General features: G+C 46.5%; 1 protein-coding gene and 1 pseudogene across 1 annotated transcript; both read right to left on the bottom strand.

Moving 5' to 3' along the window:
• Window positions 1-55,223: 55,223 nt before the first annotated feature.
• Window positions 55,224-178,740, bottom strand: LOC138276994 (cytochrome P450 7A1-like; annotated as a pseudogene).
• A 59,680-nt stretch (window positions 178,741-238,420) lies between these two features.
• On the bottom strand, window positions 238,421-288,085 carry LOC138282533 (cytochrome P450 7A1-like). Its single transcript, XM_069220224.1, has 6 exons — window positions 287,951-288,085; window positions 285,811-286,051; window positions 253,936-254,546; window positions 242,741-242,871; window positions 241,888-242,066; window positions 238,421-241,764 (listed from the first exon to the last, which is right to left on the bottom strand). Exons 1-6 carry the CDS (start codon window positions 288,028-288,030, stop codon window positions 241,465-241,467), a joined length of 1,542 nt encoding a protein of 513 aa, XP_069076325.1. The 5' UTR covers window positions 288,031-288,085; the 3' UTR covers window positions 238,421-241,464.
• Between the last annotated feature and the right edge of the window lie 273 nt (window positions 288,086-288,358).

Below are 288,358 nucleotides of genomic sequence, written 5' to 3'. Positions count from 1 at the left end.
CTCACTCCCAACACCCCACAACCTCACACACACCCCACCATCACAACCCACCCCTCCCAATACCAAGCCCTGCATGTAACTCCAATGCACAAATCCCCATCACAGACCTGCATGGACACCCATCACTAAAGCATGCACACTAGAGAGAATCACCTAGCTCACCAAATAACTACTCACACAAGGTGAAGCTGACAGGGCAATAACAACCATAGAGGGCAACACACCCATGCACAAGATTACACACACAGAAACAATAACACTGCATTTACATCCCCACAGGTCCTCCACCCAACGTCACCGGAGAGGAGGTGCCAGCAACATCCAGTCCACCCCCAGATAAGGCCCACAGTGATGACAGCAGCTCTGGACGTCTCGATGTGGATGACAAACCCGGCCCATCTGGGATCTCCGGACAGTCGGTAACCCAGGCACAGTCTCATACCACCACAGAGCCTCCCCCCTCAGGAAACACCAGCACAGTACCCAACCAGTGGGCCCGTATGTCTGTCCCCAGGACACGCCACCCAGCAATGTGTCCACCACTACAGGGACCCCAGGCCACCCCACAAACAGAAGACGTGGGGTCAGTGGCTGTGGGCATACGGTTCAGGGGACAGAGGCACAGGACAACAGGGAAGCTCGGAGGACTGCTGTGCGACAGGGGGAGGACAGGCCCAGGGAACCGACTCTCCAGGAGGCACTCACCAACATCCTGAGAGCATACCACCATTCCCAGGAGACGATGGGCCAGATACTGGACAAGTTGGAGGAGACCCAGCGGCTGCAGGAGGGACAGAACCTCGGGATCAGGGAGGACTTGAAGGACATCAATACCACCCTGGTCACCATTGCAGGGGTGCTGGCAGACATGGCCAACACCATGACGGAGGCAGTGGCACACCAGCGGGTCCCTCACACTAGCCAAACCAATGAACAGCCTTCCTCCTCCGCTGCGCCTAGTGGACAGGAGGCCCTGCCACAGGAACAACAGGCCACCAGCACCCTATCCCCTGCAGAAGGAGAACCACCCAGCAAATGGTCCCTGCAATACAGGGAGAATCCAGAGACTATTGCCAAGACCCCTGCAGAAAATAAGACTCTCCTGATTGTCACCCTTATGTCTCACTCTGTCACCCTGTCCACCTTGAACTGCCATTGCTCCACTCCCTATGCTCCCTTGGACAATGCACCTGTGATACAAATAGACTGGACTCTATCCTGGACATTTCTCCACCTTCACCCCAGCCCATTGCACACCCCCCTTTACTTATTATCACTTAAATAAACACCAATTTAATAAATACAAGTATGGACTCTGTCAAATGATTTAACTATGTATTCTTTTAACAAGCTTAACAAGCTTAAAACACTGCAACTGTACAGTAATGTATACATAGGAATGACTGTAGTTGGCTGCAGTCAACACACCAGGAGCGATAGTGGGGCACAAATATCTGAAAATAGAGATGCCAAAGGGTACACTAAGTGACCATAGAAGTGGGAAAATCAGCCTGCCAGTGACAATATCAAACAAAACTGTCAATGTAAAGTGAAATTACAGTGTCTTACCTGTGTGTCATTGGAAGTATTGTCGTATTATTGCACTTCTGTTGTCCTCATCCTCATCCTCTGCCTCTTCATCTTCACTGTCCACAGGGTCCACTGCTGCCACACGGCCATCTCCAGCCTCATCCCCCTGCAGAAAAGGCACCTGGTGACTTAAGGCAAGGTTGTGCAACATACAGCATGCCACGATAATCTTGCACACCTTCTTGGGTGAGTAGTACAGGGATCCACCTGTTAGATGGAGGCAACGAAACCTGGCCTTCAGGAGGCTGAATGTCCTTTCTATTATTCTTCTTGTTCACCCATGTGCCTCATTGTAACATTCCTCTGCCCTTGTCCTGGGGTTCCTCACAGGGGTCAGTAGCCATGATAGGTTTGAGTAACCAGAGTCACCTGCAAATATCGAGGGACAACTGTTAGACACACACTAACCCTTAGGGCCCACACCATACCCATACAACAACACCTACTGGGTGGGAACCAGGGCTCACCTATTAGCCAGTGCCTCTGGACTTGAACCATGACATATGGGATTCTGCTATTCCTCAGGATAAAGGCATCATGCACAGGCCCAGGATACTTTGCATTGACATGGGAGATGTACTGGTCCGCCAGGCACACTATCTGCACATTCATGGAGTGAAATCTCTTTTGATTCCTGAACACTTGTTCATTTCTCCGGGGGGGGGGGAATGCAATATGTGTACCATCAATAGCCCCAATAATGTTGGGGATATGTCCCATTGAATGTAAATCAGCTTTCACTGTGGCCAAATCATCCACCTGGGTGAAAACGATGTAGCTGCGCATGTGTTTAATCTGGTCAGCACTATTGAGAACATTGGATGAGACATTCCTGCTGCCAAGCCCACTGTCACTTGGAAGGAGCCAGTTGCCAGGAAATGGAGCACTGATAGGACTTGCACAAGGAAGGGGATCCCGGTGGGCTGACGGATAGCAGATATCAGGTCAAGTTCCAATTGGGTACACAGCTCTGTGATTGTGGCTCTGTCCAGACTATAGGTGAGGATAATGTGCCTGTCCTCCATTGTTGCCAAGTCCACCAGGGGCCTGTACACAGGTGGATGTTTCCATCTCCAATTCATACGTAGCGGTTGCAATCTAGGGGGCAAAAGGTGAGCAACTTGTCCATATTCCATATTTCCGAACACTACACAGCATTGCATATTGTGACTGTAACAGTATATTGTTGGATAGGCCCAAATGGTGCCTATGTGTACTGTGATGCAGTTAGGTGCCATGGCCTGCCCCCCCCTGAAATGGCGTCCGCCTGTCATATATGGAGGGACAGGTGCAAATGAGGTAATTCCGCTGACGTTGTGCGTCGTTGTGGGAGACGGTCGAGAACCGCCAAGCAACTCCTCATTGGATACCATTGGCCCCTATGAATTACAGTGGCCAATGGTGACGTATGCTGGCGGTGACAGTACGCACCGCCGCAGATGCGACCGCCATTTTCTATCTGTTCACTCACTTGCTATCTGACCTTCAACAGGAGAGGACCTACACTGCAAGTGCTGCTGTGACATGCGCCTGGAACCGACCATGGCTCGTGTCACTGGGGAAAGGGCCCCTGCCTTCACCGCTGCGGAGTTGGAGAAACTGGTGGATGGGGTCCTACCCTAGTACCGAATTCTGTATGGGCCTCCAGACCAACAGGTGAGTACACTGTGAGCATGATGCATGGGGCATGAATGCATGGAGTGCTGTGTGTGAGGGCCTCGTGCAGGGGGGGTTGCTGGAAGGGCCCTAAGCAGCGTGCTGCATGTATGGTGGGCAATGTCTGTGCGTAAGGGGATGTGAGGGCAATGGTGGACCGTGAGTGTAACAGCCACGATGGTCTGGCTGATACCTTTTCCTATGTATATTTCTCTGCAGGTCATCGCTCATCAAAAAAATGGTATGTGGTGTGCCATCGGCAAGGACGTGCGGACCCTGGGGGTCTATGGCAGGCAGAGCACCCACTGTTGCAAACAGTGGGAGGACCTGAGATGCTGGGCACGGAAGACCGCAGAGGCCCAGCTGGGGATGGCCTCCCAACGAGGAAGGGGTTCCAGTCGAACCCTGACACCCCTGATGGCCCACATACTGGCGGTGGCCTATCTGGAGCTTTATGGGCACTTGGGGGCATCACAGCAGCCACAAGGGGGTGAGTACAGTGCCCCAATATACTGCTTGCGCATGGTGGGGTGGGATCCGGGTGGGGGATGTGGGCCTGTGGGTGCCCCTCGGCCAGGCCGGACAGTGCAGGGTAGGGCCCATGTTTGGCAGGGTCTGATGTCAACCTCCTCCAACCAAGCTAGTAGGCATCCACTACTGGGCAGGTGTCTCTGGGTCTCAGGTATGCTGCATTTGGCGTTAGGTATCCCTGTCCATGGGCTGGTGACTAGCATTGTGACTGTTAGTGCATAGAGCTTTTCCCTGTGTGTGTGTGTCGTGTACGCCAACGGCTGTGTTGTTGCCGCCATTGACCAAGGGTATCCTTTGTCTCCCCCCCCCCTTTTTGTATTGTCACCCTGTACTTATGTGCATTAGCATTATCTGGCGGAGGAGCAGAGGCACCAGTGACGGGGAGAACTGCATCCCACAGGGCCCAGGAGGCCGAATCCACCGACGGTGAGGGCACCAGTGGGACAGAGGGCGAGGGGAGCACCACAGCGGAGATTGAAGGGTCAGTTCTGATAGTGATACCTCCTCCGATGGAAGCTCCTTGGTAGTGTCAGACACCTCTGTGCACATCCCAACTATAGGTACAGCCGCCATCCCCGTACCAGCACCGCCCTCCCAGCAGCCCTTCAGCGTGTTTCCCGTGCCTGCTCACCCAGGAGGGTGGTCATCTCCTTCGCCCCAGGCACCTCAGGCCCTGCCCCAGTTAGCCCTGCTGCCCTGTTTGAGGAGGCTTTTGACCTCCTGCAATCCATCTTCGTTGGGCAGTCAACCATTGTGAATGCTGTCCAGCGGCTTGCAGCCCATTTGCAACAAACAAATGCATTCCTGGAGAGCATTCACTCTGGCATGGTGGCCCAACAGAGATCAATCCAGATTCTAGCCTCCTCCCTGATGGCAGCCATTGTCCCTGTTTCTAACCTCCCCCCTCCAACTTCCTCTGCCCAATCCCATTCCCCTCAGCCCCAACCTATCCCAAGCACACAGGCAGACCAGCATGTCCCCAGGACAACACATAGGAGTGGTTCAGGCAAACACAAGCACCACACATCATCCCACAGGCACTCACACAAACACCATCCAGATGCAGACATACCAACATCCACATCCTCCACTGTGTCCCCCTCCACGTCCATCTTCCTCCCAGTAGCGTCTACACTCACACCTGCATGCACTGCATTCTCATCCACTACCACCACCATGCCTATCACTACACGCCCCTCACTGGCAGTCACCACCCCACATCCATGCACACGTTTCCTGTGTCCTCGCCCACTGTGTTTGTGCCCTCTCCTTCCAAAGTACACAAACGCAAGCACTCAGACACCCAACAGCCATCCACCTCACAACAGCATCCAGCCCATGCACCTGCACCCAAACACAGCAGACAGACACCTCCTACAACCACTTCCTCTTCTTCCACTACCAAACCTTCACCCTCTTCCCGCCCCAATGTCCCTAAGATGCTTTTCCTCTCCACCTTTGACCTCTTCCCAACCATTCCCCCCCTGTCCTTCTCGTCGGGCCAGGGTGATCAGAACCCAGGTGAGCACCTCTGCCACCCAGTCAACGACCACAGTCGTGTCGACAGCTACTGCAGGTGCGAGAGGATCCCGGGAACCAGGCAGCAATACTGACAGGGTGCCTGCACCAGGTGCATCGAGGAAGGGCAAGGAGGCACCACCAGCTGCGACTAGGAAGGGCACGGAGGCACCACCAGCTGTGACTAGGAAGGGCAAGGAGACACCACCAGCTGCAGGAGGGAAGGGCAAGGGGCAATCCCTGGATGCTGACAGGAAAGGCAAGGGGCCTGCACCAGCAGGCAGGAAGGACAGGAGGCCTGGTGCTGGGACTTATTCTGAGCCCCCACCACCAACCATGGTGGATCACCCATCTAAGGCTGCAGGGGAAGGGCTAAACCCTCCCCCCACTACTGCCAGCACCGCCACCAGCACCACCGTCAGCAGCATCAGCCCCAGTGGGCAGCCATCCGAGGCTGCAGGGGATGGGCAGGAGCCTCCCCCCACCACTGCCAGCATGGGCTGTTGTGCGTCCTGGCCCCTGCAAATCCTGTGGGTCTGGCACCCAGGTGAAATACTGTGACCTTGCACTCCCCAGGATCTGCATCACAGTGCACAATGCCCCCTCCAGAACCAGTGGAAGAAGCCTTCCACTCACCCCATCCTACCCAGGATGAAGCACACTGGGCACAATGCCCCTCCAGAACCAGTGGAAGAAGCCATCCACTCACCCTATCCTTCCCAGGATGAAACACACTGGGCACAAGGCCCCCTCCAGAACCAGTGGAGAAGCCATCCACTCACCCCATCCTTCCCAGGATGAAGCACACTGGGCACAAGGCCCCCTCCAGAACCAGTGGAAGAAGCCATCCACTCACCCCATCCTTCCCAGGATGAAGCACACTGGGCACAAAGCCCCCTCCAGAACCAGTGGAAGAAGCCATCCACTTGAGAGACTTTGGCCTTGCACTCCCCAGGACCAGGCAGTGGCTAACCCACCCATTTGAGAGACTGTGGCCTTGCACTCGCCAGGACCAAGCAGTAGGCAAACCACCACCTTGAGAGACTGTGGCCTTGCACTCCCCAGGAACAAGCAGTGGGCAAACCACCCACTTGAGAGACTGTGGCCTTGCCCTCTCCAGGACCAAGCAGCGGGCAACTAACCCACTTGAGAGACTGTGGCCTTGCACTCCCCAGGAGCAAGCAGTGGGCAACCCACCCACTAGAGAGACTGTGGCATTACACTCCCCAGGACATCACACAGGGCATGTAGCCCACTCCAGGACCAGTGGTGTTGTACCATCTTCCGACTGAGGTGCCTCCCCCATTCCCGTCCCCCTGAGGTGCCTGTGTATTTTCGACCTGATGCCCCTGTAGTGTTCTCTCCGTGTTGTTACAGGAGTGAGGTGGGGCCTTGACTTATGTGACGTGGCCCTGTGGCCCACGGACATTGAGGACTGGGCAGTGTCCCTACATTTGTAAATATGCATATATGTTTGTATTTTGATGCACTTATTAATGTTATTTTATCGTATTACACTCACTTTCTTCAAATCATTTTGTCCATGCATTATTCCTGAGGGGTACAGGGTGGATATGTAATGTTACTGCATCTGGTTGTGTGCATGGTTTTGGGGATGGGGGTGTTGCTTGTGTGTCACTCTCTTTTTCCTCCCCCCCCCCTTGTGTGCTAGGTGGCAGTACTCACCGTGGTTGTCTTCGCCAGAGTTGGTGTTCGTAATGCAGGAAAAGGTAGACGAGCATGGGAAATATGTGCAGCTCGGGCTCCTTGGCGTTATGGTTGTTCCCTGAGTCTCCAGAGGTAAGTCCTTTGACTTCTGTGTTCTGTTTCCACCGTGCTTTTGATGTCGTTGGTACCGCCTCGGAAAAGGTGGCAGATAGGCCTGTCCTAATAGTGTGGGAAGTACATTGTCTTCCGCCTGGCTGTTGGCGGTTACCGCCATGGTGCTTGTTGCTACCGCCGTAGTGGTTGGTTTGTTAAAGTGTCTGTCTGTCTGAGCAGTTTCCATGTGGTCATAATTCCATTTTTTACCGCCGGCCTGTTGGCGGTATTACCTCCGCTTAATCACCGACCGCCAGGGTTGTAATGAGGGCCTTAATCTTTTTTACTTTTTATTTACTCAAAATTAAATCATGAAGTGACTTTTAATCCCAAGATTCCTTTCACCTACGTTCTCAACCAACTGCCTCTCACGGACAGCTGCCAATTCCGTGCGTGACCCTTCTCACTAACCGACCTATCCCAGCACAGCACCAATGCCGTCACACTCACACGTACTGCGGCTGACAAAGTCTTGCTGCTTGTCCTCCTAAACTCCAATTCACACAAAACTAATGCAAAATATTGAGAGCACTGATCAAAAACCAAGAACCAAAAACAAATCTGCTGGTTTACTACAGGAAAGGTAACACAGTCGCTTCAGAAACTTTACGGATTTTTCACTGATGGCTCTTTCCACACTTACAGCTACTCCTCTTTCTTGGTCTCCCAGATTCGCAATCAAATTTTGACCCTCAAATTTTACTTTCAACTGATCAATGGGTCGGTCCTGGTGCATACAGGGCTCGCCAAATCTCAGTCTAAATTTTTATTTCGCCCACTTTAACTCACGCACTGACTTGTTGACCACTCCCAATCAACCTTCTAAACCAGGCAAATTACAACATATAACCTCATACACTTTTCAATATACTCCGGAGTCTTAGACCACGCAGGGTCCTTACATCAACAACCACGTGGACAATTTTTGAGCACAAAGTGCCACACACGTATGAAGTTCGACGACTTCCCTACTCTCACACTGCGGAGTATGCACACTCCTACTATAACTTAATTTGGAGTACGCAAACTCCCTAAAACCCTCACAAACCTCACAATTCACTTGCGATGTGTATAAGCTGTGCAAACGCAACCTACTTCACTCATACTATCACTAGAACCCTGGGAACATCCTCAAACAACCATTAGCAGTATCCAGGATCTGGGAAAGTCATTTCTGGACTTAAGGGAACATAATGTTCTCTCCAAATATCATCATTTGAAAAACAAAATCCAAATTTCAATAATAATGAACTCTCAGAAGGACCAACTCATCAAACTGCTACCATCTCTGGGAACACCTGTCACTCTGTACTGCACGTCTCTGGCAAGCTGTTAAGGAGACTAACCATCAGTCTGCTACCATAACTTTTAGCACGTCAGACCTTAATAAGTAAATGTACAAGGGGATGCAAATGGGTCGATGAACCTTTTGACTCGCAATTGAGATGTTCTTACCATAGATCCAGTACATAAGCAATAATCAATGTACAATAATCATTAGTAATCAATAAAATCAATCATCAATAGAGTCAGTAATTATCACACACCATGACCTTTCAGTCATGAATAACCACACCTTTAGTAAAAGTTTAGAATGTTTATTTCCTTATATTAACAATGCTAAGGTCATGTAGATTAATCTAAAAATCTAATGAAACACATATAGGAACAACACTGGTTGTCCAAAGCAGCGGAAGAAACACAATCTAATCAAAGCTTGAACTACAACACATTTCTAACATTACAGTGCAAATCAATAACAAAGTCAGCTGTGTCAATGTAATGAAGTACATGAAATTCAGCAGAGAAGTTCATCAAACATTAGTCCCTGTTACTCATAACTCTATTAGTGAGAATCCTTAACTAACATCAGATTAGCATCAGCATGATGGGCTTCATGCAAAACAATTTAGTAAAACAAATTTGGAAAACATCTAATTATGGCTCCATCAAAACAGCGCAGTTGGTCCCTAGAAAGAAAAAACAAATATGCATAATGATCACATTTCATTTTATACCTATCCTCGGTATGAGTCAGCAAAGCAGAATCAGTCTTCGTCCTCAGGACATCAGTTGAACTGCAAGGCATCAGGCTCTCACTTAGGAAAATATGGGCAAAGTCATTTAGCATTAAAGTTAAGCACGTCTCTAGTAAAGACGCATAGGAAAATAATAACCTTTCAGTCAGGAAGAATAAGGGCAGTGACTGTCTTCTCTCAGAATGTCAGAATGAATATCTGGACCCCCTTCTCCCTCTGCGGCGTTGTTATATTAGAGTCACCTAAACTATCCCCTAATTCCCTATTGGTCATTTAATTGTATTTTCACACTCTGTCCAATAAAACTATTATACTAAATCTATGAATTCTAATATTTCTCCGTTCTCATTTGTTGATTGGTTCGTCTTACGATATCCTCATCATCCGGCTTGTCAGGTAACAATATTGTTGCAGCTTCCACTCTAGTCAGTATCTTAATTGTTCTTGTCCAGTCTCACACAAATTACACATAAAATGTTGCATTAGCAAGTTAGCAGTCAGTTCTCAAGAAAAGCTTCCGTTAGGCACATTTAAACAATACAATAGACATTTCACAGCTTAATCACTTGGTCAGCATTTTTACTAAATGCTAAGGAATACAGCTTTTACATGAGGCCTCGCAAAATAGGCCAAGACGCTCGCAAAGTTAAGGCCTACAATTTATAAAGCAAAAGCATACTTCGTAAGCCTTAATATGACATATTACTGCATTAATCTAACACATATTCAATATTTCATAAGTATTAATCATTGATTAGTACACTTTGTTAACATTGGTGGCCATTCTTCGAGGTCACTTTTTCAAATGCATGCATTATTTTTCTACGTTATTTCATTTTCTACCTAAACTCATTATTCAAAATACACTCATTAAACTTTTCTTATTAAGACACCTGCGCTAGCACTTGTATAACATAGACGTTTGTGATAAATGCTGCTTTTAAGGTCTTGCCTACCAGACAGCACAAGTGGTTTGTTTATGACTCTCATTTGCCTGTTTTTTATTTGTTAGCTTGAGTAGGCTTTCCTTCCTTTTTTTGTTGTTGTCACTGCTTTAGAACATAGTCTCACTACTCGTGTCCTAACACTGCATGCGTTTCAAGAATTACTTTTTTTTCTTTTTGGTTAAGCACTCTATGGGAGTGCATGTGTTTTCTAGGGGTGTGCGATAAACTCTGCTCTGTCGGCGGAATTCACTGTGCTTTTGGCACTCCGCACTCTAAACACCGGCGGAGCAGAGTTTACTGATACGCTCACCCAATTATAGGTCCCCTCAATTCAAATCCTATGTCCGATCAATGTTACCATGGTTCCGCTTAAAAAAACGTTCTGACCATGGGCAGAAAAGAGATACTTCTTTTGAGAACATGCTTCAGGTTACACCACAGCCACATTCTTCCAGGGAGCACTCCAGTTCTGAGACGGTACAGGTGCATTCTCTCTGGCTCTGTGAGCTCTCTGGCCTATTCCATCTGACTGCGCATGCCCACTGTGAGAATTGAGAATTAATAGCAAGAGGCATGGGCACCATGCTTCTCTTCTGCTGTCCCCCATGTGCCTCAAATTCCCTGGTACCAAAGTCGCCCACAGCCCTGTGTGTAACCTATGACTGCTGCTATACACTCTTGTCCCCAGGAGGCGCTCCAACTGTTCTGGTGGGAGTCTGGTGCGGTTCCCGGTGTTCGAGGAGGTGTGCATCCCTCACCTCACTCTCTTCGACTATCCATATCAGAGGCAGCAACTAGGCTGCGCTGTTCTCCAATGCAAGTCAGTGCTGATCGCTGTGATTTCTGAGCACTAGCGACTCTCTGACTTTATACAGGACTAGTGTGATGACTTTTGCACTATTTGTTTTTTCTTGTTAACGAAGCTATGGCATTTGTCTCACCGGAATACCGCTGACATGGAACTCTGCAGTATCCCTCTGAGTTTTTAGGCAATTTGTCAAAATTCCACAGAGTACAACTCCGCAGATTTCACCCAAGCTTAGTGTTTTCAAGGTGTCTCCCTTGTGCACCTATCTCCCCTTCTTCTCCACTTTCTAAGTCATTCTCCCTAACACGTGTGCTCCTAAAGGTGAGACTTATCGGTTTTGCTAGGTCTTGTCTTCTAATATATAGGGGGTTAATCTAACTTTGGAGGAGTGTTAATCCGTCCCAAAAGTGACGGTAAAGTGACGGATATACCACCAGCCGTATTACGAGTTCCATAGGATATAATGGACTCGTAATACGGCTGGTGGTAAATCCGTCACTTTTCCGTCAATTTTGGGACGGATTAACACCTCCTCCAAAGTTAGAATAACCCCCATAATGTCTTATATTTATTAACCTCTGAGCAGAGCTTGAAGTATGCATTCAGGCTCATTGCTGTTCCACTTAAATAAAGGGCCTTACCATTTAATGCTGCCACAATTACTTCACCACTTACCCATTCTGTAAACTGTACATATGTTTTTTCTAAAGCAATTACATATGACGTAATTGCCTGTTTGTATCTTATGCATAATAACTGTGTCAAACTATCTTGAAGAGCAGCAGCATACTGGAGCAGGTATGGTCTACTATGTTCTGATCCTCTTCTCGTCTATGCCTTACTTTATTAGGAAGGTACTTTGTCTCCTCAATGAGGACTCCTCATAAAGCTCCCTAACATCTTTCAAAATAGAAGGTATCCCTCTCCATACTTAAGTCACACCCTCGTGCATACACCATAAAGAATGGGATCGCACAAGTTACTATCCTATTTTTGTTTCTTGTATCGACCCTCGGTTTTGTAGTTGTGCATGTGCAACAAATAGTTTGAACGCTTTGCTGCCCACTTTTCTTGTAGTAGTTGGGTTACAAGTGGTTCTGATATCATTGTCAGTTTCGCTTGTTAATTACCCTGGGACCAGTCTCCCCAATTAGTAATCCGTTCAATAGAAACTAGGGATTTCTTTGGGGGGAAGCAGCACCCTAGCACTGAGAAAGTGCTCCTCCCATGCAGTGGTCTTTCTGCCACTACAGGGGGCAGGTAAGGATATTTACCCCTAATCTGCCCCCCTCGAGTGAGCAGAAAACCCACTTGAGACCCAAGACAGGTAAAAAAAAAAGGCTGAGGCTTATCACCTGCAACAGAAATGAACAGAACGCGGGTTCATATAAAGATCACATTGACTACATATGGTGAACATTTTAATTCATTCCTGTCTCAACTGGTAGGCCCACTCATAGAAGTGGGGTATCATTTTTTATCAGAGGAAGAGTAGGAAGAGTGTGTGGTAGGAATCATTAGGATCCCAACAGATTCTAGACCTTTCCCTCATAGGAATGTGAGAAAAATGCATGATTTTAGCCAAACTTTGAGTGTTACAGGACATTTTTGGTAGGCAAATGTAGTGGAAACCATGCAATCATAATAGTCTTGACTCCCCTTTTCTATCTAGTTTTCAGGAACATCTAAGTTTGGTAAGTTTCCAAGCAAAGCCAAGCCCAAGCCCGAATTCCCCAGCTGCCCACATCACTAAAATGGGCAATTTGTCATGACAAAGATTTGATGTCTCTATGTTGCATTAGATGTCTTTCCTCTCACTAGAGATTGGTTCACAGCTAGAAATCGGGTTTCTGACTGACAGAGGTATGCACCCTGGCCAAGTAGGAACCACAGTCCTAGTAAGGTAAATTCACAAACAGACCCTAGCGTAACATGTGCTTACCCTGTGGTAGCTTGGCCAAGAGCAGTGAAGCTTAACTTCAGAGGCAATATCTAAAGTATTTGTGCAACACTTCAAACAGCAAATCAGTGAAAATACCCAGTTAGAAAAATAACTTAATTTAATAAATAAAACAAGACCAAAGTGACAAGATTCAATGAGTAGAACTAGAGTTATGAATTACTCAAGAATAAACTGTAGAAAAGCGCTTAGAAGCAAGACACTGATTGGGGATATCTGGTCGTGCAGGACCAGGACAAAGTCAAAAGTTCAGGCTGACCACGATTGAGCACGGGCTGGATACAAGGACCCCCTTAGGCCGGCTGAACAAAAGAACCATGAACATGGTTACGCCAACATCGAGGAAGATAAGGGGTGCAGCCGAGGCAGTGCGTTTGTTCCAATCCCGCAACAGATGGAGATGCATCCGTTTTCTCCATGCAAGGATCTTGTAGCAGAGGATGTGTCAATCCGAGGACGATGTGCTGGTTCCTAAGGCAATGTATCGGGCCAGTTCCATGTGGCAATGAGGATGCACCAGTTCTGATTCATGCAAAAGTGAAGATGCGCCAGTTACGATGTGGATGCCTGGGTTTGACTGAAGAAGCACCTTAGACCTCACTATCAAGGGTCCAGGACTAGGGTGGCACCACTTGACAGAGCAGACTCACAGATGGCAGAGTCCAGCTGCAGGTAAATTGGAAGCCTTTTATGTCCCTGAGACTTCAGTAAACAGGAGACTAGTCCACTGGCCCTTGGATTCACTAAGGGCTCTGGGGTAGATACATGCAGGTCCAGTGCTTCTCACACCCAGGCAGGAGGGTAGCTGGCAGCAGGTCAGCATAGCAAAGCAGAAGATCAGCAGAATATCTGTCCAGCAGAGTGGCAATCCTTGTAGCAGCACAACAGTCCTCCTTTCTGACTGAGTATCCACAGGTCCAGAAGTGGTGGTGTCAGAGGTCCAGCCCTTACATCCAGTTGTGCCCTTGAAGAGCTGGAGACTTTAGGGAAGGGTTTATGAAGTGCACAGAGGTCATCCCTTCCCTCCCTGGCTCCAGATTCACTACAGTGGGGTATGCAGCCCTTTGTGTGGAAACAGGACCCAGCCTATTCAGGTGTAAGTGTGAAGCTGTGCCCAACTTCTCCCCCTCATCCTTCCCAGGATGGTCCATCAGGTGAAGGATGACCCATCAAGCCACACCGAAGCTCTTTTGGTGCATGGCTGTCTAGTGGGAATGCACAAAGTCCAGCTGTCACCCACCCCAAAACTATTCAGAGGTAGCAGGCATAAAATGGCTAAAGTAAGAAAATGGCAACTTTCCAAAGTGGCATTTTCAGAACTACAGTTTAAAATCAGACTTCAACCTAAGTTGTGATTTTTAATTGGGAGTCCAGAGACCCAAACTCAAAACCGTATTGCTTCCAGATTGTGAATTATACTTATAAAATGTAATAAGGTCATCCCAATGTTATCCTATGGGAGAGATAGGCCTTGCTATAGTGAAAAACGACTTTGGGAGTTTTTGCACTAGTGGGACATGTAAAACTTAAAAATACATGTTCTGCCTATTAAATACATTGCACCATGCCCTCTGGGTTGCCCAGGGCCTACCTTAGGGTGACCCATAGGTCACCCCTAAGGTAGGCCCTGGACAGCCATCAAGGGCAGGATGCAGTGTATTTAAAAAGTTGGACATGTCCAGGTAGTGAAAAACTCTCTTAAATTGTTTTTTCACTACTGCAAGGCCTATCATTGGGATTACCGTATTACATTTTATAATTGTAATTTCCAATTGGGACCAGATAGATATTTCAAGTTTGGTGTCTCTGGACAATTTAAAATCACAACTTATGGTATAGTTGGATTTTAAATTGCAAGTCTGAAAATGCCACTTTTAGAAAGTTGAAATTTTCGTACTTTTACTATTCTGGCCCTCATTACAACCCTGGCGGTCGGTGTTAAAGCAGCGGTAATCCCCCCAACAGGCCGGCGGAAAAGAAAAATGGAATCAGGACCATGGCAGAAACCGCCAACACAGACAGCCACTTTAACACTCCGACCGCCACGGCGGTAGAAACAAACACCACGGCGGTAACCGCCAACAGACCGGCGGAAGACAATGTACCGCCCACTCCATTACAATCCCGCCACCTTTTCCGGGGTGGTACCAACGTTATCAAAAGCACGGCGGAAACAGTACACAGAAGGAAAACCACTCACCTCTCGGCACCCAACGAGGAACCAGGACACCATGGAGCCTTAACTACACGTCCTGCCCATGCTGGTCTTCCTCCTTCTGTTTCAGGAGCATGAAAGATGCCGTCGACGACCACGGTGAGTACTGCACCTACAACACAGGGGAGGGGGGGAGGGAAAAGAGAGTGACACACACACACACATCACACAATACCCCCACCCCCACCCTCACCCACAACACCATACACACATATACATGCAGCAACATTACATATACACCCCCTCACCCTCTGGAAGAATGCAAGGACAAAATTAAATGAGTGTAACAATTGTAATCAATAAAAATCAGATAGTGCAAGTTAAAAAATAACTATATACAAATATGTACACCAACTACACAAGTTTGGATATTAATCAAACATCGTCCGTGGATCAGTGTCACAAAATGCATGGGCAAAGCCCACACAAGATACCTGACTCGAATCGGAGAGAACACTGCAGGGGCATCAGATCGAAATGAAACAGGCACCTCAGGGGGAGGGGGCACCTCAGCCGGATGAACGCACAACACCACTGCTCCACGAGGGGGCCCCATGCCCACTGCTGTATCTTGGGGAGTGCAAAGCCACAGTCTTACAAGTCTTTCTAGTGGGTTGTTTGCCCACTGCTCTATCCTGGAGAGTGCAAAGCCACAGTCTATCCTGGGGAGTGCAAAGCCACGGTCTCACAAGTTTTCCAGTGGGTGGTTTGCCCACTTCTCTATCCTGGGGAGTGCAAAACCACAGTCTCACAAGTCTCTCCAGTGGGTGGTTTGCCCACTGCTCTATCCTGGGGAGTGCAAAGTCACAGTCTCTCAAGTCTCTCCAGTGGGTGGGTTGCCCACTGCTGTATCCTGGGGAGTGCAAAGCCACAGTCTCTCAAGTCTCTCCAGTGGGTGGGTTGCCCACTGCTGCATCCTGGGGAGTGCAAAGCCACAGTCTCACAAGTGGATAACAGTCTCCACTGGTTCTGGAGGGGCTTCATCCTGCCAAGGACTGAGGAAGTGGATGTGATTCTCCACTGGTTCTGGAGGGGGCTTGTTGTCCAGAGTGCTTCATCCTGCCAAGGACTGTGTGAGTGGATGTGATTCTCCACTGGTTCTGGAGGGGACTTGGTGCCCAGAGTGCTTCACATGCAGTGTGGCAGGTCCCATTCCCTCACATGGGTGTGTGTGCCACAAGATTGCCTGGGAACAGGTAGCATGATACGCCATGGAGGCAGAGACATACCACACCCTGCTGCGGCTTCGCCTGCCACCTGCAGGTGCAAACAGTGCTGAGAGTCATGCCTCATGGATGCTGGGCAGGGTCCAGGACGTCTCCAGCAGTCTCGAACGGCTGCCCACTGGGGATGATAACCATGTCAGCTGTGATGGCACTGTCTGAGCACGTTGCGGGCTGGTGGCGGTGCTTGCGGCGGTGCCTGTGGCGGAGGTGCTGGCAGTGGTGTATGTGTCTGCACCTGTTGAGGGACACAGCAGGACGTCTCCTGCAGTCTCGGATAGCTGTCCACTGGGGATGATGCTGGGGACTGTTGCTGAGGCAGCAGACATGCAGGTGGCGGTGCTGGTGGCGGTGCTGGTGGCAGTGCAGGTGGCGGTGCAGGTAGCGGTGTCCACCGCCGTACAGGTTGGTGTCGTGGTGACTCTAGTCCCTCAGTCGGAGCCAGTGTGCCCTGTCCTGACCTGCTCTTTGGCTTGTGTCCCTTCCCCACCTTTGATGTTGCCGCTGGTGTCTTGCCACTGTCCCCTTTTGGTTTGGAGGAGCCCTTGCTTGCTGGTAGGTGCGGCTTCTCTCTCCGGGATGTGGGCACCTTCTTCACCTTGGCAGGTGGCGGAATGGCCTGCTCCTTGGCCTCGCTAGGTGGCACACTGGCAGCCCTGATGGGTGGGGCACTCAATGAGACCAGAGTTGCTGGCACCACTGTGCTTGGGGATTTGGTGGCTGAGGTGCTGGAAGTGCAGCTTTCTGTGTTTAACCATTAAAACCACAATTAACATATAACATAAACTGTCACATTCTGATGACCTTTGTGATATGAGGGGCTCTTCTAAAGGTTAGACCACATCAGTCCCTCCTTTGATGGTAACTATGCCATAACAAATTACTCCCACTCTCATTTTCATTGGGACAGCTCGAATTTCAGAGGTTTCATTTCAGGTAAGATCTGCTGAAATCCTCTAACTGCTTGAGATTACTGTAATACAGGCTTCTCCTAGTATCCATTTCTATCTCTTCCCTTCTCTGTGTATTCTTAGCTCTTTTGTCTTTCAGTATCTTGTATAACTTTTAAAGTCTGATTGCAACAAGGAGTCTCAGTATGATTTCCTCAATACCTCTTCCCAGATTTCCAAACCATCTACCAATGGTTGTAAAACTATTTCCTATAGCTTCCAATGCACCTGTTGCTGTCAGCACTTTCAGGTCTCTTTTCAAGTCAGGTATGTTTGAAATGTATTTTTTTATCTTCTTACTATTGTCAAGTATGTAAGTGCATGTAGTTACTCATGAAGTAACAGCTTTGCTACTGTGAGACTAATATTTCTCACAGGTGAGGTAAGCCTCAACCCAGTGCCCAGTGCGAGAAAATACAGAAAATATCTCATATATATCTCAGTCCATTGCATACTGGCAGCTCAATAAAACCAATGCATTCTGTTAAACGGTCCTCTTGACCTAAATTTGTGACTCCGTGTAACAACTATACAATTCCCTCCATTCATTTGTTGACAGGTTTCACATTGGTGACAAGTGGCTTCAGCAATCGCTCTAAATTTAGGATTAAAGCATGTTTGTCTGAACGTTCTGACCATTGCGTCTCTACCTATGTGTGCCTGTCCATGGTAATTTCTTACCATCGGGGACAGTAGGCTCTTTGGCAACACTACTCTTCCATCACTTGAAACCCAAACATCTTCATTCGTTTTGACACATCCTGCTCTAATCCAACTTTGCTGTTCTTTCTCTGTCACTTCTTCCTGCAATCTTTTCACTGCCTCCCATGTGTGAACCGCAATCATCAAGACATTTTGGCTTGTCTCATCCTGAGTATCATTGTTTCACTCTCTCTTTAAGGAGGTACAACTAAGAGCACAATACCTGTCAACTTCATCTGCATAGGTATTTCCCAAGTTGATTTCCTATGGGCTAGGCATTTCATGGTGGCAATTTCTGCAGGTAACTGTAAAGCATTCAACAAATGCTATATTTTGTCACAGTTTCAGATTGGGGAATAAGAAGAGGTCATAAAACCTCTCTGGGACCATACCTGTCCAAAATCATCAACAACGCCAAACTCATTTTGGCAATCAGTAAAAATTGTCACTTTAAGCTGTTAAGAAACAGAGCATGCTCTGGGAAGAGCAACCAATTTGACTACTTGGGCTGAAAAGACTCCTTGAAGCCAGGAGGCTCTATCACACCTGAGACTGTGCAAAGTGCATAACCCGCTCTCAGGGTACCATCTTCATCTCTCAAACAGGAGCCATCACTGAACATGACATGGTCATTTTCGCCTAAGGGAGCATCTTGAATATCAGGTCTTGTTTTGGTCTTGGTTTGGTGCACAATTCAGCCACATCGAAACAGTCATGCTAAAACTCATCTTCGCGGTCACTTGCTTTTTTAACAGGAATAGGCATCAAAGTTGTGGGGTTTAAAACTTCATCTCTTGATATTCATATTAGAAGAGGCAGGGATCACCTGCTCATGATGGGTTAAACAGGCCCTTGTGAGATATTGAGCCTTTGTTTGGTTAAGAAAATCTCCACTGAGTGGGTGATAAAAACATTCAGTGGATGTCCCATCACAATGCTTTTGCACTGTTCTATGCTGACTCTAAGTACCGCCACAGCCTTTAAACAGTCAGGCAATGCTGCAGTTACAGGATCAAGTTTGGCAGAAAAAAAAGCCACAGGCTTGTTTGCATTTCCGTGCAACTGTGTCAAAACTGAAAATGCACATCCATCTCTCTCACAACAAAACAAAGTGAAATATTTGTTATAATTAGGTATTCCCAGAGCTGGGGCTTGGCATAGGCTTTCTCTCACCTTTGTGGAGGCACGTATGCAATTTTTATCCAATGCTACCGGATCAGCCACATCCTTGTGTGTTAGTCTCGGTAAAAGCTTGGCCAAAAGTGAAAAGTTTGTAAGCCACTGACGATAGTAAGCAACCATTCCCTAAAACTTTCAGACTTCTTTCTGTGTCATTTTCATGATTGCTGAGAATCTTTCTTGTGACACTTTCCTCACATCTTTCTCAATATGGTGACCTAAATACAGAACTTCTGGCAATACTGTAATTTAGCAGGAGAAACTTTATGGCCATTTTCTCTGAAGTGATTCAAAAGAACAAAGATATTTCTTCCGCATGCTTCTCTGGTATTTGACACAACCAACAGGTTATCAATGTAGTGCACTAAGGGGCATATTCATACTCTGTTTGCGCCGAATGTGCGTAAAAATTTTTGACGCACAATTGACGCAAACCCTGCCCCATATTTATACTTTGACGTCCGACCCAGCGGGCATCAAAGTTCCACCATGTGCGTCATTTTTTGGAAGGGGGAACCAGCCTTGTGTTAATTATATGCAAGGTAGGTGTTCCCTTCCAAAAAATTACTTTAAGGCCTGTGCTCCATATTTATACCCTGACGTCATTTTGACGCACAGGAGGGGGCAGGCCTTAAAAAACGGCGCCCAGCCTGATGGGTGCCGTTTTTTAACGCCTGGGTCAGGGAAGGCGTTAAGAGACCTGTGGGCTCAGAAGGAGCCCAGAGGTGCCCTCCCATGCCCCCAGGGACACTCCCTGCCACCCTTGCCCACCCCAGGTGGACACCCAAGGATGGAGGGACCCATCCCAGGGAAGTTGAGGTAAGTTGGGATAAGTATTTTTTTTCGGTTTTTTTGTGGCATAGGGGGGCCTGATTTGGGCCCCCCTACATGCCACTATGCCCAATGACCATGCCCAGGGGACATAAGTCCCCTGGGCATGGCCATTGGGCAAGGGGGCATGACTCCTGTCTTTGCTAAGACAGGAGTCATGTCAATGGAGGTTGGGCGTAAACAAAAATGGCGCAAATCAGGTTGAGGTCTGAATTTTGCCTCAGACCTGACTTGCCCCATTTTTTTACGCCCAACCTCCATTTTCCCCTACGCCGGCGCTGCCTGGTCTGAGTCATTTTTTTTGACGCACACCAGTCCGCAGCGCCGGCTAACGTCATTCAATAAATAAGGCGCCCGCATGGCGCTTTGGAATGGCGTTAGCCGGCGGTAAAATTTTGACGCACAACTGCGTTGGCGCAGTTGTGCGTCAAAAAGTATTAATATGGGCCTAAGTCTGAATGATAGGGCAATTTAAGGGACTCCAAATTCTTTCAGCACCATGCCAAACACGACTGCTGAATTAAAATGCTAATAAATCCCGGCTTTCCTCATGCAATGGTACAGAGAAAAATGCTCAGCAATGGTCAATGACTGTAAACTACTCAGGTTCACAGGGAATTTGGAAGAAAATCACTGCATGATTCAATACCATGGTACAAAATGGAACGACAATCTTGTTCACCTTTCTCAAATCTTGAACTATTCAGTATTTCCAATTGAGTTTCCGCAATCCTAAAATAGGAGATTTAGAGGGACTTCCCATGATTTTTTTTTAAATCTCCTGCTCTATCAATCAATCAATCAAAAGGGTAAGTCCAGCAATTGTTTCTTGGGACATAATAGACAGAGGGATTTTTGAACACACTGCATTTGTTTTAACAGGCTCAACAACTTTTATGAGTCCTATTTCTTTTCCCAAAAAATCCCAAACTTCTGGTGTCATAATTTCTTTCAAATCTTCGGGCAGATCATTACATGACATCATTGGGTACAATGTGACACCCGGATTCTGCTCTACTATTTTACAGGGCACATGTTCCTCATTTGTATGAATTCCATGAATTCCTCATCACTCAAATCAGTTAAGGGAAATTGTGATGCTATCTGATTCACATTTGCATTCAACATTTGAATCATGTTTTGCTGAGGGACAATTACCTGCTGATGTGCCATAAAAGCTTGTTGTACCTGCATCTGTTGTCCTGGGGACACATGTACATTCTGGATTATCGGTCTTTGAACTTTTTGAATTTGAACCTGATTATTACCTTGAGTCTGAGCAACGTCAGCCTTCTGCACTTGAGAATTCACATTATTATATGGACTTTCCCGTTACCAATGACCCACATTTCCACATGCATGACACAGATTAGCCTTCTACAAAGACTGAACATTAAGAACACTCTGATCTATCTGAACACCATATCCTCTACCTCTAGACTGGACAACATTTGTCACCTGCTGCAGTACTCCTTGCATCGCTCTAGCGTTTACCATCATCTGTGGATTCTGATTTGCTTTCTGTGCTGTTTTGAATTGCAAAACCATGGCTTTTCTGTTCAACCTTTTCTGTTTCCTCTCTATCTCATCACTACAGTATTTCGCATAATGCAGAATCTCATCAATTGGTTTATTCTGCCAACAAATCAGATGCTGCTGAATCATCTTGCTTATGTCTGGCGTCAATCCCTGTACAAATCTGAACACAAAATGACCTAAAGATTTAGCTTCAATAGTCTCAGTACCACTGTGATGCTTGAAACCCTGCACAAATCTCTCATAATAAGCATGGATTGATTCTTTCGTCTCCTGGCCTGTACTATCAATCTGCTGCCAATCAATATCTTTCGGGGACACTTTACTTTTCGGTAAGTCAATCACCTTGTAATACTTTTTCATTACCTCTTCAGATGGTGCATCCATTACTGGATCTCTTGGAGATTCACGATCAGGCCAATCAACATGCACTTTACACGTGGTCCTCAAATCAGTTAGAAAAACAGGGTCAAACAACGTATTCAAATCCTCCCACAGGCATTTTGGAAGTTTCACAAATCTCTCTGTCTGCTTGTACCACTCCATAGGTATTCTCTCAAACTCAGGTAATTATTGGTGAATGACAGTATTTCACTCATACTCCAAGGTACATGAACATAACCTCCACCTGGTATTTCTCTCATGGGCATCATTTTCACATTGTCCTTGGCTTGATTTGCTCCTGCCGGTGGCTCATTTGGCTTTGCTTTCTTCTGATCTCTTTTCTTGGCCCATCTGCCTTCCCACTTATATAATGCTCCCTACGTCTGTGTATAAATGATCAATTCCTTAGTATGCAAATTAATTCCTGGTGATCTTGTGTTAGCGATCTCTTTTGAACTGAATTCTAGTCTGTAACTTTCCTTCAAGGGTTTTGATTTTTCTAAATTTACATCATATTTTTGGGCTAATTCAGCTAATCTCTCATAAGCCTGTCCTGCATGCTGGGCAACATCCTTACACATGAACGACAGTTCATCTTCTGTGTAAGTTTCTAATTGAGCTATGTTCAATGTTCCCAGAATCAATTCATTCAATTCTAATTTCAATCTGGGCATATTCACTGATCTGTCTCTGTCAGGTGTCTCTTCTGTTCTAGCATTGCCATTTGTCAATCCTGTTGCACCTTGTGGACTCAAACTATTTCACTATTTAACCAATTTGTTAATTGCTGTTCTGTGAAACCTTGCAAACTGATATTATTTCTCTGGGGTACCCTTGTGGGGTACTGCAATGTACATTTGGAATCTGATCTGGTCTGAGCATGGGATACGATGGGGTTCACTGAGGAAACCTCACATCAAGAACTGGTCCTGCCTGATTCAACATCTGGTTAGGTTCTGCAATTGTGTAGAGATCAAAGGTGGAACAAGAGAAGCTGTTCTTTCCATCTCTGAATAGTTTTAATATATTGATCTCTGTATATTAATTGGTGAGATCCCAGGAGATCTAACTGGTGTTTCAGGAACCGTTGGGACATTTATTAAATGAGCATTACTTCCAGTACTACCTGAAGCATACAAGGGAACAACTGGACCTATTCTCACAGAAACTGGACCCATAATATTTGTCTGATTTTGAGGAACTTGCATCACTGCACTCTGTCTTGTTTGACTCGGAGTACCATTTGACATTGTCTACACTGTCGTAAATATAGGCATAGGCTGAGTCTGATTAAAATTCTACAAAGGCGTAGTCGTAGTAGGTGTCAGCACTGTCTGATTCACATTAGGATCTGGGACAATTTGATTTACTACTGAAGTTGAAATGGACGGAACTGTATTAACAGTCAAAACTGGTGAATAAACCACGGGACACTTGTGTCTCTGCACTTACAGGTGTACCTAGAACAATTTGATTCAGGATCTGTGCAACTGGAGCGGTTGGCACATTCAAGACTACATTTTGTACTGTTTCACTTCTCGTTCTTCTCTCAACTGAATGATACAGTGGTGGACGATTCATTAATAACTGATTTATAAACTCATCATCTGAATCACTGTCATACATTACTGCCTTTTTACTCTTGGTTTCTGCTGTCTGTCCTGCTCTCTCTGCCTGTTTCTTTCTAGTCTTGGGTTTGTATCTAATCATCCTTCTCTGTAATAGTTGGAAACATTCTGATCTAATATATCTTCTCTTCACATCCTCTGCTCTGCATCCCATCTAGCTTCTGAAATAATTGCTTTCTTCATCCTATTCTCTTTTTTACCTGACATTCTCTCATGGGCAACAAGTTCCCAAAAATTGAGGGCTTCAAATTGTGCAGGTCTTGGAGGTAGTCTCATTTAATACATTATTCCCCTCAAATTATCTAAAATTCTCAAACTGAATGTTGTTCAAGCCAAAGACATGCATGAAAACCTTTAGCGGACGACACAAAATAACCTGGAGTTCCTTTTGGGGGCATTCCAATGCCATCTCTAACCTGGATAAACACATCTCTACTAAGCACACTTTTTAACGCTTTGAAATCTTTCATTTTTTGGTCAAGTTTAATTAATTCCACAATTTGCAATCAAATCAGGAAGTTATTTCAATCCCACAATCCTTTGCTCTCACAGTTCTCAACCAATAGCAAGATGACACTGTCCACCAATAACAGCGTGGCTTCACACTAGCCAACTTATACCAGCGTGGCACAATATGACATCATACTCACTTTGTTCGGCAAAGCATTCGCTTCCCACTTGTATGTCACACAATTGCTCACTCACACCTAATGCAAATTACTGCAAGCAAAAACCAACAACCTGTCTGCACACTAAAAGTAGGAATTCAAACACTCCAAAGCTGAATGGGCTTACACTTCTCCAACTGTAGCATTCACAATTACACAAAGAGTGAAACTTGACCAGCAATTCTCACTCTGGTTCATATAGATCCTCCGTAGGCCCTTAGGGTTCACTAAATACCAACCAATAACTCACACTCATTCACAGAAAGAATTGGCACTGTCAATGACATCTTCCTGCAGACAATAAATTAACCAAGTGTCTTCCACACTTGTGCATTATCCTGAGATCTTAGCCGATGACAGACCCGTCAACAGTAACATCAACTGCATTTTTTAGCAAAAAGCGCCACAATCACTTTGAGTACGATGACTCCACAAAACACTCCACAACATCACACTTCACCACAAGCGTCAAACCAACGGTTCGCAAGTGCAAAACCATGTTTATAGTCATGCTTCCATCACTTGTGGGCACAACGCTGGAACTATATCAATATTCAGGCTGAACCATGGGACAAGATTTGGATTAAACAATCTTTAGGCTGGGCAATCACATGCGGTCAATCCCATGTCACTAACGCCAAACAAAAATAGTTCTCCCCTTATGGGACGAAAATAAAACTTTGCTACCAGAACTGCTGTAGCATTGTCATCCTTTACAGCAATCAATGCTCATCGAGGTGAATGAATCTTTGGACCCAGTAAGTGGTGAAGTAGAACCATCAACAGAATTTCAATACAGCCCCAAGAAATGTAAACACTATCGCCCTCATTATGAACACAGCGGTCGAAACCGCCGTGTTCAGGCTGGCGGTCTCACTACTGACAGCCAGCACCCCTGGAACCCTGCTGGCCATATAAAGAACATTCCTGTGTGCCGACGGACGGAAACAATGTTTCCGCCCGCCGGCCCACAGGAATGCCTGGCCGGGACATTGACGTGTCGCGCAGATCACTGCCTGTAAATTGGGCAGTGACCTACGCGATGGGTCACTGCACAGGGGCCCCTGCACTGACCATGCCAAGTGCATGGGCAGTGCAGGGGCCCCCAGGGGTACCTTGGTGCACCCCTTCCGCCAGACTTACCCTGGAGGGGAAACCCGCCAGGGAAAGGCTGGAGGCTAAGGGATCATTATCCGAGGGGCAGCACCGCTGCCCTGTCGGATAATGATACCGACCGCCACCAGGCTGCCTGACGGAGGCAGCCTGGTGGTGAGTGAGGGCCCCTCAAAGGGTTCAGTATGTGGCGGTGTGGCCCGCCATGCTGGCTGGCAGGTTTTCCCCCCACCGCCGGCATTGCGGGCCACACCGCCAAGATCATAATGATCACCTTTGACCATTGTGGCTATGGAAGTAAAACTCCAATTAAGAAATAAAGTTGAAGAATGTGTGGAAAACACAAGCTCAGAGTCGTGTAAACAATGCGCAAAAAACAAATTATAAAGGTACATATTCACCAAGGGTTTCCCAAGCGTTAAAATAGATTTGGACAAACTAACATTAATAAAACTAAGCATTCAAAAAAATATTAATTCATATCATCAATAAAAATATCTGAGACACTAAGATAATACATTGCTCACAGTTAACAATTATCAGTCATTTCAAATTAGCAGAGTCAACAATCTTTGGCTGGACACAGCTTAACCCTACAGCTAACCAAATCAGGGAAATAGATGTGTGGGGAGAAACTCATGCGGGCAAAATACAAAAGCATATAAAGAGCAAAAATAATTTGGAAAAGGATAATCTTAGACTGCAGGTCACTAACTAAGTTAGTCAGTCAAGACTCTTCTGAATGAGAGGCGTAGTTGAGGAGTAGGAGGATTCAGGAAAGTGGTCCACAGCAACAGCCAAGGGTTCAGAGGCTGTGGTGTGCCTCTTGGGGTCTGGGACTACAACTCCCACAATGAACCTCTTCAACTTATGGAGTTGCTCCAAACGTCTCCAAACTTCTGGATCTTCTTCCAGAGGTCCTTTTTGTGTCCTTGAAGTGTCCACAGCTTCATCCAAGGTTCCAGAAGCTCTGAATTGCTCCTTGGGAGTTGGGACTACAATTCCCAGAATGCACCTGGTCAGAATCCTCAAATGGCCACTGGACGCTGGTCAGCTGGGCTCTGCTTGCAGGACATCACGGCAGGGGACTCTGGGCAGCTCCTTTGTACCTGTAGCAAACAGGGAGTCCCTTTTTGAAGCAGTAGAAGACAGGTAAAGTCCTTTTAGTGGTGAAGCCCAAGTGTGCAGCTGGTGCAGTCCTCCAGAGTTCAGTGTCCAGGTGCAGGTCAGCGGTCTCCTGTAGTTCTTCCTTGTTGGAATCTGATAGGGATCTGAGGTGTGGGTGCAGGTCTGCCAGTTTTATCCTTGCTCCTGGGTGAAAAACAGGTGGGTCTTGGTTCTCCAATCAGGGGCAGGGTCCTTCCCCCTGTGATGAGCACTTGCTGGGAAGTGTGGCAAAAATCAATCCCAGGGAGCAACATTCTTCATAAATCCAAATAGCTGAAAGTGATTTTTGGAGGTTTCATCTGGCTGAACCCACCCACTGATGTGGCTAAAAATCCTAAACACCCCCCTCACCTGCCCTCTCCTAATCTAATCAAGGGGGCACCTAATTGTCTGGGTTTGCAGAATGTGAGGGTGTTGCTGGGTTGTTCCAAATGTCCTTCTCTGCCTTTGAAGACCAGTTTGGCAGCCCTCCCCCTTCCTGCTTCCCCATCTGCTGACGGGAGATCCCCTCCCCCAGTCACATCTCTTTGTGCGGAGCCAGGCCACTTCACACCTCATCAAGGCAGCCTGGCCAGGCTGCCAGAGGCTGGCCAATCAGAACACAGCAGCAAAAATACTGCAGGGCTGAAGTTGGCAACTTTTCAGGTAAAGTTTAAAACTCTTTACCTGAACAAGTTATATTAAATCCAACAACTGGAAGTTGTGGGAGTTATTATAACAATTAATTTGATACCAAACTTCTTTTATCTGTTACTAAAGGGGATTTTTAAAATTAAAATAAAGTCTCCCCATTCTAGCCTATGGAGGCCATTCACTACAAAGGGGGGAAAATGAATTTGTCTGTTTTACCTCACCAGGGCTTATAAAACTATTTTTATAAGGTTCCTGCTTATAGTTACATAGCACCCAGCCCTATGGGCACATAGGGCACACCTTAGGAGTGACTTATGTGTAAAAATGAGGTAGTTAAAGACTTTGGAACTACTTTTAATTCCAAAGTCGAATTTGCATGTAACTTTAGCTTAAAAGCAGCCAGCAAGGCAGGCCTGCCTTTAAAATGACACTGGGCACCTCAACAGTGCACCTATGGGCGCACTACCTATGCTAGGGTCCCTAAACCTACATGCCCTACCACATACTAGGGACTTATAGGTAGGTTGACTTAACCAATTATAATTAGCCTAATTTGAATACTGATTTTAGACAGAGCACAGGCCCTGGGACTGGTTAGCAGTACCCAGGGCACCATCAGAGTCAGGAAAACACCAGCAAAAAGTGAAAAATTGAGGCAAAAAGTTAGGGGGCCTCTGCAATCAGCCCTGTTCTCTCACAAGCAGCATCAAGATCGAGGCTAGTTAAGGATGAACAATATGCCTTGTAGTACCTCGGAGGCCAGGTTGAATATGCAGATGTAGGAATCTTTGTCTGGCAGCACTTTAATTGTACATTGCAGTAGGGGTTGCAGGTGACTTCTAGGTGAATGCACAGTGACTCACAGTTGGTCTGAACAATGTTTACCCAATGTTAGAGTTGACAATTATAGTGAAAGATCAGGGCACCTGCGATAACGGTGCAGTGTTATATCAAGTAGAAGGGCCAAAGCTACCCAGAGTTAGTGACTGACTAGGGATCTACAGTATGTTTCAGATAATGCATTTTGCAGATTTTGGGCAATGTCAAACACTCAAAAGCTTAGGTAATACTTTTAATGTGCCAGTATTTTAGATAGGCAGCCCCTAAGGTGCAGGCACCTGAGGGGTTAATCCGTGACGTCTAGTCCGAGGTAGATGCGATGACTTCATGAATTGTGTTCAGAACTGATCAATGCTAAGGCAATTTGACTTTATCCGCATGCAATTATTTAAATTAACTAAGTAATAAATTAAACTTGAACTTGACTTTTCTGAAGGGGTGAATAAAAGGTTTTCTAATCCAAAAAGATGATTTCTAAGGCAATGACAGAGAGGAACATACCTCTCCAAGAGTACAACATTCACAAAATCTTCATCAGCAAAGCATCAGGGTCAACAAGCATCAGGACAGCATCTGGGGACTGCAAGGATCTGTCATGGGCTGCCCAGGACTGCTCAAAGTTCAAATGCCCATGAGTATTTTAGAATTCACAAAGCATTGTGATTCGCAAAAGATATCAGTTCATGTCACATTGAATGGGCATTGTCCAATAGAAATTAATTGTATGACTCTAAATTGAAACAGTCCACTTGTTTCCCAGGTCCGTTATGGGAATATCTTCCATCTGTGTGACTCCACGCACATTTGTAACAATTGCATAAAAAACAGTCTGTGTTACACAATGTTCTTCCAGCAAGGACACCACACTGCATTTTTTCTATACTAAAACGATAGAGTATATTACCAATGAGCTAAGCTTCTCATGAGAACATAACCTAAAAGAAGGTTAACAATAGAAAATGAATCAGCATTTCTAGCACGGTCATTACAAGCTTCAACAGGGCTCACTCATGCTAACAGAATAGAATCATAATAATACATTTAATTAATATGTTTTAGAGAACCACATGTTGTATGCAAACTTATAAATTCAGCATTAATTATATTTCATATTGCATTTCATTTCAAACAGAGAGCTTTGTTACTGCATTTCATTAGGTACAACAGAGAATTCCACTTCTCTCACTTTTGCACATATTTTTAAACTCAATAATCATTTACTTATCATTAAAAATGCAATATTTTTTCTATATGTACTGTCTAAAGTCTAAATTGGATTATAACATGAATTTTATCCCTTTAACATATGATTTAACTCAAATGCCACCTAAGTCGAACTCTGAAATACAAGCAACTGCATATTTAAATTGAATGTCAGTGCAGCTTTCTGTATTTAACCATTAAATCCATGATTACCATAAAACATAAACTGTCAAATTCTGATGGCCTTTGTGACACAAAGGGCTCTACTAAAGTTTAGACTATGTCAGGCGATATAATGATTGTCTGTGCCAGCTTATGCCAAGGCCAAGCGTTTTATTTCTTATGCAGCTACAGTGTTTGAAGTATTTCTTATGCAGCGACAGTGTTTGAAGTAATTCTTATGCAGCTACAGTGTTTGAATAAATTTAATTTAACCAGACATTTCTCCGAGGTAGTGAATCATTTTAGACATAACAACTCAGAAAAAGAAAGAGGCAAACCATGCTCATTTTTTATGAGCTGTGCTATCTGAAAATTAAGACTTAATTTCAAGAAATATAAGGTTAAATGAATTCACTAAAAACACTGCATGGGCATAAAACTACGCATTTGTCTGTATATTGAGCCAGCACAGACCATCATGAAAGAGTCTCAGGAAGAAGAAAAAATAACTAGTGCCGCTGGAAGTATATTAATTCTAGAGAAGACATTCATGGGTGACTCTTCACTGTTGACACCTAAAGTGAAATACATGTGCTTATTGGGGGTCACTTCAGGCCAGATTTACTTTTATTTAACACAACTCAGCAAAGCAGCTTGCTGTGCTGCATTGCGTGAAATGGAGAGAGCAGAAAGGCTCCGTATTGAGAACGATGTGGCACATTTCTGCCCTTTCCTTGCTCAGTAGCATTGCGTGCAGCTCACCATAGTGCAAGTGTTCCTGCGTTACAGACAGGATTGTTTCTGTGCAGGAAGGCACTCATTCCTGTACAAAAACAATCCTCAGATGCAGATTCCTCTTTCCATGTGTGCCACAGAATGCAGCACACATGGAAAGAGAAAGTAATGAGGAGAAATAAATATTTTCCTCCTCATTACTCCTCTGTTGGGTAGGTGCACCATTATGGTACAATCCCAGGTTTGCAGGCCTTTTTAATTCTGGTCATGAATAAAAATACATAGGTGGTTGCATAGGAACACCCTTGTTCACGCATGTAACGCCTACCCAAAGCAAAGTAATACAAGGCAGCTCTGTGTGCTGCTTTACATTACATTGTATTTACTAAACCAAGCAAAGCCACAATAAGTGGCTTTGTATATCTTAATTAATGGCAAAAATTATTTTGTGTCATGGCTGTACCACAAAAGTGGTGCAGTTCATACGCAAAATCATACTAAATCTGCATCTTCGTGTTTAGTATGAGCATGTGCAGCCCTCAAAGTAATGGCTTTGCCACTGCAGTGTAATGCTTATGTACTATCATTTTACATGCAACTTTAGGAAATTTCTGTCTCTTCATCCCCATACACCATCTGCTTGCAATCGACCATAATCTCTGTGTGGATCCACAGTGGTGGAACACACCTTCACCTTATGCTTCATGTATTTCATTCAAAGGCAGCACAACAGTATATTTACGACACTCACACCTCCAGCACGACTAGTTGCCCTTCCAAATATTTGGTGATGCTGGAACAATGTAAAGATCAACAACAGATGCCATGTAATGTGCAGAATATGTGACAGTTTACACATAGTACCCCTTATCAAATGCCTGCTTGGCAACAAAGCTGACACTTATGTGGATTGCGGCTGTGGTCCTTGTTGACAATGCTGCCTCAATCAAGGAGGGCATTCAATTCGAAAACAACCATTTTTTTTTATGTGGAAGTGAGTGTGTGAGTCACTTCTGGAATTCTCCAGCCATATCTCCAAGCCTTCAACCAAACCTCCTCCCAACAGGATTTCAGAACCCTCCTGCCCCCAATATTCCATTCCATCAATAATGTGTGACATCCATAGCCCATTAATGATGCCAAAGTATATTTTCAGGACAACATGGTCATTTCTGATTCACAATTATCCTTCTCAGTTCAAGTAACTGTAGTACTCAAATACATTATGTTTCACTATCACTGTGTTGAAAAGTATGGTCATTGTTCTAAATTAATCACTGAGTGAGGGCAAAGACTGTGAGCTACAGCACTAGGACTTCACTTGCCAACACAGTGGAATTTATTTATTTATTGAACTTTATAAAGGAGAAAACAGGACAAAGTGGTGTCAGGGCACTGTATGGTAAGGCCTTAAAATGACTGAATAGAGCAGCAGGGGCAGTGAATGTCTTTTGTTGCTGCAGTACAAAGTGCAAATTTAATGTTGCCCTTTGTCACTTTTGTTTACTTTAGTGCGAAGGGTCAGATTCTTTAAAGCTTTGTGTTGCTGGTCATTGTGGGTGGCAGGATCTCTGCAAATGGGCCAGTTCATGGTCGGAAAGAGGACCAAACTTTAGGATTTCTCTTTTTCTTCACAGAGGAGTCACCGAGGGTCCAGTACGTGAGGAGGCACCTCTCGTGGATCAGGGACTCACGCTAGCAGAGGCCATCAGGGCTCAGGTAAGTCCAGTTGCAGGTCCAGGCAGCAGGCCGGCTCGGCAATTGCAGAGAGGCCTCAGGAGGTTGTTGTATCCCTGTAGATCAGAACAAGATGGTGCACCAACTGAAACTTGTAGCCTTGGAATAAGGAGATTGCCTTGTTCTTCTTCAGCTAGGCAGGCCTCAAGCAGAAGAGCAGCCCTCTGGGGGTATAGGAAAGTCACTAGCAGCAGATCAGTCCTCTGGGGATCAGAGAAGTGCTTCTGGAGTCTTCCAAAGTACCAGGAGAGTACTGAAGAGTTGGTCCGAGGGTCCAATATTCATACCTGGTGCCAGCCTTTGAAGTGGGGGAAACTTTCTAGGCCTCCCGCACAATTTTGGACTGGAACGTTCCTTCCTTCCCTTACCCAGGCTCGAAGAAGTCTGGGGTAACAAAAGGCTGATATCAAGATGCTTTGTGAGTGTGCCGGAGGCAGTCCTTTGAAATGTAAGTGGGGCAAGGAAAAGCTCTGTCCCACCCATCCTTGCATGATGGCCTATTCGGCCGACAACTAGTCTCCCTTTGTCTCACTGTCTGGGAGGAATAAACAAAGGCAAACTGCCAAGCTATTTACTGCCATGTGATGTAGGCGCATGCTGCAAACATCTAATGGTTCGGACAAGAAATTGGCAACTTTTTAAAAGTGGTACTTTCAGAATTGCAACTAAAATCTGACTTTATCAAAAAAAAGGATTTTACAATTCAAATCATTTGAGACCAAACTTGACATTTTTACTGGTTCCTAATCGAATGTAAACACTTATTAAATGTAATATGGTACCCGATGTTTTCCTATGGGAGTGGTGGCCTTACAGGAGTGAAAAATGAATTTAGGAGTTTTACACTACTAGGACATGTAAACCTTAAACCCACATATCCTATATTTTAAATTCAACACACTCTACCGCGTGGGCCGGTTAGAGTCTACCCTAGGGGTGACTTGTATGCAGTAAATACTTTGCCAGGCGGAATTGGCAGTTTAGAACTGTACACAGTTTTCATTGGCAGTCCTGAGACATGTTTTAAAATGCTACTTGAGTTGGTGGCACATTAGGTGCTGCAGGCCCACTAGTAGCATTTAACTTACAGATCTTGGGTACATTCTAGGGACTTATAAGTAAACTTAGGCCCATTTTTATCATTTTTGACGCAAAACTGCGCCGGCGCAGTTTTGCGTCCAAAATATTACCGCCGGCTAACGCCATGTTGGTGCGGCGTGCGGGCGTCATATTTATACTTTGACGCACGGCGGCGCAAACAACAGGTGGGAGTCATTATTTTTGACGCACACCGCGGCGTCAAGTCGTAAAGGAAAACGACGTTAACGCAGCGGAAATGCCTGTGGGTCGATTTACGACACCTCAAACCGGATATGCGCAGTTTTTTGACGCAATAGCGTAAAAAAAAAACATGAACACTGCCAGTTCACCAGAGGAGAGCCAAAATGGATCCCAGATGCCACTACAGACCCCAGGAAGATGACAGCAGACCAGGAACCAGCCAGGAGGACCCACCCAAGAACCAGGACACTTTAAAGAAGAAAAGAAAGTGTCGCTTCAGTGCAGAGGAGCAGGAAATCCTGGTTAAAGAGGTGACGGAACACCAGCACCAACTGTTTGTCACCTCAAAGTTGCCAATCAGTAGGAGAGAGGCTATATGGCAACAAATTGTCGACAAGATTAACAGTGTGGCTGAAGTACGCAGAACAGTCATCGAGTGCAAGAAACGCTGGCATGACTGCAAACGCAGGACCAAGGAAAAGATGGCCAGGAACAGGAAGGCAGCACTGCAGACTGGAGGTGGGAGTCCAGCACACCAGGAGGCCCTGGACCATATGGAGGAGATGGTCGCAGCCGTCATCCCTGAGGAGATCGTCACAGGGATTCAAGGACAGGACAGCGCAGACTACCAGGAGACAACCCACATGCAGGGTAAATTGCATGGGAAATTGAAATGCACTAATGTCAACTGCAACCGGGGGGGGGGAAATACCTACTACACATTGCATGTAAGTCATCATATACATGGAGTGGCATGGGTAAAGGGGCACGCCAGGGGGGCATGGCCCGTTCTGAGAAGACCTGGGGCACACCATTACACAACACCGACAACAGTCCCATGGGGGCATGCTGTCATGCCAACGATGGAGCAAAGGGAAAGCTACGACAGGAGGGAAGGCCACTATGTCAAACTGACATCCTGCACTCGTCAGCCAACATACCACCTACATTAACTAGGGCCCTATTAGCAATCCTCTAGCCAAACCGACAACTGCAATGTAACTTCAACAACAGTTACCACTACCATCTCTGATCTGTGTGCAGCTCAAGTAGCCAATGGCAGTAACCTCCCCATGGAACATACAAACCTAAATTAGGGGATGAGGATGACATCTGCATCAATCTCCTGAAACAAGACAAAGGCCCCAGTACTGTCAAATGTCAATGCCCATAGTTGTCACAAACATCAGCCAAAGTAAACAACAATAGGAGCGACACAGCACTAAGGACACACCCATGCTGCATATGTCAGGGTCCATCCTGTGCCTGGGTAACAAGGCAACATCACAAATGTCATACTGCTCAGACAACAGCATTGAGGAGGGGACACATGTAACTGGTCACTGAAATACACCTGCACAGTCAGAGGATGAAATAGGACACTGATACGACTATCAGGGCAATCCAATGTAACACACATTACCCAACATCAGCAGGACCCATTAACAATGTCAACATCCATATCAGATCATAACATTGCCATGCTTAGGATATGCCACATGTCAATTACATTTAAGTCGATGTGAACGATCAGGGATAGGGGCAGGTCCAGATTGTTAAGTGTGCTGCCAGGGCCATAAGAACACCTACAGCCAGTGAAAGGTCTCACCATGAGAATGGATGTACACGGAGGGTCGAGTAGGACAAGAAGGTGGCAATTCCCGATTTGGCATAAAGCAACACCTAGAGGCGATGAGGCTGACAAGTCTGATAACTCAATAACATACATGTGACACACAGGTGGGCTATAGGCCTGAAACAATGCCCATCTGAAGGACTGCAGATATTAATACAAAACAAGATCACAAAGTGAATTCATCAAAAGGCAGACACGTCACGTTAAAATTGTCACAACACAGACACACTAATTGTACCCTGTTTCATTGCAGAGGAAGATGGATCTCCTGCCTATATGCCTGTCCCAGATTTCCCTGATGACATGGATGACGAGCCGATAAACATTCCCCAGGAGACTATCCAAAAGGTCCTTGAAACCCTCCAGACCCCACCTTCAGTCACAAGGAGGAGCACAGAACAAGCAGCCATCGCAGAGGATCCACCCACCACCCCAATTGTAAGACCTGCCAGCTCCAATACAGCTGAGGACTCAGACGACACTGGCACCAGCTTTGAGCGAACTGTAGTTGGAGTACAGCGGGAACTGGCCAAGGAGGTGCGGGTGGGGATGCAAAATATGGCAGCCAGCCTTGAGGGGGTGCGTTCGTGCATGATGTCATCTGCAGATCAGGCAGCAGCTATGCAATCCCTAACATCTATCTTGCAGGAACTGCAGAAAACCCAGAAGGAAATCAGCACAGCTGTAATACAGTTGACCCAACACCTACAACAGCAATCCTGTCAACGCGTGCACGAATGCAACATTGAACCCCTCAGGGCCGACCTGGCTGCCTACCATCGTGATGTGGCTGCTATTCTCAAGAACCAGCAGGCCCTCCTTGCAGCAGTACTGCCCTTAAGACCTTCACAGGGAGCAGTGACCGGGATGTCTGACTCCACGTCTTCTAACACTGAGGTGTGTGTTGCCCCTTCACAACAAAAAACAACAAGGACAAAGCAGGCAACACACACATCAGAAGAAGAAGACATGGAACAGATCACATTCACAAGGAAAATGAACCGGAAGCACTAGTCCCTGCCACATGGCCGACATTTACCAAGGTCCTGCGCTTTGTAACTTGCCAGTCTTGCAACAACTGTACTCAAGCACTGTTCTGCAAACCACTGTATATCTTGCCACCCAGCCTAGCGATTGTCTCTCTCCTACTCATTGGCTAAGTCTGTCCCTATGCACTGTCTGAAACAGCAGCCCCAGCATGACAAAAGCATTTTGGTAAACCCTTGTGTTGGATCACAATGGAAGATATCATTATAATGGACTCACAGTCATGGACAATGTACATATAGAACTACGGCACTTTTCAATAAATAGCACTTACACAACAAATCTGTCTCTGGGTAATGTGACATATCAACTGCGCAGTAGATAATTGATATGTCCCTACTGTCAAATAACGTAGCTTGTCAATACAACTGTCCAGATATTATGTAGTTAGAGAAATCTGCACAGTGACCATGATTGCATCATACTCTGCCCATCCTGAGGGAATAATCTGATGAAGTGAGAAACCATACACTGCCATGCTGTGTTGGACAGAAGAATGCTTCCTCAGGGGATAACTAAGTGATCAAATAGTGCCCGCTAAATGTTGTCAACGTGCAAAAATAACACAATAAACGTGCCACACTAATCTAAGTAAACACTAAAAAAAACTGCACAAATGAAGGTGTCTGAGTTAACGTACAAATAGGTAATCATGCCGAACTGTGTCACAAATGATGTATGAGGGTCATGAAGACAAGAATACAAGATTGCTAATGAGAACTCATCTTATAAGGGTGTGCATGATCATCACACTGCAGTCAGACCTAAAACTGTTTCCCCAATATCAAGTCTGGAAGCACTGTTAGTGACTTTGAAAACACACTTATCAACAGAAACACATTGTAATCCATATTAACTGTGATTGGTGGTTGCAACAAAGGGTAGACACTTTGCAAGGTAGCTCTGGGTTAGCTGCCAATCGTACAGCTTAGTTGGGATTTGTTTGTAGCATTGGACACAGATGTTATAGTACAAAAGAGATGTACACGGAATCCAAACCCACGATCAAGTACCATTCAACACATACTATTAAGGGGTAACCAAATATTTAGTAAAAGCTAACCATAGATGAGGAAACTGAGGGAAAAATCTTACCTACCCTAATCTACCCTGACTACTCATTACCCACAACTGTCCCTAACTAACCTAAGCTACACTTCCTTATCACATGTAATGAAACGTTCTAAACATCTACCCCCTACCCCCCTTATGAGACGGGACACATTGAGGACAACACATACTAACCTAAACACATACTAAACTATCCGAAACAAATATATATTTTTTTGGTAAATTGTTTTTTTATGTTTTTTGCTTTTTTTGCATTTTTAAATTTTTTTTTACACACAAGAACCCCAACATAGCCCGTCACCCACCCACCCACACATGTAATAAGTCAAAAAAGAAACAAGCAGGACCCCTACCCCACCACCCACTAACACTGACTAAACTAACAACCTATACTAACCTAACACTAAGCCCACTAAGTATAAGAACAAGGAAAGAGGAGGGAGGGGAGGGTATCATGTCCATCTATTCAACTGTCTAGAGGTTGGCCCTCCGGAGGGTCCTCTTGATATCCGTGACACGCTGTTTAATGTGCCGCACGTCCCGGCTCAGGTGGCTCACCTTGCGCAGCACTTTGTCCCTCTTGTTTTCAAGTCTATTGAAGGCGGCAGGGTCAACAGCTGGAGCAGTGGCAGTCTGGGTATCGGTGGAGGAGGTCTGTGTGGGCTGTCCTGCACCGGTGGCAATGCTGGGGCCAGGAAGTCCAGCAGATGTAGATTGAACAGAGGCAGCTGTGGGTGGGGCCACCTGGCTCTCATTGGTGGTTGTTTCTGTGTTGGGTGTGGTGTGCTCAGTAGGCCCACCCTGTGGGAAGGCTCCCCATGCCCCGGAGGCATGTTCATGGCGATATCGCCGGGCCATCCTCCGGAACCCCGACTCCACCAGCAGGATGTGCTGGTATTGCATGGCCCGACGCTGAAATTCATGGACCTGGTCTGGAGTCATGTTAGCTGCTGTGAAGACAAATGCAGATATGCCACATTAGTAACTGCATTGTGTGAAATAGCACAGCAAGTTAATCAGACAATACATCTACTGTACTTCTAACAGCTCATATCACGATACAGAGCATTGAATGTCCCTGAGGAAGTACATGGCAGGGCAGACAACAAAGGTCACATCACACAAAGCACATTCATAACCCACAAGATGGGTAACAACTGGCCTTGACTTGCAATCTGAGTTCTGACAGTTAACATCTAAGAATCATGCTGCATATCCTCCACCAAGAGCTGGGCTACAAATGTCAGTGTACAGAAAGCAAAACTAAAGCAACATGGTCTGCAAGTTGTAACTGGACTTTACAGTATGGTACCACGTGCCAAACCTGAGTGTGTATACTAGTATTCAACCAAACCGTCACTTATTCACAGGTATGTGTAACATACTGGTAGCATCAATACTAGATACCCCATTCACAAACCCATGGCCGTGTTTGAGGGGGGGCGGTGGATATACAACTATAATTTGCCAACAACATGTACACCGAGGAGTGTATAGGCTAATCCACACATGTTTGTCTCTACAGACACACCACAGGTAAGGTCTATCTACATTTTGGAGTCAGCAAACCCTAGAGCACTCATAGGGTCAGACATGTCAGGAAAATCAGAACTTAGTACACAACATATACTTCCAGTGAGGCCTGACTTACATCAGACACAGAGTTGCTAGAACACCCATGATCATGAATTGCATGCACACCTAGGCCATTACACTCAGGTTCCACAGACTTGATGCACTACATGTGGAAGTACATGCTGCTAGGAGGTTCTACCTACTGTTTCAAACTTACGTAGGTAAATAGTGAAGCAGATGTCTATTGGGAAGCTATTAGCTCCACCAATCTTAGAGAATGTGGGTCTGACAGGCTGACTAAATAGGGGCTGACTTCCATTGCGACTCTTGGTGATACAAGTGTCAGAGACATGACTATCCCCTGTACTCACAGTGGGGCCTACAGGGATGTCCTACAGTCCCTACATGATACCATTGGATACGCATTGGCTAACTCAAAACATGTGAAAACTGCATTCCCACTCATGGAACAAGTGAAAAACTTGACCACAGCATCACACCTTGCTATGCGTCGAACTCACACGAGTCCATAACCAGCAAACACAACACATAACAGACATATCAACACTTACTGTAGTGGTCGGGGTCCTCAAATGTCGCCACCTCTCCCACAGTGTAGGGCGCCGGTCCACCTGTAAGGTATGAAAGGAAGAAATGTGCTCAAAATCTGTGCACAGTGCAACATTTTCAGTATCATTTACAATGTGTAGGCTGAATAAGTAAATGGCAGCCATTCAGACATGATGGTACTGCATCTGATATTTCACGCCCAACTTGTACATAGCATGGGTCTCCTGTGACAGTTACACACATATCTGCACACATACATTGGCCCTAACTATCATGTGGTTGCAAACTTGCCCCATAATTGGTGAGCACAAAAAAATATGGAGTGTAATCGTCTCATCGTGTGCATCCAAGAGAAACATCCAACGCCTGGTTACTTGAGGACTGCATTAACAGTCAAACATGCCTTGTGGCCATGACACATTTAGTGCACATAGGCCCAATGTACAGAGGGAGGGGCAGGGACTCCTGTAAGCAGTTGATGTGGCCCAGCTATGGTGATTTGCACCAACCATGGAGATGTAAAGCCATATGCATACACTTGGTCTGCCATCCATATTTGGATTGTGGCTCAACAGATTCAAACAAACATCTTAGGATGTTAGCTGAGGGCACCTTACACCTTTACACAATGTATTCAAATCATGAACTGACATTTATCCTAAAAGATTAAGAAACACAATAATCCCACACATTCATAGTACTTCTGTGAACGCTTTCTTTCCACACTCACCAGACTCACATGAGACCAATGTTTGAGCCACTTTGCTATTATCAATTGACGTGAAGGCAGCACTCATTTTCAGCATCATGTAGTGATTCTAAAGTCAGTCTAGCAATTTGCGTCAACATAGTTGGCCTAAATGTTGGTACATCTGTACTTCTCTGTCAATAATACCCTATATGGACATGATTGGCTCCTATTTTATTAGCTGTGCTGACAGAAAGGCCGCACCAATTTCCTTCATGGTAAAGTTACCTGTAAGTTTGCTGAGCACGTGCTACCTGACAGCTAGCAATTGTGATCCTTGCCATAGTGCATCAATGATCCCCTTATATGTCCCCAAAATTACACACAGTCATCAAGTTAGCTGGCAGACATTGCACTAATCCACTGATGTCACAACAGAGCATTCATTTGTGCACAATAACAATAGTCGTACTCACCAACAGTGTCACCAATCATGATTCCCAGGTGGTCCAAGAGATCCTGCTCCCTGGTGAGGAGGTCAGCCCACCGGTGCTTCAGCTGGTGGTCACTCCTCTGGCTGGCATACACACGCTGCAGGTGATGCAGAACCTTTCCCCACCGGATTCTGCGTGCCTCTGTTGGGTAGCCCTGTATGACCCTGCCCCCTGCCTGGATCATGAGCGGCAAGAAATGTGTCACCAGCCAGATGAAGCCCCCCAACTCCTCTTCCCCCATCCTGCCAAGACGTGGCCTACCAGACATACTTCTAATTGAAGAGAAGGAATAGGGGTAAAAGAAATAGAAAGGGGAAATGGGTGAAAGTAGGGGTAAAAAGACAGAAAAAAACACAGTACTACAGTATACACAAACAAAATGTATTTCACAAAAGGACTTTACAGATAGCACACAGGACAAATACAGCACAAAATCTCTGGACAACACTCTCTACACAGCCACACAGTCTAGAAGGATCATAGACTGCAAAGTGAAAGTACACCCACTGTACAAAATCTGTAAACAGGATATCCTATTACATCACTTCCTGAATGAAAAGTCCCGCCTTTTTCGCGTTATGCGTAATTTTTTGTTGCACAAAACTGTAATTGCGTCATTTTTTTTGACGCACAGACGTGAATATTAACCTGCATCCACATAATGATACATGGACTGTACAAATATCTGGATGCGGGCTATATTTCACTCCTGTGCGTCAAAAAACCCGACGCAAATACAGTTTTGTGCAACAAAAAATTACGCACACCGCTAGGGACGTCAAAATTACAGTGCATTAACTGGTTTGGGGCATTTTTACATGTTTTTTGGTTAATTTACATTTGGAACACATCAGAGATTGGCTAATTGAAGACAGTATGGTGTTGATGGTGTATGTTCACATGTGTGACATCATACTGCAGCGGAACATCATCCACTACACCCTTAACAGTATGTTTAAAGTTGGCTGACGTCATAGATGGTCATATGTGTGGCCCACATATATGTATGGCACAAATTGTGCATGTTTGCCATAAGGAGAGGATAGCAATGTGACGAACATATGCACAGTACCTAATTGCCTTTGGCTCAAAGTGTGTGCTTTGACAACTAATGTGTTGGTTGACCAGGTGTGTGTGTACATCACATGAACCATTATTGTACATTTGGTTGTATGAATGTGACGTCCATGTGTCCAACCCTAAGATGCAAGTAAAAATTGGAATGAGCAAGGGCATGTGTTAGCCATACATGTAACAACACCCGCAAAGTATACTTCCAAGTTTTAGGGCCACGTAGACACCACATGTGACATAGCAGGCACCAGATGGATGGCAGACACATGTTCATGTCAAAGGTCCACAATTTCTACATCCTATGTCCTAGAGTATTGGTAAGAGCTTCCTAGGCACTAGTTGATGAATCCCACAGTGAGTCATACACCTGCATTGAGGAAGTGGGTACCATGTTGTTTGCACAGACAGACAAGGGTCAATCTCATATGTATGATGACACCACAGTTGAGGCCATAGCAGTAAGCCCCAACTATCAAGTGGCTGTGGTGGACCAGCATACAAGACAGCATGTGTCCACATATTTCCAGTGATCATTTGCACATAGGTCTCTTGTTCATGTGTGTGGTCCAATGATGATCCTGTAGATTTTTTGGGATGTAATTTGTCACAGTTCGGACCAGGACTCATCATGAGTCAGTGGCAGCTATTCCTGTAACTACTGAGTATCCTTTGTTGATCAATGTGAGTAAAGTAGATGTGGACATGTGAACCAACATGTGGATGGTCCCACCCTGTCACTAACGACGTGTAATGAGACAGTCAACAGGGCAACAGGGTATTCCAGGGACCTCTTCCGACAGGTGGGTTGTGACCAGGTGCATGGGTGTGTGATGAGTTCGGAAATGGGCTGACATGTACATGGAATGTCATGTGCGCAATGCATGTCATATGTGTGGCACTTGTGCTGTCTATGTTCTGCTTCTATGGAACTCTAGTCACAGATATTCCTTGCAAATATTGGATGCAGTTGGACTAACTGCTGTCAAGGGCCTTGTCAAACATTCCTGTTAGTGATGCCAAAGCACATTGACTGCCTCATGTATGAGGCTTGTTTTCCCCTTATTGAGTGATGGTGTCATAGTTGTGTGCCATATGCTGCGCTGGACCTTGCTTTCAACATGCATGTGTGAAATAGTTGTGGTCCTCTGCTATAGGCCTTTAAAGGAGATATGTACATGATATATGTCATTAAGAGTGTGTGTGTATGTGACCATTGTATGTTAGGCATCACATAAGCTCTGGGATGTTCCGTGTCCTACTCAGTATCTCAGCAATGCTCCATGAGGCAACACTCTTATTCTGATAAGTAGAGATGAAGGTGTGTAAAAAGGAATAGCCAGACCATGATATGGTGATTATAATAGGTGTTTATTTACATTAGTTAACTAAAGTGGTGAAGGTGATCATATTCAGAAGAAATTATTTACAATCTGTTGCCGCCTGCGTATACCAGCAGCTGTGTTCTGTAGTTCCCCCTCCTGTTGCAGGCCATCATCCTCCTCTTCCTCCTCTTCAGGCATGTGTGGCTCTGGTTCCAGGAGGGGAATGTTTCTTCTGACACAAATGTTGTGCAATATTGCACATGTGAGGATGATCCTACAGACCATCTCGGGGGAATATAGGAGGCTACCACCAGTGATGTCGAGGCAGCGGAACCTTGACTTGAGGATGCCGAAGGTCCGCTCGACAATGCTGCGTGTCCTCCTATGGGCCTCGTTGTATGCACGCTCTGCAGCTGTACTCGGGTTGCCAAATGGTGTCATAATCCATGGCTGGATGCCATACCCCTGATCAGCTGCAAGAGAAAATGAATGGGATCATGTTGATGTAGATGGCACTATTGAAAAGACCTTTAACGGCAGTAGTTGTCTTGTGTTGTCTGTGACTCTTTTGTGTACTAATGTGACATCCTATGCTTGTAGGCTATACCATCTGCATTGTGTTGTTTCCTTGGCTGAACAAGTGTTTGTCTGCTAACCGTTTGTCAGCAGTATGTTTTGGGATTTTCAGTACAGTGTGCCCTCCCTAGCATTGTGACTTGTGATACAGGTGTCCGTGTGTCTTCACTGGGGGTGAGATGATAGTTCAATGCAGAGTTAAAATTGAAAGTGTTGTTAACACGTTCATATCAAAGTACCCTGGACATCCCATACCTTTAGACTTAGGCAATGTATTAATGTAAAGGTCATTGGGACACTTACAATTTGCAAGGTGACATTTAGGCAACCACACTCATTAATGTCTTAACATTAGCCTGTACAGTAAAATCCGATGTGTGACAGGTTCAATGGTGACTTAAGAAACATGGCTAGTGATGTCAGGACCTCAGTGTGTTCCTGTTGACATGTTGCTGTTGTGGTGTATGTGTTGTGTGTCCTAGAGGGTTGCTGTGCAGTGTATATATATGTAGGTTTTTGTACTTACCAACAAGTAGTCCATTGCCATACCATCCATCCTGGAAGTGTTGATTGATGGTGCAGTGACGGAATATGTATGAGTCATGTACACTCCCAGGATATTTAGCCACGATGTTGGTGACCAATCCTTGGTGATTGACTATGGCCTGCACGTTGATGGAATGTGTGTGCTTCCTGTTGCGGTAGAGGTGTTCAGTTGCAGCAGGTGGCACAAGGCGTACATGTGTGCAGTCGATTGCACCAAGGACGTGTGGGAAGCCACTGATTGCGTAGAACCCCTGTTTAGTTCCCTGCTGCTTCTGCAGTGTGTTAGGGAAGCAGATGTGGTGGGGTGTCAGTTGAATGATGGCATCCAGTACTTTGGGCAAAAAGGTGGAGAATGATGGTTGTGATATTCCGCCAACCAGGGCACCAGTTGTTTGAAAAGAGCCACTTGCCAGCATATGAAGTATGGCAAGCAGCTTTGTTTCTGTTGGGATGGTGCGGGGTGTCACCAAAGTGGGGGCCAACTGCTGTTCAATGTTTCGCAGCAGCTGCTGAATGGCCTGCCAGTTCAACTGGTACCTCTGTATGATGTCGTGTTCCCTGAGGCCCTGAAGGGTTGTTCTTGGGCGGAATATCCTCTCCTGCCTTCTGCGCTGCCTTTGGGGTCCCTGCTGTTGTTGTAGCTGCTGTTGATGTTGCTGGGCTCTGCGTCTGCGTGCATGCTGGATTAGAATCCAGTGTTGTGATTATATACAGGTGTGTTTGCCCCATTTTAACGCCTGCCCTGACCCAGGCGTTAATTTTTGACACAAATCGTCTGTGCGCCATTTTCTGGCTCCGCCTCCCGGCCGTACGTCATTTTTGCCCGAAAGCATAAATACGACGCACGGTCGTTTAAGCCATTTTTTGGACGGGAACGCCTACCTTGCATATAATTAACGCAAGGCGGGTTGCCGCATCCAAAAAATGACGCACACAGCGGAATTTTGTCGTCCGCGGGCTCCGGCGTCAAAGTTTAAATACGGGGCAACGTTTGCGCTGATTGTGCGTCAAAAATTTTGACGCACAATCGGCGCAGGCGGAGTATAAATATGCTTGGAGTGTTGCCTAGGAGAATGCCCAGGTTTTGTGCTACCTTTCTGGGAAAGGGAGGAATGCCAAGCTTGTGAACGTACAAGTCATCTTGGCTTTTCCAAACAGGGTAAACACTGTTTTGTCACTGTTGATTTGGAGATAATTCAGCTGCATCCAGAGCGCAACCATTCTCAGGCATTCAAATAATTTAATTCTGGTAGATTCATGATTTTTCAGCTGTAGATACCACCAGCTGATCATCATCAGCATGAGACAGAATCACAAATCCATAGTCCCTAAAACTTTTAGTCAGCCATGCCATATAAATATAGAGAGTAGGGGTTAGGGACGATCGCTGCTGTACATCACACATAGTGCTAATGGCCTTTGATCTAAAATCTCTTAGGAAGATGGCTTGAGCTCTGTGTGCCAGAAAAAAAACAGAAAAGCAGCCCAGACCTCTAGAATGTATTCCAAATTCATGCATCCTCCTAATTAGGACTGCATGAGAGACCATACCGAAGGCCGCTGAGAGATTTAGTAGAATGAGGGCCACCAGCCTACCCTCATCCATACTGACCCTGATCAGGTCAGTGACCCACAGAAAAGTCGTCTCCGTACTATGCATTGCCCAAAAACTGGATTTTGAAGGATCCTGTATGGTGTTGACTTCCAAATACTAGGAAAGTTGTCTATTAATATTTTTTGCAGGAGTTTAGACTGAAAAAGGCAGAAGCAATATGAGAGGACAGTTTGACAAGTTTGAAGGATCTGTAGATGGCTTCTTAAGTATATTAGTTGCACATGGACATGTTACCACATCTTTGTGTCCTTTACTGTCAGCAGCAAAAGGTTGAACATTCAGATAGGAGGTAACCAAAGATGGAAATAAGGGAACCACAAGTGTGGGGCATAGATCACCAAGAGAGCCCCTGTGAATGGATAAGATCATAAAGCCTACATTCTTTGTGGGGATGATGGCAGGTGTCACTAGACTAAGTGAATCTTGAAGGAACCTCTGCTTTGGAAAAGAAGGAGAAATCTGTTTTTCCACCAGCTTCCAAAATGATCATACATTTTGAGAATGTTGCCATAGAAGAAAGAGGACAAAGTCTCACAGAGATAAAGGGAGGTCTGAGGCCTAGGGCTGTGTGGAATCTTTGAGAATGTTATAACGTTTGTGAAAAATTGGGTTATTAGTTGACTGGGGTGTGAGCACTGGTCGAGCAGCAAGCACAATCCCCTGTAGGGTGAACAATAAACAGTGTCTATTTTTCCCTTGGTAGCTTGGCATAAAAAGCAGTGAGGCTAAACTTAGAGCAATGTGATAAGTATTTATGCAGCACACAACCAGCAATACAGTGAAAACACAACACAATGAAAATCCCAAACCACTTTAGAAAAATAGAGAGAATTTTAATAAATTATTTGACACCAAAATTATCACAATCCAATTAGTAGGACCAGAGTTAAGATTTTTTAAAGTTTAAGATTTAAAATAGCAAGTCCTCTGTTTTAGAAAATGGCAACCTGGGCACAGTTAGCACCACAATCAAGGGTCCAGGAGTGGATGGAGACCTCTTTGGAGTTCAAGACAACACAGGGTTGTTAGACATATGGTGTGGTGGCAGAGCCCAACCTATTGAGTTGCAGTGGGGCTGTGCTTAGCTCTCCCCCCCCTTCAAGTCAGTTAATTGCCCAATCAGCCTTTGCCAATCTCCTTATTGTACGACTGTCTGGGGTGAATTCACAAAGTCTCAACTGTCAGTTACACTCAGTCATGTGGCCGAAGGCAGGTTGCAGGCACAGAGGGCTATGGGCAGGAAAATGCCAACTTTCTAAAACTGACTTTAACAAGAGGGTTTATCATTACAAGTTCATTAATACCAAACATGACATATCTACCAACTCTGGTTTAGGAATTACAACTTATTGATTTAAATAAGGAGTCCCCAGTGTTACCCTGTGAGAGGGGTAGGTCTCTCAGTAGTGAGAAAACAAATTTGGAAGTTTTTCACTATTAGGACATGTCAAACTAAAAAGTACATGTCCTACGAAATGGATGAATGATAATGCCCTCAAACTCAATGCTGAGAAGACTGGGGATCTCGTTTTTGGTGCTCAGGAATCAGGCTGGTCTAATATCTGGTGGCCTGAGTAATGTGGGCCTCTTCCCACCATAGCTAAATAGGCCAAAACCCTGCCCATTGTGCTTGACAACTCTTTGATCTTTAACACCTAGGTCAATCGTACCAGCAGCACCTACTTTTACATCATCAGAATCCTAAGAAAGACTTTCCTTTATATCCCAATGTAGTTACGTCAGGTGGTTACTATTGCACTCATCACTACTCATCTAGATTATTACCTGAATATTAACAAGCTGCAGGTTGTTCAGAATGCAGCTGCTCGTCTCATTCTGAACAACTCCAGGCATGTATCAGTCAGGGAAGGTCTACGGGCTACTTCACTGGCTTCCTATCAGGAATGGAATTGTTTTCAAGGCTTTTTGTATAGTCCATCTGGCCCTCCACCAACAGAGTTCTGATCAACTTAACTCTATGTTCCACTGTTATGTCCAGCCACACCTCTCAGATCCTCCTCTCGTAAATTAAACTGCCCCTTGTTCCTAGATTTCGTAAAGCCAGATGGGGAGGCAGGGCCATTTCTGTGGACGTCGCTAAACTCTGGAGACATTTTCGGTCTTTAAAAAAACAGCTGAAAAAATGGCTCTTTAATCAGCATCCCTCATAAATAGTGCTTCTGCTGCCCTTCCAGGTCTTCACCTTCTTGCAGCTGGAGGCAGCCATTTTGCACCTTCATCTGGGGTTTAGTGGGCTTGTTTCCCCCCTGGACACTTTTGTGACTCTTGCACTTGGTCCCCTTCCTTTACAGGTCCTCAGGTCCAGGAATCCGTCTTCAGTGCTTCGCAGTCAGTTGTTTTCTTTGCAGAATCTCCTATCACGACTTTAGTGTGTTTCTGGGAAAGTAGGGTAACTTTACTCCTACTTTTCAGGGTCTTGGGGTGGGGAATTTGGGACACACTTCGTGTTTTCTAAATGTCCCAGCGACCCTCTACACACTACACTAGGCCTGGGGTCCGTAAGTGGTTCGCATTCCACTTTCTTAGTATATGGTTTGTGTTGCCCCTAGGCCTATTGCATCCTGTTGTATTCTACAGTGTTTGCACTACATTTCTAACTGTTTACTTACCTGATTTTGATTTGTGTGTATATTTGGTGTATTTTACTTACCTCCTAAGGGAGTATATGCTCTGAAATATTTCTGACACATTGTCACTAAAATAAAGTACTTTTATTTCTAGTAACTCTGAGTATTGTAATTCCTATGATATAGTGCTATATGATATAAGTGGTATGGTAGGAGCTTTGCATGTCTCCTAGTTCAGCCTAAGCTGCTCTGCTATAGCTACCTCTATCAGCCTAAGCTGCTAGAACACTACTAATCTACTAATAAGGGATAACTGGACCTGGTACAAGGTGTAAATACCATCAGGTACTCACTATAAGCCAGGCCAGCCTCCTACAGGTTTCTTGGACACCCTTAGTGTTTTCTTACACTCCCAGCTACCCTCTACACACCACACTAGGCCTGGGGTCCCTAAGTGGTTCGCATTCCACTTTCTTAGTATGTGGTTGTGTTGCACCTAGGCCTATTGCATCCTATTGTATTCTTCAGTGTTTGCACTACTTTTCTACCTGTTTACTTGCCTGATTTTGTTTGTGCATATATTTTGTGTATTTTACTTACCTCCTAAGGGAGTATATCCTCTGAGATATTTTTGGTACATTGTCACTAAAATAAAGTACCTTTATTTTTAGTAACTCTGAATATTGTGATTCTTATGATATAGTGCTATATGACATAAGTGGTGTAGTAGGAGCTTTGCATGTCTCCTAGTGCAGCCTAAGCTGCTCTGCTATAGCTACCTCTATCAGCCTAAGCTGCTAGAACACTACTAATCTACTAATAAGGGATAACTGGACTTAGCACAAGGTGTAAGTACCATTAGGTACCTACTATAAGCCAGGCCAGCCTCCTACAGCGATCGCACTGCATTTTACATAGCACGATCGCGCTGCATTTTTTTTGCTTTACAATGCTAAGAGCTCTAACTCGAACAAATGCGAGACCTGTTGCATTGAAAATGCTTGTTATCTATGTCAGCAGTCTGAAGCTAGTCCATAGTGGAGGGAGGGTCTAAACTCCTCCTAAAATGGCATCCACAGTGCTGGACTGGGTTTGGGATGAAACACACAGCCTGAACAACCCAGTCAGTATGAGAGAACAGCAGTAAAAGTCCAGCAAAGAAGTAAGGTGAGCTCTGAGGGAGAGTAAGTGAAGTGAAGGATAGTCTGCAACATCTAAACATAAGCAAAAAAGTCTGAACTGATACAAAATGTAAATCCACATGCCAAAAAGTGAAATGTTTAGCTTGCAAAATGCAGAGTGGGAATGAGATAATCTGGGGGACCAAATGTCAAAACAGGGAGGAAACGCTCGTCCCTTGTTTTTATCTTAATTGACAATCTAAAATTAGATTGTAACGGAAGGAGTAGCTGACATCCACTATGCTAGACTGGGCGACGGATGAAACAAGCACTGGCAAAAGCCAATAGGTTTTGCGTATGTGAGATTTATGTGCTGTGTCAATGTGTTTTTTAAATGTTGCACAGCGGTTCACAGCAGAAATAAAACACAAATTCCAAAAGAAGCATGAAACCAGAACAGGTCTGTGCAAACCACTAGTACAAGCATCAATTGTAACACACTGCTTTAACGAGCCACTTTCATGTCACTACTTAAGATGACAGAGCTATAGGGTTCAAAGTGGAGTAACATACAGATCTGAGTACCAAAACATGAGTTGATCACAGTTCAAGATGCGACAGTCATGGCTTTTAAAATGCAGGAGCATAATGACAACAGTACCAAAATACATTACAGTTCAATACGACCTACTATCAGGTTTTAAACAGAACCTGTGTAATTGTAAAGAAGTTGTTCACCCCAATGGGGCCTCTTGGCACAACAGAAAAGCTGCTCAATCTTACCTAATTCAGTAGTATCTATTTTGCTAAAAGGTGAGAACACACGCCAGGATTCAAACCTGTGCCCTCATGGTTAAACACTGATGATGACTGTGGTTACTGTCATTCAATTCAGCTGCCATACCCAGTGAAAGTGAAAACTCATGAAAAACAAGCAAGACACAGTCAAGGAACTGTACAGAAAGGGGACAGTGAACAATGTGGGAGGGGGGAATCAAAGAGTTGTGACCCGCAGCAACCAATGACATCATAAACCTCCCAGTCCTCAGTGGAACAGGGGCTCTTGTCCTCCTCGACCTAGCCACAGCCTTCGACACCGTCCCCCACCACACTCTCATTACCAGATTCCACAGCATCAGCATGCAAGAAAATGTTCTCACCTGGATCTTCTCCTTCCTCTCTGGCCGAACACAGAGGTTCCGCCTCCCATTCTACGTCTCTACCACCAAAGACATCATCTGTGGCGTCTCCCAGGTCTCCTCTCTCAGCCCCACCCTCTTCAATGCCTGCATGATCCCTTTAGCTGACATCGCATGTACCCACGGACTCAACATTGTTTGCTATGCTGACGACACCCGGCTTATCCTAGCCCTCACCGACGATGCCTCTTCCACACGATCCAACTTCTAAAACATCAGGACTGACAATGCTGCCTGGATGAGGATCAACTGCCTTGGATGTCTCTTCAAACTCCTCACTCAAGTCTACAAGGCCCTCCACAATGCTAGACCCACCTATCTCAACGACTGCCTCACTTTCTAACGACCAGCCAGGGAACTCCGATCAGCCACCCTCACCCAGGCCCATGTTCCCGCATCCGTCGCCACCTAATCGGAGGGCTCTCCTTCTTCTATCTTGCCACAAAATCCTGGTACCCCCTCCACCTACACACATCCCCCTCACTGGAGTACTTCAGAAAGCAGCTAAAGACCTGGCTCTCCGATCACCATCTCCCGCCAGGTCAGATTTGCAGCACCACCATAGCCCCTGGAGACTCCCCCGGGGTGACAAGTTTGCGCTGTACAAGAACCTCCTGATTTATTGATTGACCCGGGAAGAGGCTTCAAGACCACAGGGAGGAAATTACTTCAGGAATGTAGTGTAGGCGCAAAAACTTCTCCTGTTACCACATGCTGAGCTGCCAGTCCTTCCCAAATGACTTTGCTGAACCCAAAGTGTGTTGAAACATCAAACATTCTTCTTATGGCAACAATGTCTGCACTGCCAGTGTCAGGGTTACAGAGACAATGTGTTGTGTTGAGGCGGCCGGGGGCCAGATTTGATAACAGGGCACGATTCACTCTACGGATTACATTTTTCGACAAAAGGCTGGCGCATGACGTCCAGGAACGAAATATATCCCAAAGAGAAAATGCAGCGACAATTCACTCATGGCATCCCAGTCGCAAAGGCTCTGGTCTCCCACTATAAAAATTATGCTGTAGTTACATTTACATAGCCCTTTCTTTCACGGGGAGCTGGAATGCTTAGCAAACAAGTAGCATGCTATTCAAGGGGTACTTATAACATGTGACCTGGAATGAGCCTGCAAGATGACAGGGAGGAGAGAGATGGCCTGCAGCTGCAAAAGTTAACTATATGGGAGAGGGACAGCGAACACCACAGGTGGGAAAGCACCGAGGTGTGACCCTGGAAGAGGCTGCAAGACCACAGGAAGGAGAGAGGCAGCCTGCAGATACACTTGTATGGAGTGCTTATTTGTAAATGAAAAAAACGTACCTGCAGAGTGAGTAGCCAGTGGAAGGACACTGGCCAGTGGCGAGTGACTGTAAACTGTACTTGGTCCAAGTTCCATTCCATGCCACAGCATAAATGGCAAAGCAGAGCAGGAAATGAAATCAGCTGATGTGTAGATGACGTGCTGGCCAATCAGAAGCATGTAAATTGGAGCAACGTTGGAATCAATGAATGGTAAGTTCAGAAAATGGGCGGTTCTAAGTCCCTTATAAGATTTTTGTTTTATACAAGAGATTTAGCCAGCACAGCACCAGCGCTGTGCAGGCAATACCTAAAAAAAAACAGACCGACCAACCCAGCCAGTACAGAGAGAGCAGCAGGAAAAATCCCCCATAGAAGTAAGGCAACTTCAGAGGTTGAGGAAGTAAAGTTTAGGGTGGTCTACTGAATGTAAGAATAAGCAAGATAATCTGACCGTAAGTAAAAAAATACATATAGAATAACATGTCAAACATTAAAATATAAAGGGGCATATTTATCAAATGTTCAGGCAGTGCAGTGCCCATTCCTGTCCTTACCTTGTGCTGGTGCCCTTTTGACTGCTTAGCGCCAATGTAGGCACCCTTGTGCTGCGGTGCGCAGGGGCCTACATTGCAGACAGGATTGTTTTTGTGCAGGAAGTGTCACCTTCAGTCCTCTGAGGCATTTCCTCTTTCTATATGTGCTGCAAAATGCAGCACACATAGAAAGAGAAAAAAAACAACGAGAAAAAAAGATCTTTCTCCTTGTTATGCCTCACCTGGAAACGTAGGATTTTGACGCATTCCCAGTAATGCTAAATCTTAGAATGTGCCACAATCTATGGGTTGATGTGTAGGAACACCCACCTTTCACCCATGGAACGCCTATCTAGGGCAGAGTAATGCAACCTAGTGATTTGCTCTGTGTTGTGTTACTCCAGATTTATCAAGCCACTCGTGGTCACGCAAGGTGGCCTTGCTTGGCTCGATAAGTCTGACTTAGGTTTTGCCTCCCCCTTAAACACCCTTGTATTGTGCAAGGATGGCACAAAACCTTTGCTAAATATGCCCCTTTAGACTTTAAAGTGCAAAGTGTGGCAGTGCAAATAAACAATCAGATGATCTGGGGGAGCAAATTTCATTTGACTTGGACGTTTCCCAGTGGTAGAAAGACCACCACGTTGCAGGTAGTTATGGACACTATTTCCAGTTCTGGACTTTTGTGTGATAGCCTACAGGGTTCTGATTTTGGAAATCTTGTTTTGTTTCCAAGGTACTAGTTAGACGTATACACCCTGGAACTAGTTAGACTTAAACTGCAATGTATAAGGTACGTTTTGGGGTGAATCCTCCAAACCTGGTTACTATGTTCAGGCACTCATGATTGCTCTATGCATTATTGGGAATGGTATGACTAAATTTATCAATGCTGCTTTTGGCTCAGTCTAGGTTGTAAATGTTAGTAGCTATGTGGTCAGACGCCAATATCCTCATCAATGCAGCGTCGTTCAGACGTGTTATTCTCTGGAGCAGGTGAGGAGCAGAACATGTGAGTGAGAGTCACCTACCTGGTAGGATCAGATGTGATGTAATCGCTATGTCAGTGTTCCTACACCGAGAAGTCAAGTTGAATGATGGACATGCGTATCTATGTATTAGTTCCTGTTATGATGAGGGGACCATAGTAATTCAAGTTATAAGACTAGAAAATCCGTCAATCTGATGTCACCTGGCCAGTTGGGCATTGATAGCATAACATAGTAATAATGCGTGAGGGATATGACTCCGAGAGATAGTAAAGTTAAATACACAATTTATTTACGGTGGCAAAATACGTAAAACACTATAGACTGCGTTATGTATGAAGCAACGAATGGGCTCGTTATTGTTAACCTATTTAAAATGGAAAAATAAATCGATTAAAAAATATTTTTCATTGGACAAGTATGTAACAGCACATTTTTAATGACGTTAATGTGTGGAATACTGCATGTGTGGATGTGAAGGAGTAGGCTATGTCCACCATGTATAATTCAGTGGACTGTCTATATCGAGGACAAACCGCTGGAGTACACAAGGTGGAAACCCCTTTCGTAACCCGTCAGTGAAACCCCTCCATTCAGAAGGCTTGTACTTCAGCTCTTTACAGTAGCATAATTGTGAGTGCTTGGAGGGTGGGACACAACCGACACACTGTTAACAGCAATAAACAAAATTCACCAGTTTATGGATGCTTACCACATTTGGCACGGCCACCATCCTGGTATAATCACTGTCATGCACCTGTCGCTACAATTACAGCTGTATGTCATGGAAATCCCTCTCAAAGATCAGTCACTGTGACCTTCAGTTCCTCTTACAGGCACAAAAGATTGTGCGGACTGGGCCCTAAGTGACATATCTTATGAAATGGTGGCCGGCTTCCCATGTCTGTTTGAGACACCGGCGTCGAGTTCAGATCACTGAGAGAAATGTAACTATCAAATGCGGCCATGCAGGTTCATACTGTGCCTGAGGTAGAAGCATTTTGCACTGGTTACAGTAATCGATCAGGTCAACTTCTGAAGAATGCTACATTTCTGTACTGATGGCTCTACTGGTGCATCTGCCTACTATCGAGACGTGGCACTACAAGGGCCTTATGAGCTTTGAGGATCTAAGGTTTTGATTGGGTGAAATAAATATTACAGCATTTTGTAAATGTTTCTATAATGACAAGTATACGATTGCATAAGGAGAGTTAGTTCTAGGTCTTTTCGTAAATGTATCTTTATATATGTGCACACATCTACGTATACATATATTTTTTACGTTTCATCTCAAAAAGTTCTCGACATATTTACTTTAAACCGAAAAAGTTTTTAAAAAGCCTGCAAAGGTCAGTGGTTTGTGGCTTCATTTCAGCGTTGCTGTTGATCTGCCCTGTCTTTCTTTTTTTGGCCTCTACTACAACTTTCAAATGGAAATCAATACAGGAAAATTACATTTTGAGATCCTCCCTATATAAAATCACGTATCTCTCCTCCACTGACAAAAGTGTGTCAGACTACCTTTGTGCAGTTTTGTCAAACTAGGCCAAAGTTATAACCAAAAAACCTCCTATTTACTAGCCAACTTAAACATAACAACTGAGGCAATATTACCGCCCTGTCATGATCGCCCTATTGTTTACAAGGCTCGAATACTCTCGCTCCTTCATGTTGTACGTGTTGCAAAACAATGTGCAATGCACAGATCCTCACAAATAGTTGCGTCTATGATTGATTTCGTCACAAAATGGGTCCCACTTGGATAACATGGAACGTGGTATAAAAGGTTCATTCTTGAAATGTGGAAGTTGAAAAACTGCAAGTGAATCCCTCCCTTATTCTCACTGCCGAAACTCATTTAGTGCCTGTAGGTGGAAATAGTCATGATATACCAAATACTGCAGTAATAAAGTTATAGAAGCAAGAACTTTCACACAAACTCCAGCAGAAGTACAAGATGCAGGCAGACGATATACTTAGATATACATTGTAGGTACATAAAAATAATTTCTGCTCATCCATTTAAAAATGGCCAAACCTGCCTTTGTGTTAGCTCATCATATAAATACACCCTTGCTGCATATGGAAACGTCTCTCACTTGATGCAGTCATGTTTAGGCATGAAACGGGAATGTAATATTTGTATATTTCACAACTGGGAACAGCACCTTTATATTCACTAAGAATTTTTTAGCGACATCCATCAGAGGAGCCGCTCACGGTGATTTGAGTCTGTATTTGAATTCAATGTCATGAGTCGGTTGCAGAATACCAAGGCCTGCTCGGGATTGGTCAAACGTGAGTAACTTCACGTTCTTATCAACGAGTTCCATCTCAAAATAAGAGAGCAACAAACACAAAAACTGCTTCATCTCATTGACAGAAGAACCTTCCAGGGCACTGTCCTAATCCTGAACCGAAAGGCATGTAGTAATATTTCAGCTTGCGCCCCTTTTAGTAGAAAGTGGTCTTCTCTCTCCCATTCTCATCCAGGAAGCGGTCGTATTTGAAGTTCTACAAGGGAGAAAGAGCACAGAGAGATGAGTTTGGATGTTTGTGTTGGGTCGAGAACCTTATGTCTGTGGGCAGCATTGTAGACAAGCTAGAGCTTCTGAGACGGGCATTTGGTGTCTGATGGCTACTTACCAATCGGTCCTCATAGGCTTCAGGGTCCAGACTAACCATTTGAGGGTAAAGAGCTATGATGTCGTCTTTGCGGATGGTGTAGGACTCGTTGTTGTCCAAGTGTAAAGTGAAATCCTCTTTGGCAACTCTTATATTCATGGAAGCACTTGAGAGCCTCATGGCCTCCTTTATTATACTGTCTAAAGAAACAAAAGGTGACACAATAAGTGAGAGTACAGTCTCCATACTGAAAACTAGCAAGAGCTGGCTGAGCCATGACTACTTGTTTCAGTGTCCTTTAACACCTGGCTTGGATTGGCAGTAAAAAGCAAGCCGAATATGACTGAAAAGTGACTCTTTCCCCACTCTAGGGACAGAGATTTCTTTCAAGCACATATCATTGCCATTCATACTTATGAGAAAAGAAATCCTCCCAGGGACAGTATGATTCAAGTGCTGTTAGTACTAGTCAAATACCTGTAGAGCTATCTTAGACAACCTTTCCTCTCCTGGAAGGCGGTGTTAACTCAGACAAGATGCCTACAAATGCTCATACTTCATTAATAATCATTGTAGGAGGCTGGCCTTGTTTGTAGTGGGTACCTTGGGTACTTACACGTTACACCAGGTCCAGTTATCCCTTGTTAGTTAATGTAGTAGTGTTCCAGGAGGATACACTGATAGAGGAAGCTATAGCAGAGCAGCTTAGGCTGAACTAGGAGACATGCAAAGCTCATGCAGTACCACTTATAGTTACACAGTACTTATATACAAGTAAAGACAATACTCTGTGTTACCAAAAATAAAGGTATTTATTTGGGTGACACAGTACCAAAAATATCTTAGAGACAATACTCCTTCTGGAGGTATTATACACAATATATACACTAGACACCAACATTAGGCCAGTAAATAGTCATAGAACAATGCAAACAGTAGGAAATCCTATAGAATGCAATGGGAGAAAATAGGTCTAGGGGCAACACAAACCATATACTAAAAAAGTCGAATGTGAATCACAAATTCCCATCTAGACAAGTGTAGTGTGTGCAGAATCGCTGGGAGAGTAAGAATACAGTAAAGGTAAGTAAATTACCCCACCCCAGAGCCCAGAAAAGCAGGAGTAAAGTACTGCAATCTTCCTTAGGACACACTACACCTTGTTTTTGGGATTTTTGAGCAGCCAACCAAATCTGCAAAAAACAACCGCTGGATTATTGGACCTGAAGACCTGCAAAGGAAGGGGACCAAGTCCAGAAGTCAAATGAAGTTCCAGGAAGGACAAGAGCCCCTGCCAACCCAGAAGAGGGTGCAAAAGAAGAGTCCCCAGTTAGGAGAAGACTGCAGAAATGCACCCTAGGAAGATGCCAGCAGGTTCCTGCATGATGCAAAAGATGTCCCATGGCGTGAAGATCGTTGCAAATGAGATTTCATGTTGGAAGGCACCAACAAGCCTTGGCTACAACAAAAGTGTGTTTTTCATCAAAATGGTGCTGGATGGATCCAGGAGGGACCTGGGGGCCTCAACTCTATCTGAGGAGGAAGAGGGGGCTCTCAGCACTTTATTGAGCCCTTAGGATGCCAGCCAGCACCCCCAGAAGCTGCAAGATCCAGGTTCAAAGGAGATGCAAAATTCAGTTGATGCAGCACTACAAAAGAAAGTCCCACGCCGCCGGAGAACAACTCAGCAAGTTGGGCATCGCAGGGTGGAGTGCTGGGGACCTGGGCCAGGCTGTGCACAAAGGAATTTTGTAAAGAGTGCACAGAGGCCACAGGAGGCGAAGAAGACACAAAACACAGGGGTACCACCGTTCTTGGAGCAGGCATGGTCTTACCTCCTCCAAATTGTGTCAGCAGGACCTCAGGACAGTCTATGTCGATGTCCACCCTCTGTGTCCTTAGGAGCACGCTCGTTGCCGTGAGAGGAGTCTCAGGGTACCAGTCGTTGCCTTGGAAGGTGCCTGCTTGGAGCAGGGGAGTGATTCCGTCACTCCACGAAAGAGTTCTTCGGTTCTTCTGGTGCAGGATGAAGACAGGGAGTCCCCAGAGCATGCACACCATGGAAACTGTTGCAGTTGCTGACTTGGAGCTGAGGTTGCTGAAGAAAAGTGTATAGGTATTGACCTATACATAGTGCACGCATGTAATAGCGTCCCCACACTCACAAAGTCTGGGTAAATGGCCCTGAACTATGTGGGGACATCTTTGCTAGTGCAAGGGCACCCTCACTCTTAGTAACTTTGCACCTAACCGTCAGCAAGTGAAGTTTAGACATATAGGTGATTTATAAGTTACTTAAGTGCAGTGAAAATGGCTGTGAAATAGTGTGTGCACTATTTCAGGCAGGCTGCAGTGACAGTCCTGTGTAAGGGTTTGTCTGAGCTCCCTATGGGTGGCAAAATAAATGCTGCAGCCCATATGGACCTCCTGGAACCTCAATGCCCTGGGTAACTAGGTATCATATACTAGGGACTTATAAGGGGGGTCCAGTATGCCAATTGAAATTGGTAAATTAAGTCACTAGCCTACAGTGACAAATTTAAAAGCAGAGAGAGCATAAGCCCTGAGGCTCTGGTTAGCAGAGCCTCAGTGACACAGTTAGGCACTATACAGGCATACATATTAGGCCACAAACTAGGAGCACTGGGGTCCTGGCTAGCAGGATCCCAGTGAGACAGGCAAAAACATACTGTCATATATGTTTTTATCTATGAGCACTGGGGTCCTGGCTAGCAGGGTCCCAGTGACACAGTAAAAACACACTGACACACACTCACAAACAGGCCAAAAGTTAGGGTAACCATGCTAGAAAGAGGGTACTTTCTTACACTCATCAATTTCTGTATGTTGTAGGATTTTACAGAAGGCCGACACTTTTTAAAAGTGCATGTTCACCATTGTTAGCCAGGTGAGCTACAGTTCTTCACAAATCAGGTTAAGTGAGTTGACTGGATTCTGCCCTGAAAGGAAGGTGGCAGAAATGTGTGAGTGGAGCAGGAACTCTGGTTGAAATTTGATCAGGAACAGCTTTTGTGATAGACTACCTGTCACTTTGAAGAACAGGGCTTCATCATAGTGTTATTTTATCATGAACATAAAGCTTTCAGATAAGGACACGCTTGCCTAATAAGGGCATATCCTCCAATTCTTCACGTTTCAGTGAAAAATGTTTTCCATCTAAGCTGACATTTTGACCTGCTTTCTCTAACACTCGGTGTACCTCCTCTGTGGCAGCTCTGAGGGCATCTGGGTTTCTAAAATAAAAGCATCCAAAAGTTGACATAAAAGAAATGTTTGTCCAACATATATGACTCATATTTTGACTGATGTACCACGTACAGTGGTGTGAGGGAACTGTTTCTTGCACCAGGACTTATTCATAAACATGCATGAGAAAATAGTTTGTGGAGTTTCTAATAATGGCTTATATTGTTTCAAGCAATGGGTTACCACATGTTTTGCCGAACACTCATACAGATTTCAGCTTGACCTGAACTGTGTAGGTGGGTTTCAGTAGAGAACATCCATATCCTTGTGTAAGGGCATCAAGAACTTTAAGCTACTATGGAAGGGTAAAGGAACAGAGGACACAATGGATGGAATTCCCTTGGTGGTGGGCTATATATATACCCCAAACACTGCCCTCCGGTCACTCTTAGCACACTGTTCTAGCTCCCTTGTGCCATGGATGGATCCTATCCATCGTTGCCTCAGGCCCCCACCACAGGTAATGCCTGCTGTCTTACAGACTGAATAAACAATTGGTCTTTGATAGATGTGTGGAAACAACAGGCTGAGGCTACAATATTTTTTTGATAAACAGATGTTATTGCATTTTGCATTAAGGACACAGAGACGGCATAATACCATTAAAACAATTACAATGGGAGATCAATTCCCCTGCATTTAAATGCAGTCCCCATTCCTGATCCGTTACTCCCCTACCCTCCCAACTCCCACAGTTCCATCAACAACATAGGATATATTGTTAACAGATAAACTGTAGTATTCCCACCATTTACCCCAGATTTGAAAGAATTTTTTAGGGCACCCATGGGCCCTTTAGATCAGCTCTTCCATGCCGGCACGCCACTGTTTCAGCAGTGGGGGACTATGGTGTTTCCAGGATTATGCTATGTCTCTTTTTGCTGCCAGGGTCCCCACCCCACTAAAGCTCCATCTCCCCAGGAGCCCCAAGATCATCCATCACACCCAGTAGTGTCGGTGGAGGACTCAGTTGGATCTGCGTGTCGGGGATAGCCAAGAGCGTGTTTCCAATGCTAGACCAGTGTTGGGCCATTTTTGTACATTGTCATGTGATAAAGATCAGCTGTAGGAGGGCGACAGCGCATGCAGATGAAATCAGAAAGTACGCCTTCTGCACAGAGGCACAGGGGGGACATATAGGTCTGGTGTAGGTAATGCAGTTGTATCTGATGGTGGCAAGCTTAGATTGCCAACTCTTGAGGGGCCATGCGTGCTTCACGCCATTCAGCCTCCTCCTTTTCACAGTCCCCACACTTCCGGCGGAGCTGCTCCATTGTCTCCAGAGCCTTAATTATTGGGGTGCGATATAGCTGGGAGATACTACCTTGTCCCATCCTCCCCATGAATAGCTTTGCTTTGAGAGGGTTAAATTGTGGGAGATCTTGAAGGTGTGTAGTATAGCAATTAAGAGCATGTTGTATTTGGGGATATTTGTAGAACTGAGTATGAGAACGGGAGAACTGGGTTTGAAGGTCGCTGAATGAATACATGCCGGACCCTCACCACACACGTAAGCCAATGTAGTGATCCCCACTAAGTCCCATTTGTGGAAGTCCTCCAATCATGATAATTGCTCCAGCATGTGACCTCTCCATATAGGGGTTTGGCCCGTTAGGCGTCCATCCCAACTCATAAATCGGAGGGCCTCACATCACAAAGAACATCACCCTGGTAACCTCTGAGATCATAAGGGGACCTGGCCAACCATAGAGGTAAGGCATCACCCCATCCAGGCCAAATCCACATAGCCCTAGTCGATATGCTGGGTCCACCCTTCAGCTAGTCGTTTATCGTTAGAAGATGAAATACCCAATAATAGAGGTGGATGTCCACTGCGACAATCTCGCCATCATAAACTTACCGGCAGCATTTAGCATGAGCAATTTGGGGAGGTGACCGCACCAAAGAAAGGAGCGCAATAATGCCATAACCTTGTGGAACCAGGTGTCAGGGATGTAGTATGGGAAATTTTGTTAAGCGTACAAGAGGGGGGGTAATACCGTCATTTTAATCAGGGCAAACCTTTCCATGAGGTTAAGGGGGAGGTTTTACAAGGACATTCGGTCGTTCCTACTGGTTTTCATAAGGGGTATCAGGTTAAGTGTGTGGGTATGTCCAGGTAGTGTTGCAATGTGGATCCCCAGGGACTTGAAGCTAAGACAGAGAATGGGGGTGCCTTCCCACCAGGGAAATAACACAGTCCCTCCGCACCTAAAATCAGCCAGGACTTCTCCTTATTCAAGTGGAGGCCAGAAGCCTCTTCAAATAAATGAAGAAGCTCAAGGGTGTGTGGGCCGGAAGTATCGGGGTCCAAGAGATACAGAAGAACGTAATCTGCATACAACACAATTCTGTTCATGGATTTTCCCCCCACACCAAGCCCATCTGTGCATTGCATCTAATCAATCTTGCTAGAGGTTCAGTAGCGAGGAGCGTTAATCCTTTGTTAACTCTATGGTTTCCAGATGTTCATTTTTGCAATGCTGGTCTTGCTCATTTTGTTGGCCTCTTTGAATTTCCTCTTTCACATTATTATGGCAATTGTTCGCATCAATTTTATGCCAGCCCAATCATCCCTTGATGTTTGCTTTTGCGATGCTTTTCCTGCCATCTATCAGATACTGCCTTGTAATTTCACTATCTCTATTAGCTTGGTCTTCTTCCATGCAATTGGTGTTTTTGAATTAATTGTTTCATGTCTGTGAACGCAATTCTGACAGACTGTTTGGGTCCATTGGCTCTACTGTTCTATGCATTGCAGGCTTTCTATATCATATTTTTTATTATGTATTTATTTTCCTTGTTGTACTGCTAACTGTTAGAAATTGGATCTTTGGTTGGCAGTCAGGTTACCCTCTGTCCAAACAAGGACCCTCACTCTAGTCAGGGTAAAAGAGAATCACCTTCAACTAACCCCTGCTCACCTCCTTGGTAGCTTGGCACGAGCAGGCAGGCTTAACGTCAGAGTGCTAGGTGTAAAGTATTTGTACCAACACACACAGTAACTCAATGAAAACACTACAAAATGACACAACACATGTTTAGAAAAATAGAGAATATTTATCTAAACAAAACAAGACCAAAACTACAAAAATCCACAAAACACAAGTCATCAATTAAAAACCAAAACAGTCTTCATGTAATTTTAAACACAATGCTAATGCTGTTAGCATGAAAATGTACCTTGGGTGCGTAAATAAAAATCCCGCACGGGGAAGTGTGCGTCAGAAAGGGCTTGCGATGAGTCAATATCACTCACGAGCAAGACCTTGCGTTGTTTCTCCTTCAGTCGGGTCGGCTTTTGCCATTTCTTCTCTCTGCAGGAGAGCTATGCGTCGATCCAGTCAACACTCTCGTGTCCGGGCAGGCCATGCATCGTTTTTTACACACCCAGCAGAGTTTGCGGCAGATGATCCAAAAACCGCGCAGCGCAGGCTGCGATCTCACCAGCCTCCGTCAGTGATGCTGCGTGTAGTTTCTCCAGCCACATGTGTCGATCTTCCAGTCACGTTGCAGGCGAGCGATGATTTTCAGCCACGAAGCCCGCGGCGCATCGATTTTTCAGCCGCGGATCGGAGTTGTGTTGATCTTTTCCCTGCATGGCCGTCTGTGAGTGGATTTCTCACTCTTGTCCTGCCAGCTTCTCCTTTCAGGGTCCCAGGAACTGGATGGGCACCACTTGGCAGAGTAGGAATCTCCGCAGAGGCTCCAGGTGCTGGCAGAAAGAAGTCTTTGCTGTCTCTGAGACTTCAAAAAATAGGAGACAAGCTCTAAATCAAGCCCTTGGAGAGTTTTTCACAAGATAGAAGACACACAAAGTCCAGTCTTTGTCCTCTAGCACAGGCAGAAGCATCAACTGCAGGATATCTCCACAAAGCACAGTCACAGGCAGGGCAGCTCTTCTTCCTCAGCTCTTCAGCTCTTCTCCAGAGAGAGGTTCCTCTTGGTTTCCAGAAGAGTTCTAAAGTCTGTGGTTTTGGGTGCCCATTTTGCCCTTTGAAGTAGGCTTACTTCAAAGCAAAGTCCCTCTTGTTTGTGTAATCCTGCCTTGCCCAGGCCAGGCCCCAGACACACAACAGGGAGTTGGAGACTGCATTGTGTGAGGGCAGGCACAGCCCTTTCAGGTGTGAATGACAACTCCTCCCCTCCCTCCCAGCACAGATGGCTCATCAGGAAATGCAGACTACACCCCAGCTCCCTTTGTGTCACTGTCTAGTGAGAGGTGCCCAGACAGGGAATCAACAAACAGGCAGAGTCACAGAAATGGTTTAAACAAGAAAATACTCACTTTCTAAAAGTGTCATTTTCAAACACACAATCTCAAAATCAACTTTCCTAAAAGATGTATTTTTTAATTGTGAGCTCAGAGACCCCAAGCTCCACATGTCTATCAGCTCCCAAAGGGAATCCACACTTTAAACATTTTTAAAAGCAGCCCCCATGTTAACCTATGAGAGGGATAGGCCTTGCAACAGTGAAAACTGAATTTAGCAGTATTTCACTGTTAGGAAATATAAAACACATTAGTATATGTCCTACCTTAAACATATACTGCATCCTGCCCATGGGGCTACCTAGGGCCTACCTTAGGGGTGTCTTACATGTAAGAAAAGGGAAGGTTTAGGCCTGGCAAGTGGGTACACTTGCCAAGTCAAATTTACAGTTTAAAACTGCACACACAGACACTGCAGTGGCAGGTCTGACCCATGTTTACAGAGCTACTAATAAGGGGAGTACAACCAGTGCTGCAGGCCCACTAGTAGCATTTGATTCACAGGCCCTGGGCACCTCTAGTGCACGTTACTAGGGACTTACTAGTAAATCAAATATGGCAATCATGGATAAACCAATCAACCATACAATTTACACAGAGAACATGTGCACTTTAGCACTTGTTAGCAGTGGTAAAGTGATCAGAGTTCAAAAGCCATCAGAAACATGTTAGAAAAAATAGGAGGCAGGAGGCAAAAAGATTGGGGATGCCCCTGCAAAAGGGCAAAACTCCAACAATAACTGTCTGTGATTTGGTGACACAAACAGTTTGAAATTTCTTTCCTATATTATTGCTACCGCTAGTGATGTATCATAAGCATTTGCACTTCCTCATCCCAGGCCTCGAAGTCTGTGTCCCCCACGCAATTCTATTACCCTGCACACATGCTCTTCTTGCCACTTGGAGTCTTTTGGATCGCGACGCGCTCAAAGTCAGATTTTCAACCCCCATCGGTATCTTAGAGATGGCCGCTTCCACGTCATACTAATGACGCTGACTCTATGCCTGCTTAAGCAAGGCCAGATCCTTGTGGTTTGCCATTTGCTACTCCTGGGAATCTTCCCCGTACATGTGGTCCACGCAATATCTGTGCTGCCTCTGGGAATCTTCACTTCATTTCTTTCTTGGCCCCCATTGTGGGGCCCAGCTATTGAATATTTTCAGATCTTTCTGAGGGTTTACAGTATATATGCTATACTCTTACCACACTGACAGTATCTTCTCCTTATGTGGGCAGTATGCATTTTACTTTTTTCACTTACTTTTATTCTCATTTGTTTTGCCCTTTTTACAGTTTATTTACAATCCTTCATTTCCCTTGTTTAGTTCCCGTCCAGGGTGTCCCATGTAAGTACCCTTTTATTCTTGTGGTCATGTTTTGGTGTGCACACTGGTTGAATTTTGGTTATTTAGGCACCACCAGGTATTACTTCGAATATTTATTATTTTGACGTGGCATTGCAGTTTTACACTACAGAATAGTGTGGTTTCTCTCAATTCCTAGGGGTCTCAATTTTCTTGGTCCTGATGAGACCCTACACCATATATGGGTTTGAAACATCGTCGCTATATACAAACAAACCAGCTTTTCGGCCCAATTGATTTAAAAAAGGGGCCACTTCATTTGTTAAGAAAGTTTTTCTGTGTGATGGTTTTTGTCTTAAGGAAACATATGTATTTATCCTGTGTAATGTCTGTATGAATGTGTTGTTAGGGTAGAGCACGCAAAGTGCTCTGTCCCTGGTGGAATCTTTCTGTGGGCTTTTAACCACACCCATGTCATGCCCATCAGTTTGGTTGGTTTGTGGGCTTACCTTTTAAAATTCACTTGATTTAATTAGTGAAAGACGTGCATGCCGCATGCCTTTTCTGGAGGTTAGCCCGCCTCGAGCGCACCGGGCAACTACTGAAAACATGCGAGGCTAGATGTTTTCCGTAAGGTTTCTGGACCACTTTGTCTTTTTATTTTGTCTGCAGTGCAATCTCGCTGGGCAGTAATCTAGCGCTTCGCATGACATCTCCCCTGTTACATTGATAATTGCACTTTTGCCAGTTATATGATAAGTGCACTTTTGCTGGTTAAATGGATTGTTGTACTTTTGCAGATACATTTCACTGCAAGCAAACTTCTGTTTCCTTTTGTGTGTCTGCTTTGCGCTCATGGCAGCCGTCGGCTTGCTTCTGTGAAACTGTTTTACTTTGCATTTACAGTTTACGTGGCAAGAAAAGTTCAGTTAGGAGTTTAGAACGCTAATAGCTTCAACTCGAGCAAACATGAGACCCATTACTTTGCAAATGCTTGTTTTTCCTTTTGTTTCTTTGTTCTTGTGGGGCACTGAGCACATCACATTTTATGTACTTATGAAAAATACTGTGATTTTTTAACACAATGATTTCTTGATTGATCTCTTTATTGTTTGAATTCTTGAACAATTATATTGTGTGTGTTATTTTGCCATTGGGCTTATGTATATACATTAGTATAAACATTATCCTTAGGCATCTTAATGGGAATCGCTGTTTTTTTGTTAGAGTTTATTACCCTGGTTTTTGTTGCATAGGTTTTCCCTGGTTGTTGTTATTACTTTTAGAAAGTTGGCATTTTCTTACTTTAATCATTTGGTGCCTGCTGTCAGCCTTCAATACATGTCTGGGGTGGTGTGACAGGTGAGGTTCTCCATTTCCTGTAGGCAGTGTTGGAAATAGCAATTTCTGCAGCGCTTTCCCCCAAATTTTTGCCTTTTTCCTCCTATTTTCTAACCCTCTTTTTGTTAGCTTTAGGGCTCTGGGAACATTACCACTGCTAATCAGTACTAAAGTGCATGTGCTCTCTCCCCTAAAACTCAGTATGGCTTACACCTGTTTGGAATATTTATGTTAGCTACAAGTCATTTGTAAAGTAGTATGCTATATTCACAGAGCCTGTAAATTAAATGTTACTAGTGGGCCTGCAGCTATGATTGCGCCACCCACAGAAGTAGCCTTCCAAACCTGTCTCAGGCCTGCCGCTGCAGGCCTGTGTGCTCAGTTTACTGCCACATTGACTTAGCATTTCAAACTAATTGCCAATGTCTAAACTTCCCTTTTGGTACCCCTAAGTCACCCCTAAGGTAGGCTCTAGGTAGCCCTCTGGGAAGGGTGCTGTGTATGTAAAATGTAGGAAATATACCTTTATGTTTTACATGTCCTAGTAGTGACAAACAGCCTATTTTGTATTTCACTACTGTGAGGGCTGTTCCTCTCAAAAGTTGGCATTGGGGATTCCCTTATATATTTTTAACTGGTATATTTCTGATCTAGTAGGAGTAGCGTGGGCATGTTTGGTATGTTTGGAATGGTAGTGAGAATTCCTGATTACTGCCGTATTTGGATTTGACATTGCTATTTTAGAAATGCCAGTTTTAGAAAGTGGACATTTCTCTGTGCTTATAACTCTAGTGTTTTGCAGCCTGACTCCAGTCCACGTCTAGGGCTGAGTGACAGCTACACTTGGTGCAATATTATCCAGACTAGGTGTGACAGGAGAGGCGTCTGCATCCATCTGCATACTGCTAGTCTTCCTGGGATGGGCAAGAGGGAGGTGGGGCACACTTACATTTGTATAGGCTATGTCCCTGACTCACACAATGGGCTGATTTGCCCCCTATTGATGTCTGGAGCCAGGGGTGGGTTGAAAGGGGTTGTGTTACACTTGAAAGGGTCCCTTTGAAGTCACCCCCTTTACAAAGACATTTTAGAGCATACGTACAGGGGCTCTGACCCTGTGTTTTAGAGCACTTTTGGAACTGGGTCTGAACCTCTGTCAGAAGGACTGCTGCGCTGCCCAAGGACTCATTTGGGCTGCTTTTGCCCTGCTGTCTGCTACTGCTGGGTAGTCTAAAGGACTCACTGGATTGCTTTTCTGTTTGTTGCCCTGCTGCCAGCTGCTCCTTGACTTTGGCTTCACAAAGCACTGGAGTATTTAGCATTGCAGTAGGAACCGCCACTTGAATTACTTGCTCCATGTTGTGTTGGCCTGCCTGCTGCATCTCTGGTGCCCCCTTTAAATGTTTTTCCCAGGGACTGGTGGTGCCCCTTCTTCTACCTGTTCGTGTGGGCACCCCCCACCCCAAAAAACCGTTTTTCCCTAGTGCATTAGGAGCTCTTCCTTCTTTATTGCTGAAGTGCATTGTGAGCATTATGGTAACTTTACTGAGGCAACTATAGTGCATGGGTAGTGCTTGATATCATCTTCTACTTCTTGCCGGAATCAGACTGGAGTAAGGCTTCTGCCCAGCCTACCCATTAAGTACAGGCACTGCAAACCAGATTGAGCAAGTCGTTCTGATCTATATTTACCGGGCTACTCTACAATGTGGCCCCCGGCAAGGAAATCCTGATGGACGACCTGACCTGGATTGACACAGATCTGCGGCCCCCTTCTTATGCCTCCAATTGCATCTCAGGGCCCTCGGGGACCCCCTAGAGGGGCTCCACTACAGCGAGACACAAGAAACATGCAAGCGGAGGCTCTCCACTGTAGGTGAGGTTCCTGAAGTGGCTGGGTCAAGAGAAGGACGGGGCTCCCTGTGTTCGGCCCAGAGATCTCTGGCTGCAGCATGGGTGTGCCCACCCAACAAAAGGTACTGCTCCTGTGGCTGCCACACATGCTTGTGGGCAGCTGCATTTTTGCTCACTCTGCAAGCGGGGAAGTCAGTGAGGTCTCCACGCCAACATTTCCAGCACAGGTGTTTTCTGCGCAGGGGGACACCTCTTGAGGCATTTCAAATCCCTACTAGCCCTGAAGGGTTCACCCAGCTGTCCCACGCTACATTTGGATGGTGGCACTGTTTCCCTCGCCCCAGAGGATGAGACCCAGTGGCTACAGAGGGCTCTGGGTTCATGCATGTGTAGGAGACATGGTCCGGGCCCCTACTGTACAAGGTTAATTGTTTCACCAGATCTGTGGACTTTTACAATGGGGAAGCTTAATCAGAGGCCCGAGTGCGACGAGGAACATCTGCTAGAACCGGGCCACAGTCTGCCATAAGTACCACATTAGAGGTAGTAGGTGCACCAAAACTCCTGCACCCTAACTTTGCATGCAGAAGTATACTGGTTTTATTCAGGCTCCCTAAAAATGACTGTCACCCTGTTGATAGGAGCACAGGCCTCCCTGTGCCCATGTGGACTTGCCACTACTGATATGTTAATGGTGATATTTTAGGGAGCTAGGTATCTGTGGGTTTTGTTTTGACCAAACTGCGGCAGTGTATGCCCTGATTTACAAATGTATGGTGTTCTGACCCTTGCACTGTCAGAATAGTGAGTATTATTTCAGGATCTGCATATCATACACAAAACGTATGATAGATGGTACTTCATATGTTTACTGCTCTAACCAACCTGCTGCGTTTCATGCCCTGATGTTGTGATGTATGACATTCTGACTCTTGTATAGCCAAGACAAGGAGTACTGACTCGGGATTTTCATAGTGTTCACAGTATTTATGAATAATGTCATATGAATCTATACAGTATACTATAGTTTTATATAATTATGTGTGGAGTCTCTTTTGTGGTGTATTTACTGGGTTACTCCCGTGAGTGTGTTGCGAAAACACTTTACACATTGCCTCTGGGATTAAGCCTGACTGCTCTGCGGCAAGCTACCAGAGGGTGAGCACAGGTTATCTTTGGTGTGTAACTTACTTGTCCTTACTAGAGTGGTGGGTTCTGCCTGGCATAGTTGCATTCCCTAATCAACCAGAAACACCATTTCTAACAGACAGCCACACACAAAGGAAGGGTAGGTGTGACTGAGTAGCCATCTGCATCCTGATGGGTCACCCTGGGCAGAATGGCTGTAAGGGGTCGACTCCTGCACCTGAAACAGCAGTGCCCTGCTACACAGAAAGAGCTGTCTGTAGAGCGTCTAGAGCCAGGGAAGGAAGGGAGGGCTTCTGTACACTTCAAAGACCCTACATCATAACAGATACCTGGAATATATGCCTGACTTCCCCTTGACTACCTGATCCCTCGACCAGCGGGCTACTATGCTCAATGACCAATCCCAGACTCACATAGGATTTCGACGATCAGGGCCCACTTTGATCCTCCCTCCCTCTCTACTTCATTTTTCTTTTCCCCCAGTTTCAAGTTAATCACCAATCCTAGATACTAGAATTTCAAAGATGAAAAGACTATTAGCCAGTATTGTAGTACTACAAACAAGAGAGAAAGTATTAACTGAGCACCCATCAGTATGTCAATATTAATGCATGACTCATGCCTAATTCAATGGTACTAGTTACCTTAACTCGACTCTTGTGTACTCTTGTACCCTTACAAGCAACATATACAATTTCAGAAACAAGTACAGTTCATTTGAAGAAAAATAGAATGGTACAGGTGCAACCAGTGCTTATTCTATTTTTGAAAACTAGCTTATTACTGGTAAAGGTCATCTGATGACAAATCAGATATGCATTGACACTAAATAAAATGGCCACAACTTTGGAAGGAAAATATGAACCAAGAACAATTTAACGTTGCTGCCATTTGTCATAGCTTGCCTCAGTTGGAAGTTAATTGCTTACCTTATAGTGTAGAGAAGACTCCAGAAAGTGGCGGGCAACGTGTTAGCTTGAGAAGCCCACAGTAATGACAGATGCGTCTTTGCTTTTCCCATATCATCAAATGTGGAGAGAGTTTTTGTTCAAGGACATTCAGAGTGATATCAGATCTGACATGTTGTCCCTTTCCCTCAGGTTCTCATGAAGCAGGCCTTCTGCCAGCTTTTCTCGAGCGCTGTAGGCTGCCTTGAGAAAATGGATTGGGAAACCGGCAACAAGTGCTGGGAATATTTTATCAAATTATTTGACATTTTCAAGAGCGTTGAGGATAAGAGCCCTCTGTGCTTCCTGCCTTGCAGCATTATCTCCTTGAGAACTGAGCTCCTTGCCAAAGAGGGTCAAGTAACCAGATTCAAAATCATTCTGTAGCCAAAGGCATAGAGCCCATCAGTTTGCCTATCTCTGGAAGCAACTTTCAGTGTGTTTGATTGCAGCATGACAAGTTGAAGGTTCTCTATCGTGCTTTCAATAAGTGACTTAAGAGAATCCCCCTGCAATGTTTTGATGAACGTCTGGTGTAAATATTCAGTGGTATATCCATCACTAGGATCCATGCTGTTGTGTCCAAAAGCCTGTCATCAAATAACGTTGATGTTATTTACAACAGGACTAATATAGACATTTTCCATGTTAGTAGAATAATTTGTTAGTGTTAATCGCTAGTCATAATTTTGAATTTTGAAAGTGTAGTGTGTGTGTTGTGACGTGCGTATGTATACTTATTCATGTGTGCTTGAGAGCATGCATGTATGATGGTTGTGCATGAGCATAACCAAGCATAACATTGATAAGGAGGCAAAGGTGAAGCATGGAGACCTGTAGATGTCAGCCCGTTAAGAACAGGGTGGCAAAATGGACATGGTAGCCATTACCTTTTATTGAGTTTCATGGGCCTGATTTTCAAACAAATGGTCTGGAGAAAATCAGAAGATGCCTACAGACTCCTAAAGTTACACTGGATTTATTTCACATTTATAAATTACAAAATATATTGCAAAAAATGTAAAAATCCCCACATCATCTATGATTAGAGTTGAAGTTCTGCAGGTAGGCAGAGCACTTCAGGGACAATTAGAAGAGAATTCCATTATTTTCTGAATGAAAACCTCACAAGAGAGCTTGTGAGAGAACTGGAAAATGCTGCCACTGATTATAAAATAAGTGGTACCCAGTATTACAGGTGTATACTTTGAGTTTGTTTATAGATGAAAATAGTGGGGCCTGTTCACAAAGGCATGGCATAAAGTTGCACACCTATAGTACTCTTTTACATATTCTTAAATGTGTTTGTAAATTAGCCTTAAAACTTATAAAATTAAAACAAAATAGAAATATTTAAGGAGTATTCCTATACCATTAGTAACATCAAAAGGAGTATACCTTCTTCAACTTTTACTGATAAGAGGGACGTTTTGGGGCTGTTAGACCTGACAGCCTTAGGTTGGTCACCCCCAAATGTTTGCGTGCCTCCCTCAACTTTTTGACACTGTTTTCACTGGTTTTAGGACTCTGCTAACTAGTGCTAAAGGACATGTGCTCTATCCCTTAAAACTTGGTGACATTGGCTCATACCCAATTGCCTTATTTAATTTACTTATAAGTCCCTAGTAAAGTATACTACATGTGCCCAGGGCCTGTAGATTAAATGCTACTAGTGGGCCTGCAGCACTGATTGTGCCACCCACATAAGTAGCCCCTTAACCATATCTCAGGCCTGCCATTGCAAGGCCTGTGTGTGCGGTTTCACTGCCAATTCGACTTGGCATTTAAAAGTACTTGCCAAGCCTTAAACTCCCCTTTTTCTGCATATACGTCACCTCTAAGGAAGGCCCTAGGTAACCCATAGGGCAGGGTGCTATGTAGATAAAAGGCAGGACATATACCTGTGTAGTTTATATGTCATGGTAGTGTAAAGCTCCAAAATTCGTTTTTCACTGGTGTGAGGCCTGCTCCTTTCATAAGCTAACATTAGGGCTATCCTCATTTACTGTTTGAGTGGTAGATTCTGATCTGAAAGCAATAACAGAGTCATATTTAGCATGGCCAGAACGGTAATACAAAATCCTGCTGACTGGTGAAGTTGGATTTAATATTACTATTCTAGAAATGCCACTTTTAGAAAGTGAGCATTTCTCTGCACGTAAATCCTTCTGTGCCTTACAATCCACGTCTGGCTGAGTTAGTTGACAGCTCCCTTGTTCATTTCACTCAGATAACCCCAAACACAGGATGCTCAGTAACACCTGCACACATCTGCATACTGAATGGGTCTTCATGGGCTGGGAGGCTGGAGGGCCTGACACTTACATGTCAAAGGACAGTGTCCTGCCCTCACACAATGGACTGCCAACCCCCCTACTGGGACCCTGACAGACAGGATGGAACTAAAAGGGGACCTTGTGCACTTCTAAGCCACTCTTTGAAGTCTCCCTCACATCAAAGGCACATTTGGGTATTTAAACCGGGTCTCTGACCCTACCAACTCAGACACTTCTTGACAAGATACCTACTGGGAAAGGAACTCTGAACCAGAACCTGCAACCTGCCAAGAGAAGCTGCTCAAAGTACTCACCTGACTGCCTTTCTGTAAAGGACTGCTGCCTTGCTGTTGCCCTACTGCCTTGCTGCCCTCTGGCTCTGCTGAGAAGTGCTCTCCAAGGGCTTGGATTGAGCTTGCCTCCTGTTTCCTGTGTGGTGTTTTTTTGTGGTGTTTAAACTGTGTTATTGCATGATTTATTGCACAAATACTTCACACATTGCCTTCTAAGTTAAACCTGACTGCTCAGTGCCAAGCCACTAGAGGGTGGGCACAGGATAATTTGGATTGTGTGTGACTTAACCTGACTAGAATGAGGGTCCTTGTTTGGACAGGAGGTAACCTGACTGCCAACCAACGACCCCATTTCTAACAAGGGACCATTCACAAAGGCATGTAATGCTACATGAAAGAGCATTCCCATAGTAGTATTACTTCCCAATCTCATAAATGCTTTTGGGAATCACCCCACTATTTCCACTTAGTTAATTAAGAAGGATATATTCAGGGTTCCTGATTTCCAGGCCTTATGTTCTCTGATAATGACAAGAAAAGTAAAACAACTAGGAAGACGCATTGAGCAATTACATGTAGACATGCAGAATTTGCTGAATGTGCTGTGGTTATAGAGGAGTGGGAAATATCTTGTTCTGTTTGGCAGTAGGAATACAACTTCTAAGGTAACAGGCTGTGAAGCAAGAAGAGTTTTTAGCTGTTGGTTGAAAGTTATTTTTATATAAGGGATGTGAACACCTAAACAGTGAGGTATACGCCCTGCACGCCTGGGGAATACCTCAGAAATTATCCTGTGCTGCGTCCACCTGACAGGGCATGTGTGGACCTATAGAAGCAACAGAGCTTTCCTCTATGTGCATAACCGCAGCCTCATTACTCACGTGGTGGCTTACTTACTAGCAATAAATAAATAAAAAAAATTGGCAAACCAAATATGTCTAGGCAATCCTAGATGTATTGGCATTGTTAATGGTACTGTCTTTTAGCCGTGTGTTAGGGAGTGACTATTTGGGGTAGTTTAATTAATTGGTTAAGACATCCTTTATTCAACCTGTAATTGCTGCTTAGTTGTCATGGGATCGAACTGCATGTGTTTAATGACAATGACACAACCATCAGCAATAAAGAATGAACACAAACTAATTATTAAACTAAAACAATAAATATTTTGAAGCCATTAAAGCAACACAAGAATAAATCAGGACAATCATGAGGCGGCAAGCGGTAGCTGATGAAACCAGAGTATATTTTGTGGACCATCATTGCATTGTACGCCTGTTGTGACATGAATGGTACACCGACCTCTGAGAGGTAAACAACTGTGGTAACATTTATTTCATTTTAACCTCATTCTACCTCACGGTGTGCTTTTGGAGCACAAAATAAGCAATGAGTGACATCAATGCAGTTTAAAACCTAAATAAAATAAGTTGCATTTTTACACATTTTAAGAAACCTGTGGCACTGTCCTTCTCTCCTAGCTTGGGAGCCAGCTCAGATGTGCTGTCTTCTGACAGACGAAGCTGTTCTCCATCATAGGCACAGTTAACAGGAGAGTTCTCTGACTGTTTAGTGGTGAGATGATACCCTGAGACAAGGAGTGCCCTCCCTTCTTTTTATTTTTGTATGCAACAATGTTATGAGTAAAACTGATAAACACAAAATGAATAAGCTGGTAAATTCATTGGTGAAATATTCTTCCCACCTTTGCAATCTTTGTATAATTTAAAGTACCGGGTCTGTGTGTATCCTGAAAGTATCAGAATCAATTACCGGCACCTATGCTCGGCCCTTGGAGTTCAGTCAATAAAAGTAATTACTTAATACCAGCACTCATTATTTATTACACCATGGAAATGGTATACTGTAGCAGGATGAAACACAGAAACTTCACAAATAAGCGCCCTATAAAAAGTGATTACTTAAAAGATAAGCAGCTTTGTGTGCCTTTTAACACTGCACAGATATAGTATTTAGAATTGTGTCAGATTTCTTGTTGAAGCAATCAGCCTTTTAATCTGTCCCTGGTTGATAACATGAGTGGGCAAAAGAAACACCTGGGCCCATATTTATACTTTTTTTGCGCAGCATTTGCGTAATTATTTGACGCAAAAGCGTCGCAATCTTACAAAATACAATTATATTTTGTAAATTTGTGCCATTTTTTCTTCAAAAAATGACACAAATGCTGCGCAAAAAAATGATAAATATGGGCTTTTGTATCTACAGTACTGTGAAGCACGACTCTTGTAGTATGTGCTATTTACTGGTCCTCCTAGGCAGCAGACTTTCTCAGAAAACGTGTAACAATACAGCCTTGCAAATACTTCTTTGTATCCGGGGTGTCTGTTCAGACACAAGCGATGGACCAGCAATGGCAGGGGTGGATTAGGGACTGCAAAGACATGCTGAAAGTTAATAAACAACATGAAAGAAGCATGATTTTAAAAGGCTTTGGCTCTGCAAAACATGAACAACTGCTGCAGGTATTCACAAAATGAATTACAAAGACTCATTATCCAGTTCCAAAGGGAGGTAAATGGTCTTTTAAAGACCTGTGAAATACTCCGGTGAGGCTGTGACAAGATGGCAGATACCGGAAGGACTGTGTGTCCTAGAAACTGCATCAGCCCCGGCTGAGACACACGAGGGGGAAGGAAGCTACTAAAGTTTTCTGTGGGCAGGTATCAAGCTCCCCAAATGGCAGAAAGGCGATGGACTGCCAGAAACCGGGAGCAGTAATGATCCTGGAGGAGCAGGGACACTGTCATGGGATGAAACAACGCGCTGCTGCGAGAGTAAAAGGGAATGGGGGGGGGGGGGGGAGGATGGGCAGGGAGGGCGTAACAGGTAGACTGGAAGCTGCAGGGAGAGAGCTCTGCTATGAGTGGGACAGAGCTTGTGAAAACACAGCTCTCGTGTTCAAACAGAAATAACAAGCATTTGCAATACAACGGGTCTCTCTTTTGCTCGGTTTAGAGCTATTAGCGTTGTAACCTCCTATCTGGACTTTTTTTGCCACATAAATTGAAAATGAAAAGTAAAACAGTTTCACATAAGCGAGCCAATTCAGACTACATGGCGTGCTTGTCCTCTTCATTGCACCAAAACCCTTGTTCACTCTCCGAATGGGAGGAAACAGGCAACGTGAAATAGCTGAGCGGCGACGGCTGCGGACTTTCCCCCTTTACGCTGATATAATTGCTTTTATGTACCCGCCTGAAAGTACCTAAACGCCCTACAGGACAGGTCAGCAAAGGGTGTCGATCCTTGCAGGGATGGTGTATGTTTTGCTTTGTAAGCGGCACCAACACTGTCAGAACCCCCACAGGTTTATTCAACTGTCCAATTGTAAAACATTTCCCTACACTGAATTCAATTTGCACTGGATCTAATGACTTGATTTGTGAACATGCATCGAAGTGAGATATTCACAGCAAGAGACACAAACTACAACTAGGGGGTAGGAAGCGAGAATGTTATGCTCCTAGGCAGTGATGAAGCAGAAAATGAAGGTTTTGATTTATTAACGCATAAACGTAGTGCCGAAATAATCATGTGTGATATTAACCGAACTAATAAAAGATTGTACGGGGACAAAATGTGCCCTCAGAGTAGTTTGCCATCATTTATACGCGTGCTTTATATAACGTGGTGTATTAGAATTGCACTAATCCGACATAATCATAACCATGTCCTACGATTTACCTATTTGAAATGCCTTAGCTTAGCATTACTTTAGCGGAGGCTTTGGCCTAGTTACCTGGTCTCACGGTTTAAATGTTCGTATTTTTCCACTGTGATATTAAACGTGTATTTCTGCTTGAAGCTGTATTTTTCCACAGAAACTGTTCACATGCTTATCTTAAAGTTGGTGCCAGCATGGCATATTTTCTCCTTAATTCAAGGTCGACTTGCAGGTGCGGACAATGGAGGCTCTGAGAGTAAGCTAATCGAGAGACAATGTTGCAAATTACGTACCCATCTCCAAGGATAATGTATGCTTAAGTAAAAGCTTGAGAACTGTCGCTTTTGATTGGTCAATTTGAAGCTAACCTATGAACCCACCAATGGAGACCCTACTGGACTTGAACTGTTGTCTATAAAACCCAGGTGCACGAGAGGGAAACTCTCTCTATCTTCGGACATCCCGCCATTTTGACTTCGTAGCTACTATGGCCCATTTTGCTGCGACGCCATTTTGAGAGACTTTGATGCTTTCTCTAATCGAGAGAAAGAGACTTTAATGATTCCTGCCCTAGAGACTTTAACTTTGAGTTGCCCCTTTGCATGAAGTAGTATTCCTATCTTGCCGCCGTGAGGCAATTGCCCCGTTCACCCCTGCCCCTTTGTCCCGGTCCCATGCTGATCGAGAAACGGTACCTGTGAGACGAAGACTTCATTGATTGCTGATCGGAATTGGTAATTATGAAAGGAAATTGTAAAATTGCATTGTGTTTCTTTTAGGTAACCAACTGCTGATTTTGATAAGGACCCTAGCTAGGAGTTTTTCTAAATTGATGTTGCCAAATTGTTTTTGCATGAAGTCCCACATGCTGATGCTAATTTGAGGTTAGACGAGGATTCCATATGTCGCACAATGCAATTTGAGATCTTGTTATGCTGACTAAATGTACGCCATTAGCCCATTGCAGATTATCGTATTAGTGCTTTGCATTGCCACTATCGAATGCCTTGTGATTCAAATGCTACATAGATTACACTTGTTTCGACGTTATGGACAGCTATTAATGTTCATTTATGTCTATCATTTGGTGTTGAGACACATTTATATTGTGCTAGCTTTGTTAATATAGGGAAATAAATTCACTAACTTTGCAATAAACTGGTGTGGTTATTCCTGGCTGAAAGGTCAGGGTTCGCCGAAATGTATTCTGGATTAATTGTTAAGTGTTATGTTGTTCAAGGTGTTGCTTATGTTCGTTATTGATTATCGATAAAAGGTGATTGATCGATTAAGAGTACAGAGAGTTCCCACTTAGTCAAAAGATTCATCGACCTAGAGAGCGTCCGAACGCAGGTAAATTGTTACCACGTTCCGCTCTATCAGTAGATGGTAGCAGAGGACGGTTACGTCTTTTGGGACCCTGTATCAGTAGAGTACATGGTGTTGAATTAACGGTTACGCATTTTGAGGCCCCATTCGAGAAGTTGAATTAGATTTTTCGTGGATGAAAATAATTGACAAGATGATGATGGGCTAGGTCCACCGCGACTTTCCCGGGATCTCGAAGCTTGCGAATGAAGAGAAAGGAGATGTGGAAACAGCGTCGGCGGTACTAGTGATGGTATGAGTGAAGTTAGGGTTTTGCGCTTGCACAGCTTATTGCCGCAGAGTGTGTGAAAAGGTTGTGAAGATTCTCTTTTTAGGATAGCGGAGGTGCGACTCCGAGCGTAGAACTAAGAAGTCGTCGAACTTCATAGAAATAGCGGAGGTGCGGCTCCGAGTGTGAGAGTAGGGAAGTCGTCGAACTTCATGTGCGTCTGGCGCTTTGTGCATAAAAAGGTCCATGTGGTTGTTGTTGTTGAGGCGGGCCCTGCGAGGTCAAGAGACTCCGGAGTATGTTGATCCATGTTGTGGTCTGGGCGGTTTAGTAGGTTGATCGGGCGTGGTCAACGAGTGGGTAAGTGTGTTAGGGAGTGATAGAAACTTCGACTTCGGGCTTTGACAAGATTCTAAGTGCACTAGAACAGATCATTGACAAGTTGAGAGTAGGTCTGCGGGTCAGATTTGCTTGCGAATGTGGGGACTGAGAAAGACGGAATAGCGGCCGAGGCTGGTGAAAGAGATCGAATAGTGGCCGAGGTTAGTGAAAGGTCCCTAAGGTCCTGAAGCGACTGTGTTACCCTTCCTGTAGTAAACCGACAGATCTGTTTTAGTTTTGGTAGCTCGCGATATATGCAAAAAGTTGTTACGGGAGGAACTGAGTGAAGGAGGATTAGCCGCGAGGCTTTGTCAGCCGCAGTGTGTGTGAGTGTGACGTCACTAAGAGCCGCGCTGGGATAGGTTGGTTGGAGAGAAGGGTCGCGCACGGATTGGACGCAGTCCGTGGCACTCGATTGGAAGGGGAAAGGCAGGTGAAGAGTATTCCGGGAATTAAAGTCACCTATTGATTACAAATTTGGTGGAATAACAGTGACCTATCGATTATAAACTTTGTGAATTAAAAGACGAGAAAATGAAATTCCTTAAAGCATTCAGGAGCGCGATGAAGGGAGAGTCTTACATCAAAGCGAGCGTAGGGGAGGAGACGCCGCCTGAGGGCACACCAGCTTACATTGTAATGGAGGAAAAAGGGGTAGCTCCGTGCCTTTGGCTAAAACAATGGCACAAGTGGACAGAGAAACATGGGAGCGTAGCATTCCCGATACATGGGACATTCAATATAAGGGTCCTAGAAAATTTGAGATTCACGATGTATGACATGAAGGTGCCTCCAAGGCCAGCACAGTTTGAGGCTCTAGCAATATGGGAACTCATGGCTAGACAGCAACAGAAGAACAAGTTTGAAACAAGGATGAGGAAGGTAGAAAAGACACTAGCGGATGCTAGGTGGGATAATGCGCAGAAGGTATGGAGGTCAGATGTATTGCAGGGAATAAAATTGTTCCCCGCAATTACTAAAGATGAAGAGGAGACAGGTAAGAAAGCTACCTGTAAGACAGACAGGAAGTGTTCCAAGGACAGAGAGGACGAGGAAAAGTTGAGAAAAGAAGAGGAGTTAGAGGATGAGGAGTTGATAATGGAGTTGTTGAACGACCGTCCACCACCTTATGCAGAGAATGGACAAGGTCCAAGTACCAGTTCTGCCCCTCCGGCATCGGTACAGAACAGTGAAACGCAGAATCCAGGAGCACCATCGGGATCTAAGGATCCGAGCTTACTGCTCACCCCACAGATACCACAGGTCAGGAGAATGTATCCAGATGTGCCCGTGTTGAAACCAGCAGAACATTATCAGCCGCAGATGCCAGGGTACTACAGCAGTGATAACAGTGGAGGAATGATTCTAGATCCGACCGTAAGGGGCGTACAGAATGGTTACAACCCAACAATGGCACAAGCTGAATCAACTCAGTTTATGATGCCTCAAAAGCAGATGCAGGGAGGAAATGTTCATGCTCAAATGACGGGGAGTCAGATGGGCATGCCGGCAATGATGGCCCATAATATGGGGATGAACATGCCTCAGAATATGGGAAATGGACAAAATCCAGATGCGATATCACTGCCCATTACTGTAGGTCCAGTGGTACCTTTGTATAGTCAGCCTAACTTAGGTATGAGCAGTCAGGGACAAATGCTGCAGAATGGGACAGAAAGAAGGTGCATAGAAAATACTCCAGGGATAACTCCGATAGCGGCTCAGCCAACTGGACCCGGATCCTTGATGGAGTTTAGTCCCGTATGCGCTCAATCAACACTGGTGAGGTCGAGCCCCCCACTGATAATACCTTTAACATCGAATACTGAAAGGTTGCCGCAACCATCGATGGCAGTCGATGTGAATGCTACACTGATGGGGGTAAATGCGCAACAGCTGACACAATGGTTCAACAGTTTAAATTCCACACAAAGTTCAGACAGTGGGAAAGGAGACGATTACTTGAGCAGGATGAGGCTGAACATGGAAGCACAAGAATTGGTGGAAGGGAATATGGGTGTGAACAGGTTAGAATCCTACACGGAAGAGGAATTGAGGTATCTATGTCCAAAGATCACGAAAGAGGTAAACAAGGTACATAAAAGTTTGCAGGAAGTAGCAGACAGGAACGGGATTGACATAGGCAAGACGAAACACTTGAGCAGGAGCTATAGGTTGGATTTTGGGACCACAGATTTTGAACACATGAGATCAGCAGGCATGAAGGCACACCTTAGAGAATTGTTGCAGAGTGCCCAAGTGTGGAGGTGCTTAGACAAGTGGGAAAGCAGATGGGTAAAGAGGAAGGATAAGAGGAGGGACAGTGTTACAGAGCATAATGAGAAAAGACCGCAGAGCAGCGAAACCGTAACCATGTTACCAATGAGGGAGACAGCAGGGGGAAAATTAGTACATGTACCATGGCACAGGAGTGATATTCAGTCATTTACGAATGACTTTCCCAAACTGAGGGAGAAGCCGATTGAATGGTATCAGCAGACTGATAGGTTTGTGAAGCTTGCAAAATGTCTCTGGGAAGACCTGAACACTCTATTCGAGATTGTGGTTCCGGCAGATTTGTGGGAGGATTGCAAAAGGGCTGTAGGTTGGCCGACAAGTGAACCAGAGAGAGACAAAGAGACAGGTGCACCATCACCTATGGTGATGTGTCTGTACTATAAGGTGATTGAACATTTGAAGACGAAGGTTGCCGCCAAAAATGTGGATTGGCAGAAAATTGATCGAACTGCCCAAGAGGCTAAAGAATCGACTCATAGTTACTATGAAAGGTTGTTGAAGGCGTTCAAGAATTACAGTGGCACAGAAGCAATTGAGGCGAAAGATATGCTTCATTTTGTGTTCAGATTTGTGGAAGGGCTGAGACCAGAGATAAGTCAGATGATAAAATCGCATTTGATCTGCTGGCAGTCGAAACCGATTGATGAAGTCTTGACTTATGCGAAATACTGTAGCGACGAAATTGAGGTGAAACAGAAAAAGCTGAAAGAGAAGGTGATGATGATGCAGCTTAAGGCGGCTCAGACAGGCTTGCAAGGTCTGCAAGGACTGCAAGGGTTGCCAGGGATGCAAGGGTTCCAACAGCAGGTACCGCAACAGCAGCCGCAGTTGCAGGGAAGCATGGTGTTTCAGCAACAGCAGCCGCAGTTGCAGGGGAACATGGCGTTTCAACCACAGGCCAGAGGCAGAGGCAGAGGAGGTTTTGTGAATAATGGTCCGTATTTGAACACTGTTGTGACAGGTGTGCAGGCAATGAAGAAAGTGATGCCGTGTCACGCGTGTGGAAACGTAGGTCATTGGAAACGCGAGTGCCCGATGGTGGTGCAGGAAGGTGCAGGTGCAGGTGTAGGTGTTGGTCAGCAAAACAATGATGTCAATGCATTTCAGACAATGAGAGGACCAAAAATGAGGGGTCCAAACCCAAATTTTCAGACCATAAATCAATTGCAGGGATTACAACCTATGCAGCCGCAGCAGATGCAGATGCCCCGTGTGCAGATGACGCAAATGCAGCCGATGCAACAGCAGTTACCTTTGGTACCTAATCAGCAAATGCAAATACCTTTGGCACCAATGAGTCAGCAGCAAATGATGGTTCCTCCACAGGTAACGGGTCAGGTAATGAGCACAAATGGCACAGTACAACAGTTCCCATTACACAGTGAGAGTGGAATAAACAATGTATGGGAGAGTGAAAGCTCAGAAGAGGAAGGAGATTGTGTGCTTGCGGCATCTTTAGAAGTTGATCAAAGGGGTCCGTACGTAGAAGGAAGAGTAATGGGTCATCGTGTCTCATTCCTGGTTGACACGGGAGCCACACGTTCAACTGTTAAGAGCAGTGAAGTACCAAATTTGCCACTCTCAGGGAGGACAGTTCAAGTGGTGGGAGTAGCAAACAGGCATCTGACGAACCCATTAACAGATCCGATACCAGTCAACATTGGTAACTATCAAGGGGTACATCAGTTTGTAGTATGTGACTCAAGCCCGATTGCACTGTTAGGAAGAGACCTATTGTGCAAGTTGGGTTGTTCGATAATGTGCTCGAACGAGGGAATAACAATACAGACGAGCAGTGATGGGGAAGAAGAGGACAGTGTAGAGGGCGATGAAATAGAAACAGTTGACGAAGAGTATCCTCTGATTTGTCTTTTACCAATGATAACTGAAGAAGATATCCCAGCAGAACTACGGGAAACAGTCGGAAAGAAAGTGTGGGACATGACAGGGAAAGAGGTGGGATTGATGAAAGGAGTAGAACCAGTAAAAGTGATGGTAAAGCCCAATGCGATCTTTCCCCAGACCCCACAATACCACATGCCACAAGATACCCTCATGAAAGTTGCCCAACTTATTGACGAATTCGTGAAGCAGGGAGTACTGAAAGAAGTATTAAGCAGCCCATGTAATTCACCGATAATGGGACTAATAAAGCCAAGTGGGAAAGTCCGACTTGTACAGGATTTGAGGAAAATAAATGACATCATAATCAAGTGCTGCCCTGTCGTACCGAATCCGGCTGTGATAATGTTTCAGATCCCTTGCGAAGCTGAGTGGTTCTCAGTCATCGATTTGTCACAAGCATTCTTTTCTGTGCCTCTTCATGAGGATAGCCAATTCCTCTTTTGTTTCAAATTCCTAGACAGAGTATATAGTTGGTGTCGAATTCCTCAAGGGTTCTCTGAGTCACCGTCGATATTCAATCAAGTCCTAAAGAAAGATTTGGAAGAGTTAGAGTTGCCATTCGAGTCAACCCTAGTACAGTACATTGATGACTTACTGGTTGCATCAAAGACAGAAAGTGGCTGCATAGCCGATACCATTGCTCTGTTGAACCATTTGGGAGAGAATGGACATAAAGTGTCTCCTTCCAAACTGCAGTTCTGTCAGAAGAAAGTGAAATACTTGGGTCACCAGATAGAGAAAGGGTCACGGAAAATAATGAAGGAAAGAATTACCAGTGTACTTCAAATGAGTCCACCAAAGACAAGGAAGGAGGTGAGGAAGTTTTTGGGAATGGTGGGATACTGTCGCCAGTGGATTCCCAACTTCTCGTCTCTAGCAAAACCTTTGCTGAAATTGACCCAAAAGGATGCCTTGGATCAGATCGAACTGAAAGGGGATGAGATGGATGCTTTTATTGAATTAAAGGAATGCATGTGCAGGGCTCCAGCTTTAGGTATGCCTGATTACACGAAGCCTTTCACATTGTTTTGTCATGAACGTGATGCATGTTCTTTGTCTGTCTTGACTCAAGCCCATGGTGGCGTAAACAGACCAGTAGCGTATTTTTCAGCTACTCTGGATCCGGTTGCAGCAGCACTCCCAGGGTGTTTGCGCGCCGTAGCAGCAGTTGGTATCAGCCTCACTCAGAGTGAAGGAATAGTGATGGGACACCCAGTAACAGTCATGGTCCCTCACTCAGTTGAGATACTTTTGACCCGCTCCCGAACGCAGCACATGACTGGAGCAAGACTCACAAGGTATGAAACGACTATTCTGGGCTCACCGAATGTGCAGCTGAAAAGGTGCACTACGTTGAATCCAGCTACCTTGCTTCCTGGAGAAAATGCTGAAATTGAGAACGCTGAAGACGTCGAGCATGACTGCCTTCAGGTGACTGAATTTTGCACAAAACCCCGACCGGACATCAAGGATACAAAACTTGATGAAAATGACCAAATTCTTTTTGTTGATGGTTCATGTCTAAGAGATGGGGTGGGAATTTTGAAAGCAGGATATGCTGTATGTACTGTAACAGGGGTCTTGGAAGCGGGATGGCTTCAAGGAGTCTATTCTGCACAAGTAGCAGAACTTGTAGCCCTTACTAGAGCATGTCAATTGTCTGCATTGATGAAAGTCACCATTTACACTGATAGCCAATACGGGTTTGGGATTGTGCATGACTTTGGACAACTGTGGTCACAGAGAGGTTTCCTGACTTCTTCAGGATCCCCAGTGAAAAATGGGGAGAGAATAAGGGAGTTGTTACATGCCATTCAAGTGCCAGCTGAAGTTGCAGTGGTAAAGTGCAGTGCTCACACGAAAGGACAGGATTATGTGTCTCTGGGAAATGCCTATGCAGATCAAGTCGCAAGATTTTGTGCCTTGAACTGTATATTGTTAAGGGATGATTGGAATACAATAAGTGAACCAGAACTCGAACCAGCTGAAGCATTTGCCTTGAAGGTCGTAGATACAATAGAAGAACTAAAAGCACTACAGAATAATGTCAGGGAGGATGAAAGAGATTCCTGGATTAAATCACAATGTATAAAGAGACAAGACGAGCTATGGGTTTCACATGAGGGAAAATTTGTTCTGCCAAATAGTCTCTTATCACAGCTTGCGCGGTTCTATCATGGGCAAGCTCACCTAGGGAGAGACGCCATGATAAGATTGTTCAAAACTGATTGGTTTAACCCCAGATTTCGCCAAGCTGCGGAAGCAGTTTGCCATCGATGTGTCACTTGCCAACAGATGAACCCAGGAAAGGGAACAGTTGTGAACGCGAGCCACATTGGTAGGGCTAGTGGTCCTTTTAGCCGTATGCAGATGGACTTCATTGAGATGCCTGTACATGGAGGTTTAAGATATGTGTTGGTGATTGTGTGCATTTTTAGTCATTGGATTGAGGCATACCCCACACGTAGAAACGACAGCCTTACAGTTGCCAAGCTATTATTGAGGGAGTTAATACCACGTTTCGGATTCCCGATCTCTTTAGAATCAGATAGGGGAAGTCACTTCAATAACGAGGTGATGAAGTTACTTTGCGAAGCACTGAACATTGAGCAAAAGCTGCACTGTAGCTATCGCCCTGAAGCATCAGGACTGGTGGAGCAGATGAATGGTACGCTGAAGTCGAGAATGGCAAAAATATGTGCATCAACAAATTTGAAATGGCCTGACACATTGCCCTTAGTGCTAATGTCAATGAGAAACACTCCGGATAGAAAAACTGGATTGTCTCCGCACGAAATTCTCATGGGCAGGGCTATGAGACTTCCTGCAGTTCCCGCAAACATGCTTTTGAATATTACAGATGATATGGTGTTAGACTACTGCAAAGGTCTGGCTGACGTGGTTCGCTCTTTCTCTCACCAGGTGGAGGCGACCACCTTGCCACCGATCCAAGGTCCAGGACACGCACTGAAAGCAGGTGACTGGGTCGTGATAAAGAAGCACGTGAGGAAGTCGTGTCTGGAACCCCGTTGGAAAGGCCCTTTCCAAGTGATCCTGATGACAACTACTGCTGTGAAGTGCGCGGGGGTTCCCAACTGGATTCACGCCAGTCATACAAAGAAGGTGTTGTGTCCCACAGATGAGGAAGTTGAAGCGCTGAAACTACCAGTGCCTGATAAAACGGTGCCGAGTGCTGAGACAGAACAAAAGCGAACTGAAAGCGAACAAGCAACAGCAGAAGAAAAGGAGATATTATTGGAGAACGAAGAGTCCGACTCACTTGGGGAAGACCAAGGAGAAAGTTCAGACAGCGACGACGAAGCTGCAGGTGACAAAGAGCCTGAAGCCGCTGAGGGTAGCAAAAAGCCTGAAGCAGCTGAAGGTGACAAGGAACCTGAAGCAGCTGAAAGTGATACAGAGCATGAAGAAAGTAACGGTGACGAAGGGCTCGAAGAGAGTGAGAAGGCAGGAGAGCCTGAGCAGAAGGGGGCTTTCCCAGAAACAGACGATACAGAAAAAGAGAAGGAAAACGTGACTGATTCCCCTGAAGGTGGGGACAAAGAAGAGCAGAACGAAAAAGCTCAAACCTCTACAGAAAAGATCGCAGGTCCATCAAATGGACACGGTGCAAAAAGAAGATTAAGTATCTCACCGATAAAAGAAAAGGGTAAAGAAGGTTTGAACGAAGGAGGAAGGCCGAAAGTGAAAGAGAAAAGAAAGGAAGTGACTGTCGTGGAACAATCGTCAAGTGAAGAAAAGGACTTGGCGAAGGAGGAGAGTGCCAGCGAAGCAGAATCAAAGAGAGAAGCAAAATTGAAAAGGAAAAGGATACCAAACAAGAGGTATTCCGGTCCTGAATGGGCATATGCAGTCAATGATGATTGGACTGATGAGTTTGTATCTCTAAGCATCGAGAACGAAGAAGAAGAAGAGATACCAATAGAAAAGAAAAGTTTCATAGACTCTGTTGATTGAAACGGTAGTAAATGGCATTGCTTGCTGCAATATAACGTGAGACAAACAACCAGCTGAGACATTGCTAAACCGAATTGAGACAAATGCTGCTAACCGATAAGTGACTGGCCTTTTGAAGAAGACGATGTGAACATTGTGCTCGTTCAAGCTTTGTAACTGAATTGCTAAGTAGTTTCATTTATAAGTGCTTCTAGCTTTCTGATTCTATACAGATCATGCCTGGGTACGCTATGCAGAATAATAGAAAGAAATATTGTAAATACGTGTGTATAGGCCTGGTACTAACATGTGTACTAATAATAATGGAAATTGTGTTTGGAATGCATGGGAAAGGTGAGAAGGAAACTATTGCTGCTTCCACTATTGTTCCTGTTACTGTCACTGAACTAACACCATTGAAAAGACTAGCAATGGATGAGAGGCTCTTGCATGATAAGAAAGAGCTTTCGTATAACGTTTTCTATCGCTTACTAACAGAATATGTTGAGACTATGAATGCGAAAGATTGTTATGTGTGTACCCAGATACCGACATCAGTAAAGGAAGGGGTGACTTATCACCACATGCCTCTTACATATGGGATTACATGTAGTATAGTAATGTCTAGGTTTTATGGTCAATCTAATATACAGTATTTTTTCTCAAATTATGATGTTACCTTTGCTTATGTTCCTATAATAGCGCAGCTAAGCGAGACTGCAAAATATTGGGATTACAAAATTATGAGGGACTTTTTCGAGCCAATGCAACCTTTTGAGACGGCTCATGCTCATAGGGAAAACCTTACTTGCTCAGTCTCTGCTGTAGAAATAAGCTTTTTAGATCGCACAGATGATAGAAGGGCTCAAATGAAGGCGAAATTAGAAAAAGAACTGCATAAGAGGACTTCAGTAGATAATTATGACTTTGCTGCTATAAAGACACAAGGGAAAATTGCTTTAGATGCTTGGCATGTAGGGAAATTTTGTATATATCGAGGTGAATCTTATTACGACAATATTTTTGTAGGAGCGAGTGAATGCAAACATACGTTTATCTTTAAGGCCAAATGGACATTCATGATGGACGGACTTGACCCTGTCATTCCAGGGGTGTATTACATTTGTGGGCATAATGCCTATTATCGTCTTCCAAAGGGATGGTGGGGAAGATGTTATTTGGGTATAGTGTTTCCAAAGGTTTATCAACTGGATGACATATCGATGATTGAAAAGACACCTGGATCCCATCGTATCCAGAAAAGAGAGACCGCAGCTGCTGTGGTAGGTGATATATTTGGAGCCATGATTCCTTCATTAGGAGTTGTGCTGAATTCCATCAAAATAAGAAAGTTGTCTACTATAGTGGATAACATGTTGACAAAGTTTTCAGGTGCTATAATCCTGATGGATGCTGAACTTGCAGCGGAAAGAGCTATGACTCTTCAAAATAGGCTTGCTTTAGACATTCTTTTAGCAAAGGATGGAGGCGTTTGCAAAATGATTGGTGCACGTCACTGCTGCACCTATATACCTGATAATAGTGTGAAAATTAAAACTATGCTTGCTAATCTAACAAAAGAAAGTGCAGATTTGAAAGAACTGAAAGAACCAGGAGTGTGGGAGAAGGTTGGAAAGGGACTTGCTTCAGTGGGACATTGGATTGGGGGAATTTGGAATGGAATATTATTGAAAATAATAGAAGGGATATTAATAGTGATAATTTGTGTATTTGGAATTTGGGGAATAAAAAGGGGAATAATAATGATTATGGAAAGAATTAAAAGAAGAAAGGAGGAGAAAATAATGAAAAGAATGGCAGAAGAATATAAAGCGCAAACTAGGGGAACTAAAAGGAAAAGGGAGCTGACAGAATTTTAATGGGATAAAATTTGTGGGCTAAATTTGTGTGATGACAAGTAGTCATCAGAGGAGGGATTGATGAAGCAGAAAATGAAGGTTTTGATTTATTAACGCATAAACGTAGTGCCGAAATAATCATGTGTGATATTAACCGAACTAATAAAAGATTGTACGGGGACAAAATGTGCCCTCAGAGTAGTTTGCCATCATTTATACGCGTGCTTTATATAACGTGGTGTATTAGAATTGCACTAATCCGACATAATCATAACCATGTCCTACGATTTACCTATTTGAAATGCCTTAGCTTAGCATTACTTTAGCGGAGGCTTTGGCCTAGTTGCCTGGTCTCACGGTTTAAATGTTCGTATTTTTCCACTGTGCTATTAAACGTGTATTTCTGCTTGAAGCTGTATTTTTCCACAGAAACTGTTCACATGCTTATCTTAAAGTTGGTGCCAGCATGGCATATTTTCTCCTTAATTCAAGGTCGACTTGCAGGTGCGGACAATGGAGGCTCTGAGAGTAAGCTAATCGAGAGACAATGTTGCAAATTACGTACCCATCTCCAAGGATAATGTATGCTTAAGTAAAAGCTTGAGAACTGTCGCTTTTGATTGGTCAATTTGAAGCTAACCTATGAACCCACCAATGGAGACCCTACTGGACTTGAACTGTTGTCTATAAAACCCAGGTGCACGAGAGGGAAACTCTCTCTATCTTCGGACATCCCGCCATTTTGACTTCGTAGCTACTATGGCCCATTTTGCTGCGACGCCATTTTGAGAGACTTTGATGCTTTCTCTAATCGAGAGAAAGAGACTTTAATGATTCCTGCCCTAGAGACTTTAACTTTGAGTTGCCCCTTTGCATGAAGTAGTATTCCTATCTTGCCGCCGTGAGGCAATTGCCCCGTTCACCCCTGCCCCTTTGTCCCGGTCCCATGCTGATCGAGAAACGGTACCTGTGAGACGAAGACTTCATTGATTGCTGATCGGAATTGGTAATTATGAAAGGAAATTGTAAAATTGCATTGTGTTTCTTTTAGGTAACCAACTGCTGATTTTGATAAGGACCCTAGCTAGGAGTTTTTCTAAATTGATGTTGCCAAATTGTTTTTGCATGAAGTCCCACATGCTGATGCTAATTTGAGGTTAGACGAGGATTCCATATGTCGCACAATGCAATTTGAGATCTTGTTATGCTGACTAAATGTACGCCATTAGCCCATTGCAGATTATCGTATTAGTGCTTTGCATTGCCACTATCGAATGCCTTGTGATTCAAATGCTACATAGATTACACTTGTTTCGACGTTATGGACAGCTATTAATGTTCATTTATGTCTATCATTTGGTGTTGAGACACATTTATATTGTGCTAGCTTTGTTAATATAGGGAAATAAATTCACTAACTTTGCAATAAACTGGTGTGGTTATTCCTGGCTGAAAGGTCAGGGTTCGCCGAAATGTATTCTGGATTAATTGTTAAGTGTTATGTTGTTCAAGGTGTTGCTTATGTTCGTTATTGATTATCGATAAAAGGTGATTGATCGATTAAGAGTACAGAGAGTTCCCACTTAGTCAAAAGATTCATCGACCTAGAGAGCGTCCGAACGCAGGTAAATTGTTACCACGTTCCGCTCTATCAGTAGATGGTAGCAGAGGACGGTTACGTCTTTTGGGACCCTGTATCAGTAGAGTACATGGTGTTGAATTAACGGTTACGCATTTTGAGGCCCCATTCGAGAAGTTGAATTAGATTTTTCGTGGATGAAAATAATTGACAAGATGATGATGGGCTAGGTCCACCGCGACTTTCCCGGGATCTCGAAGCTTGCGAATGAAGAGAAAGGAGATGTGGAAACAGCGTCGGCGGTACTAGTGATGGTATGAGTGAAGTTAGGGTTTTGCGCTTGCACAGCTTATTGCCGCAGAGTGTGTGAAAAGGTTGTGAAGATTCTCTTTTTAGGATAGCGGAGGTGCGACTCCGAGCGTAGAACTAAGAAGTCGTCGAACTTCATAGAAATAGCGGAGGTGCGGCTCCGAGTGTGAGAGTAGGGAAGTCGTCGAACTTCATGTGCGTCTGGCGCTTTGTGCATAAAAAGGTCCACGTGGTTGTTGTTGTTGAGGCGGGCCCTGCGAGGTCAAGAGGCTCCGGAGTATGTTGATCCATGTTGTGGTCTGGGCGGTTTAGTAGGTTGATCGGGCGTGGTCAACGAGTGGGTAAGTGTGTTAGGGAGTGATAGAAACTTCGACTTCGGGCTTTGACAAGATTCTAAGTGCACTAGAACAGATCATTGACAAGTTGAGAGTAGGTCTGCGGGTCAGATTTGCTTGCGAATGTGGGGACTGAGAAAGACGGAATAGCGGCCGAGGCTGGTGAAAGAGATCGAATAGTGGCCGAGGTTAGTGAAAGGTCCCTAAGGTCCTGAAGCGACTGTGTTACCCTTCCTGTAGTAAACCGACAGATCTGTTTTAGTTTTGGTAGCTCGCGATATATGCAAAAAGTTGTTACGGGAGGAACTGAGTGAAGGAGGATTAGCCGCGAGGCTTTGTCAGCCGCAGTGTGTGTGAGTGTGACGTCACTAAGAGCCGCGCTGGGATAGGTTGGTTGGAGAGAAGGGTCGCGCACGGATTGGACGCAGTCCGTGGCACTCGATTGGAAGGGGAAAGGCAGGTGAAGAGTATTCCGGGAATTAAAGTCACCTATTGATTACAAATTTGGTGGAATAACAGTGACCTATCGATTATAAACTTTGTGAATTAAAAGACGAGAAAATGAAATTCCTTAAAGCATTCAGGAGCGCGATGAAGGGAGAGTCTTACATCAAAGCGAGCGTAGGGGAGGAGACGCCGCCTGAGGGCACACCAGCTTACATTGTAATGGAGGAAAAAGGGGTAGCTCCGTGCCTTTGGCTAAAACAATGGCACAAGTGGACAGAGAAACATGGGAGCGTAGCATTCCCGATACATGGGACATTCAATATAAGGGTCCTAGAAAATTTGAGATTCACGATGTATGACATGAAGGTGCCTCCAAGGCCAGCACAGTTTGAGGCTCTAGCAATATGGGAACTCATGGCTAGACAGCAACAGAAGAACAAGTTTGAAACAAGGATGAGGAAGGTAGAAAAGACACTAGCGGATGCTAGGTGGGATAATGCGCAGAAGGTATGGAGGTCAGATGTATTGCAGGGAATAAAATTGTTCCCCGCAATTACTAAAGATGAAGAGGAGACAGGTAAGAAAGCTACCTGTAAGACAGACAGGAAGTGTTCCAAGGACAGAGAGGACGAGGAAAAGTTGAGAAAAGAAGAGGAGTTAGAGGATGAGGAGTTGATAATGGAGTTGTTGAACGACCGTCCACCACCTTATGCAGAGAATGGACAAGGTCCAAGTACCAGTTCTGCCCCTCCGGCATCGGTACAGAACAGTGAAACGCAGAATCCAGGAGCACCATCGGGATCTAAGGATCCGAGCTTACTGCTCACCCCACAGATACCACAGGTCAGGAGAATGTATCCAGATGTGCCCGTGTTGAAACCAGCAGAACATTATCAGCCGCAGATGCCAGGGTACTACAGCAGTGATAACAGTGGAGGAATGATTCTAGATCCGACCGTAAGGGGCGTACAGAATGGTTACAACCCACCAATGGCACAAGCTGAATCAACTCAGTTTATGATGCCTCAAAAGCAGATGCAGGGAGGAAATGTTCATGCTCAAATGACGGGGAGTCAGATGGGCATGCCGGCAATGATGGCCCATAATATGGGGATGAACATGCCTCAGAATATGGGAAATGGACAAAATCCAGATGCGATATCACTGCCCATTACTGTAGGTCCAGTGGTACCTTTGTATAGTCAGCCTAACTTAGGTATGAGCAGTCAGGGACAAATGCTGCAGAATGGGACAGAAAGAAGGTGCATAGAAAATACTCCAGGGATAACTCCGATAGCGGCTCAGCCAACTGGACCCGGATCCTTGATGGAGTTTAGTCCCGTATGCGCTCAATCAACACTGGTGAGGTCGAGCCCCCCACTGATAATACCTTTAACATCGAATACTGAAAGGTTGCCGCAACCATCGATGGCAGTCGATGTGAATGCTACACTGATGGGGGTAAATGCGCAACAGCTGACACAATGGTTCAACAGTTTAAATTCCACACAAAGTTCAGACAGTGGGAAAGGAGACGATTACTTGAGCAGGATGAGGCTGAACATGGAAGCACAAGAATTGGTGGAAGGGAATATGGGTGTGAACAGGTTAGAATCCTACACGGAAGAGGAATTGAGGTATCTATGTCCAAAGATCACGAAAGAGGTAAACAAGGTACATAAAAGTTTGCAGGAAGTAGCAGACAGGAACGGGATTGACATAGGCAAGACGAAACACTTGAGCAGGAGCTATAGGTTGGATTTTGGGACCACAGATTTTGAACACATGAGATCAGCAGGCATGAAGGCACACCTTAGAGAATTGTTGCAGAGTGCCCAAGTGTGGAGGTGCTTAGACAAGTGGGAAAGCAGATGGGTAAAGAGGAAGGATAAGAGGAGGGACAGTGTTACAGAGCATAATGAGAAAAGACCGCAGAGCAGCGAAACCGTAACCATGTTACCAATGAGGGAGACAGCAGGGGGAAAATTAGTACATGTACCATGGCACAGGAGTGATATTCAGTCATTTACGAATGACTTTCCCAAACTGAGGGAGAAGCCGATTGAATGGTATCAGCAGACTGATAGGTTTGTGAAGCTTGCAAAATGTCTCTGGGAAGACCTGAACACTCTATTCGAGATTGTGGTTCCGGCAGATTTGTGGGAGGATTGCAAAAGGGCTGTAGGTTGGCCGACAAGTGAACCAGAGAGAGACAAAGAGACAGGTGCACCATCACCTATGGTGATGTGTCTGTACTATAAGGTGATTGAACATTTGAAGACGAAGGTTGCCGCCAAAAATGTGGATTGGCAGAAAATTGATCGAACTGCCCAAGAGGCTAAAGAATCGACTCATAGTTACTATGAAAGGTTGTTGAAGGCGTTCAAGAATTACAGTGGCACAGAAGCAATTGAGGCGAAAGATATGCTTCATTTTGTGTTCAGATTTGTGGAAGGGCTGAGACCAGAGATAAGTCAGATGATAAAATCGCATTTGATCTGCTGGCAGTCGAAACCGATTGATGAAGTCTTGACTTATGCGAAATACTGTAGCGACGAAATTGAGGTGAAACAGAAAAAGCTGAAAGAGAAGGTGATGATGATGCAGCTTAAGGCGGCTCAGACAGGCTTGCAAGGTCTGCAAGGACTGCAAGGGTTGCCAGGGATGCAAGGGTTCCAACAGCAGGTACCGCAACAGCAGCCGCAGTTGCAGGGAAGCATGGTGTTTCAGCAATAGCAGCCGCAGTTGCAGGGGAACATGGCGTTTCAACCACAGGCCAGAGGCAGAGGCAGAGGAGGTTTTGTGAATAATGGTCCGGATTTGAACACTGTTGTGACAGGTGTGCAGGCAATGAAGAAAGTGATGCCGTGTCACGTGTGTGGAAACGTAGGTCATTGGAAACGCGAGTGCCCGATGGTGGTGCAGGAAGGTGCAGGTGCAGGTGTAGGTGTTGGTCAGCAAAACAATGATGTCAATGCATTTCAGACAATGAGAGGACCAAAAATGAGGGGTCCAAACCCAAATTTTCAGACCATAAATCAATTGCAGGGATTACAACCTATGCAGCCGCAGCAGATGCAGATGCCCCGTGTGCAGATGACGCAAATGCAGCCGATGCAACAGCAGTTACCTTTGGTACCTAATCAGCAAATGCAAATACCTTTGGCACCAATGAGTCAGCAGCAAATGATGGTTCCTCCACAGGTAACGGGTCAGGTAATGAGCACAAATGGCACAGTACAACAGTTCCCATTACACAGCGAGAGTGGAATAAACAATGTATGGGAGAGTGAAAGCTCAGAAGAGGAAGGAGATTGTGTGCTTGCGGCATCTTTAGAAGTTGATCAAAGGGGTCCGTACGTAGAAGGAAGAGTAATGGGTCATCGTGTCTCATTCCTGGTTGACACGGGAGCCACACGTTCAACTGTTAAGAGCAGTGAAGTACCAAATTTGCCACTCTCAGGGAGGACAGTTCAAGTGGTGGGAGTAGCAAACAGGCATCTGACGAACCCAATAACAGATCCGATACCAGTCAACATTGGTAACTATCAAGGGGTACATCAGTTTGTAGTATGTGACTCAAGCCCGATTGCACTGTTAGGAAGAGACCTATTGTGCAAGTTGGGTTGTTCGATAATGTGCTCGAACGAGGGAATAACAATACAGACGAGCAGTGATGGGGAAGAAGAGGACAGTGTAGAGGGCGATGAAATAGAAACAGTTGACGAAGAGTATCCTCTGATTTGTCTTTTACCAATGATAACTGAAGAAGATATCCCAGCAGAACTACGGGAAACAGTCGGAAAGAAAGTGTGGGACATGACAGGGAAAGAGGTGGGATTGATGAAAGGAGTAGAACCAGTAAAAGTGATGGTAAAGCCCAATGCGATCTTTCCCCAGACCCCACAATACCACATGCCACAAGATACCCTCATGAAAGTTGCCCAACTTATTGACGAATTCGTGAAGCAGGGAGTACTGAAAGAAGTATTAAGCAGCCCATGTAATTCACCGATAATGGGACTAATAAAGCCAAGTGGGAAAGTCCGACTTGTACAGGATTTGAGGAAAATAAATGACATCATAATCAAGTGCTGCCCTGTCGTACCGAATCCGGCTGTGATAATGTTTCAGATCCCTTGCGAAGCTGAGTGGTTCTCAGTCATCGATTTGTCACAAGCATTCTTTTCTGTGCCTCTTCATGAGGATAGCCAATTCCTCTTTTGTTTCAAATTCCTAGACAGAGTATATAGTTGGTGTCGAATTCCTCAAGGGTTCTCTGAGTCACCGTCGATATTCAATCAAGTCCTAAAGAAAGATTTGGAAGAGTTAGAGTTGCCATTCGAGTCAACCCTAGTACAGTACATTGATGACTTACTGGTTGCATCAAAGACAGAAAGTGGCTGCACAGCCGATACCATTGCTCTGTTGAACCATTTGGGAGAGAATGGACATAAAGTGTCTCCTTCCAAACTGCAGTTCTGTCAGAAGAAAGTGAAATACTTGGGTCACCAGATAGAGAAAGGGTCACGGAAAATAATGAAGGAAAGAATTACCAGTGTACTTCAAATGAGTCCACCAAAGACAAGGAAGGAGGTGAGGAAGTTTTTGGGAATGGTGGGATACTGTCGCCAGTGGATTCCCAACTTCTCGTCTCTAGCAAAACCTTTGCTGAAATTGACCCAAAAGGATGCCTTGGATCAGATCGAACTGAAAGGGGATGAGATGGATGCTTTTATTGAATTAAAGGAATGCATGTGCAGGGCTCCAGCTTTAGGTATGCCTGATTACACGAAGCCTTTCACATTGTTTTGTCATGAACGTGATGCATGTTCTTTGTCTGTCTTGACTCAAGCCCATGGTGGCGTAAACAGACCAGTAGCGTATTTTTCAGCTACTCTGGATCCGGTTGCAGCAGCACTCCCAGGGTGTTTGCGCGCCGTAGCAGCAGTTGGTATCAGCCTCACTCAGAGTGAAGGAATAGTGATGGGACACCCAGTAACAGTCATGGTCCCTCACTCAGTTGAGATACTTTTGACCCGCTCCCGAACGCAGCACATGACTGGAGCAAGACTCACAAGGTATGAAACGACTATTCTGGGCTCACCGAATGTGCAGCTGAAAAGGTGCACTACGTTGAATCCAGCTACCTTGCTTCCTGGAGAAAATGCTGAAATTGAGAACGCTGAAGACGTCGAGCATGACTGCCTTCAGGTGACTGAATTTTGCACAAAACCCCGACCGGACATCAAGGATACAAAACTTGATGAAAATGACCAAATTCTTTTTGTTGATGGTTCATGTCTAAGAGATGGGGTGGGAATTTTGAAAGCAGGATATGCTGTATGTACTGTAACAGGGGTCTTGGAAGCGGGATGGCTTCAAGGAGTCTATTCTGCACAAGTAGCAGAACTTGTAGCCCTTACTAGAGCATGTCAATTGTCTGCATTGATGAAAGTCACCATTTACACTGATAGCCAATACGGGTTTGGGATTGTGCATGACTTTGGACAACTGTGGTCACAGAGAGGTTTCCTGACTTCTTCAGGATCCCCAGTGAAAAATGGGGAGAGAATAAGGGAGTTGTTACATGCCATTCAAGTGCCAGCTGAAGTTGCAGTGGTAAAGTGCAGTGCTCACACGAAAGGACAGGATTATGTGTCTCTGGGAAATGCCTATGCAGATCAAGTCGCAAGATTTTGTGCCTTGAACTGTATATTGTTAAGGGATGATTGGAATACAATAAGTGAACCAGAACTCGAACCAGCTGAAGCATTTGCCTTGAAGGTCGTAGATACAATAGAAGAACTAAAAGCACTACAGAATAATGTCAGGGAGGATGAAAGAGATTCCTGGATTAAATCACAATGTATAAAGAGACAAGACGAGCTATGGGTTTCACATGAGGGAAAATTTGTTCTGCCAAATAGTCTCTTATCACAGCTTGCGCGGTTCTATCATGGGCAAGCTCACCTAGGGAGAGACGCCATGATAAGATTGTTCAAAACTGATTGGTTTAACCCCAGATTTCGCCAAGCTGCGGAAGCAGTTTGCCATCGATGTGTCACTTGCCAACAGATGAACCCAGGAAAGGGAACAGTTGTGAACGCGAGCCACATTGGTAGGGCTAGTGGTCCTTTTAGCCGTATGCAGATGGACTTCATTGAGATGCCTGTACATGGAGGTTTAAGATATGTGTTGGTGATTGTGTGCATTTTTAGTCATTGGATTGAGGCATACCCCACACGTAGAAACGACAGCCTTACAGTTGCCAAGCTATTATTGAGGGAGTTAATACCACGTTTCGGATTCCCGATCTCTTTAGAATCAGATAGGGGAAGTCACTTCAATAACGAGGTGATGAAGTTACTTTGCGAAGCACTGAACATTGAGCAAAAGCTGCACTGTAGCTATCGCCCTGAAGCATCAGGACTGGTGGAGCAGATGAATGGTACGCTGAAGTCGAGAATGGCAAAAATATGTGCATCAACAAATTTGAAATGGCCTGACGCATTGCCCTTAGTGCTAATGTCAATGAGAAACACTCCGGATAGAAAAACTGGATTGTCTCCGCACGAAATTCTCATGGGCAGGGCTATGAGACTTCCTGCAGTTCCCGCAAACATGCTTTTGAATATTACAGATGATATGGTGTTAGACTACTGCAAAGGTCTGGCTGACGTGGTTCGCTCTTTCTCTCACCAGGTGGAGGCGACCACCTTGCCACCGATCCAAGGTCCAGGACACGCACTGAAAGCAGGTGACTGGGTCGTGATAAAGAAGCACGTGAGGAAGTCGTGTCTGGAACCCCGTTGGAAAGGCCCTTTCCAAGTGATCCTGACGACAACTACTGCTGTGAAGTGCGCGGGGGTTCCCAACTGGATTCACGCCAGTCATACAAAGAAGGTGTTGTGTCCCACAGATGAGGAAGTTGAAGCGCTGAAACTACCAGTGCCTGATAAAACGGTGCCGAGTGCTGAGACAGAACAAAAGCGAACTGAAAGCGAACAAGCAACAGCAGAAGAAAAGGAGATATTATTGGAGAACGAAGAGTCCGACTCACTTCGGGAAGACCAAGGAGAAAGTTCAGACAGCGACGACGAAGCTGCAGGTGACAAAGAGCCTGAACCCGCTGAGGGTAGCAAAAAGCCTGAAGCAGCTGAAGGTGACAAGGAACCTGAAGCAGCTGAAAGTGATACAGAGCCTGAAGAAAGTAACGGTGACGAAGGGCTCGAAGAGAGTGAGAAGGCAGGAGAGCCTGAGCAGAAGGGGGCTTTCCCAGAAACAGACGATACAGAAAAAGAGAAGGAAAACGTGACTGATTCCCCTGAAGGTGGGGACAAAGAAGAGCAGAACGAAAAAGCTCAAACCTCTACAGAAAAGATCGCAGGTCCATCAAATGGACACGGTGCAAAAAGAAGATTAAGTATCTCACCGATAAAAGAAAAGGGTAAAGAAGGTTTGAACGAAGGAGGAAGGCCGAAAGTGAAAGAGAAAAGAAAGGAAGTGACTGTCGTGGAACAATCGTCAAGTGAAGAAAAGGACTTGGCGAAGGAGGAGAGTGCCAGCGAAGCAGAATCAAAGAGAGAAGCAGAATTGAAAAGGAAAAGGATACCAAACAAGAGGTATTCCGGTCCTGAATGGGCATATGCAGTCAATGATGATTGGACTGATGAGTTTGTATCTCTAAGCATCGAGAACGAAGAAGAAGAAGAGATACCAATAGAAAAGAAAAGTTTCATAGACTCTGTTGATTGAAACGGTAGTAAATGGCATTGCTTGCTGCAATATAACGTGAGACAAACAACCAGCTGAGACATTGCTAAACCGAATTGAGACAAATGCTGCTAACCGATAAGTGACTGGCCTTTTGAAGAAGACGGTGTGAACATTGTGCTCGTTCAAGCTTTGCAACTGAATTGCTAAGTAGTTTCATTTATAAGTGCTTCTAGCTTTCTGATTCTATACAGATCATGCCTGGGTACGCTATGCAGAATAATAGAAAGAAATATTGTAAATACGTGTGTATAGGCCTGGTACTAACATGTGTACTAATAATAATGGAAATTGTGTTTGGAATGCATGGGAAAGGTGAGAAGGAAACTATTGCTGATTCCACTATTGTTCCTGTTACTGTCACTGAACTAACACCATTGAAAAGACTAGCAATGGATGAGAGGCTCTTGCATGATAAGAAAGAGCTTTCGTATAACGTTTTCTATCGCTTACTAACAGAATATGTTGAGACTATGGATGCGAAAGATTGTTATGTGTGTACCCAGATACCGACATCAGTAAAGGAAGGGGTGACTTATCACCACATGCCTCTTACATATGGGATTACATGTAGTATAGTAATGTCTAGGTTTTATGGTCAATCTAATATACAGTATTTTTTCTCAAATTATGATGTTACCTTTGCTTATGTTCCTATAATAGCGCAGCTAAGCGAGACTGCAAAATATTGGGATTACAAAATTATGAGGGACTTTTTCGAGCCAATGCAACCTTTTGAGACGGCTCATGCTCATAGGGAAAACCTTACTTGCTCAGTCTCTGCTGTAGAAATAAGCTTTTTAGATCGCACAGATGATAGAAGGGCTCAAATGAAGGCGAAATTAGAAAAAGAACTGCATAAGAGGACTTCAGTAGATAATTATGACTTTGCTGCTATAAAGACACAAGGGAAAATTGCTTTAGATGCTTGGCATGTAGGGAAATTTTGTATATATCGAGGTGAATCTTATTACGACAATATTTTTGTAGGAGCGAGTGAATGCAAACATACGTTTATCTTTAAGGCCAAATGGACATTCATGATGGACGGACTTGACCCTGTCATTCCAGGGGTGTATTACATTTGTGGGCATAATGCCTATTATCGTCTTCCAAAGGGATGGTGGGGAAGATGTTATTTGGGTATAGTGTTTCCAAAGGTTTATCAACTGGATGACATATCGATGATTGAAAAGACACCTGGATCCCATCGTATCCAGAAAAGAGAGACCGCAGCTGCTGTGGTAGGTGATATATTTGGAGCCATGATTCCTTCATTAGGAGTTGTGCTGAATTCCATCAAAATAAGAAAGTTGTCTACTATAGTGGATAACATGTTGACAAAGTTTTCAGGTGCTATAATCCTGATGGATGCTGAACTTGCAGCGGAAAGAGCTATGACTCTTCAAAATAGGCTTGCTTTAGACATTCTTTTAGCAAAGGATGGAGGCGTTTGCAAAATGATTGGTGCACGTCACTGCTGCACCTATATACCTGATAATAGTGTGAAAATTAAAACTATGCTTGCTAATCTAACAAAAGAAAGTGCAGATTTGAAAGAACTGAAAGAACCAGGAGTGTGGGAGAAGGTTGGAAAGGGACTTGCTTCAGTGGGACATTGGATTGGGGGAATTTGGAATGGAATATTATTGAAAATAATAGAAGGGATATTAATAGTGATAATTTGTGTATTTGGAATTTGGGGAATAAAAAGGGGAATAATAATGATTATGGAAAGAATTAAAAGAAGAAAGGAGGAGAAAATAATGAAAAGAATGGCAGAAGAATATAAAGCGCAAACTAGGGGAACTAACAGGAAAAGGGAGCTGACAGAATTTTAATGGGATAAAATTTGTGGGCTAAATTTGTGTGATGACAAGTAGTCATCAGAGGAGGGATTGATGAAGCAGAAAATGAAGGTTTTGATTTATTAACGCATAAACGTAGTGCCGAAATAATCATGTGTGATATTAACCGAACTAATAAAAGATTGTACGGGGACAAAATGTGCCCTCAGAGTAGTTTGCCATCATTTATACGCGTGCTTTATATAACGTGGTGTATTAGAATTGCACTAATCCGACATAATCATAACCATGTCCTACGATTTACCTATTTGAAATGCCTTAGCTTAGCATTACTTTAGCGGAGGCTTTGGCCTAGTTGCCTGGTCTCACGGTTTAAATGTTCGTATTTTTCCACTGTGCTATTAAACGTGTATTTCTGCTTGAAGCTGTATTTTTCCACAGAAACTGTTCACATGCTTATCTTAAAGTTGGTGCCAGCATGGCATATTTTCTCCTTAATTCAAGGTCGACTTGCAGGTGCGGACAATGGAGGCTCTGAGAGTAAGCTAATCGAGAGACAATGTTGCAAATTACGTACCCATCTCCAAGGATAATGTATGCTTAAGTAAAAGCTTGAGAACTGTCGCTTTTGATTGGTCAATTTGAAGCTAACCTATGAACCCACCAATGGAGACCCTACTGGACTTGAACTGTTGTCTATAAAACCCAGGTGCACGAGAGGGAAACTCTCTCTATCTTCGGACATCCCGCCATTTTGACTTCGTAGCTACTATGGCCCATTTTGCTGCGACGCCATTTTGAGAGACTTTGATGCTTTCTCTAATCGAGAGAAAGAGACTTTAATGATTCCTGCCCTAGAGACTTTAACTTTGAGTTGCCCCTTTGCATGAAGTAGTATTCCTATCTTGCCGCCGTGAGGCAATTGCCCCGTTCACCCCTGCCCCTTTGTCCCGGTCCCATGCTGATCGAGAAACGGTACCTGTGAGACGAAGACTTCATTGATTGCTGATCGGAATTGGTAATTATGAAAGGAAATTGTAAAATTGCATTGTGTTTCTTTTAGGTAACCAACTGCTGATTTTGATAAGGACCCTAGCTAGGAGTTTTTCTAAATTGATGTTGCTAAATTGTTTTTGCATGAAGTCCCACATGCTGATGCTAATTTGAGGTTAGACGAGGATTCCATATGTCGCACAATGCAATTTGAGATCTTGTTATGCGGACTAAATGTACGCCATTAGCCCATTGCAGATTATCGTATTAGTGCTTTGCATTGCCACTATCGAATGCCTTGTGATTCAAATGCTACATAGATTACACTTGTTTCGACGTTATGGACAGCTATTAATGTTCATTTATGTCTATCATTTGGTGTTGAGACACATTTATATTGTGCTAGCTTTGTTAATATAGGGAAATAAATTCACTAACTTTGCAATAAACTGGTGTGGTTATTCCTGGCTGAAAGGTCAGGGTTCGCCGAAATGTATTCTGGATTAATTGTTAAGTGTTATGTTGTTCAAGGTGTTGCTTATGTTCGTTATTGATTATCGATAAAAGGTGATTGATCGATTAAGAGTACAGAGAGTTCCCACTTAGTCAAAAGATTCATCGACCTAGAGAGCGTCCGAACGCAGGTAAATTGTTACCACGTTCCGCTCTATCAGCAGTCAGTGCCATTTGTACTCCCATCAGAGAATGCTGCCCTGACGCAAGACACATCATGTATGGACTTGCTCCCGCTCCTGGCTGACGCAAACAAATGTGAGTAGAACAAGGGACCAACCCTGAGGGGTGCAGCACTCATATGCTGCACAACCGTTGCCCCACACTATTTATGTTATCGTTTTGAAATGGCCAAAAGAATACCTAATTGTCAGAAATACTTAGGACAGCCTCCATGGCTGGACTGGGAAGGAGAATTAGCCCAGGCAAAACTGTTCAAATCAGCTGCAGACTGCTGGAGGCAGCAGCTAAAATACAGTTGCAGGACTTTCATGGTTAGGTCGTGACAACCCTTTCTGTTCCTGTCCGGGAGCCTACTGGGAAAATGACAGAGGAGCAGAATAGCCAGTCCGCCTCTTTTTAAGACTTCATGCTGTGTCAAATATATGACTCGACTCCTCATGTTGTGGCTCGGCCACAGAACAAGGTGATGCTGGAGTCTACATTTCAGAGGATGTGGTGGAGACCGAACTACTGAATAAAGAGTCTTCATTTGTGAATCAGGTTTCCCAGAAACTTTAATTGGAATGCATTTATCTTATTGCTTGGTTTGTTATGTACCAACATGTTGCTTTTAGCCACTCTGCAGTACGAAAGTGTGTCAAGTAAAACTCAAGTTTCACCTCTTTTCTCCCACAGAATCACCATGTCCCATCAACTTATCAACTCTGCTTATAGCAGCCTATGTGAAGAGCAGCGGTAGCTTGTACCCTTTGAAAGTGAAGTGCCCCACTGTTGCACCTGGCCATTTTTACAGGGACATCCCCAATCCTTTTGCATCCCTCCTTCTAAGTTGTCTGACTAGTTTGTTGTTGGCTTTCGGACTCTGGGCACTTTACCACGGCTAATCAGTGCTAAAGTGCAAAGCTCTCTGTGTAAATTGTATTGTTGATTGGTTTATTCCTGATTTAAATATTTGATTTACTGGTAAGTCCCTAGTACAGTGCATCAGAGGTGCCCAGGGCCTGTAAATCAAATGCTACTAATGGGTCTGCAGCACTGATTGTGCCAACCACATAAGTAGCCCTGTAAACATGGCTCAGACCTGCCACTGCAGTGTTTGTGTGAGCATTTTTAAACTGCCAATTTGACTTGTACATGTAAGGCATCCCTAAGATAGGCCCTAGGCAGCCCCATGGGCAGGGTGCAGTGTATCTAAAAGGTAGGACATGTACTGGTGTGTTGTACATGTGTTAACAGTGAAATACTGTCATACTCGGGATTCACTGTTGCAAGGTCTAGCTCTTCCATAAGTTAACATGGGGGCTGCCTTTAAATCACTTTAAAGTGCAGAATCCCTTTGAGAGAGCATATAGAAATATGGAGTTTAGGGTCTCTGAACTCACAATTGACAAATACATCTTTCAGTGAAGTTGGTTTTTGGATTGTGAGTTTAAAAGTGCCACTTTTAGAAGGTAGGCATTTTTTTGCCTAAACCATTCTGTGACTCTGCCTGTTTGTGGATTCCCCGTCTCGGTCAGTTTGACAGTTGGATTGTTTATACCTCTCCTCTAGACAGTGACACAAAGGGAGCTGAGGTGTAGCCTGCATATCCCAATGAGTCATCTGAGCTAGAGTGGAGGGAGGAGTGGTCGCTTACACCTGAAAGGACTGTGCCTGCCCTCACACAATGGAGTCTCCATCCCCCTGGGCTATGTCTGGGGCCTGGCCTGGACAAAGAAGGATCCTACAATGACGTGAGACTTTGCTTTGAAGTTTGCCAACTTCAAAGGCAGAAAGGGGTATAAGTAGTGGACGCAAAACCCCAGACTTCTTTCTGGAATCAAGAGGAACCTCTGCTGAGGAGAAGAGCTGAAGTGCTGGAGGAGGAGTACTGTCCCTTTGCTGTGTTGCTTTCCTCGACTGGCCTTCAGCTCCGGCTTCTGCCTGACAAGAGTGCAAAGGGTTTACTTTGCTGTGTGTCATGCTTGAGAAAGTTCTCCAAGGGCTTGGAGTAGAGCTTGCCTCCTGTTGGAAGTCTCAGGGACACCACAGACTTCAGTTTCTTGACCTGCAGCACTGGGAATTGTGTGTTTTGAGCTGTTCAAGAGGAGAAACTAATGCGCCGCCGCCAACAAGGCTGCTGGCCTGCACCGTGACCTGCAGATGCCGCTCGGAGCCGCACTGCCCCGCTTCGCACCGCGACCCTGGTCTCACCGATACTGTCATCGTACGACTTCACCAAGCTGCTGCTCACACTGCGACCTATGGGCCCTGCACTCTGGCATTGCCTGCTCACACCACAGCCTGGTCATTCCCGATGCAGCTGCTCTTCTGACGCCAGTGGCCTGTGGACAGCTCTCGTGAGGTACATGAAGCACCGTCCCATCCTGCACCGCTGCTCCGGTCCACCAATGCCAGCATCATCGACACCAGGATCGTCAACAGGCGTCCTTTTCTGCACTGTGGCCTGTGGACACCACTCGTGAGGGTCACAAAGCACTGTCCCGTCCCGCACCACTGGCTTGGGCCTACCTACGACAGCGCTTCAGAAACAACAACGCCGCTGCCTGCACCATGACCTTGAGACACTGCACGTCAAACTGCCCCACTTTCACACTGCAGCACTGGTCTCACCAGTCCCGCTGGATGCTGTCACTGAGCAGCTGCCTGCACCTTGACCTGTGGGCACCGCACGTTGCATCGTCCTGCTTCGCACCGCAGCCCCGGCGCCATCCACGGCAACACTCCTCACTTCATCAGCCCGGAGTTCCATCCGCACTGCATGTGACTTCAAGGTCCTGACGACTCCTGCACCAACTCCGGAACCGACACTGTGACGCCAGTGACGCTGCTCTCCAGAGTGCACTGTGTGGATCACAACACCCTACAATTCCAAAGGTACTGTTTGTGAATCTTCCAGACACCGTAGCTGGCCCGCGATGCCGCAGCTGCCCTGAACTGTTGGTTTTGTTGATCACGACACTGTGATAGCCCCAGGTGGAGCTATCGACTTCAGGGAACTGAGTAAATCTTGCACCATTCATATTGTTATCACTGTATATAGGATTTTTATCGTATTTGGTCTTGTTTTATATAGATAAATATTTGCTTTTTTTTAAACCTGATGTGGTGTCTTTTTGTAGTGTTTTCATTTATCACTTTGTGTTACGTGCAAATGCTTTACACATTGCTTCTGACTACTCGTGCCAAGCTACAAAGGTGGTGATCAAGGGTTATCTGAGCGGGTATCTCCCTTATGCTGACTAGAGTGAGGGTCCCTACTTGGACATGGTACAAACCGACTGCCAACTAGAGACCCTATTTTTAACACCCACCACTTCGCAAAATAAAACAAAAAAACACCCCCTCCCTCCAAAACCCCAAAGTAAACCACCCCCCCTAAAAGCCCAAATAACACCATAACACTAACTATAAAATAAACACCACCACTACACTTACATGCATTACACACTTTCATGCATTACACACACATGTATTACACATTTAAAATAAAAAACAGCACTTACTCACAGGCTGCGCATGCTCCTCCATATTCTTCTACTTTCCGATAGAGGAAGAGCTCCCCTAACCAATTCAGATGCTGCTCTCATGCTGCATGCTGCCAGCATGACAGCAGCACCAGGATAGATGGAGCAACCTGGCTGGACACTCCTTCAGGCCCTAGAGGCCTCTGCTTGGCCTCCACCCAGCTGTCTTAAGACAGCTAAGTGGAGAGCTTCAAAGTGCGCATGTCAGTTTGGCTGGCGCAAAACAGCCGCTCAAAGTGACATGTGCACTTTGGAGCATCCAGCCCAGGCACTGCTCCTGTCCTTTACTGCCAGCAGCAGACGAGGTACTCTCCTGCTGGCAGCAGAGGACATGCCATCATGGCTCTGGGCTGGTGCGAGCTGTACCGATAAAAATACAATGGCAATGAAATCTTTACATTGCCATTCTATTTTTTCGTGCGTGGCTTGCAGCAGACAGGGTAGTGATGTTTCCCCACCCTTGAGAAGAAATCACCACTGTTGAAGAGGCCAGAAGAGGATTGAAAGACCTGGTCGGAACTCTGTAAACTATGACGATCTCCCAGTCCTCCATTTAGACCAGAGGAATGAGGAAGCTTCCTTAACTGCCAATGCTCTCAATTGGCACCTCTTAAAAAACATTTGAGATAGACCATAAATTCAACAACACTTTTAAATACTGTTTATTGCATAGTGTGTGTTTGCTGTACAAAAAATTCATTCATAAAGAGAAAGGAATTGTTTTCTGTCAGTCTCTACAATACTAAGCACTTTAGTCACTGGTAATCAGTTTTAACTGGCAGGCCTTTAGACCTATTAATCAAAAAGATTTATACCGAGATTCCTATGCCACCAGTTTCATATTGCTAAACCAGTGAAGAAGAGAAGAGCCTGCAGGCTTGCAGGGCTGAAAACATGGGCATCGATTCACCAAAATGCCAGGGGTAGCGGAAGTGACATCACTTTTTGAACTCTCCCCTCATGACATGATGATATCACAGGAAGTGACCTCACATGACCCCCGACCCTGATAACAACATAGGGATTTAGCATGTGACCTTTGACCTGTTGTTGATACGGGAGGCAACATCACAGACGCTCAAAAACACCTACAATAAAAGCAATTAATGAAATAACAAACACTAATAAATCAGCTACAACTCTATTTAAGTTACCACCAATACGTTAACTGAGATGTTGACATGGTATGTCGGCGGTGCACACTTGATAGACGTCGGCAAGGCCTTATTAGGCCTTTAGTGCAGCCATCATTGCCCCCAGTACAACCTACTACAACAATCATTAGCTAAAACGCAAATATATTCCCTCTCTTAAAGCATGGATGCAGGCTCGACTCCCCCTCTCAGGATTGCTCTTCATGTGTGCTCATCTAACACAGAAAGCCAAAAGGCGTGGATTCTCCTCTTAACAACTCGTTGGGTGCTCGGAAAACTGGGTTGTGTATTTCTAGTAACAGCATGCTTAGGTTGATCACAGAAATGTGTGACAAAATATCCTGATAATTATAATAATTTCGTTTTACTTGCAAAAAGTGATGAGTGAGATGCTGAGCTTTCTTTCTGGACACTGATGCTGCCAACAATTAGACTGCCGAACTATAAAACCAGCTATGAAGTTCCAGACTTTTTACCACAATATAACGTTTTAAGGGTGCCTGGAGATATCAACGTCTACTGGTTAAACTATGCCTCAGCTCCTAGCCCTGAGTAAAGAATGCATATTCTAGAACGTGATGAGGTTCAGCTTCGAGTTCGCACGCGCACTGTAGAGCTGCTAATGTCAGGAATGTGGTCTATTTCAGCTACTAAATTTGCTTGTGTACTGAACAATGTAGGTGCCACTGTGCACTCTATCACCCCATGCCAGGATGACATTGTACTTACAAAATATTGTTTTCAGTTGTCTAAATTCTAATTGGATCATTTATGAACCAAGAACATAACTTCCAGAATGCATTGGGTTATGTGACAAAAGTGTCCTGTTAACATGAAGTGAAGTGAAACTGTGGAGTGCATAATGGCATGCTACTGTTTCCAACTCTAGATCTGTATATGCATTAGGAAACCCTGAGGGTGACATGTGATCTGTGTAGGCTCAATCCGTGAGGGCACACTAAAATGCTACATCCCTACATTACAGCAGTCATGCACTATATCAGGACCATTTGCCCACTCTGCTACTCAAACAGCCTCCAACACTCTCCAAGTGGGGTAAAAGCAGATGTCACTGCTTCAAAATTGTGCACGAGCCACCTAAAACTCCTGAAAGGTAGTATTGCAGGACTCAAACATTTAGAACACATAAGATGCAGTTGACAACATTTGGCAGGTAAACAGTCATAATGGATGTGCCCAACAATCAGTACTTAGGTGGCTCACATACATGTTTTCTTCACTTTCACTGAAGGAAATGTTCGAAAATAGAAGTGATATATTGAGTTTCAAACAAACATCTTCTGCACTGCACAATTAAGCCATTTGCATTTAAACATCTTTCCGCCACCAATGAATGTTATGATCCTCATTAAATAAAGGGACAAGACCAGAAAGAGGTCTGATAATTTATAGAAGAGTAAATTAATTTACCCTCCAATCTGAAATGCTTTATTTTCTTAACGCAAGAAAGATATCCTTCCACAATCCCTTAAAGATTAAAAGATCTTTTACTGTCTTGTGTTTCTATCTCTGTCTAACTACACCCTTCCTGAAAGTAATAGTTTGAAATTTTGGCAAGCTATGAAAACTAGACTTTTTAATCAGTGAAGGCTTAACATCTTGCTTATGTTTCAGTGACTTCTTTGGCTGAAGCATGCAGTATTGATGTTGAGGGCATGTACCTGTCATACAGAAGAAATGGCAGGGCTTGGTGCAGCTTACAGCTTCTAATGAGTGGTAAGATTTTATATGGAATATTTGGATCTGTATTATGTTATCTACCTATGTAGTGTTATTGCACACATCAAGGTATTGCATCTGTATTACACCATACTCTGTAATAGGAGGTGCACATTGATGCAGTTCTTTCTCCTTGCTTTTCCCTCATTTTCACTGCCTAGCTCTGCACATCACCTCCCAGCACCCCACCCTCCTCCCAGGACCTACTTTGGGGGTCCCCCCACAGCCTTCACAAGGAGGAACTGGGTGCACTGGGTGGGGCCAGGGCACCTAACAATTTATGGTGAGGCCCTGGGGGAATTGGCCTGGTGAGGGGGGCTGCATGCCCTGCTCCCGATTTAAATTCTGGGATGGCCCTGGGAGATGGGGTCCCCAGGGCCAATATTGGCCCAGGTAGGGAGGGCTGCGTGCCCCCCCTTCAAATGCTAAGCAGGCCCCAGATGACGGGGTCCCCAGGCCACTATTGGCCCAGGGAGGGGGACTGCGTGCCCCCCTTCACTTTAAAAATGTGGCAGGCCATGGGATATGGGTTTCCTGAGGCTAAATGTGGCCCAGGAAGGAGGGCTGAGTGTCCCTCACCCATGTTGGCTGCCTTTGAGGGGTTGGCCTCAAGATCTGGCTACAGGCCAGGCCCTATGGCCAACCCCTTTGCCACGCACGGCTGAATGCCGTGTGCAGTATGAGGTTGGCTGCATGAGACATGCTGGGGTTGGCAGCAGGGACTGGCTGCAAGCCAGGCCCTTCAGTGAGAATTAACATATGCTAATTAAATATTACTTTATATAAAAAAAACCGAAATTCACTGAAAAAACAAAGGTTATATGGAGGTTATAGTTAGGAAATACATGTTAAAAACCTTAAAAATTCACAAAAAAACAAAGGTTACAGGGACGTTATAGTTATATTCACATTTTATATGCACAAAACCATAGAAATTCAGGAGTTTTAGTTCTCTCAAGTAACTATAACTCGTGCCCTATGGTAACTATAACTTGCTCCCTCGCCATGCACTGCTAATTACCTCACATATTACAACACTCATAACATCTAATATAACATCATTGATAATATCTCAGCAACATTTGCTGTAAATTTATTGATGAGGAAACTGTGCATGGTGGGGGTACGAGTTATAGTTACCTTAGGGCCCAAGTTATAGTTACTTCAGATAACTGTAACTGTATTTCTATGGTTGTGTGTGTGTAAAATGTGAACCTAACTGTAACGTCCCTGTAACATTATTTTTTTAAATATATATATATATATATATATATATATATATATATATATATATATATATATATAAATATATATATATCTGTATTTCTGTATTTTCACTGAAAAGAACAAAGGTTAAAGTAACGTTATAGTTAGGTGAATTTGTCAGTGGCAACATTAACATTTTGAACTCATAAAACCACAGAAATGCATCAGTTATAATTAGCAGAGCTAACTATAACTTGCACCCCCTCCCTGCAATGCTTATGACCTCACATATTACATACTCATGTCATCTTCTATGACATAATTTATGGCATCACTGATGACAACTCAAATTACATCATTGATGACATCACTGAGCATATCACTGAGAACATCATCCAATGAGTGTGCTTGTTTATTGTATAGTTAACATAGTGGCGGGTAACTAACATATTACTTTTCTACCTAATTTTGTACAGCCTGTGTCCAGTTAATGGTTGTCAGATTTTACAAAATGCATGTGCTTCTAATACATCATAGATGTGTATTATAACTCTTTGTATTGAAGAGTAACTCTGTGACTGTTGACGACCTGTGTCCAGTATGTTCCACACACGTTTTTTAGTTCTGCAGAAAAAGTTTCCAGCAGGGCAAATATTCTGTGTAGTGAATATTAAGCATTGTAATAAACCTTGAGTTAATAGACAGAATCTTCACAGCATCACAATTTCTACATAACATAGAAGACTGTGGGCACCAGATACTAACATATGTACATGTGCTTCTTTAGCTTGAGAGGATGGGCTAGCTGTAAAGTTTTCACAGTATGAAGGCTGCAGGTAATATAATATTTAGCATCTTCAAACCTTAGTTATTGTAAGCGAATATCTTTTTTTGACAAGTGACGCACAGAGTGTACATTGTTCTTAGTAGATACTTTTTAATACTCTGTGGTATATTTCTCATGAGAGTTTCCCTGTCTGCAAACAGTGTGATAGATAGTAAACTCTCTCCATAGAGTAAACACTGGTTACAGTGCCCATTTTCCTACTCATATGAACTTAATTTCTCAATGTAGCTTCAGTGACTGTGAGGAGATTGATACAGATAGCAGCTGTCTGTAGTCGGGCATTCATTCTGGAACAGAAGTTGAGGACACTATTTATCGAAAATGTATGCAAAGCAAAGCAGCAAGCCACATTGCTGTGCTGTGTGAAAGAGAAAAGGCAGGAATATGCTGTATTTACTAATATGAAGCACACTCCTGCCCTTTCCAAACACTGGCATTCTTTTGGCTGTCTACAGATAATGCAGGATCCCTTGTGTATGTTGCAAGGGTGCCTGCCTAGCAGGCAGGATAGTTTTGTGCAGGAAGGGACACCTTCGTCCACACAGACAATTCTAAGAGGCATTTCCTTCCTTCTAGGTTTGCTGCAGAATGCATACAATTCTGACATAATCCCAGGTCCTCCAGGGTTCTAAATCTGACAATGTGACAGAATCCATAGGTGGATGCGTAGGAACACCCACACTCCACCCATGGAATGCCTCCCTGGGGCAGAGTAATGCAACAGCACACTGATTTGTTCTGCATTGTGTAACTTCAGATTTATCAAGCCACTCAGGGTCACACAAGGTGGCCTTAAGTGGCTTGATAAGTTTGACTTAGGTTTTGCATCATGCTTGCACTCCCTTGCATGGTGCAAGGGTGGCGCACAACCTGTGATGCTTAAAAACTAAAAGCAAACATTTGAGGTGAGCAAATTTAGAGCGTTGCCAGGGTTGTAGGGTGCTCTACACTGGAGTTCCTCTCCACTTAAACTTGGCAACTATCCAGAGTTCTCTCTTCTCTTTTGCATAATTTATGCACCACTCTATGCCTGAAAGGGTATTCTTTTGACTTACACTGGGTACTCCCTTATGTCTTGGCAAAGCGTAACCTCTGTGAAGAGTTGTAATAATAGCGAAACACATGCCAGGGGTTTCTTTTGTTAATTCCAGAGTGGCTTGGATGGTATTTTAATAATTCAAAGCTGTAATACTATGCCTGGGGTGGTGAAAGGCTTTTGTCATTTACAGCTCGGCAAGGATGGCACTGGGCTAATCCTATGCTTAAAGACTTTGCTGTATAAATGGCAAAAGACCTTGGCCCTCATTCCGACCTTGGCGGTGGGTGATAAAGAGGCGGTAATACCACAAACAGGTTGGCGGTAACTACCGCCAAATTATGACCATGGCGGTAATATCTCCGAAAGACAGCCAATGTACCACACCGACCGCTAGGGCGGAAACAACAGTCACCACAGTGGTAGCCACCTACAGCCAGGCGGAAGACAAATTTCTGCCCACCATATTATGACGCTACAATCTACCACCTTTTCCGGGGCAGTACTAACGCTATCAAAAGCATGGCGGAAACAGAACACAAAAGTCAAAGAACTCACAATTGGAGACACAGGGAAGAACCATGTCGCCATGGAACCCAAACTGCATGTTTTCCCGATGATCTTCTACGTCATGCTCCACCACGAACACCAACGCCGGCGAAGATGACGACGGTGAGCACAGCCGCCTAGCACACAAGGGAGGGGGGAGGAAAACGAGAGTGACACACACACGCACAACACACACCCCACACACACACACACCATACACACAACCAGCTGCACAAGATAATCAATTTGTCCATGATAATCGGCAAAATAATGCAAGGACAACAGGAATTGACTACAGTGATTGTAATAAGATCAACATCAAAAATAATAAGTCAATGTGGCAATGCAACAGATATGTACAAATGTACAAAAAAGGGACACTGCCCAGTCCATAGTTCACAGGGGCCACATGGTCACAGGGCAAAGCCCAAGGCCTCACTCGATTCCTGCACCAATACAGAGAGAACACTGCAGGGGTATCAGTTGGCAAATAGGCAGGCACCTCAGGGGGAGAAGGGGCACCTCAGCTGGACGCGGAAACAAGACGACTGGTTCTGGAGGGGCCAACATACCCTGTGTTTGGTCCTGGGGAGTGCAAGGCCACAGTCTCTGGAGTGGGTGAATACCCCACTGGTTCTGGAGGGGGCAACATGACCTGTGCTTGTTCCTGGGGAGTGCAAGGCCACAGTCTCTGGAGTGAGTGACTTCCCCACTGGTTCTGGAGGGGGCAATGTGCCCTGTGCTTGGTCCTGGGGAGTGCAAAGCCACAGTCTCTGGATTGGGTGAATACTCTACTGGTTCTGGCGGGGGCAACATGCCCTGTGCTTGGTCCTGGGGAGTGCAAGGCTACAGTCTCTTGAGTGGGTGAATACCCACTGGTTCTAGTGGGGGCAAGCCGCACAGCAGGCCATGGAGGCTGGACTATATGGCATCTGCTGGCACTGATGGCTGCACTGTGGTGGTGGTTGTGGGAGGCTCCTGCTCAGCCTCTGTACCCTCCGATGGCTGCACTGTGGTGGTGGTTGTGGCAGACTCTTGCTCAGACCCTGCACCCTCCGATGGCTGCACTGTGGTCATGGTTAAGGGAGGCTCCTGCTCAGCCCCTGCACCCTCCGATGGCTGCACTGTGGTGGTGGTTGTGGGAGGCTCCTATTCAGCCCCTGCACCCTCCGATTGATGAACTATGGTGGTGGTTGTAGGAGGGTCCTGATCAGCCCCTGCACCCTCTGATGGCTGCACTGTTGTGGTGGTTGGCGGAGGCTCCTGCTCTTCCCCTGCACTCTCTGATGACTGCACAACCACGGCTGGTGGTGGGGGCTCTGTGACAGCTGCTGGTGCAGGCTCCTTCCCCTTCATTTTGGCTGGTGCAGGCTCCTTCCCCTTCTTTGTGGCTGGTGCAGACTCCTTCTCCTTCCGTATTTGTGGCCTGGAATCCTTTCCACCATGAGTAGGTGCTGCTAAAACTGGGCCCATGGACTATTTGGCTGAGGTGCTTGGCTGGGTCCTTGATACACTGGCCATACGTGCAGGACGGGGGTGGAGGGGTAGGGAAGAGGTGAATCTGGGAAAGGAAAGCTTTTTAGAGACATTGTGGCGGGAAGAGGGAGGACTAATGGGAGTGGAGGATGAGGGAGTGGTTGTTGGAGGTGTTTGTCTGCTTAATTTGGGTACAGGTACATGGGTTGTATGCTGTGTGAGGTGGATGGCTGTTGGGTGTTTGAGGGCTTGTGTTTGTGTACTTTAGAAGTGGGGGGACATACACAGTGGGCGAGGACACAGGGGATGTGTGCATAGATGTTGTGGAGGTGTCTGCAAGTGAGGTGTGTGTTCTGCTTGGTGTGGTGATGATGCAGGTAGTGGATGATGATGCAGTGCATGCAGGTGTGAGCGTGGGCATAACTGGGTGGGAGCTGGAGGAGAAGGAGGAGGGGGAGACAGTAGAAATAGTGGATGTTGTTGTGACTGCAACTGGATAGTGTTTGTGTGAGTGCCTGTGGGATGAAGTGTGGTGCTTGTGTTTGCCTGTGACACTCTTGGGTGTTGTCTTGTGTGCATTCTCGTCTTGCTGTGTGCTTGGGATGGGTTGGGGTTGAGGAGCGTGGGACTGGGAAGTGATAGTTGGAGGGGGGGATGGTTGAAACAGGAACAATGGCTGCCATCAGAGAGGATGCCAGAGCCTGGATCGATCTCTGTTGGGCCACCAATCCACTGTGAATGCCCTCCAGGAAAGCATTAGATTGCTGCATCTGGGCTGCTAGCCCCTGGATGGCATTCACAATGGTTGACTGCCCTACAGAGATAGATCTCAGGAGGTCAATAGCCTCCTCACTCAGGGCAGCAGGGCTCACTGGGGCAGGACCTGAGGTGCCTGGGGTGAAGGAGAGGCCCACCCTCCTGGATGAGCGGGCACGGCCATCTTGCTTATGGGCTGCTGGGAGGGCGGTGCTGGTATGGGGGTGGGGGCTGTACCTGTACCTGGGGTGCTCACAGAAGTGTCCACCACCACCAGGGAGCTCCCATCGGAGCTGAGTCTGTGTTGTCTTCTCCAGTCTCTGCCGTGGTGCTCCCCTCACCCTCCGTCCCGCTGGTGCCCTCAGCGTCGGTGGACTCTGCCTCCAGGGTCCTGTGGGATGCAGCTCCCTTTGTCCCTGGTGCTTCTAGTCCTCCACCAGATGATGCAAATGCACATAAGGACAGGATGACAAAACAAGAAAGGGGGGAGAGAAAAAGATAAACTGGATCAATGACTGCACCAACGCCACTATTGGCGTACACAACACCCTCAAACACAGGGTACAGGCCTACGCACTATGCATTGCACTACCAGTGATATTGCTAGCCACCAAGGCATGAGGAGGAGCACACACCGCCAACTGCAGCACACCTGGGACCCATGCAGCCCTGACCAGTAGTGGATGCTAACAAGCTAGGTAGGCAGTATTTCCCCTTCAGACACTTAGCCACCAGAGGACCTACACTGCTATGTCTGGCCTAGGGGCACCCACTGACACACAACCACCATCCAGATACCACCCCACCAGCTGAAAGTTGTAATGATAGCCGCTGTACTCACCCCCTTGTGGCTGCTGTGATGCCCTCAAGCACCCATCCAGCTCTGGATATGCCACCACCAGTATGCAGGCATCAGGGGGGTCAGGGTCCAACGGACACCCCTTCCTCGTTGGGAGGCCATCCCCAGCTGGGCCTCCGTGGTCTTCTGTGCCCAGCATCTCAGGTCTCCCATAGTTTCCGACAGTGGGTGCTCTGCCTGCCATAGACGCCCAGGGTCCGCACCTCCTTGGCAATGGCACGCCATATACCCTACTTTTGATTGGCGCTGAACTGCATAGGCAATACAGACAGGAGAACACCATTAGACAAACAGTCCAACTAGTAACAAGAATGGCCTACTGTAGGAAGTTGGCTCTGTATGTGCTATTTCAAAGTAAGGAATAGCATGCACAGAGTCCAAGGGTTCCCCTTAGAGGTAAAATAGTGGTAAAAAGAGATAATACTAATGCTCTATTTTGTGGTAGTGTGGTCGAGCAGTAGGCTTATCCAAGGAGTAGTGTTAAGCATTTGTTGTACATACACATAGACAATAAATGAGGTACACACACTCAGAGACAAATCCAGCCAATAGGTTTTGTTATAGAAAAATATATTTTCTTAGTTTATTTTAAGAACCACAGGTTCAAATTTAACATGTAATATCTTGTTTGAAAGGTATTGCAGGTAAGTACATTAGGAACTTTGAATCATTTCAATTGCATGTATACTTTTCAAGTTATTCACAAATAGCTATTTCAAAAGTGGACACAGTGCAATTTTCACAGTTCCTGGGGGAGGTAAGTTTTTGTTAGTTTTACCAGGTAAGTACGACACTTACAGGGTTCAGTTCTTGGTCCAAGGTAGCCCACCGTTGGGGGTTCAGAGCAACCCCAAAGTTACCACACCAGCAGCTCAGGACCGGTCAGGTGCAGAGTTCAAAGTGGTGCCCAAAACGCATAGGCTTCAATGGAGAGAAGGGGGTGCCCCGGTTCCAGTCTGCCAGCAGGTAAGTACCCGCGTCTTCGGAGGGCAGACCAGGGGGGTTTTGTAGGGCACCGGGGGGGACACAAGCCCACACAGAAATTTCACCCTCAGCGGCACGGGGGCGGCCGGGTGCAGTGTTAGAACAAGCGTTGGGTTCGCAATGGAAGTCAATGAGAGATCAAGGGATCTCTTCAGCGCTGCAGGCAGGCAAGGGGGGGCTTCCTCGGGGAAACCTCCACTTGGGCAAGGGAGAGGGACTCCTGGGGGTCACTTCTGCAGTGAAAGTTCGGTCCTTCAGGTCCTGGGGGCTGCGGGTGCAGGGTCTTTTCCAGGCGTCGGGACTTAGGTTTCAGAGAGTCGCGGTCAGGGGAAGCCTCGGGATTCCCTCTGCAGGCGGTGCTGTGGGGGCTCAGGGGGGACAGGTTTTGGTACTCACAGTCGTAGAGTAGTCTGGGGGTCCTCCCTGAGGTGTTGGTTCTCCACCAGCCGAGTCGGGGTCGCCAGGTGCAGTGTTGCAAGTCTCACGCTTCTTGCGGGGAGATTGCAGGGTTCTTTAAAGCTGCTCCTTTGGATAAAGTTGCAGTCTTTTTGGAGCAGGTCCGCTGTCCTCGGGAGTTTCTTGTAGTCGTCGAAGCAGGGCAGTCCTCAGAGGATTCAGAGGTCGCTGGTCCCTTTGGAAGGCGTCGCTGGAGCAGAGTTCTTTGGAAGGCAGGAGACAGGCCGGTGAGTTTCTGGAGCCAAGGCAGTTGTTGTCTTCTGGTCTTCCTCTGCAGGGGTTTTCAGCTAGGCAGTCCTTCTTCTTGTTGTTGCAGGAATCTAGTTTCTAGGTTCAGGGAGAGCCCTTAAATACTAAATTTAAGGGCGTGTTTAGGTCTGGGGGGTTAGTAGCCAATGGCTACTAGCCCTGAGGGTGAGTACACCCTCTTTGTGCCTCCTCCCAAGGGGAGGGGGTCACATCCCTAATCCTATTGGGGGAATCCTCCATCTGCAAGATGGAGGATTTCTAAAAGTTAGAGTCACCTCAGCTCAGGACACCTTAGGGGCTGTCCTGACTGGCCAGTGACTCCTCCTTGTTATTCTCATTATTTTCTCCGGCCTTGCTGCCAAAAGTGGGGGCCGGGGCCGGAGGGGGCGGGCAACTCACTAGCTGGAGTGTCCTGCGGTGCTGTGACAAAGGGGTGAGCCCTTGAGGCTCACCGCCAGGTGTTACAGCTCCTGCCTGGGGGAGGTGTTAGCATCTCCACCCAGTGCAGGCTTTGTTACTGTCCTCAGAGTGACAAAGGCACTCTCCCCATGGGGCCAGCAACATGTCTCTAGTGTGGCAGGCTGCTGGAACCAGTCAGCCTACACAGATAGTCGGTTAAGTTTCAGGGGGCACCTCTAAGGTGCCCTCTGTGGTGTATTTTACAATAAAATGTACACTGGCATCAGTGTGCATTTATTGTGCTGAGAAGTTTCATACCAAACTTCCCAGTTTTCAGTGTAGCCATTATGGTGCTGTGGAGTTCGTGTAAAACAGACTCCCAGACCATGTACTCTTATGGCTACCCTGCACTTACAATGTCTAAGGTTTTGCTTAGACACTGTAGGGGTACAGTGCTCATGCACTGGTACCCTCACCTATGGTATAGTGCACCCTGCCTTGGGGCTGTAAGGCCTGCTAGAGGGGTGTCTTACCTATACTGCATAGGCAGTGAGAGGCTGGCATGGCACCCTGAGGGGAGTGCCATGTCGACTTACTCATTTTGTTCTCACTAGCACACACAGGCTTGTAAGCAGTGTGTCTGTGCTGAGTGAGGGGTCTCTAGGGTGGCACAATACATGCTGCAGCCCTTAGAGACCTTCCCTGGCATCAGGGCCCTTGGTACCAGAGGTACCAGTTACAAGGGACTTATCTGGATGCCAGGGTGTGCCAATTGTGGAATCAAAAGTACAGGTTAGGGAAAGAACACTGGTGCTGGGGCCTGGTTAGCAGGCCTCAGCACACTTTCAATTCAAAACATAGCATCAGCAAAGGCAAAAAGTCAGGGGGTAACCATGCCAAGGAGGCATTTCCTTACACCTACCATACCCGTTTCCATCACCATTGGCACACACATAGCCCAGCACACAACGTGTACACCGCCAAGAGGACCTCCACTCCCCTTACCCGATGCTTTCACACACAACTCCATACGTTCATGCCACATGCATTGTGCCCACAGTGTACACACCTGTTGGTCTGGAGGCCCATACAACAGTCTGCACTGGAGTAGGGCCCCATCCACCAGTCTCTCTAACTCCTCAGAAGTGAAGGCTGGGGTCCTTTCTCAGGTCACAGCAGCACATGCAGTGTAGGTCCTCTCCTGTGGAAGGTCAGGAAACAAGTGAGGAATATGATAGAAAATGGCAGTCACGTCTGCGGTGGTGCATACCGTCACCGCCGGTGTAGATCACCATTGGCCACTGTACCCTATAGGGCCCAGTTATAACCAATGAGGAGTTCCCGATCGCCTACTGCCACCACGAAGAACGTCAGAGGCATTACCTCACTTCCACCTGTCCCTCCACACAAGACAGGCGGACGCCATTTCAGGTGGGGGAACAGACCTATGGAATAATGCTGCGTCCCAGGATAAATAGCCACATAATTGACAAATTGCACTGTCCCATTACATGTTTACAGATTGCGGACTACTGTTGTGGCTCCATTGTTCAGTTTGTGACATCCTCCTCACTCTTTTGTCCCTTAGATACCTACCGCTGTGGATGAATAGGAGTTGGACACATACCCCCGTGTAGAGACCCCTAGTGGACTTGGCTACACTGGAGGACAGGCACATTATGCTCACCTATAGACTGGACAGGACCACAATCACAGAGCTGTGTGCCCAGTTGGAGCCTGGCCTGATATCTGCTATTCATCCGCCCACTGGGATCCCCCCTCTTATGCAAGTGCTATCAGTTCTCCATTTCCTGGCAACTGGTTCTTTCCAAGTGACTGTGGACTTAGCAGCAGGAATGTCACAGCCAATGTTCTCAATAGTGCTGACAAGAGTGTTGTCTGCCCTGATAAAACACATGTACAGCTACATTGCATTCCCCCAGGTTGAGGATTTGGCCACTGTGAAGGCCGGGTTTTATGCAATGGGACATATCCCCAATATAATAGGTGCGATTGACAAAACACATATTGCATTTGTGACCCCGCGCCAGAATGAGCAGGTGTTCAGGAATCATAAGAGTTTCCACTCCATGAATGTGCAGATGGTGTGCTTGGCGGACCAGTACATCTCCCACGTCAATGCTAAGTATCCAGGGTCAGTGCATGATGTCTTTGTCCTGAGGAATAGCAGCATCCCAAATGTGATGTCCCAACTACAGAGGCACAGGGTGTGGCTAATAGGTGAGCCTTGGTTCCCACCCAGTATATGTTGGTGTATGCCTATGTTGTTGACCATATAGGATAGTGTGTGGCTAAATGTTGTCCCTCAATATTTGCAGGTGACTCTGGTTACCCAAACCTACCATGACTGCTGACCCCTGTGAGGAATGCCAGGACAAGGGCAGAAGAACATTATAATGAGGCACTTGGGTGAACCAGAAGGATCATTGAAAGGACCTTTGGCCTCCTAAAGGCCAGGTTCCGGTGCCTCCATCTGACAGTTGGATCCCTGTGCTACTCACCCAAAAAGGTCTGCAAGATAGTTGTGGCATGCTGCATGTTGCACAACCTGGCCCTCAGACGCCTTCTACCTTTTCTGCAGGAGGAGGAGACTGGAGATGCCCTTGTGGCAGCAGTGGACCCTTTGGACAGTGAGAATGAGGAGGCAGAGGATGAGGATGTGGATAACAGAACATCTGAGATCCGTCAGTACTTCCAATGACAACACAGGTGAGACAGTGCAACTTGACATTTCAATGACTTTGGTTGTATTCTGTGTGGCATTGGCAAGCTGGTATTTCCCACTTCTATGCCCACTTACTGTTACCTCTGGCTATTCATTTTGCAGATGTTGGTGATTTGACAAATACTCCTGGTGTGATCAGAACAGCCAGCTACAGGTCAATGATTCAATGTTCATTCTAAGTACAGTTAATTTGCAATGGTTGTACCTGTTTCAATCAATACATATTTGGAATACATGACATATTTGAAATCGATTATATCAAAGGGTGTTTATTGTAGTACTAATATATAGAGGGGGAAGTGCAATGGGATGGGGTGATGATGGAGGAAAGTCCAGGGTATTGTTCCAGTCTGTTCGTAGCACAGGTGCATTGTCCAAGGGGACATAGGAAGGAAAACAATGGCAGTCCAAGGTGGACAGGGTGACTGAGTGGGACACAAGGGGGACAATAAGGAGAGTCTAATTTCCTGGCGGGGGTCTTGGCAAGTGTCTCTGACTTCTGTTTGGATCACAGGGAACGTTTGTGGCTGGTTCACCTTCTGCAGGAGGAGGTGTGCTGGTGGCCTGTGGATCCTGTGGTGGGGCCTCCTGGCCACTAGCGGCAGTGGAAGTGGAAGGCTGTTCAGATGACAAGCTAGTGGCACGGGCCCGCTGGTGTGACACTGCCTTCCTCATAATGTTGGCCATGTCTGCCAGCACCCCTGCTATGGAGATCAGGGTATTGTTGATGCCTACAAGCCCTCCCTGACCCCTGATACTGTCCTCCTGCAGCCGCCTGTTCTCCTGCACGTTGTCTAGGATCTGGCCCATCGTGTCCTGGGAATGTTGATAGGCTCCCAGGATCTCAGAGAGCGCCTCCTGGAGAGTTGGTTCCCTGGTCCTGTCCTCCCCCGGATGCACAGCAATCCTCCCAGTTTCCCTGTTGTCCTGTGCCTCTGTCCCCTGAACCGCGTTCCCCTTGCCACTGACCCCAGGTCCCTGATTGTCTTGGGGGCGAGGTGTAGCCTGGGGTCCCTGTACAGGTGGGCACACTGCTGATTGACGTGTCCTGGGGACAGAGATTTGGGTACGCTGGGTGGGTGCTGTGGTGTTGTTTCCTGATGGGGGAGGCTCTGTGGTGGTCTTTGACTGGGCTTGGGTAACTGGCTGTCCAGTGGTCCCTGATGGACCAGGTGGATCGTTCAGATCCTGAAGACCAGAGTTACTGTCATCACTGTGGGCCTCTTCTGTTGGGGGACTGGATAGTGCTGGCACCTCCTCTCCAGTGACATTGGAAGGGGTACCTGTGGGGATGTAAATGATGTATTATGGTTCATGTGTATGACCTAGTGTACATCCCTGGCTACCCCTCTATGGTTGGTGTGACCCTGCCAGCGTTTACTTGTGTGTGTAGGTGTATGGTGGGAATGTTAATTTCCCTATGCTGTGCATGTTTTAGTGATGAGTGTCCATGCAGGGCTGTGACGGGTGTCCATGCATTGGTACAGCATGCAGGGCTTGGCACTGGGATTAGTGAGATGTGATAGTGAAGTGTGTGGGATGGAGTGGAGTGAGGGTGAGGTTATGTGATGGCATGCAGGTATGGGGGGTGATAATTGATGAAAGTTGACTTACCAGAGTCCAGTCCTCCTCCGACTCCGGACAGGCCATCAGGATGCAGAATTGCCAAGACTTGCTCCTCCCATGCTGTGAGTTGTGGGGAAGGAGGTGGGGATCCACCGCCAGTCCTCTGGATAGCAAGCTGGTGTCTTGCTGCTATGGAACGTACCTTCCCCCGTAGGTCATTCCACCTCTTCCTGATGTCGTCCCTTGTTCTTGGGTGCTGTCCTATGGCGTTGCCCCTGTCCACGATTCTCAGCCATAGCTCCATCTTCCTGGCTATTGATATTTGCTGCACCTGTGCTCCAAATATCTGTGGCTCCATATGTATTTTATATGTATATATTTTATATGTATATATATATATATATAAATATATATATATATATATATATATATATTTATATATATAAACACACACACACACACATTACCTACTGGTGATCGCCAGTAGAAAGTTTTAGGTTAGGTCTGCTTTTCCATAGAGAGAGAGTTTTTTGGTTCACCAACAGCTTTGGGCCCGTTTGATGAATCTTCACAAAACTTCCCAAAAAATCACAAAGTTTATCCACTTCAGGTCCTCTTGGAATGTATCTGGGTGATTTGTCAAGCGGGGGCTGAGAAAAACAAGGGTTCCCAAAACATAAAAACCACATGCATTTTCCAAAGACGTCTTTAGAGATGGCTAAAGCAAAAACTGCTGAACGGAATTACATCAAATTCAGCAGTAAGCTAGATCTTGGTCTGCAGATGTTGCCTTTTGTGATTTGGCGCAAATCTGTTAAGCAGTTTTGAGAGATTAAGGGTCAAAAACAATTGTATATTGGGGCAATTGGGCTTGTGAGAGTCCTGTGAGCCTCCAGTGGAGGCCTGTGATTGGTCAAGAGGTGTCAACATCAGGGCAGTGCGCGCTCTACGGGCAACTAGAATGAAAAAACCTAGCAATTTCAAGCTAACATAATTTATGCATTGTGCTGATATGATGTTGTTTAACCTTTTGCATTGCAGAGTTTAATCTTGAAGACTTATGTTCAGCATGCATATAAATTCTGTTCACATGTGATGTACTGCTGCAGGCTTTCAGACTGTGTCAGGGTGTGGTCCCCTTCCAGGGCCTTCTAGAAGTTTTCCCTGCAGCATGCCTGGGTTTGGTTTGTGGGCTGGGCCAAGACTCTATATAAGGGAGTCAGCCCAGCTCCACGTGCTCACTATTCAGAGGTCCCGGTGCAGAGCAGCAGCAACTTCCTGAGCTCCTGTTCCGGTGGCCTGCTTTGATCTTCCAGGCCTCTGCCCTTCATTCTACATTGGTGATCCTTGATCGGGGCAGTAAGACGGAGGTTGGGCTGGGCCCCCGACCCCGTTATCGAGGACGCTCAAATTCTTAGGCCTAATTCTTGCATGATAAACAAATTACTCTTGCGCGTGTGAATGTGCACTTGGGCGTTTCGTGGCATTTGCATGCTGTTACTAGAATCGGCAAGACACGCAATTCTTTCTCCGTGTTTGATTCATGTTGTTCGTTGTGCGCTACCATTCCTTGACAGTTACATGGTGGCCTTCGAATCAGCAAGACGCGCAATTCTTTCTCCGTGTTTAATTCATGTTATTCATTGTGCGCTACCATTTCTTGACAGTTACATGGTGGTCTTCGAATCGGCAAGATGCGCAATTCGTTTTCCTGTGATTTAACCCTTGATATTCATTGTGCACTACCATTCCTTGACAGTTACATGGTGGCCTTCGAAACGACAAGATGCGCGATTCGTTTTCAAGTGATTTAACCCTTGGTATTCATTGCACGCTACCATTCCTTGGCAGTTACATGGTGGCATTCGAATCGGCAAGACACGCAATTCTTTCCTCATGCTTAATTCATGTTATTCATTGTGCGCTACCATTCCTTGGCATTTACATGCTGGCATTCGAATCGGCAAGACGCGCAATTCTTTCCTCGTGCTTAATTCATGTTATTCATTGTGCGCTACCATTCCTTGGCAGTTACATGGTGACATTCGAATTGGCAAGACGCGCGATTCTTTTCTCGTGCTTAATTCATGTTATTCATTGTGCGCTACCATTCCTTGGCCGTTACATGGTGGCATTCGAATCGGCAAGACGCGCAATTCTTTCCTCGTGCTTAATTCATGTTATTCATTGTGCGCTACCATTCTAAGGCATTTACTTTGCAGTACTCGAGTTGACAAGTCGCGTGATATATTCCTTGAATCTACGTTGTGTTATTCATGGTGCACAATCCTTCTATGGTGTTTACTACCTATGTGAAAATCTGCAATGTGCGCAATTCATGTTCCAACATTTTGAGAGAAAAAAAAGGCCAGAGTTCTAGATGTAATATTGTGTGTTCCTAATATGTATTCTCAAAAAGGATTCATATGATGGTTCAGATTGTTTTCCTGATTCTCATGCAAAGGAAAGTACTTGAATTTGAAAGTTTCATTTAACCTCTCTTGATTCCCTCACAGGTATCCAGTCATCTTGAAGCCTAGTAATTTTAAGTCTATTCTTAGGTTGTTCATGTTTTCAGAATGACGATGCTTAGAGTCATAGCCTAGTACTGATTTCATGAGATGTTATTTTGATGTTGTGTGTTTTAACCTTTTGCTTCCTACAGGTCTCCTTCCCAGCTGTTCCCTTCCTAATCCCCTTTTCCCCACTTGGACTCTCTTAGACTCTGTGACAAATCTAATCAGAGTATTGGAGGTGTCTTGTGGTGGAAGTGTTGGGAACAGACCCTAAGGATCTGGTGACTCTGACAAGAGGCCAGTTTTTCCTGTGAGCCTTCACGCTCTGGCATATAAGATGTCATCAGTGATGTCATTAGTGATGTCATAGTACATGTTCATGTCATCAGTGATGTGATATGTAGTGATAAGCAATGCATGGCGGGGTGAAAGTCATAGTTAGTGCTGCTAACTGTGACTGGTAAATTCCTGTGTTTTTTTAGTTCAAGATGTTAACATTATTATTATATATATATATATGTGTGTGTGTGTATATCTATCTATATATCTATCTATATATCTATATATATATATATATATATATATATATATATATTATATATATATATATATATATATATATATATATATATATATATATATATATATATATATATATATAGTAGGAAGTTGGCTCTGTATATACTATCTCAAAGTGAGAGATAGCGTGCACAGAGTCCAAGAGTTCCTCTTAGCGGTTGATAGTGGCAAAATTAGATAATACTAATGCTCTATTTTGTGTTAGTTTGGTCAAGCAGTAGGCTTATCAGAGGGTAGTGTTAAGCATTTGTTGTACACACACAGGCAATAAATGAGAACACACACTCAAAGACTTAACTCCAGGCCAATAGGTTTTTGTGTAGAAAAATATATTTTCTTAATTTACTTTTAGAACCACAAGATTAAAATTTTAGTGTGAAGACTTAGGCCCTCATTACGAGCCTGGCGGTCTGTGACCGCCAGGCTCGCGGTTGGCGGGAGCACCGCCGACAGCCCGGCGGTGCCCCGCAGGGCATTCTGACCGCGGCGTTTTGGCCGCGGTCAGTACAGGAAAACCGGCGGTCTCCCGCCGGTTTTCTGCTGCCCGTTGGAATCCTCCAACGCGGCGCAGCTTGCTGCGCCGCCTTGGGGATTCTGACACCCCCTACCGCCATCCTGTTCCTGGCGGTTCGCCCGCCAGGAACAGGATGGCGGTAGGGGGTGTCGCGGGGCCTCTGGGGGCCCCTGCAGTGCCCATGCCAATGGCATGGGCACTGCAGGGGCCCCCGTAAGAGGGCCCCGCTTGTATTTCACTGTCTGCATAGCAGACAGTGAAATACGCGACGGGTGCAGTAGCACCCGTCGCACCTTCCCACTCCGCCGGCTCGATTCCGAGCCGGCGTCCTCGTGGGAAGGTTGTTTCCCGCTGGGCTGGCGGGCGGCCTTAAGGCGGCCGCCCGCCCGCCCAGCGGGAAACTCAGAATGCCGGCCGCGGTCTTCAGACCGCGGTGCGGTATTCCTGCGGCGCAACTTTGGCGGGCGGCCTCCGCCGCCCGTCAAAGTTGTAATGAGGGCCTTATGCTTCTGGCGGGAAGTTGGAGTCTCTTTAAAGTTGCTTGCTTTTTTTATTGTTTCTGGACAGAGCTGCTGTCCTCAGGAGGTTCTTGGTCCTTTGGGTGCAGGTCAGTCCTCTGAGTCCTCAGAGGTCGCTGGTCCCACTGGATGTGTCGCTGTGCAGGTTCTTTGAGTCTGGAGACAGGCCGGTAGGGCTGGGGCCTAGTCAGTTGTTGTCTCCGTCGTCTCTCCCAAGTCTTGGTTTGTCCCAAATGCCCAGAAAGGGGAATTTCATGGGCTAAGTTCAGAATGAACTCCCTAAACTCCTGAGGCACTACCACTCTCCTAGAGGCACCAGGTTTGGGATCTCTTGCCTCAGTGTAAAGGAGTCCATCTTCCCAATAGACCCTCTGGGTTCCACTGACATTACCTTTCTCTTGCTCAGCTGCTTGATGTCTTAGGCCTTCAAGAGTGGGACAACTCTTTTGTCCCTTTCACAGCTGTTCCCTTGAGGCCCCCCCGGGCCCAAGAGCTCTACCTGATAAGGATCCAGCTCGATGGAATTCAGTTCCCTCAGGAGATAGAACATCTTCCTGAGAAGAGAGTTTCTGTTTCTTGTGCTGTGTAGACGTTGGTTCCCCAGTCTTCTTTCCTTTTCTCTTAGAAAGTTGGGCCATTATCCCAGACTCCAACACTTCTTTTTCACCCTGTGCTTTGCATTGTGCCCTTGTCTTGACACACACCAGCTCAGGGATGCCCAACATGTCTGCATGGATCTTGATCTCTACCTCAGCCCATGCTGAGGACTCCAGATAATTCACTAGCAAACATTCTACTGGAATTGTAGAGGAGACTACCACCTGTTTGAGGTTAGTGACCCCCTCCCCATTCTAAAGTTACCATTGCCAAGGGATGGACTTTAGTTTCATTGTCAGCATTTGTGACTGGATATGTCTGTCTAGCCAGGTACTGTCCTGGGGAAACCAATTTGTCTGTCACCATAGTGACACTGGCACCTGTATCCCTCAGGGTTTCTACTCTATTCCCATTTATCAAGAGCTGCTGCCTGTATTTTTGCATGTTAGGCGGCCAGGCAGCAATTGTGGCTAAATCTACCCCACCCTCTGAGACTAAAGCAGCTTCAGTGTGGACCCTGATTTGATCTGGGCACACTGTTGATCCCACATGGAGACTGGCTATTCCAGTGCTATCTGGAGTAGGTGTTGTTGTGGGACTTTTCTTTGGACAGAACTTGTCTCCAGTTTGGTGTCCATGCTGTCTACAGTTGTGACACCCGGCCTTTTTGGGATCAATGTCTTTACCCTTATACCTATTTGTGGACTGTGAAGAGGCTCAGGGCCTACCCTCCTGAGTGGGCCCTGTAGAAGACTCTTTGTTTTTGTCCTTAGATGTCTCACCACCTTTCCCCTGGGGAGGCTTTGTGACCCGTTTGTTATGGTCACCCCCTCTGCATTCTTTCCCAATTCTTGGGGAGAAATTGGACCTAGGAATGCCAGATGTTGACGCAGTTTGTCATTGAAGCAATTACTTAACAGATGTTCTTTCATAAATAAATTATACAGCCCATCATAATCACTTACACCACTGCCAGTTATCCAACGATCTAGTGTTTTGGCTGAGAAGTCAACAAAATCAACCCAGGTCTGGCTCGAGGATTTGTGAGATGCCCTGAACTTAATCCTGTACTCCTCTGTTGGGAAACCCAAGCCCTCAATCAGGGTAGACTTCATGAGGTCATAAGATTCTGCATCTTTACCAGAGAGTGTGAGGAGTCTATCCCTACACTTTCCAGTGAACATGTCCCAAAGGAGAGCTCCCCAGTGAGATCTGCTTACTTTTCTGGTTGCACAAGCCCTCTCAAAAGCTGTGAACCACTTGGTAATGTCATCACCATCTTCATATTTAGTTACAATCTCTTTGGGGTTTCTTAGGATGTCAGCATTCTCTCTGACCCTATTTATGGATCAAATCTGTTTATTGGCATTTAAACATGAAGAACAATACAGAGCACTGCAATGATCCCCCTTCATTTCAATAATGACACGCCCCATAGCCCTGCGCGTGTGCGTCTCGTCCCACAGCCAACCCAGTCTTCAAACTGGTGGAACATCTTCCCAGTCTCGTATGGCACATATCAGCCTCAGGGCCGGGGGACATTCAAAGCCGGATCTCACAGTGCTCACACTCAAACGAACATGAAAAAAGAAAAAAAAAGGGAACAAGAACAATCGTGCTTCTGCGCCTGTACGCTCCGCCTCCCTCTCACCTGAACGCCTCACCACTCCAGTTGTATGGTCATCTCCGTCACTCTCACAGCTCCAATCCCCATCATCCCACTAATCCTCTCAGGTCAACCCCAGTACTCTTAGATATGCTGGGCACGTCAGCTTGGTAAATTCTGTAGACAGGATCCGAAGGAAAGGTCTCCATAACACACTGATGTTGCTTACCCTCTGCTTGGATGCCAAAGTCAGCTTTTCCATCGCCAAAATAAACCATAATTTCTGGAGCCAGAACCCATACGTTGGCATCCTCTCCGTGCCCCATAGAGCAAGGATTGTCTGAAGGTCAGAATTAAGAGCCAGTGCCATCTGCCGTCCCCTTAACGAGCGAAGAGGAAACGTAATAGGGTTGGATAAGCCCAGCAAGACATATGAGGGGAACCTAGGGATCTCTGTTTGAAACACCTTATCAATGTCATCTAATATACTTGTCCAATATCGCTGTAGTTTGGGGCAATGCCAAAGAAGATGTACTAGCATGCCCGTGTTACCCCACCCCCTCCAGCAAAGGCCAGACTTAGCCGGGTCCCATGCATTTATTCTTGATGGAGTGAAGTACCAGTAGGAAGTTATCTTGTAGGCCGTCTCTGTCCCAGCAGCACTATGGGCCGTATGATGAGTTCTGTAATAGATATTATCCCATTCCTCCTCCGTGAACTCTCTCTCCAACTCTTTCTCCCACCTCTAGTGACCCTTCGTCCTAGGCGGTCGCCCCCCACCCTGCAGGAACCGGTAAAGCTCTGATATCACTCGTTTGTCATCCTTATTTGTGAAAATCCACCTCTCAAACGGGGTTAGTGGTCTATATATCGAAACCCTATTCGCGGGCATAAGGGCCCAATGTCGTACTTGATAATACAATAGTCTGTCCGCCTCAGTTAGCTGATACGTCTCCAGCATCTGCTCAAAAGGGATCACTCCACTCTCGTCAAAGAGACTCCCCACCCTCTTACAGACCCCATCATACCATCGGCGGAAGCTCTCTACCTGTAGGCCTGGTGGGAAGTAAGGGTTCTCACCGATTGGTGACATAGGGGATGGAAACATTGTGAGCCCCTGCCGACTCGCCACAGCGTCCCACACACGCATCGTCACTCCTGTGATCGGGGAGGAATACAATCCGTCCGCCCTGTGCCGTCGTCAGAGCCAGGGCTCCTTCCAAATATGAGACCCCGCCACCGCCTGGTCCATAAAGCACCAGTGTTTCTCAGAAAGCGGCCTGCTCCACTCTAAAAGAAAGCACAGCTGGACTGCCTGAAAATACCGCAACAAACAGGGGACAGCCAAACCGCCCTCCCCCCTAGGGCGGTATAGAACGTTCCGCGGGATCCGCGCCGGCCGACCATCCCACATAAACTTCAAAATCGCAGCCTGTAGGGTCGCTATCGTGCGAGGTGGAGGAGTCAGAGGAAGTGCCCGAAAGACAAAGAGCATGCGCGGAAGCACCGTCATTTTCACCGCTGCAACCCTGCCCAGCCAAGAGAGGTTATGCTTCCCCCATCTCCCAAGGTCTCGCAGGATCTCTCGAGTTAAAGTCGCATAGTTCACGCTCGCCGTCTTTACCGTCAAGGTCGCCAGTTCGATACCCAAATGGGGTACCTGCGATGTCGACCATTCAAAGGGATATCGGGCCCTCAGGGCTTCTACATGATCAGGAGAGATGGACAGGCCGAGGACCTGCAACTTCTGCATATTCACACGGAATCCAGAGACTTGCCCAAACTCCTCCATAGCTACCATCAAAACCGGAAGCAATACCATGGGCTCCGCGAGGGTGAGGATCACATAATCCGCATAGAGACTAATAAGGTGATGTTCGCCCCCAAATTTGACGCCATCGACAAGGGGATTATCACGGAGGCGCTGCACAAAGGGTTCCATATACAGAGCAAATAACAGCGGGGAGAGCGGACATCCCTGCCGTGTTCCACGTCTAACCGAGAATGGCAAGGACAGGGTTCCATTGACTCGTACCGCAGCCTTGGGCGCACTATAGATGCACTGGATCCAGGTCCTGAACCCCGGGCCCAACCCAAAGCGCTCTAGCACTTGGAAGAGATAGGGCCAATGCACTCTATCAAACGCCTTCTCCGCATCGATAGAAAGGAGGAGCGCCTCTCTGCGCGATCTGCCCGTTTTGTCTATTAAATGTAGAAGACGCTTTGTGTTATCTCCACACTGTTGGTGGGGCATAAAGCCCGCCTGGTCCGGGTCGATAAGGCCTGGCATATAGGGATTGAGGCGGTGAGCTAGGATACCCGTAAACAACTTGGCATCAATATTAAGAAGCGAAATAGGCCTGCATGAGGCACAATCTTCCGGATCTTTCCCGGATTTATGAATAACAGTAATGGTAGCCTCCAGCATGCTAGGAGCGAGAGCCCCGGATACCCGAAAGGAGTTGAAGAGCCTTGCCAAGACCGGAGCCAAATCGGGACAGAACATTTTATAAAAGAGTGCCGTAAAGCCATCGGGGCCAGGCGACTTCCCATTCTTTAGACGTGCTATCGCAGAGATAACCTCATCTATTCTTATGGGCTGATCCAACGAGGATGCTTCGTGTTCCCCAAGCGGAGTAATTGTGCTATCTGCCAAAAATGCAGTTGGGTCCACACACCTCTCATCCGCTGAATATAACCCTTTATAATACTGAGCAAACACCTCTGCCATTTGGTCGTCAGTCTGCACTTCCCCCCTAGAGGGGGAGCGTATCATTTTTATAGCCGCTGCGGAGCGCTGCACCCTAAGCCGGTGTGCTAGAAGCTTCCCACACCTGTTTCTTCCGATGTAGTACTTGTGTTTGAGCCTTGCTATCGCGTATTCGGCCCTGTCCCAGTCTAGCCGTTTCAGCTGCTGTTGCTCTCTTTCCAGCTCCTGGCATACTATAGGTGCATCAGTACATTTATGTGAATGCTCCAGAGCCGCCACCTTTTGCTCAAGCGCTGCTCTCAGTTCCTTCCATGCTTTATTGTCTTTAGCCGCCAGGGATATCACCTCCCCCCGCACCACCGCTTTCAGGGCCTCCCATATTGTCTCCATGCTAACTCCTCCATCATCATTAATGCTAAGGTAATCCACTATCATGTGTCTCAGCGTCTCCTCCGCTACTCTACTCTGCAAAATGGTGTCTCTAAAGCGCCAGCTGGGGCTTCCCACACGCCTCATATCCAGGCTCGCCTCTAGGGTGATAGGTGCGTGATCTGTCAAGGCCCAGGCCTCGATGGTGGTCTCCCGGATTCAAGAGATGAACGCCGCGGAGGCCAGGAAAAAATCAATACGTGTATACGTTTTGGTGGCCACAGAATAAAAGGAATAGTCCCTAAGCTTAGGATGCTCCCTTTTCCAAACATCCTCCAGATCACACTCAGCCAGCCACTGCCTCCCGCCTGCTGTCAGCGCACCAGTCTGCCCATAACGATGCCCAGATCTATCCATCTCATTATCCATAACCAGGTTAAAGTCTCCCCCCACAAGAATGGCACTGTCAGGGGCGGTGAGTGCCGGTGAAATGGCCTGCCTCATAAATGTTTCTTGTTGCGTGTTAGGTGCATATATTGTTGCAATAGTGAAGTGGAAGGTCCCCACCTATACCCTGAGCGCCAGGAACCTCCCCTGTACCTCATGAAGCTTACCAATTACCTCGCCAGGGAAGGACTTCGACAAAAGTATCACCACCCTGCATGTTTCGTAGGGGCTGATGACCAGAATTGCCTAGGGAACCACTTTGACCGCATTCTATACGTATCCTTGGCCACCAGGTGTGTTTCCTGTAAGAGACAGACATGACTCCCTGACTGCTCAAGACCAGACAAAATCGACAATCTCTTTGCTGGGCTATTAAGTCCCCGGACATTGAGGCTTAAACACTTAAAGGTCATATGATGTCAGACCAGTTATATTCTTCTGCAAGCACACCTAACATCGGACCCATACCAGGTTCTCTATTGGAGCAGACTTCCATACAGTGATCGCTGGCAAGGACGGGCGCTATCGAAATTCCCGTAGAAGCACTCCCATACTCAACCTTAATACACAACAGGTGCTTAGAACAAATAAGTCCTCTAGTACACGTCTAAAGAGGTAAAGTCTCGTTGGGCCATTAGATCCATCCGGATTCGTCACCATTGGTCCAGCGATTCCGTGAAGCCCCCGCCCTGGCCCCTCCAGAATGGTCAAAGACCCCCTTCAAAGCTCACACGACCCCAAATCTCAGCGGCATTTCCCAGCGACCCTTCAGCTAGTCATTAGTCCCGGCTGTCAGGCTGCTCAATAATGATTGTCTTTCCAGCGCCTGTTCTGTAGTGGTAGGCCGTCGTTGCCTTCTCTTCCTCTCTTTCCGCCGCCACCATGGGCGACCGTCGCCATCCCCCTCCACAGCTGTCCCGGGCTCTCCGCCAGTCTCTTCCAACTGCAGTATCCTTCTTGCCTCCGGCACCGACCTCACCTGATGCCACTGGTCCTCCCACCGGAACATAAGACGGAAGGGGTGACCCCAGGAGTAGGACATCGCATGAGCCCGCAAATGTTCTGTTATAGGTCTAAAGTCTCTTCGCCTTTGCAATGTCCGCAGCGAGAGATCCTGAAATAGCTGCAGCTTATGCTCCCGGAACTGTACATGTGACAGGTTTCGGGTTCTCTGTAGGATGGTTTCTTTTAATCCATAGTTGTGAACACATGCCAAAATCTCAGACGGCCGACCTCCAGGCTCCCCAGAGCGGCCCTCCCGATGGACACGGTCCAGCATAATCTCTCTTGATTCGTCTGAACCCAAGACTGAGCGGAACAACTCCGTGACAAACTCCCAAATATCCTCCTTCTCCGCTCTGATTGGGGCCCCTCTAATGCGTATGTTATGCCGCCGTGACCGATTCTCCAAATCTTCCACCGTGATCTGAAGAAGGTCCTGTTGATCGCGAAGACGTAATATCTCCTGTTGCATGCGTTCCACCTCCTCCCCTCGAGAAATCTCACCATCCTCTACGCTCGCCACTCTATCCCCTAGGGACGTGATCTCTGTGCGTACTTCCTTCATCTCCTGGGAGATGTCCCTCCGAAGCTCCTGCAGGTCGCTCCGAAGTGAATCAAACAGGGAAGAGAGAAAGCCTTTAGTGACTGGGGGCTCCCCGTCATTGTCCACCTCCTCGCGGTCATCACAGCCCCTTGTAGCCGCTGCTCCTTCAGTAGGGCCACTTTTCGCCGGCTGGGATCTAGTCAGCATGTCCCTCACTGATTGCTCCCGCCGGTTTTTAGAGGACGCCATGACACTGCCTCTCCTGTACTGGCCGTCAGCCTCAGGCCCGACCACTCCGTCCCAAGCTGGTCCAGCCGTCCAGCACGTCTCTTATGCCAGTGACCTCTTCAGACTATCCGCCCTCTCTCCAGCCAGGTAAACGAAGAGTCTTATGGCACCTTCCACTTCATGCTGCTGACTCACATTGCTGTCTTCCTGCCGTTCACCGGGCCGACTGGGCCTCCTCCTTCTCCTCCGTCCCTGAGGAGTACAGTGCTGGCCAATTATGCCGCCGACCGGGGCTCGCTCTAACCAAGCCAGGCCCCCCCACCGAGGCCAGCGACAGAGCGTCCCCTCTGCTCCGCCGTCACCTCCGCAGTCAGGTCTCCATCGCAGGCCCCGGGCCAAAACGGACCACCAAGGCCCCAGGGACAGAGCCCACCAAGGCCTCCCGGCCCTCCGTCCCTGTGTCTGCTCCTCTCTCTTACCAGATCCGCCGGGCCTCCTCCGATGCTGTCAGTTGCCCCACTGGTCTGTCTCCGGATCTCCGGCCTTCTAGGCCTCCCCACGAGGTCCGGCTCTCCTCGCTCCTCGCCGCGCATGGCAGCGCGCGCCAGCCCAGGTGCAGCCTGACACCGCCAGCCCCGCGCGCCCACAGGCGAGCCCCGGGTTTCCTCTCTTGTGCGCCCGCTGTCTCCGCTCGCCCCTCGGCAAGCCGGGGCATCCAGGAGGCAGTACGCAGGGGTCACGATGCTTTTAGTGAGGCCCGGGCGGCGGAGCTCGCAGAAACGCGTCCGCTCAGGCCGCCATCTTGGCCACGCCCCCATCTGACCCTATTTATGTTGCTGCCACCATTTATGGGACTTAGACCCATCGCTTTTCTTTCCCTTTCTATGGCTAGGAGCTGCTTCTCCAAAGCCAATCTCTTGACCATCCTGGCTAACAGGATGTCCACTTCATTGAGGGTGTCCTCAATGCTCACAGAGGTACTGGTCTCCCCTGTGGAAGATCCAGGTACTCTGACTATGATTTGTGGAGACAGGGTTCTCCCTAAGTAGGACAGGAGGGGTGAGTTCTTCCTCCTGTTCACTAATTTCCCCATCTGAAGGAGCATCCTCCAAATAGGAGGGGTGGTCCCTTGTGAACTCTGCCAAGAGATCCTGGAGCTTTGCCTTGGTAGGATTGGACCCAGTCTTTATCTTTTTTGTTTTACAGAAATACCTTAACTCTGACATCCCTAGATGCAGGTAAGGTGTGAGGCTGAGTTCCATCACTGTCTCTTCTGTGTGACTCATTATCACTCAAAAAGTTGGGATTACTTTTTAAGAATCTAAAAACTAGTTCTAGGAGTTAAATCCTAACTTTTACAAACTTTTAAACTTCAAAAGAAATGCCAACAGGGACTTACACAAAGCCCTAGCAGGATTGCTAGTCTGGTTGTGGCAGGCTGGCAGGAAAGGTCAGCCTAACACTGGTGTTTAGACTGGTATACGGGGGCATCTCTAAGATGCCCTCTGTGTGCATTTTTCAATAAATCCCACACTGGCATCAGTGTGGATTTACTGTGCTGAGAAGATTGACACCAAACTTCCCAGATTTCAGTGTAGCCATTATTGAACTGTGGAGATCGTAATTGACAGACTCCCAGACCATATACTCTTTATGGCTACCCTGCACTTACACTGTCTAAGGTTTGGCTTAGACACTGTAGGGGCATAGTGCTCATGCAACTATGCCCTCACCTGTGGTATAGTACACCCTTCCTTAGGGCTGTGAGGACTGCTAAAGGGATGACTTACCTATGCCATAGGTAGTGGGATGTGGGCATGGCACCCTGAGGGGAGTGCCATGTCGACTTAGTTATTTTCTCCCCACCAGCACACACAAGCTGTGAGGCAGTGTGCGTTTGCCAAGTGAGGGGGCCCCAGGATGGCATAATACATGCTGCAGCCCTTAGAGACCTTCCCTGGCCACAGGGCCCTCGGTAGCGTTGATACCAGTTAGAAGGGACTTATCTGTGTGCAAGGGCTGTGCCAATTGTGGGAACAAAGGTACAGTTTAGGGAAAGAACACTGGCGCTGGGGCCTGGTTAGCAGGATCCCAGCACAATTTCAATCATAACTAGCATCAACAAAAAGGAAAACGCTATGGGGTAACCATGCTAAGGGAGGTATTTCGTTACACAACCCCCTCAAACGAAAGAGGATGAGACTAACCTTTCCTAAGAGAGTCTTCATTTTCTAAGTGGAAGAACCTGGAAAGGCCATCAGCATTGGCATGGACAGTCCCAGGTCTGTGTTCCACCTCAAAGTCCATTCCCTGTATCGATATGGACCACCTCAACAGTTTAGGGTTCTCTCCTTTCATTTGCATCAGCCATCTGAGAGGTCTGTGGTCAGTTTGAACTGCGAAGTGAGTACCAAACAGGTATGGTCTCAACTTCTTTAGGGGCCAAACCACAGCAAAGGCCTCCCTCTCAAAGGCACTCCAACGCTGCTCCTTGGGGAGTAACCTCCTACTAATAAAAGCAACAGGCTACCCAAGGCCATCATGATTGGTTTGGGATAGAACTGCTCCTATCCCATGATCAGAGGCATCAGTCTGCACAATTAACTGCTTTGAATGATCCAGAGCTTTCAAAATTGGTGCTGAACACATGGCTTCTTTCAGGGTTTCAAACGCCTTCTGACAGTCCAAGGTCCAGTTAACTTTTCTGGGCATTTTCTTGGAGGTACGCTCTGTGAGGGGTGTCTCTATGGATCCATATCCCTTCACAACCCTCCTGTAATACCCAGTCAAGCCAAGGAATGCCCTGAGTTGAGTCTTGGTTTGGGGAGCTTCCCAGTCCAGAATTGTCTGGATCTTGGGTTGAAGTGGGTGAACTTGGCCTCCACCTACAAGGTGTCCCAAGTAAACCACAGTACCCTGCCCTATCTGACATTTTGATGCCTTGATAGAGAGGCCTTCTGCTTGCAGGGCCTGCAAAACCGTCTTCAGGTTGACCAGATGATCCTGCCAGTTGGAGCTAAAGACAGCAATGTCATCTAGATATGCTGCACTAAGGCACTCCAAGCTAGCAAGGACTTTATCACCAACCTTTGGAAGGTGGCATGGGCATTCTTTAAGCCACCGTGCATAACAGTAAACTAATAATACCCATCAGGTGTAGAGAATGCTGTCTTTTCTTTTGCTCCAGGTGCCATTTTGATTTGCCAGTACCCTGCTGTCAAGTCAAAGGTACTTAAGAATTTGGCTGCACCTCATTTGTCTATTAACTCATCTGCCCTGTGAATGGGGTGAGCATCTGTCTTGGTGACATAGTTGAGCCCTCTGTAGCCCACACAAAATCTCATCTCTCTCTTTCCATCTTTGGTGTGAGGTTTGGGGACCAAGACCACTGGGCTAGCCCAGGGACTGTCAGAGTGTTATATAACTCCGAACTCCAGCATCTTGTGGACTTCCACTTTGATGCTTTCTTTGACTTGGTCAGACTGAATATTTTATTCTTGACAGGTAAACTGTCGTCTGTGTCCACATCATGGGTACACAGGTGTGTCTGACCAGCGGTCAAGGAAAACAGCTCAGCAAACCTGCTGGAGGACCTTCCTGCAGCCAGTTTGCTGTTGGCCAGAGAGGGTGTCTGAGTAGACAACCCCATCTACTGAGCCATGTTTAGGGTCAGTGGAGAGGAGGTCAGGGAGAGGTTAACTCTCTGCTTCCTGATCCTCATCAGTAACCATTAACATGTTTACATCTTCCCTGTCATGATCGAGCTTAAGGCAGTTAACATGGATCACCCTCTTGGGTGTCCTGCTAGTGCCTAGGTCTACTAAGTAAGTGACCTGACTCTCCAAGCACTGGGTAAGGGCCACTCCATCTGTCTTGAACTGTCCTGGGAGACACAGGCTCCAGAACCCAGACTTTCTGCCCTGGCTGAAACTCAACCATAGCAGCCTTTTGGTCATACCACAACTTCTGGAGTTGTTGGCTGGCCTCAAGGTTTTTGCTTGCCTTTTCCATGTACTCTGCCATCCTAGATCGGAGGCCTAGTGCATAGTCCACTACATCTTGTTTAGGCTCATGGAGAGGTCTTTCCCAGCCTTCTTTTAGAAGTGCCAGTGGACCCCTTACAGTATGGCCAAACAGAAGCTCAAAGGGGGAAAACCCTGCTCCCTTCTGTGGCACCTCTTGGTAGAGGAAAAGCAGGCATGGGAAGAGGACATCCCATCTCCTTTTGAGTTTTTCGGGGAGCCCCATGATCATGCCCTTAAATGTCTTGTTAAACCTTTCTACAAGACCATTGGTTTGTGGATGGTATGGTGTGGTGAACTTGTAAGTCACCTAACACTCATTCTACATGTGTTTTAGGTAAGCTGACATGAAGTTGGTACCTCTGTCAGAAACCACCTCCTTAGGAAATCCCACTCTGGTAAAAATACCTATGAGTACTATAGCTACTGCAGGTGCAGTAGTAGTCCTAAGGGGAATTGCTTCAGGGTACCTGGTAGTGTGATCCACTACTTCCAGAATATATTGGTTCACTGATGCTGTGGGAGGTTCAAGTGGACTCACTATGTCCACTCCCACTCTCTCAAAGGGGACCCCCACCACTGGAAGTGGAATGAGGGGGGCCTTTGGATGGCCACCTATCTTACCACTGGCTTGACAGGTGATACAGGAGGTGCAAAGCTCCTTAACCTTCTGGGACATATTGGGCCAATAGAAATGGTTGACTAATCTCTCCCAAGTCTTGCTTTGTCCCAAATGCCCAGCAAGGGGAATGTCATGGGCTAAGGTCAGAATGAACTCCCTAAACTCCTGAGGCACTACCACTCTCCGAGTGGCACCAGGTTTGGGATCTCTTGCCTCAGTGTAAAGGAGTCCCTCTTCCCAATAGACCCTGTGGGTTCCACTGACATTACCTTTCTCTTGCTCAGCTGCTTGCTGTCTTAGGCCTTCAAGAGTGGGACAACTCTTTTGTCCCTTACACAGCTGTTCCCTTGAGGGCCCCCCTGGGCCCAAGAGCTCTACCTGATAAGGATCCAGCTCAATGGAATTCAGTTCCCTCAGGAGATAGAACATCTTCCTGAGAAGAGAGGTTCTGTTTCTTGTGCTGTGTAGACGCTGGTTCCCCAGTCTTCTTTCCTTTTCTCTTAGAAAGTTGGGCCATTATCCCAGACTCCAACACTTCTTTTTACCCTGTGCTTTGCATTGTGCCCTTGTCTTGACACACACCAGCTCAGGGATACCCAGCATGTCTGCATGGATCTTGAACTCTACCTCAGCCCATGCTGAGGACTCCAGATCATTCCCTAGAAGTCATTCTATTGGAATTGCAGAGGAGACTACCACCTGTTTCAGGCCAGTGACCCCTCCCCAATCTAAAGTTACCATTGCCGAGGGATGGACTTTAGTTTGATTGTCAGCATTTGTGACTGGATATGTCTGTCCAGCCAGGTACTGTCCTGGGGAAACCAGTTTGTCTGTCTCCATGGTGACACTGCCACCTGTAACCCTCAGGGCTTCTACTCTATTCCCATTTATCAAGAGCTGCTGCTTGTATTTCTGCATGTTAGGCAGCCAGGCAGCAAGTGTGGCTAAATCCACCCACCCTCTGAGACAAAAGTAGCTTCAGTGTGGACCCTGATTTGATCTGGGCACACTGTTGATACTACCTGGAGACTGGCTATTCCAGTGCTAACTGGAGTAGTTGTTGTTGTGGGACTTTTCTTTGGACAGGCCTTGTCTCCAGTTTGGTGTCCATGCTGTCTACAGTTGTGACACCGGGCCTTCTTGGGATCAATGTCTTTACCCTTATACCCATTTGTGGACCGTGAAGAGGCTCGGAGCCCACCCTCCTGAGCAGGTTTTTAGGGCCCTGTAGAAGACTCTTTGTTTTTGTCCTTGGATGTCTCACCACCTTTCCTCTGGGGAGGCTTTGTGACCCCTTTCTTTTGGTCACCCCCTGTGGAAGTCTTTGTCACCCTAGTCTTGACCCAGTATTCTCTATTCCTTCCCAATTCTTGGGGAGAAATTGGACTTGAGTCTACCAGATGTTGATGCAGTTTATCATTGAAGCAATTACTTAACAGATGTTCTTTCATAAATAAATTATACAGCCCATCATAATCACTTACACCACTGCCAGTTATCCAACCATCTAGTGTTTTGACTAAGAAGTCAACAAGATCAACCCAGGTCTGGCTCGAGGATTTGTGATCCCCCCTGAACTTAATCCTGTACTCCTCAGTTGAGAATCCAAAGCCCTCAATCAGGGTAGCCTTCATGAGGTCATAAGATTCTGCATCATTACCAGAGAGTGTGAGGAGTCTATCCCTACACTTTCCAGTGAACATGTTCCAAAGGAGAGCTTCCCAGTGAGATCTACTTACTTTTCCGGTTACACAAGCCCTCTCAAAAGCTGTGAACCACTTGGTGATGTCATCACCATCTTCATATTTAGTTACAATCCCTTTGGGGATTCTTGGGATGTCAGCATTCTCTCTGACCCTATTTATGTTGCTGCCACCATTTATAGAACGTAGACCCATCTCTTTTCTTTCCCTTTCTATGGCTAGGAGCTGCTTCTCCAAAGCCAATCTCTTGGCCATCCTGGCTAACAGCATGTCCTTTTCATTGACTCTGTCCTCAATGCTCACAGAGGCACTGGTCTCCCCTGTGGAAGATCCAGGTACTCTGAATATGATTTGTGGAGTCAGGGTTCTCCCTAAGTAGGACAGGAGGGGTGAGTTCTTCCTCCTGTTTACTAATTTCCCCATCTGAAGGAGCATCCTCCCAATCAAAGGGGTGGTCCCTTGTGAACTCTGCCAAGAGCTCCTGGAGCTTTGCCTTGGTAGGGTTGGACCCAGTCTTTCTTGTTTTTGTCTTACAGAGAGACCTTAACTCTGACATCCTTAGATGTAGGTAAGGTGTGAGGCTGAGTTCCATCACTGTCTCTTCTGTGTGACTCATTATCACTCAAAAAGTTGGGATTACTTTTTAAGAATCTAAAAACTAGTTCTAGAAGTTAAATCCTAACTTTTACAAACTTTTAAACTTCAAAAGAAATGCCAACAGGGACTTACACAAAGCCCTAGCAGGATTTTTAAAAATGTAGAAAAATAGTCAAATTGCAAAAGTCTATTTCTAATGACAATTTTTGTAATTTTGTCGTGTGATCAGGTACTGGCTGAGTAGTCCAGCAAATTGAAAGTCTTAGATCCCACTGCTGATCCACCAATGTAGGAAGTTGGCTCTGTACATGCTATCGCAAAGTGAGAGATAGCGTGCACAAAGTCCAAGAGTTCCCCCTAGAGGTTGATAGTGGCAAAATTAGATAATACTAATGCTCTATTTTGTGGTAGTATGGTCGAGCAGTAGGCTTATCAGAGGGTAGTGTTAAGCATTTGTTGTACACACACAGGCAATAAATGAGAACACACACTCAAAGACTTAACTCCAGGCCAATAGGTTTTTATATAGAAAAGTATATTTTCTTAATACATTTTTTAGAACTACAAGATTCAAATTTAAGTGTGAAGACACACGCTTCTGGCGGGAAGTTGGAGTCTCTTTAAAGTTGCTTACTTTGTTGTTGTTTCTGGACAGAGCCGCTGTCCTCGGGAGGCCTTGGTCCTTTGAGTGCAGGTCAGTCCTCTGGGTCCTCATAGGTTGCCCGCCCCGCTGGATGTGTTGCTGTGCAGGTTCTTTGAGTCTGGAGACACTCCGGTAGGGCTGGGCCAAGTCAGTTGTTGTCTCCGTCGTCTCTGTGGGGCTTTCAGGTCAGCAGTCCTTCTTCTTTCTTCAGGTTGCAGGAATCTGATTTCCTGGGTTCAGGGTCACCCCTAAATGCTAAATTTAGGGGTGTGTTTAGGTTTGGGGGCAGTAGCCAATGGCTACTGTCCTGGAGGGTGGCTAGACCCTCTTTGTGCCTCCTCCCTGAGGGGAGGGGGGCACATCCCTATTCCTGTTGGGGGAATCCTCCAAAACCAAGATGGAGGATTTCTTAAGGCAGGGATCACCTCAGCTCAGGACACCTTAGGGGCTGCCCTGACTGGTGGGTGACTCCTCCTTGTTTTTTTCATTATCTCCTCCGGACTTGCCGCCAAAAGTGGGGGCTGTGTCCGGAGGGGCGGGCATCTCCACTAGCTGGGATACCCTGGGTCGCTGTAACAACAGGCTCGAGCCTTTAAAGCTCACCCCCATGTATTACAGTTCCTGCAGGGGTAGGTGAGAAGCACCTCTACCCAGTGCAGGCTTTGTTCATGTGACCAGAAACCCGTCTGGGTGTGGCAGGAACTGGTCAGCCTGACACTGGTGTTTGGACTGGTATACAGGGGGCATCTCTAAGATGCCCTCTGTGCATTTTTCAATAAATCCCACACTGGCATCAGTGTGGATTTATTGTGCTGAGAAGCTTGATACCAAACTTCCCAGATTTCAGTGTAGCCATTATGGAACGGTGGAGTTCGTAACGGACAGACTCCCAGACGAGATACTCTTTATGGCTACCCTGCGCTTTCAATGTCTAAGGTTTGGCTTAGACACTGTAGGGGTATAGTGCACATGCAACTATGCCCTCACCTGTGGTATAGTGCACCCTGCCTTAGGGCTGTGTGGCCTGCTAGAGGAGTGACTTACATATGTCAAGGGCAGTGGGATGTGGGCATGGCTCCCGAAGGGGAGTGCCATGTCGACTTATTCATTTTCTCCCCACCAGCACACACAAGCTGTGAGGCAGTGTGCATGTGCTGAGTGAGGGGTCCCCAGGGTGGCATAATACATGGTGCAGCCCTTAGAGACCTTCCCTGGCCACAGGGTCCCTGGTACCAGGGCTACCAGTTACAAGGGACTTATCTGTGTGCCAGGGCTGTGCCAATTGTGGGAACAAAGGTGCAAAGAACACTGGTGCTGGGGCCCGGTTAGCAGGATCGCAGCACAATTTCAATCGTAACTAGCATCAACAAAAGGGAACAAGTTAGGGGGTAACCATGCCAAGGGAGGCATTTCCCTACAAATATATATATATATATATATATAAATCATTGTGCAGTTATGTAATTCTAGCTGGGACCTGGTTTCCACAGGAGATGTTTTCTTGGTGCAGTGTGATGAATCGTCACAAAACTTTAGAAAAAAACATTTCATCCACGTCACTCCTTCCTGGAAAGTTTTGGGGTTATCCGTGAAACTTAGACTGAGAAATAGGGGGGGTTTCCCCCATGCAATTTAACAAAGGAGTTTTGAATAGATGAACTGAATAACACCAGATTTGTCAGAAAGCTAGATCTATACCCAGAGTGTGCTTTGTGTAATTTGGCGAAAATCAATTTGAGAAATGATGTTCAAATGTATAGATGGTTCAGGCCACAATGAAGATCTGTTTGGCTGCCTCACATCAACAAAGATGTTTGGCAGCCATTTTAGGACTCATGGAATCAAATGAAAATTTGAATAACAGGTTAAGGGGACAGGGTAGAGATACCCTGGCTCCATAGGCCTTGTTTGGGGTGCATATAGAGACTTATACTAGGCTGAAATTGTTATTTTGTTTGTGGTATCATAGGAATTTTTTTTTTTTAAAGAGCATTGCACACTTTTTCAATCCAAAGCCCCTCAGGGTTGGGCCTAGACCCAGGGTGTCAGAGCAATAAATAGTAAGAACAAAATAATGAAAAGGGGGAAGGCATGTGTGTCCCCTTCCCCTGACCCATTTAATGGACCTGGGGACCCCACCTCTTGGGACCCATAGCCAGTATGGTGTATCAGATACCCCATACCCAAGGACACAAAGATGTTTTTATTTTTTCTTCCGCTACCCACACACACATTGGCAGAGGACATTGAATTGTTCAAACCCGGGGGAAGCAGAAATAAAAACTGCTCCCACTGGCACCTCAATTTGGGCAGGGGCGCCACCAGCATACCCCAAAAATATTGTGGTGAGCCGCAGGAGATGCAGCAGCACTAAACTAATCATTTATTAAAAGTAGCCCTATTTTTTCTGGGGTTTATACAGCTGAATCCCAGGAAAATTGTATGGTGTTTGTATGCATTCCTGGGGATGGAGCTTTTGTTTTTTTTACCTAAAGATAGCAGGGAGCACTTGGGGTTCGTTTTATGGCTGTGTGTTTACTATTGTTGACAAAGCCAAAAGGCTTGTACTTATGTGCAGCTTTGCTCATCCCCATGTATATTGCTGTAGTAACCCCTTGACAAAGCCAAAAGACTTGCCTTCATAGAAAGATGTGGCAACCCTTTGATAAGGCCAGTAGGGTTTCCCTGTATTTTTGATGTGGTCATCCCATGAGAAAGTCAATAGGTATAGGAAAGTACCCTCCTTTTGGCATGTTACCCCTAATTTGTGCCTGATGTCAGTGTGTTTTGACTGTGTCACTGGGATCCTGCTAGCCAGGACCCCAGTGCTTACGGTTTTTGGCCTGCTCTTCAGTATGTTTTACTGTTCTTGAAAGTATGCTTGACTGTGTCACTGGAGTCCTGCTAACCAGGACCCCAGTGCTTATGCTCTCTCTGTTTCCAAATTTGTCACTACATACTGGTAACCCAGTATTTCACTCCAAATTGGCATACCGGTAACCCCTTATAAGTCCTTAGTATATGGTACTTAGGTACCCAGGGCATTGGGGTTCCAGGGGATCCCTATGGGCTGCAGCATTACTTTTGCCACCCATAGGGAGCCCATGCAAAGGCTTCTACAGGACTGTCATTGCAGCCTGTGTGAAATAGTGCATACACTATTTCAGAGCCATTTACACTGCACCAGGTCACTTATAAATCACCTATATGTCAGGCCTTCCAACCATGATGGGTGGGTGCAAAGTACCTGTGTGTGAGGGCACCCCTGCACTAGCAGAGGTGCCCCCACGTCATCCAGGGTCACCATTTTATGCGTGCACTGGACATAGGTCAATACCTATGTCTAGATTCACAATGGTAACTCCGAATATGGCCAAGAGAGGTGTCTAACAACTGGGAATTGTACCCCAATACTGATTCTAGTATTGGTTGTACAAACCCATGCACTCTGGGAGCTCCACAGTGGACCACTAGTACTGCCATACCAACCTTCTGAGGTTTTCCAGGCAGCCCCAGCTGCTGCCACCTCAAAGACAGGTTTCTGCCCTCCTGGTGCTTGAGCAGGTCAAGCCCAGGAAGTCAGAACAAAGAATTTTCTTTGGGAGAGGGGTGTTACACCCTCTCCCTTTGGAAATAGGTGTTACAGACATGGAGGGATAGCCTCCCAGAGCCTCTGGAAATGCTTTGAAGGGCACAGATTGTGCTCCTTGCATAATCCAGCCATCACCGGTTCCCAGTCCCTACTCTGGCACGAAGCTGGACAAAGGAAAGGGGAGTGACCACTCTCCTGTCCATCACCACCACAGAGCTCCTCCAGAGGGTCTGTGGGTTTTGCCATCTTGGATTCCAAGCTGGTGGGGCACTCTGGGAGCATCTGAGTGGACTGTGCCAGCAGATGACGTCAGAGCCCTCCCCTGATGGGTGCTTACCTGGTTAGTTGACCAAGCCCCCTTTCAGGGCTATATAGAGTCTCTCCTCTGGGTAATTCTTTAGATTCAGATTACAAGACTCCAGCAGGAATCCTCTGCATCCTTTACTTCATCTTCTACCGATGGAACCTGCAGCTGAACCCTCCAGGAACTCTACAAACTGCAACAAAGAAGCAAAAAAGATTTTTGCAACATTGTAACTTCAGCTCATGCCAGCAACTGCAACAGTTTCCAGATTGTGCATCCTGACTTGTGCTGCTGGAAAGGGTTGGGGGGGCCTTGCGACTGTCTGTCTTCAGCCTGCACCAGAAGAACCAAAGGAATCTCCCGTGGAGTGACGGAGTCACTTCCCTGCTTCAGCAGGCACCCCTCTGCAGCGATGACTGGTGGCGTCGGTCCCCTCTCCAGATGAGGAGTGTGGATCCAGCAACATGGGTGGTGGGCTAAAGTGTCCCTGACAGTCCCAAGGTCCAGCTGTCCAACTTTGGTAGATAAGAGCTTGCCTGCCCACGCAAGACAGTACCCCCGTGCACCGTGTGACTTGCAGTTGCCAAGGTTTGTGTCCGACCTTCCAAGAAGTTCTTTGTGCACAGCACAGCATAGGCCCCCAGCACTACATCCTGCAGCGCCCAACTTCCTGAGTGGTTCTCCGGTGGAGTGGGATCCCTTTATGTCGTGCTGCATGGGCCCCCATTTGTACTTTATTTGTCCCCATGCTGTGGGACCCCTGTGCATGCTGCCTGGTCTTCTGAGGGCTCTCTGAGTTGCTGAGAGCCTCCTCTGCCTCCCCCTCCTGGGTAGAGGACACCAGGTCTCTTCTGGTCCCAGGCAGCACCATTTTCTGCTAACCGTGAGCTTTGCATGTGTCAAGGCTTGTTAGTGGAATCCAGTGATGCAAACTAGACTGTAATAATCCAGCCAGTGTGGGACATCTTCTGCACCAACTAGAACCCTGCATCTGTCTTCTTTGGTGCATAACTGACTTTGTCTTCTCACCGGTGGTTCTTCTTTTTCACCTTCATCTGGGTTTGCAGGGGCTCCTGTTCTCCCTTTAGTGCTTCTTGGACTTGGTCCCCTTCTTCCACTGGTCTTCAGGTCCAGGAATTACTCATTGGTGTCTTGCAGTCTCTTCTGGTTCTTGCATAATCTTCTATCACGATTTCTTGTGTGTTTCAGGAAACGTACTGTGATTTACTCCTGTTTTCCTGGACTGTGGGGTCGGTTCTATTACTTACCTTTGGTGTTGTCTTACACTCACAGCACCCCTCTACACACTAAACTTGCCTAGGTGGGAACTGACTTTCACATTCCACTATTTTAGTATATGGTTTGTGTTTCCCCTAGGCCCATTGCTACCTATTGTGATTTTCACTATTTGCACTGTTTTCTGACTGTGTACTTACCTGTTTTTGGATACTAGTGTATATACTGTGTATATTACATACCTCTTAAGGGAGTATAGTCTCTAAGGTATTTGTGGCGCTTTGTGTCACCTTTATTTTTGTAACACTGAGTATTTGCTTTCATGTGTGTGAGTACTGTGTAACTACAGTGGTGTTGCAAGAGCTTTGCGTGTCTCCTAGTTCAGCCTTGTCTGCTCAGCTATAGCTACCTCTAGTCAGCCTAGATGCTAGACACAGACTACATTTCACTAATAAGGGATAACTGGACCTGGTAAAAGGTGTAAGAACCTTTGGTCCCCACTACAAACCAGGCAGCCACCTATATTGGTGGTGCAGCTATACAAAAGAATACCTAGTCTTTTCACTTGCTTTCTAAAAGGCAAAAAGTTAGGTGAAGTAGGTATTTTTCTTTCCTTTCCTTTCACTTTACTCTAACTTTCTACACTATGGCCTTCATTACGAACATAGTGGTCCATTCCGCTACGGCGGCGGTGGCGGTAGAAACCTCCAACAGAGGAGCGGTCCGGACTGCCAAATAATGATCCAAACGAAACACACACATCCCGCAAACCACCCGCCGATTATGGCAGAGTCCATCAAATTATGAACCACCATTCCGTCGCCAGTTACGGGGCGGAACCACCACCACACAAAGCCATGCGGAAATGAACCAAAAGCCATGGATAGAGAGCTGCAGATCATGCCAGCCCTGCTCCTTGCCATATACCTACACGACCAAGACCACCGACGAAGACGAAGACGACGACGGTGAGTACCGCAAACCTACGAAACAAGGGAGGAAAGGGGACAGTTACAAACCCACCCACTCTACTCATCAGGCAATGCCCCCCCAACCCTTCCCAGGAGCACAAGTCATACACCCCACACCAAGAGGGACGTACCCGACCGAAGGCAAATGCAACTTGACCCAAGTATAAACAAAAGCCCCACACCCATAAAAAAAAACAACAAAAAAAAAACACCAGGGTGAAACTGCATGCACCCCAAACACAGGCCACACAGAAACTTTAATAAGAAGCTCACTGAGCCAAACAGTGCAAACAGGGCCAATGGCCAGTCCGTAAATTCCCAATTGTCATGGGCCACAACGACCCACACCTGTCTCCCACAAGTGCTGGGTACTCCACAGAACGGGACACCATATGGGGATCCAGGCACCTCACGGAAGGGGTGAAGGAGGTGGTGGGGGTGGGGATTTTCAATGGGGGTGGGCTTTTGACTTTCTTGTGGAGGGTGGAGGGGGGTGGGCTTCTCCTTTGAAGGGGGTGGGGGCTGTTTGGCTCGGGTGGAGCTGGATGGCCTAGGCTCCGACCGGGACTTCTTCTTCTCTGGGGAATGGGCACGGGAATGTGAAGGGTGGACCGGGTGGGCTGTGATGTGGAAGGAGCGAAAAGGGCAAGGAGGTGGGCACGTTTGGGTACAAGACAGGGTGGGCCAGTGGGTTGGAAGAGGTCAGCATGGGAGAGGAAAGGTTTCTTGGGAGCAATTGGGGTGGGAGTGGATGAGGGCATTGGAGTGAAGGGAGGGAGTGGATTTATGGGGTATAGGGGTGTGTGTAGTGGGTGCAGGTGACTGCTCAGTGTGCTGTTGTGTGGTGAATGTCTGATGGGTGGGTGTCTTAGTGCGTTTGTGTGTCTTGGGAGGTGGGGGGGTGATCACAATGGGAGAAGACAGACAGCTAGTGTGGATGTATGTTGTGTGGGTGTCTGCAAGTCTGGTGAGTGTACTGCATGTGTCAACTACAATAGAGGTGGTGAGTGCAGGTGTGGTGTATGGGGTGCATGTATGTCTGTCTACAATTGTGGTGAGTGCGGGAAGAGGAGCAGTAACAGTGAGTGAAGATGCAGTGCATAAGGGTGTGGATGTAGAGGGGACAGACAAGGAGGTGGGCACATAGGGGGAAGTGGACATTGTTGTGTGTGCTGGTGTCTGTTGGCTGTGTGAATGCTTGTTATGGGAGGTGTGGTGCTTGTGTTTTGAAGTGTGTTTCTTGTGTGTTGATGTGCCTGTCAGCGGGTCTGATTGTGTGGCTTGGATGGGTGAAGTGAGTGGGGTGCTGGAAGGGGTAGAGGAGGTTGGAGGGGGGACGGGATGGCCAGGGAAACTGGCTGTTGTCCGAGAGGAGGCCAGAGCCTGAAAAGATCTCTGTAGGGCAGACACGGCACAGTGAATGCCATCCACATAGGCACTGGTCTGCTGCACCTCTGATGCTAGCCCCTTGATGGCATGGACAATGGTTGTCTGCCCTACAGAGATGGTTCTCAGGAGGTCAATAGCTTCCTCTGTGAGGGCAGCAGGGCTGACTTGGGCAGGGGAGGAGGTGCCTGGGATAAAGGAGATGCCCACCTTTCTGGGTGGGCGGGCACGGGCAACTCGTTGGGGAGCAGAAGGGAGGGCGGTGATGGTATGGGGGTGGCGGAAGATCTCACGGTAGTGGTGTGTGAACTAGGGTCCACCACTGCCGGGGGACCCCCATCAGAGGAGATCTCAGAGTCACTACCTCCTGTGGTAGCAGCCTCCCCCGTGGAAGTTCCCTCGCCCTCCCACCCACTGGTCCCCTGGGCGTCCGTTGTCTCTGCCTTGGAGGATCCGTGGGCCGCTGCCTCCCCACTTGCCGGTGCCTCAGCTCCCTCGCCGGATGTTGATGCTGTACCAAACCAACACAAGAGAACAGAGATGGGGAGACAAAACAGGAGAGACACTTGTAAATAGCTGAATGCAGATACAGAATGGTCAGACATACACCCACCCAGCAAACACACCCAACAGACAGCACCGTACACTTTGCCCATGGCCATACCCCTGACTACTGACCAGAATACTGCTCTACACCCATCCCCTGAAATACTTTTGGAGCTGAGGTAGGTGTAACCTGACAGGGACACCTCTACATCCTTTGGGGAACATACAGTAGATGGATACAAGTCAAATTCCCTGCTCTTCATGTGCCCTATTGCACACCCAGACATCCTTCCAGACTGAAGTATGGTCAATGAGTACTCACCCCCTTGTGACTGCTGTACAGCCTTCAAGCACCCATCCAGATCTGGGTACGCCACCACCAGGATCCTTCGCATGAGGGGGGTCAGTGCCCGATGGGCACCCCTTTCACGTTGGGAGGACTTCCCCAGCTGGGCCTCACTGATCTTTCAGGCCCAGCGATGCAGGTCCTCCCACCTCTTTCGACAGTGGGTGCTCCGCCGGTTGTAGACCCCCAGGGTCTGCACCTTCTTGGCAATGGCATGCCAATGTGCCCTCTTCTGGTGGGTGCTGACCTAGAAGGGCGACACAGAAATGGAAAACAGAGGTCAGGCACATGCACAATAGGAACAGCTGGCAAATTGTCCAACATGGGACGGACAGTACTCTCAGACGTACAGGACAGTCGCACACAGCATTCCATGCACCATGGCCCATGCAGGCTCAGAGGAGCACACAAATGTCCAATCCACACCATCCATTACACACACAGTGCCCTCCAAACCCAGACTCACCTGTACCCCTGGCTGTCCGTAGAGTTTGCCATACAGGGGCAGGACCCCGTCCACTAGCTTCTCCAGTTCTTCCTGGGTGAAGGCCGGGGCCCTTTCACCTGCACCACATGGCACATCCATAGCCAGGCCACAGCAGTACACATTGTAGAGTACCGGTCCGCACGAGATCAGGGAGTCAAGTTATCAAACAATGACGAACGTGCGTACGTTTCGCAGCGGTATGCACCGTCACCGCCGGCGACTATCATGATACGCCAGGGTTCCCCATTGGCATCCATGTTAGCCAATGAGGGTGCGAACAGCGGTCAACACCACCTTACGCTGTGACGTCAACCGCTAATGGTATGAGGTCACTTCCACAATGAAGGGGCAGATCTACAGTGGGCAGACATTTTGCCATCACCTACACATCTTGAATTTCCTACTACTCACAATGCAGGGCATACTTGCCACATAAAGCACCTAGGCCTCTATCCATTCCGTATAGTAGCACACATAAATTACTCTGATTCCTCCCAGTGATGTTCATATATATCCGTCAGGTAGCAGTTATTGTAGAGACACTACAATGAACAATGCAGTGCAGAAATGTTGAGAAGTGTGCCCATGTATGTGTCTACATCACTCCTTTTTGTAACCCCTCGTAGGTACCGACCCTTGTGGCGAGGAAGGGCACCATCGGTGTACAGACCACTTGTGGATATGGGGACCATGGTGGAGCATCAGATCATAATCACTTATAGACTCACACGTGCAACTATTCAGGACCTTTGTGCATTACTGGATCCTTCACTAACTCCGGGAAATGGTAATCAGCATGCCGTCCCAAATGAGGTGCAGGTGCTCTCCGCACTCCATTTCCTGGCCACAGGCTCATTTCAAGTGACAGTGGGCATGGGTGCTGGTTTCTCACAGCCAATGCTCAGCCAGGTACTGACAAGATTTCTGAATGCATTTGTACAACATCTGCAATCCTATGTGCGGTTTCCCCAAAGTACTGACCTCCCTGCCATCAAGTCTGACTTCTATGCCTTTGCAAACATTCCCCATGTCGTAGGTGCCATCGATGGTACCCACATACCCATCATCCCCCCAAGAGTGAGTGAAAAGGTGTACAGAAACAGGAAGAACTTTCACTTCATGAACATCCAATTGGTGTGTACTGCAGACCAGTACATTTCCCATATGAATGCCATGTTTCCAGGTTCAGTCCATGATTCATTTGTGTTGAGGAACATTAGTGTGCCACAGAAGATGGAACAACTACAAGAGGACAGAGGGTGGATCATAGGTAAGTTTGCCTGTCAATAGCTGACACATTGCTGAAAACCAGCCTGTCTGACTAAGGGACAATGAAGAGTCTGTATTGAACCATTTTGTAGGTAATTCTGGCTATCCAAACTTGCGTTGGCTCCTGACACCAGTGTGGAATCCCAGGACGGATGCAGAGAGGAAATACAATGAGGCCCATGGACGTACTAGGAGGGTAATAGAGCGTACTATAGGTCTCCTGAAGGCTAGTTTCCGGTGTCTACATATATGTGGGGGTTCCCTGGCCTGTGGTGTGTAGAATAGTGGTGGCCTGCTGCATGCTGCACAATGTGGCAGTGAGACATTCAATCCCCCTCTTGGAGGTGGGGGGTGCTATAGGTCCTGATCAGCTACCTCAGAGAGGTGAGGAGAGTGATGGTGAGGATGAGGAAGATGTCCAGTCCAGGAACCAACTGATACAACTCTACTTCCAATAACTGTGTGGGACTTAAGCCTGTCATTGGGGTTGGTGACTAATACTGTCAGTGTGCTCTGTCATATAGGGGGATTGGTCATGATAGATGTTACATGGACCACTTCTGCATGGTACTGACAGAAAATATATGCATTCCCTCCTGGCCACCATTTGGGCACACAGTACCACCATCAAGCAAAAATTGACAATAAAGTTGTTCTCTGCCAGTTACATCCATACAATTTAAGATACGGGACAGTGTTACAGGTGTGAAATGTGTTTTATTGGTAGAATTGAGTGAATTGTGCTATATACAGTGATGGGAGTCGTAAGGGTTGGGTGTCCTCAAAACCAACTTTGTGGCAGCCCTGTTGGATGGTTTAGATGGGTCCATTTTGTCGAACAATACTTCAAATTGCCCTCAGCTAAGTGTTGTTGGTGAATGTATGTGATGGTTGCTTTGTATTAGTAGCGGAGTCAATGGTTGGAGGGGGCCTTGTTCTTAGCTGGGTTTCCAGTGCCATATCTTGGCCTAAGAGTACGTTTGAGCGCCTGCTGTGGAGCTTCTTGGGGTGGCATGGTTGGCCCTTGTGTTTCCTGGGAGGGTATTTCCTGTGATGTTTCTGCTGCTTCGGTCATCAGATGCTGGTTGTCCAGGGCTGTTGTGGGGGCCTCTTGTCCGGTGTGGGTGCCAGACTGTTTTTTTACCAACTGCAGTAGTGCTCCAGCAATGGTGGCCATTGTGGTGTTGTGCTCTTTCCACTGCTCCATGGCCTGTTGGTGTTGTTGCTGCTGCATCCTCTGACTTTGCTCCAGGGTGGACACAATCTGTGCCAACCTGTCTTGGGTAACTTGGTAGGCTCCCAATACCTGTGCAATAATGTCCTGGGCTGCTGCATCCATCCTTTGCCCTCCCCCCTGGACCACTGGGACACTTGAACTTGCCCTAGCCCCCTGTACCTGTGTCCCCTGCACAGGTCTTGACGTGCCACTTGTACTGGGGCCCTCGCCTTCCTGCATGTTGTGAGTGGGAGACTCTGGCCTCTGTAGCTGTGTTCCACCAGTCTGTGCCCTGGGTACACTGGTGTGGGTACGCCTCCCCTGGCCTGCTGGTCTTGACTGGGTGTTAGGGATGACATTGGTTTCCTGGGTGGGGCTGCTGCATGGTGAGAATCCAGGACTGTGTGAGGGGCCTGCCTGATCATCAGTGTCCAGGGATCCTTCGCCAAGGTCTTGTGAGGTGGCTCTGTCTCTCTGGAGGGCTGTGGCACTCCTTGTCTCGCTCGTCAGCGTTGCATGGGTGGTGGTGCCTGTTGGGGGACATACACATGTCTCTTACAGATGCATGTAGGTTTGAGGTGTACAGGACTGTGCTATTTTGTGCTGGTGTTAATTTCAGTGGCCTTTCAGGGTGCCTTTGTGAGGTTGACATAGCATTTAGTGCCAGTAGTGGGGTTGCATTGTGGTGGGGGGTATTGTTCCATTGTGGGTACGTGCAGGGGTGGGTGGCTGTGCACAGCGGGAGTGATGTGGGCCTGTTAGTGGGTTGTGAGTAATGCAGGGTGGTGGATGTGGTGGGTAATGGCTGGGTGGGGTGGAGTGGTGCATGCATTGCAGTTGTGGTGTATATTGGATAATTGTAGATGACTTACCCGAGTCCATTCCTCCAGTGGGTCCAGTGAGTCCCTCTGGGGGCAGGATGGCGAGGACCTTCTCCTCCCAGTCGGTGTAGTCGGGTGGTGTTGGTGGCGGCCCTCCCCCAGTCTTCTGCACTGCGATGTGGTGCCTAGATGCCATGGCCCTGACTTTCCCCCGCAGGTCATTCCATCTCTTCCGGATGTCGTCCCTGAAGCGTGGATGGTGTCCCACAGCATTCACCCTGTTGACAATGGTCTGCCACAGCTCCAATTTCCGGGTGATGGGTGTGTGCTGCACCTCGGCCCCGAATATTTGTGGCTCCACCTTCAGGATCTCGTCCACCATGGTCCTTAGCTCCCTTTCGGTGAAGCGTGGATTTTTTTGGGGGGACATGGTGAGTGTGGTGGATGGTGTCGGGACAGGGGATGGGGTAAGGGTGCTCCTCTGTGGGTCGATGTGCATCTTCTGTATGCTGCAGTTCACTGTCTGGCTCTGTTACTCTCCTTCTTCTTGTCCTGGTTTCGTTGCAAGGGATTGTGGGGTGTGCCTAGGGGTGTTTTATGGGGTACTGGATGTGTATCAGGTGTGTGGGTGATACGCCTATCCAATGTGTGCACTTGTTGCTGTTGAGTCCACTTGCCGCTTGTGGCGGTCGCAGCCGCCAATGGACGTCCGGCCTCCACTGTCGGCCAAGGTGATTTGTGCATCATTATTTGGAGGGCGGGATGTGGGTGTGCTTGGCGGTGGCGGGGTGGGGTGGGCCGGGATTCCCGCCGACAGTATCCTGGCAGGGAGTGGTGGTGTGGGAATTTTGGCGGGGTTGGGATTTCCGATCATTATATGGCGGGTTTTCATTCACAGCCAACGGCGGAATTCTGTTCACCACCGACACGGCAGTCGGCGGTCTTTCCAGCCATGTTCATAATGACCGCCTATGTCATTCTCCGAGGCCACCCCTTGAGTCATGGGAACTCCCTATGAGAACCTGCCTTTCAAAGTCTGAAGGGGACTTTGCTCAGAGAGAAGCCTAGAGGTAGGGAAGAACCCTAACAAGAATTTTCTGGCAAAGGGAGAGATAGACTTCTCACTGTCAGGGAGGAAGATTCGGATAACTACAATGTTTTGAAGACAGCACTCTTGGATGGATTTGGCTTAACCACTGAACTATGCAGAATTAAGTTCAGAGAAACCAGAAAAGTTCATTGGGTCCCTCAAAGACACTGGGCTGCTATTCTGTGATTATCATTTTCTGACAAGGGGAGGGATAGACTTCTCACTGTCAGAGAAGAAGACTCATACAATTACAGTATTCTTAAAATTGCCCCCTTGGGTGGATTTGGGTTAACCACTGAACAATACAAGATAAAGTTCAGAGAAACCAGAAAAGAGTCTTCACAAGATTGGATAGACTTTGTGGACTGTTCAGTGAATGCTTTAGAAAGTTGGTTGCATGGCAGCAAAGTGTCTAACTATGAAGGTGTATATAATTTGATTTTGAGAAAGCATATTCATAACAATTGTGTTTGACTTGTTGCACCAGTACTTGGTAGACTCAGATCTGACCTCGCTACAAGAATTGGGAAAGAAGACAGACAAATGGGTCAGAACAAGGGTGAGCAGAAAAGCTCATACAGGGGGTGACAAGGACAGGAAGAAGGATGATAAGTCACATGATAAGGGTGGGGACAAAGATAAAAAGTCAGAGTCTTGATCAGGCCCTTCCAACCAACGGAAAAAACCTTGGTGTTACATGTGTAAGAACAAAGGCCACTGGGCAAGTGATTCCACTTGTCCCAAGAAAAACACCAAAGCTACCACCATAACATCCCCACTGCTTCCACTAGTGCCCCTAGTAATAGCAGTGGTGGTGGGAAAAACACTACAAATAACCAGTCCTCGGGTGTCGCTAGGCTCACTTTGTGTAATGTAGCAGGGATTGGTTTAGTTAGGGAGACCACTGATGCTGTTTCAGTCTCTGATGGTGGCATTGAATTTGACACCTTTGTTGCTTGTCCTGTTAATATGGATAAGTACAAGCAACAACCCCTAATCAATGGTGTTCAGGTTGAGGCCTACAGGGATACACGTACCAGTGTCACCATGGTGATGGAGAAACTGGTACCCTCTGAGCAACACCTTCTTGGTCATCAGTTCCAAATAACTGACGCCCATAATAACACTGTTAGCCACCCCATGCCTGTTGTAATCTCAACTGTGGGTGTGGTGGGTGGATACTGGTCCAAATAAAGTTGTGGTACCAAATGACATACCCGTAAAATGTCTACTGGGCAATGATTTGGAGACTTCAGCTTGGGCTGAAGTGGAATTGGAGGCTCATGCAGTAATGCTGGGAATTCCTGGGCACATATTTGCTCTTACCAGGGCTCAGGCCAAGAAGCAAACAGGACAGGGAAACTTGGATCCTGGATCAGTGGAAAAGTGCTCCCAAAAACTAGGGGTAGAAAGGGCAAACCCTTGTCCACTATCCCTCCCTCTCCTGAAGATTCCCCTTTTGATGAGGAGGAGTCTACTCCCTGTGCAGAACCTACACCAGAGGAGCTCCAAGCTGTCACAACTGAGCTTTTGGGTGCAGGGGGGCCTGCCAGGGAGGAATTGAGTGTGGCACAGCAGACCTGTCCCACACTAGAGGGTTTGAGACAGCAAGCTGTCAAACAAGAAGCAGGGGATGCCAGTGACTCTCACAGGGTTTACTGGGAGAACAATCTCCTTTGTACAGAGGCAACGGACCTAAAACCTGCTGCTACCAGGAGATTGGTAATTCCCTTGAGGTATAGGGAATTCTTCCTAACACTGGCACATGACATCCCCCTTGCTGGACATTTGGGGCAAAGTAAAACCTGGGACAGACTGGTCCCTCACTTTCACTGGCCTCATGTGTCAGAGGACACAAAATAGTTTTTTGCTCTTGTGTCACTTGCCAAGCCGGTGGCAAGTCTGGTGGTACTCTAAAGGCACCCTTGATCCCACTGCCTGTGGTTGGGGTTGACATAGTTGGCCCCCTTGACCCTCCTACCGTATACTTGAAGGCCATGTGGACGGAGTGTGGTGTAACATACAAATTCACCACCCCTTACCACCCTCAGTCAATTGGATTGGATTGGATGAGAAATGTAATAAAACTCTCAAAGGTATGATCATGGGACTATCTGAAAAGCTCAGAAGGAGATGGGATGTCCTATTGCCACGCCTCTTTTTTACCTACAGGGAGGTACCCCAAAAGGGAGTGGGCTACAGCCCATTTGAACTCCATTTTGGTCACCCTGTTAGGGGTCCACTTGCACTTGTGAAGAAGAGGTAGAAGAAACCCTTGAAGCCCCCAAATAAAAAAAGGGTGGATTATGTGCTTGGCCTAAGATCAAGAATGGCTGAGGACATGAAAAAGGCCACTAAAAAGCTTCAGGCTAGCCAAGAGTTACAGAAACAATGGCATGACCAGAAGGCTATCCTGTCAGAGTTCCACCCAGGACAGAAGGTGTGAGTATTGGAGCCTGTGGCACTGAGAGCACTCCAGGACAAACGGAGTACGCCACATCTGATTGTGGAAAAGAAGGGTGAGACCACTTATTTAGTGGATCTAGCGACTCCCAGAAGTCCTCTAAGAGTACTCCATGTGAACCACCTGAAACCCTGCTATGAAAGGGCAGATTTTAACCCTACTTGCCACTGATGAGGAGCAGGAGGAAGAGAGTGACCCTCTCCCTGACCTTTTCTCCAACACTGCAGCTGATAGCTCAGTGGAAGGAGTTGTCCTTGTAGACTGCCTTACAGAAGAGCAAAGGAGGACTGCAGGAACCTCCTAAGTCAATTTTCTGAGCTGTTTTCTCTGACACCTGGTCAGACCACTTGGTGTGAACACACCATAGATACTGGAGACAGTTTACCTGTCAAAAGTAACATTTATAGACAGCCTGGCAACATCAGGGACTGCATTAAATGAGAAGTTCAGAAGATGTTGGACTTAGGAGTGATTTAACACTCAGATAGCCCTGGGGCCAGACCAGTGGTGCTAGTACCAAATCCTCATTCTCAAAATGGGAAAAGGGAGAATAGGTTTTGTGTTGATTGTAGAGGGCTCAATACAGTCACCAAGGCTGATGCTCACCCTATACCTAGGGCAGATGACCTGATAGATACACTGGCATCTGCAAAGTATCTGAGCACTGTTGACTTGACTGCCAGGTACAGGCAGATCAAGCTATCAGAAGATGCAACACCTAGAACTGCATTCTCAACCATTGGAGGCCATTACCAATGTACAGTCATGCCCTTTGGTTTGAAGAATGCACCTGCCACTTTCCAAAGGCTGGTGAATACAGTCCTCCGAGGTCTGGAAGCTTTCAGTGCAGGATATCCAGATGATAGTGCTGTATTTAGCTCCACCTGGGATGACCGCCTGGTCCACCTGTGGATTGTTTTAGAGGCCCTGCAAAAAGCAGGCCTCACTATCAAGGCTTCAAAGTGCCAGATAGGGCAGGGGAAGGTGGTTTATCTGGGACACCTAGTTGGTGGGGAATAGATTGAACTACTACAGGGGAAGATCCAGACTATTTTAGACTGGTCTCCCCCTACTACTCAGACCCAGGTCAGAGCCTTTCTTGGTCTCACTGGGTACGGCAGGAGGTTCTTTAGAATTTATGGCTCCACAGTGGCCCCTCTTAATTACCACACTTCCAAGAAAATGCCCCATAAGGTATTATGGACAGCCAGCTGTCAAAAAGCTTTTGGGGAGCTTAAGCAGGCTATGTGTACTGCACTTGTCCTGAAAAGCCCAAACTATTCCAAGAAGTTTATTGTCCAGACAGATGCTTCCGAGGTAGGGGTTGGGGCAGTGTTATCACAACTAAACTCAGAGGGCCAGGTTCAACCTGTTGCTTTTATTAGTAGAAGGTTGACCCCTAGAGAAAAGCTTTGGTCAGCCATAGAGAGGGAGGCCTGTGCTGTGGTCTGGGCCCTGAAGAAGCTAAGACCCTATTTGTTTGGGACTCATTTAATAGTTCAGACAGACCACAAACGTCTCTTATGGTTAAAACAAATAAAAGGTGAAAACCCTAAATTATTGAGGTGGTCCATCTCCCTACAGGGAATGGACTTTACAGTGGAACATAGACCTAGCCGTAAACACTCCAATGTAGATGGACTCTCCAGATATTTCCACTTAGACAAGGAAGACTCATCTGGGGAAGGTTAACCTTATTGTCCATCATTTGGAGGGGTGGGGTTGTGTAGGAAAGTACCCTATTTTTGCCATGTTACCCCCAATTTCTGCCTTATGTCAGTGTGTTTTGACTGTGTCACTGGGAACCTGCTAGCCAGGACCCCAATGCTTATGGTTTTTGGCCTGCTTGTCAGTATGTTTCACTGTTTTTGAAAGTATGCTTGACTGTGTCACTGGAGTCCTGGGAACCAGGACCCCAGTGCTTAAGGTCTCTCTGTTTCCAAATTTGTCACTACATACTGGTAACTAAGTATTTCACTCCAAATTGGCATTCTGGTCACCCCTTATAAGTCCCTAGTATATGACACTTAGGTACCCAGGGCATTGGGGTTCCAGAGGATCCCTATGGGCTTCAGCATTACTTTTGCTACCCATAGGAAGCCCATGCAAAGGCTTCTACAGGGCTGCCATGTGTGTAATAGTGCATGCACTATTTCACAGCCATTTACACTGTACCTTATCACTTCTAAGTCACTTTATGTCAGGCCTTCCAATCCTGAAGGCTGGGTGCAAAGGACCTTGTGTGAGTGCACCCCTGCACTAGCAGAGGTGCCCCCACATCATCCAGGCACATTTTCTCAGACTTCGTGAGTGAGGGGGCGCCATTTTACGCGTGCACTTGACATAGGTCAATACCTATGTCCAGCTTCACAATGGTAACTCCGAATATGGCCAAGAGAGGTGTCTTAACAACTGGGCAGTGTACCCCAATACTGATTCTAATATTGGTTGTACAATCCCATGCACTCAGGGGGCTCCACAGTGGAGCCCCAGTACTACCATACCAACCTTCTGAGGTTTTCCAGGCAGCCCCAGCTGCTGCCAACTCACAGACAGGTTTCTGTCCTCCTGGTGCTTGCACAGCTCAAGCCCAGGAAGGCAGAACAAAGGATTTCCTTTGGGAGAGGAGGGTTACACCCGCTCCCTTTGGAAATAGGTGTTACAGGCATGGGAGGGTAGCCTCCTAGAGCCTCTGGAAATGCTTTGAAGAGCACCGATGGTGCCCTCCTTGCATAATCCATTCTACACTGGTTCAGGGACCCTCAGTCCCTCCTCTGGCACAAAGCTGGACAAAGGAAAGGGGAGTGGCCACTCCCCTGCCCATCACCACCCCAGGGGTGGTGCCCAGAGCTCCTCCAGAGGGTCCCTGGATTTTGCCATCTTAGAATTCAAGGTGGTGGGACACTCTGGGAGCATCTGAGTGACCAGTGCCCGCAGGTGACGTCAGAGCCCTCCCCTGATAGGTGCGTACCTTGTTAGGTGACCAATCCCCCTTTCAGGGCTATTTAGGGTCTGTCCTCTGGGTGTTTCTTCAGATTCGTATTGGAAGACTCCTGCAGGAATCCTCTGCATTCTTTACTTCATCTTCTACCAACGGAACCGCAGCTAAACCCTTGAGTAACTCTACAAACTGCAATAAAAAAGCAAAGACGACTTCTGCAACATTGTAACTTCAGCTCTTGCCAGCAACTGCAACAGTTTCCAGGTTGTGCATCCTCCAAGGACTACCTGTCTTCAGCTTGCACCAGTCCCAAGGTCCAGCTGTCCAACTTCGGTGGAGGTAAGAGCTTGCCTCCCCAAGAAAGACAGTACCCCCCTTGCACCGCGTGACTTGCAGTTGCCAAGGCTTGTGTGCGACCTTCCAAGAAGTTCTTCATGCATCGCACAGCTTAGGCCCCCAGCACTCTATCCTGTGACGCACAGCTTCCTGAGTGGTTCTCTGGCGGGTGGGTTCCCTTTGTGTTGTGTTGCATGGGTCTCCATATTTACCCCATATACACCATACCTGTAATGCATGCACCACCCCACCCACACCCACCAGGACCAATACCCTACCCAGGCAACAGACACTGAATCCACCCCCCTGCATGACTACAAACCCACTAACAACCCCTCATCCCTCTCCCTGTGCACAGCCACCTACCCCTGCAAGGATCCACAATGGAACTACACCCCCCATGCAACCCCAACCTGAAGCAAAATGCAGTGTAAACCTGACAAAGGCACCCTGGATGGCCACTGAAAGTAACACCAGCACAAAATAGCCCAGTCCTGTGCACCCCAAATGTTCATGCATTTGTAACAGACATGTCTATGTCCCCCAACAGGCACCACCACCCATGCCGCCCTAACGGACGAGACAAGGAGTGCAGTGCCCCCCATGGAGACAGAGGCACCTCACAAGACACTGGTGAAGGATATCTTAACACTGATGAGCAGGCAGGCCCCTCACAGAGTCCTGGACTGTCACCATGCAGCAGCCCCACCCAGGAAAACACTGTCACCCCTAACACCCAATCAAGACCAGCAGGCCAGGGGAGGCGTGCCCACACCAGTGGACCCAGGGCACAAACAGGTGGAACACAGCAACAGAGGCTGCAGTCTCCCACCTCCAACATTCAGGAAGACGAGGGCCCCAGTACTAGTGGCACGTCCAGACCTGCGCAGGGGACACAGGCACAGAGGGCCAGGGCAAGGTCAAGTGCTCCAGTGGGTCAGGGGGTAGGGCAACTGATAGATGCAGCAGCCCAGGACGTCATTGCAGAGGTATTGGGGGCATACCAACATACCCAAGACCGGTTGGCACAGATTGTAACCACCCTGGAGCAAAGTCAGAAGATGCAGCTGGAACACCACCAACAGGCCATGGAGCAGTGGAAAGAACACAATGCCACAATGGCCACCTTTGCTGGAGCACTGCTGCAGTTGGTCAACAAACCCTTAGACACCCACACCGGACAAGAGGCCCCCACAACAGCCCTGGACAACCAGCAACAGTCGTCCCAAGCAGCTGAAACTGCACAGGAAAAACCCTCCCAGGAATCACAAGGGCCAACCATGTCACCCCAAGTAGCTCCACAGCAGGCGCCGAAACGTAGCCTCAGGCCAAGATATGGCACTGGAAACCCAGCCAAGAACAAGCCCCTACCAACAATTGACACTGCTGCTACTGCCAAGCAACCAACGCACCCATTCACAAACTGCACTTAGCTGAGGGCTAAATGATGAACTACAAATAGGACCCACCTATGAAATCAAACAGGCCTGCCACCAAGTCGGTTTTGAGGACAACCAACCATAACGACTTCCATCACTGTACATAGCACATTTCACTGTATTCCACCAATAAACAGCATATCTCACCTGTAACACTGTCCCCTGTCTTCAATGTTGAACAAAGTGGAGTAATGATGCAACAGGCAGGGATAGACTATATTGTCAAATTGTGCATGCTGCTGGTACAGTGTGTTTCTAAAAAGTCAAGAAGGGGATGCTTATGTTGTCTGTCTGTACCATGCTGAAGAGGTCCATGACTCGCATATCATGACCAATTCCCCCTCGTTGACATGGCACATTTACAGTATCAGTCATTAACCACATATACAGGCTGAAGTCCCAGACAGTCATTGGAAGTAGAGTTGTATGAGTTGGTTTCTGGAATTTACATCTTCCCCTTCCTCATCCTGACCATCACTCTCCTCACCTCTCTGAGGTAACAGATCAGGACCTATAGCACCCTCCACCTCCAAAGGGGGATTGAATGTCTCACTGCCACGTTGTGCAGCATGCAGCAGACCACCACTATCCAACACACCTCATCAGGCCCATAGGCCAGGGAACCCCCAGAGATATGTAGGCACCGAAATCTAGCCTTCATGAGACCTATAGTACGCTCTATCACCCTCCTAGTACGTCCATGGGCCTCATTGAATTTCCTCTCTGCATCCGTCCTGGGATTCCTCACTGGTATCAGGAGCCAACGCAAGTTTGGATAGCCAGAATCACCTAGAGAAATGGTCAATACAGAGTCGTCATTGGTATGTCCTTAGTCTGACAGGCTGTTTTTCAGCAATGTCTCAGTTAGTGACAGGCACACTTACCTATGATCCACCCTCTGTCCTCTTGGAGTTGTTCCATCTTTTGTGGCACACTACTGTTCCTCAAAACAAATGAATCATGGACTCAATCAATCAATCAATCAAAAACATGTGTAGAGCGCGCTACTCACCTGTGAGGGTCTCAAGGCGCTGGAGGGGGAATCAAGGGGGGACGGTGAGGGTCACTGATCGAACAACCATGTCTTGAGGTTCTTTCTGAAGAGCAGGAGGTCTTTGGTTTTGCGAAGGTTGGAGGGGAGGGAGTTCCAGGTTTTGGGGCGAGGTAGGAAAAGGACCTGCCTCCTGTGGTGGGGCGTTGGATGCGGGGGACTGTGGCTAGGTCGAGGTCGGCTGATCGGAGGTTGCGTGTGGGAGTGTGGAAGTTCACTCTTTCGTTGAGGTAGGTTGGGCCGGTGTTGTGGAGGGATTTGTGTGAATGGATGAGGATCTTGAATGTGATTCTCTTGTCTATGGGGAGCCAGTGAAGGGATTTGAAGTGTGGTGAGATTCGTTCATGGCGGGGAGGCCAAGGACGAGGCGTGCAGCTGTTTTCTGGATTCTCTGGAGTTTGCGTTTGAGTTTGAATGTGGTGCCGGCATAGAGGGCGTTAGCGTAGTCCAGTCTGCTGCAGATGAGTGCCCGGGTGACTATCTTCCTGGTTTCATGGGCAATCCATTTGAAGGATTTTTTTAGAGTGCGGAGTGTGTGGACGCAGGAGGAGGTTAGAGCATTGATTTGCTGTGTCATGGAGAGGGAGGGGTCCAGGATGATGCCGAGGTTGCGTGCGTGGTTTGCGGGGGTGGGTGCGGGGCCTAGGGCGGTGGGCCACCAGGAGTCGTCCCATGTGGTTTTGTTGGGGCCGAAGATGATGATCTCGGTTTTGTTTGAGTTGAGCTTGAGGTGGTTAGTGGTCATCCAGTTGGCGGTGTTGAGGAGAGCAGCGTGTAGGTTGGTATTGGCGGTGGTGGGGTTGCGGGTGAGGGAGAGGATGAGTTGGGTGTCATCTGCATAGGAGAGGATAGTGATTCCGTGTGCTCGGAGGATGTTGCCTAGGGGGATCATGTAGATGTTGAAGAGTGTGGGGCTGAGGGAGGACCCTTGGGGGGCTCTGCAGGTGATCTTGGTAGTGTTGGAGTGGAAGGGTGGAACGCGGACTCTCTGGGTCTGGTCGGTGAGGAAGGAGGTGAGCAAGTCTAAGGGTTTGTGGCGAATTCCTATGTTGTGGAGGCGTGTGCGGAGTGTGTAGTGACAGACGGTGTCAAAGGCTGCGGAGAGGTCTAGGAGGATGAGTGCGACGGTCTCGCCTTTGGTCCTGATGTCGTCAGTGCATGCGATGAGGGCGGTTTCCGTGCTGTGGTTCTTGCGGAAGCCGGATTGTGAGGGGTCAAGAGTGTTGTTTGCTTCGAGGAAGTGAGATAGGCGGGTGTTGATTAATTTCTCGGCAGCCTTGGCGGGGAAAGGGAGGAGGGAGATGGGGCGGTAGTTGGAGAGGATCTCCGGGTTGGCTTTTTTTTTTTTAGGAGAGCGGGGATTTCCGCTTGCTTCCAGGGGTCTGGGTAGGTTGTGGAATTGAAAGAGGAGTTGGTTATGTTGTAGAGTATGGGGCCGATGGTTGGGCTAGCTGTGTTGTAGATGCGATGTGGGCAGGGCTTGGAGGGGGATCCAGAGTGGATGGAGTTCATGTTTTTTTCGGTTTCTTCGTGTGTGGTCGGGGTCCAGGTGGAGAGTGTGGTGGGGGGGTCAAGAGTGGGGGTTGGGTTGGGTGAGTGAGGGGTGTGTGTGGTGGGTGTGTGTGGTATGAAGCTGTTGTGGATGTCCAGGATTTTGTGGAGGAAGTGGTTGGAAAGGGCGTCACATAGGGGTTGTGTGTGTGCGGGGTCTATGTTGCTGGCTTTGGTGAAGAGTTCTTTGCTGTTTTGAGAGTTGTTGTCAAGGCGTGTCTTGTAGTGATCTCTTTTGACGGTGCGTATGAGTTGGTGATGGGTGCGAATGGTGGTTTTGAGGGTGGAGAAGTTGGTTGTGGAAGGTTCTAGTCGCCATATTTTCTCAGCTTGGCGGCATTTACGCTTGGAGTCTTGGAGTTCAGGGGTGAACCATGGGGCGTCTTGATTTTGCGGGTTGCGATGTGTTTTCTGAGGGGGGCTAGTGTGTCTGCACAGGTAGTGATCCATTTGGAGAGGTTGTGTGCTCCTGTGTTAGGGTCGTTGGCGTGGGGGGGGTTATGGGCCAGTTGGGAGTTTAGTCATTCTGTGGGGATCTTGTCCCACATGCAGTAGGGTGAGGTGTGTTGATGGTAGTGTGTGGGGGGTTTGGTGAAGGAGAAGTGGACGCAGTGGTGGTCAGTCCAGAGGAGTTCGGTGGTGTGGGTGTAGGCTATGTGTTGGCTTGCGGTGAAAATTGCGTCGAGCGTGTGCCCTGCTGATTACGTGGGTGCGGTGATCAGTTGTTTGAGTCCGAGATTGGTGAGGGAGGTAGAGTTGTGGTCTTGTAGGTTTTCTAAGTGAAAGTTGAAATCACCAAGGAGGATGTAGTCTGTGGAGGTGAGGGCGTGCGAGCTGATGGTGTCGGCGATGGTGTCGCAGAAGGCGGGGCGTGGTCCTGGTGGTCTGTAGATTAGTGTACCTCTGAGGGTGGAGTTGTTGTTAATGTGGATTAGGAAGTGCATGTGTTCTGTGTTGTCGATAGTGTCTTGGGATCTGGTGGTGACTTTGATGGTGTCCCTGTGTAGGATGGCGATGCCACCACCTGGCCTGTTGAGGCGGTCTTTGCGTTGGAGTTTGTATCCCTTGGGGTGGCGATGGCTATGTCGGGTTCTGAGGAGGGGTTGGTCCGGGTTTCTGTGAGGAAGGCAATGTCAGGTGACTGTGTTGTGATGAGGTCCCAGAGTTCTACGGCATGTTTGTGAAGGGAGCGGGTGTTGAGGAGCAGGCAGTTGAGGTGGTTGTGGTGGGTGGCGTTGGTGTGGTGCGTGAGGGTGTTGTTGCGGGGTGTGTTCTGGTTGTAGGCTGGTGTGCGGCTGGGTTGGTTGGTGGGGGCAGAGCGGGTGAGTCTTGCGTTGGGGGTGTTGTGTTTGTTGAAGGTGGGGTCGCTATGGTTGGTGTGTGGTGTGAGGGATGAGGAGCAGGAGAAATGACTGGTGTGGCAGGTGAAGGGGCCATGAGTGTGGGTGGGGCTGGATGGGGTGCACGTGGGGTGGGGGCCTGGGTTGAGAGAGTGGAGGGTGAGGGGGGAGTAGGTGTGTCTGAGAGGGCCAGGGGGACTGACGCTGGGCGCGGTCTTGCGTGGACGGGCTTGCCTTAGGTGCGTCAGCGGCGCGGCCGCGCCGTGGCTGCCATAAGAGGAGGGGAGGTTGGAAGTGGCAGCTGGGAGGAGGGAGGGCTTGATGAATTAGAAGGCTGGGGGGGGTGGGGCCACAGGGGACGCAGCAGCGGGAAAAAGGGAGAGAAAAATACGGAGTGTAGGAGGGGGGAGGCGGGAGGGGCCGCAGGGGATGCAGCAGCGGGAAAAAAAGAAAAACTAAGACGGTGAGGAGGAGGGGGGAGGCGGGAGGGGCCGCAGGGGACGCAGCGGCAGGGAAAAGGGAGATTAAAATACGGAGTGGAGGAGGGGGGAGGCGGGAGGGGCCGCAGCGGCGGGGAAAAGGGAGAGAAAAATACGGAGTGGAGGTGGCGTGGATGGCGGAGCGGGGAGCTACCTGCCTGCAGAAGCAGGGTCAAAGGTTGCTCCCCGTTACCGCGCCGTGGCTGCCATAAGAGGAGGGGAGGGTGGGAGTGGCAGCTGGGAGGAGGGAGGGCTTGACGAGTGAGAAGGCTGGGGGGGTGGGGCCGCAGGGGACACGGCGGCGGGAAAAAGGGAGAGAAAAATACGGAGTGAAGGAGGGGGAAGGTGGGAGGGGCCGCAGCGGACGCAGCGGCGGGAAAAAAGGAAAAACTAAGACGGTGAGGAGGAGGGGGGAGGTGGGAGGGGCCACAGGGTACGCAGCGGCGGGGAAAAGGGAGAGAAATATACGGAGTGGAGGTGGCGCGGATGGCGGAGCGGGGAGCGACCTGCCTGCAGATGCAGGGTCAAAGGTTGCTCCCTGTTACCGCACCGCGGCTGCAATAAGAGGAGGGGAGGGTGGGAGTGGCAGCTGGGAGGAGGAAGGGCTTGACGAATGAGAAGGCTGAGGGGTTGGGGCTGCAGGGTACGCAGCGGTGGGAAAAAGGGAGAGAAAAATACGTAGTGGAGGAGGGGGAGGCGGGAGGGGCCGCAGCGGACGCAGCAGCGGGAAAAAAGCAAAAACTAAGACGGTGAGGAGGAGGGGGAGGTGGGGGGCCGCAGGGGACGCAGCGGCGGGGAAAATGGAGAGAAAAATACGGAGTGGAGGAGGTGGGAGGGGACGCAAGGGACGCAGCGGCAGGGAAAAGGGAGAGAAAAATACGGAGTGGAGGTGGCGCGGATGGCGGAGCGGGGAGCGACCTGCCTGCAGAAACAGGGTCAAAGGTTGCTCTGGTCACATGGGATATGTACTGGTCTGCTGTACATACCAATTGGATGTTCATGGAGTTAAAGTTCTTCCTGTTTCTGTACACCTGTTCACTCACTCTTGGGGGGATGATGGGTATGTGTGTTCCATCGATGGCACCAATAACATGGGGAATGTTTGCAAAGGCATAGAAGTCTGACTTGATGGCAGGGAGCTCAGCACTTTGGGGGAATCGCACATAGGATTGCAGATGTTGTACAAATGCATTTAGAAATCATGTAAGTACCTGGCTGAACATTGGCTGTGAGAAACCAGCACCCATGCCCACTGTCACTTGAAATGAGCCTGTGGCCAGGAAATGGAGTGCGGAGAGCACCTCAGTTGAAATGGCATGCTGATTAAAATTTCCGCGAGTCAGATCAGGATCCAGTAATGCACATAGGTCCTGAATAGTTGCACGTGTGAGTCTGTAAGTGATAATGATCTGACGCTCCACCATGGTCCCCATATCCACAAGTGGTCTGTACACAGAAGGTGCCCTTCCTCACCACAAGGGTCTGTACCTGTGAGGGGTAGGAACAAGGAGTCATGTGCACACATACACAGGCATATTTGCTAAACACATTCACTGCATTCTTCATAGCAGTGTCTGTACAATAACTGCAACCTGACAGATGTACATTGTCACCACTGAGAGGGAACGGAGTAAATCATGTGTGATAATATAATCTATGGATAGAGACATATGTGAATCATATGGCTAGTAGGCCCAGCATTGTGACTAAAATGAATTTCAAGATGCGTGAGTGATGGCAAAATGTCTGCCCACTGTAGTGTTTGTTGTGGAAGTGACCTAAGACCGCTAGCGGTTGACGTCACAGCGTTCGGCGGTGTTTATCGCTGTACGCACCCTCATTGGATGCCAATGGGGAATCTTGGCGTATCATGATCGCCGCCGGCGGTGACGGTACATTCCGCCACGGAACGTATGCGTGTTCGTCATCGTGTGCTCACTAGACTCCCTGATCTTGTGCGGAGAAGTACTCCACTCCGTGTACTGCTGTGGCCTGTCTCTGGCTATGGATGTTCCACCTGGTGCAGGGGAAAGGGCCCCGGCCTTCACCCAGGAAGAACTGGAGAAACTGGTGTAAGGGGTCCTGCCCCTGTACGGCAGAATCCATGGCCGGCCAGAGGTACAGGTGAGTCCGGGTTTGGGGGGTACTGTGTGTGTAATGGATGGAGTGGATTGCTGTGATGTGCGTTCCTGTGAGCCAGGATGGGGCTTGGTGCATGGAATGCTGCGTGCCACTGTCCTGCATGTCTGGGAGTACTGTCTGTCCTATGTCTAACAATCAGCCAGCTATTGCCATTGTGCAGGTGCCTGACCTCTGTGTTTCTTCTCTGTGTCTCCCTACTAGGTCAGCACCCACCAGAAGAGGGCACATTGGCATGCCATCACCAAGGAGGTACGGACCATGGGGGTCTACAACCGGTGGAGCACCCACTGTCGGAAGAGGGGGGAGGACCTGCGGTGCTGGGCGTGGAAGATCAGTGAGGCCCAGCTGGGGAAGTCCTCCCAACGTGGTAGGGGTGCCCGTCGGGCACTGACCCCCTTAATGCGAAGGATCCTGGCGGTGGCGTACCAAGACCTGGATGGGCGCTCGAAGGCTGCACAGCAGTCACAAGGGGGTGAGTACTCACAGCCCATACTTCAGCCTGGAAGGATGAGTGTGTGTGCGAGAGGGTCATGGGGATTAGAGCAGGGTTTTGACTGGTGTCCAGCTACTGTCTGCTCCCCAAATGGTGTAGGGGTGTCCCTGTCAGGTTTCACCTACCTCAGCTTCAATGCAATGACAGGATATGGGTGTAGGTCACTATAATGCTCAGTAGTCAGGGCCATGGTCATGGGCCTAGTGCACGGTGCAGCCTGTTGGGTGTATCTGCTGGGTAGGTGTATGTCTGGCCATTGTGTATCAGCATTCAGCTACTTACAAGTGTCTCTCCTGTTTTGTCTACCCATCCCTGTTCTCTTTTGTGTGTCTGGTACAGCATCAACATCAGGCGAGGGAGCTGAGACACCAGCTAGTGGGGAGACAGTGGCCCACGGATCCTCAGAGACAACGGACGCCCAGGGGACGAGTGGGTGGGAGGGCGAGGGGACTTCCACAGGGGAGGCTACTACCACCGGTGGTACTGACTCTGAAACCTCCTCCGATGGGGGTCCTCCGGCGGTGGCGGATACCAGTGGACAAATCACGACCGTGACATCTTCTGCCACCACCCATACCATCAGTGCCCTCCCTTCTGCTCCCCACCGAGTTGGCCGTGCCCGCCCACCCAGAAAGGTGGGTGCCTCCTTCGCCCCAGGCACCTCCTCCCCTGCCCCAGTCAGCCCTGCTGCCCTCACAGAGGAAGCTACTGACCTCCTGAGAACCATCTCTGTAGGGCAGACAACCATCGTCAATGCCATCCAGGGGCTAGCATCAGAGGTGCAGCAGACTAATGCCTATCCGGATGGCATTCACAGTGCCGTGTCTGCCCTACAGAGATCTTTTCAGGCTCTGGCCTCATCTTGGGCGGCAGCCAGTTTCCCTGGCCATTCCGTTCCCCCCTCCAACCTCCTCTACCCCTTCCAGCACCCCACTCCCTTCACCCGTCCAAGGCACACATTCAGACACACAGTCAAGCACTTCAACACACAAAAAACCCACTTCCAAACATAAGCACCACACCTCCCACCACAAGCATTCACACAGCCAACATACACCTGCACACACAACAACGTCCACTTCCCCCAGTGTGCCCACCTCTTCCGCCTCCCTGTCTGTCCCCTCTACATGCACACCCTCATGCACTGCACAGTCACTCACTGTTACTGCTCCTCTTCCTGCACTCACCACAATAGCAGACAGCCATACATGTACCCCATACACCGCACCTGCACTCACCACCTCCACTGTAGTTGACACATTCAGCACACTCACCCGACTTGCAGACACACACCCAACATACATCCACACTAGCTGTCTGTCTTCTCCCACTGTGTCCACCCCCACCTCCCAAAACACTCACACGCAGCAAGACACCCACCCATCAGACATCCACCACACCACAGCATACTGAGCAGTCACTGTAACCCACTACACGCACACCTACACCCCATACATCAACTCCCTCTGCCTCCACTCCCACGCCTTCATCTACGCCCACCCCACTTGCTCCCAAGAAACTTTTCCTCCCTGTGTAGACCTGTTCGAATCCACTGGCCCACCCCGTCTTTCCTGAAACATGCCCACCTCCTTGCCCTTTACTCACCTTCCACATTGCAGCCCATCCCGGTCCAGCCTTCCCATTCCCATGCCCCTTTTCCAGTGAAGAAGAAGGCCCGCTCTGAGCCTAAGGCATCCAGCTTCACCTGTGCCAAAAAGCCCCCACCCCTTCAAAGGAGAAGCCCTCCCCCCCTCCAACCTCCTCCCGCAAGTTTAAGGCCCACCCCGTTGTAAATTCCCACCCCCACCCCCATTACATGAGGTGTCTGGATCCCCCTATGGTGCCCCATTTTGTGGAGTACCCAGCACTTGTGGGTGTCAGGTGTGGCCAGGGACAATTGAATCCTGTTGGACTGGCCATTGGCCCTGTTTGCTTCATTTAGCTCACTGAGCGAGTTAATAAAGTTTCTGTGTGGCCTGTGTTTGGGCTGCACGCAGTTCCACCCTGGTGTTTGTTTAAATGATTTATGTGTATGGGGCTATTGTATGTCCTATGGCCACGTTGCAGTCGGGTACGTCCCTCTTGGTGTGGGGTGTCTGACTAGTGCTGCTGGGAATGGGTGGGGGGGCTTTCCGGGGTGGGTGTAGTGGGTGGGTATGTAAGTTTGCCCTTTCCTCCCTTGTGTCGTAGGTTGCGGTACTCACCGTCGTCGTCTTCGTCAGCGGTCTCGGTCGTGTAGATATATGGCAAGGAGCAAGGCTGCCATGATCTGCAGCTCTCTGTCCATGGCTGCCGCTGCACGTTTTGTGGCACTCCGGTGAGTGTTTCCTTCTATTTGTTTCATTTTGGCCTGGCTTTGTGTGCAGTGGTTCCCGCCCCGGAACTGGCGGCGGAATGGTGTTCATAATTTGATGGGCGGGTTGGGCCTTTCTGACGCCCTGTGGGCGGACTCTGCTGTCGTCAGCGGGACTACTTTCCTGGCGGTGGGTGGTGCGCGGGATGCAAGAGTTTAGTTTGGTTCATTATTTGGCGGTCCGGACCGCTCCTCTGTTGGCGGTTTCTGCCGCCACCACCGGCGGTGCGGAACGGACCATCATGTTCATAATGAGGGCTAAAGTGTTTCCCCTGGTGGATCACTGAATGGTCGGAGAAAGGGTGCATCAGGAAATGAACACATTTCCCTGCCAACTTGCAAGTGAAGATTTGGCCGTACTTCTTCGGACGGGCCAGGAGAAACTCAAGTGGGTTGGCCCCAAACTGCAAAGCACACCCCAGATATGGAATGACCCCATTCTCAACAGGATGTTCTTTTGGGCGCCTGAAACACAGAATACAAACATTATTTGTAGTTCCAAAATATCTATGATTGACTTCCTATTGACTTGTGATTCACCTAAAGCACATATTTTGCCATGCTAGCTGTACTGATCTCTTTGCACAGTTCATAAGCAAATGTCATTGGAAAAATTTTAAAATAACTGTAAAACTGAATTTCTGCCAATAACGCCTCCATAGGGTAAGGAAATTTCTGGTATAGGATTGTTCACCGGCAGAGAATTGTCCAAATAAGGATTTCCCACTTCCTGAACAATCCACAGATTTTCTGTGCACCCACCTCTAAACCAGCCCCATAGCCTCCAGAGTTATTCTGCTTTCCTACTCCCATTGAATGCAGAGTTTAAAAAAAATATATGTTTCTTTGATTCTCATCACAGCCAGGGGAAGATTTATTTTGGATGTGCTCCTAGCACTGGGAGAAACTCACATGATGGACAATGTGTGTTTACGTCTAACACATATTCACACTTTATATCTGGATTCTGTCTATTCTTCATCCAACAGTACAGCTCTTAACAGGAGGCAGTGGCGCAGCCAGGGTGCCAATAACCGTAATGCACATTTGGTTTACTCCTACATTTAGAGTAGTTATGATTTTTGAAATTTAACAAGGTTTCCAGGAGTACTCCTCAGAAGGGGTAACTGTTGCTGCTTTCTAAAGAGTACTTATGATTTTTTTTTATTCCACTTTTGCATGAGAAGAATTACAGTAAAGAATATATTTATTCAGACCAGTCATTCCTTTTATCGAACCCCTATCATCTTTGGGAGTGTTGCATACCCAACTCCACCATTTACTGCTGACATTGACAAGAGTAATCCTTCAACTGTTATCAGGGTTGCAGTTGGTCAAAACTAATTGAAAATATCCACAAGCAAATTCTGCTCTGGGTGTTCACATACTTTAAAGGTATTCCTACCATGGAATGCCTACATTAGGACCCTTCCAGTAGTTTTAATCATACAAAAATCTCAGTGGTAGTTAATGTTATGAGTGTGATCTTCTTGTGAGTGCTATGCTCCACAGAGTGGACTGGATGCTGTTATCAAGAGGATTAAAATATATTTCATTAGGAACTGTGAAGTTTTTGTTGGCTTTTCAGAGTTCCCTGTGAAATATGTCTTTTGTACCACTCCCTTTTTGTTCAGTATATGTGTACATAGTTTATACATGTGTAAGAAGAAATCACTCGATCTTCTGAGGTTTAGCCCCTGAAGCCGCTGCATGAAACTACAGCAGGAAGTGGTGATTGTCTCTGGCGAGGGCAGGAAGGAGGCTGAGTTCATCTGTCAGACCCTTCAGCCTCTGAAGTTTCCCTGCCTGTGTTTGCCTGCATCTACTTTAGTGGCCCTGGCTGGGGTGGATCTTTGTCACCCAGCTTCCCCTGCACTCAGGAGGGGCCAGACTCCACCAACTTGCTAAGTGTCGGTGGCTTCCTGAAGAAGCAAGATTTGCTGGGCAGGTGCCTGGGCCAAGACTGGGCCAAGACCGGGCCATCTTAGCCCATCATAGTCTGCAAGAGTCTGAGCTGGGCCAACTCTTTTGAATCCCACAAAACAAAGGTACTGCTTGATCTCTCACTCCCCGGATACACCCTTGTCGCTGACTGATCCTGCTGCATTCAGCTCTGACTTTTGTATGGACTCCACTCACATATCTGCCTCTAATGCTCCCTTAGAGGCCTTCAACACAGTACCTCCTGCAGCAGGTGATACTGACAGCCTTTTCCCTGTTCTACGTCCAATACAAAAGTCAAGAGTGCAACTCGCACTAAGCAAACTAGTGTACCAAAAGCACCTAAACCTCTGCAGAATAATCCTCCGCTAGTGACACAGCTGCAGCTTAGAGACTCTTCTTCTTCCCCACCACCTTCTGCTGGGAATATGGAGTCTTTATTGCATGGATCACAATGCCTGGATCATTTTATGGAGGGTTCTATAGAGAGAGTTAAGTATTTAATAAAGTCGGAACTTGCCCCCTTGCTAGCCCGTCTTGATTCAGTGGGGGCTCAACTAGCGGCCTTAAAAAGCTTGTTGCCACCCACACCAGGAGTTAGCATTTCCCTTGCCAGAGAGCCCCCTCAGCTGCCCAATACCAGTCCCAGGCAAGAAATGTATCAACTAATTTACCCCAGACACACCAAGTGCCCCAAGCCTCACATAACAAGATTGATAGGTAAAAATTAGTGGGCGAGTTTCAAACCTTAGGATGGAACAAACAATAGAAGTTCCTGTTAGTAATAAACCACCTAACTATCTTGGTAAATCTATTAATATTTACCATCAATTACCTCCGGAATGAACACCTTATTTAATCAGTTTTAAAGATGTCCTTGAGTTACCACCTCACACCACAAAAGACTACACAGTTCGCAGAATTAAAACAAACTTTTGGCTCAAAATTAATTCTGGCTGCTCACAGGATCTAGCGCATGAAGTTGTGAGGGTGAGGAGAACCTCATGCCTTGGCATTCACTCTAAAGGCTCTCCAGGGGATTGTGTAATAATTAACTTTCAGAATCCTCAATTGATTGAGATGATACTTCAGCGCCTTGCCATGAGGTCACCATCAATGAGTAAAATCAAGGTGCTCCCATCAGGGTACTTTTACAGGCCTGACAGTCCTCTTGGGGTTGCAAATCCAGTGACAAGTATCTTTGCTAAGGCTGGCCAGCTATTTTTATCCTCCCTACTGCAAACAGCTTTGAAGCCCTGTCCCTTCTGGATGGCCAAGATTGACGGTGTCTGGGTATTGTGGGTGTTTCCCCAGAAGGTGAGCTCAACAAGAGAGCCAGCGGGATATTTTGTAATCTGATCCAGCTCCACGTTTGTATACTACAAAGGCAATGGGCATAGCACCCATTGATCTTAATGAAATCCCCCCGTACATCATATACATTCAGAAATTAGGAATATATCTCTTAAATTAGTTGATACAAATTATTTCCGAAACTCTCAATATACTGTCATGGAATATTGCAATGCTAAAGTCTAAACTGTTGGACCCTGATTGGTTTGAACAGATTGATCGATTTCACTTTTGTATGTTCCAGGAAACATGGCTAACACATCCACCTTTTAAATCTGGCTATAAAACCTTTTACACTAACGTCATTACTTCCACATGTGGCTGGGTTTCGGGAAGTCTTGTCATTTGGACCAAAGTAGCTTTAAAATGTACCTACAGAGCTCCTGAGTATTGACTCTCTCAATATCTTAGGGTTGCTATATACTGAAATGACCCAGTCTGTACCTTTTTAATGTTTATCTCAGGCGGAGGTATAGGAATATGAATCCCCTACTCTAACTACTTTGGATAACTATATAAGTACCATCAAAACTAAGGGCATGGTTGTTCTTGGTGGTGACTTTAACATCACATATGAGCCCATATGTGGCTATGATCTTGTTACTGAGGAGGAGGAGGAGGTTTGGGATCCTTCATTAATACCAAGTGGCATGTTCCTGTTCAGTGGCAGCCTCTCAGGTTGCCCTCTTTGCAGTTGCAATTGGTTTGCTTGCTTGCAATGGTAGATCATATTCTGTTAAGCTAGGTCTGCCCACCTTTAAGAGAGGTTTATCCAGAATATAAATTAACTACTTTTTGATTAGGGTCACTATGTCATTATGTGGGATAAAATGGTTGAGTTGACATTAGATGGCAGGGAAGATAGTGATCATTATCCATTACATTTAATGCTCTCAGGATCCCTGGTTAAAGATAGTACTGCCCTCAAAATTCCAACCATAGCACCAATGGTGGGAAATGACTGCAGGTCAATTAAATAACAGTTGATATTGGGAAATACAGAAATCCTAACTGAAATTTACAATGCATTCTCTATAGACATGCCTCCTTCATTCATCTCCCTCATACTGATATCCACATAGATTACATACATAGGGGGTCATTTAAAATGACGGAAGCACCGCCAACAGGCTGGCGGTGCTTCCAAGCAGATTACGACCGCGGTGGAAGCGCCGCGGTCGCACCGCCGGGGCCGGCGGTATTCCACCACTTTTGCCCCGGCGGTGATAATCCGCCAGCCCCATCGGGGATCTCCAAATTGCCGTGGCGGGGGTGTGGCCGCAGTGGCGGGCGCACGGCGGCCAGATCTTGGCGGGCGGCTGGCTGGTATTTTAAAAATGCTTTTAACTAAATCACCTGCAAAGAACTCATGTGCACCTTGATCTAAATTTAATCAGAGCAATCCATGGTACACGAAGGACTGTAGCAGAGCGAAAAACGCCCTAATAAAAGCAATAAAGTCTAACTCTCCAGATGAAGTATGTTTAGCCAGAACCCAGTACAAGAAAGTACTAATATCAGCCCAGCGGAACTGGAATGACTCAAACTGGAGCGAGTAAGTAGAGGCAACAAGGTCAGGTGACAACAGGACCTTTTGGAAAATCATAACTCATGTGAGTAAATATCCAGAATCACAGATCCAAATGATTGGGTGGGACATTTTTCCAAGCTGTACACAAATAGTACTGATGATTATTACCCACTTTCTATATCCTACTCTAACCGTGAAAGTAATTCTCTAACAGAGACTATGGCCTTCATTACAACCCTGGCGGTTGGTGTTAAAGTGGCGGTAATACCACCAACAGGCTGGCAGTAACTACTGCCAAATTATGACCATGACAGAAAGATCTCCAAAAGACAGCCAATGTACCACACCGTCCTTCAGGGCTGAAACAACAGCCACCACAGCAGTAGCCACCTACAGCCAGGCGGAAGTCAATGTTCCACCCACCATATTAAGACACTGCAAACCGCCACCTTTTCCGGGGCGGTACCAATGACATCAAAAGACTGGCAGAAACTGAGCTCAGAAGGGAAAGGACTCACCATTGGAGACACAGGGAACAACCACGCTGCCATGGAGCCTGAACTGCATGTCTTCCCCATGATCTTCTACTTTCTGCTCCACCACGACGAACACCAACGCCGGCGAAGACGACGGTGAGTACAGCCGCCTAGCACACAAGGGAGGGAGGGAGGAAAAAGAGAGTGACACACACACGCACCACACACACCCTCAACACCATATGCAGTCAGCTGCATTACAAAAACAATTTTACCCCGCAAAAAGTGAATGTAATGGGATCAACACAGCATAAAAATTAAGTTAAGTTAAGCAAGATAATAGATATATACATATGTACACAAAAAGGGACACAGCCCAGTCCACACTGTTCGTAGGCCACATGGCCACAGGCCAAAATCCAAGGCTATACGTCACCTGCTTCAACACGGAGAGAACACTGCATGGCATCAGTTGGTAAATAGGCAGGCACCTCAGGGGGCCATGGGACGGGGGGCACCTCAGCCAGGAGATGGAACAAGACCACTGGTTCTGGAGGGGGCAACGCGGCCTGTGCTTGGTCCTGGGGAGTGCAAGGCCACAGTTTCTTGAGCGGGTGACCTGCCCACTTGCACTGGAGGGGGCAAAATGCCCTGTGCTTGGTCCTGGGGCGTGCAAGGCCACAGTCTCTTGAGTGGGTGACTTGCCCACTTGCTCTGGAGGGGGCAACATGCCCTGTGCTTGGTCCTGGGGAGTGCAGGGCCACAGTTTCTTGAGTGGGTGACTTGCCCACTGGTTCTGGAGGGGGCATTGTGCCCTGTGCTCTTGATCCTTGGGAGTGTTGGGCATGTGGGTGTCTTACCCACTGGTTCTAGAGGGGGCCTCATGCCCTGTGCTCTTGATCCTGGGGAGTGTAGGAAAGTAGTCTCTTTCTAGCATGGTTACCCCCACTTTTGGCCTGTCTGTCAGTGTGTTTTTACTGTGTCACTGGGATCCTGCTAGCCAGGACCCCAGTGCTCATAGATAAAAACCTATATGTCAGTGTGTTTTGCCTGTCTTACTGGGATCCTGATAGCCAGGCCCCAGTGCTCATAGTTTGTGGCCTACTGTGTATGCCTGTGGAGTGCCTAACTGTGTCACTGAGGCTCTGCTAATCAGAACCTCAGTGCTTATGCTCTCTCCGCTTTTAAATTTGTCACAGTAGGCCAGTGACTACATTTACCAATTTCAATTGGCATACTGGACCCCTTATAAGTCCCTAGTATATGGTACCTAGGTACCCAGGGCATTGGGGTTCCAGGAGATCCATATGGGCTGCAGCATTTCTTTTGCCACCAGTAGGGAGTTCAGACAAACCCTTGCACAGACCTGCCATTGCAGCCTGCGTGAAATAACGCACATGTAATTTCACAGACATTTTCACTGCACTTAAGAAACTTATAAGTCACCTATATGTCTAACATTCACTTGCTGAAGGTTAGGTGCAAAGTTACTACGTGTGAGGGCACCCTTGCACTAGCAAAGGTGCCCCCACATAGTTCAGGGCCATTTCCCCGGTCTTTGTGAGTGCGGGGATGCCATTACACGTGTGCACTACATATAGGTCACTTGGTAACTGCGAATATGGCCATGTAACCTGTCTAAGATCATGGAATTGTCCCCCCCATTCCAAATCTGGTATTGGGGAGCCAATTCCATGCATCCTGGGGATTCCACCATGGACCCCCAGCATGCCAAACCAGCTCTCTGAGGCTTGCACTGCAGCTACAGCTCTTGCCACCTCACAGACAGGGTTCTGCCCTTCTGGGGTCTGGGTAGCCCAGTCCCAGGAAGACAGAACAAAGCATTTCCTCTGAGAGCAGGGTGTTACACCCTCTCCCTTTGGAAATAGGTATTACAGGCTGGGGAGGGGTGGCCTCCCCTAGCCTCTGGAAATGCTTTGAAGGTCACAGATGATGCCCTCCTTGCATAAACCAATCAACACGGGTTCAGGGACCCCTTCTCCCCTGCTCTGGTGGGAAACTGGACATAGGAAAGGGGAGTGACCACTCCCCTGTCCATCACCACCCATGGGGTGGTGCCCAGAGCTCCTCCAGTGTGTCTCAGACTTCAGCCATCTTGCTTTGCAAGGTGTGGGGGCACTCTGGAGGCCTCTGAGTGGCCAGTGCCAGCAGGTGTCGTCAGAGACCCCTCGTGATAGGTCCTTAGCTAATAAGGTAGCCAATCCTCCTCTGAGGGCTATTTGGGGTCTCTCCTGTGGGTTCTCTTCAGATTCTGCTTGCAAGTTTCCTCTGCAACAACTTCAGACTCTGCTGACCTCGGATCAACCACAGCCTACTCCAAGAAACGCTGTAACTGCAACAAAGTGTCTACAAGAGACACTTTTCTTCAGCAACCTCAGCTCCAAGTCAGCAACTGCAACAGTTTCCATGGTGTGCATGCTCTGGGGACTCTCTGTCTTCATCCTGCACCAGAAGGACCGAAGAAATCTCTTGTGGAGTGACGGAGTCACTTCCCTGCTCGATGCAGGCACCTTCCAAGATGACATCCAGTACCCTGGGAGTCCTCTCACAATGATGAGCATGCTCTTAAAGACACAGAGGGTGGACTTCATCCACATAGATTGTCCTGATGTCATGCTGACACAATTTGGAGTAGGTAAGACCTTGCCTTCCCTGAGAACGAGGGTACCACTGTGTACTGTGTCTTCTTCACCTCCTGAGGCCTCTGTGCACTCTTTGCAAAATTCCTTCATGCATAGTCTGGCCCAGGTCCCCAGCACTCCACCCTGCGACGCTCAACTCACTGAGTTGTTCTCCGGCAGCGTAGGACCTTCTTTTGTTGTGCTGTATCAACCATGTTTTGGACCTCCTTTGAACCCAGATCCTGTGGCTTCTGGGGTGCTGCCTGGCATCCTGAGGGCTCTCTAAAGTGCTGCGAGCCCCCTCTTCCAGAGTTGAGGCCCCCAGGTCCCTACTGGGTCCTTCCAGTGCCGTTCTGATGAAAAACACACTTTTGTCATAGCCAAGGCTTGTTGGCATCTTCCAACACGAAATCTCATCTGCAACGATCTTCACGCTGTGAGACATCTTTTGCATCATGCAGGAACTCGCTGGCAACTTCCTAGGGTGCATTTCTGCAGTCTTCAACTAACCAGGGACTCTTCTTTTGCACCCTCTTCTGGGTTGGCAGGGGCTCCTGTCCTTCCTGGAACTTCTTTCGACTTCTGGACTTGGTCCCCTTCCTTTGCAGGCCTTCAGGTCCAATAATCCAGCAGTTGTTCTTTGAAGACTTGGTTGGCTGCTGCAAAATCCCCAAAACGAGGTGTAGTGTGTCCTAAGGAAACTTGCAGTTCTTTACTCCTGCTTTTCTGAGCTCTGGGGTGGGGTAATTTACTTACCTTTACTGTATTCTTACTGACTCAGTGATTCTGCACACACTACACTTATCTAGGGGGGAATTCAGAATACACATTCCACTTTTTTAGTATATGGTTTGTGTTGCCCCTAGACCTATTTTCTCCCACTGCATTCCATAGGATTTCCTACAGTTTGCATTGTTCTATGACTATTTACTTGTCTAATTTTGGTGTCTAGTGTATATATTGTGTATAATACTTACCTCCAGAAGGAGTATTGTCTCTAAGATATTTTTTGGTACTGTGTTACCCTAATAAATACCTTTATTTTTGGTAACACTAAGGGCCTGATTACAACTTTGGAAGAGGTGTTAATCCGTCCCAAAAGTGACGGTAAAGTGACGGATTTACCACCAGCCGTATTACGAGTCCATTATATCCTATGGAACTCGTAATACGGCTGGTGGTATATCCGTCACATTTGGGACGGATTAACACCTCCTCCAAAGTTGTAATCAGGCCCTAAGTATTGTCTTTACTTGTGTATAAGTACTGTGCAACTATAAGTGGTATTGCATGAGCTTTGCTTGTCTCCTAGTTCAGCCTAAGCTGCTCTGCTATAACTACCTCTATCAGCCTAAGCTGCTAGAAAACTACTACTTCATTAATAAGGGATAAGTGGACCCGGTACAAGGTGTAAGTACCCAAAGGTACCCACTACAAACCAGGCCAGCCTCCTACAGGGAGTGTTGGGCATGTGGGTGTCTTACCCACTTGTTCTGGAGGGGGGCTTGTGCCCTGTGCTCTTGATCCTGGGGAGTGTTGGGCATGTGGGTCTCTTACCCACTGGTTCTGGAGGGGGCCTCGTGCCCTGTGCTCTTGATCCTGGGGAGCGTTGGGCATGTGCGTGTCTTACCCACTGGTTCTGGAGGGGGCCTCGTGCCCTGTGTTCCTGATCCTGGGGAGTGCAAGGTCACAGTATCTCAGGTGGGTGTCATACCCACTGGATTTGCAGGGGGCATGCCGCACAGCAGCCCATGGAGGCAGGATTACATACCATCCACTGGCGGTGACGGCTGCTCAGTAGTGGTGCTGCTGCTGGTGGGGGAGGCTGCTGCCCATCCCTTGCAACCTCGGATGCCTGCTCAGTGGAGGTGGTGGTGCTGCTTGGGGGGGGCTCCTGCCCATCCCCTGCAACCAAAGGATGGCTGCACAACCATGGTTGGTGGTGGGGGCTCCGTCACAGTTCCTACCCCAGGCTCCTTGCTCTTCCTGGCAGCTGGGGCAAGCTCCTTTCCTTTCTTGCTTGCTGATGCAGGCTCCTTTGTCTTCCTGGCAGCTGGGGCAGGCTCCTTTCCCTTCTTGCCTGCTGGGGCAGGCTCTTTTCCCTTGAAGCTGCCTGGTGCAGGCTCCTTCACCTTCAGGACATGTGGACTGGATCCTTTTCCACCACGAGTGGGTGTGGTGATGACTGGCCCCTGGACTGTGTGGCTGAGGTGCTTGGCTGGGTTCTTCCTACCCTGGCCATATGTGCAGGATGGGGGAGAGGGGTAGGGAAGAGGTCAATGGTGGATAGGAACAGTTGGAGGAAGAGGGAGTGGTTATTGGAGGTGTCTGTCTGCTGCTTTTGGGTGCAGGTGCATGGCCTGTATGCTGTTGTGAGGTGGATGGCTGTTGGGTGTCTGAGTGGTTGCGTTTGTGTACCTTAGGAGGGGGGGACAGACACAGTGGGAGAGGACACATGGGACGTGTGCATGGCTGTTGTGGAGGTGTCTGCAAGTGAAGTGTCTGTTCTGCTTGGTGTGGTGATGATGTTGGTAGTAGAGGATGATGTAGTGCATGCAGGTGTGAGTGTAGACAGAACTGGAAGGGAGGTGGAGGAGGGGGGGCAACAGTGGAAATAGTGGATGTTGGTGTGTCTGCATCTGGATGGTGTTTGTGTGAGTGCCTGTGGGATGAAGTGTGGTGCTTGTGTTTGCCTGTACCACTCTTGTGTGTTGTCTTGTGTGCATGCTCGTCTGGCTGTGTGCTTGGGATGGGTTAGGATTGAGGAGAATGGGGCTGGGAAGTTGGAGGGGGGAGGGTAGAAACAAGAACAATGGCTGCCATCAGAGAGGAGGCCAGACCCTGGATCAATCTATGTTGGGCCGCCAATCCAGTGTGAATGTCCTCCAGTAATGCATTAGATTACTGCATCTGGGCTGCCATCCCCTGGATGGCATTCACAATGGTTGACTTCCCTACAGAGATGGATCTCAGGAGGTCAATAGCCTCCTCACTCAGGGCAGCAGGGCTCACCAGGGCAGGGCCTGAGTGCCTGGGGTGAAGAAGATGCCCACCCTCCTGGGTGAGCGGGCACGGGCAACTTGATGAGGGGCTTCTGGGGGGGTGGTGCTGGTACCGGTGAGGCGGATGTACCTGTAGCTTGGTGGTCATAGAAGTGTCTGCCAACACCAGGGAGCTTCCATCGGAGGAGGTATCTGTGCCAGAACTGTCCCCTCACCCTCCGTCCCACTGGTGCCCTCAGCATCGGTGGACTCTGCCTCCTGGGTTCTGTGGGATGCAGCTCACTCAGTCGCCGGTGCCTCTGCTCCTCCACCAGATGATTCGAATGTACATAAGGACAGTATGACAAAACAAAAAGGGGGGAGAGACAAAGGATACACTTGGTCAATGGCTGCACCATTACCTCGTTGGCTTACACAGCACCCTCACACACAGGGAACAGGCTTACGCACTATGCCACAGCACCACCGGAGAAAAATTTTGCAGCCAAGGCAGGGGGAGGGGCACACACCTCCAAATGCAGCACACCTGGGACCAACACAGCCCTGACCAGTAGTGGATGTCTATGAGCTAGGTAGCAAGATTTGCCTTTCTGAACCCTAGCCACCAGTCGACCTACACTGCAATGTCAGGCCTGGCCTAGGGGCACCCACTGACACACATCCCCCACCCACATACCACCATACCATGCATGAGTTGTAATAATGGGCACTGTACTCACCCCCTTGTGGCTGCTGTGATGCCCTCAAGAGCCCATCCAGCTCTGGATAGGCCACCGCCAGTATGCGGGCCATCAGGGAGGACAGGGTTCGACCGGCATCCCTTCCTCGTTGGGAGGCCGTCCCCAGCTGGGCCTCCACCGTCTTCCATGCCCAGCCTCTCAGGTCCTCCCACCGTTTGCAATAGTGGGTGCTCCGCCTGCCATAGACCCCAAGGGTCCGCACCTCCTTGGCAATGGCACGCCATATACCCTTCTTTTGATGGGCGCTGACCTGCAGAGGCAATACACACAGGAAAATTGAATTACACAAACAGTCCTTCCTGTTACACTTATGCCCCACCATACCTCTTCACATCACCGTTTACACACACATGGCCCAGCACACAACCAATACGTCGCCCAGAGGACAACCACCCACCCCCCTTACATGAGGCCTTCACACACACCACTCCATGCGTTCATGCCACATGCATTGTGCCCACAGTGTACTCACCTGTTGGTCTGGAAGCCAATACAGCAGTCCGTAGTGGGGTAGGACCCCATCCACCAGTCTCTCCAACTCCTCTGAAGTGAAAGCTGGGGCCCTTTCCCCAGTCGCTTGGGCCATGGTAGGTTCCAGACACAGGTCACAGCAGCATATGCAGTGTAGGTCCCCTTCTGTGGACGATCAGGTAGAAGGTGAGGGATCAGATAGAAAATGGTGGTCATGTCTGCGGCGGTGCATACCATCACCGTCGGCATGGATCACCATTGGCCACTGTAACCCATAGGGCCCAATATTAACCAATGAGGAATTGCATGACGGTTACCGAGCTCTTCCCTCAAAGGCGCACAACGTCAGCGGAATTACCTCACTTCCACCTGTCCCTTCACACAGGACAGGCGGATGCCATTCCAGGGGGGGAGGGCAGGCCCAGGAAAATTGCTGCGTCACTGGTGAAATTAGGACATACTGGACAAATCACACTGACCCATTACAAATTAATAGCATGCAAAGTTCTGTTGTTGCTCCATTGTTCAGTTTGTGACCAGCTCCTCACTCTTTTGCCCTTTAGATTCCCACCACTGCAGATGAATAGGAGATGGAGACATACCTCCATGTACAGACCCCTGGTGGACTTGGCAACAATGGAGGACAGCCACATTATCCTCAACTGTAGACTGGACAGTGCCACAATCACAGAGTTGTGTGCCCAATTGGAGCCTGACCTGATATCTGCTATCTGTCACCCCACTGGGATCCCCTCCTCTTGTGCAGGATTTTATCAGTGCTCCATTTCCTGGCAACTGGTTCTTTCCAATTGACAGTGGGCTTGGCAGCAGGAATGTCACAGCCAATTTTCTCAATAGTGCTGACAAGAGTGTTGTCGGCCCTGATTAAACACATGTGCAGCAACATTGTATTTCCCCAGGTTGAAGACGTGGCCACAGTGAAGGCCTAGTTCTATGCAATGGGACATATCCCCAACATAAGTGGGGTGATTGATGGAACACATATTGCATTTGTACCCCCGTCAGAATGAACAGGTGTTCAGAAATCGGAAGAGTTTTCACTCTATGAATGTAGAGATGGTGTGCTTGGCGGACCAGTACATCTCTCACCTCAATGCTAAGTATCCTGGGTCGGTGCATGATGCCTTTGTCCTGAGGAATAGCAGCATCCCAAATGTGATGGGCCAACTACAGAGGCACAGGTTGTGGCTAATAGGTGAGCCCTGGTTCCCACCCATTATATGTCGGTGTATGGGAATGGTGTGGGCCATATGGGATAGTGTGTGGCTAAATGCTTTCCTCAATATTTGCAGGTGACTCTGGTTACCCACACCTATCATGGCTGCTGACCCTTGTGAGGAATGCCAGGACAAGGGCAGAAGAACGTTATAATGAGGCACATGGGCGAACCAGATGTATAATTGAAAGGATCTTTGGCCTCCTGAAGGCCAGGTTCTGGAGCCTCCATCTAACAGGTGGATCCCTGTGCTACTCACCCAAGAAGGTGTGCCAGACAGTAGTGGCATCCTGCATGTTGCACAACATGGCCCTGAGACGCCATGATGCCCGCATGCCAGCAGTGGGCCCTGTGGAAAGGGAGGATGAGGAGGCAGAGGATGAGGATAAGGAAAACAGAACATCAGTGATAAGACAATACTTCCAATGACACACAGGTAGGACAGCGTTACTTCACATTTCAATTAAATTTGTTGAATTTCTGTGGCACTGGCATGCTCATTTTCCCACTTCCATGCCCACTTACTGTTCCCTCTGGCAATTCATTTTGCAGATGTTGGTGATCTCACATATACTCCTGGTGTGATCACTGCAGCCAGCTACAGGTCCTTAATCTATGCTCATTTTCTGTACAGTTCAATTGCAATGTTTGTACCTATTTCAATGAGTACATAATTGAAAAATATGACATACTCCAAACTTATTTTTTTTCCAACAGTGTCTATTGAAGTGCTAAAATATTGAGGGGCAAGTGCAAGGGGACTGGGTGATGATGGAGGAAAGTCCAGGGTATTGTTCCATTCTGTTTGTAGCAGAGGTGCATTGTCCAAGGGGAGATAGGAAGGGGAGCAATGGCAGTTCAAGGTGGACAGGGTGACAGAGTGGGACACAAAGGAGACAATCAGGAGAGTCTAATTTCCTGGTGGGGGTCTTGGCAAGTGTCTCTGGCTTCTGTCTGATTCACAAGGAACGTTTGCAGGGTGGTTCTCCTTCTGCAGGGGGAGGGGTGCTGGTGGCCTGTGAGTCCTGTGGCGGGGCCTCCTGGCCACTAGGGGAAGTGGAGGTGGAAGGCTGTTTAGATGTTTGGCTTGTGGCAGGGGCCCGCTGTTGTGTGGCTGCCTCCCTCATGATGTTGGCCATGTCTGCCAGCACCCCTGCTATGGAGATCAGGGTGTTTTGATGGCCTGCAAGTCCTCCCTGATCCCCTGGTATTGTCCCTCCTGCAGTCGCCTGTTCTCCTGCACAGTGTCCAGGATCTGGCCCATCGTTTCCTGGGAATGTTGATAGGCTCCCAGGATCTCTACAAGTGCCTCCTGGAGAGTCAGTTCCCTGGGCCTGTTCTCCCCCTGGTGCACAGCAGTCTTCCCAGTTTCACTGTTGGCCTGTGCCTCTGTCCCCTGAACTGTGTGCCACTGACCCCAGGTCCCTGATTGTCTTGGGTATGCGGTGTGGCCTGGGGTCCCTGTAGAGGTGAACAAACTGCTGATTGACATGTCCTGGGGACAGAGGTGTGGGTACGCTGGGTGGGTGCTGTGATGGTGTTTCCTGATGGGGAGGCTCTGTGTTGGTGTGTGACTGGGCCTGGGTAACCGGCTGTCCAGAGGTTTCTGATGGGCCAGGTTGGTCATCCAGATCCGAAAGACCAGAGTTGCTGTCATCACTGTGGGCCTCTTCTGTTGAGGGACTGGATATTGCTGGCACCTCCTCTCCGCTGACATTGGCTGGGATACCGGTGATGATTTAAAGGATGTGTTATGGTTTCTGTGTCTGACATATTGTGCATCTGTGGCTTGCCATCTTTGGTTGGATTTGCCCTGGCAGCTTTCACTTGTTTATGTTGGTGTATGGTGGGATTGTTAGATCTCTATGGTGTGCATGCTTTAGTGATGGGTGTCCATGCAGGGCTTTGAGGTGTGTCCGTGCATTGGTACAGCATGCAAGGCTTGGCATTGGATACGTGAGATTTGATGGTGGGGTGTGTGGGAGGTGGTGGAGTGATGGGAGTGAGGGTGAGGTTGGGGGTATGTGATGGCATGCAGATAGGGTGGTAGGAGTAGTAGAGAGTTGACTTACCAGAGTCCAGTCCTCCTCCTACTCTGACCAGGTCCTCAGGATGCAACTCCCATGCTGTTAGTTGTGGGGGAGGAGGTGGGGGTCCCCCGCCAGTCCTCTATACAGCAAGCTGGTGTCTTGCTGCAATGGAACGTACCTTCCCCCGTAGGTCGTTCCACCTCTTCCTGATGTCATCCCTAGTTCTTGGGTGCTGTCCCATGGCATTGACCCTGTCCACAATTCACCGCCACAGCTCCATCTTCATAGCTATCGAAATCTCCTGCAACTGTGCTCCAAATAGCTGTGGCTCTACCCTGATGATTTCCTCCAACATGACCCTTAGCTCCTACTCTGTGAAGCGGGGGTGTCTTTGTGGCGCCATGCGTGTTGTGTGAGGTGTGTAGGTGAGGGTGTATTGGGTAATGTGTTGGGGTATGTGATGTGGGGTGCATAAGTGGTGTATAAATGTGTATAGTGTGTGGCTCTCGTTGTGTCTGTGGTCTTGATGTCTCTTTGCTGCCAATGGTTTGGAATGGTAAAGTGTTGTGGGTAATGTGTGTGTGTGTTTTATAGTGGTGTGGGTGTGGTGTGTGTATGGGTGCCAGGTGTGTGTTGTTTGAATTGTCCAATGTGGTGTTGTTTTGTTAGTGTGTATCCATTTGAGCGCTGCAGTATGTACCACCAATGGTTTACCGACCTTGAATGTCCACTGTGGTGATTCGTGGGCCATAATGTGATGGGCGTAGTTCTGTTGGCGTTATGGTGTGGGTTTTGATACCACCAGTTTATCACTGACCTTTGGTGTGGCGGATTTGTGTCTGTGGCTGAATATTGATGGATTGGTGTGTGTGTGTCATAATATGGTGAATAGATATCCGCGGCAGCAGCGGTAAGTTGGCGCCAGATAGCGTGGCAGTAAGTGAGATTTACCGCCAATGTCATAATGAGGGCCTATATCATCAGAAATTTATTTCACTCTTGAGGAGACAAATTCAGCCATAGAGGCTGTTAAATTGCGGAAGGCCTCTGGGCCTGACAAAATTCAAGGAGAGCTACTCCGCTACAATTTAATGATCTGAGTCTCATCTGTCAACCGATTGAGTAACTCCATAGCCTCAGGTGCTCCGATCCCCGACACCTGGAAAGGTGCGGAGATAATTCCGATCCACAAGAAAGGGAAGGGACTGCTCCCAGGAAACTATAGACCAGTTAGCCTCCTGGGCACCCTACAGAAGGTCTAAACAAGGCAGATCTTAAATAAACTTACAGAATGGATAGAGGCCACAGGATTTTAGAAAAAAAATAAAAACAAAGTTTTAAGGGATCTTTGTTGCTCATTCACCTTCTAAACCCTAGCACGGTTATTTTGGGGATACTGCAGCACCCGTGGTATCCCTACTTCCAGCACTAAGCTAAAACTGGCATACACACCCTGCTGACACTCTTGCACAAAACCAAGCAAGACGCTGGTCTGTCGTGGAAGCCTTCGGAAAATCATCCTCCGATGGTAGATGTGAGCGGGACAAGTGTTGATTACAATAACGACAACACCTCATTATTGCAAGAGTAACTTCAAGGCTGAATGAGATCAGAAAGATTGCTCCAGAGCCACAGTGAACCTATGAGGAGCTGGTTTAGAAACAACAAGTAAGATTGAAGCGGAGCTGCTAAATGCTGGTTGGTATTTAATCATGTTTGTGTTAATTTCAGTGTTGAATCAGAAAGTGGATTGTATTGCATTGTAGAACATGACATGTTTTATATTGTATAACAGGACCATGAAATGGATAACTGGATAAAACCAGTCCATGAAATGGATCACAGTGTAAAACCAGAAAATGGAGCAGATTACAATGTACAACATGAAATAGATGACAGTGTAGAACAGGAAAATGAAAAGGATTACAGAGTAGAACCAGAATGTGAAATTGGTCACTATATAGAACTTGAAATTGGAAAGGATCACAGTGTAGAATATAAAATCAGTGCCAGGATACCCTCATGGGTGAGCTGTGTGCTAGTCAAATACACTTTAACATAACAACATAACAAACTGAAAACAGTGTAGAATATGGAATGAATAATAGTGTGGAAACGGAGCATGGAATGGATTATAGCATAGAAGCAGAACACGACACGGTTCATGGTGTTGAACCAGAAGATGGAATGAATTACAGTCTACAGCATGAAATCTGAACACAAAATACATTACAGTGTTAGACGTGAAATGGAATAGATGGTAGAACCAGAATATGCAACGAAAAACAACACAGAAAAAAGAACGTAAAAAGGATCACAGCTCAGAAGCTGAACTTTAAATGGATTACAAGGTAGAACCCTGAAAACTGAATGATGTAACCAAATTATGGAATGGATTACAGTGTAAAACTAGTAGGTCATGGATCTCAGTGTAGAACCTGAATCTGAAATTGATTAAATTACAGAACATAAATAGGATCACAGTGTAAAACTAGTAGGTCATGGATCTCAGTGTAGAACCAGAATATGAAATTGATTAAATTACAGAACATAAAATGGATTACAGTGAAGAACAAGGACATGAAATGGATTACAGTGTAGAACCAGAGCATGAAATGAATTACAGCAAAGAACATGAAATGAGATGCAGTGTAGAGGTCAAACACAGAATTGTGTGCATGGATTACAGTGTAAAACTAGTAGATAATGGATCATAATGTAGTACCGGAATATGAAACTGATTAAAATACAGAACATGAAATATATGACAGTGTAAAACAGGGACATTAAATGGATTACTGTATAGAACAAGGGCATGAAATGGATTACAGTGTAGAACGAGAAAAGGTGAAGTGAAGCAGAATTCAGAATGAATCACAGTGGGGAACATAAAACAGATAACAGTGTAGAAGTCGAACATGGAAAGTTTACTGTACAAAACATGAACTAGACTAGAAGGTTGAACCAGAATATGGAATGGAAATCAGTACAGAACCAGAACATGAAATAGATCATCCTGCAGGGTGAGAACCTAAAATGTGTCACAATGTAGAACCAAAATGTCAAATGGATTGCAATGTAGAACTAAAGTAGTGTAGAACATTGAATAGATTACAATGTAGAAAATGAACTAGATCATAGTGCAGAACCAGGATTTGGAATGGATTACAATGTAGAACTAGACAATGAAGTAGATTACAGCAGAAAACAAGGTCTTGTTCTGATTTACAGTACAGATCAGAACATGGAATGGTTTCTATATAAAATACTAGCACTGATATTAACATTCTTGTGATGCTTTTAGGAACATTTTTAAACCTAAAAAATAACATGAAATGGATTATAGCATAGTACCAGAACTTAGAATAGATTGCAGTGTAGAGCCAGAAAGTGCAATGGATTGCAGTGTAGAACCAAGACTTGGAATGGATTCAAATATGGAACCAAACTATGCAACAGATTGCAGATTAGAACTACAATATGGAAAGGATTGCACTGTTTCACTCACAACATGAATTGGATATTAGTGTAGAATAAGAACCCAAAATTGATTAGGATGTAGAATCAAACCTGATAAAAATTGCGTCTCAAATTAGCAAAGGTATGCACCCTGCCTAAGTAGGGACCATAATCCTAGTCAGGGTAAATCACTTACACGACCTAAATAAACCTAAGCTCACCCTCTTGTAGCTTGGCACAGAGCAGTCAGGCTTAACTTAAGATAGGGTGACCAGATGTTCCGGATTTCCCTGGACAGTCCCGGTTTTTAGAGGGCCGTCCCAGTGTCCCGACGCTTCTCCTAATTTTAAATAAATGTCCCGGTTTTTGGGACAAAGGTCAGATTATTAAATAAATGTCCCGGTTTTTGGGACGAAGGTCAGATCATCGAGTGAAGCATAAGTGAAAGAGGCTTACAAAATATGAAATAATTAATGTATTTTATCTGATACTGTCAGGCAACACAGACCCCTGTCTGCTCAGAACAGAGAGAAGGAGTGGGGGGCAGAGAGAGGTGGGAGTGCAGGTTGGGATGTTTAGTTTTATACATGTGTGTGTGTACACGCACACGTGTATAAGAACACATTCACAAAGCTACACAAAAAACGGGACAGGCCAGACATAAAAGTGAGTAATATCTTTAGTCCTTCTTGTATGTCTGACCTGTCCCGGTTTTTGCTCCTCAAACTCTGGTCACCCTAACTTAAGAGGCAATATGTAAAGTATTAGTGCAACAAACACACACACACACACACACACAGAGTAACACAATGAAAACACCACAAAAGACTCCACACCAGTTTAGAATATAGAGACTATTTATCTGAATAAAAAAGACTAACACTACAAAAATTAAATGAGTATAACTCAAGATATGATTTTTTTTAATGAAATCAGAAATAGTACTTAGAAGGTACTAGCGATCAAAAGGTTACTTGAAGATGCAAGGGGCCAGTGCAAATCCAAAGTTCAGACCGACCCCAATGTAGGGCAGGTTGGCTACAGAACCCACATAGAGTCTGCTGAAACAGTACCTTTGATGGAGCAAAGCATTGATATCAAGGGCACGATGCGCCTGAGTTTCCACGCAGTCGGGTCACTGCATCGTCGTTGTGCTCCGCTGAAGTGAACGTGATGCATTGTTGCTAAGCCCTGAACAGCATAACTGTCGGGCCATGTAGGCTGTCAATCCACTGTCGGCGAACAGCATCTGTGTTGGCACCAAGGGAGCGATGTGTTAGAATTTCTCCCGCACTGGAGAAGATGCGTTGTTTTTTGCAGAAATCAGCTGCAGAGGACTCACAGATGGCAGAGTCCAGCAGCACCAAGAGAGTTGCAGGGAGTCTTTGATGTCCCTGAGACTGCAGAATGACGGGGGCAAGGCAGGAAGCCCTTGAAGTCACTCTGGGTTCAGCAAGATGAGTCTAGTACTTGTCCTCAGCATGGCAGAGATCAGCAGACAGCAGGGCAGCTCAGCAAAGCAGATAAGCAGTTCCATGGAACAGTCAGTCCAAGGAAAGTGGAAATCATTGCAGCACAGCAGTCTTTACTCCAGCAGAGTTCTTCCCAAGTCTAGAAGTGTACTGATTTGGAAGGGCCATATACCAAGTCCTTTAATCCAAGTGTGCCTTTGAAGTGGGGGTGACGTCAAAGCAGCTCCTTGATGTGCACAGGGATCCTTTCTTCCTAACCCTGGCTCCAGACTACCAGTAGGGGGTAATCAGCCCTTTCGGTGGGGACAGCCACTTCCCTTTTGAAGTGTAAGTGTTAGCTCACCTCCACCCTTTGAGCCCAGGAAGGCCCATCAGAATGCAGATTAATGCAGATGAGTCCTTTGTTACACCCACCCTTGCTGTGTTTGTGTCTGTCTCGAGGGCATGCACAAAGTGTAGCTGTCACCTAGCCCAGACGTGTATTAGAGACAGGCTGCAAGGCACACAGAGTGGAAAGAACAGAAAAATGCCCACTTTCTAAAAGTGATATTTCTAAAATAGTAATCATGAATCCGACTTCACCATTAAAGATAATTTATTATTACCATTCGAATTATATGAAACATGATGTAGACACTCCTTTCTTATCAGGAATTACAGCTTTAAAGTATATTAAGGAATTCCCAATGTTGGCCTATGAAAGGAGTAGGTCTCACAGTAGTGAAAAACAACTTTGTGAGTTTTTCACTACCCGGACATGTAAGACTTAAAAGTAGATGTCCTGCCTTTAACTTACATAGCACCCTGCCCTTTGGGCTACCTAGGGCATAACATAGGGTTGACTTACATGTACTAAAAGGGTAGTGTAAGGCTTGGCAAGGAGTTTTAAATGCCAAGTCGCAGTGGCAGTTAAACTGTATTCACAGGCTCTGCAATGGCAGGCCTGAGCCAGGTGTGAAAGGCCACTGTGTGGGAGGCACATTCAGTGCTGCAGGCCCACTAGTAGCATTTAATTTACCGCCCCTGGGCATATGGTATACCACTTTATAAGGGACTTACAAGTAAATTAAAGATGCCAAACAGATATAAACCGATGTCGCCCTATTTAGAGAAGAGAGCACATGCACTTTATCACTGGTCAGCAGTGGTGAAGTGCTCAGAGTCGTAACAAAAACTAGGTCAGAAAAAGAGGAGGAGGAAGGCAAAAAGTTTGGGGTAACCCTGCCAGAAGGGCCATTTCCAACAAGACCATTGAATGGATTGTAGTGCAAAGCCTAGTATTCTCCAATCGACCATTACTAGTTGAGGATCCTATACCTGTTGTTTGGACAGGTCACTATTTGATCACATTTTCATGGCAGGTATTAACCAAAACCTTTAGCTTTTAGCACTGTTGATAAGAGTGTTGAAACCTATTGAGCACTGCATAAAGTTCAGCCTGAGGAATTTATGTTTGCCTTGGAAGCTAGCTCACCATTTCTGTTGGATGAGCTAGAGAAGGAAGTAAAGCTTCTGGATGACTGGATCAAGTGTGCCATTGATACAGCGCCTTCCCCCCTCCTCTGCAGAGGTAGCAGAAGTAGGCCATCCTGCCCTTGGTTTTCAGATAATCTGAAGGCTGAGAAAAACATTTAAGAGCCTAAAAAGACAGTGGAGAAGATGGATGCTAAGGAAAAGTATAAGTCAGCCCTAAAGAAATATCATGCTGATATCGGAGCAGAAAAATTGTTTTCTGTGAAAATAAAATTGAGAATTCTAAGAATAAATCTAAATTAATCTTTGCTATTGTCAAATATTTCACATCTCCATCGGCGGGTGCCAGGACCCACCATGCTTCTGCAGAACTGTGTAAGAAATTGGCCACTTATTTCCAGACGAAAATTATGAATGTTTAAACCAGTCTGTCTAGTGGTTCTAGGACAGAGGTTGAATTTGTTGGCAAATTGCAGGCTAATTGGATCATGTAGCCTTGGCTATGTTCTCCAATCTTGATCCTCTAACCATGGAGAGCTTGCTGCAAGCTCTATGCACCTTAACACCTGGGTCACTTGTAGATCCTGGCACCCCCAAATTACTAGCAGAGGGGGTAATAGAATAGCCAACATGTCCTTCACTACTGCAATAGTGACCTCTTTCTGGAAACAACCTAAGATCTTTCCCATGTTAAAAAATCCTTCTATGCTATTTGCAGCCCCTCTAATGGTAGGCCTATCTCACGTCTCCCAGCCCTCCCTAGGATCCTGGAAAATCATGTGAACCATCAGCTCTCACACTAACGGGATGTTAATAATTTATTGTATCCAAGCCAATCAGGCATTAGGCCTGGTTTTAGCAGACTGAGCTAGTGGAGGTGGCAAAATGCATCAAAAGCACCCTTGATGGGAAGGCAAGGCAGTGCTGAGAGTGTTAGATCTGTCAGCCACCTTTGACACTGTCCTCGTTCAAGACTCCTAGAGTGTCTCCATGCTTTTGGGATGATGGGATTAGCCTTGGACTGGTTTGCCTCCTTCTTACCTGGTCGGCGTCAACAAATTTGGATCTCACCTTATTCGTTGAAAGCATGCAAACTAAAGGTTGAAGTTTTCCAGGGCTCGGCCTTCAGCCCTACCGTGCTCAACCTGTATCTTACTCCTTCGCCTTGGACTATTGAAGCCCTCATTGCTAAAACTATTTCTTATTTTGATTATGCACAACTGCTGTTCCCTTGGATAAATGGGAAGAACTATCAAGGGAGTACATTAAATGCTGTATGCCCACCTTTTTCAATTGCCTGGCTAGCCACCAGCTTAAGTGCAATGCGGAAAATACAAAAGTTTGCTTTTTTGGTAACACCACACCAGAACTCAGGAAAACCTTTTGGCCGGATGATGTGCCCCTCCCGGGCTGCCAAGAAGTTGCAGTGAACGACCCAGGGATCAAATTTGATGACAGACTATCCTTCAAATATCAAATTAATACTTTAGTTGGGAGGTGCATTGGGGTACTGCGCTCCCTGCAAAAATTCCTACACTTCCTATCTTTTCCTGCAAAAAGTTAGTGATGCAGGCCTTGAAAACTCCCAGGTTGAGTTATGGTAATGCCTTGTATCTTGGACTACCAGAGCAACAACTAAGTAAAGTCCAAGTAATCCAAAACACTGCAGCCTGCCTATTTCTGAACCTGCCATTCAGAGCTGGATGTACCCCCAGATACGTGTTCTGCACTGGCTCCCTATTAAAAAAATTAATTTGTTCAAAGCTCTGGTTCTGGTACATGATGCTTTGTACCAGTCTGGAGCTGGCTACATCAGAGCCTGGTTCAGTTTTTTATATTCCTCAGAAAAATCTGAGATCGGCAAACAAACGAGTAGCTATCATTCCTGAAATTCGCCAGGACGGATGGCAGGTCCCTGGCTTACCAAGTTGCTCTAGCATGGAATAAACCCATTGTAGCTTCAAGGTTGCAGTAACACTGCAATATTTAAAAAGAAGTTTAGGACATGGCCATTTGTGCAGACTTAGGGCTGGTTATGGTTATGCATACTGAGCTGATCTGTTGGTACAAGTCAGGACACTCTTATAAGTAGGTCTGTGCACTATAAGTTGCCTCATCATCATCATCATCACAATCATTACTCTAAGTTCTTCTCCCTCACTTGATTTATTACTATGCGAAACATGCAAGCCTTCTCCCAGATCCACTAATTTCCCAAGAAGTCAGCATTGACAGAAAGGGTGTTAGGAATAGTATAATGTATCAAACAAGGGGTGCTTAATAGCTTGTTTCAAAAGCCACGTCTTTAAGAATTTACAAAATAAACTGAAATCAGTTTCATGATGAATATTAACTGGCAAAGAATTCCATATTGTAGAGGCCAATACTGCAAAGCTACATCTTCCTAATCTGTATTTACGGAACGTTTGGATCAAAAGTTGATTTGTGTCAGTCTTAAATTACATGTAGAAATAAACTTCTGTACTCTTTCATGCTTTTAAACACCGCACCACAAACTTTAAACTGTATTTTTTCTTTCATTGTTAGCTAGTGGTGATTTTTAACAGTGGGGTAAGTTCGGTGTTTCTAGGAAATTGAAATACCAGTCTTGTAGCCTTATTATGAATTATTTCAATTTATGCAAGTCAAATCCCACTGGAGTCCCCTGGATATCTAGCGTACTGTCTGAGTTTGGAAGTTTTGTCTGGGCGACGGCCAAATCCGTGCCTAAATTCCACAGCTATCCTCATTACTAGAATAGGTAATGTTTCATGGCAAACATTTGGACCAGGTTTAGATCTCAGCAGACCGGTTAGTAACAACGCTGACAGATATCCTATCCAGCGAAATATAAATCCCATTGTACACTATGGGATTTCTATTTCTGCGGCCGGGATATCCGTCAGCTTTGTGAAGGAGTAACACGTCCTTCGAGATCTAAATCAGGCCCTTTTTCTCTCCACATTTTACTTTGGTCCCTTTCCTCTCGTGGGCGTTAGCTCAAAAACACAAGTTGGTACAATTTTTATCTGGAGAAATATAGAAATGCTACATGGTGTGATTTCTTTTAAATCCCAGCAGAATCTGGAACATTCACTCTCAGAAATATATGGAAAATGAGTAACATTAGCCTACATTTAATCATGTCAGGGCATTCTGGATAGCAAAAACTTAGTGGCATGTATGCAAGTCCCACTACCCTGGTTTCTAGTTTTAAAAATGTTTTGGGTTTGGCAAGTTTCCCTAAATGGCATCCGAGGCCAGTCAAAATGGTCTCTCTATTTGTGGTTTACAAATGTGAGCCTATGTGCAAGAAAGAAAACATTTTACAAAATGCCCTCTGAGCATTGTGCAATTCCAAATTAAGAATCGTACAACATAAATTTATTTCATGCACATTTTTCATTCATTACCTTTTTATTATATTTGAATTGCAGCATGGTCAGTACACAGTGAAATATCTATAAACTGTAGCTTAGTTGTTGTCTCTGGTTAGCACATATTTTTGGACAACCAACAAATACTATGGGCCTGATTTAGAGTGGTAAACATATGCTTTTGTGTAAGTCTGTAACTGTTTACTTTTCACAAATGTATTTTACTAGTAGCATATGTAGCAAAACTGTGGAGTCTCAGCACATAAAAAGATAGGACATTGCTATCTTTTTGTGTGCTGAGACTCTGCAGTTGTGATGATACTACTAGTAAAATACCTTTGTGAATATCAAACAAAGGTAAACTTACACAGCAGGTAAGTTTACCTTTGGTCGTCAGGCCCTGTACACCCTGTGACCTGAAGGTTCTTGGGGATTTAATTGTATATTACGTTTGTAAACAAACATTGAGATAAAAACAATGCCAGCTATGTTTATTTTCTCCTACTTTTTTGCATTATTTTTGATTTATTTCAATGACTAGTTTCTTTGAGAAGACCACAATTTTCCCACATGACGCATTGCCCAATTTGGAATTTGTCTACTTTTCAGAAAGGTGTAGCATTCTTGGCTCACCATGGGCTTCACACCTGTTTCCACCACATACTGTCAGTAGGCTGAAACCACTACTACTACTTAGAAAACTCAAAAGTGTGGTTAAACATATTACTTTTTCAACTGCTTGTTCCTGAAAGCTAGGATAATGGTGATTTCAGGACAACAAACCTTTTGTTAGTGCCACTTTTTACTTTAACTGAGGCCACTAATTGTCCTTGCTTGTACTTGCGCTGCTCCCCCAGGTCAATCTTACATTTCCCCTCTAATTTCAAATTCATTCATATTTACAAAGTATTTTAAAGTGTTCAAATTTAAATTTTTGGTTGTTTAATGAGCAAGTGGAAAGTTGAACTTATGAGACCAATAACAGACAATCTTCAAATGTATTGACATATCGGCAAAATGTCTACAGAATTAACTGTTTTTTTTTTTAAATAAATCACGTCTTCGGTGGGCCAAGCATCTCAGATCAGTGACAGGAAGTTCCGCTTAACAGATTGTTGTTATGAAAAAATACTACTAGTGTAGGCTACATTAGGTATTCATCACACAAGGCAATATAAGTTTAATTCACATTTCTTAGGTGTGCCAATTCCTATCTCCTTTCACTTAAAACAGACAATTTATTCAGTCATCCCTAAACAGCACAAAGATAGATTGTGAACACGGTCTGCAAACAGTAAATTCCCAGACAGTGTGTCATTTTATGCAATGCACATTTAAGCAGCTGCATAATCACAGCAAGAACAGGGCAGAGCCAGCGCAGCTGGGAGAGAGAGAACATGCCTGTGTTATTGTAACTTCCTGTTGAACACAGCAATGGGAATGTTAAGTGGCAGGAGGCACACTGTCCCTTTTAAGCTCTTAAAACGTCATGGTAAAACATGATATTACACAACATAGTTCATGGTGTATTTATTGCTTTGTGATATTTTGGATTGCTTATAAGTGGTTCCTGCATTGACAATATTCACCAAAACATGTCATGCCACATCATTTCGTTTGGTACGAAGCCGCCAAAAATCATTTCCTACAATCTTGTATACGCCTAATGACCTAGTAGATTTGTGTCAGCTTGTTCTGAACAATAAAGTATGTGTGAAGCAGTTTAAGGGGATATTTATTTCTGTTTCATAAGTAAAGACAAAAACACAGCCTGCATTCTAGAAAATCCATTTCATGCGTTTCCTCTAAATTCATTCCAAACACAAACACATGTGAGCACAATAACAAGCTGTTCACGCATCTACTGATCCCCTTTCTTCTTGAGCTCTTCTTACTTCAAGATGACGATGGACGGGGACCTATCAGTACACTCCTCATCCATCATCGTGACCGTATATGAACTTTGAGGCGCTCTGGGTGGGGATAGTGCATTCGCTGGAGTAGATAGCACAGGAATGGCCATTGTGCACTTCTGCATTATTTACTTCAGGGTATATCGGTTGAAGTAATTTCATTTCACATATACTTTGAGCACAACTACGAAGCACAGAATCTGGAAAAAACTCAGAACGGGTAGTAGAAAGTATGTGAAGCTACAATATATTTATTCTTAGTTCATCATAATGGGGGTCATTACAACATTGGCGGTAAAAGCCGCTTACCGCCGTGCAGAAGACCGCCAATACACGGCCGTGGCCGCGGAATTCAGCCACAGCTATTATGACCCACATCTCGGAATCTGCCGAAATTCAGACACCCACACAAGTCCGCCACACCAAAGGTCAGTGATAAACTGGCGAAAACAAAACCTCCACCGTCACGCCAACAGAAACACGCCCATGCTATCACGACCCACGAATCCACGCAGCGGTCTTTCAACCGCGGTATTCCATTGGCGGTACACACCGCCGCGCTCAAAATACACACACATCTCCAAAACACCGCCACATTGGACAATTCGAAATACACACACCTGATACACATACAAACACCACTCCCACACAATCAATACTATAAAAAACACACACCCACATCACCCACAAACCCCTACGACCAAAAATGTTGATGAAGGCCAGAGAGACAGCACAGCATAGACAACCCCACCACACAGAGGCACACAACACCATCACCCACACAACGTCCACGCACAAAACACCACACACCACTACACATCACCACACTCATCACCACATACACCACCCCACACATCACTTACACCACCCCATGGCACGGCAAAGACACCCCAGGTTCTCGGAGGAGGAGCTCAGGGTCATGGTGGAGGAAATCGTACGGGTAGAGCCACAGCTATTTGGATCACAGGTGCAGCACACCTCCATAGCTAGGAAGATGGAGCTATGGGAAGAATAGTCGACAGGGTCAATGCAGTGGGACAGCACCCAAGAAATCGGGACGACATCAGGAAGAGGTGGAACGACCTACGGTGGAAGGTGCATTCCGTGGTCTATTGGCACAACATCGCGGTACAGCGGACTGGCGGCGGACCCCCACCTCCTCCCCCACAACTAACAACATGGGAGGAGCAGGTCTTGACCATTATGCATCCTGAGGGCCTCAGAGGAGTCGGTGGAGGAATGGACTCCGGTAAGACAAAATTCTTAACTATCATATCCCCCACTTTAACTACATGCTATCACAGACCCCCACCCTCACCCCCTCCCCTATCACTCCAACTCCTCACATACGTACTACTAACACAAACCACCCATCCCAACACCAAGCCCTGCATGACACAACAAAGCATGGACACCCCTCACTAAAGCATGCCCACTGCACATACCTATAACACCCCCCCTACCATCATCGCACAAGCCCCCACACAGGAATGCTAGCACTGGGGTACACGCTCACCCACCCATTGCACACCATGACACACACAGATGCAATAATCATGCTTTTACACCCTGCAGGACCACTACCCAACGTCACCAGACAGGAGGGTCCAGACATCTCTACCCCACCCACAGAAGAGGCCCACAGTGATGACAGCAGCTCTGTCCAACTGGATCCAGATGACCAGCCCGGACCATCGTGGGCCTCGGGACAGTCGGTTCCCCACACCCAGTCACAGGCCACCACAGACCTTCCACCCTCTGGTAACACCAGCACAGCACCCACCCAGCGGGCCCATACCTCCATACCCAGGACACGTCAATCAGCTGTGTGTCCACCACTACAGGGAACCCAGGATAACCCACCACCCCAACAACAACAGGGACCTGGGGGCAGTGGTAGTGGGCACACGGTCCAGGGGACGGAGGCCCAGGAACACAGGGGAACTGGGAGGGCGGCTGTGCGACAGGAGCAGACAGGCCTAGGGAGCCCATTCTCCACGAGGCCCTCTCCTCCATCATGGGAGCCTACCACCACTCCCAAGAGACGATGGCAACGGTCCTGGCCAAGTTTCAGGAGACCCAGCGCCTGCAGGAGGAACAGTATTTAGGCTTCAGGGAGGAACTCAGAACCATCAGCACCGCCCTGGGCACCATCGTAGGGGTGGTGAAGAAGATACTGAACACCAGGAGGGACACCGTAGCACTCCAAGGGGCCCCTGACACTAGCATGGACGAAGAACTGCCCACCACCTCCTCCGGCGCTAGTGGACAGGAGGCATTGCCACAGGACCACCACACCAGCACCCCACCCCCTGCAGACGGAGAACCACCCGCAAGTGGTCCCTGAGATCCAGGAACAGGACAGAGCATGATGGCAAGACCCCCGCCAAGAAATGAGACCACCCTGATTGTCATCCCACTGTCCCACTTTGTAACCATGTCCATATTGGAACTGCCCCAGCTCCACTTCCTATGCCCATATGGGCAGTGCACCTGTGAGACTAATAGACTGGACTCTGCCATGGACATTCCTCCACCATCACCCCTCACCATTTTACCACCCCCTCCAATATTTAGCACTTCAATAAACACCCTTGAAGCACAAACAATCTGGAGTCAGTCTGTGATTTTGAAAATGTGTATTAGCAATGACAGTGACAAAATCCGTTCTCAAATGTAATGTCAACATACCTATGTCACACATCTCAAGTCCATGAGGAATGTAAGCAGATGACACACGTTGGTAACCACACCTGTGAAACCGTAATGGAAATGTACAACTCAGTTACCATATACTGGTTGAAATCGACAGACAGGATAGAGGTAGAAGTGTGAAAGTACTTGTAGTAGGCAGGAATGTGTTCTCACCTGTGTGCCACTGGAAATATTGCTGGATAACTGAGTCCCTGTTGTCAATGTCTTCTTCCTCTGCTTCCTCCTCATCACTGTCCACAGGCTCCACAGCTGCCACAACACCGTCATCTGGACCATCCTCCTGCAGAAAGGCACCTGGCGTTGCAAAGCCAGATTGTGAAGCGTACAGCAGGCGATGATGATCTGGCACACCTTCCTTGGGTAGTAGAATAGGGAACCACCTGTCATATGGAGGCACCTGAACCTGGCCTTCAGGAGGCCGAAGGTGCGTTCGATCACCCTCCTAGTTCGCCAATGGGCCTCATTGTACCATTCCTCTGCCCTGGTCCTGGGATTCCTCACTGGGGTCAGTAGCCATGACAGGTTGGGGTAAGCAGAGTCCCCTAATAGCCACACCCGGTGCCTCTGGAGTTGACCCATCACATAAGGGATGCTGCTATTCCGCAGGATGTAGGCGTCATGCACAGAGCCAGGGAACATAGCATTTACCTGGGAGATGTACTGGTCTGCCAAACATACCATCTGTACATTCATGGAATGATAACTCTTCCGGTTCCTGTACACCTGTTCACTCCTGTGGGGGTGGGGGACCAGAGCTACATGGGTCCCATCAATGGCACCTATGATGTTAGGGATATGTCCAAGGACATAGAAGTCACCTTTAACTGTAGTCAAATCCTCCACCTGAGGGAAAACGATGTAGCTCCGCATGTGTTTCAGCAGGGCAGACAACACTCTGGACAACACGTTGGAAAACATAGGCTGGGACATCCCTGATGCCATGGCCACTGTTGTTTGAAATGACCCACTTGCAAGGAAATGGAGCACTGATAGCACCTGCACTTGAGGGGGGATCCCTGTGGGATGGCGGATTGCTGACATCAGGTCAGGCTCCAACTGGGTAAACAGTTCCTGGATTGTGGCACGGTCAAACCTGTAGGTGATGATTAAATGTCGCTCCTCCATTGTCAACAGGTCCACCAGCGGTCGGTACACCGGAGGATTCCGCCATCTCCGCACATGTCCCAGTGGACGGTGCCTAGGAAGGACAACAGCGACCACAGAGTCAAACAACTCAGCGGTATGTACCCACAGTCTACACAGAACACGAAACATAATCCATAAAGTTGTCTGTATGTGTGTTGAGTCTAGGCCTAGGTATGTGTGACGCAGTTGAAAATTAAGCCATGTGGGCCCCTGAAATGGCGGCTGTCTGACCTCTAAACTGGGACAATGGGATGTGAGGTAACTGCGCTGGTGTTGTACACCGTCGCGGTAGGCGGTCGAAGACCGCAGCGCAATGCTGCATTGGTTAACATTGGACCCTATGGGTCCCAGGACCCAATGACGAAGTGCGCCGGCGGTGATGATACGCACCGCTGCGGACGTCACCGCCACGGACGTGACCGCCATTTTCTATCTGTTCAATCACTCGATACCTGATCTTCGACAGGAGAGGACCTACACTGCAAGTGCTTTTGTGACCTCAGTCTGGAAGAGACAATGGCTCGTGCATCTGGGGAAAGGGCCCCTGCCTTCACTGCAGAGGAGTTGGAGAAGCCCGTGGACGGGGTCATCCCCCAGTACACGCTACTCTACGGTCCTCCAGACCAACAGGTGAGTACCCAGGGAGCAAGTTTTATGGGCTATGCCTGTGTGGAGAGGGCTGGTTGTAAGAAGGAAGGGGCCACAATTCTGCGTGCATGAAGGACTGTGAATGCATGTGCCACATGGCAAGGGTAGGGATGTGGGCCACTCACTTTGACGGTGCAGTTGGTAATGACTTCTCTTCTTCCCCTGTACATGTCATGTAGGTCAGCGCCCACCAGAAGAAGGATATTTGGCGTGCCATCGCCAAGGACGTCTGGACCCTGGGGGTCCACCACAGACGGAGCACCCACTGCGGAAAAGATGGGAGGACATTCGCCGCTGGAGCAAGAAGACGGCGGAGGCTTAGCTGGGGATGGCCTCCCAACGTGGGAGGGGTGCCCGTCGCACCATGACCCCCCTGATGTTATGGATCCTGGCGGTGGCTTACCCTGATTTGGATGGGCGCTTGGGGGCATCACAGCAGACACAAGGGGGTGAGTACAACATAATTCTGCGGACTTTGCGCGCAGTGAAGGTGTCTGGGTGGGGGAGGAGGGCTGTGGGTTCCCCTAGGCCAGTGCGAGTTCTGTAGGCTAGGCCCCTCCTTAATGCAGGCCATGTGGCACTCCACCCCACCGCTGTAGAGTGCCAAGTACAGGTATACATGCCCCTGTGTCATATATGTGTGCTGATGTCCACCATAGCCATGTAGGCCATATCCCAGGAACTGCATCTTTAGAGCCCAACAGCGCGGCGTAGTGCAGGGGGCTGCTGTGTCTGTATTGTCCACCAATGGTAGCGGTAAGCCATGCACTCAACCTGTCTTTCTTCTGCACCCCCCCTTTTTGTGGTCTCCCTGTTCTTGTGTGCATCAGCATCATCAGGCAGAGGTACAGTGGCACGGAGTACGAGGGAGCTGCATCCCACATGGCCATGGAGGGCCACACCATGGACCCGTAATACACCAGTGGGACGGAGGGCGAGGGGAGCTTCACGGCGGTCACAGGATCAGCAACCAGCGACACGGACTCGTCCTCCGATGGGAGCTCCCTTGTGGTGGCGGCAAAATCTGTGCCCCCCACTTCTACAGGTACAGCCGCCACCCCCCCTACCAGCACCGCCCTCCCAGCAGTCCCTCAGCCTTCGCCCCGTGCCCGCTCACCCAGGAGGGTGGGCATCACCTTCGCCCCAGGCACCTCAGCCCCTGCCACCTCTGCTGCCCTCAGTGAGGAGGCCATTGACCTCCTCAGGTCCCTCACTGTTGGGCAGTCTACCATTTTGAATGCCATCCAGGGTGTAGAAAGGGAATTGCAACACACAAATGCATTCCTGGAGGGCATTCATTCTGGTCAGGCTGCCCTTCATCGAACCCTGCAAACTCTGGCCTCAGCACTGATGGCAGCCATTGTCCCTGTCTCTAGCCTCCCCCCTCCAACTTCCTCCACCCAGACCGAATCCCCTGTACCCCAGCCTATCCCAAGCACACCATCAGACCAGCCTGCACACACGTCAACACACAAGGGAAGCTCAGGCAAACATAAGCACCACACATCCCACAGGCACTCACGCAAGCATCACACACATACAGACACAGCAACATCCACTGCCTCCATTGTGTCCCCCTCCTCGTCGTCTCCCAACTCCCTCCCAGTGTTGTCTACACTCTCACCTGCATGCACTACCACTACAGCCACTAGATCCCGCACCAGCACACCCACCACCACACCCCGCTCACCTGCACTCACCACCCCCACTCCCATTTACACCTCCCCTGTGTCCTCTCCCAGTGTGTCTTTGATGCCCCCTCCCAAAGTACACAAACGCAGGCACACACCCACCCAACATACATCCACCTCACGACAGCCTCCAGCGTGTGCACCTGCAACCAAAGCCACAAAAGTTACACCTCCTACAACCACCTCCTCTTCCTCCACTCCCAGACCCCCTCCAGCTACCCGTCCCAGTGTTCCTAAGAAACTTTTCCTGACCAAGCTTGACCTCTTTCCCACCTCTCCCTCCAATTCATAGGTCCCGTACTAGCACCTCAGCCAAAAAATCTCCGGTACCAGTGGTGCCTGTTAGAGGTATGTGGAGTGCACCGGGCACCAGGGCAGCCAGTGTGACACGGAGCCACAGCACAGCCAGTCCCCCCCCTGTGAAGCACCAGAAGTTGGACAGTGCCCGGCGGGAGTGGGGGAATGCTCCAGCCAGCAAAGCCGCTCACAAGGGTCCTGGGGGGAGTGTCCACTCAGCTGTGACTCCTCCGATGGTGGGGAAGGGGCAGAAAAAATCGCCAAAGTCTGGGAAGAGCAGCACGACGGAGAAGACCGCCATCATCCCCGCTGCCCAGGAGGCCACCGCCAGCCCCATCGTCACTGGCCAGGAGGCCATCGCCCGAGTCAGTGCCCAGGAGGGCAGCCCGATCGTCACTGGCCAGGAGGCCACCGCCAGAGTCAGTGCCCAGGAGGGCAGCCCCATCGTCACTGGCCAGGAGGCCACCGCCAGAGTCAGTGCCCAGGAGGCCACCGCCAGCCACAGCCCAGCTGCCCAGGAGGCCACCGCCAGCCACAGCCCAGCTGCCCAGGAGGGCCCCGGCAGCCACAGCCCAGCTGCCCAATGAAGGACCGCCAGCCCCAGCCCAGCTGGGCAATAAAGGACCGCCATGGCAAGCACCGCTGAACAGGTCAGAAACTGCAAACTTAAGCACCACTGAACAGGGCAAGCACCGCTGAACAGGGCAAAGACCGCCATGGCAAGCACCGCTGAACAGGGCAAAGACCGCTGAACAGGGCAAGGACCGCCAACTCAAGCACGGCTAGCCCATGTGCGGCAGGGGCAGTGACGGAACTGGGACCGTCACGGGGAGAGTGATGCACTCTGGGCACCAGTCCCCCTCCAGAACCAGTGGAGACATGCATCCACTCCGCCTGTCCTTCACAGGATGAAGCACTCTGGGCACCAGTCCCCCTCCAGAACCAGTGGAGACATGCATCCACTCCGTCTGTCCTTAACAGGATGAAGCACTGTGGGCACCAGTCCCCTTCCAGAACCAGTGGAGAACAGCATCCACTCCGTCTGTCCTTCACAGGATGAAGCACTCTGGGCACCAGTCACCCTCCAGAACCAGTGGAGACTGTTATCCACTTGAGAGACTGTGGCTTTGCACTCCCCAGGATGGTACAGTGGGCAACCCACCCACTTGTGAGACTTGAGAGACTGTGGCTTTGCACTCCCCAGGATGGTACAGTGGGCAACCCACCCACTTGTGAGACTTGAGAGACTTTGGCTTTGCACTCTCCAGGATGGTACAGTGGGCAACCCACCCACTTGTGAGACTTGAGAGACTGTGGCTTTGCACTCCCCAGGATGGTACAGTGGGCAACCCACCCACTTGTGAGACTTGAGAGACTGTGGCTTTGCACTCCCCAGGATGGTACAGTGGGCAACCCACCCACTTGTGAGACTTGAGAGACTGTGGCTTTGCACTCCCCAGGATGGTACAGTGGGCAACCCACCCACTGTAGAGACTTGAGAGACTGTGGCTTTGCACTCCCCAGGATACATCAATGGGCATGGAGCCCCCTCGTGGATCTGGCGTGGTGTACTCATCCGGCTGAGGTGCCCCCCCTTCCCTTCCCCCTGAGGTGCCTGTTGTATTTCTATCTGATGCCCCGGCAGTGTTCTCTCCGTTTTGATCAGGTATCTGATGTGGGCCTCGCCCATGCATTGTGGGCCCAGTGGTCCACGGACATTGAATGGTGCATTCCCTGCACTACTAATCGTGATGTATATTTTGTTGAATGTGTATATATATCTGTATATATTTGGTTACTGCATTTTGATATATTACAATGGTTGAACTCATTTCCTTTTGTCTTTGCTTTCTTCCGGGGGGGTTGGGGGTTGTTACTGTAATGTTTGGATATGCATTGGTGTGTGTGTTGTAGTGGGTGAGGGTCGGGGTGGGGGTGTTGCGTGTGTGTGTCCCTGACTTTTGCCTCCCCCTCCCCTATGTCGTAGGTGCAGTACTCACCGTTGTCTTCGGCGCCGGCGTTGATGATGGTCGTATAGGAGCAGGAAGACTATCGCAGGGAGTATTTGGAGTTCCGGTTCCATGGTGTCCTCCTTCCTCGTGGAGTGTGTAGAGGTGAGCGTTTTCCCTTTGAAATGGCTGTTTCCGCCGTGTTTTTATTCCGCCCTGGAAAAGGTGGCGGATTGGTAGGTTGTGATACTGTGGGCGATACATTGTCTTCCTCCTGTCTGTTGGCGGTGACCGCCAAGCTGTTTGTCTGTACCGCCGTGGCGGTCGGAGTGTTAAAGTGGCTGTTTTTGTTGGCGGTTTCCGCCACGGTCATAATTCCCATTTTTTTACCGCCGACATGTTTGCGGTCTTACCACCGCTTTAACACCGTCCGCCAGGGTTGTAATGACCCCCAATATTTTTTTGTAAGTCATCAACTTTTGGTGGTATTCAAGAAGGAGGCTCTGATGTGGAATGGGTGATTGCTCCACGCTATAGGAGCGATGTAAGAGAACCTCCGTCCTCCTTATCTGGTTCTGTGAATGCGTGGGATGTATAGAAGGAGATGCAGCTGTTCCTTTAAGTAGGCCTTAGTTGTATAGTGCCTTGAGTGTGTGTGAGGAATTTGAAATGAGAACATTTGTGTATCAAGATCTAGTGATGCTCCCCGACGTGTGGTATGAAGTAAATTCAGTGTGGGAGGTTGAGGATGAGTCTGGCTGCCAAGTTCTGGATGATTTGTGGTCTTCTGATGAGTTAATGGGTCATCCCGGTGAAGTGGGTGTATCCGTAGTTCAACTTGCAGGTCACTAGGGTGTGAGTGACAGTTTTTCCAGTGCTGGTAGAGAGACATTTGAAGATCTTCCTCAGCATCTTCTGGGTATGAAAGTAGTGTTGACTTATGCAGTCATGTCTAGTTTGCTGTATTTGATGATTCTGAGTTTCCTGGCATGGGTGCTGGGTTGGGTCTGAATTCAGCCAGCCACCATTTGAAGTCCCAAGGTGAGGCGTTCTTGCCGAAGATCACTACTTCTGTCTTATCTATGTTAAACTTAATACAATTGACTTTTGTCCAGTCAGCGACTTCAGTCATGCAAGCAGCAAACTTGTTTCTTGTGTTGGAGGTCTTGACAAGAGGAAGATTATGAGTTTTGTGTTGACAGGGTAGGAGAGGATGTTGAAGTCATGTGCACCGGTGACACTGGCCTAAGGGATCATGCTTGCATTGAAGAAGGTAGCATTGACCAATGAACCTTGAGGCACAACACAGATCAGTTTATGGGCTTCCAAAGAGTAAGGTGCCAGATTGTGATCTAACTGTTAAGATTCCATTAAGAATGTGCAGATCTAGCGCAGTGCTTTCAGGAAGTGGAGCCAATCTCATGCAGACACATGATAAGGAGACACTGTCAAATGCTGCAGAGATCCAGGAGAATGAGGCTGCTGTGTCTCCTCTGTCAAGGTTCATGCAGATTTCTTCTGTGAGGGCGATGAGTGGTGTTCTGTACTGTGGTTGGGCTAAAATGCGGACTGCATGGTATTGAGGAGGTGGTGGTTACTGAGGTGGTTGATGAAGCATCTGTGGATTTGTTTTTCAAAAATCTTTGCTGGGTATGGTAGGAGGGAGATGGTTCTGTAGTCAGAAAGTGTGGCTGGGTCAATGGGTGGTTTCTTGAACAGTGGCATCATGGTGGCATGTTTCCAGGTGTCTGTGAATGTATCTGACTTTATGGAGGCATTGAGGATGGGTGTTAGTGCTTCGCTGAGTCCTCTGATGAAGGAATTGTGGAGGTACGCTTTAGAAGGGACCTCTGAGTGGATAGTCTTCATGGTAATAGCAGTTTCAACAGTGGTCATGGTGGGCAACGATTTCAGGGTTCATTCTTCAGCCGTGATGGGAAGTTGAGATGTGGGGGTGATGGGGTCTGATTGAGGGTAGTTGCCATATTGGAGGTGATTTTGTTACAGAAGAATTCTGAAAGCTTGTTGAAAAGATGTTGAGATGACATAATATTGCTGGAGTCAGGAGGATACACAATGACATTTTATGTGATGGTGAAGATTTCCTTGATTTTTTTTATTGCAGTCGATCATCAAGAGCTGTGCACTTTGTGTTTCCTATTTGCTGGTTGTACTGCATTGGGACAGATTTAAAGATGTCTTTATCTGTGGTGTCTTGACTTGTTCTTCATTTGTGTTCCAGTTGTTTGCAGTGGTGTTTTGTCATCCTGAGCCCCTCTGTGTACCAGCTGGCCTGTGGTTGGTCTTTTGCCAATTGATTGCGCTTGAGGGAAGCCAGTGTATAAGCACCTGTCATGAACCAGCTGTTGCGGTTCTTGATGGTTTTTGGCAAGTTGCTGGTGTGCTCGAGCCAGAGCATGGAGATGGTGGAAGCCCACTCCTCTTCTGTGATGCTTTTCAATCAATCAATCAATCAGTATTCGTATAGTGCATCTCTATCACCCCAGAGGGTATCTCGAGGCTGAGGTCACGATGGTCTCAGTCTAAGAGCCAGGTCTTGAGTCTCCTTCTGAAGTTTGCAAAGTTGGGTCTGGTTGTACGTGGTCGGTCAAATCTTTCCAGGTCTTGGTGGCAATGTAGGAGAAGGAACAACTATTCCTGTGGCTGTGAAAAATACAGTGGTGTGTGTGTGAGGGCCCAGGAGGTGGAGTGTATGTGTCTGGTAGGTTGCTGGAGGTTCACCTGGTGACTGATGTATGGCAGTTATTGGTTGTGTAAGGCTTTGAAGGCATGCTTGAGAATCTTGAAGTGGCATCTCTTCTGGATGGGGAGCCAATGGCGATTCCTAAGGTGGGGGAGTGATGTGAGTTAGCCTGGGAAGGTCGAGGATGAGGCTGACTGCTGTGTTCTGTATGGTCTAGAGTCTATTGCTTTTCCAGCTGTGGAGGGCAGGTCCAGTGGTGGTAGGATTCTGCTTGTACGGGATGGGTATGCTGAAACTGATGAGGCTGTGGTCTGTCCAGGTCATAGCTGCTGGCTTGTCAATGGTGAGGTTTCTGTATGAGCGACTAATCTGTTCCAATAGGTTTCTGGAGCTGTGGGTGGGGTCTATAACAGGCTGGGTGAGGCTGAAATTTCCAGGGTTTCTAGAAGGTCCATAGATTGTGGGTTGATGTGGTCTTTTAGAGGAAAGTTAAGGTCTATAAGGATGATGAAGGTGCTGGTATTGATGATGAGGGGTGTGACGAAGTCCGTGATATTGCTGGTGAAATTGGTGTGGGTCCTGGTGGTCTGAATATGAGAGTTCTGATGAGGGAAAATTCATTTGTGATGTGTATCTTGAATGCAGGCTGTTCCATTATGCTGTGGGAGTGTCTGTGAAGGTGGTACAGCTGATGGTATCTTCAAATATGATTGCGATTCCACCTCTGGGTGTGTGCTGATGGTCTTGCCTGGACATCTTGTAGCCGGCGGGGATGGCTAAAGAGTTGTCAGAGGCAGAGGTTGGATTGATCCATATTTCCAAAACGTAGAGCATGGCCTTGCAGTGGGTTTAATATCTTTGTGGTATGTTTGGTGGCCAAGCGGGTATTGAGGAGCTTGTATAAAAGTGTGGCATACTTTGTTGGTGGTGGTGGTCTGTGTAGTGCAAGTGGGTGGCTGTTTTTTGTAAGTGTGAGCAAGTGGGGCGCTGGGTGCTATTGGTGCGGAAATAGTGAGTTTAGAGTGTGGAAGAGTTCATGAGAACTTGCAGGAGGTGCATGTGAGTGCTTCTTTTATGTTGTATGGTGAAGTGTAGCAGCAGTGTGGAGTGCCCCGGCCAGTATCCTTTGGTGCACATTGGTCATGATGTCATGAAGTGATGTAACTTCCTGTGCAGATGGATAACAGAAAAATGGGACAATACATTCAGAATATTACTCTGGGGAGGTAGCATGTTAAGAGCAGTAGGCAGAATGTTACGATAAGGTGAGTTATTTCACATAGGAGGCTGCAAATTGACCGAGGTATGCAACTATATTGATATCTATAACCTTGGACTTATGCATGGATATTTGCTAGAAACATATGGAACATTACATTGGCATGTCATTGGCATGTCATTACATTGGATCAGTGTCCAGAAAACTACAGTGTGTCAGGATGATATGTGTGAAATGTGGAGTGTATCACATGTGATCATTCACTCTATGGTCCGATCAGTTTGATTCTACAACAAGATATATGATTCATGTGAAACTGAGCCCACAAATTGGTTGCAGACATGTACACCATGACCCATGTGTACTGGCATGGGTCATTGAATTAGACTGATCAGGAAGGCAGAGTTGAGTTCATGTGCACACCCTTCATAAAGTGATATTGTGCAAAATGCAACCAGACGATCTAACACACGACTTCTGCTAAGCAGAGCAGCACAGGGTCATAGATATTTTTTTCACAGTAACTAGGAAAATCCCAAATATACCACAAGATAAAGTGATGGTGTAATACGCAAGCTTAAAGGTTGGCATGAACTCAGTATTGCATATGTTCGGCTCACTTCAGATAGATGAGGCTAAAGAATACTGCATGAGATTAATCAGTAGGTCTAAATATGTGTTCTAGTTTTGAGACACTGAACCAGGCCTTGGAAGCCAAGACACCAAAAATGGAATGAGAACCCAAAGGGGAAATAATGAAGGTTTTGGTACATCGCTAGGTTTACAAGGTCTTGTAAATCTGGGGACGCATCAAAATCCACAGGTGTTGCATGGGAACACGCACCGCATTGCCCATGGAATGACTCCCTTGGGCAGAATAAGGCAATGCAGCCATTTGTGCCCCCTTGCCTTACTCCATATCTATGAGGCTATTCAAAGCCACGCAAAGTGGCTTTGCATGGCCTCATCGATATGATTACAAGGTTTGCACCGCCATTGCTTCACAAAACGCTATACAACAGCAGCGCAAAGGGCTCACAAATTTGCCCCTAAAGCTGTAGGATAGATCAGGACTCTGTGTTGGCACTATCTGAACTATAAAACCTGACACCATTAGAGGAGAAATGCAGACCAGAGGAGGGAAAGTGCAGTAACGTCTCATAACTTCCAACATGAAATGCGGCATAAAAGGCATGCAAACCTAAAAGTGAGAACATGAAGGGAGAGCAAATAGTTAAATAATTTGATGGACATAACAGAGACAGTCTGGGAGGCAACTCACATAGAGGAGTAGGATAAGTTGGGAACATCTTTGATGCAGGTGTACTTCGCGAGGTGAAGTACGAAAATGTCTCTACTCAAAGATATTGAGTTGAGGAGAGGGAGATGTGCAGGGATAGACACTTACACTTCTTTAAGAGAGCTCTGTAGAGAAAAGGCACAATAGAAAATGGACTAATAGGGCAGCTGAGGAAGCAAAGAGATCTGGACTCCAATCAATGCAACAGCAAAGCCACAATGACCATGCAGAGTATGAGGCATGTTGAGTATCTGTTGCACAGTGTAGCTTCTTCCCCAGCCCAGGAGCAAGCAGATGAATTATGCCACATGAGAACTGTGGTCAAACATTATTTCATTCTTCAGCGTACACTCTCACAGTGTGCATTACATCATACTTTCTGTTAACTACACCTTAACACCTAATGCCATATTATCAGTATGCTACATCTCCTCCTTTGTTAAATAAAAGGTGGCAGGCATCACTAAAATCACATTTCCTTGATTAGTTGGTGAGGCACTCTCAGTTGTCTGCCAGCTCCGGTGATCTGAGATGATAGAGGGCCACCCTGATCAGGCAACTGCAACTTATGCTCAAGTGCTTGAGCCGGACCTGCTGGTGGGGTCGACCCCATACAGTTTCAGGACTCAACAAGTGTTGTGGTAGGTGTTTAAAATGTGATGTTACTTGAGTGATGGATTGTCCAGGACAACGTGCTTTCACCAAATGTCCTTTGCAATCCACAACCTGTAAAGGATCAGTTGTAAAAGGAGTGTCTGTTTTCCGTCTGTGTTTCTACTTAACCAATACCCAGTCTTTTTTGTCAACCACTGTCTTCTGGGCATTGCAACGCTGATCTACTTCTGTTTACATTTTCTTTTCTGAGCCGGGGCAGTGTCTCAAATCTTGTCAGTATTCACAGATCAATTCAGGGTCCATTAAGATAGTTTGGGCTCTCCCAAATAGTAAGGTGACTGGACTCTCATCAGTTGTGGAATGAGGAGCTAATTGATAGGCCTGGAGGGCCTGATAGATGGCTTGGTTCGGGCCGATTCCCTCCCTTGACTCTAGTTGAATGATCCTTTTGAGGATGCCAATGAATCGTTCAACTACACCATTGACTTGGAGCCAGAGGGATGTACTCTTTTGATCTTCAACACTGAGTCGGACGAGAAATTCTTTGAATTCTTTGCTGGTGATGGACAGGCCATTATCAGATTTGAGGATTTCGGAGATACCCACTATTGTAAAGATGCCATCAAGCCGTTCTATGACTTTGCCATGGGTTGTTGAAGACAGGTCTTCCATCAAAGGAAAACATGAATATTTGTCTATGACTACCATGAGATGAGGTCCATTTCCTAAAGGCCCCAAAAAGGCAACTGAAACCCTGTCCCAGGCAAGGGCAGGAAGATCAGACATTATCAGTGGGTGCCGCATCATCTTGGGGGGTTAACAATTGCAAATGTGGCATGTCTTCAGTCCCTTCCTGACTCACTCATCAAGCTGAGGTAACCACACTCGATGTCTTAATGCTCATTTGGTGGCACCACGTTATCCTTCGTGGGCCAGCTCGATGATCCGCTAGCTTAGGCTTCCAGGTGTGACAGTTCTCAAGCGTCATAGCATTACGCTTTCTTGGGAGACTCTTAACGTATCCTCTACATTCTTGAACTTTTGAAATTTAACACCTTCGGCAAGGGACTGGGCACTTCTCCTCCATAATTGCATAGTAATCAGTTCTTTGGTTATGTCCATGCCTTTATTTGCAAAGGGGGCAGCAATGATTTGTTCCACAGACAGAACCGCTGGTGTGCTGGATTTCACAATAACGTTGAGACATGCTTCAGCTGTCTTGGATGTCGAACTGTGATGATGCAGCCGCACTCATGAGAAGGAAATCTGCTGGGTTTTGATACTTGCCCGGTTTGTGCACAATCTCACAGTCATATTCTTGTAATCTTAACTGTCAGGTGGGAACCCCTAAACTGATCAATCCAGCCAGAGGGGCGATGGAGAGAAGCCAATCCAACTACTCCCGTTTGCGTTCTCCTTGGGAAACTGCTTTCCCAAGGAAAACACCCACGAAAGAAGGGGAGTGGAGAATATAATGAATACAGCCTATGGATCCTGGATTGTCCCACTTGCTGTGTCTTTGGAATGTGTAGTGATGATCAGCATATGTAAGGAGACATCCCTGAATGGTGTAACCTGCAGTTAAAGAGTAAAGAAACAGAAGAGATATTAATATTCACACATTCCTCTCCTCGACCTGTTTACCCTTACACAATAACTCTTCCACTTCCAGTACTCACTCAGTATGCACATATAGGCTGTATTTTGCAGACACAAGGGGGCATATTTATACTCCGTCTGCGCCGATTGTGCGTCAAAATATTTGACGCACAATCAGCGCAAACGTTGCCCTTATTTAAACTTTGACGCCCGAGCCAGCGGACGACACAATTCTGCCGTGTGCGTCATTTTTTGGATGCGGCAACCCGCCTTGCGTTAATTATATGCAAGGTAGGCATTCCCGTCCAAAAAATGGCTTACAGGGCCGTGGTCGTATTTATGCTTTCGGGCAAAAAGGGCGCACGGCCGGGAGGCGGAGCCAGAAAATGACGCAGCCCGATTTGCGTAAAAAATTAACGCCTGGGTCAGGGCAGGTGTTAAAATGGGGCAAACACACCTGTATTTAATCAGAACACACAGAACAAACAGCAGAGCAGCAGAGCAGCAACAGGGAGCCATGGAGGTGATTCTAATCCAGCATGCATGCAGACGCAGAGCCCAGCAGCAACAACAGCAGCTACAACAACACCAGCAGGGACCCCAAAGGCAGCGCAGAAGGCAGGAGAGGATATTCCGCCCAAGAACAACCCTTCAGGGCCTCAGGGAACACGACATCATACAGAGGTACCGGTTGAACTGGCAGGCCATTCAGCAGCTGCTGTGAAACATTGAACAGCAGTTGGCCCCCACTTTGGTGACACCCCGCACCATCCCAACAGAAACAAAGCTGCTTGCTGTACTTCACATGCTGGCAAGTGGCTCTTTTCAAACAACTGGTGCCCTGGTTGGCGGAATATCACAACCATCATTCTCCGCCTTTTTGCCCAAAGTACTGGACGCCATCATTCAACTGACACCCGCCATTCTGCTTCCCTAACACACTGCAGAAGCAGCAGGAAACTAAACAGGGGTTCTACGCAATCAGTGGCTTCTCACACGTCCTTGGTGCAATCGACTGCACACATGTACGCCTTGTGCCACCTGCTGCAACTGAACACCTCTACCGCAACAGTAAGCACACACATTCCATCAACGTGCAGGCCATTGTCGATCACCAAGGATTGATCACCAACATCGTGGCTAAATATCCTGGGAGTGTACATGACTCATACATCTTCCGTCACTGCACCATCAATGAACACTTCCAGGATGGATAGTATGGCAATGGACTACTTGTTGGTGAGTACAAAAACCTACTTATTTACACACTGCACAGCAACCCTCTAGGACACACAACACATACACCACAACAGCAACATGTTGACAGGAACACACTGAGGTCGTGACATCGCTAGCCATGTTTCTTAAGTCACCATTGAACCTGTCACACATCGGAATTTACTGTACAGCCTAATGTGAAGACATCAATGAGTGTGGTTGCCTAAATGTCACCTTGCAAATTGTAAGTGTCCCAATGACCTTTACATTAATACATTGCATAAGTCTAAAGGTATGGGATGTCCATGGTACTTTGATAGGAACGTGTTAACAACTCTTTTAATTTTAACTGTGCATGGAACTATCTTCTCACCCCCAGTGAAGATACACGGACACCTGTATCACAAGTCACAATGCTAGGGAGGGCACACTGTACTGAAAATCCCAAAACATACTGCTGACAAACTGACAAACGGTTATCAGACAAACACTCGTTCAGCCAAGGAAACAACACTATGCAGATGGTACAGCCTACAAGCATAGGATGTCACATTAGTACACAAAAGAGTCACAGACAACACAAGTCAACTACTGCCATTAAAGGTCTTTTCAATAGTGCCATCTACAACAACATGATCCCATTCATTTTCTCTTGCAGCTGATCAGGGGTATGGCATCCAGCCATGGATTATGACACCATTTGGCAACCCGAGTACAGCTGCAGAGCGTGCATACAACGAGGCCCATAGGAGGACAAGCAGCATTGTCGAGCGGACCTTCGGCATCCTCAAGTCAAGGTTCCGCTGCCTCGACAGCCTCATTGCCTCTAGGTGTTGCTTTATGCCAAATAGAGAATTCCCACCTTCTTTTCCTACTCGACCCTCCGTGTATATCCATTCTCATGGTGAGACCTTTCACTGGCTGTGGGTGTTCTGATGGCCCTGGCAGCACACTTAACTATCAGGACCTGCCCCAACCCCTGATCGTTCACATCGACTTTAATGTAATTGACATGTTGCATATCCTATGCATGGCATAGTTATGATCTGATATGGATGTTGACATTATTAATTGGTCCTGCTGATGTTGGGTAATGTGTGTTACATTGGATTGCCCTGATAGTCGTATCAGTGTCCTATTTCGTCCTCTGACTGTGCAGGTGTATTTCAGTGACCTGTTACATGTGTTCCCTCCTCAATGCTGTTGTCTGAGCAGTATGACATTTGTGATGTTGCCTTGTTACCCAGGCACAGGATGGACCCTGACATATGCAGCATGGGTGTGTCCTTAGTGCTGTGTCGCTCCTATTGTTGTTTACTTTGGCTGATGTTTGTGACAACTATGGGCATTGACATTTGAGTGTACTGGGGCCTTTGTCTTGTTTCAGGAGATTGTTGCAGATGTCATCCTCACCCCCTAATTTAGGTATGTATGTTCCATGGGGAGGTTACTGCCATTGGCTACTTGAGCTGATCAGAGGTGGTAGTGGCAACTGTTGTCGCAGTTACATTGCAGTTGTCGGTTTGGCTAGAGGATTGCTAATAGGGCCCTAGTTAATATAGGAGGTATGTTGGCTTACGAGTGCCAGGATGTCAGTTTGACGTAGTGGCCTTCCCTCCTGTCGTGGCTTTCCCTTTCCTCCATCGTTGGCATGACAGCATGCCCCCATGGGACTGTTGTTGGCGTTGTGTAATGGTGTGCCCCAGGTCTTCTCAGAACGGGCCATGCCCCCCTGCCATGCCCCTTTACCCATGCCACTCCATGTATTAGATGACTTCCATGCAATGTGTAGTAGGTATTTCCCCCCCCGGTTGCAGTTGACATTAGTGCATTTCAATTCCCCATGCGACTTACCCTGCATGTGCGTTGTGTCCTGGTAGTCTGTGCTGTCCTTTCCTTGAATCCCTGTGATGATCTCCTCAGGGATGACGGCTGCGACCATCTCCTCCATGTGGTCCAGGGCCTCCTGGTGTGCTGGACTCCCCCCTCCAGTCTGCAGTGCTGCCTTCCTGTTCCTGGCCATCTTTTCCTTGGTCCTGCGTTTGCAGTCATGCCAGCGTTTCTTGCACTCGATGACTGTTCTGTGTACTTCAGCCACACTGTTAATCTTGTCGACAATTTGTTGCCATACAGCCTCTCTCCTACTGATTGGCAACTTTGATGTGACAAACAGTTGGTGCTGTTGTTCCGTCACCTCTTTAACCAGGATTTCCTGCTCCTCTGCACTGAAGCGACACTTTCTTTTCTTCTTAAAAGTGTCCTGGTTCTTGTGTGGGTCCTCCTGGCTGGTTCCTGGTCTGCTGTCATCTTCGTGGGGTCTGTAGTGGCATCTGGGATCCATTTTGGCTCTCCTCTGGTGAGATGGCTGTGTTCGCTGTGTTTTTTGACGCTATTGCGTCAAAAAAAACGGCGCATATCCGGTTTGCGGTGTTGTATATCGACCCACTGTCATTTCCGCCGCGTTAACGTAGTTTTCCTTTACAACTTGACGCCGCGGTGTGCGTCAAAAATAATGACTCCCACCTGTTGTTTGCGCCGCCGTGCGTCAAAGTATAAATATGACGCCCGCACGGCGCACCAAAATGGCGTTAACCGGCGGTAATATTTTTGACGGAAAATTGCGCCGGAGCAGTTTTGCGTCAAAAAGTATAAATATGGGCCAAGGTTTTCCCTCAATGATCCTCGTGTCTACAGGGTTAATAACCCACAGTGGTAGAACTCCCAAAAGTAATGTGATAAACAACACAAAAAGTCAAGCATACCAGAGATTCCGCCTCTCTGGCTCTGAATCAATATAATGTGCCAAATGTACCAAGTTATATGTTGCTGTGCATGAGAACGCTCTGAATAGCACTTATCTGCATAGCACTGGTCTGTCTTTAAGTGTGCTTTCCATGAGGGCGGCAGTGAAAAGGCAATAGTGGCCAGACACCCCGGAGCTTGAGAGCAAAGCAAAATGAGGCCAGGAAACAGCAGGCATAGGAACGAGCCCTCCCTTGCAGGGCGCAGTTCCACCTGAGCACCACTAGAGTCTGTGATAGAGCTTGGTTGGAAACAACTTCTCAGTCAGCAAGTGCACTATCCCACTGGTACACCCGGCAAGGTTAGAAATGCCAGCGGCCCTTGCTGATGCCAACCAAAGGATGTGGAAGGACATGCCACCCACCGGGATAAGCCACCTAAAACCAGGAAGTAATCCGGCAAGGGCTGAGTGCAGGTAGCGATGCAGGGAGAAATGGCAAAACAAAACTGACTTCCTTGCTTCCAAAGTGGATTGTCAAGCAGTACACACACATGGGGGTGTAGACTTTATACTCCAGGGAACCATGATGGCCACCAGGGGAATTATCCAGGCCCTTATGTCCTCAGCCACCAAGTGGGTTTATGGGACATTGAATACTGTACCAAGTCACCCTTATACATGCATTCATTCATCATTTGCACCTCTGGTATCTGGTTAAACAAACAAGGTTGCATACCACTAGTTGTATCCTCCTGCAAGGAGCACTTACTCTGTAAAGTGTTATAACATTACATTTTAGCCTTAGGGTTTCCAAAAATTGTAATCAACACCTGGTGATCAATGATGGCAGTGAATTGTTTTCCATAGAGGAATACATGAAAATGTTTGCAGGCCCACACCAGAGCCACACTCTTTTTCTCCAGCTGAGAGTAACCATGTTCTGTATCAGACAGGCTTTGACTAGCATTTGCCACAATATGTCTGTGCATTCAGATGACCATTGTGTTGAGCAAGGATTGCCCCTAGCTTTAGCTGGCTTTCATCAGCCATTATTTTGATACGTAACTTTGGGTCAAAGTAGGCCATTTCCGTTGCATTCTCAATCGCATGTTTAATGTCTTAGAAACTCTAATTGTACAACGGAGACCGTTGGAATGGTACATTTCACTTTGTCAAGTCTTTCAAAGGGGCACTCACTGTAGCAAAACTGTGAATGTCCCTTGAGCAAAAACTGGCCATTCCTTGAAAGGATCACAGCATGGTAAGATCTTGGCGGGGAGTTCAATTGGAGTACAGTGCTTGCACCTTGTCTGGGTCTGAAGTAATTCCCCCATCAGAGAATAGTGTCCAAAAATCTTGTGTTTGGTTTTATGAAACTAACACTTTGCAGCATTTCGGAGTGAGACCTGTATTAGCGAGTAGCTGGCACACTTGGGTAAGGGCTGGCACACTTGGGTAAGGGCTCTGTTGTATTCTTTTTGTGTTCTCCTAAAAACCAGTGTGTCATCTCTGTAATTGAAAACATGTTAAACAGGCCAGCTCAGTCAGCGAATAACATCCTGGAATATCTCAGCACCCAAAGATACTCCAAACCTCAGTCTCATATTTGAACAAATCAACATGAGTTGGAAAGGTAGTAATGTACCTCGAGTTCTCCTCAAACTCAAGTTGATGGTATTCCTTATTCGGGTCAAGCAGGAAAAGACTTTGGCTCTGTTCATTTCCGCTATGTGCGGCCCAGGGTATCTCTACCTCTCAGTGACTTTGTTTGCCTGGCGCATATCAATGCAAATGTGCACTGTTTTGCTAATGTACTTTTTTGGTACTACTACATTGGGTGAAACCCATGGCATGGGGCCTGTGGAGAGATCAATGTCATTCAAACTCTTTCTTCACAGCTTCTGGTAGATGAAAAGTCACTGAACAACAGGGCTAATGTCTTCATTTCTTCAAACATGACTTCATTCTTCAGCGCACTCTTGCACACCATGCATTAACATTACATCATACTTTTCATTAACCACACCTTAACACCTCCCTGCACATTATGAACTTCCTGTTCAGGGTCTGCCCAGAACCATGAGGATTTTAGTGCACATAACATCAATATGTCGCACACAGGACTTGTCAATCAGGTCTTCAGTGATCTCCAAATGTTTTGGCCATTAGAAGAATCCCTACTATTCTCCAATTCACAAATATTGTAAAATAAAGTTGTATCAGTTGCCTTTTAGGTCTAACTGAAAGGAATCAAACGAGGGAACAAGATAGGAGAAGTATAGTATCAGTTCCACGAGGTAGGGGAACCAAGCTTGAGGGAGCCAAAGTGGAGTTGGCAGGACTATTATGGGGAGAAATAGTCTTGCAAAAATAAGGACTCTGGGAAGGTGCACAAAGGGATGAAGGTATAAGGATGGAAAAGGGATCAGTCCTGAAGAAAGTGATCTGTTGATCAAACTTCTAGATCCAGGAACCAACATACATAGATGGGAATTTGATTGGTCTGTGGAAAGGTGAAGAGATCAAAGTCCAATGGACCGCAAAAGAGGGTGAGATAATTGAAGATATTTGGGTCCAAACTCTAATTGCTGGAGTCCTGGAGATATCAGGAAACATAATCCACAGTGTAGATTAGGAGACCTGGAAGGCACTATGCCAACACTGTTATGTTATTGCAGAGGCAGTGTTCTCAGCGGGGTCTTCTAAAGTGTGAGAAAGACATCGACTTGGTGCCTCCAAACTTGTTGACATACCTTTATGTGGAGAGTTTGTCCATTTGAATAAGAATGCAGTAGTGAGAACTCTGACTGACTAGACGTCTAATGGCAAAAGTTCCTATGCTGAGCTCCAGGATATTTATTTGAAAGTTCTTCTTACATGAAGACCTTAGACCCCCGGTGGACAAGACAATGTGGAACCCAACCTGGATTTGCCTGTATGTAAGTTAATTATGACAGCAGATGAAGAACTGTAAATGTCTTTGCCATTCTATGCCTCAATGTTTAGAAGCCAGTGGCAAAGCTCTGAGTAACAATTGATATCTCCAAATATGTGGTGTGAATAGGGGAGGCTTTGGCAAAGATTGAAGGTATTCCAACATTGAAGGGATCAATAATGTAGAGGAACTGGAAAGGTGGTTGTGACAGAGTCAGGATAGGGTATCTCTGTATAAGGGCTCTATGTGGGGGGGTCACCACATGGCAGAGTCAGGTAAGTCTCAGGTAGTTTTATTTCTTTTTTCTCTGTTACAGTCACCCCAATGTAAAATGGCAGTGTAACCGGTGTTACTTCATGCCACAACTTTTATATCTCCTTTTGCTTTCTTCTCTGTTCTTCATTTAGGTGTGTGGACCTCCTGTTATTCAGGGCCATTTCCAGGGGTTAGTGCCTCAGAGGAAAAAAGGAAAATACAGGGACTGAGGTAGGCTTTCATAGGCTATGGTTGTTTTCTCAGGGATTGATGTGAGGGGACTGTAAGGGTTCAACACACTGTGTGCCATTTTTATCTGTGCAGTCACCACCCATTCTGTGTCCATGTATCCCATCCAATGCCAAAAATAATCAACAGGCTCTGGTATGCATCAGGACCAGGTAGAAAAATTATTACTCCCAGACCATTAATTCACAAGCAGCGTCTTGCCCTGTCCCGTCCTGCTCACGCCTTCCCCCAGCAAGCCACAATGTCCGTGTATGCGAGCCCATACCTGTGTTAGCCATTTTCCTCCAGGAACGTGGTGAGACTGCTGGCTTTGTGGGTGCTCTCCAGGTGTTGTAGATTTGGCAGCCTCACTTCTATGCTCCTCCTCTATGCACTGCAGATGCTCTCCGTCACACTCCCTCTGCTCCTTTTGCCTCTGCTCCTGTGAACATGCTCCATCTCCCGCCTGCCACGTGTTCTTCTTCCTTCTCATTTTTACACCCCCTCATGACTGGCTCACTCCCCCTATGAGTGGTTGCAATGTTGTCAGAGGACATGGTCTGAGGAGCAGCTAGAAAGTCGCTTGGTTCCTCTATCATGCCACCAGGGGGGCCACCATGGACAAATGTCTCTGTCTCTATCGCATTGTCTTCCTTTTTTCCACATGCTTCCTTGGTGGTACCTTAGTGGTACCCTCACAGTGGCCTTGTTGGGGCAGTCTCTGCAGCATTTGCACTTTTTTGCCAGAGTGCCTATTTAATCATGTACTGTTTCTCCACCCCCCTAATTTCTACCTTGCCCCCATGTATACCTGTAAATGAGAAAGGCCTCCACTTTAGGTCCAAAATGCAGCTGGATGCCCAGGAACTGAACTCAAAGTTCTAAAATAGCAGCGTCTCCCAATAACATGTGAGATTTCAGTGTGGTTATGTGACCAACAGCCATCTTGGCTTGGTATGGGTATACATACCATCCTCCAATCCATGAGGCCTCGCTCAGCTTCATTCCCGTATGGAGTGCTGCTTGGTACACTCTGTCCTTCGCATGGAGAAGAAATCCCCCAACACCACTTAACTTCCAATTCCACCAAACCATCTTTCTTCCTGTCATTGAGAAGGTTTCTTTCTGGACACCACCAAAGAACCTGAAAGAGAAGAAAAGAGAAAAAGCATCAAAATCGCTCTCCCTGAGGATGCCCAAGACTCTATGTAGGAATCTCTGAATTAAGGTTCGTGGACTAACAATTGCACCTTTAAATACTAAAACACTTTTAAAAGGGACGCTATGAGTTGGAGAGAGTTAAGCACCAACTCAGAACCTAGTTTGTAGGTGGGCACACCTTTCTGGGGCACACCAGTTCTTAAGAACCAGACATGAATCTACCTAACCTGGTATAATTGTTTTGATTCTAGTTTGGAAAAATCTGGGTACAGTTCTAAAACACATTCAGGAGATTATAAATGCTTCGTAAAAATCACTTGTGCCAACTTCTTAGAAATGATCAGCAGCTTTACATTTAGATCTCCTAAAGAAAAGGTTAGCATTTTCAGATTATACCGTTGAGTGTGAATGAAAGTGTTAAGTAGGAGAGTGAGAATAGACTGAGACTGTTAAAATGTTCTAAAGTGATTTATTTCTCTGTTATTCTAGAGTGTATAAATCTGGAAGCCTTGCCTTTTGGGAAGAAGTTCAGGCAATCTTAGATTAAGACAGTGGTACACTTGAGTCTGGCAACGTAGGACACACAGGAGTCCGAAGTATCTCATCCATCTCTAGACACAACCCCACTTCTCCTTTAGAACACCTGCCAAACCATGGTGGGGAATCCCAGATTTGAGAGCTGTTCCAGAAGGAATTTGGAGGACTAACCACCCCTGAGGAACCTTCTAGAATTCAGGTGAGTGTCACATTTAACAGGCCTGAATAGAGGCAGCCCTAAGACCAGACCAATGAGATGAGCTAAAGATTAGAAAGGGGTGGGCTGAGAGTGCTCTCATTTAAGAAGGGACAGCTTCTTGGGGGGTAGTTTCAAGGTGGACACACTGGTATTCATTGAGAACGCAGGAAGTCTGTCATTTGAGATGGCATGCAGGCTGACTTGTCAAAGTTGACAAGGATACCTAGGATGCCATGAAAACAGATTGTCAAGTCCATGTTGTGGGGCAGTTTGATGGGGACTGATGCTGTAAGAGGATCCTATCAAGGTCAATTATGAAGTGAATTTGTCTAGCATACAGGATAGCCACCACCACATGGAGTACCTTAATAAAGCACCAGAGGGTGGAGGACAAGCCAAAAGGAAGATACAGAAACTGCCACATTTGTTCTTTCCTCTGAAACTTTAGGAATGACTGATGTTACTTGCATATCGGAAAATAAAAGCATGTGTCAGGGAAGAAGGGCCCCCACAGAAGATAGATGTCTTTCTTATTGAAATGTTTATATGTCACTTAGATGTTGAGAAGGTAATTCTGAGACTATTTTCTTTTGTGAACCATGGTACTCACAAAACTGACTTGAACTGTGCTGGACTGGTTGTCACTTTTCAAAGCATCTCTGATCCCTCTTGAACTACTAGGACCAACTCGTTTAGAGGAAAAAGGATAAAATGATGGGGAGAGGGCACTGTTGCTGAATGGCAGGAATCCAAAAATCTCAGCAGTAACCCAAGGTGGCTTGAAAGACATAAGATCAGAGGCTATGTCATGCAATTGTGGAGAAACTGGGCATAGCAACCTTTGATAGTATGGAGAGGGGTAGAGTAAGAAACATGTAATTCTCTTACCCTTAGGGAGAGTAGAGAGACTTGGATGCTTGACATCCACGATTGAGGCCCTCCCTGCGTGAAGCGACTTCTTCAGAAGTAGAAGTTTGACACATGGGGACTAAAGGATAGGACATTATGGCCCTCATTCCAAGCCGCCCGCCAAGCGGGAATTGCCAATTGGCCGCTCCGCGGTCAAAAGACTGCGGGGGCCATTCTGACTTACCCGCTGGGCCGGCGGGTGCCCGCCAAGGGAGCGCCCGCCGGCCCAGCGGGAAAGGGCCTGCAACACAGAAGCCGGCTCCGAAAGCCACATACTGGGCCCCTGTTAGGGGGCCCCTGCACTGCCCATGCCTGTGGCATGGGCAGTGCAGGGGCCCCCAGGGGCCCCAGGACACCCATTCCCGCCATCCTGTTTCTGGCGGTGAAAACCGCCAGAAACAGGCTGGCGGGAAGGGGGTCGGAATCCCCATGGCGGCACTGCAAGCAGCGCCGCCATGGAGGATTCGCCCAGCCGGGGCTAATCCGGCGGGAAACTGCCGGACCCGGTTTTCCGACCGCAGCTTTACAGCCGCGGTCGGAATGGGCACTGAAGCACCGCCAGCCTGTTGGCGGTACTTCCGTTGCCCGCGGCCCTGGCGGTCTTTGACCGCCAGGGTCGGAATGAGGGCCTATATCTGAGGAATAGGCAATGTGTGGACTATTTAGCTCTTCAGCAGCATGAAGAATGACCCAGATGATCTCCGGCCAAGAGGAAGAGTTGAAATTTGTAGAAGACTCTCCTCTTGCTAGATTAGGCCCAATCTAGGGGTGTGAAATATATTTTGAGAAAGATATAATAAATTTATCACAAAAGAGAAAACAATACCTGTGGTCCAGGATGGGGTTGGCAGAGAGTTTGACCATACTGGATCCCAGACAGATGAGAATGCTTTTTCGTCTCTCTCTCTCTGTCAAGATAGAAACATGATAATCACCCAAAAAGATGAGGGTACATTTGGTCCAGCTGCAGAAAAGTGTCCCGGTTGATGCTAGCAGGGGATGCAGCTGCACTTTCAAGAGCATCCAGAAGATGTATAAGAGGATCAGAGACATTGTTAAAGTGGCTCTGGCCATTCTAAGGGTGCGATGGGTTCCTTCTTAGGGGTCTAAGCTATAGTTTTAAAGTAAGGACAGGTAGTGTAGGTCAATTTCAAGAGGGAACATAGCTTGCACACTATGGATTTGAATGGGCACCGAGTGGAGGGTAACCCTAACAGATGTTTCCAATGTAGAAGCATAGGCATACAAAGGCATATACAATTGGCCACATAGGGAGAGGGAAGCCAATTACAGGAGTGGGGATTAGGGTTAAATACAGGTTCTCACAAGAATGGTTTATTTAGAGGAAGTTAAAAGGAGGTTTGTGGCTGGGATGTTTAGGACTGAGGAGTGGAAATTTCAAGTGCATCCTGTGAAAACAACTGAGGATACAATCATCATCACTAACAAGTGACAGGCATGAAGAGAAGTCAACCTTATCATCTGTACCATCCTCCAACATTTTGGCCTATAGTAGCCTCGAGCATCTTTTGTGATGCAGTGCTGTGATTTCATCTAGAAAAGAGTGTTGGAAGTACTTTACTCCAGGGGAGGCCTCTTGTAAGTGTTTGCTTTTAAATGAGGCTTTACTGTGCTAATACAAGGTGATTTTGGTAAGAGATGGTTGGGTTGGGTGTGGGGGGAACTAGAGAAGAAAGAGGGCCGGACAGCCATTAGTTGATCAAGAGCCTTATTCAAGGAGGAATGGATACAGGCATTGACGTTGCTAATGGCTTGTTATAATTGGTGTTAGGAGAAAGGGGAATTAGAAGGGAAAGAATCTATTTTGAAGGCTTTGTCTGTTTTGTTGAAGGCAGGCATAATGGACTACCTTTTAGGGCTTAAGAGGACAATGCAAGCAGTAGTTCACACTCACTCACTCTCTCTCTCTCATGCTCATGGAGAACCCAGAAATTCTGTTGTTTGAGAAGGAATGCAGGAGGACTTCTCAAAGTTAACAAGTACATCTAGATCATCAAGGAAACAGATTGTTAAGTCTAGGCCATGGGCCTGTTTGATGGTGACTGATGCTTTAAAAGGATCTTTAACATCTTCGGGTGCTTCGTGAAGCGGGGTGGATTAAAAGGGGAGTCCCAAAATGCTTTTTCCCCATGCAATTTCCACTGGGATTTTCAGATATGACTACAACTGAAACGTTGGACAGAATTACACAAAATTTGGCAGAAAGCTAGCTCATGGTCCAGAAAGTGTACTCTTTGTGATTTGGTGTAAATCCATTCAGTAGTTTCAGAGCTATTCAAAGTAAAAAATAATTGGATGCAGATCCTCTACGGAGCTTACAGCCCCATGCTGATATCTGATTGGCTGTCAGAACTTCAACCACAAAGTGTTGGCAGCCACTTTGGGACTCGGGGTCTGTCAAGTCCCAAAAATAAAGTTCAAAATAAAGAAACGAGGGCCGGGTAGGAATACACTGAACCCTCTAGGCATGGTGTTGGATTGCCTTACGGACCCTGCCTGAGCCAAAAGCATTTTTTTAAACATTTTCGTGGCGAAAATCGCGGAGGATCTGTGAATCCCTGCAAACATTAAATAAAACAATTGCGGTCTCCCACAATTGTTTGGGTTTTAGCCCCCGGGTGGGCCAGGTCCCTGGGCCATAATTAAATATATGAATGTGCCCCCCTCCCCATGGCCAATATGGGCTGCTGGGAGGGCCACCTCCCTGGGGCCTGGCCAATCTGCAATTAAGAGGAGGGGGCCATGCAGCCCCCTGCATAGGAATTTAAAGGGCCCTGGGACCACCACTTTTCCGGGGCCACAGTACACAGTTCACTACATGTAAAATGGGGGGAATATATTCGGCCCTAGGGACCACCACTCCTTGGGGCATGGCCACCTTTCAAATGAGAAGAGGCAAGCGCACCCCCTTCCTGGGCTTTTTTCAGCCCCCAGGACCACCACCTCCCTGGGGCTTGCTCTAGCTAAACAAAGGAGGGGGCTACATGGCACCCCTCTTGGAGCCATTAATGGACCTGGTGAAATCCACCCCAGGGCTGGATTCCTATGTCCCGAGCTGCCTACCCTCAGGTCATAAGAGTTTGCTGTCACTTGGGAGGAACTATGATAGCTACCACAAGTGAGAGCAAACTGTAAGTCCACTCCCAGCGGGTGGGAGCAGAAAAACTCTCTTGCTTGCTGGGAGTTGACTCTTCATTTGGTTTCCTGCTCTGTGTCTATTGGGAAGGAAAACAGATGATACAATAGTTCCTGCACACAGGGAGCAGCATCTCTTGCTGCTTCTTGCATGCAGGAGCACTGAGACCACGAGTGAACTGAGGCTTCCCCTGTGGCCTATGTGAGTCCCAAGTTTAGCGCAAAACTATGGACTCTTATTCGAAAAATAAGCAAGTGAGGATCCATTCTGACACAGATGCTAAGTACACAGAAATTAAACCTCAAGAGGATCCACTTACAAATACAAACATAGCAGGTGCCCCAATTGAAGCTCTGCTTCTGTAAAGGACAAATCCTTCCAACTTCTTGAACTTATCCAAGGCAAAGCAGGGGTGTAATTTCTGAAATTCCACATTGAAAACCATGATGGAATTCTTCATGGAGGTGAATGCATGGAATACTTATGGACTTGAATTCATCCTTTCTCTATCAGAGCGCAATCTCCTCTCTACAGACTGTGATAAGTGGGATCTTTCCCGTTGTCTCCTGGAGAAAGCAGAGTCCATCCCTCATTATTTTAAATACTCACAAGTATGCAATATATTGGTCTTCCCGCCTTTTTCCAGCTTGATGGACAGCTAAACAAAAAGTCCCCCTAGCTTTCCAGATGCAGAGGAATATGAGCAAATCTCCAGCATACAAAGAAGCACTTCATATACTTGAGACGAAGTACCCTTTTTTGGTGGAGATCCAACCCGTTGTAGTCTTGCCATCTTCTGTATACGAGGATTCATGTTAGCACATATTTTAGTAGAAAGACACATGAGGAAAAGTCACACTGCCAAAATTACACCAGACATTGTAACTGGAGGTATTACCTTGTGGTCCCTTACGCAGTGGTAGAGTAGAATGTGTACTATACATTTATCCAACTTGTGGACTCTTCTTCCATAAATAAGCTGGTGAGGATCCATTCTTACACCAATGTTCATTTGACTTAAACTTCAATCGGAAGTACCTACAAAGCAGGTAGTAAATGGGAAGTGCATCATAGCAGGTGCCCGCGTTGATGCTCCACTTCTGTAAAAGACAAGTCCTCCCAACTATAGAACTTATCCAAGGCAAATCAAGGGTGTTTTCTCTTTAATTCTATGATGAAAAACGCCTGTGGCTATCCCTGCTGTGCATGGCCAGAGGCAGAGCATGGCGTGACGTTGGGTGCCTACCGGTGTTGACTGCAAGGCCTGGCCACATCCTGCAGCTAGCCCCCACCGCACATGACTGAAGGCCGTGCAAGGTGCAGGGCTGGATGCCTATGGTCAGTTTGCTGAAGGGTCTGGCCTGTGGCCCAACCATGCGGCCATACCTTGGCCCAGGGTTCGCCAGAGCCTGGCCTGCAGTCAGGCCCTGCAGCCAACCCTCCACTTGGCACCCAACCCAGTGCCACGCATGTCCTTCAGCCCTGTGCAGAGATTGCTGGCCGCAAGGCCTGGCCAACCCTCCACAGACATCCAATCCTGTGCCACACATGTGCTTTGGTGTGGGTTGGATTAAGGTAAGATTATGTAAAATTTCTAAATGTTAAAAAAATCCTTAAAAATTCCCTGAAAAAAACAAAGATTACAGAGGCATTATAGTTAGGAAACAGAATTTAAAAAAACCTTAGAAATTCACCAAAAAAACAAAGGGTAGAGAAACGTAGTATGGTTTAGAGTTTACTCACACAAAACCATAGAAATTCAACAGTTATAGTTATACTTATCTCAAGACACTATAACTCCTGCTCTAAGGAACGTTTAACTCATGCCACCACATGGCTTCACATCAATACTTTTTTTGCAAATGTTGGAGTTATGTTATAAATGATGTGATACAAGATGTCATTACTGATGTAATGTGTGGAGTAAGTAGCAGAGCATCGCAAGAGTGCGAGTTATAGTTACCAAATCAAAAGTATCTATGGCATCAGAGGGAAGGATTGGGTTAAAGACAGATTTTGGCTGGAAGTCATTTGGAGAGTTACTACCTAGATCAATGGCCACAATCTCGAGGTTCAAAAATGTATCCCCTGTGGAGTCTACTTCTGTATCTAACTCTTCAAGGGTTAAAAGCAAATCAACCTCTCCAGTATTTAAGTAGTTTGTTTCTGTGTTTTGGGGATGTCTTTAACTTTCAACTTAAATCACTTGTGGAGTTTCAGTTTCCTCACAAAGTGAAATAAGTTTATCCTGCTTTATGCATAGTTGAAATTACTGACAGGACAGAAAGCAAGCCCCGGTTTCAAAACGCTGATTTCTATACAAGATAGTGGATGTTTAGGCAAATTTACAACATTATTTGACTTGTTCACCATTGCTCCCGACTATGATGCACAGATTTATCAGCTCTTTCGGTAAAATGGGCGCATACAGACTACTGACTCTCTTGTTGTGTGTGAAAAAGCCGCTTTATTGAAATACCAACTATCCCCCCACCACACCTAAAGTCTCACCCTCCCCTTGAACTTTGCAACAGATCCATCTGTTGTGACATATTGACTTCAGATGATTGTAACTCTTGGATTTCCAAAACTACTTAGCAGTGAACATGTGAGGATGACTAATCATGTATGTCCTGTGAAGTAACTTCTGTTCTCTTTCTGTTGTGAACATGTTCAGACCCTCCTTTACAGCCTGGCTTACCCATGTCCAGAACAAAAACCTTCTGTAAAGCCCTGTAATGTAAACTTTAAGGCCAACCTCCAACATAAAAATGCAGGCCTACTTTTTCTGCCCCCACCTCACCCCTCGTGATCACTGCTGTGCATCAAGCCTGTCCCTGTAAAGTGCAAGCCGCAAAATTATCTGATCTCCAACAGATACAATCTCATACCGAACGTGGACAAATGCAATCCATCACTTCTGAAAAAGTCTACTGCCTCAAAACACAAGTTTGTGTGTGCCATACAACCGATCCCTGCACCCCTACAGAAATACCTCATTTCTCTATTAATCTTTCCTCTGGCCCTGTCTATGGCAGCTGGTTTACGAGCACCCCTCCAGTTCTGCCTAGGTATAAATTCAGTCCATACTGGGAAACAGCCAGACCACGGTTTCTACACCTCTCTGAAATCCTGTTTCATGTCACGTAAAAGGGACAAACCTTTCCCCAGCACCAAATTGTTCTCTCCTAGGGGTAACAATAAGATGTTTGGACAAGTCACTGCCCTCTTCAACCTATTTAATGGTGGCAACAAATTCAAATTCTCAACGCAAGAATTAGATTCAAACCCAAAATTAGTACCCCATTCATTGCTCCAGCTTTTTTAGCTGCTCATTTGACAAATGAATATCCAGCAATCCACACATGAAGTCTGGCAGAAAGTGGTCCAGATACTGACATGTAAAGGAAAAGCCAATGAGCAAGATATAAAAGGGGAGGGGTCTAAATCTCCTCACCCCGACTGCCCGGCCTAAAATATCACTGAAAACAATCAGAAGACCACCATCCCAGCTCCCTTATGTCTTCCCATTCCCAACCCCTCCACCCAGCTTCCACAGCAGCCCCAAACCTAAAGGAGTGTGTGCCTTAGTCCTTGGCAGACATTCCAAAAAGTGTCAGCGCCTTCCGTATAACCTCTAATAACTGAAAGGGGGTGACTCTCCCACCATCTTTTTTGTGTAAAGATCAAACTGCTTGCTAAATGGGAAATCTGCTTACGCCAACCCCCCATGCCAACGGGCAAACCTCTCACCTGTCCTGTGTGGGGAGCAACACAGTTGTTTCCAATGAACTCTGATCCATTTTGGAACAACATGAACAAATTGTAACACCCTGATGCTGCACTACTACCACCCCCATAACAACCCCTGTTCTCTCTTTGTCCCAAGAAGCTCAGAAACCCTAAAAGCTTAAAAAGACTTTCAATACATGAGTGTGGAAAACAGTACCACCTCAAATGGCGATGAGCAACCTTTTGTAAAGAAACCACCACTTTCCATAACATTCCAAGTGTGAATGGCTTTCTCAATGCCCCTGACCTTTCTTGTTCTCTAGACAATACTTCTAATGTCCTTTTTCCTAACTACCTTGCTGTGGGTGCATAGCCCCATAACAATATGCCCATAAATGCAATACCGGCCAACTTTCCAGCTATAATCACCTTAGAAGGACCCAAGTCAATAAGTCCCATCAAGAACTGCACCACATCCTCCACCCGTTCTAACTCCAGTGCCCTCTTCTGAGACCCTGAATTGATGAAGTCTACCCATGCCTGTGCGAAATTCCTTCTAGTTGATCGACCAAGGACGCTACCACCAATTGCAGCATCCTTTCTCTCCTGTCTTCCAGAACTGTGGTGGCATTAGTGCCCATTGCCTGTCCTTCTCCAAAGTGAGTTCATGGAATCTTTTTAAGGCGCCAATGGCACCCCTACGTCCTCCATGAGCTCCTGAGAATTTACCAGCAACTTCTGGCAGTCTGCGGTACCGCAGTTTGTGACAAAGAAAAAATCATCCAAATAATGAGTCACCTATTCGTGGCCTGAACATGTGAATAACCATTGCAGGAAAGAGCTGAATCCCTCGAAGAGTACACATGAGATCGAGCAACCCATGGGTAGTGCCTTATCGACATACCATTGTCCTCTGTTATGGATGCCAAGGATTTGAAAGTCATCTGGATGTACTGGCAGCAGTCAAAATGCTGACAATGTTGCACTTTGCCGTTTCTGCATCATGCCCCGCCTTCCCCACCAACTCCATTGCTGCATCAACGGATAAATAGGACACTAATGTAAGCTCTTCATTAATAAAATCATTAACCGATAGACCCACCGGCCAGGACAAGTGCTGTATCAGCCTGCATGAGCCTGTATTGACTTGGTTCCTTCTTTGGAACAATACCTATCAGGCATATGATCACATTTTCAATTGGTCGATCATCAGTAGGATCTGCCAACCTTCCCTCCCAAGCTTTTTATGAAGTTTCTCCCACACTTCTTGTAGATGGGTTTTGGCTGTTGTCAGATTCTCCACCTATCTCCTTTCCCTGGGTCCCTCATAACCTCATCTAAAACCCTGCATGAAACCCTCTAACAAGCTTGTGGTGTTGTCCTTCTTGGGGTAAAACTGTAAGCAATATGACAGTCTCTCCAGTTTAACTGGAGTACAAGCTCTTTCCCCCAACCCCAGATCCTCCTTGACTCACACTATAGCTTCCCTGTGTGCCGTGAGGCAACCCCTACCCTCCATACTATTGCTGCCACTGGCCCAAGCTATTTTCTACACCCTGAGACCCCCCTGTGTTGCAGAAATACTGCAGGAGGGTGTGCTTTCCTCTACATTTGGAACATTCATGTTTAAAGTTTCAGTATTCCCTCATGAAGAGACCTTTCTTGAAATCCCAGCAGAACCCGAAGGTTCCCCCTTGACTCGTGCCTGTGTGCCCCATCCCTACCCAGGTGGGACAAATCCGTGTCTATTTCCCCCCATTTAGCCTCTGGGTCAGTTGCCATCATTGCCCTAAGTTCTTAATCCTACTGAGCCCAAGCGTTACCTCCGAAGGAGATGTGTGCCTTCCGAATAACATCCATAAATTGGAACAAAGCCACACTTTTCTCCTGATATTTCTCACTTTAAACGCTTGCATAGATCCAAAAGGCTGAGGTCCAATTTTCAATGGTAACTGGTACCCGTAGGCATTTTGCCAGCTCATATTCCTCCTCTTTTGATCCTTCTTTTGCTCTCTACTTCCTGTGTAAGAGCTTCAGTATCTCTACATACTACCATATCTTCTCTTTCGTAGCTAACATTAGGTGACCCCCTGGGGTTTTGTCACCCCCATATAAGGAAACTTTTTTACCTTTATCTCCTTACTCTCCTTGCTTGTGGACCATGATTTTTCATCTACCTTCTCACTCTCTTTTGCTTCAACGTTGCTACCCTGCTTTTTGCTCTGTCCTTCCGCTGACCCTGACTGTGTGTTAGTCATACTTGCACTCACCTGGTGCTTCTGTACACAGGCCTCTCCTTTGGCCATGTCCTCCATCCCCACCCCAGTTTCCTTCACGTGCATGCCTTTCATACGTCTCAGTTGGCAAGGGTCGCTCCCCTGGGGGGGCATTTTTGAATAAGGCCTTTTCTGCCCCCTCAGCGGCAGATCGGCCTATTTTAATAAAGTTACGTTTCATTTTATTACAGGAGGGGAGCAAATTGTATTTAGGCCATTTCTGCCCCGTTGGGTGTAGATCAGCCCATTTTAATTAGGTCGATCTGCCCCCATGGGGGGCAGAAACCACTAGACACCAGGACATTTTTTTTTGCGTCAATTTCACACAAAGGGAGTGACCCCTTAGGCAAGGATCGCTCCCCTGGGGGGCAAATTTATTTTAGGCCATATCTGCCCCCCTTAGGGCAGAAACCTCTTGGGCACCAGGAATTGGTGTGTGTGTGTTTTGTTTGGGGGGCAGCCCCTTGGGCGAGGGTTGCTCCCCATGGGGGCACATTACTGTTGGCCATTTCTTGCCCCCTTGGGGCAGATCAGCATATTTTTGTAAGGCCCATATGCCCCTAAAGGGGGCAGAAAGCCCACCAGAGACCAGGGAAGATTTTCTTTTTTTTTTAAAGGGTGGGGGTATGGCCATACTCCCACCCCAAATAAATAGGGACAAAGTTGTTCTGCCCACTGGTGGGCAGATGGGGCAATTTCTCCCCCCCCCCCCCTGATCTACTACCCAGGGGGGGCAGAAAGCCTACTAGATGCCAGGGAATTTAAAAAAAAAAAAAAAATAGTGGGGTGTTGGCTACCAACCAGGATGAGCATGGTTATGCCCCCACCCAACTGAAGGAGGTAACAGTCTTTCAGCTCTCCCTTTGCACACTTCAACATCTTATCACATGGCAAGCAAGAGCACATTTGATTATTTTGGGTTTTGGTTTTACATTTGGGCTATGAGGGCTTGTCTAACTCTGAAAATCATCCCACTTGGAGCAGTGAGGGAGGCACTTTTTGGACTTTGGGATGCTGCCTTGTAAAAAAAATCTATGAGACCTAGACATATCTGAAAACTAAACATCTAGGTGAGTCCAGGGTGGTGTGCTTCACATGCACCGCACCATTTTTTTACCCACAATGCACCTCAAACCTCCAACTTTGCTTGAAATCATACATTTTCCCCCTATTTTTGTGATGGAACCTTCTGGAATCTGCAGGAATCCACAAAATTCCTACCACCAAGCATTGTTGCATCTATACCGATAAAAACTCTGCCCCACTTGTCAGCCTAAAAACTTTTTTTTTCAAACTACCCTTTTAGACCTGCTTTGGTTCCCCCTCATTTTTGACATGTTTTTGGCTCTTCCCTGTTACAGGGACTTGGCCCACCTACATAAGTGAGGTATCATTTTTACCGGGAGACTGAGGAGAATATTGTGTGGTAGGAAATTTGTGCTGGTGCGGTGATCCCACACAGAAATGTGGGAAAAATTAGATTTTTTAGCTAAATTTGAGGTTTCCTGAGGATTCTGGGTAAGAAAACACTGGGGGATCCATGCAAGCCACACCTCCCTGGACTCCCTTGGGTATCTAGTTTTCAGAAATGTTTAGGTTTGGTGGGGTTCCCTAGATGGCTGCTGAGCTCAGGACCAAAAACGCAGGTGCCCCCCCCAAAAAAAAACAGGTATTTTTGTATTTAATAATTTTGATGTGTCCACATAGTATTTTGGGGCATTTCCTGTCGCAGGCACTAGGTCTAACCACACATGTGAGGTACCATCTTTTTCGGGGCAATGCTGGGTAGAAGGAAGTTTGTGGCTTCCCTCAAATTCCAGAACTTTCTATCACCGAAATGTGAGGAAAAGTGTTTTTTTGCCAAATTTTGAGATTTACAAAGGATTCAGGGTAACAGAACCTGGTGAGAGCGCCACACATTACCCCATCCTGGGTTCCCCTAGGTGTCTAGTTTTAAAAAATGCCCAGGTTTGGTAGGTTTTCCTAGGTGCCGGCTGATCTAGAGATCAAAATCCAAAGCTAGGCACTTTTCCAAAAAACACATCAGTTGTCAATGTAAAGATTTTATGTGTCCATGTTGTGTTTTGGCGTGTTTTATGTCGCGGGCACTAGGCCTACCAACACAAGTGAGCTACCATTTTTATCTGGAGACTTGGGGGAATGCTGGGTGGAAGGAGATTTGTGGCTCCTCTCTGAATCCAGAACCTTCTATCACAGAAATGTGAGGACCAAGTGTTTTTTTTGCAAAGGATTCTGGGTAACAGAACCTGGTGAGAGCCCCACAAGTCACCCCATTCTGAATTCCCCTAGGTGTCTAGTTTTAAAAAATGTATAGGTTTGCTAGGTTTCCTTAGGTGCCGGCTGAGCTAGAGGCCAAAATCAACAGCTAGGCATTTTGTAAAAAACAGGTCAGTTTTCTTTGGGAAAATGTGAGATGCCCACGTTGTGCTTTGGGGCATTTCCTGTCATGGGCATTAGGTCTACCCACACAAGTGTGGTACCACTTCTATCACAAGACCTGGGGAAATGCTCGCTGGCAGGACATTTGTGGCTCCTCTCTGCTTCCAGAACTTTCTATCTCCGAAATGTCAGGAACAAGTGGTTTTTCTGCCAAATTTCTTTGGTTTGCAACGGAATCTGGGTAACAGAACTTGGTGAAAGCCCCACAATTCACCCCATCCTAGAACCCGCTAGGTGTCTAGTTTTAAAAAATGCACAGGTTTGGTAAGTTTTCCTAGGTGCCCGCTGAGCTAGAGGCCAAAATCCACAGCTAGGCACTTTCCCAAAAACACGTCCAATTTCAATGTAAAAATGTGATGGGCCCATGTTGCGTTTCCTGTCGTCGGCATTAGGTCTACCCACACAAGCGAGGTACCATTTTTATCGGGAGACTTAGGGGTACACAGAATTGAAGAACAAGTGTTACTGCCCCTTGTCTTTCTCTACATTTTTTCCTTCCAATTGTAAGACAGTATGCATAAAAAAGACGTCTATTTGAGAAATGCCCTCTAATTCACATGCTAGTAGGGGGACCCCGGAATTCAGAGATGTGCAAATAACCACTGCTTCTCAACACCTTATCTTGCACCCATTTCGGAAATACAAAAGTTTCCTTGATACCTATTTTTCACTCTTTATATCTCACCAAATGAATTGCTGTATACTCGGTATACAATGAAAACCCATTGCGAGGTGCAGCGCATTTATTGGCTCTGGGTACCGAGGGTTCTTGATGAACCTCCAAGCCCTATATCTCTTTGCAACCAGAAGAGTCCAGTAGACGTAACGGTATGTTGCTTTAAAAAATCTGCCATGGCTGGAAATAGTTATAGAAGAAAACGAGGACAGATATGGGTCTTTTTTCACCTCAATTTCAATGTACTTTTTATTTTAGTTGGTACTTTCTGTAGGAAAACCTTGAAGGATATACACAAATGACCCCTTGCTGAATTCAGAATTTTGTCTACTTTTCCGAAATGTTTAGCTGTCCGGGATCCAGCATTGGTTTCACACCCATTTCTGGCACTAACTGGAAGGAGGCTGAAAGCATAAAAATTTGTGAAAATGGAGTATGACCCAGTAAAATGCCCAAATTGTGTTTATAAATTTGGTTTTCCCATTGAAGTCTGCCTGTCCTGAAAGCTGGGAAGATGGTGATTTTAGCAGCACAAACTCTTTGTTGATGCCATTTTCAGGGAAAAGACCACAATCTTTCTTCTGCAGCTCTTTTTTCCCATCTTTATTTTTTTTTTTAAATGCAACTTTTCCTGTATTTTGCCACAAACTATGGGTACCTCTAGAATCCGTATGATGTTGAAAAAAAAGGGCGCAAATTTGGTGTGGGTAGCTTATGTGAACAAAAAGTTAGGAGGGCCTAAGCGTGAACTACCCCAAATAGACAAAAAAAGGCCTGGCACCTGAGGGGGGAAAAGGCCTGGTAGCGAAGGTGTTAAGATCGATGTTATCAGAGTTTTTTCCCACAATGAATTAAGTTTATATCATGTTTGCAATGTGAGTTTATGATCATTAGTCCTATGTTTCATGTTTAAATATGGCCAATAGCTTTTTGATGTATAAGGAATGTCCCTACCTGTTTTCTATTTTCATGCGTTTGTCTTTTTAAGTGGTGCTAGTAACAAAATGGACTCACCCGTGATCAAGGCGGTTTAATTCCAAAATATATTAGTTTATACTTTTTCACAAGTTGGCACTGGATTAAACCACTTTTATGAATGTTATAGAGTGTTGGGTGCAGTAGCAGCTCGAAGCGCATGGCGGGACGGGCGTGAAGAAAAATTTATAATTTAAAAAAAGCTTACACCACCACCACTGCGCAGCTCCTATTTCCTTTGGCGCAGGCACAGGCTCCCAGCCTGCCCTGCAGCTAATCTGAATGCTGCTGTCATGCTGCTGGCAGCATGACACCAGTGTTCTGATTGGTCATAGCGCCCAGCCAGGGTGCTCCTAGGCAGACTGGGAGAGTCTGCCTGCTCTCTCCAACCGACACTGCGTGGTCGGGTTGGACAGAGCTTAGTGCACATGTATGTTTGGCATGCCTGAGATGGCCGGCCATACATGCATACTGAGGAGGAGTGCTGAGCACTCTCTCCTTGTTCTGGTATGGCCCACGGCCCCGCTCCTTCTACACTACAACGTAGTGTAGAGGTTTGGCAGCTGCTGGCGGGCGGTGTTCCTCCCCCCAAACAGAGGAGCCACTGGTTGGATGTGTTTTTTTCACCGAAGAGCGCAATTCCTCAAGTTGCAGTGTTGGAAAGTGTGTTGTGTTTTTATATATATATATATATTCACAAACACAAGCTGGCTTCGTAGGGGGCCACCGACCCTGCAGGGCAGCCTCAGCTCTTAGGTGAAGCATCCAATCTAACATCAAACAGCACAAATGCTGAGGCACCAGTTCAGAGAACATCCAAGCATTTATTCACAATGTAAAAAGCAGCTCCCACAGAACCCTCCTGACGCGTTTTGGCTGCAATGCCTTAATCATAGGTAAGTAGTTGAAGGTGCCCATAAAGCCAGTGCTTTTAAATTGTGACCCATGTGACTTGATAAACACCAACTGCATTTCCCATAGTGCATCAAATTATGATATCCTTTACACTACGGTACTTAATCTTAATTTATGCGGGCATAGCATAAAAGATACCACAGGTACAGTCAAAAATGTTAATAGTGCTCTATTGTAGAGCTGTTGTCCTTTTTCATAATCGTTTACAACTGCCAAGAAGTTTTTAGAATTGCTAGGTAAAATACATCCCCTCCATCCTTTGCTCACTTCCATTCAATGTCTTGGTTAAATGCCATGCAGTAAGGAAGCAAGCGGGTCATACCCCCACAAATGAATTCACAAACACAAGCTTGCTTCGTAGGGGGGCACCGACCCTGTAGGGGAGCCTCAGCTCTGAGGCGAAGCATCCAATCTAACATCAAACAGCAAAAATGCGGAGGCACCAGTGTAAGAACATCCAAACATTTATTCACAATGTAAAAAGCAGCTCCCACAGAATCCTCCTGATGTGTTTCGTCTGGAATGCCTTAATCATAGGTAAGTAGTTGCAGGTGTCCATAAAGCCAGTGCTTTTAACTTGTGACCCATTTGACTTGATAAGCACCAACTACATTTCCCATAGTGCATCATATTGTTATATCCTTTGCACTGCAGTACTTAATCTTAATATATATCCTGGCATAGTGTAAAAGATACCACAGTTACAGTCAAAATTCGTAATAGTGCACTATTGTAGGGCTGTTTGTGCTGTTTGATATATATCTATATATATATGTATATATATATATATATATATATATATATATATATACATATACATTTGGTTTTTTAAATTATTATTATTTTTCTAAAGAAAAACAGGTTCCTTCTCGGACACTCCCCAAGACCAGTTTCAAGGCAGCACAAGAACAGAAGAAACATAATTCTAAATTAAATAAAGTGTGAAACACATTTGAGAAAATGAACGGCCTACACGTTTCGGCTACGCTTTCAACTGGACCTTACGAAAGCTCTCAATAGGCTTCCTTTTTAAATATACATATATACACTGAAAAACCAAAGGTTACAGGGACGTTATAGTTAGGTTCTGAATTTACTCGTACAGAACCATAGAAAATCAGCAGTTATAGTTAGAGTTCTTTCAGGTAACTATAATTTGCTCCCTTCCCTAAGGTAATTATAACTCCAGGACTGATGACAGTGTCCATAGATAACAAGGAAAAAAGATAGAAAGGCCATAAAAAAGAGAAATAATCTTGGGGGAAAATCCTCCAAACCTGGCTTACAATGTTCAGGCACTCATGATTGCTCTATGCATTATCGGGGCTGGTATGGCAACATTTTTCACGGCTGCCTTAGGCTCAGAGTCCAGGCTGTAAATGTTAGTAGTTACCTGGACGGCCAGACGCCAATGATCTCAACAATTTACGGTCGTTCAGACTTGTCACTCTCTGGAGCAGGTGAGGAGCAGAACTGTAGGTGAGTAAAGGTCACCCACCCTGTACGTCAGTGTTCCCCTGCCACTGAGAATTCAACTTGAATGAGGGACATGCTGGTCTATGTGTTAGTTCCTGTTTTGGTGAGGGGACCGTGGTAATTCAAGTTATAGGACTAGAAAGAAATGCGTCAATCTACAGTCATCTAGCAGGGTGGTTAATGATAGCATAACATAGTAATACGTGAGGGAAATGACTTTGAGAGACAGTAAATTTAAATACAAAATGTATTCACAATAAGAAAATAGTTTAAACACTATAAATAACGTTATGCATGAAGCAATGAATGGGTTCGTTATTGTTAATCTAGTTGCAATACAAAAATAAATAAACCAAAATGCGAGTATACTAGTGAGTGTCAATATTTCTTTGGAAAGGTATGGAGCATGCACATTTGTAATAGCGTTAATGTGTAGAATATTCCATTTGAGGATATGAAGGAGCATACCCTACCTGTCCACCATGCGTGCTCAAGTGGACACTCCATATGGTGGGCAATCCGCTGGAGTACACAATGTAGAAATCACTGGGCCCAAAGAGAAATATCTACTGAAATCGTGGACGTCCTCCCATGTCTATTAAAGTCACCTTGGTCGAGGTAAAATACACAGAACACTGTAGCTACTAAATGCAGCCCTGCAAGTGGAAGCTCTGGCCGAGGTAGAAGCATTGTGCATCAGCTGCAGGGGATGCAACAACCAGTCAGGTCAACTTCTGAAGAATGTTGCATTTCTGTACTGATGGCTCTGTCTGCCATCAGACATGGCACTAGAAGGACCTTAGGAGCTTTCTGGATCTAAGTCTTGATTAGTTAGACTAAATATTGGATCATTTTGTGCACGTTTCTGCAACGACAAGTATACGATTGCATAAGGAGAGTCATTCCTATGTCTTTAAGGTATGTGCATCTTTATACATGTACACATATTTTATACATATATTAAACAATTAAAAACATACAAAAGTCAGTGGTTTTTGTCTTCATTCCACCTTTGCCGTTGATCTGTCCAGTCTTTCTTTTTTATGGCCTCTGGCAGTGCTTCTAATTGGAAATTAAGATGGGAAAATTACATTTTGGCATCCTCCCTCTGTAAAATCAACCCTCCCCTTCCTTAACAAAAGTGTGTCAAACTTTATTTTTGTGTAGTTTTGTCAAACTGGGCCATTCTTAACAGAAAAACCTCCTGCTTACTAGCCAACTAGGCACTATTACCGCCCTGTCCTGATCACACCATTGTCTAGGCTAGAATACTATCGCTCTTTCGTGTTTTATGTGGCACAAAAATGCGTAATGCATACATCTTCAAAAATTGTTGTATTTATGATTGATTTCTTCACAAAATGATTCCCACTTGGATAACATTGAATGTGGTTCATTCTTCAAATGTGGAACTTTAAAAACTACAAGTGGCTCCCATTTATTCTCACTGCTGACACTGATGCAGTGCCTGTAGGTGTTAGACTGTTCCCATGAAGAGCAGGATCAAGACTGATTTGCATATGGCTGGTCCAATTTAGATGGCAAGGTAGGTGAAAAAAAATGGATGAGGATACAGCCTGAGTGATTGCTAGTGGTGAGATTAATTCAAGCATTGCAACCATCACCTTGTTGTTTTTTCATTTGTAGGTGAAAATAGTCATGCTAGAATATCTACTGCAGTAATGAAGTTATAGAGGCAGGAAATGTATAACCAATACGGTAGAAATACAAGATTCAGACAGAGGATACACATAGATATGCATCAGGTAGATGAAAAATGTACATATATGAAAATATTTTTCTGCTCACCCATTTAAAAGAACACGTAACCTGTCTTTGTGTTAGCCCGCAATATAAATACATAATTGTTGTCATAGGGAGACATCTCTTGCTTGATATACTTGAAAATAAATGTTTAGGAGATAAGTTTATGCATGAGAGTGGACAATAATATATGGACATTCATAAGTTGGAACAGCACCTTTATATTCACTAAGATTGTTTTCATCGACATCCATCAGAGGAGCCGCTCACGGTGATTTGAGTCTGTATTTGAATTCAATGTCATGGGTCGGTTGCAGAATACCAAGGCCTGCTCGGGATTGGTCCAATGTGGGTAACTTCACGTTCTTGTCAACGAGTTCCATCTCAAAATAAGAGAACAACAAACACAAAAACTGCTTTATCTCATTGACAGCGAAGAACCTTCCAGGACACTGTCCTAATCCTGAACCGAAAGGCATGTAGTAATATTTCAGCTTGCGCCCCTTGTAGTAGAAAGTGGTCTTCTCTCTCCCATTCTCATCCAGGAAGCGGTCGTATTTGAAGGTCTACAAGGAAGAAAGGGCACAGAGAGATGAGTTTGGATGTTTGAGTTGGGTTGGGAAGCCCTTCTCATTGCAGACAAGCAAGAGCTCTAGCGATGGGCATCTGATGTTCTGATGGCTACTTACCAGTGGGTCCTCATAGACTTCAGGGTCCAGATGAACCATTTGAGGGTAAAGAGCTATAAAGTCACCTTTGCGGATGTTATAGGACTCTTTGCCGTCCAAGTGAAAAGTGAAATCCTCTGTGGCAACTCTTATGTTCATGGACGCACTGGAGAGCCTCAGGGCCTCCTTTATTATACTGTCTAAAGAAACAAAAGGTGACACAATAAGTGAGAGTACAGTCTCCATACGGAAAACTAGCAAGAGCCGGCTGAGCGGTTCTGTGCCGTGACTACTTGTTCAAAATGCTTTAGACACCAGCTGAGACTGGCAGTAAAAAGAAAGCAGAACATAACTGAAAAAAGTGACTCTTTCCCCACTCTAGGCACTGCAATTTCTTTCAAGCATATGTCTTCGCCATACTTATATACGGGAGAAACCAAATCCTCCCAGGGATACTGATTCAAGTGCCGTTAACACTAACCAAATACCTATAGAGCTCTCTTAGATAACTTTTCCTCTCCTGGAAGGTGGTGTTAACTCAGATAAGATTCCTACAAATGTTCATACTATATTAATACTCATCAATTTCTTTATGTTGTAGGATTCTACAGAACACCAGCAAGTGTGTGTTCGTAATTGTTACGACTTGTGGAGAACTGAGCTGCAGTTCTCCCCAAGTCAGGTAAAAGTGAGATGGCTGCTTTCTGCCCTGTAGCGAAAGTGGCAGAGAAATGTGTAAGCACAGCAGAAACAGTAGCTGAATTTTGATCAGTCTCAGCTGCTGTGATAGACTACTTGTCACTTTAAAGAACAGGGCCTCATCGTATTGTTATTTTATCATGAACATAAAGCTTTTAGATAAGGACACGCTTACCTAATACGGACATATCCTCCAGTTCTTCACGTTTCAGTGAGATATGTTTTCCATCCAAGCTGACTTTTTGGCCTGATTTCTCTAACACTCGGTGTACCTCATCTGTTGCAGCTCTGAGGGCATCTGGATTTCTAAAATAAAAGCATCCAATAATTGAAATAATGGAAACATTTATATCCAGTCTCGTGACTCATATTTTTGTTGATGTACCATGTACAGTGGTATGAGGGAACAGTTTCCTGCACCAGGCATTTTCTTTTCAGTGGCCATGTTCATAACGATGTATGAAAAAATAGTTGGTGGAGTTTCCAAAAGTGGTTTATATTGCTACAAGCAATGGGCTACCACAAGGTTTGCTGAACTCCCTGATACATATTAGCTTGCCCTGAACAATGTAGTAAGGTTTCAATGATGGAAAGCCATATCCTCATGTAATGGCATCAATGAAAGGGTACAGGAACAGAGGACACATTGGATGGACACCCTCTGTCTTGAGCAGTATATATGCACCAAACACGAGCAAATCAGCATTCTTAGCATGCCTTTCCAGCTGACTTGTGCTATGCTCCCATTTCCCTTGGGTGCTGGGTAGACAGATCCTATTCTTGGTTGCCTCAGGTCACCACTTCAGACAATGCCTGCTCTCTTACAGACTAGATAACCAATTGAGCTTTGGTAAATGTGTGATGACAAAATAATCCAGAGCTATATTCTGAGACCTCCACCCCACACAACCTCTATGTTTGCCAGATATTATACTCATCGCATCTATGGCTGAAATTCTCTGCCTTAGACTACCTTTGCCAATCCATCTCAGATCATAGCCCTATAATTAAAATGACATCTTCCATTGGGGTGAAACCCTTCATTCCATACCAAAGTGGTGCATTCAAAGTGCTACATTAGAGGGCCCCCGTTACCGGAATTCTCTTGTTTCCCAAATTTAAAATTACTTTGAGGTTAACAAGGGCTTTACCACCTCTAACTCCACAGGGTAGGATGCATTTAAGACAGTTATTTAGCACCACTGTATACAGGAGACCTTTGGAGTTTGCAGACATTAAATAAAGATCTCACAAGGGTGAAGAAACCACCAAAGACCTAGAAAGTAAAACAGTAACTAGCCCAGACCTCCAAAGAGCATTACATTGTGATTGCTCTTGGGAGACCTCTTTATTACAGTGAAGTTAGGTGCATAGGTTACTCCCAGTACATTTCTCATCTCCATACTGAAGGGGACAAGGCATGATGGTTATTGGCCTAGATGGCTACTTGTGACACATTACAGACCTCAATCACAGAGCTTAAAACCGAGTCTGATACCCTAGTATACACACAGTAGGAAATACTTTTAAGCTTTAAGAACTATCATGCCAATTATACATTGAGCTCTCCATGGATGTATTTTCCCACATGCATGTCTTATTCTAGGATCTATCCTTTCCATAGGTGACACAACTTGACATGGAGTAAATAAATGCCCCAATAATGCCCCAAACAATTAAAGTAGCCATTTGCAAACTTGTGGTGGGAAAGATGCTGGGGATTAGCTTTTACCAGATCTTATAGGACTTATATTCTCCTAAACTGGCAGCACTCTATGAAACCGACTTAAATGATGGGCATTTGCCACAATCCCTTAGGGAGGAACTACTTGTCCCTCTCCTTAAGCTGCAGCACTCCTCCAAAGATTTGTCCTCATACAGGCCTATAGCTATATTGAACTCAGACTATAAAATACTCAGAAAGGACCTGCCCTCCTGTATCCTGCTTCTTCTTCTTCAATTTACCCACTCCTATCAACATGGGATTTATATCCTAAAGAAACACTTCTCTAAGCCTCAGATGTCTCTTTTGGAAGTGGCTCCACTGACCTGGCCACAAGAAAGTTCTGATTCCCTGTCATGGGATTAACTTTTGAAGGTTCTTTGATTTTTTGGCTTTGGGCCTGCACTCTTTGTTTCCTTTGAATGCTGTTGTCGAACCCCTCAGCACGTGTTTGAGCAGACAAGTTCATATCCCCTTCCTTGGCAGCTGGGAGGGTAACTAGACAGGGTTGCCTTCTACCTACCCCACACTTTGTCCTAGCTATTGAGCTACAGAGCCATTGGTGATCCAGTTGAGGGCTAGTGCAAAAACCTGGAGAATTCTCCTAATGCATTGGTACTCACATACATTTTCCTAGGGGCCAAAAAGTTCTGTCTGTGGTGTGAACGACAGCTGCATTGATGCTAGCAGAGTGGCAGTTGGGGGTAGATTGGCATAGTGGAAGCAAATTTACATTTAAAGGTTGAATTGTACATTTTGAATCATGAAAACCTCAGATCAATCCCAGCTTCCCCATTTGACCAAACTGTGTTAGTCTACAGAATCATTTAATTTCATTTGCCTCCTTTTTCTTCATTATCACCTGATAAACCACTGAGAGATACATGACTCCAGGGTGTGCGCTGCACAAAACCTTCTTTTGTGCTAGATTTAATAAACTACAATGTTGTCCATGTACAATAGCAATCCAGACCACACAGAGGGTAGTCACAACAACTGACTTACCCCTTAGTTCACTATTTGAATTGTGGCCAGGAAGGGGAGAATTAATGTTTCTAAATCTCAATGCAATGTTACAATCTGATGTACTAAGGTGGAACGCTACTGCATGGTAATAAAATACACATTTTGAATGTTAAAGGGTGTTTATCATGTTTTTACCTGTTTGCTGTACGATGTTCCTAAAAATGAAAGTTTTCCTAAAGTTAAGTGGTGCAGGACAATTTCTTCAACTTCAGTGAACCTGTAAATAAATGCTTGCCCACTTAGCAGCGTTCTAAATGTTCGTGTTCAGTTGAGTAAAAAGTAGCCCAGTGCTGCTGTTGACCAGGGGATGCATGAAAAGGTGAGGAAGGCCGCAAGTGGTCCTTGGCTCGTACTTTGAGTATCACTGCCATAACGGTTGGGATTCACTTTACCTCCTTATATGCTGATAATCTTTTCATAAAGCATACAGACTTTAAAGGTAGTACTGCTGACGTAATCCATCACTTTGAAGACTTTGCTGGTTTAACGACTTGCAACGTAACTGGACAAAATCATCTATAGTTCCTTTCGTACCTCATAATCCCAAAGAATCAGTGGAGGTTTCTCGGGGCCCACTCCATTGGAAGATGCTACCTTCTAGTAACTAGGCATTTACATTTACTGCGCCAAGCAAGACCTTCTAGATGGCAACCTTATCCCAAAAGTGAAGGCTCTCACCTTCTGAACGGCATTTTCGACGGCTCTTTCTCTATCCACAAAAGGGCGAATTGCTGTTTAAACTGGCATTGTTAACATGCTTATTATATTTCTTCTTAAATCTCCCAGTTATTCTTCCCGTAGGGTTCTTTCATACATCGGATAAACTCCTTGGGGAACTTATACGCACACTAGCAAGTGACATGTGGCCGTAGCTAAGTTCCACCTATCAAATGATGTAATGGGCCTTAATGGACAGAATTTCAAAGTGTTTCATCTTCCCGCCCTGTTACAATGGTTGAGAAGATGGCTGTCTGGATGAAACATGCACTGCAACATGACCACTCCGAACTGGAGAGCTCAATGGTCTCCTGGTCTCACACTCCCAGTGATTACTACCTCACCCTCAAATTCTCAGAGCTGCACTCAGGTGATATGGGCGTGCCCTCCACCTCACACAGTAGATGAAACCATATGTCCCAGTGATCCCTCTTCAAGGCATCTGAGACCCTTGGGTATCCTTGGACAGCAAACTCGCACCCAGTGGCAAGCTACACATTTTGCAATGCTGGGCAACCTATTTGATGAGAGATACTTACTACCATTTGATGAGCTGACTTCCTGACACAACCTCCAAAAAGGCCAATACCTACTATACTGCATCATGTGGCATTTACTCCATACAATAATAATACACGCAAAAGTTGTGGAGAGACAAGTTTACTTCATATGGCCATAATCACTTTGATAGTCATCCTGCCACCACTCTTAGTCCTTTTGACACTGATGTGTTGATTAGCTGGTGGTTAAAAACATATGTCAACGGTAACCATGAGTATAATGACTCAGCCCATAGTTTAAAAAGCCAACATGTTTCTGCCCTCACACTAAGCCTATCCAGGTCTAGGACATTCTTCAGGGCTATGGATCCCTAGTCAAGTGCACCTGAGCAAACACCTATTTTACCTTACGTGGAAGTTATTCATACACTCAAATCCTACCTAAGTGGGGAGTAGTCATCTAAACACCTATTTGAGAAAGATAATTTGGGAAAATTCATCAGGATACATCATACCTAACATACAAACAAACTGAGGTGGAAAACACTGCAAGTCACTGCAAACACAAGTGCTTATGCTAATGCTAATCAAACACAACATGTGACCTATAATTCATTAAACTAGATGCTGTTTTTAGCAGATCGCTATTAATCTCTGTCAGTTTGTCTTCAAAGGGATAATACCCACACTGTGGTGAGACACACTTCAACTACCATTATTATCCTAGATTACCCTAGATTATAGGGGTAGAGGCCTCTGGTCTGGGGCTGAGACGATGCCCCTTACAGTCACACACTGCGGAAGGAAGAAGCAAATACATGCACTCACTGTAGGGGGCAGCTAGCACTGCATATGTGTAGCAGATTGTCTTAAAATACATTTGGAGCTGTACTCGTAATCGTTAAAATATCCCGGTCATAAAGCAGAATTGATGAAAGCCTAAACATCGCTTTCACCTCAATAGCATCAATATCGATCCAACAGTATCCCAAGGGGTTAATTATCCTTTTATATGATCATTATCCTTCACATCATATGTCTTGCAGGTTGGTACCACATAGACATCATCATGCACTGAGTGGGATCGTATTTTATAAGTTGTAGACTGTGATCATCCCAGCAGGGAAAGGAAAAAGGAAAAAAGGAACTGGTCATACTAAACAGTCACCTCATATATTAGAGTTCACTCAAAAAACATGTATGCTGTTTCTATACTGGGGGAAGGGGGGGTCAGGCTGGGTTGAATTGAACCATATTGGTCCATAACCCAACTCTCAAAGTACCAGGAGGAATCTCCTTGTACAGGGGAGAGTCTAGTCCAATCTCACGACACCCCCCTCCCATCCCTGCACTTACTTCATCAGAGGTAACATTGTTCTGGTGCACCTAATCCTCGCCACTGCCAGCTGCTCGTACAGCAGCTGAGAGGGGAGTGCACCTATTTCAAGGTCCAGTGGTAGTCAGTGCACATACGGGAGCATCCTGAACAGGCACTTGGAACTGTATCTTAACCACGTGGCCACTCCCAGTGGTTCATGGGAGTTGTAGTCCCGAGTCCCAATGTGCCTGTGCGAGAGATTAGGTAACGTGTTCAGGACACACCTCTTAGGAGACGCTGCACTAATATAAGGCCAATGGAAAAATAAGAATGGTGAATCCTATACTATGTAAGTGGACCACTGCACATGGTTACATGTGCGTGTCAGCGACCTCCCAGATGGTGTAAGGGACTTAAAAAGAGAGAAGTAAAACCAATGGAAAGTGACCAATTGACTGAAAGAGGATACAGCAGTACGGGGTACAAGACCCTGGTGGTCGGTAGGGAAGGTGTAATGGGGGAAGAGGTCGTGGGAAAGTGACCTAGTTGACCAAAAAGGATGCAACAGTCGATGGGGGTGGGGATAGAGGGGTAGAAAGGTTATTGGGGGTGGGGATCACACATGACATCCTCCAAACAGAATACATGGAGATTTCTTCTTGTATACAAGGCCTCCTAGCTATTATGTGAAAATTACGCCCAAAGGGGAGAACACCCAAGGATGTTCTAAATTATTAATTGATAAAACAAGGGGTTCACTTACAAGTACATAATCTGTAGTGGGGATCACCATCCAATTTTGTGTTTAATACTGCCTGCCCATCTATCACAAGTCATTCAGAAAAGAGGGTAAGATATGGAGGTGAAGATCATTGGTTCGTCAGTCAAACTATCTCTGTATTGAGGATCATTTGATCTCTTCACACTGAGCCCGCTTTTGTCTATATGCAATCTCCACACCCATCTCTGCTCATGCCACAAAATAATTTAGGTCATGTCTCGTCTTGTTTGTCTCCATTTCTCAATGACAAACCACTCCATATCGTCTGCACTGTGATTTTTTGCAATGAAGTGGCTCGTAAACTTTGAGAAGTCACACTTACACCAGATAGTGCTCCTGTGTTCACAGATCTGCATTCCGACCTTTCATGAGGTAATCCCAACGTTCTTTAACCTACAGGGGCACCTAATCACACAAATATCATTCTTGTTATTGCAGTTAGATAGTGACCTCAATTCCCATGGTTTTAGAAGTCCCAAATCAAGGTTGATCTCCTTCCTTGTGAATCTGCAGACACTGAGTTCTATGTGGGAACTGCGACAACAGATAGACAACAGAGTCTGCGGAATTTGCCTGCGCCATCAGTTGTCGCTTTGTTTTTGGTCGTGTATGGACAATCATGTCCTGAATACCTTTTGCCTTTTTAAACGCATGTATCGGTTGTGCAAAACATAAACGCCCTGAAGTCAGTATTCACCATTTTTCCTTTATGATCTTCTTCAGTTGATTGGAAAGAGGATTGAAGATACATACACAGATCAATCTCTCCTCTGTTGGTTTCTTAAAAGACTCCAGTAGTTGTTCCCTGTTATTGTTGTTTGCCCTCTTATTTGCCTTACACATCAGGTGGCTGAGATAGTTCTTTGTTGCTAATTTACTTGAAAGCTTTTCTGCATGACTACTATATTCCTCTAGACTGGAACAGCTGCATCATAAGACCTGGCCTATTAGTAGATTCTCTCTCAAGACTCGAGGATGAAAGCTCTTGAATCTCAATAGATTATGCATATCTGAAGGTTTATAGTTCATCTGCATTTTAAGGAGCCCGTTCTTGGCTTGGATGTGGCGATCGAGAAAAGGTAGTTCCTCGCCCCCTCTGGTGATGGTGAACGGTAAGAATGAGTTAAGGGCATTAAGCCATTCAGAGAACACCACTGTCTCACTTCTTGTGCCTTTCCAGATTAGTAGTATATCATCTGTATATTGCTTCCATAGTCTGATTTTCCCCAGAAATGGATTTGAAGAGTGTAGGACACTTTTCATCTCGAATGAGTGGACGTAAAGACAGGCCAGGCTCGGAAAAAAACTGCTCTCAATAAATGTTCAATGGACCGGCAGGATGAATTCACCTTCAAATTAAAAATTATTCCAGTTAATTGCCAAATGTGCTGCATCTAGAATGAACTCAGGAGGAGTCATTGATTCCCATTCAATCCTATTCATGAGCTCATCTATTACTCCTATAGTCACTTCATGGACTCTACATCTAGAGTAAACAGTAGCTCCTTCCGACCCCTTCATCCAAACTCTCCGTACAATGGGACATGGTCATGGACATATCATCTAGTTATATAACACTGTACTTCCCCACTTAGCTCTTCCTCTTTTGCCCCTTGGTGACTCATTGGAGACAGAGGTGGGTAGAGCATTTAATGAGAAGGAATAGTCAAAGGTCCTTGCCTATTTCCCATTTCATGTCTCAGAATGCTAAATTCAAGCAGATACTCTTCTTCATCCAGCACAGGGCTTATCTCTCACGTATTGCCATTAACAAATGCTTCCCATTGGTGAACTCAGCCTGCCCCTGCTGCTCTACAGACCCAGAAAAGTTTCTACACATGTTCTGGGCCTGTCATTCATTGGGTCCATTCTGATCTCTCCTAATTGACAATATTTTTACAGTCACAGATAAACCTGCCCCACATGACTGGACAACTATAGCCCTGGGCTCCTACAAATCACTGAAGAAAGATAAAGTGGCCAGGCGGTTAACTAAATTTACACTCCACACCTGTCAGTCTTAGGATGGTCTTCCCCCAAACATTTTGCTTACTTACCTCTGATTTGCTGAGTTTGTTTTTGTTTGCCTTAGGACTCAGTGCACTTTACCACTGCTAACCAGTGCTAAAATGTTTGAGCTCTCTCCCTAAAACATAGTTTGATTGGCACATACCCAATTTGCATGTTTAATTTAGGTATAAGTCCCGAGTAAAGTGCACTACCTGTGCCCTGGGCCTGTAAATTAAATGCTACTAGTGGGCCTGCAGCACTGATTGAACCACCCACTTAAGTAGCCCTTTAAACATGTCTCAGGCCTGCCATTGCAGAGCCTGTGTGTGTGCAGTTTAAACTGTCATATCAACATGGCAAAATAACCCTTTTGTCAGGCTCAACCCTTCCTTTGTTAAATATATTGCACTCCTAAGGAAGGCCGTGGACAGCTCCAAGGGCAGGGTGCAGTTTGTTTAAAAAGTTGGACTTTTATGTTTTTCATGCCCTGGTAGTGAAAAACGAATGTAAGAGGTTTTCATTACTGCAAGGCTATCAATCCCATCGATTAGCATTGTGACTACCTTATTACATCTTATTAGTGTAATTCACAATCTGGAAGAGATACGTTTTTCATGTTTAATGTCTCTGGAATCACAATTTAAAATCACAACTCATGATGATTTTCATTTGTAATTCTTAAAATGACACTTATGGAAAGTTGGCATTTTTTTACTTTAGCATTTGGTGCCTGCTGCCAGTCTCCAAAAACTTGTCTTTGGTGGGTGACAGCTGGGCTTTGTATATTCCCTCTAGACAGCCCCACACAATGGGAGCTGAGGTGTGACTTGATGGGCCCTGATGGGCCATCCTCATATTAGGGGAAGGAGGAGCTGGCCACAGCCTCACACTTACAATGGAATAGGCTGTGTCCTGTCCCTAAACAAAGGGCCTGATTTAGATATTGGCAGATGGGTTACTCCGTCATAACGGTGACAGATAACCCACCTGCCGAAATCTAAATCCCATTATTTCCTATGGGATTTAGATTTAGGCGGATGGGACATCTGTCACGTTGTGACAGAGTAACCCATCCGCCAATATCAAAATCAGGCCCAAAGGGACGCAAATACCCCTGTAGTGAGTTTGGAGCTAGGGCAGGAAGGGAGGACTTATGTGCACTTCAAAGACATCTTTGAAGTCTCCCCCACTTCAAAGGCACCACTAGGTATTAGAACTGGATCTCCGACACTACCACTTCAGGACACTTTTGGACCTGTGGATATCTTGCTAGGAAGAATGACTGCTGTTTTGCTGCGAGGACTGCCACTCTGCTGGACTGCTGCTCTGAAAGAACTGCTGCAGGGCCTGTGCTGACCTGCTGCTCTCCCTAGCTAGGTGAGAAGAAGTGGACCTGCATCTCTCCACCCCAGAACCTAGAGTGACTCCAAGGACCAGCTGACTGGTCTCCTGATTTGAAGTCTCAGGGACATAAATTAATTCCAACCAACCCCACACTCCAAGTGGGCTCTTCCAGCTGTGAGCCTGACCTGCCAAGTTGTGCCACCCTAATTCTGCGCCCTTGGAAGCAGATCTTAGGGTACTGTTCAAGCAGGATCGCTGTACCTCAGCTGTTGCATGGACAGAACCGGCACATCTCTGCCATTGCGTGGATAAAACTGATCCATTGCTATCAGATCCAGTACTGCAACGCTTTCTTCAGTCCCTGCAAGGTCACTGCATCTCCTTCGACGAAAACCTCCACGTCACCACCAAATTCCACATCATAGCCACTACGCTCATCAGAATCAGGGCATCGCCTTGACATTGACACAATCACCACCTGCACCTGAACTCTATTGTATCTCGGCTCCGATGCATCACCACTACTGCATGGGGAACTTTGCTGTATTTCCGCGACTGCATGAGGAGAACTGGTGCATCTCCTCGACAGAGTGGTTCAGAACCAATGCAATGCCCTGCACTATGATTTTAAGGTACTTTGGTTCAGCAGGCCCAACAGGTCCGTATAGCCAGTCTGCCCCACATTGCAATCAGCCTGAACTTTTGACTTTACCTTTGTCCAGAGCGACCAGATATCTCCGGTTGGTGCTTTTTGCTCCTAAGCTCTATTTTAGAGTTTAATCTTTAAAATTCATAACTCAAGTTTTAATTATTGGATTTTTGTTTTTTTGCTTTTGTTTATGTATTAAATAAAAAATAAAAATTATAACCAGGTGTTGTATATTTTTGATTGGTATTTTCACTGTGTTTGAAGATTTGCAACAATTACTTTACACATTGCCTCTTAAGATAAGCCTGAATGCCCTGTGCCAAGCTACTAGAGGCTGAGCACAGGTTAATTTAGGGTGTGTTTTGTGACTTATTCTGACTGGGTTTGTGATTCCTACTTGATCGGGGGCATACCTCTGTCAATCAGAAACCCAACTTCTAACAGCTCCTCATTGTAACACATGCAATCCCCATTTACTGGAAGGCAAAACACCTCTCTCCTTTATGGCATAGAAACACACCTTACTTCACAGGGTTAAGGGTGACAGCAAGGTGTTGCACAGAGAGGAGGCCTTTCTCTACATTCAATGGCTGGGTCATGGGACATACTTTTAAAATCCTTAAAGAAAATTTAACTGAAACCACTATGCCCCAATAGAGCCCCCTACTGTGCAATTCGCAACATTTCACCCACTACTGTCTTAAGTACCCCGTCTTTATACATCTTTGAAGACACCCAGCACATAGGCCTGACTCCCCCCAACTGCTTGATTCCTTGAACAAGGGGCTGCTATGCTGGCTACCAACCCTAACCTCAGATAGGAATCTAGAAACCAGGGGACACTTTGCTCTTCCCTTCCTCCCCAATTTTTCCTTTCCGCAAATTTCAAGCTAATCATCAATTCTAGATCATAGTATTTCAAAGATTAATTGAGTACTAGATAGTACTGCAGTAACGGAAAACATCAACAAGAGACATATTGTTAACTGAGCAGGCTTTAGTATGTCAATAATAATAATATATGACTCATACCTAAATCGATGTTACTTCTTACCTAACTCAACTCTGGTGTACCCTTGAATAATAGAATTTAAAAAAAAAATAAAGTTTCTTTGAAAAATTGAATGGTACAGGAGCAACCAATGCGTTTGTTATTTTTATAAATTGGCTTTTTACTGGTAATGGTCACATGCATTGACTCTGAACAAAAGGCCACATGCTTGGAAAATAAGAGCAGAGAGCCATGCAAACGTTGCTAACATTTGCCATATCTTTTGTCTCATTTAAAAGTTAATTGCTTACCTTATAGTGTAGAGAATACTCCAGAAAGTGGCGGGCAGCGTGTTAGCTTGAGAAGCCCACAGTAATGACAGATGCGTTTTTGCTTTTCCCATATCATCAAATGTGGAGAGAGTGTCGTTCAAGAACATTCGGAGTGATATCAGATCTGACATGTTCCCCCTGTTTTTCAGGTGCTCATGGAGAAGGCCTTCTGCCAGCTTTTCTCGAGCTCGGTAGGCCGCCTTAAAAAAATGGATTGGGAGACCGGCAACGAGTGCTGGGAATATTTTATCAAATTCTTTGAAATTTTCAAGAGTGTTGAGGATAAGTGCCCTCTGTGCTTCCTGCTTTGCAGCATTCATATCGCCTTGGGAACTGAGCTCCTTGCCAAAGAGAGTCAAGTATCCAGATTCAAACATCACTCGGTAGCAAAAGGCATAGAGCCCGTCCGTTTGCCACTCTCTGGAAGCAACTTTCAAAGCGTTTGATTGCAGCATGACAAGTTGAAGGTTCTCCATCATGTTTTCAATGAGTGATTCAAGCGAATCTCCCTGCAATGTTTTTATGAACGTCTGGTGTACATTTTCAGTGGTATATCCATCACTAGGATCCATGCTGTCGTGTCCAAAAGCCTGTCATCAAATAATTTGATGTTATTTACAACAGAACCAATATAGACTTTTTCCATGATAGTAGAATAGTCTGTGTTAGTGCTAATCAATATTAACAATTTTGAAAGTGGTGCATATTGTGACGTGCATGTGTGTTCATGATTGTGTGCTTGTGTGCATGCATGTGTGTGGGTTGTGAATGAACTTAACCATGTATACCTGTGGTAAAGAGGCAAAGGTGAAGCAGGGAGATTGGTCTGATTTTGAAAAACTGGTCTGGATAAAATCAGAAGATGCTTACAGATTCTTAGAGTTCGACCAGATGTATTTCACATTTTTAAATTAAGAAAAACATTGCAGAAAATGTGAAAATGCCTGGAGCACCTCTGATTAGTCTTGAGATCCTGTTGCCTTCAGAGCACTTATAGGGACAATGAGAAGAGCATTCTATTATGTTCTGAACCAAAACCTTACAAGAGAGCTTGTATGAGAACTGGAAAATGCTGCATACTGATTATAAAATAAAGTGTACTCAGTATCACAAGCTCATACTATGAGTATGTTTATAGATGTGATGTAGCTGAAATTTTAGCATTGCCCCTCATGTTACAGTGATCATCTGTCCATGACGGTTTATACATGATGTTAATCGCAGCACAAATAGTTTGCTTGTAAAGTGATGAACTGAGAAGTTGTGTTAGTGTGCATTCACCCTTGTCTAGGGTGCTCATTACGACTTCTGTGGTCTTTTTGAAAGACCGCCGAAGCTGCTGGTGCAAAAAGACCACCAGTGCTGGAGGTCTGAAGAACAGCATATCACAACATTATGCCAATTTCCGCTTGATTTCAGGTGGAAATCCGACACCATCAGCCTGGCTGCAGTTGTAATAGAGGCGGTTTCGACTGCCGGCACCGCCACGCCAACAGGACGCCGCCCGCTGTATTATGATCTGTAATATGGCGTGGCAGTTTCCTGCATAGCGGTGTGGTGCTGGCAGTGGAAAGCGCCGGGACCCATCCCCTCCCATCAGCCACTTTGCCAAAGCAGTTAAGTTGATCGTCCGAAGGGGGGAGTGGGAGGATAGGGTGTGTTGTGTGTATGTGTTTGGTATCTGCATGTGTGTATGAATGCGGGTAGTAAGTGGGTGTCTGTGTGTGCGTTTGTGAGTGCGTGTATGCATGTGGAGGGGGGATGGGGTGTCTGTGTTCGTGTGGGTGCGTGCGAGTGAATGGGTGTATCTGAGTGCGTGTTTGGGTGCAAGTGTGTGGGGGGTGTCTGTAAGCAAATGCGTGGGTGAGTGGGGGTGCATGAATGTAGGTGTGTGGGGGGTGTCTGCTGGCGACAGGATTGGAGATTTCTGTCACCGGGTGCATGACCACCAGCATTTTCGTGGCAGTGCAACCACCACTAAAATGCTAGCGGTCTGCTAAGTCATAATACCGAAGGCTGTATTACGTTCATTTGCATCAGCCTAAGTGAGGTCTGCTAGGCACTGTATTTGTGACAGTGCAAAAAATGTTAAGTCATCTTTCTAAGGCGAAGCTTCCTTTCAGGCTCCGTTCCCATGAGATGGCTAGTTTGATTATAGATGTCTGTTGTCCTACACATAGATTGTTGGAAGAATATGTTTCTGGAGAGGGAACATTTAGGACTTTGGACTGACAGTATACACAATTGTTGCCATCCCGCATGGAAGAACGCTGGTGGAGGCCATTCTCATGATAAACCTGGGGAAAGCACGTAGTTGGAGTAGCATGATTGATTTTTATTGGCTGTTACCTCTTCAATGTCAAGGGAACTGACTAGCTGATTAGCTGAACTTTAATATACCGTTCCCCAGCTGTAATCTCGTCAGAGAAGAGATTCCCTAAAGAAAAGCAGCAGGAAGCAGCAGATTCCTCTTCCCTATCTTCGGATGCTGATCCCCTTTGGACTCTGAGATGTGCTGCCCTCTCTACCCTTGTTCCTTTTAAATGTCCCGCTGAGACTTTTCCCTTACCCCAAGAAGAATATTCTTGACCGAGCTTCTGATATGTTGACACTTTCCCTTTACAGTTACCTTTTGCACATTCTAGTTAGTGATCTGATGTCAAAGATTTCCCTTTTCCCAATTTTTTTTGTACTTTTTATGCTTTTTATGTTTTGACCGCAAGTGTCCTGCACACCACAATGTTATCTGTACTTAGATGAATTATATTGCCTTAATGCTTATTAGAGAAGCTCTTATTTTCTGTACATCCATTTTTTTTATAGATGTTTTGTAGGATCTTTGTAGAGTGTCTAGTTCTCCTAATGTTGGGTTGCCTAATCTTGTTTTGTTGACTTGGTCAACCTTTGGTGATACTGTATCTTTATAACTTGATCTTGAGCATGGTGGCGTGGTCAAGATGATGACCTCACAAGTCACATAGTGAGGAGCTCCATGAACCCAAGCCCACAATTATGTATCCTGCCTCCATACCGAAGCTCCAACAGTTGTACAAATAGTTGCATAAACAACCTCGACCACCAAGACTGCAGCGCGGGACCGCCATGTTGACAGCCATGTTGGGTTGCACTGGTGGGGAACACCCAGCTGAGCAGTACCGCCTGAAGCGGCCAGCATAGAGGAGTGGGCCGTAGGGTTTGGCCTGCAGAGACTGAAGATCCGGGGGGCCCAACCCCCACCCTTGAACTACAACAATTCAATCCCCTCAGGAGGACAGAAGATGCAGCCTGAAAAAGGACCGACCCCACTGACACTCTTAAAGTGAGCACGTCTGCATGAAGGTGCCAGAAGGAGAGAAGACACATTGTGGCCTACCACGTCCCTGAGGAGGCCGTAAGTGGAGACAGCGGGAACCACCACCGCAGAAATATACCGGGGTAAGGAGTGCAATAAAAACTCTGCGGTGGTGCTCCGGGGCCCCCCCGGAGTAAATAACTAACTATAGGGTGAGTGGCCGCATACTTGCCGCAATCTGCCCGATCGGCCATCTGCTGAGAGACTATTAGATGAGGGAATGACTGGGGCGCAGCCATTAACCCCCCCCCATCGAGAACCATTGGGAGGATTGCCTCCCCAAATGGTACCACTGGGGCAAAGAACTCCACATTCCTCCTTTAGCTGGTAGGTTGGCAGCAACGCTTGAGTCACCTGAACTACCATCATCGTATGTTGCTTTCCTCTCTTGGGCTCCCACAATAACATTGTCGACAACATGGTGAGCTGCAGGGAGGGCCTAGCTAGCCATGCACCACCCAGCGAGAACTGGGACATTGAGGTGCTTCCCTCTTAACACTTGGAGCCACAGTGATCTAACTACTGTGCACCATGGTGCCAGGTGCACAAAAGACTTTCCCAGACACCACACAACATCCCTGGCTGATGCAAGGCCCTTGTCTCAATGGGCCGCACAAAACAGGATCGATCAATAGCGGGAGTGGCTGGCCCACTGGGGAGTGGAGTGGAGGGAGAACAACCACGCACCCCGGGCAAAACCCTGGCGGCACACTCGGCAAGTTTGATGAGATACTAACCGCTGTGTTAGACATTAAAACCATGCTGGAACCCAAGATTGATGCACTGAGGATCGATATGGGCCTAATGAGGGAAGATCATAAGAAACTGAAAGATCAAGTCGAATCCACAGAATCCGACCTAGCTTTTCTTCAGAACGTTGGTTTCAGACGCAACTGCACACATTAAGGACCTACAAAAAGAGGTGGCATACCTCCAACAGCATGCAGGCGATTAAGAGGGCTGATCCTGCTGCAAAACCGTGCGCATTGTGGGCTTTTCTGAGCTCGTAGAGGGACCCACTATGGAACTGTATCTTGAGGCATGGTTCTCATTGACAATCCTTCAGGGCCAGCACTCATCACTTTTCTTTGTGGAACACACACACAGGATGCAGGGCAGGCCGTCCTTGATAGTGGTAGCCTGCCTCTTCAACTATAGAGACAGGGATCACATCCTGCAGGTTACCTGAGCAAGGGGCCCGTGGATGATGGAGGCCTCCCAAGTTAATATTTATCCCGACTACCCCCCTGAGGTACAGTGCAAAAGGTCTTTCTTTCTGACAGTGAAAAAAAACCTTAAAGACCACAACATCAAATATGCATTGCAGTTCTCTGCCACCCTCCGAATCATGCATGGCAACAACACCACCTTTTGCACCGCCCCAAAAGAGGCATGGGCTTGAATGGAGCACAGAGGCATAACTACAACACTTTCAGAGTGCCAGGAATGACCTGCAGGATGAAGGGTACAGAGGCATCGCAAGCCATGCCGCAGGCGCCCACAGGTTGGCCCCATGAAAGAACAGACAGTCAAGGAGAGGGTACTGGTGGTTACGGAAGTGAATCAGCATGTGACAACACCTTCCCAACCATCCTCAGATACTGGGCGGTTGGAGGATGACCCGCCCAACACTGCCCTGGCCCTGGTGGGTGGACTACTGTGTGGGGGCCCCCAGGTGACTCCCCAAATGGCCAAAGAAGTCATATAATTGCCTGCATATCATGGGGTGGCATGGTGCTGAGCAATGTTCTCTGGCAAATTATGTACACTAGTGGGGGTGGGAGTTGTAATAATACCACACAGGCTGGGGTCCTTGGATCATATGTAATTGGGTGGTTTCAGTGCTACAATGCCCCTCCTCCCTAACACAAACAGTGAAGCTGAAGGCGACTTGTTTATAACGTTGTTAATTAATTGCATTATAGTGCAAATGGCCGGACGCTCATTGGCGCACCAGACTGGGAGGGGGTGTTTATTGGTGTTCCCAGGGTTTTACAGGGGACTTGTTCTTACAACAAAAAATACTTTGATTTTATGTACATGCACAGGTATGTGGTTGACAGGGTGGCAAAGGAGGTGGTTATGGGACAACCAGGCGGTTGTGGGGCGGAGAGGACATGAAATTGTTGCTACCACCAGTCACAGTCCCAATATGCAAAAGTCCAAATGACACAATAATTGTTCCTGTCCTGAACATTAGGGGACTCGCAGTGTCTGTTAAACAATACCAGGTGCATCAATACTTGCGCAGATGCAAAATACAGATGGCACTGCTCCAAGAGACCCACTTTACTGCACCAGACCTCGAAAATATGCACAGGCGCTGGTGAGGCACACTGGTGGGGGCTACTTACTCCAGATACGCTAGAGGGGTTCCTGTATGGGTGGCACCAGGAATGCCACTAGAAGTGCTGCACTCAAAGATTGCCCCAGAAGGGAGGTATGTGGTACTGGAAGAGAACCTAGATGGCTCTCTAGTAGCAATAGTCTCCTTATACACCCCAAACTCCAATCAGGCCATATTTCTGCAGTCACTCACACCAGCACTCATACGTAATATACTAGCACTATTTTATTGTGGAGGGGATTTCAACTGTGTCCTGGACTTGGACCGCTCGCACTCACCAGTACCAGGTGTCCATTCCACAGCCCTTAGCAACACATGAAGCAATGAGCATCCCACAGACAGGTCTCAGATGCTTGGCGTATTCTACATGCCACTACTAGAGTATACTCCTTCCATTACGGATTACTTGAACTATGCACTAGAATAGACCTGTTTTACTGCAGCCCTGAGGAGCTCTCAAGGGTCGGTAGCGCTGAATATCTTGGGGGCACCTTATTCGACCACTGCCTTTTGCAACTCTGGCCAATATGGGCTGTGAATGTCCGAGTATACCCGCATGGAGACTCCCTGTGCCAGCCCTGCAAGGGCAGGCATTCTGTGACACCATGCTAGGCCACATCACTATATACTTTGAGATCAACGAAGGCACAGCCTCTAACAATGACAGAATGGGACGTATTCAAAACCGTCCTCAGTGGCCATGCAATTAGGACACTATGGGCCGCATTATGACCCTGGCGGTAGAGAACCGCCAGGGCCAACGGGGGCGGGAGCACCGCCGACAGGCCGGCGGTGCTCCCTTGGGCATTCTGACCGCGGCGCTTTGGCCGCGGTCAGAAAGGGAAAACCGGCGGTCTCCCGCCGGTTTTCCACTGCCCCGAAGAATCCTCCAAGGCGGCGCAGCTCGCTGCGCCGCCGAGGGGATTCTGACAATCCTTACCGCCATCCTGTTCCTGGCGGCTCGCCCGCCAGGAACAGGATGGCGGTAAGGATTGTCGTGGGGCCCCTGGGGGCCCCTGCAGTGCCCATGCCAATGGCATGGGCACTGCAGGGGCCCCCGTAAGAGGGCCCCGCTAGTATTTCACTGTCTGCATAGCAGACAGTGAAATACGCGACGGGTGCAGTAGCACCCGTCGCACCTTCCCACACCACCGGCTCGATTACGAGCCGGCTTCATGGTGGGAAGGTCGTTTTCCCCTGGGCTGGCGGGCGGCCTTTTGGCGGCCGCCCGCCAGTCCAGGGGAAAACTTGGAAGGAGCGGTACTTTGGAGGGGGGAAGTCTGGCGGGCGGCGGAGGCAGCCCGCCAGACTTAGAATGAGGGCCTATATGGCACCAAGCTGGTGTTGTTCCGGGAGCTACAGACATTAGAAACTGACATACGGCAGTATGAGCAGAAGCTTTCAGAAGACTGGGCAATGGCCGCCCCACCGGTATGAATAACGTGACTACAGGATAACATTAGACCGGCCAGTCAAATCAGACTACAGAGAATACCAGATAAAAAACATGGAGCGTGCTAAGGCAGGTAAGCTCTTAGCCTGGCTCATACGTTCAGACTGCCCCACAGTCCCAATCACCACTATTCGCGATGATACAGGCCAACTACTCAAAACCCAGCAGTTCATTAATTCGGCCTGTTTGAATGTGTCTTCCTGGGCTAAGAGGGTGGAGGACCTGGCACCTGCATTCCAAAGGACAGTAGCCTGCCCTCACACAAAGGACTGCCACACCCCTACTGGGACCCTGGCAGAGAAGATTGAACTGAAAGGCGACCTTGTGCACTTCTACGCCACTCTTTGAAGTCTCCCCCACTTCAAGGGCACATTTGGGTAGTTAAACAGGGCCTCTGCCCCTACCAACTCAGACACTTCCTGGAGAAGAAAACTGAACCCGAACCTGTATCCTGCCAAGAAGAACTGCCTGGCTGCCCAAAGGACTCACCTGTCTGCTCTCTGTGAAGGACTGCTGCCTTCCTGTTGCACTGCTGCCTTGCTGCTCTCTGGCTGTGGTGAAGAAGTGCTCTCCAAGGGCTTGAATAGAGCTTGCCTACTATTCTCTGAAGTCTCAGGACCAAAAAGACTTCATCTCTACAAGAAGGACTCCTTGTGCGGCAAAATTTGACACACAGCCTGCCAGAAATGATGCACAGCCTGCACCCCGGTGAAAATTTCACCACATGCTGAACCAGATCGACGCAGCCCGACTTCGCAATGAGAAGATCGATGCAGTGCCAGCGTAGCGACTGCAAATTTGATGCACCGCCCACAGGAACGACACACAGCCGAACCGGAACGACGCAGCCTGACGTCCAGAGAGGAATCGACACAGCGCCTGCCGTGCAGTAGAAAATTTGACGCAACACCCACCGAATCGACGCAGCTCCTGTGACTTCGTCCTGCCAGCGCAGGAAATCCACGCATTGGCCCTGGGGCGTCCGAAAACCCTGCAACCCGAAGAGGATCCACGACCGAGCGCCAGAATTCAATGCACAGCTGTCCCTGTGTGAAAACTAAGCGAGACATTGCTGTGTGCAGCCCGAGAAATCAACGCACACCCCTTTGTTTCCAAGCATCTCCTCCTCTACAGTTCTTTGTGGAGATGTTGCACCCAAACCTGGTACTTTGTGCTTGAAAGAGACTTTGAGGTTATTACAACTTTGGAGGAGATGTTAATCCGTCCCAAAAGTGACGGTAAAGTGACGGATATACCACCAGCCATATTACGAGTCCATTATATTTATGGAACTCGTAATACGGCTGGTGGTATATCCGTCACTTTACCATCACTTTTGGGACGGATTAACACCTCCTCCAAAGTTGTAATAACCCCCTTTGTCTGCTTTTAAAAGACTTAAGACACTTTGGGGGTCATTCCAGCCTTCCCGCCGCCCGCCAAGCGGGAACCGCCAGAAGACCGTACCGCGGTCAAAAGACCGCAGCGGTCATTCTGGGTTTCCCACTGGGCTGGCGGGCGACCGCCAAAAGGCCGCCCGCCAGCCCAGTGGGAAACACCCTTCCACGATGAAGCCGGCTCCGAATGGAGCCGGCGGAGTGGAAGGGGTGCGACGGGTGCAGTATGACCCGTCGCGAATTTCAGTGTCTGCTAAGCAGACACTGAAATTCAAAGTGGGGCCCTCTTACGGGGGCCCCTGCAGTGCCCATGCCATTGGCATGGGCACTGCAGGGGCCCCCAGGGGCCCCACGACGCCCCATACCGCCATCCTGTTCCTGGCGGCCGAAACCGTCAGGAACAGGATGGCGGTATGGGGGTCGGAATCCCCATGGGCAGCGGAAAGTCGGTGGTACACCGCCGACTTTCCGTTTCTGGCTGCGGCTGTACCGCCGCGGTCAGAATGCCCAAAGGAGCACCGCCAGCCTGTTGGCGGTGCTCCCGCGGACCCCGACCCTGGCGGTTTTTACCGCCAGGGTCGGAATGACCCCCTTTATCACTTTTACAGTGATATCTGAACATATACTTATTGCATTTTAATCGTTTTGACCTGCATTTATCCAGATAAATATTATGTATTTTTTAAAACAGTGTGGTGTATTTTTGTGGTGCTATATGGTGTTGTTGTATGATTTATTGCACAAATACTTTACACATTGCCTTCTAATTTAAGCCTGACTGCTCAGTGCCAAACTACCAGAGGGTGGGCACAGGATCATTTGGATTGTGTGTGACTTACCCTGACTAGAGTGAGCGTCCTTGCTTGGACAGGGGGTAACCTGATTGCCAACCAAAGACCCCTTTTCTAACAGATCTGATAGATGGGAATATAGGCAGGGCCCTTGGGGTGTGCAGTCGTCCATTCCATTCCGCACTTTCTTACCCCTCTCCCATGTAGGTAATATCGCCATCTTCAAGATGTTGGCTCTCCCCAGGCTACTTTACCTCTTTCTGCCACCCCTGCCCTACTGCCCCAGAGTCTGTTCATTGATATGCTCTCCCTATTGACTGCGCTGATATGAGGCAAGGAGAGATGACGGGTGGCTCTCTCCAAATTACATGAAAAAGAACAGATGTCAGAGCACTCATGATTTCTTATTAAGAGTTATTAATGTATCCAATCTTCTTAGTCAATTGATCACAGACTCATGTTCATCTCAGAGTCCAGTTTTATTCACAATGTTCAAATATCCTCCATAAGTACAGCAAAGTACAGCCAACGCGTGTTTCATCCTATGAGAAGTTATTCTCTTAAGGACTTCATCAGGGCTTAGTTAAAATTGCTTAGTTAGGTAGAGAAATATCCAAAAGCTCGATGAATAACCTTATATCTTATATTCCATCCAAATATAATTGCATCAAGGTAAACTTCATATAAATCTCCCGGAATAGATTATCAGAGTATGGATAGGGAACCAATCGCGGAGTCAAATGCACCCCGCAACGTCCCAGTTACAATGTGCAGCATAGTGTCTGTTACATGCCCTGCTGCGGTGAGGGGGATGGGCGCCCGAACAATGAATACTACTATGTGGCTGGCCAGTTCCAGTGGGCTATGCGATGGCTGGCTGGCCACAATTGGAATGAACTGGGGAGTTGGCCGGGGTGGCCTCCCCTGCACAAGTACTGCGAGGGTTCTTAAGCACAAGTGTAGAGATTCCCACAAAGGACAACATTGCCTTAATGCAGGTTGCCAAGAAGTGCTGGACTACATACACACACACAGAACACTCCTGTCCCCCAAATGCTCAGGCCTATCCCTCTGGGCAATGCTAGGTTGCTCGGAACTACAATCGCGCCCGGACTTAGGCCCTCAGTACGACTTTGGCGGTCTTACTAAAAGACCACCGAAGCCGCGGGCGCCACTATACCGCCAGTGCTGGTGGTATATGTGGCTCCCTATTATGACTTTTCCGCTGGGCCAGCGGACAGAAACAGCCTTTCCGTCCGCTGGCCCAGCAGAAAAGTCACATTGCAGCCGGCTCATAATAGAGCCAGCGGCAATGTTGATGTGCAGCGGGTGCAGCAGCACCTGTCGCGTGAAATGCGCGATGGGGCTGTGCCTGGGGGCCCCTGCACTGCCCATGCTAAGTGCATGGGCAGTGCAGGGGCCGACAGGGGCACCCCGAGTACCCCTTACTGCCAGCCTTTCCATGGCGGTGTTTACTGCCATGGACAGGCTGGCGGTTGGGGATTATGACCGCCTGGCGGTCAAGTGGAGGGGCCAGCCGTATGGGCGTGGCTAATGCGCCATGGTCATAATACACTGCCGGTACACCACCAGCCTGTTGGCGGTGTTACCGCCAGTGTACTGCCGCCCGCCAGGGCCGAAATGAGGCCTTTAGTCTTCTGGACAGAGGCAGGCCTCACTGAATGGGGTGGCCTCTTTATAGATCAGATATTGAGTACATTTGAGAGTCTGGCAGACGATTACGGCACACTGCCAGGATCCTTTTTAACTTATGCTACACTCACACTTTATTTAAATCAGTTTTGGCACCAAATGCGTGACGACCCAGAGATAATGGGTTTTCTCCAGGTGCTGTTGACCCAGGCGGAAGCTCGAAAAGCCATTATTAACATTTACAGTTCCCTTATTTGCGGATAGAGAGCAACCCCTTTATACACTTAGATCTTACTGGGATGCAGCTCTCAACACAACACTAACGGACAAACAATGAACAAAGAGCTTAACAGTACCGAATATCATTTCTACAAATGCCAGGTTGAAAGACACATATTTTAACTATCTACACCACACCTAACTCACCCCAGAGCAATTGGCGCAGATATATCCGGGGGCTGCAGACACATGCCGTTGATGCCAGGCGCATGAAGTGAACTTCATACATATGGTCTGGACTTGCGTGCAACTCATCCTCTACTGGGAGGACATAATCAGGTTCTTCACCGAAGTTGTGGGATTCCAGCTTCATAGGGAGGGACTACACTACACACTGGGGGTCACCTCTGGCACAGCAGAATGTAAACCTGCCAACAAACTCATTGACTTAGCATTAGTCCTAGCGAAGCATAGACTGGTAATGTGCTGTGCTACTGCCCCGTCGGTCAGTCAGCGGCTATCGCATCTGTGCACCGGGATACTTTCAGAACAGGCTTTATTAAATGCCAGGATAAGGGGGCTCACCACCGGGCAGAACCCCAGAAAAGCACAGATACCTGCAGAGGGTGGAAACACAATCCAACTCCAGACCATGCTAGAAGAGTCTACATCACCCCCTCATATACAAAGTTACGCAGGCCAGGAGCACCAAGAACACACCTGTAGCCAGAGCTACCACCTCACACGACAGTCTTATAGAGAATATTGCAATGCAATAACAGAACATTGCTGCCATCAAATTGGGGCCCATGGGAGGGAACAGCTACTGAGCTGCTTCCCTCCATCCCCCCCTCCGTCCACAAACCTTACATCTGACCATCCCTTGATAGACACTCTACAAGGATCCACGACCACATACCACAGTTCAATATATTTTATACACCAGTTATTATTGGTGCTGTAAGAATGTATGGAGGGCTACAAGACACGGCCAGGGCCAACTACAAACATACACGAAACTGAACTTGACAATGTTACCTGTGTGTACTGTATGCAATGTATGCTTTAATTTACAAAAAGCATGTACCTGTCTGTAATGCCTCACTTAACACAGTGTATAACTTGTATTTGCATAACCTACTCTTTACAAACCAATTTAGATATATATAAAAAACGTTTATTTTGAGAAATGCCTACATGACTTTGAGTTTATGTTTGTAATAAAACACCTTAACTTTATTGCTGACTGGAGTTTTCCTTGTATGGCCACATGGGTCATACTGTGTAAATTAATTGGATTATATTGAAATTTGTTGTTTCGTCCTACCTCACCGTTATGTTGGTTGCAAAGATCCATTGAGTTCGTTGAGCATTGATTGCTGTGAAGGATTAAAATGCTCCAGTAGATGAAAATAGTAGGACCTATTCACAAAGACCCTGTAGAGGAAGTGAAGTAGTACTCCTATAGTACTCTCTTACATACTCTTAAATACTTTTGAATATTTGCCCCAAAACATTTAAAATGGGAACACATAGGAATATTCACAGAGTATTCTTATGTAATTACTAGTAAAATAGAGAAAGGACTGTGTCCCATTTACACTTGTATAAATAGAGAGAGGGATGTTTTGGGGATCAGTTCACAAAAGCATGTAAGAGTACATAAAATAACATTCCTATAGTAGTAATTACTTCCCACTCTCATTAATGCTTTTGGGAGTTGGCCGACTGTTTTCTCCTAGAGAGTAAGATGGTTACATAGAGTTCCAATTTTCTAGACCTTATTATGTCCTAGAATTGTTTAAAAAAAATAAGTAAAACAATTAGGGGGACGCAAGAAACAGTTACATGCAGTGTTTGAAGACTGGGACAAAGTTGTATCGGAATGGGAAATATCTGGTTCAGTGTTGCCGTGGAATACAACTTCAAAGGTTACAGGATGTGTAGAAAGATGGGGTTTAGCTGATATTTGAAGGCATTTTTATTTGAGGGGTGTAAGCTCATGAACAGTTAGGTATACACCCTGCACACCTTGAGAATGCCTCAGAAATCATTCTGTGGTGTGTTCAGCTTACAGGGCATGTCTTGAGCTGCAAGAGAAGTAGAGCTTCCTTCGTATGCATGGCCACAGCCTCAATACTAACTTGGTGACTTACTTACTACGATACTAAAAATAAGGGCAGCACCCATTAAGGAACTCTGATAAAAGTCAGAACCCCCAACTATAGAGTATTTAGGGTCAGATGTATTTTTACTGAAGTGTATCACATCAACCAAAGATGCACAAGGGGAGAAAACAACACAGAGCCATATTTATAAAAATCACCTGTTGCTGCTCAGTATCCCTAGCGAGCACACAGGCTGCCTGGTGACACGCACATCTTTACACCATGGTGAAGAGGTATCTGCATGCAGTCTGGCATAAGAGTTGTACTGGAAGAAGTCCCTTCCAGTATGAAATCCTGATTCTTAAACACTCCACACACTGTATGTGTGCATATACCCATACACATGCTTACGGACCGGGTGTTGCTCTTGACCGTAATGGTTTATGTATTTAATGTTCCATGTATGCCTTGAGACTGGAATAGGTTTTACACTGGACTAAAGTAAATACAACTGTGCATTTTGAAACACTTTTGCTTGAAAGTACCTAAACACACAGCAGGACAGGTCCCCATAGCGTGCTGATCTCTGCCATCACTTTCATGACACACACCGAATTATTCTATTAACCAATTGTACAAGCGTTTTCCTACCATGAATGAAATGTGCACCAGATCAAATGACTTGATTTGTGAAAATGCATCAAAGTGAGGTGGTGACAGAATGCACTGGAAGAGACACAGTCCAACTAAGGGGTGTGGTGTGAGTTTGATGTGTTCCTAAGCAGTCAGTGCTATGTGTACTCCACTAGGAAAGTCCTGCCCTGAGGGAACCCACATTATGTATGCACGCGTTTCCGCATCATGCGGGTGGAGTTAAATGTGAACAGAGCAAGGGAGCAAACCAGTGGTGTAACAAAAGCCCCCCGCTGCCCCTGCTGTGTCCCCCGAGCTCCAGAGGGCCCGTCAGCATAGTACCCTGGCCTGAGAGCGTCTGAGTTCAGAGGGTGGATAGCTCCATGAACTTTGCAGGGGGGGCCCTCTCATGTTTTGTTACGCCACTGGAGCAAACCTGAGTGCTTCAGCACTTAGGAGGTGTATGAGTGTTGCACCACACTACTTACATTACATTTTTGAAATGGGCAAAAAATAAATGTAGCTAATTGTGAGAAATACTTAAGACAGCCACGGTTGAACTGGGAAACACAATCAGCCCAGGAAAAACTATTCATAAGAGCTCCACACTGCAGGAGACAGCAGCAAGAATGGAGGGGGGAACTTCCAAGGTTGTTTCGTGGCAGCCCCTTATCTGCCCTGGAGCTGAATGAAAACGTGTCATAGTAGAGGAATAGCCAGGCCTGCATATTGTTAAGACGTCATGCTTGATCATAACTGCTGTCAATATCACATATATGAATCGGCTCCACATATTTTGGCTTGGCCATTGAAGATGGTGGAGCTGGATATTGCATTTTAGACAGGGGAATCATATGTGGTGCAGTCTGAACAAACGAATAAAGAAGTCTTGTTTGTGAATCAGGGCTGTCTGCCTTTGTGCTGCATTTTAGAAACTTTCATTGGAATGCATTTACTTTATTGGATGATTTCTAAAGCACCAACATGTTGCTATCAGGCACTCTGCAGTACGAAAGAGTCTCGTGTGAAACTCAAATTTCACCACTTACTCTGCCACAAAATCCCCATATTCTTCCCCATCAAATTCTCACCTGTGTTGAAGCAGTCACTGTAGAGAGGCCAAGGATTGATAGATAAAGTCTAAACTCTGTGAACAATCTTGCTGTCCAGTTGATTAGGAAAGAGCTATAAGGATGCTTTCTTAGCTGCCAATGTTCCCACTTAGCACCTCTTATAAAAGGATTTCAAATAGTCTATAAATTCAACAACGGACCTTAATGGTGTCCATTTCATAGTGTGTGTTTGCTTTTCGAAAAAACTAATGCATGAAGAGAAAGGAACTGCTTTTTTGCTGTCACTGTGATATGAAGTGAGTTAGTCATTGTGATAATCTTTAACTGGCAGGCATTTAGACCTATGAATCAATATGATCTGCCTCGAGATTCATATGCCACCAGTTTTGGATTGTTAAACCGCTAATGGAGAGAAGAGTCTGCAGGCTTTGCAGGACTGACAGCATGAACATCGATTTACCAAAATTCCAGGTGTAGTGGAAGTGGTATCAGAGTTTGAACACTACCCTCACAACATCACAGGAAGTAACCACACATTACCTTTGACCCTGTTAACATCACAGAAATTTGTCATCTGGCATTTGCACCTGTTGATATTATGGGAAGCAACTTAACAGAACTTCAGAAATACCTACAATAAAAGCAGTTAACTAAATATCAAACACTGCTAACGCAGATACAACTCGATTTAACATAAATCCCATATATTAACCGAGATGTTGCCATAGTATGCCAGAGGTGCACACTCGGTAGACCTCGGAAAAAGCCATCAAATGCCAGCAGTACAGCCATCATAGTCCCGAGTTCAGCTGTATCTAAAGCACAAACATAGTCCCTCACAAACCCCACTGGCCCAGTTATGCTCTCATAAGGGCATGTGTGTATGCCCCTCTCTTATAATCATAATTAGTCTGATGTGTGCTCAGCTAACACAGCATGACAACATTTGTGGGTTCTGCGCCTATCAACTCAGACTGTGCTTAGGAAACTGGGGTGTGTATTTTAGTACCATCACTGGTTTGTGTGACAAAATATCCTGATAATTATAATAGTTTAGTTGTACACACAATAAATGGTGAGTGAGATGCTGAGTAGCTGCCTTCTGGTTAAACATATGCCTCTGCTTCTAGGTCTGAATGAAGAATGCACATTCTGGAATGTGATGAGGTTCAGCCTCCACTTTGCCTCTGCACTGTAGAGCTTTTGTTGCAGGTATGTGACCTATTTCAGCCTCTAAATTTGCATGTGGTATGAAGAATGCTGATGTCACAGTGCACTGCCAGATCACCCCATGCCAGCATGAAAGTGTGGGCTTTTCTTTTACAAAATATTATTTTTAGTTGTGTAAATTCTAATTGGTTCATTGTTGAACCAAGAACATCACTGCCAGAAGCCCTTGGGTTATGTAAAAATAGTTCCAATCAACATGAAGTGAAGTGAAACAGTGGGGTCCACAGTGGCATGCTACAGTTTCCATCCCTAGATTTGTATATGCATTAGGAAACAGAGAAGGTGGCTTGGCCTGTGCAGGCGTAATCCCCGAAGGCACACTTATATACTGTATCCAGACATTACAGCAGCCATGCACCAGATGAGGACGAATACCCCACCCTGCTACTCAACTGGCTTCTAACACTCTCCAAGTGGGGCAAAAAACTGATTTCGCAAAAGACCCCCTAAAGCTTCTGCATGATAGGCCTGCAGGATGCAAAGCTATAAACCCCACTGGATCCAACATTTGGCAGGTAAACAGGGATAATGGATAGGCCTGAAATCAGAAAACCTAGTTAGTGGATTTCATGATAAGATCTATAGTAAAATGGTACATAAACACATAAATACATACATATTATCAACTTTAAGGGATGCTTTTTTTGTACTTTTCTTCCTACTTCTGCTGGTGAAGGATCAATATGTGTAACATCCAATGTCTTATGCTTTGTCATGTAATGTGTATGTTGCTATATTTAAGAATGATAATTTATTTTCTTTCTCCCCATTTAACAGATTTCAACATGTCTTTGGAGGATTTACCGATTAAAGAAGATAAAAAAGGTTTTAAATATAATTGATTGGTAAGGGTGATTGCAGAAACTACATATGAAACGTGGAACCGGTAAAGAAAGACGAAGAATTTAGATAGTCGAATAAACATCCTAGGTTAAGGATGAAGCAAGAACTTAGGGGGTGAACTATGTATGGTGTGCCAGAGTTCTTCGAAAAGTGGTAAGGCTGATTATGTAGGTGAGAGTGAGTGAGTGTGAATGAAGTCATGAGCTGAGTGGAAATTGTTTATTAAGGGAGAGTCAAAATTGAGAAGACTTTATCATGTTTGTGCTAAAATGGGTTATTTTAATGTGCTTCATAATTGGGCTGGATTTTGTTATCTCACTTTAGTGCTTCCTAGAGTTTACCATGTAAATGGAATAAAGAAATTGGTCTGAAAAGAGTGAAACTGAGTTTTTGAAAGGTAGTTTTAGATGTATTGATTGGTAGGATTCCTTCTATAGGTGTGGCAATGGATGATGTGAACATTAGATATCTATCATCTTTAGTGGATAAGACTGAAGTAGATACAGCTGGAACATTAAAACAGGGAAATGGAGAAATGGTTGCTATTAGTGCTATGGTTATGCAGATTAGATTAGCAATAAATAGTCTTTTGGCAAATGAAGGCAGAGTTTGTAGAGTAATCAAGGCGAACAGGTATTGTACACACCTTTCAGATAATAGAAGGGTTACGAATTCTTATATTATTTAATAAGTAATATCTTGCTCATACTTCAATCTTTTGAAGAGCATGACTTTTGGGAATGTGTAGGTGCCTGGTTTAGTCATATAGGAAAAGCTTTTAGTAAGGTGGGTGACTGGTTCTATGATTTGGCTGAGAGTGCCTTAAGGCTAATCCCAACACCTGTATGATGGTTTGTGCAATTGTCTTGCTTCTTTCGCTAACATTTTCTGAGTGTATGTTCAAGAAAATGTGAAAGCAAAGAGTTGATTAAAAAGGAAACATGTTGAGGAGCACGAGATGGAGTATAGCTTACTTACTTACGGTCATCTCTTGATGAATTTGTTTTTTACTACTCTAATATTCAAGATTTGTGTAGAAGAACTCCTTAATTCTGGTGGGGGCAAATAACATTCCGGTTTACTAGGGATACTGTCTGATATTGTTTTGATTATGCTGCTCATTTGGGAATAAGATTAATGTCTGACTTTGATTACTCTGTGTAACCCTGTATTAAAGACTTCATGGCATTTATTCTATATCACTTGATTTCGAGAACTTTGTAATAAAACCCTTTAACTTTTCTCAGATCTAGAACTCAACTATTGAGTCATCCCAATCATTTATGTGTGTTACCATTCTAAATGATGTCAGTGAGGGTGAATTTTGGGGCAAGATCAACCTTTGGGAGAAATGTTTGAGGTCAAATTTGGGTAACCTAAATTTTGGGGTGTCCTGAATATTGGAGTATGGTTTTTGCTTGCACAAAAGCAAACATTTGCAATTGCATTGTTATTACCTAGTGGTGTGCTACAGTTTGTAGTAACACTGGTGTTGTTTCCATGTGATTGTACAATACGTACACTCGCTCTGGTGTGGTACACTTAAAATGTAGCAGTAGGACAGTGTGATATGCCTTCACAAAGTGAGGCCGTTTCCTCAAGTCAACGGTGTGGGACTTGTTAATGATGATGTCCCAGTACTGATCTTGAGCTGCCTCTGGGCATTTGCCCCAAATCAGGTAATCCTACATACCCAGCAGCATAGTCCACAGAGTGTCATCTTGAGACATCCTCTCACGTAGTCACCCAGTAGTCACTATGCTTAGGTTTCATCCCGTTTAAAACTACGGTAAGGTTTGCTGTTCCACTTGCAAGCTTATTCACTATAGTGATCGTGTAGCCTATAGGTCCCTGCTTCCTCGAGTTGCTCCTTGCTTCTCTTAATGTTATTATGTACCAACTACAAGCTGGGATCTTAGAGCACATGCAATGATAATTTTTACATTGTACTTCATACCATATTTTTACAATTCCTAAGCATTGTAAATGACTGGAATTACTATTACTAATGTACCTTTCTTGAGAGGATGGGTGGTTGAGCAGGCCTTGTTTGGATCTAAATTTCTGAAGTTTATTGCAGTTCTCCAGGGAGAGGATTAACTGAAGCCCATCTTGCCTTCAAGCACTTGCATATTCCAAGATTTAGCGTGATGAAAGAAACACAGACATATCTACAATGAGGTTTGGAGTCTACTTTGAAAAGATCTAATCTTTGAAGAATGGATGGCTTTTGAATGACATGTTATAATACATTATGGGACAATCCATTGTGCCTGTTTATACCTTGCCCTTGCAGCAGTACGGGTGCCTATCCTAGAGATGTGTTTATTATGGGACAGTTGGGGTGCTGTCTTGCTGTCAAGGCTCTATGCCCAACCCCCACTGGTGCCCAACCCCCAGCTGCACACAAACCATGCACAGTGAGGTTGGGTTCATGACTTGACACCCAAACTTTTGTGGGTGCTTGTAGGAGGCTGGCCTGGTTTGTAGTGGGTACCTTGGGTACTTACACCTCACACCAGGTCCAGTTATCCCTTATTAGTGAAATGTAGTAGTGTTCTAGCAGCTTAGGCTGATAGAGGTAGCTATAGCAGAGCAGCTTAGGCTGAACTAGGAGACATGCAAAGCTCCTGCAACACCACTTATAGTTACACAGTACTTATGCAGAAGTAAACACAATACTCAGTGTTACCAAAAATAAATGTTGTTTATTTGGGTGACACAAGACCGTAAATATCTGGTAATTTTATACACAATATATACACTAGACACCAAAATAAGGTAATCAATTAGACTTAGGATAGTGCAAACAATGGGAAATGCTTTAGAATGCAATGGGAGAAAATAGGTCTAGGGGCAACACAAACCATATACTAAGAAAGTGGAATGTGAATCACGAATTCCCCCCTAGACAAGTGTAGTGTGTAGAGAATCACTGGGAGAGTAAGAATACAATACCTAGTATATGGTACCTAGGTACCCAGGGCATTGGTGTTCCAGGGGATCCCTATGGGATGCAGCATCTCTTTTGGCACCCATAGGAGGCTTCTACAGGACTGCCATTGCAGTCTGTGTGAAATGGAATATGCACCCTTTCACTGCCAAATACACTGCACCAGGTCACTCACAAGTCACCCATATGTCAGGCCTTCCAACACTGAAGGCTGGGTGCAGAGTATCTGAGTGTGAGGGCACCCCTGCACTAGCAGAGGTGCCCCCACATTATCCAGGACCATTTTCCTTGAACTTCGTGACTTCTGGGATGGCATTTTACGTGTGCACTGTACATAGGTCACTCCGGGTTAGAGGGGGCTCCTGTTCTCCCTGGACTCTTCAGTGCTATTTGGACTTGGTCCCCTTCTTCCACAGGTTTTCAGGTCCAGGAATCCATTGTTGGTGTCTTGCAGTCTCTTCTGGTTCTTGCAATATCTTATTTCTCGTGTTCTTGTGTGTTCTAGGAAAGTTACTGTGATTTACTTCTGCTGTCCTGGGCTCTTGGGTGGGTTCTATTACTTACCTGTGGTGTTTTCTAATACTCTCAGCACGCCTATACACATTACACTTGCCTAGGTGGGAAACCGGCTTTCACATTCCACTTTCTTAGTATGTGGTTTGTGTTCCCCCAGGCCCATTTCTAACTAGTGTGATTTTCACTATTTGCACTGTTTTCTAACTGTTTTTACAGCTATTTCTGCATACCAGTGTATATAATTTGCGTATTACCTACCTCCTAATGAAGTATAGTCTCTATGGTATTTTTGGCTATTGTGTCACCAAAATAATGTACCTTTATTTTTGTAAACTAAGTATTGTCTTTCATGTGTGTGAGTACTGTGTGACCACAGTGGTATTGCATGAGCTTTGCATGTCTCCTAGTTAGGCCTTGGCTGCTTATCCACACTACCCCTAGAGAGCCTGGCTTCTAGACACTGACTACATTTCACTAATAAGGGATAACTGGACCTGTTATAAGGTGTAAGTACCGGTATCCTGTGGGAATCGTAATACCGCAGACGGGATGTCCGTCATGTTTGTGACAAAGTAGCCCATCCACCAAACTCCAAATCAGGCCTGTCTTCAAAAGACGCAGAGACTACCAAAGGAGGCACAAGGCCAGATTTGATGAGAAGAATTGTGTTAAGGCTGTGGTCATGTGCCTGGGGGATGTTGTTTTGGTAAACAAATCAGATTTGTTAAGAAAGGTGCATCCAGATTTATGCGCCCATTTACCATCAAGAAAGTAAAATCAAACGTGGCTATTCTGGATTCTGGTGATATGTCTAGACTGGTGAATACAAAATTAGAAAATTAGTTTGAAATTGTATTTGATGCATATAGGACATTGTCAACTTTTCGCCTTTTGCCATTGAATAATTCTGATTGGTTTATAATAGGAAGAACAAAACTAGGAAATGAATACAATGCTGCACATATTGCAAATCTGATATCATTATGCCATTATTTATGTGTTATTTATTATATTTTCTGTAGTTATTTTGCTTTGTTAATTATATTTTCTGAGGGAAAAGATGTGGTGTGGTTGCTAATTGTTTATGGTTGCCATATGTGCAGAATCATCTTATGTCATAGCCTGTGGAACTTTGCATGTGGAACTTGGTATTTGGAACTTTGTATGTTGGACCTATGGGGAATTCTGAGGGTGGCAGTTGAGAGGTAAGTGGAGCTTGCATTTAAGTTGAACTGGAGTTGATTTGTTATGAGAAGAAGTACATCTTAACAGTGCCCTGGTACCCACCTGACAATGTTGGAGCTGAGGGGGAGCCGCAAGACTCCCACAACCCAGTTAGCTCCCCTGCATGCGCCATGTCCAGAGTGCAGCAGGAGCTGGCTTTGCATCCATCTGCCAGGAGCAGGTTTTTTCCTGCTCACGCCTGACAGAAGCAACCTCAGTTTCCTTGTCCATGCTCTAGCATGGGCAGGGAAAAATTGTGCTTCCACCAGGCAGGAGCATTTTTGCAGCTCCCGCCAGGTGGGAGCACACATTTTTTCCCTGCCTATGCTCTTGCAGGCAGGGAAACAGTAACCTGGGGGGTGGGCCCACAGACACAACAATAGAGCAGGTCCCAGGGTATGGGGTCCCCAGGGCCTTAGAGAGGCTGTGGGAGGGCACACTCCCATCCCTTTATTAAATATTGTTCGTGGCAAACGAGTCCCTGGTGCCTCGAAGATTCCAGTGAGTTTGTGCCTTTAAAAAAAAAAAAAAGAACAAAACAGAAGCTCCATCTGCATTTTAATGATAATTAAAATAGACACCCCAGGGCAGGCCAGGGCCTGGGAGTCTTCTCATTTTAACTTTTTGGGAGGGGCATGAGTGGCATTTCCCCCCGCTCCACCCATCACCCAATGTAGATGCCTTTGAAGAAGGGGAGGAAGGCACATGCCCCCCCCCCAAACCTCTTTTGGGCCCCAGGGAACTTGTCCCCTGGACATGATGATCTGCAATGTCCAGGGGACCCCAACCCTGGGATACTGAGGATACCTGCCTGGGAGATTGCGGGCATACACTGCCCGCAAACTCCCAGCAAGGGAGGCCCACTTTTCTCCCACCTAGTGAGTGCAGTTACAAACAGCTGCTTCCATGAGGCGAGAGCAAAGAAAAGGTGAGAGCAAAGACTTGGGCTGCGGGACCCTGGGGCTCCTACAACAGCTCCAAGTGTAATGTTTTGTGGATGCCATGAGTGGGCACCCAACACTGGCCCATTGACCCCATGGATAGGCTTTCCTGGGTCCTTAAGGACTAAGGTGGGAGCGCATCAACCGCTTTTTTTAGAAAAAGACCCTGTCAGATGGGGACACTAGTGGCTTGAGGAGGGGGGGCAGGACCCTCTCCTATTTAAAAAAACACAGCCCTAGGGGAGGGGGCCCTTGAGGTCAGAAAAGACATCAGGAGGGGGGCTACGTGCCCCCATCCATTATACAAATAATACATGATTGGGCATTGGGACACCCACAGTACATTATTGAATAAAGTGGATAATAAATAGTGCCAGGAGCCACTTATTTATTATTCAGTGCACCCCATAATGCCCTCCAAGGGCTTTATTTTTTATACTTTTTTGATCTTGGTGGCCTCTAGAATAGGAAGCAGCACCACCAAACTTTTGTTTAATTTATAAAGGTTGCAGGGAATCGTGCAGCCACCCCCAGCGCCATAATATAAAACAGTAAGTCTCCTTGGTCATTAAATCCATAAGCCCAAAAGAACTTACCATATTTTTAAGGCATCCCCTGCTGGAGCTCTTTGCTCTTCAGCTGGCGTGCAAGGCCCCCCTTGTGGTTGTTTTTATGATTGTATTTTCCGGGCCACAAAATGTTAAAAGAAAGACTCAGAAACATGTGTTTTTTTTTTAACAATGTTTCTATTGTTTTTGGACATTTTGTACCCACAAAAAATATTAATAAAAACTATGTAAAAAGAAAGAGTCACATGCATTTTTTAAATTCAAATTGTATTAAACATTTTTATAATAATCATTATTAATAAATATTGCATTGCATGAATTATTTAAATATACATTTGATTAAAATATTGGTGATTTTTAGAGAAAGGTCATAGATCCACTTTATATATATTGATATGCTCACCCCTTGATAAAGCCAATAGACTCACGTCTTATATTTTTGGGTTTCAGAAGACCATGCATGGCACACGGTTGACTCCTCACAGGCCAGGAACTGTGGCCAACCCAATGTCGATCACAGAGGCTAGTCTGCAACCAATGGTCCACTGCACTTGGCTGAAGACTGTGTTTGGCATGGGATAGACTGCCTACAGGGGACCTGTGGCAAAACCCCCAGCTTGCACAGCCAGATTGTGGGTGGTTGGATTTATGTATGGTTAAACAAATATTACTTCACAGTAAAAAGACCTCAGACGTTCACAGAAAAAACAAAGATAAAAGTGAGGCTATACTTAGGTGAAACTTTCAGTAAGAACATAACATTTTAAACTCTAAATCTCATTGAAACTCAGCAGTTATAATAATCTCTAGTAACCAGAACTTGTGCACTGAGGTAACTATAACTCTCGACATTTCCATACATAACTATCCCATAATTTACATCACTCATGACATACTCTATGGCATCACTTGAACATTTAAAATGACATCAGTGATCACAAGTCTGTGTATGCTGGGGCCGGGAGACATAGTTTCCTTAGGGCAAGAGTTATAGTTACTATAGATAACTACAAACCAGTGAATTTCAGTGTTTCTATTAAGTTTTAGTCACTGAAATTTTCATCTGACTATAATGTCACTTTACCTTTTTTTATTTTTCATCGAACTGTGTAGTTATAGTTACCACCAGGTTTTATTAGGATAAGGATTTTTTGTTTGCTAATAACTTTGGAGCCATTTGATGTATACTCATTAACTTTAAAAAAAAAAAAAAAAAAAAAGTTCATCCACCTCGGCTCACTCTTGGAAAGTTTCAGGGTGATCCATCAGGTGGGCTGAGAAAAGAAGGGATTCCTAAAAAGACATTTATTTCATGCAATTTCCCTTAGGAATTTCGAACAGTGATACAAACAAAATGGCTAAATGGAATTGCACACATTTGGCAGAAAGCTAGATCTTGATTAAAAAAAATGTGCTTTTGGTGTAAACCCATTCAGCAGTTTTTGAGAAACCAGGGTTCAAAATGTACAGATATTTTAGGCTTCTGTAGGACTGGGTGACCGGCAGATCAATGGATCTGATAGGCTGCCTCACATCAACAAAGACGTTTGACAGCCATTTTAGGATTTGGGTACTCAGTCCCCGTGTCCTGAAAAAACCTGTAGGGTGGCAGATTAGGGATGCCCGACCCCCTGTGCCTTGTGGGGGGGGGGGGTGGGGGGGGCGGCATAGAGGAGCCACACTCCCCCAGGGCCAAATTTTTAAGAAACTGTCTGCAGTTCTGCTGGAAAATAAAAAGCCACCTCAGAGTGAGAAAGGGCCCAGAAGTTCGACCAATAAACATTTTTTTTTTAAAATGAATGAAAGGGAAGGGAGGTGTGCCCCTCCTTCCTGACCTATGTAATGCCCTGGGTACCCTGTCTTCTGGGGTCCGCTAGAAGTATGCTGTCTTCCATGACACAAATATGGTTTTATGTTATTTCCCTTGCTTGCACACACGCAGGCAGGGGTTAATGGATTGCTCCTGCCCAGAGAGAGTAGAAATAAAAGCTGCTTCCACCTGGTGAGAAAACATTGGAAATAGCTACCACCGGCTCCTGGGCATCGTGCTGGCAGGGGAGCTGGCAGGTCCAGAGGGGCCACTGGGCCTGGGATTCCCCCCCACATCTTCCAGGAGGCAACAGAGTTGTGAGTGCCACGGTTGGGACTGAGGCATCCACGAAAAAAAGTCATCCCGGTTTCCACCTGCAGACTGGGGAGCCAGTGGGACTACTGCTCCATTTTTGGGTGACACCCCAAACAAAATGTAAACAAAATAATAAATGAGCAGCTCCAGCTGCTCATTGACTATTCACTGCTCTTTGGCAAGGAGCGCCCTCTAAAGCCCTTTGTGGACTAAATTGCATATGGTTTCCTTCTTTATGGTGCTCCGATTTGGGCAGGAGCACCACCAGCATCTCACAAATATGTTGTGGGGACCTGCAGAGAGTGCAGCAGCTCCCATCAATCATTCATTAAAAGTAATACTATTTTTCCAGGGGTGTACACAGCATGACCCCAAAAAAATGTTTATCTTGTTTGTCAGCATTTCTCCATTCAACTTTTGCTCTTTGCCTAAGGATTGTAGGGACCCCTTCTGGTCAGTTTTATGCCTGTATTACATGGCCTGAAGACTATGACAGAAAGACTAATGTGTGCTTAATATTGTTGACAAAGCCAGTAAACATATTTTTATATCTTCTTGTGGTCAACTGTTATCAAGGCCAACACTCTTGCCCTGTATATTGCTGTGGTCACTCCTTGACAAAGTCAATAAGCTTGTCTTCTTTGACTTCATATAATCATGTGGTGGTCCCTTGATAAAGTCAATAAGTGTGCTTTGTATATTTATGTGGTGACCCCTTGACAAAGCCAGTAGGCTTGCCCTATATATGGATGTGGTCACCCTTTGGCATAGTTAATAGGTTTGACTTCATATAACGATGTGGTGACCCGTTGACAAAACCAATAGGCTTGCATTATATATATTAATGTGATCTACATTATTTAAAAATAACACCCTTCATATTGTGACAAGCACTGGCATTGTCTGGCTGTATACGGGGCAGGAGGTTGGCCTCCACTAGTGGGGTTGGAAGCAGGGCCTGTCCGCCACAGACAAGTGACCTTATAGTTAGGTATGTTAGTAACAGCATACTCTGCATTGAACATAAACCCTAGAAATTCACTGAAAAACAAAGGTTAAAGCTGTAGTTAGGTAGGGTAATAAAATGGTACTATAAATTGAAAAACTCTGAAATTCACTGAAAAAAGCTAATGTTAAAGTGACGTTATAGTTAGGTGTAAATGCCACTTAAAACATACCATTTTAAACTCAAAAGACCACTGAAACTCACAAGTTATACTTATCTTAGCTAACTATAACGTGAGCCTCCGTCATGTACTGCTCATGATCGTACATATTACACTACACATGACATGTTTAATGACATTAATGACATCAATGATGACATTTCAGATGACATCACTGATGATATTAAGAGCAGGAGTTAGCACAGTAAATTATCTTCTTGAATATCAGTTATGGGAAAGATCCAGAACAACGTGTCCGGAACCATGCCTGTGTTGTGCACACAAGCTGAACGATACTTGCCTGAACAACGCAGGCCTTTTTCTCTGCCTTAACCAGGCATGTGCTGAAAAACGCCCATACGTGGTTAAGGCAGAGAAAAAGGAAGATCCATCGGGAGAGGACACGGTCAGGTAAGTGGGGCTGGGACAGAGTTCGGGGTAGTGTTTGGGGTGGCGGCGGGGGGTGAAGAGGTTGGGGTGGTTAGGTTATTTTATTTTTTTAAGGGGCAGGGTGGGGGGGTTGTTACTATGGTTTTTAGGGCGGGGTGGAAGGATGGCGTTATTTGTTTTTGGGGTGGGGGTCAGGGTAATTTTGTATTTAGGGGGGTTGGGGGAATAGGTTTTTAGGGGCAGGGGTCAGGGTAATTTTGTATTTAGGGCGGGTGGGGGTATCGGGTTTTTAGGGGCAGAGTGGGGGTCAGGATAATTTTGTATTTGGGGGTGGGGTAATTATGTTTTTAGGGCGGTGGGGAGCAGGTTTTTAGGGGTGGGGGTCGGGGTAATTTTGTATTTAGGGCAGGTGGGGGGGTCGGGTTTATAGGTGCGGGGTGGGGGTTGGGGTAATTTTGTTTTTAGGGCAGGTGGGGGATGGGTTATTAAGGGTGGGTGTAGGAAAGTACCATCTTGCCTGGCATGTTACCCCCATATTTCACTGTGTATATGTTGTTTTAGTATATGTGTCACTGGGACCCTGCCAATCAGGGCCCCAGTGCTCATAAGTTTGCCCTGTATGTGTTCCCTGTGTGATGACTAACTGTCTCACTGAGGCTCTGCTAACCAGAACCTCAGTGGTTATGCTCTCTCTCTCACATTGGCATACTAGAACACCCTTATAATTCCCTAGTATATGGTACTGAGGTACCCAGGGTATTGGGGTTCCAGGAGATCCCTATGGGCTGCAGCATTTCTTTTGCCACCCATAGGGAGCTCTGACAATTCTTGCACAGGCCTGCCACTGCAGCCTGAGTGAAATAAAGTCCACATTATTTCACAGCCATTTACCACTGCACTTAAGTAACTTATAAGTCACCTATATGTCTAACCTTCACCTGGTGAAGGTTGGGTGCAAAGTTACTTAGTGTGTGGACACTCTGGCACTAGCCAAGGTGCCCCCACATCGTTCAGGGCAAATTCCCCGGACTTTGTGAGTGCGGGGACACCATTACACGCGTGCACTACACATAGGTCACTACCTATGTGTAGCTTCACAATGGTAACTCAGAACATGGCCATGTAACATGTCTAAGATCATGAAATTGTCACCCCAATGCCATTCTGGCATTGGGGAGACAATTCCTTGATCCCCCGAGTCTCTAACACAGACCCGGGTACTGCCAAACTGCCTTTCCCGGGGTTTCACTGCAGCTGCTGCTGCTGCCAACCCCTCAGACAGGTTTCTGCCCTCCTGGGGTCCAGCCAGGCCTGGCCCAGGAAGGCAGAACAAAGGACTTCCTCAGAGAGAGGGTGTTACACCCTCTCCCTTTGGAAAAAGGTGTCAGGGCTGGGGAGGAGTAGCCTCCCCCAGCCTCTGGAAATGCTTTGATGGGCACAGATGGTGCCCATCTCTGCATAGGCCAGTCTACACCGGTTCAGGGATCCCCCAGCCCTGCTCTGGCGCGAAACTGGACAAAGGAAAGGGGAGTGACCACTCCCCTGACCTGCACCTCCCAGGGGAGGTGCCCAGAGCTCCTCCAGCGTGCCCCAGACCTCTGCCATCTTGGATTCAGAGGTGTGCTGGCACACTGGACTGCCCTGAGTGGCCAGGGCCAGCAGGTGACGTCTGAGACTCCTTCTGATAGGCTCTTACCTGTGTTACTAGCCTATCCTCCTTCCTAGGTAGCCAAACCTCCTTTTCTGGCAATTAAGGGTCTCTGCTTTGGGGAATTCTTTAGATACCGAATGCAAGAGCTCATCAGAGTTCCTCTGCATCTCCCTCTTCACCTTCTGCCAAAGGATCGACCGCTGACTGCTCAGGACGCCTGCAAAACCGCAACAAAGTAGCAAAGACGACTACTGCAACCTTGTATCGCTTCATCCTGCTGGCTTTCTCACCTGTTTCCTGGTAGTTCATGCTCTGGGTGTAGCCTACCTCCTTCTTGCACCAGGAGCTCTGAAGAAATCTCCCATGGGTCGACGGAATCTTCCCCCTGCAACCGCAGGCAACAAAAGACTGCATCACCGGTCCTCTGGGTCCCCTCTCAGCACGACAAGCGTGGTCCCTGGAACTCAGCAACTCTGTCCAAGTGACTCCCACAGTCCAGTGACTCTTCAGTCCAAGTTTGGTGGAGGCAAGTCCTTGCCTCCCCACGCTAGACTGCATTGCTGGGTAGCGCATGATTTGCAGATGTTCCAGCTCCTGTGCACTCTTCCAGGATTTCCTTTGTGCGCAGCCAAGCCTGGGTCCCCAACACTCTACCCTGCAGTGCACAACCTTCTGAGTTGTCCTCCGGTGTCGTGGGACTCCCTTTTCTAACTTCGGGTGGACTCTGGTTCACTCCTCTTCTAAGTGCCTGTTCCGGTACTTCTGCGGGTGCTGCCTGCTTCTTCGAGGGCTCCCTGACTTGCTGGGTGCCCCCTCTGTCTCCTCATCCAAGTGGCGACATCCTGGTCCCTCCTGGGCCACAGCAGCATCCAAAAATCTTAACCGCGACCCTTGCAGCTAGCAAGGCTTGTTTGCAGTCTTTCTGCGTGGGAACACCTCTGCAAGCTTCTTCACGACGTGGCACATCCATCCTCCAAAGGGGAAGTTCCTAGTCCTCTTTGTTCTTGCAGAACACAAAGCTTCTTCCATCCGGTGGCAGCTTCCTTCCACCCTCAGCTGGCATTTCCTGGGCATCTGCCCACTCTCGACATTGTCGCGACTCTTGGACTTGGTCCCCTTGTTTCACAGGTACTCAGGTCCAGAAATCCACTGTTGTTGCTTTGCTGGTGTTGGTCTTCCTTGCAGAATCCCCCTATCACGACTTCTGTGCTCTCTGGGGTTGTAGGTGCACTTTACACCTACTTTTCAGGGTCTTGGGTTGGCTATTTTTCTAACCCTCACTGTTTTCTTACAGCCCCAGCGACCCTCTACAAGCTCACATAGGTTTGGGGTCCATTTGTGGTTCGCATTCCACTTTTGGAGTATATGGTTTGTGTTGCCCCTATACCTATGTGCTCCTATTGCAATCTATTGTAACTTTACATTGCTTGCGTTACTTCCTTTTGCTATTACTGCATATTTTTGGTATTGTGTACATATATCTTGTGTATATTTGGCATCCTCATACTGAGGGTACTCACTGAGAACATTTTGGCATTTTGTCATAAAAATAAAGTACTTTTATTTTTAGTACATCTGTGTATTGTGTTTTCTTATGATATTGTGCCTATGACACCAGTGGTATAGTAGGAGCTTTGCATGTCTCCTAGTTCAGCCTAAGCTGCTCTGCTATAGCTACCTTCTATCAGCCTAAGCTTCTAGAAACACCTCTTCTACACTAATAAGGGATAACTGGACCTGGTACAGTGTAAGTACCCCTTGGGACCCACTACAAGCCAGCCTCCTACAGTGGGGGGTTAATTTTGTATTTAGGGCAGGCCGGTTTTTAGGAGTGGGGGTTGGGGTAATTTTGTATTTAGGGCGGGTGGGGGAGTCGGGTTTTTAGGGGCAGGGTGGGGTGTTGGGGTAATTTGTATTCACGGCAGGTGGGGGGGTCAGGTTTTTAAGGGCAGGGGTGGTGGGCTGGGGTAATTTTGTATTCAGGGCAGGTGGGGGGTCAGGTTTTTAGGGGCAGGGTGGGGCTAATTTTGTATTTAGGGCACGTGGGGGGCGGGTTATTAGGGGTGGAGGTGGGGGTCGGGGTAATTTTGTATTTAGGGCGGGTGGGGGTGTCTAGTTTTTAGGGGCGGGGTGGGGGTTTAGGGTAATTTTGTATTCAGGGCAGGCGGGGTCGGGTTTTTAGGGGCAGAGGTGGGAGGATCGGGTTAGTTTTGTTTTTAGTGGTTGGGTAGTTTTATTTTTGGGGGTGGGGTTGGTTTTAGGGCTCAGGGTGGGTGGGGGTATCAGGTTAGTATTTAAAGGTGGGGGGTCGGGGTACTTCTGTTTTTAGGCATGGGGTGGGTGAGTTGGGTAATTTTGTTTTTAGGGGTTGGGTAGATTTATTTTTTGGGTGGGGGTCAGTTTTAGGGCTCAGGGTGGGTTGGGGTATCAGGGTAGTTTTTAAGGGCAGGGGTCAGGGTACTTCTGATTTTAGGGTGGGGGTGGCATGCGACAACCATGCATTCTTTTCACACACATGCCTTTATTATGAATGCCTTTACAATGAAAAAAACCTCAGAGATCTACCCACCTCAGAGACCTACACTGGCTACCCGTATCGAAGATGATCAGCTTCAAACTCCTCACCCACGCACGCAAAGCCCTCCACAACACAAATCCGGCCTACCTCAATGGCAGACTCACCTTCCATACCCCCACCTGCCATCTCCGCTCCGCCAGCCTCGCCCTCACCTCCGTCCCCCGCACTTGCCGCACTACTGCCGGAGGAAGATCCTTCTCTCACCTCGCCGCCAAGACCTGGAACTCTCTACCGCTCCACCTACGCCAGACCCAGGACCTCCTGACATTCAGAAAGCGCCTCAAGGCATGGCTATTCGATCAGTAGCACTCCCCGCGCCTTGACACCCTGACAGGTGAGTAGCGCGCTTTATAAATTACTTGATTAATTGATTGATTGTTTAAAGGCATGCATGATAAAGGCATGCGTGGAATCAATGCAGTCGTTGTTCAGGCATGCGTGGTTGCCGCATGCGTAGTTCCATCATACAACCATAGGTTCTTCTTTCCATGACTCTCCTTTGATTTTCAGGGGAACCATGGCAACTTACGGAAAACACTGACAGAAACAGAGCTCCTGTTGGAACATCTGCCTGCCTCTTGGTATTAGGTTCCTACTTAAACCATGATAACAATAACTTATGACACTCAAGTGCTACTGTACCTTTGCAGAGGACGAGAGATGAAACTTCTTCCAGTCAAAGTATTTCCCCTGGCGAATCATGGAATGGTAGGATAAAGGGTCCATCAGGAAATGAATAAACCTCCCTGCCAGCTTGCAGGTGACGATTTGACCGTATTTCTTTTTGCGGGCCCGGAGGAACTCGAGTGGGTTCGAGCTGAACTGAAAAATGCACCCCAGATATGGAATGATCCCATTCTCCAAGGGAGGCTCTTCTGGGCGCCTGATATACAGAAATAAAATATTGCTTGTATTTTCAAAATATCTATGATTGACAACCTATTGACTTGTGGTTTACCTAAAACACATAATTTTACAACGTTAGCTGTGCTATTTGTTATGCACAAACATAATTGGCATTGGAAAAAGTTTAAAATAACTGTAAAACTAAATTGCTGCCACTAACTTCTCCCTAGCACAAATTCGTTTCTAGAATAGGAGTGTTCACTATCAGAGAATTGTTCAACTGAGGGCTTTTTCCCTTCCTCAACAATTCACTGGTTTTCTATTACCACCCATCAATTAACCAGGCCCACAGTCTGCATAGTTGGTCTAACTTTTTACCCTGAATGTGAACGCCCAGCTTTTCTTTTGATTTCTTGCCCTTTGTTCTTCGATTCCCATCACACCGAAAGGGTGATTCTTCTGTACTTCTTGCACCGGGAGACGTTCGCAAGAAGGACAATGTGTGCTTTTCTCCTCTACATATTCACATTTTATAAATAGATTCGGTCAACCTTCGTCCTGCACAACAGGTCCAAACATCAGACAGTGGGCCAGTAAGGGTACCATGGACCGTAATGCAAGTATGGGAAATGGACCCCCATATCACAATGATTCAATCATAAAAGACAGTCATATTTTGGGTGCAGTAGACCCATCATATATTTGGGCCCTGGTGCAAATGCACCTGCTACACAATCGATAGCTAGTGCCTTGTCAGTGGCTCTCTTGTTTCTAGATTCATGTACCCAGTTGGGGTTGTGCCCTGCATATACGAGTTCAAAGCAGTAGTGAGAGTTCCCCTTTGTTGGTGACAAACCTGAATATCCTTGCCTCTGTCCTACCCAAAGCCTTCCATATCTTCACCTGTCTTCGTCTTATCCTCAACATCTTTTGACTACAAAACAATTTAGCCCAGTGCTTAATTTGTAAATAAAAAGGTGCCGGTGCCCAAAGCCCTCCTCTTAAACATGCGGCTGCTGCAGTTAAATGTGCAAGTAGGGAATACTGAGGCGGCGTAATCCTGAAGCCATCTCGGGCCTCTTCAATCCATATAAAGCCACTCCCTACCCCTTCAGCTCACTCTTGCAGCTTTCTAATGTCTTCCTTTGTGACGCTTTTTCGTTTTTTCTTCCTCCGTCTTTCCCATATGTGTCTTTTGCTCGCAGCAAATGCTTGAGGCAGAAGAATGAGCCCCAGCCCTCAAAAATAAGTGCTGGTGCTCAGCACCGGAAACAACAAGCACAAATTAAGCACTGATTTAGCCAAATAAAGCAATGCACGGGTTCCCTACAGCTTAACTGTTACACCTCCATTCTTACCTGGCTAATTTCAGTGAATTACAGAAAAATATATTTAAGGGAGGGAGACCATTTTGGGCCTGGTTCAGAAATACCATCATTACTCTATCTACATTAGGAGTAGTTATGATTTTTTGGAGAATACATCAATGTTTCCAGGAATACCCGTCAAAGGAGTAACTTGCTATTTTCCAAATAGTTCTTCTGAAATTATTTTGTGAATTAGAGTTTTGCATTAGCAGAATTATAGGTATATGTGGCTACTTATTTACATGCATCATCTCCTTTCCCTAAACCGCTACCATCTTTGGTACTGTAAGTATATTTTATTCGGACAAAAATCTTATTGGTAATTAATCTTTTTATGATTGTAATTTTCATGAGAGCGTCATGCACCACAGAGTGGTTGGGCACTGTCATCAAAATGATGAAAACCACATCTCACTAAGAACTGTGAAATATCATCGGTATGTCAAGATTCCCTGTGAAATATGTTTTTTGTACCACTGCATTTTGTGCAATACGTGTGTACATACTTTATATGTGAGTGCATGGGTGTATATTCCCAATAAACAAGATGAAATCTTACAAATTCTTACCTTCTCCGCGTGCCTACAATTAGCCAGAAGCAACAGCACAGCGCCACCACCAATCCTAACATAAAGGATATGGTCAGCATCTCTCACAGGATGGTAAGCGAATGTAGGATATGAAACTGGCACAGGTGCTCTGCAACCTTGAGTCAAGTGCAAGACAAACAGCGGCTCTCTACTCTTCAAATACGCAATGAGAGGGATGAGTCTGTGGGCGGGTCCTGAATCCGAGCTTTCAATTAACCTCTTATATATTATTCAGCTATTGTGTGATGTGTTGGTGCTGCCTGTCTTTGAGAATGTTCCTGAGGTTCAAGTTGGCAGGCTGCCAGTGTAGCCTCCTTGAGTCAGTTTCACAGGCAGAAGCAGACATTCCAAAGTAATCAGAGAGCTGTAATTGATGATGTTAAAGTC

Source organism: Pleurodeles waltl, chromosome 2_2 (assembly GCF_031143425.1).
Source record: "Pleurodeles waltl isolate 20211129_DDA chromosome 2_2, aPleWal1.hap1.20221129, whole genome shotgun sequence".
Classification (NCBI taxonomy): domain Eukaryota; kingdom Metazoa; phylum Chordata; class Amphibia; order Caudata; family Salamandridae; genus Pleurodeles; species Pleurodeles waltl.
The sequence above is the reverse complement of the archived record's forward strand: the minus strand, read 5'-3'. Positions and strand labels throughout refer to the sequence as shown.

What these genes read in the sequence shown, in the direction of transcription:
- LOC138282533 (XM_069220224.1), bottom strand. Translation starts at nt 288,030, where the DNA reads ATGCTGACCATATCCTTTATGTTAGGATTGGTGGTGGCGCTGTGCTGT. An exon ending in ATCTCTCGTCCTCTGCAAAG is followed by an intron (nt 254,547 to 285,810) that starts GTACAGTAGCAC and finishes ATTTGATGACAG; the next exon opens with GCTTTTGGACACGACAGCAT. An exon ending in AAGTCTATGAGGACCCACTG is followed by an intron (nt 241,765 to 241,887) that starts GTAAGTAGCCAT and finishes TCTTCCTTGTAG; the next exon opens with ACCTTCAAATACGACCGCTT.